The sequence below is a fragment of the Tachypleus tridentatus genome, chromosome 11 (genome assembly GCF_004210375.1).
Source record: "Tachypleus tridentatus isolate NWPU-2018 chromosome 11, ASM421037v1, whole genome shotgun sequence".
Classification (NCBI taxonomy): Eukaryota; Metazoa; Arthropoda; class Merostomata; order Xiphosura; family Limulidae; genus Tachypleus; species Tachypleus tridentatus.
The window spans coordinates 68,560,114-68,836,182 of NC_134835.1; the positions used below are offsets into that span (position 1 = coordinate 68,560,114).

Below are 276,069 nucleotides of genomic sequence, written 5' to 3' on the forward strand. Positions count from 1 at the left end.
CATGTCGACCACACTACATTCGCCTTACCGACAAGACCAATCGCTTAAAACCGGAACTCAACAGGTCGGCTGCCATACGAAAGACGTAGTTGTTGTCCGATTTTAGGATAGAAACTAATAACAAAATATTATTCCATTTTAAGTGCGGCCCAAGAGTTGATGCTCTGTGCTGTTATCTAGCTCCACACTTTATCTCTTGTCTGTCCGTTCGAAATAAGGGACAGGTGTCTCTTATGTGTCTTTACACAAAAATAAATTATTTTTGTTATTTTTTATTCAATACAAAAACATTAACAATTATAATAGACTGTCAAATGTTTGTTAACCACGATATTTCATTTTTTAATAAAATCAATATCTTATTCTTCGTTGTATTTTGAGATGGATTAATTTTTGATAAAGGCTATGAATACTTGTTTTTAACAAACAGGGATTACGTATTTAATATGTTCTTGATGTCAGAAGCCCAAATTACCAATTGTCGTAATTACACATTTTTCTTAAAATCCAAAGAACGTACGTAAATGCAATTAAAACGTCAAAATAATGACGTCTTTTCCTTTCTTTTTTAAGTACACTATTTAAAAACTTTGAGACCATCCAGAAGATGGCGCGATTCAACATTAAAACAGAACGTTTTGAAAAGTTGAGTTAGAAAATTACTAGTTATCATATATGTTTGATCGAACTGACAGAGAGAGATTTTCTTAGTGTGTAGTTGAAAATTTACTTATATAAGTAAAAACGTATTTTAAGAATAAAAAATTATATTCCAGATTTGGTAAGTAAATATATTTAGGAGAATATTCTTCATTTTATGGATCATTTGCTACTAGGCTTGTATATATGAGGTGCAATAAGGTGTCATGTATTAAAAATGATCAAGTTAAAATATGCTTGTACAATTTAATAGAGTACTTAGAAAAAGTTCTTTTTGCAGATTAATCATCAGCTAACTTCAGATATGAGTGAGAAAAAGTAAAGATTTAAGTTATTTGGAAACACCGAAAATAATATCTTTGAAAGTTACCTTAGGTCATATAACAGCTACGGATGTTACATATTCTTGACTGATAAAATGAGTTTCACACACACTATACGTTTTTGTACCGTCCTGAAATATTCACTGTTTATATCTCATTTGTTTTATAACCTTGCAGTTCTAGCACTATCAGAATTGTTGGATCTTGGAAAGCTCTACCTTTTTGTTCTGTTTTCAGTTTTGCATAGTCTTGCATCTCTAGGAGCCATTAGGGTTTCTAGATTATACCAGAAATTGACTTTGACAGTTAAGTACCAGCTTAAACTATAATAAACACAGTTCTCAAGGTTTCTACTTATACTATCTAATATACATTTTTCAGACTGTCTTTTCTTTTTTGCTTGGCATATGTATGGTCAAATGTTATGTCATGAGAGTGAAATATTTGTAAGTTGAAAGCTTAAAAATAAGAAAGAGTTTATGACTTTAGAATAAATAATTTATTTTATTACGTATAAATATGAAAACCTACTCCAACTGAATAAGCAATTAATTGTTTACAGTAAAACTTGAAGTAATCTTAATAAATTGTTTCAAGCAGGGTCTTTGCTTTAAGTTAGGCCCCCAGTGGCTTAGCGGTAAGTCTATGGACTTATGGTACTAAAAATCTGTTTTAGATACACGTGGTGGGCACAAATATCCCATGGTATTACTCTGTGCTTAACAACTAACATCAATAAGAATTTCACATAAAACAAATCGTATTATTCATATGAGTCAGTAAAAATTTTTATTCGTGTTCAAACTAGAAATTCCAAACTGGTAAATTACTATTGTTTACAGTCAATAAATACCGATTAAACGTTTGTTTGCAAGTTTTAAAATCATGATCAAATGATATAACCTCTGTGATACTGAAGGTAATAATTATATATTTCAAGCCATTAAAAATTAAACCTTTCAGTTGCAATAAAAAATTATAACTAATGGCCATTTAAACACAACGAGGCCTGGTAATTAAGGCTCTCGACTCGCAATCTGAGGGTCGCGGGTTCGAATCCTCGTTTCACTGAACATGCTCGCCCTTTTAGCCGTGGGGCGTTATAATATCCTGTCAATCCTTCTATTCATTAGCAAAAGATTAGCCTAAGAGTTGGCGGTAGGTGGCGATGACTAAATACCTTCCCTCTAATTTTACACTGCTAAATTAGAAACGGCTAACACAGATAGCCCTTATGTAGCTTTCCGAGAAATTCAAAACAAACAAGAGTTGGTAGTGAGTGGTGATGACTAGCTGCCTTCCATCTAGTCTTACACTGCTAAATTAGGGACGTCTAGTGCAAATGGCCCTCATGTAGCTTTGCGTAAAATTCAAATCAACCCTAAAAAGAGCAAAACAGAATATTATAGACATGACTGACAGAAGTTATCAATAAAGAAGTTTAAAATAGAATAAATTGAAAGACTGCTCGAGAATTGTTTTGGCTCTTAGATACAGAGATGTTGACTTAGCGTTCTTAAACTCTTTATAATCAGCTGGCTCCGAACAGAATCTACTCACTTGATCCATTTAAATATCAACATTACTTATGAGAAAACTTTCCAGTCCAGAGGATTAAAAGTTTCTCTCCTAGTGTTACACTATATAATTTATAAAACGATATTCAACGATTACCTCCAATTTATACAAACTAAACTTTCGACTTATTTATAATAACTACGATAATTTTGGGCTCTGTCAAATACTTTACTTTTGTAGGTAGATAATTAATAACAATCAGAAGAAATTTGCTCAGTATCGGTACAAATGTATTTGACCATAGTTAAATATTAGGCCTAGCTTATCTAGATATGCTGAACGGAAACATTTCGATTTAAGCATAGTTTTTTTTCGGTTAAAGGAAATCAACAAAAGCAAATGTGGAAGAAAAGTGTGAAAAAGCTCACAGCTGCGAAACCAAGCGGCAAAAGTTACTACAATATAGTTTGTTTTAGTTTTAAATTAGATCACATTTGTTTTTGCCATTGATAGGTCCTTCTTCCTCGGTGCATCGTAAATAAAGTTTAATAAAAATCATAAAACACTGAAATTAAAAACTAGATACCAAACAAGTTCATCACAGTTGAAATAAAATATATTGAAAGTAAAACCATCTAATTAACTTATTTTAAATCTAACGACAGTTTCTAATACATTTTTAAATTATATATGTACATAATATATTTACGAGTCTGACCTTTTTACTTCTCTTCCATATTTGGGCCCGGGCATGGTCAAGCGTGTTAAGGCGTTCTTCTCGTAATCCGAGGGTCGCGGATTCGAATCCCGGTCGCACGAAACATGCTCGCCTTCCCAGTCGTGGGGGCGTTATAATGTTACGGTCAATCCCACTATTCGTTGGTAAAAGAGTAGCCCAAGAGTTGGCGGAGGGTGGTGATGACTAGCTGCCTTCTCTCTATTCTTACACTGCTAAATTAGGGACGGCTAGCGCAAATAGCCCTCGAGTAGCTTTGCGCGAAATTAAAAAAACAACAGCAAAGCTCTTCCATATTTACTGTTTTTGTTTACAATAATTAATACGTTCTTATGTTTTCAAGAAATTGGTGGTCTTAAATGATAGTAATTTGCATAACACTTTTAGTCGTTATGAAAATCAGGTAATATAAGATTCAATAAACATGGTCTAGAATTGTCCTTCTATGTTCAGCTTGTGCGACTAAAATTTCAATTGGAAAATCAAATTATAAGATTGTAGAGGAAGATAGAACTCCATTATCTCTACACGTCTCAGCTGTATTTGAAACATATATATTTCTGGCGAAAATCTTTTGAATATTTATAAATGAGGAGAAACGAAAAATCCTTTGGACTCCCGCAGATGTTCCAATATTTCTGCATTTATTCTTCGTCACATTTACAACGCTTGTCAAACTGTTTATTATGCTTTTAGGTAGTGTTCCTTAGCAACGATCTCAGATGTCACATCCTAAAGGAATTCAATACCTGCGTTTGTCGATATGATGTACTAGCTTTTAACGTAAAATTTGAGAAAATTTTACTGACAGTCATAAATGCTATTTTCTACGTAGCATACGAATTATAAATTTTAATCTTTTGTTGTTGGAACCGCAACTTTGTCGAAATCACTTCTCTTCCGTCAGTTATTTATGTGCATGATATGTCTGTATGTTGATATGTCTGTCTTTTTCTCTACGAATCTTTCAGTTTGTCTATCCATCTTTCTATCAATCATCATCTTGGATTCTTTTTCTTTTGTTTATTTGTTTGTTTTTGCTTAGTTTCCATCTTTCTGTGATTCTCCTGTCTGTATCCATGTTTCATCATTTCACCTATCTACCTGTCATATTCTATTATAGATATATATATATATACACATTACATATTTTGGACAGAATTAATTTGTTTGAGACACTTTATTACGCATCAGACTTTCTGTAAACACTAGTTGGTTAATGTGTATACTGTACTCTTGTATGCTTGTGTGGTAGGTAACTTAATAATTAATCATGATGCACGTAACTAGACTTTAGTCGTAGTTGTTGTATTTTTATATATAGATTAATAAAAGTCACACAACGAACTTTGATTGACTTATACATAAATATAAAATACTTACAAGTGAAGTGTAGTAATGTAGTTTGTTTACTAATACATAACAACTGTTTTTCATTATAAGGTCATATGACTACATTTTACCTCCCAATGGCATAGTGATATCTCTGCGAACTTATAATGCTATAAACTGGGTTTCGATACCCGTGGTGGGCAGAGTATAGACAGCCCTTTGTGTAACTTTGTGCTTAATAACAACAACGACTACATTTTACTTGTAAATGTTGTATTTTTAAATATAGGTTAATAAAGTTGTTTTTTGTGATAATTGTTACTAGTCATAAGCCAAGTGATTTATGATATGCTTTACCTGCAGATTCACATTTTTTTTAAACAGATAAACAGAAGTTATTCGTGTTAAAATTACTATTAGCTAGCTGACGCTAAATACTGATTAATTGTTCTTCTGAAAAGTAAATGTAAGTAAATGTTTTATGGACATGGTTTCTTGAAATTAATTGTTTTGTAATAACAATATATGTATAAGAAATATTTATACTTCTAGAATTTTACGAAAACAACCTTGTTTGTGTATATTTAGTCGTCTCTTATAAGTGACGCTTTAATAGAATTTTGACTTGTTTTTTTTTATTTTTGTCATGTTCAAAACTTCTTCATAAAGCCTTGTAGTTTGAAACACGTGAAAAAAATCAGTCCTCTAAGAAATATTCCTACATGGTCAAAAGTCTGGTCCCGTTATTTATTAATTGTGATGGTAAAGGTAAATGTTTTATTGTGGAGTGCAACTGTACGAAGACAATTTTTCGTAAAAAAAAGTGTTTACAAAATATTGACTAAATTCTTAAAGGTCTCTTACTTAAGGTGAAATACATCAATAATAAGGTATTATAGCGTCATCTATTGAGTTAAAAAGATATTTATGTTATTTTTGACACATTCAAGTAACTGTTTGCTACTATATTACATTATATTACTACTGAATTAATCGACGACAGTATTCGCATTTTTTTTTCAAATATTCGAAGAACTTGTTGTAGATGTGATGATAAATATAATAACAAGAATCCTCATTAAATTGAGATTTGAACACGTGGCTTCCATATGATAGTTTGTCATTGCAACTGTTGCGACAAACAGTATTGAATTTTAACAAATCATTCACTTTCCAAATTTAAACTATCACTTCATTGTAGTTTTTCCAACATTTTATTATATTGCTTTAAACATAATTAAAAAGGTACAAACAACCCTTTCTTAACCGAGATTTGAGTTCCAGACTGCTTGATACAAACCACTAAACCCATTTTTACGAAACTAACAGAAAGTCCTGCTTTACCGATAGAGGAAGCGTTACGAATAGACACTAGTTTATATATATATGTATGCGTGTGTATGAATGTATGTGTACATAGATTCTAAGTAATATGACTACTTTTTGCTTGCAGTCATTGTTTGTTTGTTTTTAAACAGGCAAATACAAGTTTTATTTGATAATTTCTATTATTTCCCAGTCAACTGGTTACACATTACTCATAATAAATATCTGTGTATAAGAAAGGGGTTCTTTGTTTTGTTCCTGTTTCTCCTTATAGCCTCCAAACCACATAGGCCCGGCGGTTAAGGCACTTGACTCGTAATCTAAAAGTCACGAGTTCCAATCCCTGTCACACAAAACATGCTCGCTCTTTCAGCTGTTGGTACGTTATAATGTTACGTTCAAACCCACTATTCATTGGTGAAAGAGTAGCCTAAGATTTAGCGGTGGGTGGTCATGAATAGCTACTTTCCCTCTAGTCTTACACTATTAGTTCTTTAAGCACCGAGGTGCGTAAAATGGAAAAAGAGGTCTCTTGCACCTGACCCTCCTGGGTCTCGAAAATTTCCAACATTATCCAAATACCCACAAAGAAGAAGCGAACGATCGGAAATAAAACAAAATAAGTGTAGTTAGTTCACTGCAAGCAACAGTATTTGAGAGTATTTTTTTTATAAGTAATTCGATTAGTTCTGTGTTTGTTCCGCATTAGCACTATAATGGTTTAGAGACCGCTAATAGCAAGCAATAATATTAAACGATATTGCTTAGCAAATAAACTCATGCTTCGCTTACGATGTATGTACTCAAATTATTTGGTTACTCGAATAATGTTAATCAATTAAACAAATGAATATAGAGAAGACTGAATCCTCGACATCCCGCATAAGAAGCATATACTGTGTAGTATGAGCCGAAGTTCAAATATATTTTTCACATATATAGCATTATTAAGTGGAATACTATATATATATATATATGACAAGGGTATATGTTTTAAAAAGATAAACGCTTTAAATAATGTTTATGCAGAGTTGTTATATATGTGAAAACGGCTCGTTTGAGTTGAGAAAATATTTTATGTACAGGAGCTCTTCTACGTAAAATATTTTCTCAACCCAAACGAGCCATTTTTACATATATATTTTTCTCTACAAGTGGGTTTTCTCGACATCACTGATTAATACAAAATTGTTGTTTTCGATTAAAAGTAAATAAATGTAAACACATGGAATAGCCACAATTGTGTGTGTTTTTTCTTTTATAGCAAAACCACATCTGGCTATCTGCTGAGCCCACCGAGAGGAATCGAACACCTGATTCTAGCGTTGTAAATCCATATACTTACTGCTATATTGGCTGGGGGCGACCACAAGTGAAATATATTTATGCGCACAACATTTGTAACCTTGTTTCTGTAATTAACCGTCAACTTTGACTAAAATCTTGAGAGTTTTTTTTTTTTTTATTGATCGAAATCGTGATAAAGCAACTATAAAATATTTAATTTTTAAAATTATTGTATCAGGAAGTATAAACATCTACTGTCTTTATTTGTCCCTATTTCAAATATTTTTTCTTTTTCTTTTCAATATGGTATCAACTCTCTTTTTCTTTCTTGCTGCTCCAAAGCACTTAGGACATTTCCGATCCACTACCAATAACGAAAATGATGTAATAGTTAATTCCCCTAGTGAGTAAGCTCGTTCTTTGCGTATGAAACATTTAAATTTCAGACCTAATTGTCGAGTTTTAGGAAGCTGTATTAAGATCGTTGGAAACAGTTAGTAGCTATAAAATGGCAAATTTTTAAAATTATGTTATTAGAAAGTCTAAAGGTTAACTGTCGTCATATGTTTGGTTGTAAATTTAATGCTTGTATGAGTGTCTTGACCGCATTTATACATCTTCTGAAACGTGTTTGTTTTTGCTTATTTGTTTGTTTTTGAATTTCGCACAAAGCTGCACGAGGGTTATCTGTGGTAGCCGTCCCTAATGTAGCAGTGTAAGACAAGAGGGTTTTTGTTTGGTTTTTGAATTTCGCGCAAACTACTCGAGGGCTATCTGCGCTAGCCGTCCCTAATTTAGCAGTGTAAGGCCTGAGGGAAGGCAGCTAGTCATCACGACCCGCCGCCAACTCTTGGGCTACTCTTTTACCAACGAATAGTTGGATTGACCGTCACATTATAACGACCCACGGCTAAAAGGGCGAGCATGTTTGGTGCGACCGAGATTCAAACCTGCTACCCTTGGATTACGAGTCAAACGCCTTAACACACTTGGCCATGCCTGGACGAAGACTAGAGGGAACGCAGCTAGTTTTCACTACCTACCGACAACTCTTGAGCTATTCTTTACCAACAAATAGTGGGATTGATGGTAACATTATAACGCCCCCACGGCTGAAAGAGCGAGCACGTTTGGTGCGACGGGGATTCGAATCCACCACCCTCAGAGTACGAGTCGAACGCCTTAACCCACCTAGACATACCGGGTCTGAAACGTGTAATTATTTTCTTTCGCACAATGTGTTAAGTGCAGAAAATCGAAAATGGCTAACTGCCATAAATTTTAAAGCAAGCAAATTTATGCTTCGCGTAAAAGTGTATTTAAACGTCAGACCAAATTGTCAATTTTTGTATTGAGATGTAATGGTACTGCATTACGTATGTTACGTATTATGATTTCAAATGCCTAAAACGGGGTTAATTTTTAATTTAATTTTTTAAGTTAGTTGAATATTGATAAGTATTCAATTTATGATGTTTGCCAACAAGATGAATACACACAGTGTTTTTGCTTAATACAAGTATGTTTTAATACACAAACAATAATACAATTTATAATAACGGTTATTACAAATAGTTATTGCAAATAATGATTTATATACAAAAGTTTTACAAATTTACAAACAATATTGAGCATCCTGTTCAATGCAGAACTTCCTTGATATCTTATCAAGGGTTCACGACAAGCGAATTAATTCTGAATTGATAATGATAGAATTCACTTAACGTGGAGCTAGCTAGTTCTTCAGTGATCTCACATGAGTGTTTCGCTGCTGAAGCTATATAATGTCTTCATAAAATACTAATGTATGATGTTAGTTCGCTGAAGTTAAACGATTTGTAACGTTCGAAACCTCTAAATTTTCCTGGTTAATGCCTATATTTTTCCGAATAATTAGAGTTTATAACAGTTAAACCCGACTGAGGTTTATAATAAACCAACTGTTCGCAATACCGATTTAACGCTACAAGTTGCATGCACATCTAAATATTAATTTAACTGAAACAAACATCGGTATTAAAATAAATATATTATAGAAAATCTGTCACACTTGTAATCTCCAAAGAGGCAAAGAATTAGCTTAACGCGTTTTTTTCTGTATTTGATTATGTTACAGCCAAGCGTGTTAAGGCGTTCGACTCGTAATCCGAGGGTCGCGGGTTCAAATCCCGGTCGCACCAAACATGCTCGCCCACCCAGCCGTGAGGGCGTTATAATGTAACGGTCAATCCCACTATTCGTTGGTAAAAGAGTAGCCCAAGAGTTGGCAGTGGGTGGCGATGACTAGCTGCCTTCCCTCTAGTCTTACACTGCTAAATTAGGGACGTCTAGCGCAGATAGCCCTTGAGTAGCTTTGCGCGAAATTCAAAATAAAGAGATAAACAAATTATGTTACCTGAGTAACTGTCTTTAAAGTTAACATTATAAACATGGTAGTTTTGCATTTGTATAGAACAACGGACGTTGAACGTTGCTCACTTTTGCATTCGTATAAACATAAAAGTACCACTATATAATTAGTCAATAGGAATATTAAGTTTTCATGTGAATTATCACACACCTACATAAAGTGTTTAGCGCGCATTGCTTTCATAATTAAATAGATAGTAAAGTATATTACAAATTATTAATTTGATGTAATTCTAGAATTATCAGAATGGAAATTAAATGAGCTCCACCAGGCTTTCGAGTACCATGTCTTAATATTTTTTTATCATCAAATTTATTGTAGTTCCGTGACATTACTGTTACAACTCTAATAACATGTGAACTACCCACTAAAAAGGAGGATTTCCGAGATCTGTATAAGCAGGGTACTGCTACCTACAAAAAATAATTTTGTATATACAATTGTATACATGCTAAAATAAACTGTAGTGTGTTTAACCTTTCTACTTTTATGACAAATCTTCTTAAGTAGTCCAAATGCAATACTTACATTATATTCCAAATATTGTATCGGTTTTGATTCATTATGCTCACAAGGGATTTCGCTATTTAAATTTTATTTTGCAATCTCTTCTTAATTTACAGTACTTAGATATTTTAATGTTCGAACACTCGCAACTGCGAATTTAACAATAGCGTAAATGATGGATGGCAAGATAACGGTTATTTTCTAACTCTTTTTCTATAGTAGAATCCAGTTGTTTATTTTTCAAATATAATACTGTGAAGAGTCAAAATATCCAATTATAATAATGATCTATATGAAACTAGCTTACAGTTAAAGTGCAATGTGTTAAAATTAGTTTATTCGATAATCTTATTTGTAAAAAATATTTTTGTAAACAATTGCACCCTTTCTGAGCAAAACATAAATTCTGCCATTTTATTCTGTTGACGTAAAATTTATTTTTAAGTCTTTTTTTTTCAGTTTATTTCAATGAAATGCTACTCGAATACTAACTTTGTTTTTGACTTTTCATCACTTATGCAATTTATTCATCTTTGGTCACTTATTGTTTAAGCCTAATGTTACTGAAAGGGTGCACATGCAAATAAGACTGAACTCGCGAATCCTTAAAGGGAAATATCAAACTGGTACAGTTATTAAACTAAGGAATTATTTAACATTATAATAAATTAAAATAAACCGTCTATTTCCTTACGCAATAATAGATTTGCAAAGTACTACTGAAGAAACGTTTATATAATACGAAAAATACAAAAACTCAACTCTGTACGAAGTCTTGTAAAACAACAACTGCTTTAATCGTTTCTTAATGGAGGCTAAAAACTGAAAAAAAAGTTTCAGATACAAAATTAAATTTCTTAAAACCATACAAAAATTTTTGAAATATCACGAACATTTTATAAACAAACATCTGGGTCATTCCGTGTCAAATCATCCGGGGGGCTGCAGGTGACCCCCTCAGAATGCCTTGAAAACAATTCACATGTGCTCACCTACCCATATAATGAAAAATTGCCAAAGGTTAGATCAATATCTCTAATAGTTTCTGATTAACAGCCCTGTAAAATTTAGTTAATGTTTTTTTTTTATATTTGGCGAATTCATTTTCGGGCAAATTTGGCTGCTTAAAGCTGCAAGAGTAATGGCGGTAGAAAGCTGAAATTTGCTGCACTGATTGAATTAATCACACAAAATTTAAAAATGGTCTCAAACCAAGTTTATCTTTCTTAGGATTTTCATAGTAAGGTTGTAAGATCACCTGAAACCCAAAATCGTAAAAAAAACATTGGTTTATTTAATAAGCCATAGCTTTAAAACTTAATATGATACAAAGCTGAATTTTGTTTTCAAATTTCCTATAACATATCAGTTGATAAATCAGCAATTGTTGTAAATAAAAGTCTATTAGATCTCCTGTAAAAAAAATTTATTTGCATGCAGACTAAAGTGAAGGCAACTAGTTATCAGCACCCACAGCTAACTCTTGGGTTATTCTTATCTAACCAGATAATGGAACATGAACGTGGGTGTGTCACTTATAATGGGCCTACAGCTCCAAAGTACGGAACTAATTTATGAGATGATGGGATTCGAACCATAAACCTTCGAACGTACAGATTGAGAATATTAATCACTGAACCATGCTTGCTCCTTGTTTAAATCATTGCTAATTCTTCTGCTTCCCCGGCAAATTCTAAAAAAAAATCGAAAAAAGAATATAAGTTTTCTCCATGAAAGTTTGATATTTTGGCATGTGTCTCTAAAAGGCCATCTAGCAGTGAAGTAAATTTTACGTAGACTTATTCAAACAACACATATACTTGTCCCATTCTAAAGTTTTCAAATACCAAAACTGAACGCATAATTCGGTATTTTAAAGTTTAGATTAAAGCATTACTAGTAATGACTATTCTGAACAAACGAAACATACAAATCCGTACGCAGTATTGCTGCACGTTACAAAGTTGCAGATAGAAATGATACGCTGGAGTAGTTTATAATGTGATATCTTCGTTTTGATACATTAAAGAGCAAACTATTATCTTTAAAGGTTGTTAGTAACAATACAGAGAAGTATTGTATTAAACTGCTTTTATGTTGTTAGAGAGAGTTATGCTAATTACATTATGCAAATTATGTGACAGTCGAGGATAATGTGTCAGTTCAGATTATACAACTAACGGTTTAGAAGAAATTAGCGTGTTAGTCTAGGTTACATCATACAAATAAAGGTTCAGAAGAAAGCAACGCGTTAGTCCAGGTTATATTATATAGTTAGTGGTTCAGAAGAAAGCAACGCGTTAGTCCAGGTTATATTATACAGTTATTGGTTCAGAAGAAAGCAACGCGTTAGTTCAGGTTATATTATATAGTTAGTGGTTCAGAAGAAAGCAACGTGTTAGTCCAGGTTATATTATATAATTAGTGGTTCAGAAGAAAGCAACGCGTTAGTCCAGGTTATATTATATAGTTAGTGGTTCAGAAGAAAGCAACGCGTTAGTCCAGGTTATATTATATAGTTAGTGGTTCAGAAGAAAGCAACGCGTTAATCCAGGTTACATTATACAGCTTATGTCTCAGTAGGAGGTAACGTGCTGGTTCAAATTATACAATTTGTGGGTTAGAAAAGTAAAGTATTAGTCCAGATTATACGGCTTATATTCAAAAAGGGAATAAGGTGTTAACACAAATTAAACAATTTGTTTATCATTAGAGGTTAAAGTGTATGTCCAAACTATACAGAAGGCGGGTCAGAAGAAAATGGCTTTGTAATTAATATTATATGGCTTGTATATCATAACTGTGTGTGTGTGTGTGTGTGTGAGTTTTCTTACAGCAAAACCACATCGGGCTATCTGCTGTGTACATCGATGGTAATTGAACCTCTGATTTTATCATTATAAATCCGAAGATGTGACGTTGTTCCATCGGGTGACATGTACCATGAAAGAGTAACGTCTAATCCAAATTATACAATTTGTAAATCAAAAGTGGATAACCTGTTAACCGAAATTAAACAACTTGTATTTCATTAGAGTGTAACATGTTAATCCAAACTGTACAGCTTGTAGTTCACTCAAGAGCAGCTTACTGATCAATGTTGCACTGTACAGCTTATGTATATATAAAGAAAGCATTGTAGATAGGATATATAATCACTATTTATCTGTTCGTTTTAAGTATTATTTTAGTTCTGACACCAATTCGAGTTTATGTTATTTGTTTAAGAGCAACGTTCCGTTCTAGATTATGTTACCAAATATATGTATTTATTAGTTAGTCTATAGGAACGCCTTAGTCCACATATTAAGTAAACGATCTGGGTGTGTGTTAGAGAGCATGATATTTCAAATATCAGCAAAAAGGTTTTTTGTGTTACAATGTCGTTTATTACAGATCCCAGAACACAGGTTGTATGTATACTAAACAGCTTTGGGTGACTAATCTCCTCATGCGTCATCAATCTATGACTAAATAATTTCTAGTTCCATTAAGCCTAATTGAACTATAATTTTGAGATTCCTCATTAACTTGAATTGTAATTAAATGATGTCTGGAGGCCAATCGTACTGTGTTTGTATAACCTTGTTTCAGCATAAACAGTCATCATTGTCTCCATACCAAGTTTAAACAAATTGGATTCCGAGAACAGGAATCCACATTTGTATAGTGCTGGGATCGATAACATCTTTTCACTAGTAGTTTTATCTGCGATATTTCAAGAATATATTTGAGTCAGCTTTCGAAATAATTTACACATCAACATTTTTAAAAAGTTCACACCTGATAGAGGGCAAGACCTTGGTATACATTGTCCTACACAGAATTCTGTACAATTCCAAAATACATAATAATATAAACCTTTTAAAATAAGTTACTTAATCGAATGTTTACGATTAAGAAATTAAAGTTAGAAAGTTTTGTCCAACTGTACCTTAACGGTCATCACTATGGTATGAACTTGTGCATATTGAACGAATAAAATAATCTAATTTTCAACAGTGAGATAGTAAAAATATACAAATAATGCTGATGAAAATAAACTGGCTGTTAATCATTCCGTTCACCATTTATTACAAGACATTTAATTACAATTCAAATAAAACCGCTATACTATTAAGATTGAAACATGCGAGGTGTCTACCCGATACAAATAGGTAATTTTACTTTACACTTATGGTAAGATCACGAGATGTCTGCCATATAAAAATAAATTATTCTACTGTGCAGTCAGAGTAAGGCTAAAGGATCTTTACCCTATACAACAAAGCTATTTTATTGTACAGTCAGAATAAGGCTATGAGACGTTTAACCTATATCAATATAATATTTTACTGTACACTTCCAATGATGTAGTTCAATGTTTAGTCAGAATAAAACTGTAGGATATACCCTCTTTGCTAACGGAATATTTATATTTTGCTATATAGTCAAGGTAAGGTTATTTAATGTGTCCTCTTTCCAAACATATATTTTACTGTATAATTATAGTGAAAATGTTGATGACTATATCTCTAAAAACTAGTAATATTACTGTATATTTGTGTTAAGACCAATTTGCTGTTAATAAATACGTTACGATTGTATATTCAAAAATAACTGTAAAATTACAAAATAAAGGTTGTAGATGGTTTATTTTATTCAACATTGTTGGCTAGAGTATCTACTAATAATTTTTGCTCAACATTGTTGGCTAGAGTATTTACTAATAATTTTTACTCAACATTGTTAGCTAGAGTATTTACTAATAATTTTTACTCAACATTGTTGGCTAGAGTATTTACTAATAATTTTTGCTCAATATTGTTGGCTAGAGTATTTACTAATATTCAAGGAAAACACATGCACCTAAAGACGTTTATTTTTTCTTCTTGTAATAGTACCGCATCCTATCGATAAACTTGAGTTATATCTAAGTAAAACATGACAATTAAAGAAATATTTTAATAAAATTAAATGTAATATATTTTTATCATTTATAAAGATTTTGATATCACCTTAAGATATACCACAGAATTTTCTAAAACGCTGTGATATTCAGGAAAAAACCCATTAAAGACAATGTGACTTCTTGTTATATGTCATAGATTGTTTGTAATTTAATACGATTTTGAAAATGAAAATGCAACAACATGAGAATTTCTCCTTTCAGTGGCTCAGCAATAGACCTGAAAACTTAAAAAGTCAAAACCATGTTTCGATACCCGTAGTAGTAAGAGCACAGATAGCCCATTAGGTAGGTTCGTGCTTAACAGTAAAACAAATATGAATTTTGTGAAACTTTTTATCATAAAATTGATACATTTTCGTTCTCCCTTTTTAGGAAATTTGTCAATCTTGTGATCGTTGATTCCCCAAGGAAAACTATTCACGAAACTAGAAACTGTAAATTTTGTTTTCTCTTTGATATGTAACAAACTTGATGCGTTTTAAATCGATTTTTTAAATCTTTTGACATTTTTGTACGTGTAACATGTATATTTCTATTATGAACTGAGGCGTTAAAAAGTGTACTTGTGGTTTCCATTTATCTTGGTAATAAAAATCAAACAGTGAAAACACGGTAAAAAAACAGTTTCGTATATGATTACCCTGTTTTCATTCAATGCAAGCGTTCCTCGAATAAAAACTATTTTTAAGCCTACTGATGAAAACAATAGCAACTCTAAAGAACAGTGCTCCAAGCACTTCTTAGCTTCATTATTAATTCATAGAAACCCTTTGTTTCAAGTACAAAATCCACTAACACAGTTCTGTAATCAAACAAATGATTCTTAAATATGCACTGTCCATCGGGAAACAGAATACCCACTCCCTTCGTCTTGTCAGACTAGGATTTGCATAGAATTAGTTCGTTACCCCACTTTACTGAATTGTACACGTTGAGTTGAGTATTTCCAAGAGTATAAAAAAGAGAAAGAAGAAATTCTAAAAGTGCATTGAATATCCAATGGTGTTCTACATTTTATATGGAGAATATCAATGAACTCACCCATTAGCTCCAAACAGTAATTCTTGGACGTCTAAGGAATATAATTTATCTTACTTCAAAATCTGAAAATATATAAAAAGTAAAGGAAACTTTGACATTTTAAATATGTAGGGTAACGTAACTCTAAACCAAAAATTTGAAGGTCGACTTTCGTTCATTCAAGTTGAGCATAATAGTAAAAGATGGTTGTCCAACAATGATCTTCTGCACCACTAAACAGTGAAAATGAGTTTCAATGTATTTTCTGTATGTAAATGAACTTTTAGAAATAATGCTAAAAGGCCATGTTGCACACGTAGTAAGCAGTATGCTCCAAAATTGGGTATAGAGAAATCGGCAGAATCAGATTTGGGGTGGTCCTCTTCAAAGTACAGAACTGATACTTGGAGAAAATATTACCTGCCTAGAAACGTAAGTTTACCTCAAGTTGTGACTTCCTGTTCAATGAAGGACTTGGACCATCGAAACTTCTCAGGTGTCAAGATTGTGTGGAAATTACGAAGCATGGCGGAAGATATATAACGTTAAATGTAGCACTGCTTCACCTGAAACACCGGTAACCTAATCTGGTGCTTTTTCACATAGATCTGCATCTAGTTCACGTTCCAACACCACGCCACCAAAATTTACGTAATCCGTCTGATCATGGATCTACATAATGTACATAATTAAATAACGATTCTGTGATGTCATTCAGTTGCTAGGATGATTACACAAAGCTAAATCCAGTGATATTATGTAATGCATTAGTAAAAAAAATTCATATTTTTTTACATCTTCTTCTGTAGTATGTATTCTCCGCTGGTACAGAGGTAAGTCTACGGATTTACAACGCTAAAACCAGGGGTTCGATTCCCCTTGATAAGCTCAGTAGATAGCTCGATGTGGCTTTGCTATATATTGTTGTTTTGCATTAACCACAAAGCTACACAATGGGCTATCTGTGCTCTGCCCACCACGGGTATTGAAAGTCCGCAGACATACGGCTGAGCCACTGGGGGGCGGCTTTGCTATACGAAAACACACAGCCTCTGTAGTATGTTGCACAATGAAATAGTTATTTAAATACATATATATATATATATATATATATATATATATACACTATCGGATCTACAAATAAATGTATAACGTACTTCTGTATCCCTTTAAGTTTTTTTTTTTTATTTCGCACAAAGCTACTCGAGGGCTGTCTGTGTTAGCCGTCCATAATTTAGCAGTATAAGACTCTTGGGCTACTCTTTTACCAACGAATAGTGGGATTGACCGTCAATTATAACGCCCCCACGGCTGGGAGGGCGAGCATGTTTAGCGCGACGCGGGCGCGAACCCGCGACCCTCGGATTACGAGTCGCACGCCTTACGCGCTTGGCCATGCCAGGCCCATCCCTTTAAGAAACAATTAGTACAAAAATATGCCTTGATTCATCCACTCACGTGGTAAGTCTGTAAACGATCTATTTACTTTACAATTAACTAACTAGGAATATTGCTATTCGTTTATTCCTTGTCCTCCGCTGGTACGGCGGTAAGTCTCCGAATTTATAACGCTAAAATTAGGGGTTCGATTCCCTTAGATGGACTCAGCAAATACCCTGATATGGCTTTGCTATAAGAACACACACATACTCACATTTATTCTTTACGCATGTAGAAATTATAAATTTCATGCAAATCTAATCTCCCATAAGATTTTTTTTAATCTCATCGTATTTCACTGAATGTTTCTGTGAGCCATTGACTAAGAATTACCGATATATTACATTTGGCATAATATGTCCACGAAGAATGACTTGTAAGAAAGGTAAACTTCTGCTCATGATGAAAAAAAATAATAATTCTGCACATTTGCACTGTCATATGTTCTAAGGAGAAAAATAACGTATTTTAACGCACCATGATATCCAGCTCTCGACGAACTTACTTTATCTCACCAAATAGGCTTTGGTGGTTAGGACACTCCGCTTACAATCTGCGGGTCACCACTGTGAATCACATCACTGAACATGCTCGCCCTTTAAGCCGTGCTAGTGTTATAATGTGGCGATCAATCTCACTTTCTGACGGAAAAAATACATAGCACAAGAGCTGTCTATCACTTCTACATTAGGGACGGCTAGCACTTACAGTCCTTGAGTAGCTTTGCGAGAAGTTCAGCAAGCAAACAAAACCACGTAACCCAGTTCAAGATGGCCATGCATATATCAATATTGTAATCATGTTCAAGATAAGCGTGCGTTACTTCACCACGTAATACAGTTTACGATTATCGTACGTCACTTCATCAAATAAACCAGTTCAAGATTAATATGCATTTAACTTATCATATAATGAAATTCAAAGCTAATGTGCGTTACTTAACCATATAATCCAGTTTAACATAAATGAGCGTTAATTCGCCATATAATCAAGTTCAAGATAAACGTCTTTTTCTCACCATGTAACAAAGCTCAGTATGTTGGGCGGGCCCAGCAATAGGTGTCACAGTCAGCAAGTGCAAGTAGATTGCTTAACTTTCTTTACCTTGTTGGTCACCTCAATCCAACATAGCATTACAACCAGCATTAAAGGTATAATTTCCACGTGTTACAGCAGATATCACTGTACTTTACATGCATCTTTTATGTTTAACGTACCACCGACTGGACGCAAAATGGATACAACGTTCCACTTCCCTGACTCTAGATATGCATGAGCTTTGCCAAGATATTATTGGCTACACAACATTAGTGCCAATCTCATGTAACAAGGTTAATCAGTATTCATTTTACTTTACACATCTGGATTAGATTTTCTCGCGCAATACATCATCCCTTTTGTGTACAACAGGAACTTATTTCTGCCTTACTTTATTTTGAGTATCTAAGGTGATGGCCTACAATACATCATCACTTTTGTGTGCAACAGGAACTTATTCCTGCCTTACTTTATTTTGTAGTATCTAAGGTGATGGCCCACAATACATCATCACTTTTGTGTGCAACAGGAACTTATTTCTGCCTTACTTTGTTTTGAAGTATCTAAGATGATGGCCTACAATACATCGTCACTTTTGTGTGCAACAGAAACTTATTTCTGCCTTACTTTATTTTGTAGTATCTAAGGTGATGGCCCACAATACATCATCACTTTTGTGTGCAACAGGAACTTATTCCTGCCTTACTTTATTTTGAAGTAGCTAAGGTGATGGCCTACAATACATCATCACTTTTGTGTGCAACAGGAACTTATTCCTGCCTTATTTTATTTTGAAGTATCTAAGGTGATGGCCCACAATACATCATCACTTTTGTGTGCAACAGGAACTTATTCCTGCCTTACTTTATTTTGTAGTATCTAAGGTGATGACTCACAATACATCATCACTTTTGTGTGCAACAAGAACTTATTCCTGCCTAACTTTATTTTGAAGTATCTAAGGTGATGGCCTACAATACATCGTCACTTTTGTGTGCAACAGGAACTTATTTCTGCCTTACTTTATTTTGTAGTATCTAAGGTGATGTCCCACAATACATCATCACTTTTGTGTGCAACAGGAACTTTTTCCTGCCTTACTTTATTTTGAAGTATCTAAGGTGATGGCCTACAATACATCATCACTTTTGTGTGCAACAGGAACTTATTTCTGCCTTACTTTATTTTGTAGTATCTAAGGTGATGGCCCACAATACATCATCACTTTTGTGTGCAACAGGAACTTATTCCTGCCTTACTTTATTTTGTAGTATCTAAGGTGATGGCCCACAATACATCATCACTTTTGTGTGCAACAGGAACTTATTCCTGTCTTACTTTATTTTGTAGTATCTAAGGTGATGGCCCAAAATACATCGTCACTTTTGTGTGCAACAAGAACTTATTCCTGCCTTACTTTATTTTGAAGTATCTAAGGTGATGGCCTACAATACATCGTCACTTTTGTGTGCAACAGTAACTTATTTCTGCCTTACTTTATTTTGTAGTATCTAAGGTGATGGCCCACAATACATCATCACTTTTGTGTGCAACAGGAACTTATTCCTGCCTTACTTTATTTTGAAGTATCTAAGGTGATGGCCTACAATACATCATCACTTTTGTGTGCAACAGGAACTTATTCCTGTCTTACTTTATTTTGTAGTATCTAAGGTGATGGCCCACAATACATCATCACTTTTGTGTGCAACAGGAACTTATTCCTGTCTTACTTTATTTTGTAGTATCCAAGGTGATGGCCCACAATACATCATCACTTTTGTGTGCAACAAAAACTTATTTCTGCCTTACTTTATTTTGTAGTATCTAAGGTGATGGCCCACAATACATCATCACTTTTGTGTGCAACAGGAACTTATTCCTGCCTTACTTTATTTTGAAATATCTAAGGTGATGGCCTACAATACATCATCACTTTTGTGTGCAACAGGAACTTATTTCTGCCTTACTTTATTTTGTAGTATCTAAGGTGATGGCCCACAATACATCATCACTTTTGTGTGCAACAGGAACTTATTCCTGCCTTACTTTATTTTGAAGTATCTAAGGTGATGGCCCACAATACATCATCACTTTTGTGTGCAACAGGAACTTATTTCTGCCTTACTTTATTTTGTAGTATCTAAGGTGATGGCCCACAATTCCTTATCCAATATGTTTTAATAGGCTAACAAGCTACCATTATCAATTAACATTTACATCATCTATCTTGTAGGAGATTATCTCTTTCTATTCTAAGCTGCAAATAATTAAATGTGTGCAACAATGTAATAATTATCCTAGCAACAATACCGTTGCCTAGAGAATTGGTTTTTCAGGAGTAAATGGAATACGTTGCACTATGTGTAGTATCTGAGAATAATTGGGCACCACCTGAACAAAGGTGTTCCACCTTTTAATAAGGCCATTTGCAGATTCATCTTGCCTTTGTGAAGAGCCTTGTTTAACTTACCCTGCTGTTTGCTGCCTTTAATCCTTTGATAGAGATTCCACAATTTCATATGTGTAAAAAATGGAGTGAATGACTATACTCTCACTCACAAAGCTGCGAATCCTCAGCGATTCACTTGCATCATAATTTTTGTTAGTGATGTGTATTGAATTGGCAACAATCGAAAGTATAATTGTAACTTTGTTCTATATAAATGTAACTACATTGCATATAATGTCCTTGTTTTCACCTGAGATACAGTATTTACAAAAGTCCTTGTGAGAATGGTTGCGTATCCCAGACCAAGATAATGTGGCACAATTCTTAACACAGGTGTTTCATACGTATTTCCAATTGTTGTTTTTTGACGAATTTATTAAACGGAACAATACAGCTGACTACTGTGTCGCTGTAGCTACTGCAATCTAGGTAATTATCCAAGCATATAAGATATTCTTTATCATAGACAAAACACGTTTTTGAGATGCCCACATATGTGATTAACATTTGTTGCCTTTGTCCACATACACTCTTCACCTCCTTGGGCCCGTCTTCACACATTAGTAGTTTTAAAGTGTATTCAGTTTGTGACTGTAAATGAATTCTTTACTCATATCTGTCTGTGTACATATTTACTCTTTCGGCATGCTTTCACAACGGAAGTTCATTACGAACGTTACAAAATGACATCCTCGTGGTAAATGTGATATACAACATCCTCACCATTGTAATTATACATGTAATGCAGTTGGCATACAGGCTAGAGGGGCACACCTCTTGAAGTGTACATTATGACATTTTCTTCGAAACAAAGAGAATTCTGATTCACGCAATTCCACGGTAGACAAAGTTTCATGTTAATTACAACTCATACTTTCTCTCCAGATTCAATACGATCCATTTTAGGCTTTTATCGCACTCGTCGTTTTGGTCGTCGATTGGTTTAAGCTGCAGAGTATATTCAACACAGATCGACTAATTTCTCTATGACTGTGCAATAAGTGATTTAAGTTTGGTTTCATCTAACTAGTTTAATTTTACTGAGACTTGAACTTTGGATAAGTCCTCTTCCACATATTCACAGATAATTGCGTATATAGAACTATAACTATAATTAGCCATTTTGAAATTACTGATATTTATACATCTGTGACAAGAGATAACAAGAAATAAAGGCTGAAAGCAATCGTTTGTATTCACAAGGAACAATCTGGTGACACGATCAGAGAGAAGAGGTCATACAATTTTCAACTGTTTTGTGCAATCGTCTTAATTTGTTTACATCGTTTGGTACAGTTTTTATACATTTTCACACATTTTTTATTTTTTTAAAGATATTTATAATATAAAATAAATAAAATACGTTAAAAAGTAAACGTTTATCACTGAAAACAGCAAAGTAAATACAGATTTTGCTTTGTATCGATCCGCTTAACAAAGACATTTACTGATCTATTAAGGTGGATTAAGGCGTTCGACTCGTAATCTGAGGGTCGTGGGTTCGAGTCCCCGTCGCACCAAACATGCTCGCCCTTTAAGCCGTGGGGGCGTTATAATGTGACCGTCAGTCCCACTATTCGTTGGTAAAAGGGTAGCCCAAGAGTTGGCGGTGGGTGGTGATGACTAGCTGTCTTCTCTCTAGTTTTACACTGCAAGATTACGGACAGCTAGTGCACATAGCCCTAGTGTAGCTACACGAGGGCTATCTGCACTTGCGCGAAATTCAAAAACAAACAAACAAGTTATATACTTAAAGAAACAAAATCATTTTGTCTTTGAATGTACGTGTATTCGTTTTTCTAGCGAGAGCTTTACAGCTAATGCTGGACACGTTGTTCGTACTTACTGAGAAGGAAAACTTAAAATAATTTCGTGAATATTAATAAGTGTAGTGTGTCCTTTCTTCCTTTAGAGCGAGGCGTTATTAGTTACGGATTTCAGCACTTTCTGAAGTAAAGTTTAATACGTGAAAGTCGGTGCTTTCTTTTCCCAGAAATATTAGATATACATACATATATATATTTATGGGAAATATCATTCGTCTCGACTGGTACACGTTTTGACTGTTAAGTGGCTACGTGACTAAATCTGACTGCAACGTAGGTGCAGCTGGTGTGGCATATACTAGCTGAGTCCATTTCGTGATGGAATAATAATAGCTATATCTGTATTAATAATGATATTTAGACGTTGACAAATTAGCGTCAACAAACAGTAACTTAATGTGATTAATTGTTAAAATATATATTTGTAAAAGTTATACCCTGCTTACGTATATACGAAACAACTTAAACTAGCGTGCGCGTATTCTCTCAATGCACGCACACATGACGACTAAATTATTATCACGTATACATACATGTGGAATACGTTATACACAATCCAAACTCGTGTATCCATACATGGCCCGGCATGGCCAAGCGTGTTAAGGCGTGCGACTCGTAATCTGAGGGAGATACGTTTGTTTCTTTTTGTTTGTTTGTTTTTGGAATTTCGCACAAAGCTACTCGAGGACTATCTGTGCTAGCCGTCCCTAATTTAGCAGTGTAAGACTAGAGGGAAGGCAGCTAGTCATTACCACCCACCGCCAAGTCTTGGGCTACTCTTTTACCAACGAATAGTGGGATTGACCGTCACATTATAACGCCCCCACGGCTGGGAGGGCGAGCATGTTTAGCGCGACGCGGGCTCGAACTCGCGACCCTCGGATTACGAGTCACACGCCTTACGCGCTTGGCCATGCCGGGCCTCAAGGAAATTGTACGAGTCTATATTGTACTCTTAATACATGTGTAACTATGACTGTACGTGTTGTAAAGTGCTAAAAGGTTTTAATTATTTATGAAGATGTTATTATAAAATATTTAACGTTATTAATTAATTATATATACACTTTACTTAATTTGAATAAACTTTAAGTAGCCAATTAAGTAGCATGAATTTTCCGGTATAAAAAAGCACGCAAATTTAACGAACAGTGGGTTAGTAAAATTTTGACAAGAATTATATCATTACTGACTTTGCAACGTTAAAGTGTTTAGATATTTCATGCTGATTTATGATTCTGATAAAACAAATCTTAAACAAAGAAATAGAACTAAATAAAGAAATATGTTGAATTATATTATTTTATTTGACCTGTTCCTTTTTTCTGCCTTTATATCGTTCTTTCATTCACTTATTCGTATTTTTTATTCCTTTCGTTTTCTTTCACTTCTTCAAGTTTGTTTCTTTTCCCTTTTCACTTCACTTTGTATTTTTATATTTTCTGTTACATCATATGGTAATGTCAATCTAAACGTTTACAGAAACGTGAAGAACGTAAACATTATTGATATTATTTAGAATAAATTCTTAGATTTCCATGTAAAAATATCTTGCAGAATTCAAGCTAGAAGTAGTAATAATAATAATAAAACGTACACGTGGAAAAGAAATCACAAAATAACCAAAAATTGACCCGTTTAAGAAGAAGTCCTTTGACAGTTTTTCCCTTAGAAGGCTTTTGATAATATTGTCGTGAGAAAACCGTTGATAGAACTGCTCTGAACAGACTAATGGTGGTGTTGTTTTGAGAAGGACCATAATAATGCTATCTGGAGAAAGTTCTTTATAGCGTTTTCCTGAGATTGCGCATGACATTGTTAACCTGAGAAGAGTCTTCAAAGTGTCGTTCTGAGAAGGCTGTTAATAGTGTTTTACTAAGTAGATTATTGATAGCAGTGTCCTGTGAAAGCGCTTTATAATGTCCCGAGAAGGCACGTGATACCGTTGCACTAAGTAAACTCTTGATATGAGTACCCTGAGAAGATTCTATATAATTTTGTCCTGAAAGGCACAGGATATCGTTGCCCTGAGGAAGTTCTTGATAGTGTTCTTAAAAAAGGTTTTTGTTAGTGTCGTCCTGAGAAAAATCCTAATAGCGCTGTCATAAGTGGGATTTCGATCACGACATCCTGAAAAGATCCTTGATAGAGTTATCCTGTTATCTCAGTCTTTATTAAGAAGCTGCTTTTTTGTCTTTTCCTGAATGATTATAGAAGGCTTTATTTTTTGTTTGTCAAAGAGAGAACTAAAGCTAAATTATGATAATTTAAAGTTTGTAGTGGAAATTGGTGAGCGGTATTCATTGTTAACACGTAGCAACTGACTTGTTTGTCCAGATTAAGCCGTAGTAACGAAACGTAGGCTTAAATATAAAGCAAAACAGTTGTGTTCTATAGAGTAATATATTGTGTTTTATTTATGTTATTTATTGATAATAAAACGATGTTACCAATAAGCATACGTTCTCTGAAGAATTAGATATAAAGTATGTAATAATACCAGTTTGCGTCTAACCTTAGAAGATGTATCTCATTATAGACATAATTCAAAGAATATTTTGTAATAATTGATGTTTCTTATGGAACTTTCCAAGTTTTAGAGTATGTGTTCCTTTTAACTGAAAGACCATTATCTATAGACTGTGTAGTATCATATCGGCCTTCTTTTTTATCTTTATAGGTTAAACTGCGTCAAACAAGATACAATGATAGATTTAACATAAAGTCAGATATAGAATAATCAACTGACTTTCTATAAGCAGGTATTCAACCCTACTCTGAACAGACTAGAAACTTCCTCTGTCGAGACTTCAACTCTTCTTCAGCGTGTGCGCTTCCAGACAATAAGCGTTAATAGTCTCCGTTGTCGTATTTGAAACTAAATCCTAACGTGTCGGGTTGCGCTCATACTATGCTAAAAGTAACTATCGTGTTAAAACGTATAATAGCTACACCTGCAAACCTAACGAAGATTTCAATATTCAATGCTAATTCCTGTAAAGAAATATCCATTTCAAGTGTTTCGAATTGACTTCGATATTATGAAACTGTAACTACAGAAGTACAACCCGTATAACAGTAATGCGCAGAAAACATTTAAAAAGATCTAATTGACACAAAAGCGATACTATTAAAGCATCGTAACGCAAACCTTGTTAAAGAGGAGACTATGGGACCTTTCAGTTGCCTCTTGTCTACGTGATGTAAAAAGCCATAAGAAGCAGACAAGTCTTCTTTTTTGTTTGTTTGAAGTTAAGCACAAAGCTACACGATGAGCCCTCTATGCGCTGCCCACCACAAGCATCGAAACCCGGGTTCTAGCGCTCTAAATCCGAAGACACAGCGCTGAGCCACTGGGGGTCTTCTTTTATGACTATTCATTTTGTTTTATAAACACTTTTAAGATCTAAAACTAACCAGTGACTTATTGTACCAACACTTAATAGCATATCACAGTCGTTTTTATCATAAAGACCAGCACCATTCATGTTAAAGCTAAGTCCTTCGCCCCCCCAAGAATTCGCCGCAAACAAAGTGTGAATTAATATATTTATTTTCGTTCACAATTTTGTTTTATGACTGAGAAGAGGGACATTTTCTGGACGTAGGGACAGCAAGACAGAGGAATGAGTCCCCCTCTCCTCATATCTCACAACCATATCAACAAGTTTACATCAAAATTACAACAAAAAAATCGAATGAGATGCGTAATTCATATTTTCAAATTTAAAAATAGCCATTGAAAAGTATACTAAAGAATTTTAGAAATAAAAATATGTCAGTAATTATTCAAGTCTTTTATAAATATTAATTCACTGCGATGAGTAAAAAACGAATAAAACGTCATACATACTAAAATGTTGTTATTTCTTTTCTATAAAAATATTGTGATTGTTTTAATTAAAGCATTATTTGATACAAATAGTTTATTCAATACATCTTTAACGTTATTGAATAATAAATAACTGAAATTATTTAATAGTTTGAACTTATCGTAACATTTTACTAGACACTGAACAAAATACAACAATTTTGTGATAAATGTCATGTTCATGTATGTATTTTCCTTCTGTCATCTCTGTAATTTCTGTATAAGAACAAAACAGAGTTTGTCATAGCTTAGTTCAATTTCCACTGAACTAGTTAATTATACGTTTTACAGAACTAATGTTCAGATTAAACCTGCATGGCTGTTATGAGAACGACAATATAAATATATTATTTTCTCATAGTGGAACACAAAGGTTATGTTCATTGTACAAATGAAGATTCGCAGAAGAAATATTTGACGAAAGGTAAAAAACTGAAAGTATTTGACGTTAAAACTTTTAGAAATTGCAGCATTTGTATGGGAGCCAATAGCGTTTGTTTGTTGTTTGTGTTTTGTAGATTTAAGCACAAAGCTCCCCAATGGGCTATGTGTGCTCTGCCCACAACGAGTATCGAAACCCAGTTTTTAGTGGTGTGAGTCCGCAGACATACTGCTATGCTACTGAGGGGCACCAATAGTGAAAAAAAAACAACTCATTAAAAGTCTTAGACAGAAGATATGAACAGTTATTAAATCATCTGAACAACCACTTATTTCAAATAAGCATGGCATCCATATCGCTTTTATGTCTTTTAAATGAAAATAGGGATAATTTCCATCACTACAATAAACTGAATGATGTATTCAACAATTATTAAAATATCAATATAATAATAATTCCTATCAACTAATCTGTAAGACGTTCAGAAACCTCAGCTTCTTAAGACCTAAAGTTTTTCAATTTCCTTTCTTTAACTTGTTTTAGTGAGTTAGATTTTGCTTTTCATCATCAGTTATTTAATATCTTTTTTTATAGGCTGATATAAATTTTCAGACAAACTGTATGTCCTAAAATTATATCCTTTTTGATATCTTAAATTATCTGTGTGTTGCCAGTATTTGGTGGCAGAGAAGTATTGCAGAAACTTTGTGATTGAGAAGTATTACAGAAACTTTGTGATTGAGAAGTATTACAGAAACTTTGTGATTCTTGTTTTGAGACGACATTGCACCCGAACTTCAAATGAGATGGAAACAGTTTGCAACAGATGTCATTATTTACAACTTTGCTTCAGATTTTGTACATCTATTACAAACATCCATTGTCTCCGTTTAATAGAACTGTTCACTCTTCGATTCATTTTTTGTAGCTTTCTATTTTCCACACATATTACCACAGAATGGTTGCTAGTCGCAAAGTCTATTTCCCTGACTTTCTCTCCCTCCCCTACTTGCTGTGTAGATTTCATAACTTCCGCTATTCCCGGTTGCATGACGGTTGACAAATAGACTACTTTCTCGAAGGCATTACTTTGATATGCCTGTACAAACTGTTCATCTGTCTTTTGAACGTGCACACATTGATTTGACGTCTGATTTACCCATGCTTCTGATTACTGTTTTCGACGTTACCTTCCACGTGTCAGTGACATTCATACAACTAAGGAATGTCGTATAAAATATTTACATAATCTAAAAGTTACGTACGTTTACTAAAAAGAAGTTCGTAAACGTTGTCTGCAGTTTTTCAGTCATTTTTACGGAATTAAATGGGTTTTATTTTTTATTATATATTGAATATAAGGGTTAATATTTCAATGGAACCCAACAGATCTGTCAGCCTCACGATAAAGGAAAGTTGGTCAACATCTGAAAGGTCACAGCTGTTCTTAGTAGTGTGAAGCTCATTGACCTTTTGGATAAATCATGTGCGACACAACTTAGTTATGATGGTTTACACGTTGCTTACTTCAACTATGAAAACAGGATTGGGTCTGTTACTGACCAGAGATGGTTAAACTGTTTTCCAGAATTTAGTTCTGCGTGTTCCTCTCGAAAGTATTTTCTGTGACGTTTATTTAGTTTCATAATGTAATAGGAAATAAATGTTATTTTCATCTTTTCCTTTATTCTATACTTTAATGTATTGCGAGTTAAATGAAAGGTTCGTCTAATAGTAAACAATAAACAGGATCATTCCTGAATACCTCAGGTTTACACATCTATACCCTCTACAAAAAATTGTTTCGCAAATATAAGATTTGATTTCCAAATGACGTCTGTGCATAGAAACTATTGTGTGCCTGATAACCGAATTTGTAACCAACTTTTCCAGTGCTTTAGAAGCGTATATTTAACAAAATCAAAAATAGGCACCCTCTTATTTATATAGAAATTTGCAGTACATCATTTTTGGACACAAGTATCAAAGGAAAAATTTAAATAGATTTCCACTTGAAGATAAAACATTAGGATAAAAGTTTTTTTTTTCTATTTAAATATTTAAATCAGGGCTTCTCAAAGGGTGAATTATACCAAACTTATAAGTGTTAGACTTTAGTATCCTAGGCAACAAACTATGAGAGCGAATATATAAAAATTACATTAATGCACTTTCTGAATGCAAACATCAAAGAAAGAATTTAAATAAATTTCCACTAGAAGAGAACTGTGTTATGGTAAAACCTTCATATACGTGTACATACATATATATATCGGTTTCCCAAATGGTCGACATCGACCATCTGTGTCTCTGAGACCGTAAAGGGGTGACTAAAGACCTATAAGTCGATAGAGAGCCGAAATTGGCCCTCAGGGTAAAGCAGACCTACGCAACTAACTGTCAAATGCCTAGAGCAGCAGCGAGCGAATAACGTTCGTTCTTTTTCTCGAATTTTCCGCAGTGTGTAAATCCACACGTTGATGAAAAATACATATTTTATAAATATATGTTAATATATTCACTTGTTTTCTTTATGCTTCTGATATATATTAATTTGTGAGCCGATGACAATTTTATAAGTTCGTCAAGAGATCGACAATTTTTGAAAAGTTTGTTAAACCCTGATATAAATAATAAAATAAAACAATAACTAATAAACTAGCACCATCTTCTGGTAATTCCTTAAAACAAACTCAAAATATAGTCTGTGCATATGGAGACTATTTATAAGCCATTTTACAAATATTATAACATCGATCAAAGAAAAAAAAATGGAAATAATTAGTTGACATTCCAAACTGATATTTCAAGACTGAAATTCATTAAATTGATTTCTTGTATAGAAACACAAATACACACAAACAGGTAGTGAAAATATAACAATAAACTAACAGCTTTTTGTTAGTCTTCTATGATGTTTTAATTAATAAATAGTTAATTAATTTAATTATTTATTTATTTATTAAAACATCATAAAATTCATACAGTTTGGTTAAGTATCGTCGCTATGAGAAGAATAAAAACCTAATTAATTAATTAATACTGCACAGAAATTTCCTAAATTATTTACTTAAATCGCGGAATTTGGGAAGTGTCATTAGTACGCGAGTTTGAATCCCTAATTTATATATTTTTTTAAAAAGTAGACTAAATGGTCTTATCATATGTGTATGTAGGTGTATATATATGTATATGTTAGTGAATATTAATACATTTGATAAAGTTAAGTAAACAAATTCACAAGGAAGGACTGCGTTAAAAACAACAAATCCAAACCTGTGACTAATTATATTGGTTTGTTATAAATTTAAAAAAACAAGCCGAAACAAAAATAAATTAAACAAAAAACGCTGCACTTATTGAACAGATCCAAGGATACAAGCTGTCACGTGGTATTATAAAATGTACCCTAAGTTTTAGAGTAAACTGAGAAGTAGGACCCACATTGCGGTGGGGATACACTGTCTGTTAGTATTAACCTCCATTCGCCAGTTTCACATAAGAAAGAAAAGAGTAGTAATAAATATAGAAATCAGAAGAGCGAGGTGTGGGTGTTCAAGCCCACATTGTCCCACATCTATATCACCTTTCACTGCCTACAGACAGTTGTGGGAAGGTAGCTGCTCTCCAAAGTAAAGAAGAAAAATTAATTGAAATAAGAAAGTAAGTTACTACTATTTAGAGGTAAGTAAGTTGAAAACTTACCTCTTAAAGTTAGCATTCCAGCTCCCAGTATGGTACAAAGGCACTAAATGATAGCATAGTAGACAAATTACATTAGTATGAAGCATACCATCTAGTTATTTAAATAAACTAGTATAGCTCCGAACCACCACCCATTTATTAAGTCTATTGTGACTATCATGCTCTAAACAAGTCTTTATATGTGGCAAGGTGTACATCCGCATAAAGTAGTGCCAAGCTTTTTACTTTATTTTTGTTTCGGCTAGTTTTTCAAGTTATTACAAACAAATGTGTGTGTGTATATATATATATCTATATGTGTATATATAATTTCAATATTATTGTTTAATAAACTTAACAATAATGTATTTTTATTGTACTTTTTGTAGCAGTAAGTAGAAGACATCTCAGAAATCACAATGAACAGTGCCACAAATCCCCTGGTTGTCGAGAACATTCGTGTCGTACAACCAAAAAACTCCATCACCCTCAACCCAGAGGAAGTGAGTGTGAGATTTTTTCTGTAATTTTTTGTTGTTTTTAGAACTTTTTCAAAGTTATTTCATTTTAACCAAATTGACAAAAACCAATCTTTTATTCCTTGTAATGGAATTCATATACTAATTTTTTTGGGGAAAAACAATACATTAATTTGATTTTTTTTACAGACATTATTGTCTTTTCTGCTAAAGTTTAGCAAAATATTTTCTACACGCTGGTAATGTTATTGTACCTGCACAAACGGTTGGTACAGAGTGTCTTTGATTATAAATATTTTCATAAATCTTAAGCACTATAGCATTTAATTATACTTAACTTTAAATTAATTATATTTTTTAAAATTATATTTTAAATTCTTATTGATTTTAGTGTTTAAAATAAACGAGAAAATTCTTTCTTTGGATCACAGATAGCAACAAAAGTATTCAACTAAATACTATTAATAGTAGTTAACTAATTATTCTTGTTATGGAACTTTTCATACGTGTTTTGTTCGTGTCCATTATTGTAACTTTTTGGTGTTGTTAAACAAATTTGATGTATTTGCAATCTAAATTATCAGTTAGAAAATAAAATTTAATTTCCTAAAGTGACATTTCTTGAGCACAGATGGCAGGATAATCGTCGTTATGTAATGAAAATCTTCTGTTAACTATTTTAACTATTTACTGTTGATAATATAAATTCTTGTTCTCTGCGAAATAAAACCATTTAAGGATTGCCTGTTACCTATGATCTAAATCCCTAATTTGCCTGTAATATATTCAATTCTAACTCTGCCCCTTCTATTAAAAGCTGCTTAGCAGTAAAAACTATTTCAAAACTTTATATTAGCTTCTAAAACTTACTTTGTTATATTCATTTGGTGAAAGATAATGTCAGTTATTTAGACTACTGTTATAAGGTCGTTAGTAATCCTCGTACGATTACGACCTCGTCTCTATTTCCATGGTTATCACAACCGTGTTTAGAAACATTGTCTTTAAAACTACCACAAGAATTACATTATAATTTGTTAACTTGGTTGAAAATTAACAACAGTTAATAATAATAATGTTTTCAACATACAGGGGCGGAGAAGGTTGTTATATCTTTTATTAGGTTACAGAAAAATGTGTAAAACTACATGTTTTTAGAATACCGTCAACGATATCTATTCAAATATTGTCTCAAATCCTAATTGTAAGACTGGCTTTTTTAAATACCTGGACGTTTCATGATTTTATTTATATATCCTCATAAAAACTGTTGTGCACCTGTTGTAGATTCTTAGCCAACAAAATGAATAATGAATATGCTGTCTCCACTCTGCACACAAAAATGCTCTCTGACGTGTTTTCCAGAGTTATGGTGTGTAACATTACAACAGTCTCTACGCCATGGACGTCTTGATAGTTTTCGTGACCATAGTACTATTCAGCAGTAGGTTTCACAGAGTTCTCTTAAGTAACAAAGAGACGTTATGGGCCTTAAGGTAGTCCCTGGCAATATATCACTCACAAGTGAGGACATATAAGAATTTTACAATTCCAGAAGCTAGGCTTACACTATAAAAACAGCCTACACTAACATTTAGGAGCAAGCGCAAACGATTATAAATGTTGTCGTAGAACAAAGAATTCTTTGTTAGAATTATAGCATAAAGAGTCACTTTGGAAATAGTGATAACAGTGGTTTCCCTTGAAAATAGTAACATTTTCAGGTTACACTGAAATTACGATATTATAAGTTATATATTATGATTATCGTTTGTTTGTTTTTCGCACAAAGCTACTCGAAGGCTATTTGTGCTGGACGTCCCTAATTTAGCAGTGTAAGACTAGAGGGAAGGAAGGTAGTTATCACCATCCACCGCCAACTCTTAGGCTTCTCTTTTATGAACAAATAGCGGGATTGACCGTCACATTATAACGCTCCCATGGCTGAAAGGGCGAGCATGTTTGGCGCGACGAGGATGCGAACTCGCGACCCTCGGATTAGGAGTCGCACGCCTTAACACGCTTGACCATGCCGGGTCATCGTGATTATCGTAAAGAGCTCTTAAAATAAACTAATGAAATATTACATATTTAATTAAAAATAACGGTACATTGTTTGTTTATTTGTGTTTTGGTGTGTTAATTCTAACAGTATTCTGAGATTATGCTAACGAAAATCCTTCGTGAGATAACTTTATTAACAATCTTATATCGCAACAATAAAAGCTAATTTAAATAATATAATTAGTAATGTGTCAAAAGATAAAAATACGTTTTGTCTTCATATTACAAACCTGGACGTTAAAGCAGTATACAACGTTAAGACAGCGTTAACAAGAAGAGAGGTACTACAGTGTTAGCAAACAGGAAAGAAATATAATTCCTGTTTTTAACTTTTAAAAAGAGCCTAGCACGATTTTGTAACTAGGACGCTAAAACTACAATATGTGAGTCACATGTTTGAATTCCCATCACTGAATACGTTTGCTCTTTTAGGCGTAGAGACGCTATAATACGGGCATCAATCTCTCTGTTTATTAGTAAAAGAGTAGCCCACGAATTGGCGGTGGGTGATGTCAACTAGCTGCCTTTCTTTTAATCTGTCACTGCTAAATTAGGACAATGCAAGGAAATAGTTCTCGAGTAACCTAATGTGAAACTCAAATCAAACACAAAATTCGGTTTGATAAAAGAGTTAGCATACATTTGGTGTGTATATATGAGGATAATGGCGGATAATAAAGGGTTAAATAACTCGAAAATTCTCTAGCTTCGGAAACTAGTGCCAGTCTGCAGCTAGATTACCATCTCTTTTGGTGTAACATCGATTTTTTACAAAACCTAATTTGAAGTCAGTAAAACTCTGCCATATTAGTCATACTTTTTAATAAAGTTAAAGCCTTGAACACAGAAAGAGTCATGTAGAGAACAATAAAGTACTGAAAACATTAGTGATATTCTACCACCATGAAACGTCACAACTCGATTAGTAACTACAAAAAATAATTTCGAAACAGAGAACAATAAAGTACTGAAAACATTAGTGATATTCTACCACCATGAAACGTCACAACTCGATTAGTAACAAAAAATAATTTAATAATTTCGAAATAGAGAACAATAAAGTACTGAAAACATTAGTGATATTCTACCACAATGAAACGTCACAACTCGATTAGTAACTACAAAAATTAATTTCGAAATATTGAATGACTTTATCAATCGTACTTCATCATTGAATGTAGCCCTACGAATTTATTGAAAAGGACATTGTAACTTTTCCATAACGTTTTGTTTATCAGTAATATGTTTCATCTGACTCTCATAAACAATCAAGATATGTCTTACGTATGTATGTTATATCATTTATTCGTTCATTTCCAAACTACGTTTGTTTGTTTTCATTTTCTTTAAACAAGTAATCACATTATGAAAGCCAAGTCTGTTATTAGAAGACACGATTTACGATTAAGGATTTCCTCCCATCTTAACTGATTTAAAATCCGTTCGTTTTGGTTTTTTTTCAGAAAACTATTTTCATTCATTACTTCTTTAACTAATTGCACATGCTTCGTATTTTTGACGTTAAAAAAATCTGCTTTTGGGGAGCAAGTCATCAAATAACTAACTTTTATTTGCATATTTTATGGATCGGGTAGGTTTAAAACGGGTAAGATTCTCAAATGACTATATCCTAACGTTCAGAAAATGTCCCCGCGCATTTTTGTGGGTAGCCATTGGCGTTTCTAGCAGCCAAGGGGCTTCACTGTAAGCTAATTGTCCCTAATATTTTTAACAGGTTATTTAAAATTACTTCCAGTTCTTTTATCTACTTACTGTATCAAACAGATTACCGTAAAAAAAAAACCTTTTCCCTATGCAATCAGACCATATAAAACTGTCTATAGAATTTCTACCATGATAATATTTATGAGTTTTCTTATGAATTATACGATCCCACCTTGAGCTGCTCCATTGTTAATGTTTAAACAATACAGTTGAAACCACAGATTTTATAATGTTATATAAAACACTATAATTAACAGTTCTGATTTGTTGTTTCTTTTCAGGAGATATTTTATTATGTTATCTGTTGAAGGTAGCTTAGTAGGTCACATGCTTGAAAAGTGGGTAACCGTGCATGTTCTCAAATTCGAGGAACTTACCCACATCAACTAATTTTAACCTAAAAGTATCCCCTCTCCCGTTTCATGGTGTAACCTAGAAAAAAATCGACGAGTTTTTTATCATATATTTGCAACTGTTTGAAACTTCAAAATCGTGCATGAGAATGAAACGCAGAACATTTTCTATTGATATTTAATGTGATTCCTTTGGTTCTGACGACGAACAAGACAAGCTTTTCTATTTTATAGTCCTTACAAGTTAACACATTCGGACAAAGTTCGTACTAACTGAACTCTGACGTATTCTTGGAGTACAAACTCGTTGCATCAGTATCCACCATTTTGTATCCCACACACTCACACACACCGGAGGACAGTCAAAATATACACACTTTATGATGGAGCTCCTTTCCTCCAGACATTTATTACAGCATTCTAGTTCAATAATTTTGATATTTGGCTCCAATTTCATCTGTTATGTAAATGAAGATTTCGTTGTTAATGTTTAAACAGACTCGTTAATTGTAAGCTACACTGCAACTGTATACAGAATTAACATTAGGAAATAAAACACCTCCGACGGTTCTAACACTACATACTATTATGCTTCGATAATGACAAATCTTCGTAAAACAAAATCTACCACAAATATCGTGTTTGCATATGTGTGTGTGTTTTTAAATTTCAATAACGTAGGTTATGCACGAAGGCTGGAGGGTGCGTACCCTTAATTTGCACCCAAATATGTATAAAACATATTTCAAAAGTGTCAAAATATTTTAAACACTAACAACTGCAAAATTTCGAGTGAAAATTATAACCTTCTCTAAGAGTTCATGACCCTCAATAAAACAATGTGATTACGTCGTTTATTTTCTTTTTCTTCGTGCAAACGTAGCACCCAGTCCGCCTCTTTACAGATTTCTGCCTACGTTCATGTATTTGAAAAACTATATCTTTTTATATAACATTCCCGAAGGTAAAAAATAATTGTTCCATTTTTTTTTCGAAAACGCTAACACTTTGTGGCATGAGTAGGAATGCTTTACAGTGGAACTCCTCTAAAGCAGCCACCTTCGGGACTGAGACAAACTGGCCTGATTAGAGGGGTTCCACTGTACATAATTAGGGATTAAGTAAACAAAAAAAGGGACTGTGATTGAATGACCGCTTTCAAGGGGTGACCGAATATGAGTGGTGGCCGCTTAGAGGGGTTCCATTGTATATACAAAAATAATACATTTTTTTATTATAATACTTAAATTATTCCTGCGCTACCATCTCTTAGTTTTCTATATTTGGGAACACAAGTCTTAGTATTTAACTAAACTCAGTCTGAAAGAGAGACTGTTTTTTTGTAAAAAGTCTAAATATTTTTATTAACAATTCTGCAAGAAAAGTTTACACAATATTTCTCTTAACAATTCTGCAGCCTCCTAGTAGCACAGCAGTATGTATGCAGACTTACAAGACTAGAAACTGGGTTTTGATACCCGTGGTTGGAAGAGTACAGATAGCCAAATGTAAAACATTGTACTTAATTTCAAAGAAACAAATAACTCTTTAAACAAACATTATTTCTATTAACAATTCTGCAAAAAAACTTAAAATAATACTTCTATTAAATAAGAAAAAACACTAACTTTGAACCTCGGATATCCAACATCACCACGAAACTCTTCCACGTTGCGGAAAACGCTTTTTGTTTTTCTTTAGAGAATAGAATCGTCACCGTATCAAGAAACAGTTTACCTCATTGTTTAGAAAGTCAACTGAGAGATGTAATTTTGTCACATCCGGTCAGGATATTCTGTTCAGAAAATTTCGAACAAGTTCAGAAAATACTTTCGAAATAAGTGTTTACCATTAAGTGCTCAGCAACAAAACAAAAACGACGTTCCGTACATTCTATTAAGACTGGATTTTATGTTTCCCATGGCAGTAACACCTTCCCGCGTAGATGTGTAACCAGCGCTCTAACAATCATTTCTATAAGAATTTTCCGACGGGTAACTCATAAAACCATAATTATACAATATAGGTCTTCTCTTTCAGTTCTTGGCTTATACTTGGCTTAGTTATATTTTATTTATACTTTATTTTGTACTTTCACTTTCATATAAACAGAAGTTTGGTAGAACTTTGTCATAAATCTGTAACGTGTAACACCTTGCTACTAGATTTTATTCGCTCCCTTCACAACTTCGCGCGAGGCCGCACCAGAACTATCTGCACATAACCGTCCCGAATTTTAAACTAAAAATAAGACATCTACAGAACAGTACCAACCGCCAACTTTAAGTCTTTTTGATTTTTTTACATATTTGAACACTTGGATTTGACGGGTGCTTTTGTAGCGCACCCTCGGTTTCATAGAACATGACGCGTGCTTATTTGCAGCAACAAATCACAAACCGAAAAGTTTAGTATTCTTACTCCGTATAAATGCTGAGAGCGGTAGACAGAGAGATGAGCATTTTTTGTAAAAACTTAATTTTCCATAATTTGCCTTGAAATTAGTGTATAAAGTTTTATATTTGTTTTGATGTTGTTTTTATTATAACAGATTATGCTGGACCACAACAAAACAGTTCTGTTACTGAAAAACGCAACTGTCCATGAGTATCTTGACAAATCATGTTGAAAATTACTGATCACTTCTAATTATCGAATTGTGATGGATCTATTAAATATACTATTACATATCGTTAAAACAACTTTTATTTAATAAATGTATTTATTCATTGAAAATTGCATTTAAGAATTATAATCTGCATGTTTTAATAAGTGTCTTTCATGTTCGCAACACGAGAAACAGGATTTGATGGTTTACCTTTCCCTTTAGATAAGTCGATAGAACATCAAGAAAGTCTCCATTCTTGAGGGTGATATTCAGTATCTTATTCTTTCATTAGTTAATCAACATCTGTTCAGAAACACAGAGTATCCTGTATGCTGTAGTAGGAAGTCGCAAACCAGATCAGTTACTTCTTTTTGTCTAGTCAAATAAAGCAGTTTATTTTGAGGTCACAGGAATAGAATTATTTGCAGCACAATTCTTCTGTTTCTCAACTCGTTTGTGGATATGAAACTGAAGGACTATCCCCATGAGGTACTGGTTTCATTGCAGACGCAATATCTGGATATTTTTTATATCTTTCAATGTTTTCTGAATATCTAGAAACTTTAATCATGCAGAAATAACAGTCAGTCAGATGATATTTGGTCTCGTGCCATATCATGATAACTGCAAATGGCACACTTGCTCTCTTCTCACTCAGCTACTGTGTTAAGCCAGATGTGCAAACTGTACAACACACATATAAACCCTAATATTTTTCTGGACCACCAATTTCACACTAAAAATAATAGCAGTAAGCTATTTTTACCTTGTGTGTGATGTTTTCCTTTGTAAAAGTATAATAGATTTTCCACAAATTTAGCCAAAAGTGTTTGGGTTGTTTTACATTTTCAAACTTTACTTGAATTGGAGGCAGACAACATTCCAAATGAGTTCCTAAAAATACAAAATCATTTATGTTAAAAACACCAGAGTTTAAAATATTTTAAAAACAAAGCTTTGTAGAATTTAACTATATCTCGAATATGATGCGAGGGAAAAATAGGACTCTGCCTCGGCTCTGCACGGAGCGAGACGAAGTGAACAACTGAGTGAGTGGGAGGCAACTGAGAGACAAGCGCCTGACCCTGCTTCTTTTATAATCAGTCAAACGACTTCTTAAATGTTCTAGCAAACTGAACAAGTGATGGTTTCATGATTAAAAGATGGAGCAGATGAGTGTGGAAATGAAGTGAAAATGGTGAAGTTACCTATATTTGTATCGAGAACAAATAGTATGTATAAACAATATATTTGGAACTTTACACCAATGCAATACGATCAGGTTATATGCATACCTCTATTTAAATTTAAATCTTACAATGGGCGAATAAATAAAACAAATACTGGCATTTTATGACGCCCCCTAGTGGCACAGCGGCATGTCTGAGGACTTGCACCGTAGAAACCAAGTTTTGATACCCGTGGTGGGCAGAGCAAAGACAGTCCATTTTGTAGCTTTGTGCTTAATCCCAACTAATCAAACCATTTTATGATAATAAATAATATATTAAAGTGCAAACATTCTAAAGTAGTTTCTAAATGTTTTTAAACAAAAATGAGTTGAGCATGAAATAAATACTACATTTTCCTTGTTTCATGCAGTTATACGCCAAACACAAACTGTATAGTTAGTTAGAATGATCTTGAATAACAATGAACGGCTAATGGTGTGATTTAAAACTATGGAGTGTTCAACAATATGTTGTATTTATAAACAATAAATAAATAGGATCTGAAATACAGTTGAAAGGCCCGGCATGGCAGGTGGCTAGAACGCTTGACTCGTAAGCTGAGGGTCGCAGGTTCGAATCCCCGTCACACCAAACATGCTCGCCCTTTCAGCCGTGAGGGTATTATAATGTTACAGTCAATCACACTATTCGTTGATAAAAGAATAGCCCAAGAGTTAACGGTAGTTGGCAATGACTAGCTTCCTTTCCTTTAATCTTACACTACTAAATTAGAAACGACTAACGCAGATAGCCCTCGTGTAGCTTTGTGAGAAATTCAAAACAAACAAACAAATCACTTTAGATTGAAGCTGAGACAAAACTATTTGAAATACTTAAAATTATTTCTTTTCTAGTCTCAATTTGACTTACATACAAGAGGGATTTCATTTGTTCGCTTTTTTATTTTAAAACGGTGTTCTTAAACCGTCGAAAACACAAGATCTTTGTTACGTGTTACGAGAAAACATTAAAAAGGGAAAATACGTTGTCAAGAAAACCTCAGTGACTTGTGTAAAAATAAATATTTTAGTCGAAAGCTGCATACCTTGAAACTAAAGAAAAAGTGTGAACTATTTACAATTATGATCATACAGGAATTTTCTTGCGTGAAGGGGTTTGTATACAAGTGAATTGAAAACTTTAAAGTGTGAACTTACTACCATGCTACTTTTGAGGTCAGAGAGAAAGTGGCGCATGTTTAAAAGCTTTATATATAAGATACGTACTTGACTATTATGTTGAAACATATAAGGAGTATTAAAATGTGATGTTCTCAGTTCAAAAATATAACAAAACAAAAGTTGAATACCTGAATTTTAATATCTTCGTGAAAACTAGATTCACATTTCATAACCTTTATCTCGTTTGACTCATAACTTTCGTTAAATTTTTCAGACTACATTTCTTATTAACCTATTTTTAAGTTGAATATTTGAAATTAGTAAAAGCATCGCTTCACTGAATTACAAACCGTCAATTTTATTCAGGTATATCTGCGAACTTAAAACGTTAAAAACCGTGATGGGAAAAGCACAGATAGCTCATTGTGTAGCTTTGTGCTTAACTACAAACAGCCAAATCTTTACTTCAATTATTTTGAAAATATGGATTGTCTAAAATAACACTTGTTAATGTACTGGAACCTGAAGACAAATGTTCTAATAATGTCTTAATAACCATATTCTGATTATTTTTTTTACCTTCTTGTATTAGCTAAAAACGTAACAAATAAAATAACTTCTCTCTATTTAATGAGCTTCCTCTAATTTAGAGATCGCCACCTATAAAACTCCATGTTCAGGGTGAGAAACTTTGTGATAAAGTACTATCCAAAAGTCTTTAAGATTGATTGTGATTGATTGGAAAGAAGATCGAATCTTCTACCTAACTAGATCGACAAGACTAACAACTTCTAGGCTTTGGTCTTCGAAAAACGTTAATGTTACAGCGTGATATACTAATGTACTGTGTGACAATTCCTTCCTGGCTAAGTTTTGACCATTGAAGTCTCAGACTCTGGCCTCTAAAGTATCTTAAGATTATATCTTAATGTAATACTGTAAGATACGGAACTCCTTCCACAAACTAAATTTCACACAGTGAAGCCTCAAGCTTTGGATCCTGAAGTACGTCATGATTACAGCTGTATGATGCAAGAATCACTCTTCTGACTAAGTTTTAATCATTCAAGCTTCAAATCTTACCGGATTCATTTAGGTTCGAAGGTGAAGGACAACTTGATAAAATGTGTGGGAATAAGAGGGAAGAAATTTGAGTTGTTGTTGGATTATTGCAGTCGAATTATGCTGTTAAATTTATAGTACTCTTATCAGTTGATTATTTCTATTGGCAGCCCCTACTATGAGTTCAACTGTCTTTTCATATTATTTTGTGGTATCTTCCAACATAAAAAAATAAGACGATAAAATACGTAAAAGAAATAGATGTCCGCTTTAGATATAATTTTCAGCTTGCAACAGTTTGCCTTTCTTAATTTAGTCCTAATACCGTATTCTTCTGTTCTGAGTTTTCAGTAATCGCATTTTTAAAGGCTATTCCATATATTAGCTACAAGTTTCAGAACTATGTTTAGCTGGTCTTCAATATTTGATTAACATTCTGTAATAATATTGAATTGTTGTCCTAGACAAAAAACAACAACATCTAAAACAGTAATGACACTTAAAGCCCTTGTCACAGCATTGGCTTTAATAATCGTTTTCACAGTTTAACAATAAAGTGTTGTTTATATTTGTACAAACAGTGTTAGTGTCTTTTCCTGAGTAATATTTTCAATTAAGCTACAATAAACATAATTAATGTTCACTTTATTATAGTGTTAGTACACATTCAACACAGCAAACACTAGCTGACTTCGCCACAATTTACTTAAGCCTACTCGTAAAATATAGGTACATTAATTTTATAGAACTGCTGTAAACTTGTAACATCCACGTTTGTGGATTTTTCACTACTTCCTTGAATAAGCCTTCTTCTGCAAAGATCCTGCTTCTACGGAATAATTATTGTTGAAAATCCTTCTTATGTATATTTTCTATTTCTGTTGTTGTTGTTTTGAATTAAGCAGAAAGTTACACAATGGGCTATCTGTGTTCTTCCCACCACAGGTATTGAAATCCGGATTTTAGCGTTGTAAGTCCGCAGTCATACCGCTGAACCACTGGGGAGCTTCTATTTCTGTAAAACACCTTCTGCAATAGATCCTTTGGGAGAAAATCAAAGTCTAATTAAAACAATATCATCACAGTAAAACGACACAAGGAGCCTAATCTTCAAACTTTTCTCAGTTTACACATGTTTATAATCAGCGATCTAAAATGTTTTTATAGAACATACATATAAAGTATATACATGTTCATATATGTATAAAAACAACAAAGGGTACAAATTTTAATATATAGAAATATGTATGCAAAATGTAAAGAAACAATAGATAACAGAATTTTACAAAAGTTAAGTATACCATTTAATAAATTTAATATATCAGAGCATGGGGCTCGGCATGGCTAGGTGGTTAGGGCGCTCGACATGTAATCTGACGATACCGGATTCAAATCTCCATCACACTAAACATGTCCGCCCTTTCAGCCGTGGGGGCGTTATAACTTGACGGTCAATCCCATTATTCGTTGGTAAAAGAGTAGCCCAAGAGTTGGCCGTGGGTGGTGATAACTACCTGCCTTTCCTCTAGTCTTATACTGCTAAATTAGGAACGGCTAGAACAATGGAAGAACAAAGAAATATTACACAAAAAAATAACACCTCAATACATTCACAAAAATCACAAGAAAACAATACCACACTCCCAGAAACAAACGCTAACACACCTGACAAAACAAGCCTATTGACTGCCATAATCAAAAACATAATCACAGAATTTATAACAGAATACACAAAACCAAATAAAGCAGTCAACTGTATTGATATGATAATCGACATCCCGAAAAAAACGCATTATATCTCATATACCACACATAATAACAACATACACGGGATACCTACCTACTGACAACATAAGATTCACAGTGGTATATATCAACATCCAAGGTGCAACAGCTTCCAAGAAACACGAATTCGAAGATTTTATATGAGAAACTAACCCCACATTATAATAGTAATCGAAACTTTAATATACGACAACAATAGATTTAAGATACTAAACTACACAACAATAAGGAAAGACAGAATAAACAAAAATGATGAAAATAGAGGCATAATGATTCTGTACAAAACAGATCTATCATTCACAGAAATCAGTATGAGCAGTAACAACGAACATGTTACTGTGGATATTCTGTTAATAAATAAAACAAAAGTAACAGTAGCAGGAATATACTGTTCACCACATAAGCAACTAGCCATAACATTACTCAACAACATGTTCTCCCGCAACCATAACTCTATAGTCATTGGAGATCTAAACAGTAAAATATTAACTTTGGATGCAACTATACAAACAATAATGGAAGAAGTTTCTTACAGTTTACAGATGATAATAATATAGCCTTACTAAATGATAACACCCACACACACACAGACCGTATGCCACTAACACTAGTGGCATACTAGATTTGTCTTAGCACATATAATATGAGCCAGAAGCTAATAAAATTTCAGATTGGAAAAAATGTTGATAGTAACCATTTATCAATTTATTGAGTCTTCGATCTCGCTACCCATAAAAATATAACCTATAGAGAAGAAAAATCGATTATAATAAAACAAATTAACAAGACTATCAAAATAAATTAGACAATCAATTACCAAATAACGTTTTAGAAGAAACAAAAAAACCATATTGAATTGTATAACTACTGTCAAACAATAACGGAGTGCCTTCAAAAAGTGGCCATTAAAACAATACTGAAACAAAACCATAAAATAACAAATAACGCATGGATTTTTGTTTGTTTGTTTTTGAATTTCGCACAAAGCTACTCGAGGGCTATCTGTGCTATCCGTCCCTAATTTAGCAGTGTAAGACTACAAGAAAGGCAGCTAGTCATCACCACCCACCGCCAACTCTTGGGCTACTCTTTTACCAACGAATAGTGGGATTGACTGTCACCTTATAACGCCCCCACGGCTGAAAGGGCGAGCATGTTTGGCGCGACTGGGATGCGAACCCACGACCCTCAGATTAAGCCTTAACACGCTTGGCCATACCGGACCAATAACGCATGGGAACCAAACACACAAATAATAACCCTAATCAAAAAACGAAGACAATTAAGAAGAAATTTCATGATAACAAGAAATAGAGAAACCAAAACACAAATAAATAATATAAGAAATCATATTAGAACACAAATAAAACTACAAAAACAAGTTAAATGGGACAATTTATTTTCAAACTTAAACTGACCCGAGAAAATTCTGGACCCACCTTAAACGACAATTCAGCTGTAAAGAAATATCCTACACTTGAGTACAATAATACAATAGCATAATAAAGGAAAAGCCGAAGCTTTTAAAGACCATCTACAGAATACATTTAAAACACATAGTTATCCAGATTTGAATACTTATTTTTACAACAAAGTCACAAGCTATATACTAAACAATAAAGAACAATTTGAACTGAACTTTTCAACAAGTATATCTGAGACAAACACAGAACACGTAACAAACTATGAAGACACGATCCTAACGAAAGAAATATCCGTATATGAACTTCATAAAGCAATAAAAAACACAACAAACAAATCTCAGGGTGAAGATGAGATACAAGCCATCCTCCTAAAAAAGGGCACTCCGAAATTGTTTGACCACCTAAAAATACTTCAACTTATCATTATCCTTTGGATACATAACACTTTCTTGGAAGCTTGCTAATATAATAATGTTCCATAAGGAAGGAAAGCTAGTCAATAAACCTAATAGTTACTGACCAATCAGCCTGACCAGCTGTGTAGGCAAAATTTTAGAACATATAATCAGCAATAGACTTTCCACATACTTGGAAATAATTTCTAAATTGCCAGAAGAACAAAACGGCTTCAGAAAATTTAGACAAACAACTGACTAACCGAAGAAATAATAGATAGTTTTAACAAAAAATAATGCACTGTCGCCTGCTTTCTTGGCGTTGAGAAAGCATTTGACACTGTATGGCACAATGGTCTACTGTTTCGTATGCCTTAAATGGGACTACTGCATGGAATTATTAGCTGGTTATCTAACTTTTTGAAAAACATAAAATGTAGCGTAAATGTAGATTGAACCTTTTCTGAGTACTTTACGCAGAAGCTGGCGTCCCTCAGGGAGGGGTGGTTAGCCCTATACACTTCATCATGTGTGTAAACAATTTGCCATTGAAGGATCCTAACACGGATTCTCCTCACAGTTCGCTGATGATGTGGCAATCTGGAAAAGTGCCACAACACGAACAATAGCAGTTACAAACATACAACCACAACTAAATAGAATAAGCGAATACTGTTAAAAAATACAGAATAAAAATAAATTCAGCAAAAACACAACTTGTCGTCTTCACAAAGTCGACAAATTACAAAAACTACAGCCTGAAATATATATAAATGGGACACTACTTCAGACTGCCATATCGGCAAAATTTCTAGGTCTAGCCTATGACTCAAAATTAACATGGATTAACAATATAAATGAAATTAAAAGTAAAATCTGGCGAAGAACCAACTATGCTATGAGTCTAACTGGCAGGAACAATGGAGCATCAACAGACAATATACTAAAAAATTACAAAACATACATTAGATCAGTAATTGACTATGCAGCTCCAGCTTGGATAACTGTAAGTGACAAAATAGTCAAAACCAAACTACAAACAATCCAAAACACACTCCTCACAACAGTATACAGTTCCCAGAACTACATAATCTAAATTCATACACAAATACTTAAACAAACCAAATATACCAGATAGACTCCTACATAATAAAATAACGTATTTTGATAAAAACAGAATGAAAAATGAAATATTATGCGAACTAGACAGGTACTGCAAACATGATGAAGATAGTCCTAAACATCTCTCCCCAATCAACATATATTTTAAACACAAAAATAAATAAATGGCAAATAATAATAATATATATATATATATATATATATATATATATATATATATATATATAAAAGGGAGGGAAAAAAGAGGCCACCATCAAACTAAACTTCCTACTGATAGGGCAAATAATGTCTGAAATGTATAAAACCAGTACATGGACATTGCCCTGAAAAGGGTCGGAGAAATTCAGCCCATTCTGACTCTAAAGCAGTAGACATATCAACCAACACTGCACGATCATATAAGTAAAGGATGGAGGAAAAGGTCAAAGAGCACCTGACCTTCCAAGGAACATATGATCACCCAAATCCCGAGAGGGAGAGAGCATGATGAGAATGTTTATGTTTATTATTTAGATCTCGGTGTTTGTTTCATATACACAGACTTTTGTTTGGATATCTTGATGATATAATTTTCAAGTTATCTGCAGACAGAGAATGTTTATTAATTTCAGAATGTGTGTGAATGGGAGGAGCTCATGGCTTCATGGGTTAACCGATTTTACTTGAAACTCCTATATGGTCATATGTACGATTTGTTTTGCTAACATAAGTGGCTTTACAGTCCTTATAAATGTTGAAAACTAAGCAAAAAGTATTTAGTTTTAAAAAGTTGCGAATTCTGAAAAATAATCTGAAAATTTATTTGAAAATAAAGAAAAACTCTAACGTTAGAACATGATTTCTGTTTTCACGAACACAACATCTGTACTTAGATATATGTGGATAAAGGGAAAGTATATTTTACGAATTTATCATATTACTTGATCAATATAAAAGGGAATTATACTGGGCCATCTGCTGTGCCCACCACATAAATGTTAGGATTGAACTATTTTATCCATTTATATTTGTGATAATTTAAAACTAAAACCTGCAAGGAAATGAGTGATAAGGTCTTCTATTTCTTCAAAACACTGTTTATTTGTAACGTATAAATACATATTTAATTATTTTAATGTTTGCATAGGATGGAAGCTACCGTAAGTTTCCCATTGCTGTAAACCGGGTTTCGATACCCATGGTGAGCATAGCACGAACAGCCCATTGTGTAGCTTAGTTCTTAATTCCAAATACTCAATCAAATAATCAACCTTTAAGTTTCTACATTAATTAAACATCATGTTATAAAGTTAGTGCAGTGAAAACGTAAAAGAGAGCTCGTCAGAAACGTTACATTTATTGCGGTATTACACAGAAGTATTGTGTAAAAAGTGTAAGAAAACCCGACCTTAATTTTCAGAAATGGCGACCACAAATTGAGAAAATTTCAACTATAATTTATAGCACTATATGCACTCGCATCCCCCGCTAGTACAGCGGTAAGTCTACGGATTTACAACGCTAAAAGTAGGGGTTCGATTCCTCTCGGTGGACTCGATAGATAGCCCGCGGTGGCTTTACTCAATGAAAACACAGGCGCATATGCACTCGCAATATCGATCTTAAAATACTCAAGTCGCATAAAAGCAAGTAGAAAATATCCACATTAAATACGACTCAATATTTTTACGCTGTTCAAACAAAAATCACTTTCAGTGAAATATAAAAGTCTAATGTTTTTTTTTATAAAACTCAGATGGATAGACAGATCAATATATATTTTTGTTTAGGGGCAATTTAATGATTTGATCTAACAACAATATCTTACTTAAGTAAAAATAATTATAGTTGTTCTTATAAAATTGTCTTAAGAAAGAATGATTGAATAAACACAATGAAAATTTAATATATGTATATAGACTGGTGCAACACCATCTTTACTTGTTTGCTATGTCAACATTCCTAACCATATTCGAGTCGGTGCGTTTTCCGTAGTAATATGTCACAGTTCTTTCAGAAGCTTTCAAACTGACGTGATGAACATACTTAGCAAATACAACTGTTTGGTTTCGTTATTGATGTATACTTGGCTTGTCCAAAGTGCTTATAGGTCGGGCAGAGTTTACTGATAATCGCGCTTTAGGGACCATTCCTAAATTACACACATTCTGAATGATTTCATTCTTTAAGATGTAAGCATTTATATAAAAGTCGTAAAAACTTTAACAACTTTCCCTTTGGCGTTACAAAATGACCTGAAAAGTTTTTCAGCACAATTTGTAAATTATCATTCCTTTTAATAAATAAACATATATAATTGTGTGTGTGTGTGTGTGTGTGTGTGTCAGAGAAGACACAAGCTTATTTTTCGAGGGTTTGTGAGTAGTATCCATAAGATTAATAGATGTTTCGACTCTTAATCTAACAAACTGTTTTAAAATGAAAACTCATGCTATGAAAAAAAAAGTATTAAATAACTTAGCAACCCGTTGAAACAGCTTTAAATCTACAAAATTACAAAACTAAAATCAAGGTTTCGATTCCCCTCGGTTTATACAACATATAGCTCGATGTGGCTTTGCTTTTTTTTTAATTTCGCACAAAGCTACTCGAGAGCTATCTGTGCTAGCAGTCCCTAATTTAGTAGTGTAAGACTAGAGGGAAGGCAGCTAGTCATCACCACCCACCGCCAACTTTTGTGCTACTCTTTTACCAACGAATAATGGGATTTACTGTCACATTATAACGCCCCCACGGCTGAACGTGCGAGCATGTTTGGCGTGACGGGGATGCGAACCCGCGACCCTTAGATTTCGAATCGCACGCCTTAACACGCTTGGCCATGTCGGGCCATGGCTTTGCTATAAGAACACACACACAGACACACATTAAACCCTTTATACATACTTTTTTCATCCATAAAATTTAGAAAAAAATCCGTAAAACATCGTTGTTAAAAGTCTAATTATTTATTGTATTTTCTACATGAGAGGTGGGTCAAATGACCATGCCAGAGATTCCTAGGTTGAACTGCTAACGAGAAGGAGGAAAAACCAAACAGTAGCAACTGATGTTCAAACGATTACGTAAACGAATAATGAGATTGACTGTCACTTTTATAACATGGCCAATGCTAAATACACATACATTGTGTTAGCAGTATACAGTCCAATCAGCAGGGCACCACGCTACCCGCGGACATAATATCGATGGTAACTAGGAGAAAATTCTCCAATTACATTTTAGTTAGTTTGTTTTTAATTTCACGCAAAGTCACGCTAGCCATCTCTAATTTAACAGTGTAAGACTAGAAGGAGGCAGCTAGCCATTATCACCCACCGTCAACTCTAGGGCTACTTTTTTACCAACGAATAGTGGGATTTACTTTCACTTCTGACGTTAATTTATGTTGTTACATGAACCAACTAACTACAAGTCGTCGGGATGCGTAGTTTGTTCATTGAAAAAACTTTCATTATTTTGAGCTGTCGGCCTCAGAAAAAAACAGCTCTTGGACTACTTTTTACCAATGAACAGTGGGATTGAATGTTACATTATATCGCCTCCATAACTTAGAAGTGGAACACGTCCCGTACCGGGTTTTGATCATGTGACCCGCACGCCCTAACCACCAGACCGTGCCAGGTTTGTTACGTGGCATTGAACCAATAGCATCATCAGCAGTGACTTTTATTAGCTGCATACGAAGCACACTAGCAGTTAGAAACGTTTCATGGCGAAAATTAAATAATAAATAGATGTTTTTAATTGTATTTTGTCTATGCTTGAGATAAGATCATTGATATCACATACCATAAATCACTATAGTGTTCACCATAAGGATCAAAATTATTTTTTTGGCGAAAGTTGGATCGAAACGAATTGCATAAAACCCTAATAGAGCATTCAAGTAAACAGCACCCTAGACCAGGGGTCACCAAACGTTTTTCATAGGGGGCCAGATTACTTGGTGAATGAGAAGTGCAGGCCACATGATCATTATGTTCAATACTCATAAGCTAGAACAAAAGCTCTCTCATAAAAGACTTAACACTAAGTTTAGGATGCCACATTAGCCATGTGGAAGTAACATGCAATACACACATATAATAAAAAACAAACAGAAATACAACCAACATTTTTATTTACCAAAAGGTTATCAAAAAGGTGACATTAGCAAAAACAATTGTCACATTGCACATAGTGAGTACATATCTGAATTTCACTAAGCCGTCAAAAAGTTAGTGAGATTTATGAAATTGGCGTTTGGCTTTCAAAACATTTTCAATGTTCGGTTTTGAATTGCTGCATCCAATCATTAGAATTGCTTTCAAATGTTTATCAGTCAACCTTGATCGACGTACCGACTTCACATGCTTCATTTTTGAAAATGCTTGTTCACAGACATAAGTTGTTCCGAACACTGATGTCATGCCAGACGAACTGCTTCAGCTTTGGAAAATCATCTTCAGGTATGCAGCTGTAAAATTCAATAAGTTGACCCTCTCTGTGTTTTGCTTTCAACAAGTCATTTCCTTGCAAATCGATGACCTCCAGCTGAAGTTCCACTGACACGTCATCAATGACACAATCAAAAGGATTCTGAAAAAGGAGAATGTCACTTTCGATTCTGACGAGATCCGAAAATCTCTCTAAAAATGCTTATTTAAATCACCAATAATCTTTTTCTGAAACTCCAGGTTCTGTGATTCCAACATGAAACTCATTGAAACACTGAAAATGAGAGAGGTTTCCTCCTTCCAAATGTGCTTCAAACAATGACAGCTTTCTCCGAAATGATTTTATAGAGATCACAGAAAAGGTTATTCTTCCCCTGAAGTTTCAAGCGCAATTCATTCATGTGGGATGTGATGTCAACCAAAAATGACCAGTTTGTCAACCAGGTTGGATCCAACAGAAGTGGATCGGCTCTATATTTCTCGATAAGAAATATATGTATTTCTCTTCTCAGCTTATAAAAACGAGACAAGACTTTACTGCAGCTGAGCCACCTCACCGCCGTGTGATAAGGCAAGTCACAGAAATCCGAATCAATTTCTTCAAGAAACGCCTTGAACTGGCGATGATTAAGTGCATGACCCCAAATGAAGTTCACTGCAGAAATGACTGGTTTCAGTACGTACGAAATATCTGTCTTTTCCACAGAGTACTTGCTAATGTATGATACAGTGTATGAACAAAGCGCTTGGGAGTTGAAGATCTTCCAACTGTTTCCTGATCAGCCCCACCAGATCCTTCTTTACTCCAGCCATGTTTTTTCCTCCATCAACTGTTACACCTCTAAACTGATTCCACTGAAGGTTATAGTCTTACAAAGTTTTATGCACTTCCATGAAAATGTCTTCTCCAGATGTTCTTCCCTGCATGCTGCAAACTGATACTAACTCTTCCGTGATCTGAAAGATCAAATTAACTCCACAAATGAACACGAAAAGTTGTGACGTACTCGAGAGATCAGTAGATTCGTCCAATGCCAGAGAATACCATATGAAGTTTCTAGCTTTTTGGCGTATCTGTAATGCGATGTTCTCTCCAAGTTCTTCTGCTCTCCGTAGAACTGAAGTTGCTGAAAGGCTGATACTTTCAAAGAAATTGGCTTTTTCAGGACACAGCTCATTTGCTGCTTCCATCATATACTTTTTGATGTAGTTGCCGTCAGTAAAAGGTTTTCCTCGCTCTGCCATCCTATGCACTATTTTGTAACTTGTACGAGTGACAGATTCATTTTCAGCAAACTTTCTCGTGAAGAGATTCTTTTGAGATTCAAAAACACGTTTCATGGATTCAAATTTCTTAGAACGGAACTTTCCTGAAAATTTCAAATATGTTGATAGATGTTTTGTTTCATAGTGACGCCGAAGATTGTACTCTTTCAAAACGGCAACACTTTCGGCGCATATCACACAAGTAGCTCTCTGGTTTTTGTTTCCATAAAGAAGTACTTTTCTCCCCATTCTTCATTGAAAGCACGACACTCAGAGTCCACTTTTCTTCTTTTAAAAGCAGCCATAAAGATGAGTGAAAAAAAAAACAGGATCTGAAAATCAAAAACACAGAACGCTGTGAGAAAAGTATTGTATTGGTCCAAGAACACACAAACAAAATATATTGAAATCTACGTTTGCCACGACACTACTTAAGAACGAGTTACGAAAAGCGCATAACCCGACTACTAAGAGAAATGAGCTTGCTGAAGCGGTAACCCTAGGCCGCTGAATTTACAAGACAAGTCAATAGGACAAGGTTTAAGTCTGTAGTTGTTTTCGAAATCCTAATGCTTTCATAAACATATGAATAAACGGGCAGAGAGGACGAAAGAAGAATTTTCTTATTGGTTAAAAATGCGCGTGACAGCCTTGTTTCTTTTTATCATAACGTCTTGTGTTTGCCAGCTTAAAGCGACCATCGGTGTGATTTATTTTGTTATAACAGTCGGACATTTGATGAAATGTCACTTTTTATTTCCAAGCGGCTAGCTGCTGGCGGGCCGGACAAATAACCTCGAGGGCCGTATCCGGCCCGCGGGCAGTAGTTTGGTGACCCCTGCCATAGACAATAAAGATTTAGTTCAAACAACACTTTAAAACTTTTACCACTGAGTCGTCAAGAATATCGGTGAATTACGTATTACTATTGGTCGATTAACCACATAAAATAAATGTGTTACCGTTAACTCATTAGTTATTGGTCATGAACCAAGTATGATCATATCTTCTAATGTGACAGTTAAATATGACATCACTACTTTCGTACTGAAAACTATTTTTATCCCTCTTATTTCATTGTTATGGAAATCATTCACCTGATTGCTAGTCACGTGATCCGAAATATAAAGACTTAATCGTTTAAACCAATACTTTATGCAGTGTTCTCACATAATGTTGTCTTGACTGTCACTCTGAATTGAATGGTTCAATTTCTTCTCGTATTTTGGCTTGACCTAAAAACAAAATGCATAAACTTCTAAAAGTGAAATATCAAAAATTAGTCTTGTGAGAGCGAGCTGTTACAAATGTGTAACGTGTCACACATCATCATTATGGAACCTGAAACTTCCGTCAGTCCAACCGAATTTTTCAGACACTGACAAGGTAAATCTTCATCCACAACACAAACAGACAGCTGTTTTCTCTTCAGTTTTGCTAGCTATAATTATACGTGACTGATTCGTACGTTTGGTCAGTACACAGACTTTTCGTAAAGGTTCACAAGCCGTTAACAGCAAGTCATCGAAATGAAACGTCATGATCTTCGAAGATGCACCTTTCTTAATTTGTTACCTTAGGCTGAACGACATGTTATCAATATTTCAAAACAGATGTCTAATAATCAGATGCATAATTTGTGTAAAAGTGAACAAAAAAACCAGGAATGTATTTATGTATAAACCATGTTTTCTACTTTGCCACAACAAACATATTGTGTCGTAACTTCTAATTACGCTGTAACTTTTGTGCAATGCGTGTTAAATAAACTTTCTGGAAACAATCGTCTATTGGCTAATCACGTTGATTCATCACCACACTATAAAACCTTTAAAGTAAACTTATGAATTCTGATAATCAATTACTTCATATTACATATTTCACTGAACTATTAATTATGTATTTCATGTGCATTATTGTCACTTAGTTCGAAATAGGTTTCAGTCCTTAACGAAACTATTTAGATTGCATCAGTTTATAAGAATTACAAACATACTATTTCATTTACATTTTATATTTGATATCACTGTTGAAATTAAAGAACATAACTGTGTGTGTGTGTGTGTGTAATCGCGTTTTATTCTTGTTGTAATTTTTTAAATAAAGTAAGTTCAGTAATTTATCCGCGAATTTATTAGAAATACAGATTAAACTGGTTTACACGGTATTTCATCTTTTTACATTTTTCTTAAGTAATATTTATCAGTTTAACTGTTTATTTGCCCTCGCCCGTTGACATATTTTGTTTTCACTCATTCGGATGTGTGGGCGTTATAACTCAGAATGTTTTCATCAGATTTTTCATCAGATTCCATTCAAAGGTTAAAGGTTCACCAAAGAATCAATTTATTAACTTTTGGTAAATACGAGTAATAGATGAAGGTCACGCTATAAGCCAACCATTTTGGTTACAATGGTGACAAGTAAGGAAACTGTCGATACTCCAGAACAAATAATAGAGAAATAAGATCCAGATCTTAGTAACGAGATCTACAGTTTGAAGTTTGTTTGTTTTTTTAATTTCGCGCAAAGCTACTCGAGGGCTATCTGCACTAGTCGTCCCTAATTTAGCAATGTAAGACTAGAGGAAAGGCAGCTAGTCATCACTACCCACCGCCAGCTCTTGGGCTACTCTTTTACCAACGAATAGACTGTCACATCATAACGCCTTCACGGCTGAAATGGTGAGCATGTTTGGTGTAACGGGAATTCGAACCTGCGATCCTCAGATTACGAGTCGGACGCCTTAACCCACCTGGCCATGCCGGGCACAGTTTGAAGTGAGAAACTGATCGACATTTGCTTTAGGTTTGTTACTATAACCGTCAAAAACACATCGCAGGATGGACTGTCTCAGTATCTTTTCTAGTTCTTCATGATACAGATATATCTAGCTTTATCAATCCAAAGATTCACCAGGATTACCTCTTTGTATTATTTTCAACGTTATAATATGCTAGCATTTAAATTTGTCCTAAAAATTAATAGATAGATCGATCCAGTTTTTTTCTTCTAGCTCTCTTTCCTTTAACTAGTTGGCTTAGTTCCATGTTTCACGTCTATTTCAAGAGTTCATACAAAGACTATTACACTTCAATGAGAATCTGTAGAAGTGACGAATGATGATTATTACCCCAGCAAGTCGCTTTCCCTTCGAAGTAGCACGCCTCGTGGTACCTATCGTAATACATAATGTTATCAGGAACTACGAAAACTAGTGCATTTATTCACATCTGACATAATAGCTTGGTATCTATAAAAACGTGTTGTTTATGAATTGGTAAATGCTTTTGCACTTATCCCACCACGTTTTAAGATACTAAGTGTATATACTAAATTCAATACATTGTATGAGCACGTATGGATTACATACAAAGCATCTAACCTATGTAAACTCGCGTAATATTTATTATAACAAAACTGCCTTGTTTAGTCGTTATATACATGTGTCTACGCATAATTTTTATCTTTAGACCGAAAATCAAACATAATACCTTTACCTAATCAAAGGTAACTAATTTTTTCTTAAATAAAACAATACTGCACTTTTCTAACAAAGTGAAATAAAAATAATCAGTTATGTCGAGATAACCCACTTGCAGAGAGAAATATATATGTAAAAACGGTTCGTTTCGGTTGAGAAAATTTTCTCAACCCAAACGAGCCGTTTTAACACATATAAAGTGAAATAAAATTACAACGTCTGTCTACAAATGTCTTTAAAAATGCCACCTTCTATTTGTCACACTTTAAAGTTTAATATCAAATTACCTATTTGTTACGAAACATAGTCTGTGATTGCATTAAAGTGATTTCGTTAGCAACAAAAACAGTGGTGCGATTGATAACATGCTAGTATACAGTGTGTAGTAAGGTTTGTAAGGAAGATTTCAGTGAAGTCTGTTATTTATAGGAATTTATTAACTGTTTTTGATTGAAAATGCACTTGTTATAATTCTAATTTTAAAATTACCCGAATATAGAAACTTGCGTCTAAAAACTTAAAATGGGTATTTGAATTTGTACAAAAAAAAAGAGATTATCACCCCTATACTTCTTGTAGACTCTTCCAATATATTTCTCATATCGCTAGCCGAGACACTGCACGCGCCACTCGAAATGTAACTCCACTGGCAGTAAAGATAAGTTACGAGTAAGTCGCTTACAACAACTGTATTAACTTCTATTGCTTCATGAAATAAAATATATATATATCTAATTTCTTCTCTTTCTCTTTACCTGTCTCATAACACACTGGCATCTTTTTCATCTGTACCTTTCCAACGTTACGTGGAACAGGAAGCACCTATTGGCGAAGAACGTGCAGCCATTTGTATTCAGTCCTGCTACAGAGCATACTTAAGACGGAAGGTAAAACATCAGCTTACCCTCCCACAAGAGAACGAACAGGTGGGTTGACAGTTTTTATCATTTAATTCATAGCATATACAGAAGGTGAACACAAAGTGACCCCACTCGAAAATGTTGTTAATTTGTTATATATTTTATTAGATAGCAGATAAATATCTAAAACTATGTTTTTAGAACGCACTCAACAAGATTCTTTCAAATGTAATTTGAAATCCTAATTGGAACAATGACTTTCGTAAGTACCCGAGTTTTCATGATTTTATTTAATTTTCTCATAAAAAGTTTTCTGTACCTGCTGTAGTTTCTTAGATCTTCTTACTTCAGTTAACCTACAACATGATCAAACAAGTTTCTCTGCAGTTGTGGAGTCGTTAAAAGATATCTTTGAAATACAACAATCGATGTTATAGAATAGCCAAGTCAATCACTTGATATCAATCAGATGGAAAATTTATAGGCTGAGTTAAACTGATTAACGAAAGGCACAGAAGATGAACCATTTGAAGTACTCAAAGAATGATGGCACTCCATCGCTCAGGAACATCTACACAAATTCAGCTTATTGAGAGCATGATACATCGATGTGTAGGAGTACTAAATTCTAAGGGTATGTTGACTAAGTATTAACTTGTGAAACTGGACTGTGTTATTTTGAGTTTCATTTTTATGAGCGATTATAGCAAAGAAACTTGTTTGATCATTTTGTAGGCTAATTGGAAACTAAAGCAAGTGTACAACGCTTCTTATGAGAATATGTAACTGATATCATGAAAAGTTCAAGTATTTATGACAACCAGTGTTAAAAAAGTAGGATTTGAGATCATATTTAAACAGATTTCGTCAAGTGCGTTTTAAAAACATTTTGTCTTATATTTTTTTCTGTTATCTAATAAATTATATAATAAACTAACAACATTTACAAAGTGGGTACCTTTGTTTCCACCTCATACATATATTTACGTTTATCTTCTAATGATATATTGTAAACACTTCTTATTTTTTAAACTAAGCTTTAATATTTTAATTTCTCATTCTTTCAACATATTATTTCGGATTTACTTGTTCTACTCCAAGTGGCTCCATACTCCCAGTTTTAAGTTCATTTGTTTCTTGCTATATTGTATGTGGAAGTAATGACGACTATATATGGAAGTATCGACCAGCAATATATTTTACTTTATAAGATCACAGACACTAGTACACTGTTCTTCAGTAATGTTTGATAATAAAATAGATGGTATAAAAATACTTCGTTGTAGATTTAAAACGTATTATTGTATTATCTATTTATTTACATTTTAATAAACTTAGTTCTTACTTACTGTCTGCTAATACACAGCTGGATGGCTGATTTAATAGATATAAGTTCATTCACTTCTCATCATCTTTTTGCTAATAGATAATTCATTATGGTTGATTATATGGACAGGAACTCCATTCGCTTCTCATTAAATGTCTACAGCTTGATGAAGACTGTTAAAAGATAGATAAGAATTTTATTCATTTCTCATTGACTATCAGCAAATAGATAAATAAACGTTTTATCAAAGTAATATTAAGATACTTTAACAAATCAAATATATCTTTCTTGTTTTAATGAAACCTGGAATAGCCACTCAGACTCGAACACAAAATGTAAAGTTTATATTGCACGAATAATTCACTATCTGAAAGTTTTCCTACAGTTAACATCATTTATCAACAAAACTACAAATTACACTGAGCCTGAGAATAACAGAAAAAATAAATTAACTTTAATAAAATAGTACCACTCCTCAGTTTACATGTTTTACGTTTGATATGTTTGAAAACATGCCTCTCACTGCTTAGTATACTTAAAAGTACCCTCACATTCCTTGGTATACCTTAAAATATCATCACATCATTTGCTATACCTTAAAATATATTCAATGCGTTGTTCGTTTCTTTCCAACATTTCCTACAATTCAACGGGCATATTCTACTGCTTCCTATACTGTAGGCGGCGTATTGAATCATACTTGTTTCTTTGAAGACATATGTTCTAGACACTACACATACCTGAAGACATACCTTCTCAATACTCAGGAACTTTGAAGACATATGTTCTAGACACTACACATACCTGAAGACATACCTTCTCAATACTCAGGAACTTTGAAGAAATATGTTCTAGACACTACACATACCTGAAGACATACCTTCTCAATACTCAGGAACTTTGAAGAAATATGTTCTAGACACTACACATACCTGAAGACATACCTTCTCAATACTCAGGAACTTTGAAGACGTATGTTCTAGACACTACACATACCTGAAGACATACCTTCTCAATACTCAGGAAATTTGAAGACATATGTTCTAGACACTACACATACCTGAAGACATACCTTCTCAATACTCAGGAACTTTGAAGACATATGTTCTAGACACTACACATACCTGAAGACATACCTTCTCAATACTCAGGAACTTTGAAGACGTATAGAAATTGCATGATACACTTTAATATATCAAACTATATTATCGTCGCTGGTACACTTGAAGATCTAACTTCACGACCACTACTATCTACTTTAATAAATACCTCTCTTATCATCTTTGATTACGGGAAGACCTACCTTTCAAACCAATGTACATACTTTGATATATTGCCTATCTTAAAGTCCTTGATATACTTAAAAATCTAACATTGCAACCGCTATTTAACCCTTTAATTTATACTTAAAATTTACTGAGCACATACGTTTACTCTGTTATAAACGAGTTCACGATCTGAAAAAAGACAAAATTCTAATATGAAAACTAAATATCGTTTTTCATTATCTATATTTATTTACAGAGTAGTAGCTTGATTAAAAGCTAGATTAATTAACTTACTTCACGTGTAACATAAAACCAAAACAACTTCTTACAATAAACTTATTCTATTTTCTTTCACTTTCAGAGAAAAAAAAATATATTATAAGACTGTGGAAAAATTGAATATGCTTTCAATATTCATATTTTCCCTTAATCTTCAGATCTACGATGAAGTACTCTTCATAACTGTTCTGATCAAATAACCCATTCACGTGCTGTACAGTGTATATCTGTACAGAGGTACAGATACAGATGTAGTTTTACACCTTTAAACCCTTCCTTCTACTATGAAAATCAGTTTGAGGCTTAATAGATTCCCAACTAAATTTAGTTCACGTATTTTTGTTTATCCTCAATGAATCAGTAGTAAGTTTGCGGATTTGCAACACTAAAATTCGAGGCTCAATTCTCTATGATGGACAGCCCGTAGACAGCTATTGTATAACTTTGCGTTGAAACAAACAAATTGTCTTCATATCTTAGGGGCGTAAACTGTGAAATGTATACACATATATAGGCTTACATTCGCCATCAAATCCCATATCATATCACAACTACCTAAGCATTTAATTTTCAATCAGAGTCAACTATTATCAGCTTGGCTAAATCAGTGATGGGGGTCGTCACCCAACTGACTTTTAAAAAGCATTAGGTGAATATATACCTAAATTCTCTACCAACTTACTTTCTACACACCTAGCACTAGCACCACCTTTATTTATTCAGCTAAATCAGTAAAATGGAAGACGTCACCCAAATGAATTTTATATGGCATTAGGTGAATATATACCTAAACTCTCTACCATCTCCTTTTCTACACACCTAGCACTAGCACCACCTTTATTAGTTTTATATGTCATATGTCCTTTTTTGCAGACGTAGCACAAATAAAACTTTTGAGTGGGCCAATCAAAACTGCCGTTTTCATCTGGCCATTAAAGAAATAATACTGCTAGCTTTATTACACATTTCAAATTACACTCGTAAATCTGTTTTTACTTCGTAACACTCCCTTAGTGCAAGAAAGTTTCCCCTTGGTTTAAAGCAGGTTGGTTGAATGTATTCAAACAAATAAGGTTTATGACGATAAAATATATTTGTATAGTAGTTGTACATACATAAGTTAATTTAGTAAAGTTTTTTTTCGGTGTTATCTAAAGAAGTGTGAAAAGATGTAGGCTTAACGACCTACCAACTATGAAGTAAAACGATTTAATTTATAAGTTTTAAAAAAATTCGCTTGTCATCAGATTACACTAAAACAAAAATAGTCTCTGTTTAAAAAGGCAGAAATTACATTTAATTTCCTAAACTTATTCTATTTTCTGTTTCCTCTCAGAGGTAAGTATATATATTAAATTTAAGTATAGGTATATTAAAACAAAGCAGGACATACAATGCGTTATCACACTACGAATTTTCCTGTCTGCTGTTCTACCAGGATACAGTACTTCTCTACATGCATCTTTCTTAATATTGTGATAATAATACGAGAACACGAACAATCTGGCAACAGTTTTATATTTGTTAGAAGTACCAAGTGCATGGTTGGTCAGCAGTATCATCTCGCGCTCATTCAACTAGTGTTTTTCTTAATTGCTAGAAAACAATAAAGTTGCTTACATTACGTCCCACTCACTTGTTCTTCAAAGCTTCAACTCAGCTTGGATATTATATCTATGCTCAATACATTCAAATATCACCGCTAACACATCTACACATATGTATATCACTATCCTGAAGTTGGCAAGATGCCAGAAGTTGTTTTGGTCGGATATTACGCGAGAATTAAGTTAATCTAGCTTTTAATCAAACTATTACTCTGCAATTACAAGCAAGGCGTGAAGTAATAAATCCTGCAAAATCGAGAATTGTTGCAAAACCTGCAACGCGTTACGAAACACCTTATAAATGTCAACTTCGCTACTAGATTTTTTTTCGAAATATTACAGTGAGCTTAGATATAAAAATGCTTGTCCTTTGATTGAAGCATTTTTGTTTGAGTTGTTTCACTTAAAATTAAATAAAAGTGTTTTACGTAAGGAAGTGATATATTTGCAACAATTTTAGTTTATTATAGAAATAGACCACAGGTCTTGCAGAAAACACCAACACATTTATAATACTAACCATCTATAGCTCTCTTCGAAAGAGTTATTGACATAAAGACAAACAGTCTAGGTTCTGTAACTCGACACTTGACATAAAATCTTGGATAATGCTGTCATCCCAATTTTATTACACTGTAAACTTGAAGTAGTCAGTTCTACTAGGTGACTCAAAACAGGTAATAAAGCTTGAGAGAAGAATGGATAAAATAATCATTTGTGTAAGAGTAATAAGTTGCTGAAATAATTATTTCACTGGTGTTCGTTTAAACCATGTATATTAACTATCGAGTTTATCTCCATGAGCTTTCCAAGCATTAGAAACCTTAGTTTTTTAATGTGGAGTAATTATCTCACTGACTTACTGAGTTAAAACATAAAACACTTCTGATCTGTTCAGAATATAAAATGGTGGAATTGGCGCCAACAGATGGGCAAGTAAATAGATTAACTATTTCAAGTCAGTACCCTTGATCCCACAAAAGAGGTTCAGATATGTACCCCTGAAGATCTTTACTACCGAAATCTAGGAGTAAGTGTTTCTGTTTCCTAAACTTCTATCGGTTATATATAACTGAAAGAGAAAGCCACGCTCCTCAAAAACATGCTCTTAAAATCGCTGAAATTTTGTCAAATTAGGAACTCGCGAGATTTTCGAGGCTTCCGTGAGCATATATCAAACATCTATCTTGAGATTAAGAAATAAAAAAAACTGATTCAGAAATATATGAATAAGTGATTGATAAACAGATGTATGAGAGAATCATCAGGCAAATGTTTAAGTAGATTCAAGGTTTTATACTGTGGTGTGATTAACTTGAGCATTAAACCAATGGTGAAAAGGATACAAATTTTAAAGTAGTAATAAAATTATCTTTATACGATCTATGTGCCTAACTATCAGTATGATAAGGTATTTCTTTAAAATAGCGTATAAATAAACCCACAGACAATTGTGCAGATAATAGGCATTAACGTTAATTAAATAATAATTGTAGAATGTTAAACCTAATGAGCTACGTTTATCACATCGAGCCTGCTATCTACGCACGTCAGACAGGACAAAAAAATTTATTAAACTAGAGTTTGAAATGTGCCCTTAAACAACTTCTTCCTATGCCAATAATCACGTTACACAAGAAGCTCTTGGAAAGTAATTGTGTCACAATTTTTTGGTCGAAAATCGTAAATATGCTTCGTTAAAAGCATAAATCTTACAAGTTGCAAAAACTTCCTTCTACGTTAAACGGAATTCTCTATCTCATTGTTCCTAAGCCTCGTTTTCTTTTTTCATCTTTGTCCATTACTAACTGTATATCTTAGCTATTTAGATTTATTAAGTAATTATCTGGCTTCCGTGCCTATTATGGCTTAAATAGTAGTGGTCTTTTCTTTTTGTTATGTTATTTATCTTGGTCCTTTTCACTCTCTTTATCGGAAACTTTTATTCATTTTTTTTCTAAATCTCTTTCAGTACCACATTTTTGAGGAGCGGATCTCCTGCCTTATATAATTTACTTGTATTCCAGCAGCAGAAGAAGAAACCAATGGCTTTTACGCTATCTGTAATAGAATCCGAGATTCATCTTAAAAAATAGAAGCATTAATTAGATCCCCACGTGGAACGTAATGGGTTTTCTTTCTACTTGTATACTGATATCTAAAAGAAGGAATCACTTTTTATATGGTCTGCTACAATAGGTTGAAGCTTCGAAGAATTAAAAAAACATCGTTATTCTACAGGTTCATTTGTAAGTTAAGTTGTTTTTTATAATCAGAAGATTATTACATTTTCACTTTTGTAATTCTAATATGATTACTCATTTTCACTGTCTAAATCAAACAAGAAAAAACCTTCTCCCATTTTATTCTACTATAGGAAGTTTTTACTCACTGAAGCCAGATTTTAGTCTTCAGTCTATTGTAAGTACTTGTGTCCCTGCAGTTTATAAGCTTGTATGAAAGCATGGCTCAAAGCTAACCCTAACAAACTAGAAAAATTGTTAGTGTGTTAGGTTTCTTAGTTAAGCCTAAAAAGTACTAGAAAATTGTTTTTATAAATACTACAAGAAAGGTTCACAAATTCCTACAGTCGAATATCAATAAACTAATAATACATGCATTTTAGTCATTTGTAATATAAGATTCTGAGATATATCAGGTTATTATAACAGCGATTAACATTAGTTTTTCACCTGATAATATCGTACTGGCTTTGAAATTCCCATTTGAGAAACATCGCACACCAAGGCTTAGTGCCAAAAAATGGGAATTGCAATAGTAAATTTGAAGGACGGTGATAATACAATTGTTACAACTGCACCCTGTCTATTACAAGGCCTGTCTCCCGATACTCAGAGTACACTTGTAATTCTCTCGACAATCATGTATTTCGTTTCATTATCTGTATGTCTAGATCCATATTTTCATTGTTGTCTTCCCTTTTTACTTGTTTTTCACATGGCATTCGACACTGAAAAAATCTGTGTGAGAGTCACGAAGGATAGTTTAATGAAAAAATGTCTGAAAACACGACTGAAGAATTATTAGAATAAAATACTTTATATGTCACATATTTACTGGAGAAAAGAAAGTTCGTAATATTGTTACGACTGGCTATATCCATAAAGAAGTATTCTTCAAACCTTGTTACTGGTTATATGGTACTGTTACTACTAACTATATCCAAAAGGAAGCATTTTTCAAACATTGTTACTGATTAGATCCATAAGGAAGCATTATTCAAACCTTTTCACTGGTTATATGGTACTGTTACTACTGACTATATCCATAAAAAAGTGTTCTTCAAACCTTGTTACTGATTAGATAGTATTGTTACTACTGACTATATCCATAAAGAAGTATTCTTTAAACCTTGTTACTACAGACTATATCCATAGCGATGTATTCTTTATTCGTTGCTACTAATTTTCTGTTGTTATTACTGTTGATTATATCTATATGAAAGTATTCCTTCAAATGATATTTGAATATTGTTATTGCCGACTTTGTCTGTGGAGAAGCGCTTCATGCTAAGTTTCAAAAAATATTATTGTTATTGTTATTGGCAGTAACACTTATTGTTTATAATGACAAGAAAAAGTAATTATTGCTCACATAACGAAAGAATATCCTTCTTATTTAAGTTCGCTAGTGGTCAGCGGAAAATTTATAGACGTACATAATTTGATTATTCGCAAAGAACTGATCACGGATAGTCCATTCTGTACATGTACTAAAAAGCACGCAACCTCAAATTACCCGATAGTTTTTACTTCCTAAAACATGTCAGCTTCCAGCTCCTTCTCTCCTTGGAACCTCCTGATACCCTGATATAGACCCCTGGCCCCCTGCCTAAAACTTGTGCATCATCGAAGATGGGTTCTCATGTTACACGTAAGAAAGATTACTTTTGACATTCGAAACTATTTGAAAACAAAAGATAGTACAGCAAATTTATACATATAAATAAGATGCATATATATTAACATGACATAACTATCGCACAATTACAAATAACTTTAAAATAGGATAATGTTGCTCTTACCAGTCCCAAACTAATAGCAAAAAAATTGCAACCGTTTGCTTGTGCTTTTAAAAGTTAAAACAGAAGGCCTGAAAGCGAACAAAAACATTAATGGTGACGTCAGAAGCAATTCCATGTATCTTAACTTAAGGCTCAAAAAAAAAGTTGAAAAATATTTTGTTTTCGCGCAAACCTACACGAGGGTTATCTGCGTTAGCTATCCCTAATGTAGAGGTGTAAGGCTAGCGAAAAGGCAGCTAGTCATTGCTACCTACCGCTAACTCTTAGGCTGCTCTTTTGCCAACGAATAGTGAGATTCACCATCACATTATAACGCATCCTTGGCTGAAAGGGCAAACAGGTTCGAGTGGGACGAGGATTCGAACTTACGACTCTCAGATTAGGAGTCAAGCGCCTTAACCACTTGTCCATGCTGGCCAGGTTGGAAAAAGGATTATTTGTTGAAAAAAACATGAAATGCACAATTGCCTTCAACGCTAAAATTGAAGTGCAACAAGTGGTGTCACCGAACAAAGTTCTCAATTGAGGAAAGCTATTATTAACATGCTTATGTGCTAACTGAACCTTTTCTTGGAAAATAACTCTAGTATCTGATTCGGAATAACATAAGTGAAAAGTTTGCTCCGCCGCTGGTCGTTTTGCAAGCTTTGCTGTTTAAAACAAATTAATCCCATATTATTTCATTATCCAGATAACCACTTACACAGTTCCAGAGCTGGTAGGACCAGATTTGGCAGAAGGATTCGGAGTGGCGTTAAAGGTTGTTCTTACATAAATAAAGTAGTCCTTATCATAAGAATGCATTAAGGAGGGATAAAACACTCCGGAAGGTCACCTCAGGAATTATGGAAGTGTTAGTGTTGGTTTTCATGGTTGCTAAACCTGAAAGTGTTATCAGGAGAACCACGTCTAAAACTATGTTCATAACCCTATTCGCAAGCTATTAGACTCTAAGTTTTTACACATGCTCAGGTATCAAAGCTGATGTTCTAAGAGTTTTTTGTTGATGATGAACAACTGGATAATCGAGATTAGTTTAAATCTTCATACATTGGTTTGCTGTAGTGCTGTGTATATTACTACCAATAATGTGCCTTTAATAGCCAAATGATTTTCTTCTCGTTCATATTATGCGTATTTCAGGTATTTATTAAGGAAATGTAGGTACAGTTGAACTTGGTCACTTCTCATACGTTATTTTCTTCATTAATAATTGATATATTGACAGAATCTGTTGAAAAATACATCAGTGTTCTGATTAATTTATGAAGCATGAAGTCGTCTGTTCATGATTTTCTCTATGCAAACAAGTAACTCAATTTTAAATGTTCATTAGGTGCAAGGTAACATATCGTCGCGTATTTTTGTTGCTTTTTATTGCACAAGAAAGTGAGAAACTACCAAAAGAGAAGTTATAATATATAAACGTTTATAAATATAGCAACTTTCCCCCTACGTATTGCCCACTTCGTCTATAATCGATTAATTCACTCCTGTCCTTTCTACCATGGAAATAACTTACATTTACTGCATAACTATGTACCTCAACATACATTACATGGCCAAAAGTATGTGGACACCCTTCTGCTATTTCAGGCACATCCATTGCAAACAGGCGCATAAAATCAAGCATACAGCTATGCAGTCTTCATAGATAAACATTGACAGTAGAATGGGTCGCACTGAAGAGCTCCGTGACTTTCAACATGGTACTGTCATAGGACGCCACCTTTCCAACAAATCAGTTCGTCAAATTTCTGCCCTGCTAGAGCTGCCCCAATCAACTGTAAGTGCTGTTATTGTGAGGTGGAAAGGTCTAGGAGCAACAACAGCTTAGCCATGAAGCGGTAGGCCACACAAGCTCACAAAACGGGATCGCAGAGTGCTGAAGCGCATAAAAATCGTATGTTGCAACACTCACTACCAAGTTCCAAACTGCCTCTAGAAGCAATGTAAGCACAAGAACTATTTGTCAGGAGTTTTATGAAATGAGTTTCCATAGCCGAACAGTCGCACACAAGCCTAAGATCACAATGAGCAATGTCAAGCGTCAGCTAGAGTGGTGTAAAGCACACTGCTGTTGGGCTCTGGAGCAGTGGAAATGCATTCTCTAGGATGATGAATCAGGCTTCACTATCTGACAGTTGACGGACGAATCTGAGTTTGGCGGATGCCAGGAGAATGCTACCTGCCTGAATGTATGGTGACAGTTCTAAAGTTTCGTGGAGGAGGAACAATGATCTGGGGATTTTTTCATGATTTAGGTTAGGCTCTTTAGTTCCAGTGAATGGAAATCTTAATGCTACAGCATACAATGACATTATAGAGAATTGTGTGCTTCCAATTTTGTGGCAACAATTTGGGAAAGGTCCTTTTTTTATTTTAGCACGATAATGCCCCTGTGCACTAAGTGAGGCCCATAAAGAAATGGTTTGCCAAGGTTGGTACGGAAGAAATAGACTGGCCTGCACAGAGCACTGACCTCAACTCCATCAAACACCTTTAGGATGAATTGGAATACAGACTGCGAGCCAGGCCTTCTCGCCCAACCTCAGTGTTGCTCTTGTGGCTGAATAGGAGCAAATCCCCGCAGCCATGTTCCAAAATTTAGTGAAAAGCCTTCCCAGAAGAGTGGAGACTGTTATAGCTGCAAAGGGGCACCAACTCCATATTAATGCCCATGGTTTTGGAATGAGATGTTCAACAAGCACATATGAGTGTGATGGTCGGGTGTACACATACTTTTGGTCACGTAGTGTATCTTTTAAATATGTAACTTTATAAAGATATATTTTCTTTGGAAAAGCACATCCTAAAATCAATATGGAATGTTTCACCTTGTTTTATCATTTGTTTGTACTCAGTTCAATTTCAAAATATGCCAAATTGTTTTAACTGAAATACCATTATAAGAACGTGTGTGAACTTTTATTAATGTGTGAACTGTAATTAGTTTAAAAGTGAAATGGTATCCATCGAATTGAGCAAATCAGTATTTGTCTGGCTGTCAATATTTTTTAAAATATCTCCTTATCTTTCATTTATCATCGATTTATGTGATATTACAAGACATTTCCCGCAATTTAACCTGTGAATGCTTTAGAAGAATAGCTGTCAATTCCTTATCGTATTAGGGTACTGTTGATTAGCTGACTTCCCACTTGTTGGTAGTTTCAAATTAAGGTCGTAGGTAAATAGTCTTAATAGCTTCCATAAGTAAAAAATGCCATCATTCTTTATTTTTTGTATTACTCGTTAACAGTTACTTAGGGCTTACAGTAAAGTAGAAAGCTATGCAATCTAGCTTTTATCATTATCTTACAGTTAATTGTCTTTCCTCACTCGTTACCCTAGCAACAGTATCTCTTCTGTCTGCCCCTGGTGGCGTCAATGCTTGATATAACTTTGTAAAGCAGAACTAAACGGTAAAGAAATCAAATGGAATAAATTAAAACAACCGTAACTTTTTAAAAAATATCCTCTCGTTAGATGGAAAAAAAGCAGGTTTTTGTGAGTTGTTAATGTAATACACCTTACTTTTGTTATCGTTGATGTTTTCAGTAAATATTATAGGCGACAGTGGTCTCGTAATATAAAACGCCTTAGCAGTTGGAGCCAGGCATTTAATAACAACACTTTAACTTCATCATTTTTTACTAACTCGGTACAAGTTTTCGGTAAACAGAATCTACAATAACATTTCGTAACTGTTGTTGTTCCTAGCGAGAACCAGTAAATAACTAGTAAGGAATTAGGTGATTTAAATTACCATCACAGTATTATTATGATTTTAAATTACACACTATCATAGATATTGTTACTAGATGGCAGCACTATTTAAAATATAAAGTTTTTACTTTTTCCATTTTTTTATTTAAAATGCATTGTTAATATTTATAAAATGTTCAGTTAATGAGAAAAGAAAAGTCATGTCGTCACGTCTCCTGTGGAAAACGTGTAATTTACAAACACCCTACATTATCCAAATAGACGATTTTAAGAAATGGTTGAAATTAGCGTCGTCATTTGTTTCTACATAAGTACCTGGTTTTAAAATTGTTATACTTCGTTTGTTTATTAGACATTAAACAACTACTCATAAAAAAGTTTGTATCTAACAACACAGTTTTTTCAATTCGTAATTTCATAATTACGTAATTATATTTCTTGCAAAAATTTAGAGTAACTTAGAATATATTATTATGAAACAGAGTATTTACCCAGACAAATCGGTTAAGATTTACATTTTAATTTTCAATATTTATTGGCCCGGCATGGCCAGCTGGTTATGGCACTAGACTCGTAATCTAAGGGTCGCAGGTTTGAATCCCCGTTGCATCAAACACGCTCGCCCTTTTAGCCGTGGGGGCGTTCTAATGTGACGGTCAATCCTACTATTCGTTGGTAAAAGAGTAGCCCAACAGTTAGCGGTGGGTGGTAATAACTAGCTGCGTCCCACTGCCAAACTAGGACGGTAGTGCAGATAGCCCTTGTGTACCTTTGCGTGAAATTGAAAACAAGTAAACATTACTTGTTAAGTAAGAAAAGAAGGGCTGTTAAATAACACACCACATTTACAAGTAATTCAATTTAAAATATCTAAGTGAAAACGAAAGTTTCATTTCTTTAAGGTTAAACTCATTACTGCTTATTTTCAGATATTGTAGGACGGCGGAATTATCATAACTACTATAAATATGCCCTAAAAGAATGAATATCAAATAGTTTCATTATTCTTTCTAAGCAGTTCAGACCGTTTTTTCATCATCTCTGGTAATCTCTGAGACTCGTACATGGTGAGTTTGCATGCTGTAATTGTAAAACCTCTGTGAAAAACGGAATGTTTCTGACAGGCGAGTTTTCAACAACAGCATGGAGGCTTTAAAGATAGAATTTCTTTAATTAACTTGACGAGTTCGACCCACGTAAAACATCTGTGATTGTCGTCTCAGCAAAAAATTAAAACAGAAAATATAGAATTCTTACCAATTTGATGAAAATAAAGCAAATCAAATTCATGGCAAGAATTTAGGTTTAAAAGTCTTTCGAGCCTGAAAAAAAAAAAAAAAAAAAAGATTTTCGGACCTGAAAGGAACCGGAAGGGGGAGTCAGAAACTTTTACTTGTATTCATTACCTTGACGAAAACTTTGAAAATTGAATATTTTAACATTCTAAGGCATTGAGAGACGTCTATAACATAACGTTTGTTATCTAGATAAGTTTAAAGACGGATTCGCTTTGATTATATTTTAAGATACAGGGTCACAAACATCAAAATTTGTTTTCAAATAAATTCTACATATTATAGTGAGCGATATGGTTTAGGTGTTATGACAAGCTTATGTATTATTATCATATGTATATTCAGTGTTTTACAGTCTGTTATAAGTATGCTTGGTTTGTGTGGTGTTGTTTTTAGTGTGAGTGGTTTTCTGTTACAGAGAGACTGTGTTATTAGTGAGTGTGGCGTTGTGCGGCTAAGTAGTATTATATTAGCTTGTTTGTTTTGTTTTCGAATTTCGCACAAAGCTACTCGAGGGCTATCTGTGCTAGCCGTCCCTAATTTAGCAGTGTAACACTAGAGGGAAGGCAGCTAGTCATCACCACCCACCGCCAACTCTTGGGCTACTCTTTTATTAACGAATAGTGGGATTGACCGTCACATTATAACGCCCCCACGGCTGAAAGGGCGAGCATGTTTGGCGCGACGGGGATGCGAACCCGCGACCCTCAGATTACGAGTCGCACACCTTAACACGCTTGGCCATGCCAGGCCATATTATATTAGCATACATTTTAATGTTTTCGGCGATACTTTTTACATTAAGTGTTTTTTTTTTTTTGCAATAGTGTTATTATTCTCACTGTTTCAAATGCTGTATAGAAATATTTGTTTAACAACTGAAAAGAATAGAGGCATATTTTGTTAATCTACCCTTTTCCTATCGTCCATACCATTTTTTGAGCAACTGCACTTGTTTACACACACCTCACGTATCTTTACACAAGTATTATATATATGTAAATCTTAGTATCTTTACATAAGTATTATATGTATATATATGCAAATCTGTATCCCCTTCAGATCAATGGAAAAACGAAGACAAATAGTTACCAAAATGGTTGGCTGTAGGCATAACATGACGATTTTAAAACAAAATACTGAAGGACGAGTAGAGATATACAGCGCAACTCTCACGCAACAAATAACAGCTGCTATTTAATCACCGTCCATGTCCTCTAGTGCTCGTCCCACGTAATTGGTTGATTTGAAACTTCACGTCCAAATCAACCAATTTTGTAAGACCTTCGCATCACCACTGCGTAAATCAAACAAACGCTGAGTGAGTTTCGTCATTTATTTTTACTAACTGAGCCGTAAGCCTACAAGTAATAACATAATTATTTTAGTGAACTGATAAACTAGAGTGAATAAAGCACTTTCATTCCATTTTGTCAGAGTAACCTTCGGCACGCGAGCTCCCGCCTTTCCCAATGTTGGAACACTGCAAGTTTACGACACATATTCACAACAGTACAAAGTGCACTAAATGCCTTTAAATAAATCATGCACCAAACCGATATCAGCTCACCTGGTGCCCGAAGTAGAAATTAAAAATTCGTTCTTAATGACACATCCCTGAGGATTTCGTTCCCAGTGTTGTCTTTGCGGGTTCACTAATGTTAGTTGACAGGACAGAATCCAAGCTTTCTGACATTTTAATGTAATCACAACTTTTACAAAAATTAAGTAATTATAAAAACTTAGGCCATGTAACATTACTCTTGAATAATTAACCCTCTATTGTACATTGTATCGTAAAGGTAATAAGTCTATCAAAGGCAACAAATGCTTCAGTTCTGTAATTAAAATGCTCATTTTAACAGATAAAATGTTTACATGAATCATGAACTTTTTTTGGTTCCTCAACTGAACAATAACTTGTAAGTAATGCATTCATTTACTATTTACCAAAATATGTTTCACAAAAACATATTCATGCAGTTTATTTATTCAAGAGGAATGAATGATTCTGTAATAAAATATTTTGTACACTTTTAAAATTTACAGTTTTTTACCCAGTTATAGTTTGTTTTGTTATTGTGTACAAAATTACACGCCCCCTGCTAGTACAGCGGCATGTCTCCGGATTTACAACCCTAAAATCAGCGGTTCGATTCCCCCTCGGTGGGCTGAGCAGATAGCCCGATGTGGTTTTGCTATAAGAAAACACACAAACACACACTGAACACACAAAATTACACAAAGGTTATCTGTGCTCTACCCACCAGCGGCATAGAAACCCAATTTCTATCAGTATAATTCCGTAGACAATACCACTGTGTCATTGGGAAGGCTATTCAGTTAAGGGCCATAATGTTTATTGGGAAGTTTGCAAGAACACTTTCCGAATTTTACAGTCTTTCTCATAATATCCAGTCTTATGAGAGCTTCATCAAGTTGTAGTAAATATTAGCATAAGAATTATTCTGTATATATCAGCCATACATATAGTTTTGTAAATATTAATATATATTTTAACAATGACCTTCTTATGCAGTTATCCAGCGTTTTTTCTTTGGTTATTTGGTGTTAGAATTAAGTTAATTGTGTATCTATATGTATGTATAACCATTTCATTAATTATATATCTAATAATGGATTTCATTAGCTCATTTACTATAATTATTGATTTGTTATATTAAACGGTGGAAGATCAATAAAACTGAAGATCGATTAGATTGGTTGATTGAATACATAAAAATAAATAAATGAGTTTCTTAAATATGAATGCCATTAACATGCAGTAGGTTGGATTTATTGATAGGCTAGCTTATAAATGTATAATGTGTTACGTATTATAATTTAACTCCAATGAGTCTCCGATTTGTTGTGTTACGTTCGTTAGGTATTACTATTTCAAATAACTTAAAATTAAACAAAACATATGACAGCTGATCCGTTACACCTCCCTCCTTATAGAATTAAAAATTGGTACTAGAGAGTTTTTAAGTAAAATATTATATAATGTGTATAATAATACATTAAATACAATGCATTGTCAAAGAAGTATACAACTTCAGTCATCTTGACAGCACATAACGAAATAAATACACATAAGTACATAGCACACAAATGCTATCGTTTTGGCTCAACACAATCAATAATCACACGATTGAGGTATTATTTGAAAGCTGGGATGGATTTTGAAAGTAACAGAAATTTTCTTATTAAGTTTTCCAACCAATTGACATCTATTACAAGTTTTACAAAAGTGAGAAACATCTTACCAGATTTTTGGCCAAACAAAAGGTCTCATAAATTTTTTCATGTCTTATTCACACCTAGGTGACCTCCATTGGTAAGTTCATGGGTATCTCTCAATATTTCAGAATTATATGCTTCTGGAACAATGGTTTGATAAATTACAGCCAAGTCCTCTTCAACCATCACATTTGGTGGTCTCCATTTTTACATGAACACACCATTTTTGAACAAGTAACCATTTGGAACTTTCTCCAGTTCATCTTTTGGGAGTAAAGAGATCTGCAAATACCTTTAATGCTCATAAATCAGTTTGCTTTTAGCAAATAGAACTTCACTAGATGAATTAGATACCTTACGTTCGTCATTGTCACTCACCAAAGATCCATGTCAGACCAGAAAAATGTCTGTGACAAATCTGTAATGTCGTCCTCTGAACACATGTCTATCATTTCTATTTGGTTTGATTTCTTAATCTGAGCTCGAGTCACACCACACAAGGGAAGCACGTCTGGATTCTCGTTAACAATCACATCATCCTTAAATGAAACAATGATCGGCTCGCTAACCATCTTTAGTTCTGCCAAAACTTTTTCCTCGGCCAAATCGTTTCCCAACAATAATAATACGCTCTTAATTGGCAGAGTAGGCCTTACTCCAATGGCAACTGGTCCCAAAACTAGGTCTGATGCTAAATAAATGTTATTAAGAGGAATATTAACAAAACCACTCTAAACACCCTGAGCAATAACAGATTCACCAGTAGCAGAACTATAAGCAATACACCGTCTAACAACAGTGATTGAGTCGTTCCAGTTGATACGTATGAGTTTATTTTATTTATTTTTACTCTAAAAAATCATTTACAGATTTAGAGAACAGGCAGGACTTGCACAATACACATCCAACAGTATACATCACAGGAATAAAAAAATATACCATAACAAACATAGGTATTACACTAAACGTATAACGGTAGACCTGTTACAAATTAATGATGTAAAAACTTAAGCAGAAGCTCATAAATAATACTCTTGACAGAATATCGTATTACGAACCTATTTGATACAGTGTAGATAACTTTCAATCGATTTTGTAACAAGAACTATGTAGTTAATTAAGTTTAAATTATAAGATATTTCAATAGACTGTGATGCTATGCAAGATTGTAACGTTAGAAATGATAAAATATTTATGTTCTATTTACTGGAGTTGTACATCTGTGTTCGCATCTTTATGTATGGTGTTATTTTTAAATTACAAGTCATAATATTTTAAGCATTAGATAAACAATAGGTTATTTTTTAATTTCAATAAAATGTTGTTTGAGTTGTCATAAAATCAGATAATGATTTAGATAATATTCAGTAACATGTGGTCCGGCATGGCCAGGTGCTTAAGGCACTCGACTGGTAATTTGAGGGTCGCATGTTTGAATCCCAGTTACACCAAACATGCTCGCCCTTTCAGTCGTGAGGGCGTTATAATGTGACGGTCAATCCCACTTTTCGTTGGTAAAAGAGTAGCCCAAGAGTTGGCGGTGGGTGGTGATGAGTCTTACAGTGCTAAATTAGGGATAGCTAACGCAGATAGCTCTTGAGTAGCTTTGCGCGAAATTCAAAACAAACCAGTAACATGCTTTTCACGCAGTGCCTAACGTTGAATTATAATTTTTATTTTCGTTATTTTTTAATTTACGGTTACAATTTTACATTAATTTATTAACGGATTTAATATTGTGCTTACCATTTCTGATTTTTTTTATTCCAATTACTCTATGAATTCAAGAAAATTTTATTTTTATTAAATTAATTCGTTTTTGTTGACGCCATCTACTGGCTTAAGTACTAAATATTATCTTCAGATGGATTTGTGGAGCTTATAAAGTACTAACTATCTTTGGAAGAGAAGCAGATATATTCGTACATTTAAGTAGAAAAACTTTCAAAACAATTTTATTTACAGAGTTAGTAGAATATTAATATATATAACTGAATTTCGTAACATTAATAATAATTTGAGTTTTTAAATGAAGTAGAATATATATAAATAAAATATTCAGAGATCTGTATTTTACGAAGGGATAACAGTAAAAGTAATGTAAAGCCCAATTTAATAGTTTTGGATATTTATACCATATTAAACAGGAATTAAACTTGGTTGCGAAAAATAAAAAGCAGTAAAAGCTGTTTTTATTATTTATCCTTTTGTTACTATTGTTCAAACTATATACATCCAAATGAATTTAGTTTTCCAAACATTATGTAATTACTAAAAGCAAGATCTATACTGACTGTAAAAATAGTCCTTATTTCTCCGTTACATGAAAATTTACATTTTAAACTTCACGTCAGTCATACACAAGATTATAATTTAGGGAATGTTATATATATTTCAATTGTAGTTGTTGATAACTGTAAATATTCTTGTTGAACGCATATTTTTATATCATGTTAAATCGGTTTCTCTTATTACCTGATTTATAGAATAGTATTTTCGCTGTCTGCGGAGATTTAGATTTATTTTTATCATAATTAAGGAGGGTACAATCTTCCAAAGAGATTGTGCTTTTCTGGGTAATGTTAGTTTGTTTAAAATTCTGTAGTACGTTATAATATTAAATGTTAGAAGGATTTTAAAAGTTCTATTTTAACATAGGTTATTTATAGCGAGTGAAAGCATTACTATAGTAATGTTAAATAAAAATTGACTGCTACTCGGAACTAGAACGAACACACAGATTACGTTTCAGATACTTTTTAAAACAAGACCAATTACAGAGACTTCATACTTCTCAGTTCCATAGTGATCAATGATTTAGATAACTTTCTGTCGTGTGATGAGGACTCCCAACCTTAATCTGCCCATGAAATTTTATACAGATCCGTTCACACTTAGGGCCTGACGTCGCCATGTGGTTAGGGCGCTCGATTCCAAATCTGAAGGTCGCAGGTTCGAATCCCCGTCACACCGAACATGCTCGCCCTTTCAGTCGTGGGGGCATTATAATGTTACAATCAATCCCACTCTTCGTTGGTAAAAAAGTAGCCCAAGAGCTGGCGAGGGGTGATAATGACTAGATACCTTCCCTTTGGTCTTACATTGCTAAATTAGGGACGGCTAGCGCAGATAGCACTCGTGTAGCTTTGCGCGAAATTCAAAAACAAACAAACCGTTCACACTTTACAGAGTTATTGAGTGAAAACTCGAAAATACACTATCTTTCAATTTCTTCAAAGTGATCCAGAATCCGGATCTGAAAATTAATTCAGACCACATTTAGTGAGAACTGCGCTCTGCCTACGTCTCATCTTTTGTAAAAGTTTCGTGTACATCGGTCTATTCGTTTTTGAAGTACAGGGTATCAGAGCGTATACAGAATTTTTATTAAAATTTGTTTTAGAGAGTGGGTAGATTCAACAAACAAAAAACAAACAAATCAACATTCTTAAAATGGAATAAGAATAGTTTGAGAAGAAACGGAAGCGATGAGTTCATTTGGTTACAAATCACTAGACTTCCTCGAATAACTGAAGGTTGCTCGTCCCCAGCTACTTCCACCAATCATCACATGTACTGTGTGTAACGTTTGAACAGTTTTAAGATTATTCTTCTCTACAGGTTACCCGGTAGTTCAGGGTTAAGTCTGAGGGCTTATAAGGCTAAAAAATCTTTATGTAGACAGAGAACAAAGAGACTAATGTGTAATTTTTTGCTTACCAACTAATAAACCTAATACGTTGTATAAATACATTAGTACCTAATAGTGGATCCCAGATATTTATCTGAAGGTGCATCTCAAGAACAGGCGAATTTAGAGACTCCAAATTACACGAATTATTATTAATGTTAACCTCTAAATAAAACCAACTCCATATAATTCAACAGAATTTAAAACACATACGACTTGTGAATGAATAAATTCTCTCAATGGCTCTTTTTTTTCTTTCAAAAATGTCTCTGTGTGAGATAGACTACTGGGAAATGTATTTAGATCGTGATTCTAGGTATTCGTCGAACACTCTTCTTACGCTAAAACGCGCTAAGCACCGTGGGTGCGCTTTAACATGACAGTCAAATCCCTTTACTTGATTACAGTAACTTACAAGTAGAAGGTAACTAACTGCTTTCTTTCTAGCCTATCAGCTCAAAATTAGGAGTAGCTATGTGTAGAGCTGCGTTTTATGTAGTTCGGCATGAAAACTCTAAAACAAACTTTGAAAATTTGCGATGGGTGTCTGTTTGTTTGTTTGTAATTAAGCACAAAGGTACGCAAAGGGCCATCTTTGCTCTGACCACCACGGGTATTGAAAACCTGTTTTTAGTGTTGTAGATTCGCAGACATACCACAAGGGGGCTCGCGATAGGTATTCTACACACAATAATTCAGTTACAGCAGATTGGTTTCTAGGTATATCAAACTTCTAAGCCATTCAGTAACCAGTTTCCTCAACATGTCGTTAAATTACCATAATAAAACATCTGTAAACTGATTTAATTTAAAAACATACGAGCGTAAACTATTTTTGAAGTAACAAAGAAGAATATCTTATAATCCTGCAAAAATGAGTCACTGTAACTTTAATCAAATTAACTTCAAGTGTGTGGAAACAAAAAGTAAACTAGATGAATGGTCACATTCAAAAACAAATATATTTAGGTGTTCGCTGTTAATTACCATACAAGTTCATTAACATGGTTGTCCAACTGCAAAATAATAAACATGACGCCACAAAGGGGTTCGGAAGTAATAGCACCTTTCCCATTCGTTGTTTCTGATTGCTGGGAAAATAAATTACTAGATTTAATAGAGAGAATGTTGTTGATTCACTCACTAGCTTAAGAACAAATTAATGATAGCAAGCGCAAACTTTATATTCGTGCTAACTAAATAAGTTTGATTATGTGCCGGACGAGTGCTAGTAGTTAGCTTGTCAAGCAGTAGATCTTTAGGTCCAAAGTTCGAAACATCTTGCCTCTGTACAACGTTTCTCCTTTCTGGAAAATGTGCTTATAAAATTTCGTTAAATTAGTATCATTCTGAGGTACGAGATCCACTGAGTTTTAAAAACTCTTCCAGACATTCTTCATCAACACTTTCACCAAGAAAGTGTGAGCCTAAAGAAACCCTTCAACAACACTTGCACCCGAAGAGTGTTAGCGTACAGAAACCTTTCAACAACACTTGCAATAGAAGAATATTAGTGCACAGAGATTCTTCTCCAACTTACACCAAAAAAAATGTTAGTGTACAGAATATTTTATCAATACTTGCACTGAAGAATGTTAGTGTACAAATACACTTCCTCGGTACTTGCTTCAGAATAGTGTAAGTGAACATAGATTGTTATCAACACTTTCAGTAGAAGATTGTTAATGTACAAATACACTTCATCAGTGCTAACACAATGAGTGTAAATGTACAAAGATTCTTAATCGACACTTGTAGTCTTGTACAGTAAACATTTTTATCAGACTTTAAATTTTGCATTTCAAAAAGAAACATATGTAATTATATACACATAATATACAACTTTAAAAAAAGCGTAATCTGTAACAAGAACCCAAACAGTTTACAAGTATTAGTATCTATTAACGGCTATAGATCTATAGCTTTTTTAAGTACCCTTCGATCGCAATATTTAATATATGAATAACTATCAGATGATTGCCTTTCACTGTCATATTCCTCTTTTGTCAATAATTTGCCGTGTTTTAACTTTCATAAATGATTTTATAATGTAAATGTTCTGTTTCTCGGAAGATCTATTCTCAGTTTAAGAAGTTGTTTTATAAAAAGAATAATCATATAAAGAATTATATAATTATAGTGTACTTTATTGAATTTAATTAAACTATTTCTTTTATGAAGTTCGTTATAACTATTTTATGATTTTACTGAAATCATTTAGAGTTACCAATTCCTCTATACTGAGATTAATGATTTGGTACCAAGAATGTTCAAAACAGATGAGCTGCCTCACTTGGTTGAATTCGAACGCGACTCACAGCTACCTTAATACATTCATAGTTTGAAACTAATACCACTTCCTTAAGTAAAATTACTTACAAAGACCAGAACTAGAAATTAAACTAGTAATGAATATAGCTAACTTAATGTACTATAGTTACGTTCTTACTTATAGTGATCAGAGTGCGTTGTTTCTCTGTCAGTCACTTCTGTCTGTAATCTCAATATCTCGCATGGTTCTTCCGGCTTAGAAAATTTAACTCAGTTATAGATCCATGTGCAAAGCTAAGAATGGTAGCTAATCCTAATAATAAAATACATAATTGCAATAAATAATAAAAATAGATATATTAAACATTCTAATCAATAATGTTATTCAAAGTAACATTAAAGAACTCCTAGAGTATATCTTACTTACAAAACACATAAATATTAATGGTTTGCTTCAAGCACTGTCACTAATTCCATGCTCCCTTGAAACTTAATATAAGTTGTTCAGAATGGTAAATGACAATAATAAATTATTCCTCACTGCTCTGACTTCTTTATAAACACTTTCTGACGTAATTTTGTACTTTTTTTTTCAACTGTGAAAAGTCATTTTGTAACATTCTATCTTTTGCTAAAAGTAATAAGTTTCCCGCTGCCTTCTAACGTATGGTTAACTCTACTAACAAAAAACACTTTTGTTATGAATAAATAAGTGTATTTTATAAGAATGACAAAAGCCTTTTATTCTTCTTGGAAAACTCTAAAGTCTCCTTTCAAAGAAATACTATTAATGAGTTCTCATCAGTATAATGAAAATATAAGACAATCGTTTAGATGGCTCATAAAAATTTCAAAGGAAATTATGTTAAAAACTGCACATTTATAGCACAAGTCCAGAAAGTAGAAGATCCATAAATGCTTTTTTTAATATTGTTAAGCTGGTAAGAGGACACATTAGTGGCAGTGTCATTTGATTTGATGAGGAATGAATTATTATGTTGAACAGAACCAAACTTGTATAGCTTGCAAATGTGATTAGTTCTAAGGTGTAATAGAACACTGTAGCCAATCAAAACAATCATTTAACATGTACATTAAGCTTAGCCTAGAAACTTACTTTTCCAAAGCAACTTACGAAAATCCTTAATTTGATGTTAAACGTTTTAGATAAGTTATATTCAAAACCAGTTTTATCTTCGAAGAACGTATTTGTGCTTCTTTATATGATTTCGACGGAATAAACTCATGAAATAAGTCAAAATGGTTAACATGAATAAATAAAGAAATTATTTTAGAAGCCTAAAACAAAGTGTATTTAAGACCTTCCTTCACTACAACATAAACAAATATGTGATACCTTCAATCTCAGAACATAAACATAAAAAAAAAAATATCTTGGCTCGTGCTAAGAGTGTCATTCAAAGAATAAAATAGCGAGAGAAACAAATTGAAAGAAAGAGATTGTATCTTTATTTTATTTATTTGTTGAATTTCGGAGGGTTGTCTGAGCAATCTTTAATACACGTGATAGATAGAGAAAATATAGCTAGTCAATATAACCCTCCGTTAACTCTTAGGCTATTATCTTATAAACATATAGTAGGATTGGTCGTTAAAGCGTAACTACTTCATTGTTGAAAAGACGAGCATGTTTGCAGGCGGAATTCTAATTAGCGACCAGTAGATTGCAAGTCGAATGCACTAACCACCAGATTATGTCAGACCTCAGCTACTTTCCCTCAGCTCAGTGTTCAAAATTAATTATTAATTATAGCTATGCCCCAGTCTAGAAGTATCTGAACTGGCTGTTCGACAGAAGTGTGATAACGTGCTGTTCACACTGAAAAGAGTAAATTTCAATACCTTAAAAGCTAAAAGTTACTAATGACAAAAAGCATTATCTCATAAATATCCTATTTAATAAATATCCTTGTAAGGAAAGTATTTCTGGATAATATTTCAAACATGATCAACAAGAATCACGCTGTATGTAGCTATCATAATTAGACATCATAAACTCTCATAATGTAGTGTATGAACGCACCTTCATTCATATATTTATCGAAATTTTAATACAGTTTTATTTATTTAATTACAAGTTATAGACGAACAGAATAACTAGGTTTCCCTTTCCTGTTAAGAAGTTCTATTAATTAGTAACTGATGTTGAGCCTCCGGTTATTGTAATCATAGTAAATTATCTGTGGGGTTAAACCTAAATTGTTGAAAATAACTTTGGTGTTTTAATCAAATACTATGTTTTGCAGAGCTTAAATTTGATAAGCAATCTGTGTCCATTTTTACTCTTACATATCTTTGAACATTATTCACACAAGGAACTCTCACTTCCAAGAGAATTAAAGAATTGTAGTGTCGACAAGGAGACAGATGCTAAAGTTTGAACATCCTCAGAGGAACTGAAACAAGAGTAAAAAATTCGTCTCCTAAATCTCACAAGTAATTGGCTGGATGTCTGTATTTAAGGACAGGTGGTGTATCACTTAATACTTTCAAGTGTTTGAACAAGATGCAAAAAGGTCATAGAATTTCTTATATAGATAAAGCTGAACTGTATCAAAGGCTAGAAAATTGAGACATCTGCAACACCGAGTTCAAAACTTGAAATTATAGTCCACGCAAGAAGTAACTGCATATGCAGACAAAAATACCTCTTTGGACAAACAAAGTTTAACATTATGTCAACAGGTTTTGAAGAGATCTTCCTCAATGAATTTATCCAATCAACTCCATGAGACATCTCTGAGTGAAGTTATTTCTTTCGAAACACTTACTAAGGTAATCACACAAAGGAAGATAATTGTAGTTGCAGCTGTACTCAAGAACAGCCCAAAGTTACACTACCTCAAACACTACCAAATTTTGTAAGAAAACTGCACATCATGTGAACATGACTTCCTAAAGCTCATCACCGTTGCCACAGGAATTGGATCCTCACGAATCCCATTATTAATGGGCAGAACATCTGCTTTCAATGTATTCTTGTTGGATAATGTAAGTATAACATACTTTGGTACAAAAGGAAATAAGAACAAGTTTCCTTCCAGCCAACTTTCAGATTAATAGCAAGTAATGACTACAACGCTTTGGCTAGCTTAAACAAGTAGAGTCTGTACGAGTTCTAACCAATAATCTGGATAAGTACAGTACTTCTTCAATTTCTGCAAGGTATAAAGTTTTTCCAGATGAAGTCGTCATTATATCCACATAATGATAACTTTGTTATGGATAATAAAAATAATATTTTGGGTATGTAATGGACGTGTGGGAAACCCGTAGCTTTAGTTTGGGTTCGAGTTTACGCTCCTTACAAATACACTTTTATGGATTTTGGGTCGCTCTGTATCACGAGCAAAGCACACAAGCTACCAGTGTGGAACAAATAACTCGCACGGATACAGTGGAATACAAATCAAATACTTTCTTTATTAATTTATACGCTATTGAGCGTTTCATCTATATGGAAACTCTCAAAGGTATCTTCAAACAACGTTGACTCAAAGTCATTGTATTCTTTGTTTAGAAGATATAGGTGTTCATTAATAAGGTATTCCATTATAGTCAGTAACGTAAGCACAATATTAATCAAGTTATCAACTAGAATCTAGTGTTATCAAGTTAACACTAGAAGTCCTCTCGGTCATAACCTCTATAACCGTAAAAACAAAGCTACAAAGATATCTTTGAGTAATTCAACTTTAAGCGTTTTCAAATCCACTGTTCCTTTAGTGCAGGTAATGTTCTTCCCTTTTCTCTCGTTATATATCATTGAGCCTTCAATGAATCAATGTTAGACTAAATCAGAAATACGACACTGGAAAGGAATTTCTGTGACAAACTACTTGTTAATAATCTGGAGTACTGCCACGTTTTGGAGTCAGAACAATTACCCGGAGCAACTTAACGTTTTGAGTTGGAAAAACGGAATTATAAATTATAAATTATATTTTTAGTGTGTTTCTCCCGTTATTCAAGAAGTTTAGTAGATCTGCTTTTAAAAGTAGTTCTTTTAACTCGACTGGTACAAGTGGAATATTCCATCAGACTTTAACCAAAATCCACTTCGTTATTCGTCCATACAGAACTTATTTCTATCCATTGTCTAATACAGTTGGTGAAATAATCGAAGACAATTCACTTCAGGTGTATAGCGACAAACCGAATAACTCCTGCCTCTTTACCTGAGTATAATTCATTTAATGATTTTCCTCGCTGTTCCGTCAACTGTTTTTGCTAACATTCATTCATTTCGTCAGAAGCTTTATTGTGGTTTTATCACGTCTGTCTGGCAGCAGAGTCCACAGCTGTGAATTTTCTCTCCCCTGCAAAAAGGCTCAAGTTTGTATATTTCATTTTTGTAACATTTTCTGCTTTCTCCATACTTTACGATAATTACGTCATTAAACATAAAATGTACTTCTTGTAAACCTTTAAATATCCATATACTCAGTATCTGAATTCCACAAATACTTCAGGTAAGTGCGAAGTACAAGTTTGTCTGATTCTTCGTCTCTCACAAAATGAAATTCGTTGTTCTTGACTTCGGTTCTAAGATTAGTATCTTAAGGAAGTAATTTTTGTATATAAGTTATAAGCTAATAACGCCCGTGGTACACTATATTATGAACAGAAATCAAGCTGTGTGTGCGAATAGACAATTATCTGTTCAATAACAAGTTTTATTAGTTATGTTTTGTAATTAAGAAATTATGAATAGATAGCTTTTTATCTTTCAGATGAGGTGATTAATCATTATGGAGAGTGAAACAGAAGTGCCTTTTGTTTCCAATACAGCTGTACCATTGTTTGCTCACACTAGACCTGAGTCATATTTTATATGGACTTAAAACTGTGGACCAGATTTCAGTCACTAAAATGTACCTTGATTAAGATAACAATGTATTTTATCACAATCAGGATAAACCATTCATCCTTGGTACAGATGCATGTGTTGACTGAATTATAATAATTATCGTTCCCGAAGTTTGTAGTATACTTACTGTAGCTGGCCAATAACACTGCACAACAATTTTTTTTTAAAGTTTTGCTTCCTGAAAAGTTTTTGCTGGTACCTGGTGGGTATTCACAAATATAGTTTTGGTTTTGCTTCATCACGTAGGAACTCTGAGAAATAGAAAGTTAACTGTTTACCGGCAATAACGTATTTAATTGCATTTATGTTTCTAATACGCTATTAAGTTCAACATAATTAAAAGTGTTTTGCTCCTGATTTTCGTTTGTATTCAATGTTCGGTGCATGACGTTGCAGTGTCTAACAGTAATCATCAAACATTGACGTATTCCAGTTGCCCTAATATCGTTTTTCCATTGTAGCAATGTCCTGGTAAAACTGAAGATTTTGATTAAACGGTACATGATGGACAAATTTGAATGTGATTTTCGTGATCAGCAGCGATAACGAAGAGAAGCTTGTTAAAAACTTGACTTTACCTGGAAAAGGTGGAGACTGAAAGTTCCAGTTGTGTTTCTGATATGAAAGGTGGAGACTGAAAGTACGTTCCAGTTGTGTTTCTGATATGAAAGGTGGAGACTGAAAGTACGTTCCAGTTGTGTTTCTGATATGAAAGTTGGAGACTGAAAGTACGTTCCAGTTGTGTTTCTGATATGAAAGGTGGAGACTGAAAGTACGTTCCAGTTGTGTTTCTGATATGAAAGACGTTCCGTTAACAAAAGTTTTAATGTATTAATTTACTTATTCTCAAATACATGGAAAGACTCCGGAACAGAATGCAAAACCATAAAAATATATAGGCGTAATTTATTCTTGAACAGCGAATGTGCGTACGAAAAACGTCTCCCTAGTGTCTGCGATCGATAGAGTTCAATTTCGGTTAATTTAGGAAATGACATCTTCTTCGACTGATTGGTTCTATTTCAAGCTGTTGTATAACAACAGCAAGTTATGCAAAGCATACAGATGACCTGCTCCCACAGAAGTGAAAGTGTTCAGCATTGTCTGGATGCATTGGTAGATTTGTAGCTTCAGTATATGCGTGTGTGTGGAATACAATTCCTACTTCCATCACTGTTTGGTTACAGTATCAGACCTCCAGTCTTAGCTGGGAAAGAAGAACTACTAGTATAGTATTACCCCTAAACTGATAAATTAAACCCTAGTACCATGCAGGGTATAATGAAGGCCACAGCATTCTGTTCTCAGACTGTAACTTGTTCAGAACATGTATGAGAATATTTAGGCTTTTAAACAAATGAATTCTGAATAATGAACATGTTGCAATACAAAACTAATGAAAACATCAGAAGTATCCTGTATACACTAACGAAAGCATCAGATGAACCATGTCTACACAAATTAATATACCATGTGTATCATATTTGCACCAATAAAAAACTCAGGTGTATCAAGTTTACATTACTTAAAGCATCAAATGTATCGTGCCATTAACAACACACCACGTGTGCCATGTCTATCAACGAAGACATCAGGTGAATCATTTCTACACCAACAAAGACACCAGACGCATTATGTGTACCAATAAAAGCATTATCTGTACCATTTATACACTGATAAAAACATCAGGTAAATCAAGGTTACACAAAAGAAATATCAGGTGTATCATGTCTACGCCAACGAAAGCACCAGGTATATTGTATTCGCATTTTCTATATTATTAGTCCGTACTAAATGGTTTCACATATTTAGAGAAATCTGATAGCCCATGAACATCTCTTTTTTTTTTTCTGTTAAGTCCATTATATCTTCATCAAAACAATGAATAACATTAGGTACACGAAGTTTACTATAGTTGTGATATAATTTCATTAACATATGTCTCAATTTCTTCATTAATTTTTCCGATGACTGCTTTCTCTATTTCTGTGTAGTAATTTTTGCAGTAAACAGCATACTTGAAGTATATGTGGAATATAATAATATATTAATATCGTCCAATACATATACATACCAGGCAAGAGATTTACTGTTATACATTTATTTTAATACCTTTGATGCATGTAACATATATTGTTGGATGTGTATTGCGCAAGTCCCGCCTGTTCTTTTCCCGCTGAAAGTTTTCACTTGGATAGATCTTCAACTTCCTAGTAGGTCCTGTCCAGAAACATTCCATGCAAAGCTCATGGTATTGAAACCTATCACCATATCTAAAACACTTACAAAAGCAGTCAGAAAGGCAGACCCTCTTAACATTTTTCATAGATGTAAACGTTTCAGCTCCTGCTGGTTTTATACCACTAAATCCACCTTCTGTTTAAATTATGTTGTGTTATCTTCTTTCTTTTTTGAACAGAAAATTCTTAAGTATGTATGTTTTGAAATTTAGTGAAATATAAAAACACTGAATTTAAAAGCGTAATATCTATTTCAACTGTGTGAAACTTAGTAATGTGTTATCAAAAGTATGTGAAGTTTTAAAGGTATATTCTTTAGATGGTGTAATATATGAAAATGTAAAAAGTTTAAATATTAGTGGATAATTTATAAAATAGAAAATTTTGCAGTCTTTAACAGTCTAGAAATCAACAACATACATGATTCTAAGCTTGAATTTAGAAATTAACTGAATGTCAAAATGTATCAAATTTATAATATTTGTCAACAAGATTGATACACATAATTTTCTTTCTTAAAACATATATCTTAATATGCAAACAACAATGTAATCTATAATAAAGGTTTTTACAAAAAATTATTTATATACAAAAATGTTACAAGCTCTTGAATACTATTCAGTCTTCTATCTGATCTGGAACTAAATATTTTATCGACAGTCCAGGTCCATGACGAGAGATTAATTTTAGAATGGTACACTCTACACTTCTCTTGGCAGCTAGCTAACTTGAATCGCACGTAAGCTTTTCACCGACGACAAGACTTAATGTACTTGTAGAAATACTGACGTCCGAAGTTAATTTACTGAAGTTAAACAGTTTACAATGCTCTAAATCTGTAAATGTAATTTCTTCTAACATATACCGGTACTGCATGCTGTCTCCTCGCCAGCATCTCTCTATATAGTTACGATAGTGTATGAGGTACCATGACATTTATTTCAGACCCTAAATTTGATATTTTAATTCAAGAAGAACCCTTATAATATGCCCTTGGTACAAGTATATGGGAGTTCTAAAGAGATAACTATTCTCACCCTGGCTTATTCAGTTGTCAACATGGATCAAAGAGACATTACCATTCTGTAGCGGCATGAAAGAATTAGCCTCATTAAATGGAAAGAATGATAAAATATTCTCTTGTCCTAACATTTTTGCACAGACTGTACACTCTGGCTCAAAAATGTTGTTACATGCTCAAAAAATGTGATTTTTGGTCATTTATATAATTTTAAAGCTAAATTCACTTTGTGCATTGCCCTTAAACTTTCACGTTTTATTTCTTTACTACTCTGTATTATCTAAGCTCATTTTGAGTCGGTTTATTCCCTTGAATATGGGAGTGTTTTGAGACTTGTCCCAAACGCAGTGTCTGGGGTGAGGTATAAAAGCCAGGTATTTTGGTGTTACTTTTGTACCCTTCAAGTTGGCGACACGTTTTAAACTCTGTAAATATTTCAGACATTATGCCAGGTCCTACTAATGTAGGTTTGAAAAATCAGATGGTTGCCTACGACAACGCCGGGCTGAAACAAGGCGATATTGCAAGCCCACTTGGTGTATCCAGGCAGACCGTCAACAGAGTTCTCAGAAAAAGAGCTGCAACCGGAAGTGTGAGTCCAAGCAGAACCACGGGCCGTCCACGTGCCACTACAGCACGCGATGATCGCCGGATCCTCACTATTGCTTGTCTAAACCGTACGATGTCCTCCAGGTCGATTGCTTCTGAGTTACGTGCGCAACAACTGATAGGGATTTCACGCCACACGATTAATCGACGGTTGATGCAAGTTGGATGCAGAGCAAAATGGATGGTCGAGAAACCTAAACTGACAGCTAGACATCGCAACAACAGGCTGCAGTGGGCTCAGCGATACCTTAATCTGACGATCGCACATTTTAATCATGTAGTTTTTACTGACGAATCCAGATTTCTGCTCTACCCCACTGATGGACGAACACGAGTGCGCAGGCTTCCTAGAGAACAGATGAATGATGAAAATGTTCAACCCAACCTCGCAGGAGGCGGAGGTTCAGCGCGCGTCTGGGGTGCATTCTGTTCTGCAGCTGTCAACCAGTTGGTCATTCGAATCAAAACGTCACTGGTGCTGTGTATCAGGATATCCTGAATCACCACTTACAGCCATTTGCCCAGGGTATTTTCCAGGAAAATTTTCGGCTACAGCAGGACAATGCACTCAGAGATGCCAACCATTACGTAATCATTTTAGTGTAAAAATTACGACTATACGCTCATACAAACAAATATTACGACTTGTTGTAACTCCCAAATTATTATATATTTTGTAGGCCTATACAATAAAGTGATAAATTGTTCTCCCAAGGCTTGAAAGGGGAGAAAAGAAAATTTCTAGTGAGATACAAATAAATTTTGATAATAAATAAAAGACATAGTCTAAATGGTTACTTGCGATAATCATATTTGTGCTTGAAATAATAAAAATATTTGTATCTCCGACGTCTACCAATAGTTTGAGTGCGGTGCTTCTCCATACTGAGTACGTGGAAGAATCCATAGTTACGTCATCAGCGCTTGTCAGCCAATCAGAGTTTGCATAGATGGGTATTTCTTGTTTTCTAAGCGGCATAGAAAAACCAATGCGATCGTTCACAAGATGGAAAAAAAAAAGAGGCCTCGTTCACCAGATTGTCTTGTTTCTGGCAAATCTAAAAGGACTAAAACTGTGAATCAAAAATTTAGGAAAGAGTATAGTGCAAAATATCCGGGTCATTGCATCAAAAGTCAGTGACAGTCATGCGTTTAGTACAGTTTGTCACATCGATTTTTCTGTGGCGGATGGCGGGATAAACGATTGTTTCAGACATACAAAATCGGCATCTCACCAACAAAAGGCTGAGGCGAAGACAAAAACGATGCAGATAACGACATTTATGAGTAAGAATTCAGAATATGAAACCATAAATGCAGAAGTGATGTTCATGCAATTCGTCATTACTCATAATTTACCCCTAGCTGTAGCTGATCATGCAGGACATCTATTCAGAAAAATGTTCCCAGACTTTGATATAGCGAAAAAATATGGCTGTGCTAGAACCAAAACTACAGCCATTGTATAAATGTTGAGTTGTGAAGATGACAAAATTATTTCAAGTATACTTACTTACAATGTTTAGAGTTTAGCCACAGATGGATCCACATGGATGACTCAAAACTGTATCCAGTGGTTGTACGATATCTGTACGGGCTCTGTCTACAATCATTACGCTCAGTCATTTGAAATACTTGGCATCTCTGTGCACTGGCTCATAATATTCGCAATGTGTAAGATTTTTTGCAACAATGTAGTGTGTTGGTCTTCGAGTTCAGATACCAACCCGATAGAGTCAGGATTAGGAACGATCCCCCTACAACCCTAGAGCAATTACGCCAAGCACAAGAACAGAATTCCAAATCAAAGACTCGTAACGTTAGTTGAGAGTACGCCACGCCGCCTAGCGAACATTATTGCAGCACGTAGAGGACACACACGTTATTGAGTTAAATATTCTGATGTGAATGTAATTGTTGCACGTTTAGTTAACGTTTCAGAGTGTTACTAAATATTTTCACAAAGTGACGGTTTTATTTGTTTTGACTTAGAAGTGAAGAAAACAAGTCCATTTCTGTTGGTACAGATCTTAAGTTATACAGAAATGTCTATAAAAAAAGACGTAATAATGAAATATTACACGAATGTTCATGTTATAAACATACTTACCAATAATTATCAAAGGAAAGACATTGCACGCATTAAAAACACAAGAAAAATAACAAATAAGGTAAAACAAGCTCAAAATATCACATGTAACAACCTTTTTGAGCAAGAATGTATTTGAAGACAAAAGTTGGTAACTTACCTGATGACGTGGGTGACGAGCCACTCTAACAATTCTTTATACTAATATTTTGTCTCAGATTTTGAGTAGTGTTTATTGATTGAAATAAGAGAAATGAAAAGTAGTTTTCTTGAGTTTTTCACGTTTCAGTGTCTCATGTTTATCAGTAAAGTACTGTTTGGCTGTGCAACAATTCTTGGTTAGTCGTATTCATTTGTGGTCAGGTCGGACATTTTATTGTAACGTTACTATGCCTATATTATCGAACAACTTGGTAAGCTTGAGAGCTTACACACAAAAATTCAGATGTGAATACCTATCGTCAACACATCGCAGATAGCCCATTATGTAGCTTTGGGGGTAAAAACAAAGAAATGTTAAGCTAATAAATTTAATCTTAATTTTTGTGAAGAACTATAAATGAAATTTTCATTCTATTAATCATAGAGCTATATTTAATGTGATATTTCGTTTGTTGTTTTGTGTGTGTGTGTATGTTAGCCAATAACATTTCTTGAGCTTCATATAGTGCTCACTAGATGGCAGGGCGCAATAATGCATTATTTGAATAATAATAAAAAAATACAGCTGTACATTCTAAGGAATGTTTGTAGCAAAGCTTTAAGTTTTAAAGTTAATTTAAGTTATGTAAATATACTCTTAAAAGTTGGCCTGGTGTGACCTCATTATTAGGGCACTAACCTCGAAATACATCAAGTCACATCGCCAAACATGCTTACCCTTGCAGCCCTGAAGGCATTACATCTAACGGTTAGTATAACTATTCTATTAGAGCAGCCAAAGAGTTGTCAACGTGGGTGGTGGCTACGTTTCTTCCCTCTAGTCTAGCATTATATTATAAATTTAGCACAGATTGCTTTCGAAAAGCTTTGTGTGAAAATTCATCAAGCTTTTACTAAAAATTGTAAATAATGGTAGAAAATTCTAAACTGCAATGCATTGTTATTTAGAATAAACTAGTAAGTATCTCATGTCATCATGATTATTGTAACAATTGTACCCAAACAACAATTATTTATAAATGGCCACTTTCATTGCACTTTGTAAAGTGTCATTGTTTATGTTGAGGTTGCCATCGTATTTTCCATACGAACCATTTTTTGCAGTTAAGTGATCTTAAATTATAACACATCAGGCTGAAGTTATCAAGGGTGTAATTATACAATGAATTTGTTCATTTTGTTTGTTGTTACTTTTTTTATGTTGCACTCCACATTTTAACGAAGCAGGAACACGCGAGATGACGAGGCTATCACCCTGTGAGTCACCCCATTTAGTTTTCAGAATTTCACCACCAGAGTTTGCCATCGATTAGCTGTTTCTTTGGCGACAGACGTAATCGAGACATTATAACTGTCTAGAAAAATATTCAATTAAATAAAAAAGTGTGGGTGTGACTTAAAGCTGGATATATGGATCGATGGTTTGTCTCATTTGTAACAACTAAATGATATCTGTCTTGAACTTTGCCCTGGAGTCATTCAAAACCACATTTTTAATACGACTATTTTTCATGTAATTTCGTTCTGTTTATTTGTAGCTTCTACTACTCGTATTTACGTAAATCTGAAGTATATTTACAGTTACAAATATATAAATAGATTTAATATACGTATTTAAGCATTTGTTATAATGAAACTATCTCCTGTTTTTATTTTTGTTTTTAAATACTAGTCAGTGACCCTGTTCCATATAAATTTTACAGTATCAGTTAATAGTAAAAAAATCATAAAAAGTAATTTATTTTTCATGGTACAGCAATTCTCTAAAGCATTCAAAAGTCAAAATAAAAACTGTGTCAGCATTTTTTTGGATATCTCATGAAAGATAAACCTCTTGGATTCTAAGTAACCTATATCATCTTCCTTCGAAACTACCCGAACATAAAACAAAGAACTTTAGTTCTAACCTCTTTTAATCCATGGATAATGGTGATTAAACTCAACAAAGGTATTTTAAAATACATAAAAAGTAATATACGCACAACATGAAAGTCCCACGGAGTAGTAGTATTTTTTTACAAAGCGTTTAATTTAGAGAATTTTTGTCTGAGCGCATTTAACGACAACATTGAAGCGAATCAAGAAAAGTGTAGAACCGAGGTCTTTCGCTTACGACTTTAGAAATATTTTAACTGCCAGTAACCTTATATGTATGTATGTATTTTCATATAGCAAGCCCCCACCTCCAGTGGCTCATCGGTATATCTGCAGAGTTACAACGCAAATAAACCGGGTTTCGATACCCGTGGTGGGCAGAGCACAGATAGCCCATTATGTAGCTTTGTGCTTAATTCAAAACAACAACAACATTATATAGTAATGTCACATCGGGCTATCCGCTGAGTCTACTGAGAGAAATTGAACCCCTGATTTTAGAGTTGTAAATCCGTAGAGTTACCACCGTACTAGCGGGGTGTACTTACGATTAGTTGAAGCTACAATAAATATTACGCTACTTAAATATTCATAATTATATGAAGGATATTCGTACATAAAATAAATATTCTTACGCATTATAAAATAGAAACACTTGACAACTATTCAATACGTGAGTGAGAAATATATAATTTTTCGATAGAAAGTCTAATATCTAGCACGTTTCGCCTTCATTCAAGGCATATTTGTTAACAGCAATATTTAAAGCATCACTGAAATGTCTTGATAACAGCTTTAGTAGTAAAATATCCTTGGTTAATATGTTTATTTTAAGAGACCGACATTAGCTACGACATATTTTATTTTTAATATTAAGTATACTGCGCAAGAACGGAAAGCCGTCTCACGCGCCTGTGCGACGAGACTTTCCTCTACCGTCAGAATAAGTGGGGCCATAACGTCACGTCTGAGAATTTAAGATACCATGAAACTCATCGCAAGATAAATCTCGTGGTAACCGTCGGCTTGTATCTCACGTGTTAGCATGGTACCATATCAAATTTAGTCTTTTTATCACGTTTAAGCTTAACCTGCCCATAGGAACAAAAAGACACTTGTCAGTTTCTCGCATTTTTACAGTTTATTTTAATAGAACTTAGTAGAATACGCAATCTAACACCAATAACGGTGCTCGTTACACGCGCTAGTCTACTGTCGCCACCATGGAAATGAAGAAAAATTTATGAAATGAATGTATTATCTTCGGAACCTGAAATCATGAGCGAAGCGATGACGTTCGAATGTTAGGAAGTGAGATATATGTAAACATCGACAAGATTTTTGTAAACCGAAGGGAATTTTGTTTAGGGGAGAGTGGAGATATATAGCAAAAATACCGTTTGACAGAATATAAAACTTTTAAAAACATTTCCCAAAACTATAACATTGGAAATTTGACCTTTTATTGTTAATTCACCTAGGCCTATTCTAATTTCTAAGAATAGAACCTTCGAAGTTGTAAATTATGAGTGCTTTATTTGGATATACTAAGTAAGAAAGCACTGACAAAGTGACTGTAAAACTAAGGCGAACTAAGAAGTAAAGAAAACATTAGGGAAATCAAAACTGCTTTTTCAACCCGTTGTAGTTTCGCCATAACTCGAAGAGATTGTTACAGAACTATATTAAAAAGTGGATTTAAGCATGTAAATCTAATACGTGTATGAGTTCACTTGAAGCAAAAAATATTTAATGATCCTTGACATTCATTCCTATTGAAGAAACATTTCGACTGACTTTAATTATGGAGTGGATTCCGGAACGTGAGTACCATTGAATCAATGCTTAGTTTGAAATCTCTAGCTTATATCTATAAAAAATAAGAAAGTACAATTTTCAAATTAAAGTTGTGTTTCATTTACTACTAGTAGTTACCGATTATTGTATCGTAAATATCACTGTTCATTGAATCTTTTTTGACAAATTTACTTTAAACCTATAATCAGCCTTTTTATGTCACAAACCTTTTAACTTAACTAGATAAGCACCATTTCAAGGTTTAGTTAATACTAATTTGAAAAATTACAGAAATATAACAGCCTTAAGTCTTGTAGAGGTTTGAGCCTGTAAATAGTTGTAACTTATCCATTACATAAAATCTAAAACATATACACAGTTGTTACACGTTAATTTAGTTTTACAGAGAGTTGAGATTTTACCAAACTATGATATAATAATCTATTTATTCAATATTTTGTAAGAAATGTGAATTGAAAGTTTTGATGCTGTAGTTAAATTTTGCTAAAAACTTTAGCTTTCAAATAATGATTCTACAAAGGGCAATCGTTTCGAGAAAGGAATGTTGCTAGTTTGGAGAGAAATAACACGTTATAAGTTTCTTGTTTGATTCTTAGTTATCTAAAAAACTCAGTATACAAATTAAACCTTGTCTTACTGTTGGTTGAACGAATGTAAACGTAAGAGTTCATCGGCACGTGGGAATAGTAAAAATTGAATATTTCTGTTTAACACTCCTACGAAAAGTGGAGCCTAATAGGCCCCAGAGCAACTTGAAAGGTTATTAATATTAGGCTAATAAATTTGTATTTAAATGAAATTGCCATTTCATTTGATTTCATTTCATTAAATCGTTCATTTAATTTGATTTCATTTCATGAAATGAAAATGGCAATTTCATTTAAATACAAAATTATTAGCCTAATATTAATAACCTTTCAAGTTGCTCTAGGAGTGTTAATTAGTTTTTCTACGAAAATAAGATAGTGCAACATTGTAACATTTTTCTACGAAAATAAGATAGTGCAACATTGTAATATTTTTTCATTGTATAAACAATGAATGTGCTTGTACATTGAATTCTTTCAAATTTTTTTTTTTTACAACTCAACATTAATAAATTCATAAAACTATATTTTATTATAGCTAAGTGTCTCACCACTAACTATATCACGTTCGTGATATCGAACGAAGGATGTCTCATCTTCCATTGCAATAAAATTCATCGTATCGAAGTGATGTGTTACCTATTCCACAATAATTCATAATAATATCACCACATTATGATACTTCACGAGAACTCGTCAACTTATCCTTAATACCAAATGAGAAATAAAAGTATTTCGTTATTTATAGTAGCAGAACTTGGTATTATGGAATATCCCATCATCCATAACACCATAATTAAGGATGAAATGTGTCATCTTCCATAGGACCAAAATGCATTATAAAATATCTAATCGTCCATAGCACCATGACTTATAATAAAATATATCATTATCCATAACCCCAGAAAGCATGATGAAATACGTCATCGTCAATATCCTTATGGTTTATGGACAACTATCTCATCATCTGTATCACTGTGGCTTAAAGAAAAGTATCTAACCTGTCTCATCAAATTACATTATTATCTCGTAATTTGTAGCACCAAAATGTTTCACCATAGAATATGTAATCGTCATCAAAGAACTAAGGATTCATGATTGTCTTAATCAACCACACAACTATATGAAATATCATTTATAATCACTGTAATTCATGATGGAATATTATTTATAGCACCACAGTACTCTATGAAATACCTTATTATAGATAATACCGAAATTTTAAAGATAAAACAAGTAATCATTATTATTTTAAACTATATGCTAGAGAGTAAAACTAAAATAACCACGAAGTTGTTGTTATTTACTCTGATTTATTAAATTTATTATGGTTTCGTATATTTTAACGCTTGAACTTATAGCAATGCATTTATTAGATAAGGGATTTCTCTGCAATTTTGTAGTGTAACTCTTTATTAGTGCTTGGAGGCGGCACTCAGATAATTTCAGCAGTCTTTTTATAACAATTCTTTTAATAATTTATCATGTCAAAAGCATTAGCGAGAACAAAAGACTGTTTTTTTAACCCGCTGTGGTTTCGCCTTAACACGAAGAGATCGTTATAGAACTATTTTGAGAAAAGTGGAATTTAAACTTGTAGATCTAATAAGTGTTTGACTGAATGTTTTGTGACTGAATGTTTTTGTGAAATATTTTGTTCGATTTTTCTACAGAAATATTTATATAACACGGCCTATAAAGTTTTCATTCCGTGCGATAAACCTTGTTAGGAAATAGACTTTTTGCTGGAATGTTAATGTTGACTTATGTGTTTAGCACCTTAGCATGTCCTCTCCTCTCCGCTGAGATACCGAAAGCGTATAACGTTAAAATCTGTGACAGTACTCTTTCTGAACCACAGATCGCCCATTGTGTAGATTGTAGCTAACAACAAACAAAGTGTACATTAACGTTCATGAAGTTATTCAGAAATCCTTTGTGACAACCAGTATGCAAGTATGACATACGCACATTTTATCGTGTTGGTGATAATTCCATGAAAACTCTGAATCGAATACATCCTCAGTATCGCGCGTTTGCAGCAAGTAAAAAAGATTCACATATTCCTGTTACAGTTAAAGTCGATCTTGCATGCATTCGAATTTTTACTTTTAAAAGAGAGAAAAAAATGTGAGTTTGCCAGAAAAAAAACAACACAAAAATACTATAGAATGTTATTCAGGTTTAGCATCTGCACTTTATTAAAATAAGTAAACTTGAGAGTATATCTCTTCCGTGTTATAGCGTAATTTAAGAATATTACTATCCATTTTACTACATCGCTAATAGATAATGTAGGTGTAGTGTAGCGAGATAAGACCGACAGTTACCAGTAATTCAGGCCAACGTAGCGAGGACGTGGAGTACAAGGACCAACTTGAAATGGCTGCGTATAGTAAATACGATATAGCAGAGACGTATATTTACGAAACCTACACTCACATATACATATACGTATAGATGTATTTGTGTTATTGATTGTAATGTTAGCGGTGATGTACTGCATTGTACATGATTATTGTTTCTCTACGTCCTTTAGTGAACTTCGGTGACCATTGATTCTCTCACTCTTGTGCCATTTTAAAAGAAGGACTTTCGTAGACAGAAAAGTTATACAAACACGGATGTTACATAACTTGAGTTGCTTCTTTGTTACCTTTTATCGTTATTTAGTATATCAGGCTTTTTATATGAAAATCAGTTAACTGGAAACTATAACCTTGGATCATTTCATTCAGAAATATATATTTTACCAAAGATGGTGAGATTTACATGCGACAAACAAGTGTGTATAGATTTAAGCTGGTAAGAACCATAAGTGGCTGATACGTATGCAGTAGCTGAGTCATATAATGAAAACCGCAGGTGCCTTACAAGTCTTACTGAGAACCACGTGTTTTCGACAGCTCTAAATGAGGTATATAACTCATATATTGAAAACCAAATGTTTCTGGGAAAGTATACCAATACCAAGGCTGTAATATTTTATAAAATGAGGAATACGTGTGCCTATAAAGTGCTGGGAATATATGTAATATAAGGAGAACCATATGTGTATGGCAAGTGTTACGAGGAATATATAAAATATGTAGTGAAAACCGTTTGTATCTGGCAAATGTCACTATAGTGAAAACCGTTTTTATCTGGCAAATATCATTATAATGAGAACCGTTTGTGTCTGGCAAATGTTACTATAGTTAGAACCGTTTGTTTCTGGCAAATATTACTATAGTGAAAACCGTTTGTATCTGGCAAATGTTACTATAGTGAAAACCGTTTGTATCTGGCAAATGTTACTATAGTGAGAACCGTTTGTATCTGGCAAATATCACTATAGTGAGAACCGCAAGTGCCTGACAAATCTTACTAGGATTATAGGAGTTATATAGTGAGGAGCACGTGTGTCTGTGAAGACTTACTGGGGTTATATAACGTATACAGTGAGGACGATATGTGTCTGTAAATACTGATTGGGATTATATAGTGCATATGGTAAGGACCACATGTGTCTGTGAATACTTATTGAGGTGCCCGGCATGCCAGGTGGGTTAAGGGGTTCGACTCGTAATCTGAGGGTCGCGGGTTTGAATCCCCGTCACATCAAACATGCTCGCTCTTTCAGCCGTGGGGGCGTTATAATATGACGATCAATCCCACTATTAGTTGGTAAAAGAGTAGCCCAAGAGTTGGCGGTGGGTGGTGATGACTAGCTGCCTTCCTTCTAGTTTTACACTGTTAAATTAGGGGCGGCTAGCGCAGATAGTCCTCGTGAAGCTTTGCGTGAAATAAAAAAAAAACTTATTTGGGTTATATAGTGTATATAGTGAGGACCACGTGTGTCTGTGAAGACTTACTGGTATTTCTAATGTTCACTCTCAGACATTGAGTACACACGCTTGGATACATATATACTACTAAAGCTTGCCTATGAGGTTTGTTCGTCGTTTTCTTTTCTTTTTTTCTTTTATTCGCTGAAACAGATACTAGAGCGAATAGATGAATAACAGGGAAAGATTATACTGTTTATTTAACGACTTCGAGTTTACGCTTTGCCTTGCTCTAGAAGTCTGTGATGTGCTAGTACTAGTCACAGTGCTAAAACCCTAATATTTCTGTAGTTCACAATAAGCCACAGTTGATATAGATAAGAGTAAGAAGTAGATATAATTTTGTTGTTAGAATATTTGTCTGGTAGTTAGACATAGATAAACATTGTGAATATTTGTCTGGTAGTTAGACAAAGATAAACATTGTGAATATTTGTGTGGTAGTTAGACTTAGATAAACATTGTGAATATTTGTCTGGTAGTTAGACATAGATAAACATTGTGAATATTTGTCTGGTAGTTAGACAAAGATAAACATTGTGAATATTTGTCTGGTAGTTAGACATAGATAAACATTGTGAATATTTGTCTGGTAGTTAGACATAGATAAACATTGTGAATATTTGTCTGGTAGTTAGACATGGATAAACATTGTGAATATTTGTCTGATAGTTAGACATAGATAAACATTGTGAATATTTATCTGGTAGTTAGACATAGATAAACGTTGTGAATATTTGTCTGGTAGTTAGACAAAGATAAACATTTTTCTTTTCCACAGTTAGCTTAGTTTCGTGTTTTTAAAGCGTCTCAACAAAAAATATTACGTTTCAATAAAACCCCGTAGAGATGGCAAATGGTTACGTTTAATTTCATAAAATGAAGAAAGATTCATAAATACGGCTCTCAGTTAGTCACGAACTAAGAAATGATACAAGAAACTATGATAAACTTTAAGTAAAGAATATGTGGTCGTGCCATTCAATCCAAGTTTTGTAATCGGATTCGACGTTTTTATTAAAGGAAAGTCTACGAAAGAACAATAAGCTGTTTTTATTACTTATGTTCATGTAGCCTCCGTTCTGGGAGTCTTTCTCACTCCATTTCCGATGTCCCACTCAATGTCTGAAACACTGCTTCCCTCGTCCTTTCCCAGTGTTTGATATACTTTCGCTACGTATATTTGTTTTTCCTGGTTTTTGGTTCCATCTTGATTCTTGCTCTTCGATAATGATCATGTCGGTCCCTGTGACCTCTCCTCTTAAATAGAAACATATGTGGAGAGTATAAGTGTAGGAATCATTCTAAACTAATGTGTTATTACCAGGATTGTATTAAAAGATCACACTAGTCTATACTTACAAATTACCTTTAACGAATCAGTTAATGTCTTGTAGCATGATTTGTTCACTTTATGTTTTCATGTTAAACTGCAGTGGTTTGAGTTGTGGTAACACACAAAGCTCAAGAATTAATAATACATTTTTAAACATCGTGTGAAATCTCCGCGAACGCTGGTCTTTCGAATAATTTTATTCAATGTTTTAGAAAAGAAAAAATATGGGTGAAAGTCTTTTTTTTTACTTAAAATAAAGCTATGTAATTGTTTCTCTGCAGTTTGCCGAAGGAAATCGAACTTCAGATTTTAGCGTTTTAAGTCTATAAATTTACCGATAGCCTACGAGAGACGGACAATAAATTTCTTGTTGGTAATCACAAACCTAAACAATGGAGTGTTTGTGCTCTGCCCATAGTAGGAAGTCTCGATTTTTAAGCACTATAAGCTCTCATCCCACCGCTGAGCATCCAGGGGGCGTGAACAATAGTTTTGGTTTACGTGTTGTGATCACAAACTTACACAATGGGTTATCTGTGCTCTGCCCGACGCGGATATCGAACCCCGATTTCTAAGCGCTAGAACTTACCGCTGAGCCACCTGTGATACAAATAATAGTCAAAATTATGTTGTTCCTAACATTAATGTTGAAAATAAGAATATCACAAAAATAAAAGCATCGCAAACTTAAACCTGTCAAAATTATATTTGGTCAAAGTGATACTAAATTTGCACGTTTAATTATGGTTTGTCTTTCTACCTTTATGTATATGTATATACATATGTGTGAGTATGTGGTTTTTGTTTTTGGAAACGGCATTTGTTTATTACTATCAATGTGAAGTTAACTACTACCGAGAGCTGTACCGGTTGAAAGTTGGATCTATCAGTAAATTGCTTCTGACCAAAGACATCCTTTTGCGAAAAATTGGTGAGGTGTTCCTATTTAATATTAACGTTACATTAGATGTGTTGAACATTATCTGCGTCTGCCTTCATTAAGCCTAATATTAGAATCATCAGCACCGAAACAGGGTCGCCTAGTTTGACGTCAGCAGCTATTTTGAACTCGTGGAAGATACTAACTGATACTTTTGAATATCTTTGTGATGAACGTTAGGACGAAGAACTTTAATTGTCCTTCTTTAATGCAAATTATGTAGTGACGTAGTCATCTTGCGTTTCATTATACATAGGTATGTGGCCGTTATGGGAAGTGAAATTCAAGCTTCGGGAGATGGTTTCCCTTATAACTTCGAAAGGACTTCAACTATTTTATTACTTTTCTGCTTCAATAGGAATAACTGCCTTCCTGAAACGGGATTAGCAGGGTTGGATGTGATACTTTGTGGGTTTGAGCATCCATGTCCATTCTTGTTTTTTAAGTTACAGTGTCGTTCCACGTGCAAGGCTTAACTGCGAAGATTAAACTTAATAGATGATGTACCTTCACGGCTGTGTGGGCTCTACTTTTGTAGTTACCTTTCTCACAAACTGTGCTATATACACTAGTTTTAAGAGTGATTTTGTAGAGTAGATTGTAATAGTATTAAATCTTTAATGAGCTACATCTGTCTGATGTCTGTTGTGAACGTCGTCCAAAACAGACTTTATAGCAGGAGCAGTTCGATAAAAATCTACTTTTATTCGATCGTACTGTCAGATAGATGATACTCGTTTTTGGTCTAATACTCTAATTGTTTGAAACATAACGGATTTACTGTTATATGTTTATTTTAATAGCTAAGTTTGTTTCAGTCTAATGCATGTAACGTGTATTCTTAAATGTGTATTGAGCAAGTTCCATCTGTTCTCTAAATTTGTAGAATATTCTTGATAATAAAAATCAATAGTATATAGTAGCATATCTTTAAATATTGTTGAACTTTCGAGAACGTAGCCTTAAAGTTTATAAATCGACTTGCCAAGAGACAATAGAATATTGTTTGTTCTCTACAGTCAGTATAATTGTGGCAAACGCTTATTAATCGGAAACAACAGATATTTGACCAGGAACATGTAAAGATTTCGAACATTATAAACTTCAGTGAATTAACTTCGGCCGTTAGTATTTCCGAGAGGACATTAGATATCTGTCTACCTCTGTGAAAAACAAACTTGTAAACAGCATTAGGCCAAACAAGAATAGAGCTAGCTAGCCTTCCCGTCAAGTGAAGTGTATCGGTGTATCAACGTAAAATTAATTTGCTCGTCGTGGGCTTGGACCGTCTATAAAATATTCAGTTCCAGACAGACGATTGAATAATGTTTGTAAGTTGGTAAAATTTATGCATATAAATAGTTATTTGTAATATTATTTATTATAAGTTTTTGTTTTTTTGAATATTAAAATATATTTGTGTTAAGATAGAAAATTGTGTGTATCATTCATGTTGGTAAGTATGATAAATTTAATGTATATCGACATTAACTTCGAAATTGAAAATAACAGTTTCGTGTTGTTTGAAATAATAATGCACGTAACATAATAAATCGGAGATTCGTCCGAGAAAAATTATAACATGTAACAAAAAAGTATAAAACTCCTTTGAAAAAAAACTAACGTAATTGTTATATTTTCTTGAAGAATATACAAGTAGATATATAGAAAGTTTGTTTTAAGGTCCACTTGTGCGTGTTGGATGATCAAATAAAAACGTACGTGCTGAAGGTTAAGTGTTTAATTCAATAGGAGAAGTACTTTTACAAGAATTGTTAACTTTATTGAAATAGATACTTAATATTGAGTTCGTGACTCTTTATTTTATTTGCTTTACCTGTACAAATAAAAAGTGTGCTCAGTTAGCTGTATTCAACACCAGGTTGACCTTTAGTTTCGATCTAAGAAGGTAGCTTGTTCTGATCGAAAGTTAATCTTTAATAACGGGAGGTGGTCTCTGTGAACATTTAGCTGCTCGAAAACATCTGATGGTAAGAGAGGTAATCAAACCCAAAGGTTTAAGAAGTGGAATGAGTTTGCTCTTTACAAATCAATCGAAGTTCGAATTGTGTGGCAACAGTCGACAACGTTTTCGTTGGCAGAGAAGATAATGATGTCGTAGTAAATGTCCAACATTTACTATGAACCCTGAAAGGGGATCAGTTAAAGGTTAATTTGTATTTCAGTTAATGGTGTCGCGGATCTTCACAAAGTTGATGGCACACTTACTGTTGACAAGTCCAGCAGATTCTGGTCCATCTTGCCATTTTTTCAAGAACACGACTCATTTTCTAGCAAGGCAATGATCCCAAGTATAGATTGTTGTGACATTGCATGCTGATGTAAAAAGGCTGATGGAACATTCACAACCGTAGTTCAGCTTGAACAAGATCCCAGTATGAACATTCTTGAGGTTTCAAAGGCTTGTTTACAAGCTTATAAGGTCAAAAAAAGATCAAACAGGTTGATTAAAATGTTTGAAATTAACTAGAGGAAATCAGATGCAGCCCGTAAATATTAACTTTTAAATGTATAAACCGTAGGACGGATGTTTCAAGGTGGACAGTCATTTTAGTTTTACCTCCTTAATGACGTAGCAAGGACGTCACGATCAAAATACCTGAAACCAGTGCTAAACAAAACAGACGTTTAATGTCTCATATAGCACGAAAATCTTAATATTGAACAAATGGTTCGTGTGGTACAGTTCAACCTAGTGGAAGACTTAGCCTACGCCCTCTTTTATTAAATTATTTTAAAACACGACATTGCAGAGTGTATTGTGTGGCATTATATATATATTATCATGTTTGATTTAATAGCTCGAAATTTTTAGGGTCTCGCCTGCTTGCACGTAAATTATTATCAAATTAGTTTTAAATGAATGGAAATTAAGGCAAAAATTTAAAAGCATATTTATTTCATTAAATAATTCTACATCTCAACACTCTGATGGTTGCATCATTTCTCTTACCAATATTAAAAACCGAGTTTCGAATCCTGTGTTAGGAAACACACCGATGACCCTTGTATGACTTTCTGCTTGACTCCAAAAAACGAAAAATATTATGGTTGGCTGCTTGTTATTTCTGTATTTATAACTCTTATTTTTTCGGGGGAGGGAGTTGAATGTTTCTTTGTTTTTTAACTTCGCGCAAAGCTACACAAGGGCTATCTACACTAGCTGTCACTAATTTAGCAGCTAGTCATCACCACCAACTCTTGGGCTACTCTTTTACCAGCTAATAGTGGGATTGACCATCACTTTATAACGCGCCCACGGCTGTAAAGGCGAGCATGTTTGGTGCGACGGGGATTCGGACCTGTAACCCTCAGATTACGAGTCAAGTGCCTTAACCACATGGCCATGCCGGGCAGGGGCTGGATATAATACTGGCCTAGCTATGAATCCGCGGAAACATATTGAAGTGTTAATTAATCTGTTTGAGCTGCCTTAACAACACGCTACCTTTAAGTATGACACCTGTGGCACAGTGGCATGTCTGTGGAGTCACATCTCTAGAAACTGGGTTTCGATACCCGTGGTGGGCATTGCACAGGTAGCCTATTGTTTACTTTATTATTAATTCTAAACAATCACACTTTTAAACATTCTTCAGTCCTTTATTTATTCTCAATATAAATTGTAATTATTTTCTAAGTTTACGTTTCGGCTTCTTAAGATACGAGAATATTGATAATTGGCTAGAGTAAATTAAACTATGATATATATATATATATATATAGATTTTTAAGATCGGTTTGATTATATCAGAAGTAGGACTTATGCGTAATTTACGTGTGTTCTGTAAGTCGTTCTATCACCACATAAAAATAAATCAATAACTAAAAGTAATTATTGATGCTCCTCCAAGAGAATCTTGTTCATTTAATGCACTGCACGAAGGTTTTTTCAACTGACGTCACTGATCCTAATAGAATGGATGACACATTTCCAGTTATCGTCATTGATACAATTGACAGATTTTCAACTGACTTCTCAGATGGTGGCAAATGGCTCATGAATTGACGTCATATTCCCGGCCGACGTGGAGTTTTAATTGACATTAGAATGTCTTGTGAAACGTATGTTAGTTCTATTCATAACAACTTTTGAAAAGTAGGATGTGTAAAATCTTGTGTGATAGTTTGTAGAATGTCGAATGTATAACACGTGGATCTCCAAATGTTACCACCGCTTTCAGTAAAAAAAAACATGTTGCAAGAACAGCAACGGCACCCCTGTGAAAGAATGATTTATAGATTTACTTTTTCTGTATATTTCGTAAAAAAAAAGCCACATTAAATGTTAAATCCAGCTTAGTTCAGAAACACCAAGAGCAGTTCTTACTGAGATGTGATTCGATTTCTTTGTGTGTTTGTTCTTCTAAGAATGTGATAAAAAACTGTAACAGCCTTCTTACCTTAGGTTTTATCGTCATGCGAATTTTCTAAGAAATTACGTGTACATGTTTTTAGTTTGTTTCTTTGTTGTTCGTTTTAATTCTTTTCATTCTTACCACTGGACTTTGGTGATATCTTTTGAGCAAATATTAAATGAAATGATATTTTAAGACAGAATGCATTTAAAGTCCAATTACAAGTGAGACAGTTCATTGTTTTAAAAGAAATACTTATGCTATTTCAATTACATTCATATAAGTTTTAGGATTTTGAACATGTGTCCTTAATCGACTACGAATGAAGTAGCAGCGTGAGAGCTACTCATTATATACACTGTCCCTCTTTTCAGTGTAGTAGTTTCGCGTGTGTTTTCAGAGGCATTAATTTCCTTGAAAACAAGATCGATACAAAATATCACGACTCACAAGATTTCTTAGTAACACAAAACATATCATAATATCTATTTTTTAGATCCTTACATATTTCCTTGGTCTGTATAAAACCTTTATTTGCGTCATAATATACTCCTTTTTTTTTCTCTTTGGTTTTCACACTATTTCCAATAAATATGGGGTTTTGTTGTTTGTTTTTTTCCAAGTATGTAAATTGTGTACAAACGTGTGATAAAGCTATAAGAAATTTTCGATTCGTAAAATTAGGTTTAGATGCTCAGAAACTAACAAGATATCTGAACGTTTGAGTAATCATGGGATCGAGCAGGCACCTCTCGCACACCTAACATTAACCTAAACCGCTAACTTCTTGTGTCTGTTAGTAAGGCAGTTTTTAACTGTTCATATTAACCAATTACGAGAACCTTCCCATTTTCTAAACAAACCTCCTCTTCGAGCGTCCTCTCAGGTTAATGGGAGGGCCTTTCGTTAGCTCTAATATATTTTTTTATCTATTACAACTTTGCATGCCTTGGGATCGAAACCCAAGTCGAAAACTGAGTCAAAAATCAATTTTCTCTTTTAATAACTCAAATTATTTTATTACCACATTACATATATGCTTTATTTTCTCATCTCGTGTTATAGATCTGAAAATACGCAAATGACTGGGGATACCAATTCAGTCTTTGATATATACAGATGTGTGCAGTGTTTGCACCTAGTATTTTAGTAGTTTCAGGCAGTTTTGTCTGTTCTCCTGGTCAGTGTAATCAAAGCGCATCTGTAAGATCTGTCCTAGGTCGACTGCTTTAGAACATATGGTACAATCTTGTATCACTGAAAGCTTTGTTGATACTGTCTTTGAACCCCTTCTTGCGATAACCATTACTGCATTTTCTATGTCTCAGTAATCCATACAAGGTCTGTCTGAGGAGGCAATAGTCAAACATTCTGAATCACATGACCAATCCATCTAAGCTGAGATTTAAGGAATAATGAGGCCCGGCATGGCCAGGTGATTAGGGCGCTCGACTCGCAGTCTGAGGGTTACGGGTTCGAATTCCTATCACAACAAACATGCTTGCCCTTTCAGCCGTGGTGCGTTATAATGGGACGGTCAATCCTACTATTCGTTGATAAAACGGTAGCTCACGAGTTGGTGGCAGATGGTGATGACTAGCTACCTTCCCTCTAGTCTTACACTACTAAATTAGGGAAGCTTGTGCAGGAAGCCCTCGTGCAGCCTTGCGTGAAATGCAACAAACAAACAAACAAGAAATATTGCTCGATGCTGATGGTGTTGGTCCTGTCAATAACTTCATTGTTTGTGACTTGATCTTTCCAACAGATGTCCATGATTATTGTGATAAAGAACATATAGTTAGTTGAATTGTCTTTTATATGGAGTCCATGTTTCACAGCCATCGGGGATAGGAAAGAGCTACAACTTTGCAAATACCTTAAGCTTATGATGTGTTGGCTCAACACTCTTAATACAGAGCTTGTTCAGGTCTTTCGCCTCTTATTGTGAATCATAACTGAGATCTCTTTGTCTAATAAACCATCATTGGAAATAGTGCTTCCAAATATTTTGTATCCTGAACAATGTTTAGTTGGTTTCCCTAATATAGGTGGAGGGAGTTGGAACACTCGATATTGGAAAGTAGTGGAATATGACTTTCGTTTTTACGTAGACTTATAGTCAGAAAAAAGAGTTGAGATGCCTCTGAAAATCTATCTATCAGTGGATTAAATGTCATCCTGGTCATGATTCATGAGAACACAGAAAACATCAGAAAAGTCTTCTTGATGGTACCTTGTTTAGATATCATGAATATCTTTCGTGGTATGGGAGAGTAAGGAAGCAAAAAAAAGGTGGTACCTACATTCATCCTTGTTTCGCTGCATTGGAAATTTTAGAGGTGTCTGATAAGTCACCATTTGAGAGGATCTCGTATATTCATGGAAGAGTTGAATATGTGGACAGAATTTCTCGAGTAGCTTAGACTTTCAAGAGTTGTCCAAAGATTAACTCTTTTGACCATATAAGATGTCTTTGAAAGATTAAGTGGTACAGCATACAGCTTTTGTTTTCACTTCGTACATTTCTTCTTGACTTATCTCACCAAATATGTCGCCCTGTGTACTGCGGCTCAGGTCTGAAACCACAGTACACCTTAGGGTTGGTATTAATGACGCAGTTGAGAATGCAGACTAATATTTCTTCAGTAGTCAAAATGAATGTGAGTCTCCTGTAGTTACCACAATCTTCTTTGCTGCCATTGTTCTTAAAAAGCATCACAATGATGGCATCTCTAAAGTCAGGTGGCATTTCTTCCATTCTGGTGGTGATGCTGTAAAAGGTCTTGATTCCTGTTTAGCCCGCAACTTTGAAGATCTCATCTGGAATCCCGTCCTTGCCTACATTTTCACAGTTCAATTAAAAGATGGCTACCTGCATTTCCTGTACTGTTGGAGAAAAGTCAACACCTTTATACAACGGCTTATTGTCGTTGTCCCCTCTGTATACAGTAGAGGAGGTGTTCGTTATGTATAAGGTCCATAGAAAAATCAAAGAACATCGTAAAGTTACTGACATTATTACCTATTATAATTTATCCTGAACCAGTCTCTGATTTATTATATTACGTACACTACATATTAAGATTTCAAGTTTTAGTTTAGAAGTTAATTGAATGTGAATACGTATCATATTTATGATATTTGCTAACAAGCTCAATACACACAATTTTCTTTATTAACAAAAGTATATTTAATGTACAGAAAACAATACAATTTATGATAGTTATGTCAAATAGTTATTACGAATAATTATTTGCATACAAAAATTTTACAAACTCACAAACAACATTCAATGTTCCATCTGGTCTTGAACTGAATATTATATCGACTATCTAGGTCCATGAGGCGCAAATTACTTTTATGTTGATAAACAGATGTTCTTCACTTGACGGGAATGCTAGCTAGCTATGTTCTCCACACGTAAGTTTATCCTGCTGTTGTACGATGACTTCGTAGAAATACTAACGTCCGAAATTAATTCACTGAAGTTTGTAATATTCGAAATCTATAGTTTTCCGATTAATAAGTGTTTGTCATAATTATAGTTTCCGAGGCTTATATTATGCTGACTGAAGCGATCAAGCAATATTCTGTCTCTTGACATCTGGTAATGGCTTGCTTTCATATGCCAATCACGCGAGATTCTCGAACGTTCAACAATGTTCGAATATTTTCGTAAAACAAATATTATTGATTGTTATTCTCAAGAATCTTCTACAAATTTAGAGAGCAAGCGGGACTTGTGCAATACACATCCAACAATATACGTCACATACATGAAAATGAAAGAAACGTAGGTATTGAAATAAACATGTAACGGTAAATCCCTTACAATATCTTCAAAATTTTAACTTCCTCATGTTTTCTGTTCCACAACTCCTCTTGTATGTTATGCAATTGAGCCTGGATCTTACTCTGCAGTGCTAGAAGTAATATTTTGATGGTTTACATCAGCTTGTTTTTCTGTTCATGAAAAGACTATTTATACTCTTGTGGAGTTTTCAATAAGAACAATATTCTTATTGTTCTCGTCAAACCAGTCTTAGCACACTTTTTTCTTGGGACAAAACACAATTCTGGCATTTTCTATAACGATTTTTTTAACTGGTTCCATTGTTCGATTGGGAGGCCAGTCAGTGGTGTGATGGCTCCTAGTGTTTCATGAAGTTCCTGTTATAACTGATAATGGTATCTGATGGGATTTAGTTTGGTCAGGTTGAATGATTATCTGTCCATATTGTTACATTTATGTGAAACAGGACCAATAAAAAGGTTGAAGATTGCTCTGTCTAATCTGTTATCAGTCCAGCAGTTGGCGCCATGCAAGTCTCTGGTATTTTTTTTTATGTCCTGGATGTCTATCTGACTGATAATAACAAAAATTAATCATGCGCCAGTGTTTGGATCTAAGAAACTTTGAAGTTGTTTTATACTTGTCTACCTGTTTGAAAATGATGTTTGTGATCAATAGAGTTTTACTTCATGCATTCACTTAAACGGAGTAATCCACTACTGTTCATTTTCTATATATTATGTTTTTCCATTACATTCCTGAAAACATTCTTGTCTCTGCCATTCCTTGCACTGAAGTCACTTAGAAAGATGAGTTTGTTATTTGCTTGAGTGGACTTCATTATGTCATAATAGAATGGTTCTTTATCCTTGTTAAGATTGGTGCTATTTACTGATGATAGTGACTTAGCGTAAGGGTCTCACCTGAAATCATAGTTTTGTAAGATGTTCATTTATACCTTTTGGAAGCTTTAGTAGTTGTTTCTGAGATGATGATTTGATTGCGGATCCATCTCCATGGATTCTGTCTGTAAGTGCTGCTTTTCCGCCTTCAGGTTTACTGACATAACCTTTTTCAGCCAATATGGTGGCACTCAGCAATGAAATATCAATGTTGTTGTATGTGAGCTTTCTAGGCTCTTCTTCTTTCAGGACTTGTAGTGTTTCCCTGTCTACGAATACTTAGACATTCCATGCTTCCATCTTGTTGTTGTTTTTTATATTTTCTACTGCTAGATGGCTAGATAGCTGATCTGCCACATGTGGTAAATTGGTTAGATATTTTAGAGCAGGAAATGTTTGAGGTACCTTTTCTAGCCTTAAAAAGTGTGAGAAGTGTGGTCCTATACAGGGCTGCTCAATCGCCTGGGATGCTGCCCATATCTTCTGCTGCTCCAAAGTTCAAGGTTGAAGAACCATTGGTCTCAGGATTGCTTATTTGCAGAATTGTGACCATTACTGCAAGTGTCCACCTCCAACTTGTTTTGCCACGCTCCCCAAATCTGCATGACGTATAAGTAAATTTGAAAGTAGAAGAAAAGGAAGAGGCGATGAGTTGCACAAAAGACATCTGTACACGAGGGTTTTTTATAGTTGGCAAATATCCACTGCACAGGAACAATTCCTACTCTCCCACTGAATATACACTTTGTGAAGATGAAAAATAATTTTTTGTAACGTTTTCTATACTCTTTATACATAAACTATGTATCATGTATTACTTGAAACTTATTTTCTTTAATAGCGTTTTTACCAGTTTAGAAACGACTGTGTAGAATATGCTAACATTAAAAATACATTTTAAGATAGTATTACAAAAACATTGGTTTAGCTAACTGATGAGTGTCAGTTCGTATCAAAATCCAAAAGTTTTGTAATTTTTTCGTTTGCATTCATAACAGTTCTAAGAGACATTTTCCGGACGCATTTTTACCTATATATAATGACATATAACGTTTCTGTTTGTAGAACATCAAATTAGCTTCTTTCTTATCTAATCTGAAATAACTATTTCCCTCTTTATTGTTTGTATTTTTGAATTTCGCGCAAAGCTACACGACGGCTATCTGTGCTAGCCGTCCCTAATTTTGCAGTGTAAGACTAGAGGGAAGGCAGCTAGTCACAACCACCCACCGCCAACTCTTGGGCTACTCTTTTACCAAAGAATAGTGGGATTGACTGTCACATTATAACGCCCCCACGGCTGAAAGGGCGAGCATGTTTGGTGTCACGGGTTTCGAACCCTCGACCCTCAGATTACGAGTCGAACGTCTTAACCCACCTGGCCATGCCGGGCTTAGCCCCTCTTTATTAATCATATCTGGGAATTTTTGTTGAAGGCAAGAGCACTTTGTATTTACATATTGAACAATTCAACGATTTTAGTTTTTGTTAAGCAGGATGAAGTAACTTATATAGTGTTATGTGATTTTGTCTCCTATCAACTAAATAATCTATATTGTTTTATTTTTATCGGATATATTAACGGACAACGCTCTTAGTAAATTATCTACACTTACTACCCCTTTATTTTATAGAAATCACATTAGCTTATAAGGCACTAATTGTGTGATGTATCAGGTGACTCTTTGAACAATAAAAAATTCAGAGATATGATTATACCATGATTAGCCTACAAAGTGATGGTTAGAAGCAAAGATATTTCAGATTTTCAAAATATGATAATAGTGGCATTCTTAATACGATCATTTTTATTAAATTTCATTTTTTGGACCGGCTTTTCAAAACAAAATATGTCCCCAGAATATGTTATCAGTAACAAACAAAAGAGAACACTTTTATTGATAAGCAGAGAGCAAAAATCTGGTTAAGTTAAGAGAAGGTTCTTCTCTCCTTCATAAGGACGGAATGGCCTCTAGGTCTCAATACATATACGGTTAAGGCACTACCGCCTACTCGGCAGCACTTAACCAGATGTTTGTCCTCTCCTTATCAATAAAGGTGTTAATACCCATACCAGCCGTTCTGAGATACATTTTTATTTCAAGTGGGTTTCTCGTCATCAAAAGAAAGAGAATACGTCTCTCACCAGTAAACACAGTTTATGCTGTCGGCTGATGACGAACCAAGGTTATATTTCAAAATACACTAGAGGCTACACTGTGTATCGTTTAACCAACTAATTAAACTGTGAGTAGCATTTAATGAGCTCTAACTGTACCATATCGAGAACATTGTAAAAAATACCATAAAACACAACCAAACTAAAACCACGTGGAAACAGTGGCTTTAGTGAAACTTATAATAAAGGTTTTGAACAGTAAGTGATTGGAAGGAGAAAATATCTTGACAATTCATTAGGTACTTGACCATGCTCGTATTCTTCTGCTGGTGGTAATGTAACGGTGAATGGAACATTCTTAGGACAAGTGTCTTAATTCAATATTGTAAATGTGTGTTATAAGTTCAGTTCATCAGTTTCAGCTTACACCTCATAATCATAGCGTTTTACATCAGATTATCATTTCTTGTTCTATACAGACCTTTCATGGAGTAATTTCAAGTATTCCGTATCACTTACAAATATTTAAATGTCCGGCATGGCCATGAGGTTAAGGCACTCTGTTTATAATCTGAGGGTCGTGGGTTCGAATCCCCATTACACCAAACATGCTCGCCTTTTCAGCCGTGGGGGCGTTATAATGTGACAGTCAATCCTACTATTCGTTCGTAAAAAGAGTAGCCCAAGAGTTGGCGGTGGGTGGTGGTAATTAGCTGTCTTCCCTCTAGTCTTACACTGCTAAATTAGGGACGAATAGCGCAAATATCCCTCGCGTAACTTTGCGCGAAGTCCTAAAAACAAACACATATTTAGTCCTGGTTATGAAAGCTAATTTATAACACCACCGTCCAGTCCAACATGTAAATCTATAACAACACATTAATTATTTTGTAGTTTTTGATGTTGTTGTTTTTCTATAAATTTCATAACCACTTTTTATTTTTCAACATTTTTATAAACAATATATTAATAAAATAAAGAGTGATTTTATTTTGTTACCTCATTCAATTTTTCGTTTTTACTAAACCACAAATGCCCCGATGATTAAACAAACAGTAATGTAAAGAAACGATAATTAACAACTGGTTTTATAGTTAAGTAGAGAAAGTGGGAAGTTAAATTGATAACTTGCTAAACATTGTCACGAATCAAAGTTGTTACTTAACTCTTCTTTGAGCTTGTAAAGTTAATACCCCTAGTAGCATGGCGGTACATCTGCGGACTCACACCGGTAGAAACTTGGTTTCGATACCCGTGGAGGGCAGAACACAGATAGCCCATTGTGTAGCTTTGTGATTAGCTAGAAACAAACAAATAGATTAAAATACGTGAGAAATAGAACAACAGGGTGAATATTGAATCTTAAGATCGATTTAATATGACAAGAATAGTTTATTGGAGCTCTTGAGTATTTATTGCACATTATGTTACTTGGAATTCTATCATCATGAATGGTAAATCCATGTCCTTTTAGACAGAATTCGACTAATGGCCAAGTGGTTAAGGCATTCGAGTCGTAATCCGAAGGTCGCGGGTTCGAATTCCCGTCACACCAAACATGTTCGCTCTTTCAGTCGTGAGGGCGTTATAATGTTACGGTCAATCCCACTGTTCCTTGGTAAAAGAGTAGCCCAACAGTTGGCGATGGGTGGTGATGACTAGCTGCCGTCCCTAATTTAGCAGTGTAAGACTAGAGAGAAGACAGCTAGTCATCACCGTCCACAAAATTAAGTATTTATATATAGAGAGAGAAAGTGAGATAAAGCTCACGAAAACATTATAGTGATCTTCAATAAGCGAAAGGCGACTTCATTACAGACTTACAGGAAATGTCTTTGTTTCTCAACTCATTTTGACAAGTCTTTAAAGTATATCATTTCTACAAATATCGACGCCTATTTAAGTCCAAAGCATGGTACTACTCTCAAATATATTTACTAGAAATGACATACTTTAAAGACTTGTCAAAACGAGTTCAGAAACAAAGATATTTCCTGTAAGTCTGTAATGAAGTCGCCTTTCGCTTATTGAAGATCACTATAATGTTTTCGTGAGCTTTCTCTCGCTATATATATACTTAATTTTGCACAAAAGCCTAACCCGACTATTTGCCTGGAACTGAAAGTTTTTTCCCGCTAACTTACAATATGATTACATCATGAACACGTCAGATTGGCTACACGATCAGGAAACAAAAAGTAGATGATCTCATCAGAAAAATAGGCGTTTGAAAAGTTAACTTGTTTTTTGTTTTTGCTGTTAGTTCTCAAGGAGTGTTCTTAGACGACTGGATCGAAGTCTTGACTCTTTCCACATGACACGGAAAACATTATCGTCCATAATCATGTAGTAACGTAAATGAAGATCTTATTAAAATAGATAATACCACATGTAATTGATGGCTATTTATGTCAGTGCTTCTCAACTGTCTTAACGTTTCACTCAGAGCTTCATTAGATCTGAATCAGAGTGAATGAGAATGACGGGATAAGCGGCAGGGTGAATGAGTATTATTATTTATAAAACAAATTCAAGAATCAACAGGGAATCTTCAATAGCCGCGTCACCTGAAATGATTTTAAGCAGGATTATGGTAAATTTTTATGTATAAGAATTTTTTTATCTTTTTATTAACTATTGTTTGTGCAGAAGCAATACCAAACTTGAGACGTGCGTACACTTGATTGAATTTTATTGATCGTAAAGCTTAAAGTAAAGTAAACTATGAGACCTTGGGCGTAGTCAGATATATCAGTTTAAGGGTTTGATTTCGTAAGTTCAAAAATGTAATTCGATCACAGATCGATCAAGAAATGACAGAGCTATAAGCTAAAAGTTTGTACTAAAAAAAACAACTCAGAGCCCTCTATGTGCTGCTGTGCCGCGGTTAAAAAGTGAGAAAACACCAAAACGGTATTTTAAGTCTTCGAAACATTTATATAACTTTCACTGAATACTATGGGCACTGTTCCCTCAAACTCTATTTATCGACACAAATAATAATGCTTGGGGAATTCAAAACATCCCACTAAAAATAAATTTTGGCAACACCTAACACAAAACACATGAATCACCCTTCCTTGAATTTAGGATTTTTTAATTTGGTGTTTATATCTTTTGTTTTTTGTAAATAATCGCAAATTTGCAGAATAATGTAAAATGTGATAATTTTAATTAGTGTATCAGCTCTGAAGAAAATAATAAACTCAAATGTTTCTAAGATCAAACTTACCACTAAAGTTTACTTATAATAGAGTTTGGTTTGTTTTGAATTTCGCGCAAAGCTACACAAGGGCTATCTGCGTTGGCTATCCCAATGTTAGCAGTCTAAGACTAGAGGGAAGGCAGCTGGTCATCACCACCCACCGCCAACTCTTGGGCTACTCTTACCAACAAATAGCGGGATTGACCGTTACATTATAACGCTCCCACGGCTGAAAGGGCGAGCGTTTGGTGCGACGAGGATTCGAACCTGCGACCCTCAGATTTCGAGTCGAACACCTTAACCCACCTGACCATGCCGGGCCCTTATGATAAAGTATAACGAACTTCACTGTTAAAATATTTCTCGCTGCCTGGTGAATCGATAATGGCGTAAGTTAATGTCCTACTTAGCACACTCAAACCATGATAAAACCGAATGAAACTGACTGTCCATTACAATAGTAATGTCAATTTATTCTAAGCATTATCAGAAATGTAATTATAGGCTTGAAATTTATTATCTCTATTATTTATATTTTTAACTCGGTCGATAAATCAGTAACTATCTATATTCTGAGGCGTTTTCAAACTCTGAGCTAGATATATATGAGAAATTATTTTCAGAGTTGAAAAAATTGCTGCAGTAGAATAACGTGCAGTCTGACTTCAGAAAAATAATTCACATGCTCATGCATACATATATGAACACGTATACATAACACTTTCTGTTAAAAACGTTATGAATTTTTCATGAGGTGTAGTAAAATATTTTCGAGTCCAGTTATAAATGCATTTTAGTCTCGTCATTTGAATAAAATTCCATGTTAAAAATCTGATAAAAAACAATATACGTACATACTTCAGTAAATCCAGAAAACATTAGGCATGATAATTGTACCAATAGTAACTCGAAAACCATTCTATCAGAAAGTTTATCATTGTGGTGTGCAGACTTTCTGTTTGTTTTAAATGTTTTGTACAGTTGCCATAGCAACTCACGGGTCATCTGTTTAAGCTGACCTTTATATAAAAACTCCAGTGTTTCGTAACGTGGCTTACACACTCGGCTTTTACAATTGGCTGTTTCTAGAATTCTGAATCTCACAGTTTGTTAGTTTGAATCATTAAGTATTTTATTTGAAAAGTGGTTTCAGGGGTTTCTGTACACGTAGGTACGTGTATATAAAGTAAATACTACAGTGCTTAAACTATTGTCTCCTTTATTACTTTCTACCTTTTTATCTTCAGGATATAATTTTGCAGATAATCTATAATTAAACGTTCAAATACCACTTTCCAACTAAGCATACATAACCTGGATGAAATACGTATTTTACAAAATGTTCAAATACAAAACACAGAACTTATGTAAGTTGCATACTTTAAAATATACTGAAAAATATATTAGTAGGAACTTATAAAATATGCTTTCACTGTTTTCTATTCTTTTATCATTTTGTTATACTATCTAATGTTATTACAGAAAAGCGGCTTATATTCTTACCCTATAACAATTAATTACAAAATATACCTCCTCATACTTCATAATTGTAGCTTTTGCCGCTGCACAGTTCTACCTCATATAACTCAACAACTGTACTTTTATGTAAAATGGGACCAAAAAAAAAAAGTATGTTTGTTTCTGAATTTTGCGCAAAGCTACAAGGGGGCTATCTGTTCCTAATTTAGCAGTATAAGGCTAGAGAGAAGGCAGCTAGTCATCACTACCCACCGCCAATTTCTGGGCTACTCTTTTACCAACAAATAGTTGGATTGATCGTCACATATAACGTCCCCACGGCTCAAAGGGCGAGCATGTTTGGTGTGACGGAGACTCGAACTTGCAACCCGCGGATTACGAGTCGAGTGTCTTAACCACCTGGCCCAAAAATATAACAAAAATATTTTATATTTTCGCTAGGTTCTCCAAAAGAAGGGAATAAATGGAAATATGGTTGTTTAAGAATTTTCAATTTCCTCAAAATACTTACATTCAAATGTTTGCTGCCATAAATTGTATTTTTTCGGGAAATCTAACACGTAGTTGATTTAAATTCACCCTTATTCTTAAATTAAACTGTGTAACAAAATTTTTACTTTTTTCTTGTTTAGTTCTGAGTAGCTAATAGAGAATTTTCTCGAACTTAAGAATTTTCAAGAACTTTTTAGAATGTTGTAGAAGTTACGAGAATTTTCAAGAACTTTCCATAGTAATATATATGCAGGGGCTTACCACTCACCACTTCAGTTTAGTTCTAGCTGCCTAAGTGAACATATAGCCCTATCTGATTTTATCAGAGATGGTATCAAGAAGCTGCAACCATTCTCCAAACGCATTCTACTATGTATATGGCCAATTATCAAGACAAGAGAGAAAAAGTACTCTGTGACAGCATCTGCTAAAATGTGTGAAGCCTACAAGGCATATTTCGGCATGCCTGTTGGGGATAAAAAAAAACCCTGGGCACTTCATTCTATCTGCGAGCACTGCAAAAAACTAGAAGGTAAGATGGACAATTTGCTTGCTTGAATGGTAAGATTTTATATTATACAAATTTTAGACCTTTTAAAATTTAAATATATTTTTATTTATTTATTTTTTAATTTCCAATAGTATAGAAAAATATCACATATCAAATATTTTGCATGAATCTCTTGCACATTAGTTATGGATGAAATAAATTTATTCTTCATAATAACAATTTTATTTTGCTCTTTTGCAGGATGGTACAGAAGGGAAAAGAGAGCCATGAAGTTCGCTATTCCAAGAATTTGGCATGAACCCACTGACCACTCAAGCAATTGCTACTTCTGCATGGTGGGCCCTTCCAAACGTTGGGCTGGCAAGAATGGATCTGCTATCATGTATCTGGACCTTCCATCATCCATCACCCCAATGCCACACTGCCCTGAGCTCCCTGTACCCACTCAGAAAAGAGCAGCAAATCAGAAGAGGAGGTAGACTTTGATGGCCCAGATTACAATTTCAGAGGTGCAGCTGGTGAGAGAAACCCATACTACCCCGACCAAAGAGACCTCAATGACTTGATCAGAGATCTTGGTCTAACAAAGTCGAATGCCGAGCTTTTAACATCTAGGCTCAAGGTGTGGGATTTATTAGATAAAAGTGTGCAAATCGCAAGACAGACGAAGCGTCACCGATATTTTCAAGCTTCTTCACTCGTCAAGATTGGCTCTGCTTTTGCCACAATGTATCCAATATGTGTGGGGCAACTGGAATTGGCTGTAACCCGAACAATTGGCACCTTTTCATTGATAGGTCATCCAGAAGCCTCAAAGCTGTGCTGCTCCATAACGGGAATTAGTATCCGTCTCTTCCCCTGGCTCATGCGGTGCACCTCAAAGAGAAATACAACAACGTTAAGACGTTGCTAGAAGCCATGAGGTATGATGAGTATGGCTGGGAGGTTATCGGAGACTTCAAAATGGTGTCATTCCTGATTGGTCTCCAAGGAGGCTTTACCAAGTTTCCCTGTTATCTTTCCCTCTGGGACAGCAGGGACACCGCAGCGCACTACATCACGAAGCACTGGCCACAACTGACCGAATTCTCTGTGGGAAGGCACAATGTCAAGTGTGAGCCACTAGTGAACCTCCGGAAGGTGTTGTTCCTACCATTACACATAAAATTGGGTCTTATTAACCGATTTGTCACAGCTCTTGATAACGAGTCTGCAGCCTTCAAGTGCCTTCGAGACTTCTTCCATAAGCTGTCTGAAGCAAAGGTTAAAGCTGGTGTCTTCGTTAATAAAGAAGATCCTGGAGTGCACAGAATTCCTCAAAAAGCTCAATAGGAAGGGAAAAAAAGCTTAGGGTAGCTTTGTCGCAGTGATTCGGGGCATGTTGGGCAATCACAAGGCCAAACTTTTGTGGAACTGGTTAAGGCTCTAGTGAATAACTACGGCAAAATGAGCTGCAGGATGTCCCTCAAAGTCCATATCCCTGACGCTCATCTTGATAAAATCAAGGAGGACATGGGAGCATACTCAGAGGAGCAAGGAGCGCTTTCGCCAAGATATACTGGACTTTGAACGCCGCTACCAAGGAGCGTATAACGAAAACAGGATGGGAGACTATATTTGGGGGCTGATATGTGAAAGTGATTTGCATTACAGTCCCAAATCTCGAAAAACTACTCACTTCTAAACAGTGTTGTTCATTTTTGTATAACTTTAGTATAAATACATGTAAATCTTGATTCATATGTTGTTTTATTCAGACCTTATGGAAATGAAAATGTGCAAATTTGCCCGTTTTCACATGGAAAATAAGCAATTAAGAAATAACACATACTATCCAGAAACAAAATTTGTGTTACATTATAATATCCGTCACACTAATGCAGAATTTCCACGAATTAAACGCTAAAAGGTATGTAACATTTCTATATTAATGAAAAAACAAAATGTATTTATCATTTCTTTATTGTTTTATTAGTTTTAATACAACGTAAATTATACAAACCGTATTATTTTTATAACAACTAAAAATACCTTTTTGAAAAGTAAAATATCTGTTTTAACGCTTATTCAATAATACATATAAACTTTAGGGTATCCCCTTGATAAAATGATTTTATTATCTTTTATCTCTTTGTTGATAAGTTTAAAACTACACAATAGGTTATCTGTGCTGTGCCCACAACGGTTTTTTTTTTAAACATCTTTCAGTTTTTATACGTGTTAACTGTGTGTTAACAAATGAAATATTTGGACAATAAGTCTTACAAAATATAATAAAAATGTTCGTTGTAGTAAACGAAATTATAATTTGATCTAAGTAAGAGTTTTTCTTTCCGATTTGTAAAAACTCCTTACGTGATAGGAAAAAAAATAATATTATTTTCGAAATCTGCGTAGCTGAATTATGGAAAATCCGTCATTAAAACGAAAACAAGTTTTGTGAAGTTTAAATTCGTAAACCTATGTTATATTCTTATATTCTTTCATGTTAGTATCCACACACTCAAACCAACCTTGCTGTTTATCTATACTAGTTATGGGCTTATTTAAACATCTTGGTCAGCCGTTCTCTGTTATGCCATATGGTTATATTTATTTACCCGTTTACGTTTTTGAATAGTTAGAAGAAATATTATTTTCATATAATACATTTCATTTTCAACTATTAAGTTGCACCATCTTTATTTGACGATCTTCATCTGTGAGATTTCAGGTAGATCAGCGGTATGTTTACTGACTGACAACGCTAAATCCGGGTTTCTGTTCACAGAGGCGTTATTACATACATATGTGTGGTTTGGTTTGTTTTGAATTTCACGCAAAGCTACACGAGGGCTATCTGCACTAGTCGTCCCTAATTTAGCAGTGTAAGACTAAAGGGAAGGCAGCTAGTCATCACCACCCACCGCCAACGCTTGGGCTACTCTTTTACTAAAGAATAGTGGGATTGACCGTCACATTGTAACGGCCCTACGGCTAAAAGGGCGAGCATGTTTGGTGTGACAGGGATTCGAACCTGCACCCTCGGATTACGAGTCGAGTGCCGGGCCATATATGTGTGATTGTGTACTACTTGAAACAACTTTTTCCGTAGTATTACAAAACTGAAAAAAATAAAAAACGATCCAAAATCCATGGACAGTTTAACAAGTTTACATATGTGATAGACTAGTATTCCTGACAGGCTAAAAATAATGTAAAATATTTCAGAATATGTAAAAACGTAAAATCTGTAGGTGGATAATTCAGTTTTAACTTGTGATAAAATAATAATAAGCATGTGACGATTTGATATTCGGAACTATTTGCTTTTTTTCATCGTACCTCGTATCAATAAAATTTTGAGTTTAAAAATAACTTTTCTAATCCTAGCGAAAATAACTACAATGTAGTAATCACGAAACCAAATAATTGGCATGTTAATTTATAAGGGATTGGATAGCGCATTTGTGTTTGTATATCATGCTCACGATGGATTAGCCTATTATCAATAAACAGGCTTACAGTCGATAAATCTATCGTCCATAAACAGGCTTACCATAGATTAGCCTATCAGCAATAAACAGGCTACTGATCTTACAGAAATTTCAATGACAGTGGATATTTAACGACTTGAAAGGAAAATGCCAACATCGAGCATTTTCGTAAACTTTAAATACAGTTTTATTTCACACACTTCCGCTCATGTCATGCAAGCAGAACACACTAGCTTAGTGTGTGTGGAATTCACTAAGAATTTCAGATTTTCAAAAATGAAAAAGTGTCCTTTTCACCATGGAAAAGTTAGCGTAAAAATTTCGAAAGAATGTTGCCATGGTAACATAAAGAAGACTCCTTCATAACCGCGAAAAACGTATTACATTAATTTTATTTAACAGCTTCTCGGAATTATTACTCCTAAAACAGTTTAGATCTGTGATTCCCAACCCGAAAGGCACTTCGCTCCTGTTGGTCTTTTGAACATTTCAGCGCACCATGGTTAATTAGTTGTAAATATTTTAATTATTCACTTCAAAAAATTACGGCAACAAAATAGAAAAATCAACATTAAAAACTGCAATTATATTTACCGTAATGAAGTTACATATGTTGCTATCTGCTTTTACGTGTCGGACAAACAGAAATTAGTGCTAAACGCAGTACATCACTATTAATCATATGACTTCTTTTTTTGTTTTTATTACCGCCGTTTCACGCTCTGGCTCGAGCCCCTGCAGTTGGTAAATAGTGATTTAGATAATAAATCAAATATATGCTGCTACAGGTACTAACTATATATTACACAGAGCTGTGTGAATAATACCACTTTGGTATGTTGACATGTGACATAATGCAAAAAAATATAAACATTAGGGTCATACCGACAGTTTTAACGGAACTTAAAGGTCAAAGTAAATTAGTGTGGGTCTATACTAAGTTTTGAGACATCCAGATTTTTTTGTGAAATGTCACTTGCTTCGTTGTGTTCTTATTAATATTGAAACAGAGAACACAGAATTTATTAATACTTCATATAATGTCGTCATGAGCCAGTTCGTTGTTATATAATAATTGATAAAAATATTCGCTTGGCTCTTCTAAGTAGACTTGTTACTTCAATATCATACACAAAGAATTATTTTAGTAAGAACTTAACAGTATAAATAATTTTAACATAATGTGGCAATGTTTTTAATATTTAAGTTAAATTTTTTTTTGTTAGAAGGTGTTTTTAATACAATGTCTAGAAGTTTAATGAATGTCTTAGCCTTAGATAACGTCTCGAATCTTCAGGACGTGATGAGAAATAAGTGTTTTATTAAAATAGAAAAGTTGAGTGAGTAAGTTTATGTTTGGTCACTGAATAAGTGAAAGATAACTCACTCAGTCAGCAAGCCAGTCAGTTGTTTGGTGAGTGAATCTCTTAACGTGTTATGGATCGATTCCCTGGTGTAGTGTTCAGCAAGTTTTAAGTTGTGTCGTCAATACAAGAGAAAATTTAACAAATTAATTTTATTTTTAAGTTATGCGTATTATTAGTTCGTAAGTTTCTCTCAAAACTTTATTACTGGACTGGAATTTGCATTACTTTTCCTAAATAATAAAAAATAACCCACCCAACAACAGGTCACGTTAAAATAATGATAATAATACAGATTTAAAAGACAAAGAATATTCAGGATAAAATGTTACTAGCAAGTTTCCATGATGTATATTATCACTTTACTAACACCACAATACCGTAGCACAAATACAATAATTATCAGTGATTTGTTAGAGATAATGTTACTACTAATCTATCTAAGACGAGTCTCCGATTTATAATGTTACGTTCGTTACATATTACAATTTTAAATAGCCTGAAAATTTCATTTCTATTTGTAAACGAATTGACTGTCGATTCTTATCAAATTTATGATGTTTGCTAACAACATTGATACACACAACTTTCTTTCTTAACACAAATATATTTTAATATACAAACAATAATACAATTCATAATTACGGTTGTTAAAAATGGTTATTAGAAATAACGATTCACGTACAAAAGTTTTACAAACATACAAACAATACCGAGTCTTCTATCTGATTTGGAACTGAATGTTTTATCGACGGTTCACAATGAGCAAATTAATTCTGTGTTAATACACAGGTACACTTCCTTGACAGGAAGTTAGCTAGCTTCTTCACACGTGTGTAATCTGAGGATCGCGGGTTCGAATTCCCGTCACACCAAACATGCTCGCTCTTTCAGTCGTGGAGGCATTATAATGTGACGATCAATCCTACTATTCGTTGGTAAAAGAGTAGCCCAAGAATTGGCGATGGGTGATGACAAAAATATTAATCATTCGAAATCTATAAACGTCCAAGGTCAGTTGTCTGTAGTTTTTCTAATGATAAGTGTTTATCATAGTTTCTGAAATTTATAGTATACTACCTGTAGCAAACCAACAATATATACTGTCTCTTCGCATTTGCGTTGGTTACCTTTTATAAGTTTGAAAGCAGAGTTGCTAGAAATTTCAGCCAAGGCAGGAGAACTAGTATTTACATATATATGTATACATTGTTGATTCTTACGTTCGAGAATCTTCTACAAATTTAGTGAATAGGCGGAAATTTCGCAATACACCTTTAACAGTATATGTTGCATGCATTTCTAAATATATATTTAACTAAAACAAACATCGATATTAAAATAAATACATAATAGTAAATCCGTTACAGTAAAAATGGTTTCTGTAGTCATGTTTTAGACAATATTCAGAATATTCAAATAGGACATACAACTGAACAAACAAACAAACTGTTCTTCAGCTTTTCAGTGTATTTGGGGCAGTACGCCGTGAATACGAAACCTCTTTAATACTACGGACATACAAATATACTGATATTAATATTTTTACGAAACAGACACAATCTTAATGTAATATTATAGTATTGCTCAAATTTAACAGTAAAACGGCTCATTCGTAGATAAAGAACTTGTCTATCTACCTTTTGTTTATAAACCTTACATTTTTAAGCATTTTACATCATCTAGTGTTTGTTTTCTTTCAGAACTTACTTTAATTGCTTCCATGCCTGTTTTTGTTTGTTTGTAGTAAGTATTTTTCCCGCCTAATTTACTCTCTTTATAGCAAGCACATTTTCAAACTTTTTCTAACACCACTAATATTTATTTTATACTGATTTTTAAACATTTTAGAAACCTTGGTATTTATTTTTATTGTTTATTCCGACATCTATTGTTGTTCACTTACACTTTAGTATGAGCATTTTTCTCATGCTTTTGGTTTGTTACTTAGTCTGTCTTAAGTTTTGTTTTTATGTGTATTATTCATTATTTTATTTTGTTTTTTTTTTTTTTTTATTTGGTTTGTTTTGAATTACGCGCAAAGCTACACGAGGGCTATCTGCACTAGCCATCCATAATTTTGCAATGTAAAACTAGAGGGAAAGCAGCTAGTCATCACCACCCACAGCAAACTCTCGGTCGTCTCTTATACCGACAAAGAGTGTAATTGACTGTATCATTATAACATCCCAACGGCTGAAAGAGCGAGCGTGTTTGGTCGGACGTTTTATTATGCACTATAAAAGTTAATGGCTAGTTTAATCGTTTTATATCTTAATTTCAAGTATTGTTTATATTACCAAATTAAGATGTTTTGGAATAACGTTGAGTACACTATATTAAAATGATTCTGGAAGCTTTTCGCGTCGTTATAGTCAATGTTGCCCCCTCCGGTCATGCTCTGTCTAATAACCGTGCATCTTAACAATAGCCCTGGAGCATAATTTCCATTGCAAAAGAATCTATAATATGGCTGGCATTTCCAAAATATAGCATTTATCTTTTATACTTACATAGTCCATTTATTGTTCAGGATCGACAATTTTCCAGCACCCGCTTTAACAGTCTGGTCGCATAATAATTCAGAAGTGCTCTGTGCGGCGACTTTAACAGCCTGGTCGCATAATAATTCAGAAGTGCTCTATGCGGCGACTTTACCTTATGTCTTTTGTGTTGAATAGCAACAGTTGGCTGGTTACTTTGTATACATGTTACTTTTATCCTTCTTATAGACAGCATGTTTGGTTGTTTATTAACACAAAGCTACACAATGGATTATATGTGCTGTGCCCATCACCGGTATAGAAACCCGTTTTGTTTTTTTGTTGGTTTTTTTGTTGTTGTTGTTATTTTTTTGGGGGGGGTGTTAAGACAGAGATTCCTCCTCATTATGTTGCGTACTGTTACATGTGGCACCTGGACGCTTTTGACAATGGCCTTTATGTTCGTGGAGTATCTCATATGCCACAACACGCCGCAATTTGCTTACCACGGCTCGAGTACAACTTGTTGCAAGTCCCTTTCTAAATGTTCTGTAAACCTTTGTTTTCCTATACCATTATGTATAAGGAATATTTCCGTCTTAGGAACTCTAAATCCCCAGTCTAATACCTCCTTATAGTCTGAATGTAGGAATGTTTTAGTCATCACCACCCACCGCCAACGAATAGTTGGATTGATCGTTACATATAACGCCTCCACGACCGAAAGGCCTGACATGTTTGGTGTGACGAGACTTCGAATTCGCAACCCTCACCTTAAGAGTCGAGCGCCCTAACCACTTGATTAGCTTGGGTTCCTACACGAAAAGTGTCTGTGTTATCCAGTCTTAGGTTGGGGAGGGGAACTGGGGATTTGATCGACACTCATACAACACACCTTAGCTCCCAAAATACCAAACGCGATTTTGCTTTTTGCTTTTCTGCGTTAAAGAGACCAAAACCATGAACGTTCAGGTCTATATTCTAGCACGTCAACATCCGGATCACGCTCGGCCCTACATGCTGTATCTGTAGTTGTTTGTTATTTGAAAAGTGTTTATAATGCTGAGTGTGACATTCATCAAAATTAGTTCTTGACCACATGTCACAAGTTAAAAATAAGTTTCTTTTACCATCTATAATAATAAAAGGGCATGTGGGTGTGTGATTCCAAAACTCAAGAGGATAAAACCTAGAAATCTGAAATTTTAATTATCAACTCATTCTAAGTGGACCCTGAGGGTGTGCACCTAGGTATTAATTTTTAGATTTAACTCAAAATAATTTTGGCCAATTTTTTGACCTATAGTTTTCTCTTTTTCCCTTTGAGCTCCATAATTCTGCTTTCTGAATATATCTAGAATATTATCATATTTTTCTCATTCTTACTTACTGAATGAAAAGTATGTGAAGGTTTTCTGTCAAATACTGTTGGAAAAGAAGAACAAATCTGTCAAAATTAGCTAAACATTTAGACATATTTTACCAAAAAAAATTAATAAATTTCGATAAGGTATGTGACCAAACGCTTCTAAATGACATATTTTTAGCTGAAATAAGCACATTTTCTAAACGTAGCTAATCATTTGCTATGTAAAAAACCATCCTGGCGCCAAAGAATCTTGCAGTCATTATCACAAACAGAGAGCGTATTTCCCAGTTGCCTGGCCAAGTCCAGTAGTACAAGTCAGGTGACCGTGTTCCAGAAACTAATAGGACTTTCAATTACCCAACAAAATTCCTAAATTCTCTGGAACAAATTTAATTGGTGCACTCATCGTGCTTCTTAGAAATCCTGATCCACCAACATTCTGCGATGAAGCACGTTTTTCGTTGAGGCTAAAATCGTGACTTATCGTGCTACAGGACACGATGTCTTCATTACACTCATTCCAGTTATACCATTTGACTTGTCATTTCTGTTGAAGCGATTCCAGTTCCCAGTTAGACTCAGCTTTGTCACGAGCATTAATAAGGTGTAGGGGCATTCACTTCAGATTGTTGGTTTCAATCTGTTATATCGGTTGCTCCAGGATTGGTGATGGCAAGAATCCTATTATTTTGGTACCAGATGGGAAAACAACCAACATTGTCTACCTTGAGACATTAAAAGGGTAAAATATTTGTAAAACACTGTAACAAAATGTGGTATGAAATTATCAGTGCAATTATAGTGTATTAAGATATAGATAAATAATTCTTAACTTATAGCAAAGGTTTTTTTTTTATTTTGCAGAAGAGTTGATGACTTCTATAGGTTTCTGGGAAAAACAAAATCTTTGAAAAAATTTTGGCTATATCTCATATCTTAAATAAGTTCAAAATGCACAAGCTCACAGACACAGTCATCCAATAAAATATCAACCTAGTAACTTGAGCGAGGCCTGGCATGGCCTAGCGCGTTAAGGCGTGCACTTCGTATTCTGAGGGTCGCGGGTTCGCGCCCGCGTCGTGCTAAACATGCTCGCCCTCCCAGCCGTGGGGGCGTTATTATGTTTCGGTCAATCCCACTATTCGTTGGTAAAAGAGTAGCCCAAGAGTTGGCGGTGGGTGGTGATGACTAGCTGCCTTCCCTCTAGTCTTACACAACTAAATTAGGGACGGCTAGCACAGATAGCCCTCGAGTAGCTTTGTGCGAAATTCCAAAACAAACAAACATAAAACAAAACTTGAGCGAAGTCAGATATTTTATTATGTAGTTTTAAAAAAAGAAGCCTAAACCAACTACAGCAAGCTTGCTGCACAGTGAGACTTGTTTTATGTTGTATGGAAAGTCAGATGTAAACAAGTAGAGTATCAGAACGGATTATTAGAAGAAGAAAAAATGTTCCGGGTAACTGTCTCATAGGTGTACTTGTTACTTCATAAACATATCGTGGTATTTTGCTGTTTTCATAAATGTTTTACCTCTCTATACAATCCACGTTAATAAACTGTACATTTGCATTTTTATACAGTACTTACGAAGTTGTAAACTGTGTGCGTATACGATTGTGAGTGTGTGTATGTAATTGGTTATGTTATTTTTATCGTCTTTCTGTGTGTGTGATTCACTTGAAACTCTTACCTAGTAGGTAATGATAATATTTTTTCATGATATTTTTATTCGCTATTAAGTACTGGAATGATGTGAATAATTTTCATGTTTGTTATTTACATAATATCCGATCGACAAGATTTTATATCGTTTGCACGTCCTTTCTAAATTATCTGTCTTACCTTTAAATATTATTGCAAATAGTTTTCAAATAGTAACTATAAATTCGTATAAGTGTATTCAACGCGATAATTAATGCTACGTTTTGTTTATTTTCATTTGTTGCTTTAAACTTGTATAGACTTCGATATATTAAGGAAAATATCCTCATTTAAGTCTGGCAGAGACTGTTTTACAGGAGCTTTAATTCAGGCCGTCCTAAAATAAAATTATTAGTTTCTCAGCGAATAAATAAATCTACTGACTGTTCAAAATTAAATCGAAGAGTAAATTGATAAACATTTGTTGGTAAAAGCACTTACTGTAATTGAAACATTAATGGGGCTTCAACTAGCATTGTGAATGCGCGCCATCTATTGAACAACGTTTTAAATGTATTCAGTTGATCCTGTAAGAACCTTTTCCTTCTAGAAACAGAAACATTTAATTATTTTGTAATTTCAAGCTTAAAATAAAATTATGGAATATTTATTTTTACGTAGTGTGAATGCAATACACGCAACTCAACACAGTAAAGAAACTGTATGGTTTTAATATGTATTTTGTGAAGCTAAATATTCTAATATCCTAAAATATACCACAATCAAACAAAACAGTTTTATGAACACACGTTTATAAGTGATATACGTCTTGACTTGTTATTTATAAATTTGAATAATACATTCGACTAAGCCTTAATTTTTCAGTTGTTTTGTTAATATATTATTTCAAGTATATGTGTATTTTATATTTTTTGTTGTTTTTATTAACGACCAGTAGGTGTGAATAATATGGTTGTGTTTCATATTGTCAATATAAAGGCAGGGATTCCAAATGCAGCCCATAATTACGTTGACTTTTTTTAGCTCGTGGCGAAGTTTAAGTAGAGCTAAGTCTGCAAGTGGTCTGTTAATATTATCAGAAACAAGTCAACATTGAAGGTTCACATGTTTAAAGAAAATGTCTTCAGTGGTAACCTTCCAAAAATTAATACAACAATATATATTTGTCATTATTTCTGTTTATTTGTAGTTAAGCACAAAACTATACGATGATGTATGTTTGTCGTGCTCAAATGTCGAAACCCAAATTTTAGCACTATAAATCCAAAGACTTGCCATAAACTAGGCATTAGTATTTCTGTGTTTAGTGTTTAAAGTTTAAATTAATTCATTTTCATTTGTGTCAAGAAATCATCCAAAGTTTATAGGTGTAATAAGTATCATTGTCATGTATACATCCACGCCAACAGAATATTATTTTTTCTGATACAATCCTAGGAAGCCTTTGTAAATGGTATGTACATATATTTAAACAACATGTGTAAATGGTTTTCACTTTACCTTTTCATACACCTTTAGATTATTCCTACTTCATCTCAAAGAAGTGAAAGCCTATCGTCTAGAACAGTTCAAGTTTCTGGCCTTCTTTAATTACCACTTGCCTTTTTTTCACGATTCAGGATTTCTTTAATTATCGTTTTTTTGCGATTCTGGGTTTCTTTAGTTATCACTTATTTTATGATTATGGGTTTCCGTAATTATCATTTATCTCTTTTACTATTCTGGGTGTTCTTTATGTATCGCTAAATTGCATATTATGATAACATGTATAAATAACTTTCATATTATTTCACGATACCTCTGTTACTGACTAAATTCAAAAACTTCCAGTAACCATTTTCCGGTTTGTTATTGGCCAGTCAGTGCAAAAGCCGTTACAAAATTCTTAATTGTACTAACACATATCTATATTTTACTATCCGGTTATATCTATATTAGACACTGGACTGAAATAAATGACATTTAAACAAATACAATAACTTGAAAGTTGTCTTTTTATTCGTAGAAAAATTACTCATTCTACGCTTGATTTAATTGAACCTTAAAAGTTAATAGCGAACATACTTAACCACTCGGAAACTGCAAGATGTTATATAAAAACTGTAAACCTACTATACATTGTACTTGAATATGTAACACTAAGAATCTGTATATTTTGTTACAGGAAGAAGAAATGAGGTTGAAGTACAAGAATCATCTGAAGGAAGAGGAGAGTTTTCATTTACAAAGGTATACATCGTAGAGAGTATTGTGTTCAGCTTGAGCTAGATTGTATACATCGTGCAGTGTATTGTGTTCAGATTGAGCTAGATTTTATACATCGTGCAGTGTATTGTGTTCAGATTTAGCTAGATTGTATACATCGTAGAGAGTATTGTGTTCAGATTGAGCTAGACTGTATACATCGTACGGTGTATTCAGATTGAGCTAGATGTATACATCAGATTGTGTTCAGATTGAGCTAGATTGTATACATCGTAGAGAGTATTGTGTTCAGATTGAGCTAGATTGTATACATCGTAGAGAGTATTGTGTTCAGATTGAGCTAGATTGTATACATCGTACAGTGTATTGTGTTCAGATTGAGCTAGATTGTATACATCGTGCAGTGTATTGTGTTCAGATTGAGCTAGATTGTATACATCGTACAGTGTATTGTGTTCAGATTGAGCTAGATTGTATACATCGTACAGTGTATTATGATCAGATTGAGCTAGACTGTGTACATCGTACAGTGTATTATGTTCAGATTGAGCTAGATTGTATACATCATACAGTGTATTGTGTTCAGATTGAGCTAGATTGTATACATCGTACAGTGTATTATGATCAGATTGAGCTAGACTGTGTACATCGTACAGTGTATTATGATCAGATTGAGCTAGACTGTGTACATCGTACGGTGTATTATGATCAGATTGAGCTAGATTGTATACATCGTAGAGAGTATTGTGTTCAGATTGAGCTAGATTGTATACATCGTAGAGAGTATTGTGTTCAGATTGAGCTAGATTGTATACATCGTAGAGAGTATTGTGTTCAGATTGAGCTAGATTGTATACATCGTAGAGAGTATTGTGTCAGATTGAGCTAGATTGTATACATCGTGTGTTCAGATTGAGCTAGATTGTATACATAGATTGTGTTCAGATTGAGCTAGATTGTATACATCGTAGAGAGTATTGTGTTCAGATTGAGCTAGATTGTATACATCGTACAGTGTATTATGATCAGATTGAGCTAGATTGTATGCATCGTAGAGAGTATTGTGTTTAGATTGAGCTAGATTGTATGCATCGTAGAGAGTATTATGATCAGATTGAGCTAGATTGTATACATCGTAGAGAGTATTGTGTTTAGATTGAGGTAGATTGTATACATCGTAGAGAGTATTGTGTTCAGATTGAGCTAGATTGTATACATCGTACAGTGTATTGTGTTAAGATTGAGCTTGATTTTTGAGTGTACCTTATTAACCATCTTATTATTTGTGCAAGAATCTATATATTCTATATATTGTTGTAACGATTTCTGTTGTCTGGAGGATTTTTTTTTCCTTTGGACTATTTCATAAAAATATGTTCGATCCACTGAGTGATAACGAAAACATTTTATTTTCACCACAAGTTTTACAACTTAGGCGGTTTCACGAAATAACCATTGGTTTTACTGCATGAATGATACTAAACGTTCATTTATTTTTTCTTACGTGTAACGCTTGTATCATGATTCATCACGGAATTAATCGTTACTTCCGGTGTGGAGAGTGTCCTTCAAATATTTATCGTTCATTTCTGACAAATGTGAGATCAACAATGTATCAGTTAATAGAATAATTACGTTAAGATGTGTTTGATGATATACTTACAATTATCCAAAATGCTGATAAAGCGATAATGCTAACAAAAACCAAAAATAACTTTTCTACCAATAGAACTAGAAGAACTAAAGCTGCCAACTGTTGGAATCTGATGGATGAGACTTTTGAGAAAAGTACGTTTTTTTTCACGACATAAAATTTTATGAGTGCTGAAAGCGGTCACCTACTAAGAGGATCTGGGAGCATATTGGCCCTTTTTTTTTTTCTTCTTCTTCTGGATAACTGTGATACAGAAGTTGATAGTGGCGTAGCCAGTTTTTAAACTCTGTATGGGCCTGAAGCTACAATGGGCAAGCAGGAAGCGTACAGGCCCTTAGTGGCAAGTTACGAGGAAATTGAAAAAACAAAGATCTGTGTCTGAGATATTGGTATGTGGGAATTATCAATCAGACTGATTAGGTATGCTTGAGTGCTGACTGGTTTCGGCCGTGGTCTGCCCAGGCCTACCCGACGTTTGACGAAAACGTGATGATTTCTTATTAATGCATTTGATGTTAAAATATACTCAGATATGTGATTATTGGTAACGCGTAGAAAATGATCAGTCACTGTTCTTATATAAAAATAATACGATGAGTCTTAAGGGCAAAAATATTTGCCCCCCCCCAGTAGCACAGTGATATCTCTTCGAATTCATACTGCTAAAAATCGAGTTTCGATGCCCGTGGTTGGCAGAGCACAGGTAGTCCATTATATAGCTTTGTGCTTAATTTAAACAACAAAAATATTTTCTCTCACGCTTGCTTGATATGAGTTAATCGATGACGACAAACGTTCATACATTTTTGTTGTTATTGTTTATTGTTAAGCGCCGAGCTTCAATATAGGCTATCTGTGCTTTGCCAGTCGTTGGTTTCAAAACTCTGTTTTTAACATTATAAGCCCTCAGACTTGTCGCTGAACCACCAAAAGTATGAAATTATGATAACAGACCTGGAGATGGGGGTGTTGGTCTTATAATGAAGATATGTGTGTTTCGGTGTTGGTCTTATAATGTGGAAATATGTGTTTCCATCTTAAAAAACAAACACCACTATTAGGACCTTTTGTTGAACCTGTTTTTGCAGGCTATTGTCAAACTAAGTGACTATTATTCTCCAAGTGGCACAGCGATATGTCTGCGGGCTTATACTACTAGAAAAACTTATTTCGATACCCGTGGTGGACAGAGCACAGACAGCTCTTTGGGTAGCTTCGGACTTAATGACAAACAACAACCCTTTGATGCAATAATTGGACCATATATATATATACATACACATTAACAAAATGTGGACCACCACACGACATTGCCTGGATCCCAGTACTTCTCTGGAGTATCTTTGCATATATTTATATATGCATCCATTTTATGGGGAAAAGGTAGATAATGGAGCTCAGTAGTCCTGAACACGCACGAAGGTCTTTGTTTCAGTATTGGTTATTTGAGATGTTATTGTTTGCAGTGTCTCCTTTTAGAAATTATTGCTTTGAACATATTTGTGCAGTTTTGATTAATAAATACCTTTGTAACGTTACGCCAATAATTTTTCCCTCTCTCGATGGTAGTGAAATCCTGCGATGAAGATTTGAAGAAGTCTACATTCGTTTTTTTTTTATTTAAGTTACACAATGACTATCTGCGCTAAAGTAGTCCCTAATTTAGCAGTGTAAGACTAGAGGGAAGGCAACTAGTCATCACCACCCACCACCAACTCTTGGACTACTCTTTTACCAACGAATAATGGGAATGACCGTCACATTATAACGCCTCACGGCTAAAAGGGCGAGCGTATTTGATGCCACGGGGATTCGAACCTGCGATCCTCAGGTTACGAGTTGAGCGCCTTAACCACCTGGCCATGCCGGGCCAAGTTCTTAGGAATTAGATTACATGTAATGTGATTGTTCATTGTAGAAGATTGTTTGCTTTATAAAGTAGTTTAAAAATATTTCCTATTGAAACTAATATAAGACTTTTTTTTTGTCCCCTGTTTATATATGCAATAGACCAGTTGTCTTGTGTAGCACGTGCATAAGAATGCCAGTAAGAATAAAAACTGTACTTCTTTATCAACTGATTGTTCTTACTCGAGTTGTGATGGATCCTAACTAGATCTCGAACATATTATGTTTAACTGTTTGGAATTACTATGTCTATTCAAAATAATTAATATATTAAAGTAAACACGATCTCCGACTTAATTCAACTGTCTTTTTCTACAACACATTAAACGCCTTGATTTTAACTTTCAGCAAGATCTGATATTGTGCAACATTGTCTAGACTAGTATTTTAAATAGTTTAATAATAAAGAAGAACTAATTTATCTAAAGAAGACATTAAAAAATAGGCTAAACATGGACTGTCCAGCCTGGTTTTTTAATTGCGTAGAAGTATGACCGACGATAGTTTAACCAAATACCCTGTACATAAATTCAGGCTACGACCCTATTGACATTGGAGTACTGGAGTGGGTGTGTGAATGTATTGTGTGTGTATATACATATATATTAACCCATTGTTTTTTAGTGAATAGTCCACATCTCATATAACAAACGTATAACTGACCTGTTTGTTGAATTTCACGCAACTCTACTCGAGGGCTAGGGAGAAACTTGTTAGTCAATACCATCCACGCCAACTTTTGGATTACTCTCTTACCAACGAAAAGTGGAATTTGCCCTTACATTATAACTCCTTCCACGACTGAAAGAGCAAGTATATTCGATGATAGGATATGAATTTGGCCGCAAGTTGCAATTAGAGAGCCCTAACCATTAAGCCTGTAAATGAGCTTTAAATTATTTCAAAACAATAAAATATTAAAGACAAGTACACTTTTAATTTGAATGTATTAAATGCACATTTCACATTATATTTAGTTTTATTCGTACTATAATTTCTTAACAATATCCTAACAAAGTAGAATTATCCCCATTAACAAGTGTTAGTTGGTGAAAGTTTTCCATCACACCATCATTTCTTGATAATATTCCAACAAAAGTAAAAGTTCTTCTCGTTAACAGGTGTTACTTACTTGCTGAGTACTGCACACCACCATTCTTTAATAATATCCTAACAAAAGTAAAGAGTACTTACCATTAACATATATATTATTTGCTGTCTATTTTTTTCTTCACACATATCATTTATTGTTAACATTCTAACAGAAGTAGGGTTCTTCCCATTAACAGGTGTTACTTGCTGAACGTTTTACTACACACTGTAAATCCATGACAGTTAATATATAGCTTACAGTAACAGATATTACTTGATGACCAATCTAGAGGGGTTTTCTTGTCTTGTTTTGACGTAGCTCAATGTTTAGAAACTTCTCGAATGCTCACTCTTTGTGCAACGTGAAAATACTAGAGTAGTTAATGGTTGATCATGGATTTAGTGAGCCTCTTAAACATTATAATTGATTACATAATTTGTATTTTATTAGTAAGTTTGTTCTACCAACCATTTAGTTCGTTAATTCACTTTTGCAAATGTTGAATGTTTATTTCAACGAAGAAGTAGAGAAACTAAAAAGCCCCGTTCACAGGAACGAAGTTAGCAAGTGAAATTGTTGTATTAGTGTTTACTCTGAAGTTAGGTCTACTTGCAACGTTTAGTTAAGCTCTTATAGACCTTTTACTTGAAGAAGGAAAAACGCCTTCATTATCATTAAGTAGATTGAACTTTGTCTTCTTTTTATTGAATAATCTAAAAGAACCCTTACAACAACAGGAAACGTTACAACAAAAATGTTCAAGTAACTTATAAAATTTAGTATAATCTTTATTTTACTTAGTTTTTCCGATCATAATCAGTTCTATGAATAATGATGATAATCTTTATTTTACTTTTTACCTATCATAATCAGTTCTATTAATAATGAAGATAATCTTTATTTTTACTTTTTACCGGTCATAATTAGTTCTATTAATAATGGTGATAATCTTTCTATGTTTGTTTGTTTCGCAAGTCCTCTGTAAAACCAACAGTTAGAACCCATAGATACACAAGTAGCTAAAATAAATTCCGCAATTGCTCCATAAAACTTCAGATAAAAAAAATAAAATACAACACATCAGTTATCAGTTGTAGTTTATGAACTAGTAATGTCGAAGTTAAGTATTCAGTAATGACGAGAATATTCCACTTGTTGAAAAGGAAATGAAAAAGAAGTGAATTAGTAGGTTTATACAGAGATTTGAGTAAATTATATTACAAGCATTTTGATATACAAACTAGCAAGTTGCTCGACAACCAAAGTTAATATATATTCGCGGTTGAAAGACATGCATTAGAATTATATTTTGACATTTCGTAGTTGGTGTCATGCCACTCGAAATTGAAATCTCTCGAGAAAGGAATTTCCTGTGTCCACCGGGGGGAATCGAACTGCAGATTTAGCATCTTAAATCTGAAGACTTTCCGCTGTCCCAGCGGGGTCTAGCTAAAATAATAGAAAAGAGAAATAACATGGCTCCTTGTCAAACTTTGTCGTTATTTTCTCTGCTAAATTCAATAAAGAGTAAAATCATTCCAAGAAAATATGTAAGTTTCAACATCATATCTGAAGCCAGGTTTTGCTGTTGATCGTTTTAAAACTCCTTCTAAGTCGCATCATAGTTACAGATATAATTTCTAAAAAAACAAAAAAAAATCTGTACGAAAATTTTGGAGCTGATTTTGTGTTTTAAGTTATTTCAGTTACAGCACCCCTCCGCTCCTTTTTGGCTTAGCGGAAAGCCTGAGAACTTATAACACTAAAAACTGTGTTTTCATACTTGCAGTGGATAAAGAACATATTGTCTATTGTGTAGCTTTGTGCTTAATAACAAAGAAAAAATATAACTTATATTTTTATATATCAATTTCTTATATATATTTCTTATCTAATTGATGAACTTTCAGATAGTAAAGAGAACACAACTAAAATTCATAATTGATTTTCAAACATTGTCATGTTCCAAGAAAATGTTTTTATTTTTACTAAGATGTATTAGAAGACAACTAACGTTATTTATTACCATAGCTATAAATAATGTTGGTTCTGTTACGTATATATTGTCAGTAAATATTCCGACTAACATCAGTAAATCTCATCTCAATATTGATTCTGAATAATGATGTTTTGTCAAAGAAATAATGTAATTATTATTGTAATATCGTGCTTGTTTTGTTTTAAGAAGTGTCGTTTACATATGTTTGTGTTTTAGGATCCAGAAAGGTTTGCATAATTTTCAAGATACGGAAAAGCAACACTATATTGTGAATTTCAACAACAACCAGCCAGTTGGTTACAACCCAAGTCTTGCTTCACCCTTAGAAGATGGAAGCGATCAGGCAATGTCTTTATCCTCTCCGGAAATCATCTATAAGAATAATAATACTGGAGAGGAGTCTTTATCAGAATCCGATCTGGACCTCAATCAGAGAAGGCTGCCTCTTGAAACTCAGACTCTGAAACAATATGCATATGATAATGATGAGAAAGTAGACTTGAGTGATGACTGTAACAATAATAGTAGGGACAACAGCAGTTGGAATTGTAGTGAATTAGAAAATGAAGACTCTTTGTTTCCTGATGTGTCGGATTCATCACAAGATTATTTACTAGATCATTCAGAAAACATTAATAATAACAACTACACGTACTGTAGCAACTCTTATGAGGAGTTGATAAAACCGACTAAATGTTCTTCACCGACAAAGTCGGTCAATCATATCCAGCATGATCTTTTCAAAAACGTGGCTCAACGATGGGAGGTTGACTATTCTCAGACTGAGCAACAACAACGTAGCTGCATTGATCTTAAAAATCATGCTGCAGAGGATCATATTTTAACTCGGTTTGACTCTCCTAATTCAGGAAGTTTTGATTTAACTCCTATGAGTGAAAATAGTTCATGTTCTGATTTTGATATCAATATGGCAACGGAAACGTTAAATAACTTTTCCATGTCCACAAGCAAACATAGTGATATTCAATGTCTAGTGAACAAGGACGAAGAAGCAATGAATGCAAACATTCGTCAAATGGATTCATCCCATGCGTGCTTGGAAGAGACAAAAATTTTAAACACAGCCTCAGATCTTCCCAAAAATATGACTGAGGAATACCAAGAAAAGCTGAAGAACAAACCTGAAATGGAAATTACCTTTTCTCAGGAAGAAGTAGAGAAGTATGAACTAGATTGTGCCGAAAAGGAAATTGGTAAAAAAGAATACTGCACCGAATCATTTTCCAAAAACTTGAAAACAATTGATGATAATGTGAACATGACGGTTGGAAAGTCAGAACTTTCAACTGCAGACGATTTAATTGGGCCATTGTTGAGTGGCTTGTCAAGTCGTCATGAAAATACACATGATATAATTCGAAAAACCTCTACCACTGAACACAGAATAGAAAATATAGTTTGTTCAAGCCCCACTAGAGAAAGCGATGAAAACATTCTAAAGCTACTCGCCCCCTACCAAGACAATAAGACACCAGAGGGGTTGGAACAAGATGCATCAGTAGAAATACCTGCATGTTCTGTTAATTACACAGTAAAACAGGCATCTATCACAGTTGCAGGGACGAAAAGCAAAACTACGAACAGCAATGTTAACTGTATAAAACCATTTCAAATAAAGGATCCAAGAGAACTTGCCGTTATTTCATCGTTTCGACACGAATCAAAAGAAAATGAGCGTTCTTTGTTATGGAATTTTGACGAAAAAAGTCTTCTGTTCTCAGATAACACTTTAAACAATAACAGTATCACAAACAGTGTTTTATACAAAAGCATGGCTGAAAAAGTAACTCTACCTCCTACTTGTTTTCCCTCAACAACAAGAGACGATTTCTCGACAAAACAAAGTACCGGCAGATATTCCCATCCAATAGAAAAAGATCTAATCTCACAAGAAACGTTCGGAAGTTTTGATGTTTACAACATTGAAACAACAATGCCAAACATCGATTGGACTGCTATGGAAGAACATCTATCCCGAGCCGCTAACGAATCTAATTGGTATTTACGGGTAAGTAAAGATATATACAAAATATTTTACTTTTTTTTTGCTTTAATGGTCGTGTAAAACTGAATTTATATTTTATTTATTTCACACATATTTACTTTTCCAAATTTCACACTTCAGTTGACTTGTTTCATTCTCAAAACATTATATACTTCTTCAAGCTAATAAAGCTACGATGATCTAATTTTGTAATTTTGAGATACGTTATCGAGCATGAACAATAAAGGGCAGAGGAAAGTACACGTGAAAATAAGAGACCAGTCAGTGTTGGAAGTACAATTGTATTTAACACTCTCAATCTGTGATGCTTATTTAAGTGTCTATGGTCACTTGGTGATAGATTTGTATTGTGGATGGTTATCAGTTTATGTAATTTACCCCTTGGTCTTTGTACACTTGTCCTTCCTAACAACAGTTTTACTTATGTGATTCCGTGGCGTTAGGCATACCATGACAGATAATCGCTGTTTTTATTTGCTTACATTTAATACATGACGCCCTGATTAATGTGCAGCTCTAAGAAGTACCTCATAACGTAATTACACAAAGAAACGATTGTGTTTTTTTTATCATTCAAATTGTTGTATTTTTGCATTTTATTCAAAAACAAATAGGACATTAATATAGGTTCTTTACTAATATTTTAATTAACTTAACACTAAAACGACAGTCAGAACTACTGCAGTGTGGGTGTCTGAGATTTCATACTAACTTCCACAGTGCGAAAAGAAAACATGAAATGTTGCTACTTGATTGACAAAGATTACATTTCTATGATCCACCAAATCTATTAACAGCCCGGACATTGTTGTAAGTAACTCTTAAAATTTACCTCATAAGATATGTCAGTTTTATTAAGATTTTTTTAAAGTAATAATTATTAGCTTTCTTCTCCATGTTATAATATAACTACGTAAGTTACCTGAATAAGTTGTGAGGTAGCAACTGAATGAGGTATTAATGCCGACGAATAACTTGCTAATGTATATGATACGTTATAATCCAAGAACGACTTTTCAAAGGACTTCAACATCAAAATGAAAGTATATTAATAGATCAGTTTAGAGCATACTAGCAAGGTTGTCTCTATTAAAAATGAATAAAACCAACATCAGAAGAATGTCGTTACTGTACGATGTTATATTTAAAACATTTGATTTTGGATTTGTTTTCCATGCCAGCAACAAAAATCTGAATGAACGCAACATTGTATGTATCAGTTAGTAAAAAAAATCCCAGTAAACGAAACAAGATGTCGGAAGTCTTGATGTTAGAGAAACTAAATTCGACCTATTATTGTGTATTATTTATTTTCACGTTTCTTTTCTGGCAGTAAAACTCGTCAACAAATATATTTTTGTGTAGTATATTTTGATCATCTGTAAGTGGATGCATTAACTAGACAATAACATTCTTCAATTAAGGATTCCACAGAAATAATTTCTTGGTTTATTTAGACTGTTGCCCGGAAGTAAGAACATTTAAGTGCAGAATTGAAGCATTTGTAAGTGTATTAAACAAATAAGGTAGATTTGTTACCTGTAGCTTTAAATATGCAATAAAGAGTGTTCGTCAAAAACCTTTCTGACCTTCTGTGTCCTTAAAGATATTCGAAGTTTTGTCAATACTTGACCAGTTATCTTGCAAGAAAACTACATGACACTAAAGAAGCCACATGAATATGTCGTAACTAATTTCTCCAATACCAAGAATTTCTTTACTGTGTTTTTTCACAAGATAATCTGAATCATGAATTATGTAATTATATAGATTCACTTATGTAATAAAGTTTTTGTGAGATGTAATGATATGTTGCAGAGAATTGAGTACTTTGTATTAAAACGATTTTAGATGTGCAAATTAGCAAGTCATGTGACAATCACAACAGATTTAAAGTCGCAACGGAAGGGTATATATCGGAACTATACGTTTTGACTATTCGTTATGTAAGTACTGCAATGTCTACGAAAATTGATCACTTCTGGAAAGGGTATTTATTAGCCCTTTTCGTTGCAAAATATTCGTACACTAAGATCATAAAGATATATTCAGGTCAAGCATTTAGAATTTCCAAGACGGGAATGTTCCGTGTACTTAATGACATTCAAACACAAAATAATATAGATCAAGTTGTGGCCTCAGGACTTTTCACAAAGATACGTGCAACAAGTCGTACCCCAACCGTTACAGATATAACTATAATAAGTCTCGTGCCATTTTCTAACAATCAATTGATGAAAGTAATTCTTAAAAGTACTACATGGCATGTTGCCAAACTCTCTTAAAATATTTCATGATAATCTCTAAATACTGCGCCAGGAGTAAGTTAGGGATTAGGAAAATTAGTAAAAAGGAAAGATGAAACCTACTTATTAGCATATCAGTGTTCTGAAACCCTTTGTATCTTAGAGAAATACTGGCTTTATACATGGCATAAATTCACCAAGATAAGGCTTTCACTCATGCCTCCCATTCAACTGTCATATACCTCAAGCAGCTGTGTCCATTCTAGTCCATATGAAGGCATACTTTTTAAGTACAAAAGCTAAGAGACTAACATTCTTCATACATTAGGTTGATTATGGAAAGCATGAAAAGAGGGGTAGTGGGTTTTATATGTGACATATTTATGATAGAATCTTTTGGAATGGAAACTACAATGAAGAGGTATTTATTATCAATATGGAAGATCGTGAGATAGAACATGACCGATGATGGCGACATAAACTAGAATGTGTTGTGAGACTTCAAACTGATTTAATATTATGTACTCAATCCTCTGCGTTATGCTAGGGAACAATTATTATAACATATAACACTTTTTGCTGACAAAGTGTAATCTCTAGATTACTAGTTTGTGTTGCAGTGCTTTTCAGTAAAACTGATAATAATATTAACGAATCTTTCTTTACTGCCCTTTTAAAAGATCCAATAAGAAAATAAACGAATCTCGATTTTTTTTATTGCTGCATAAAGCTGAGGATAAGACATCTTGCTCAGTTCTAGAGGTTATAAGATCAGCCGCGATGTGAAGTCACATAAATCACTGCCCTATGTGTAGAGGAAATACAATAACGTACTTGTGCAGTTGTGAAGTATTGTGCTTTTTTATGGGACAAAAATTAAATATCTGCCATAACCTCAGGTGACCTCTATATTTTTACAGTTGGAAAGTCTCGCTTTTAATTTTATTTTACTTTTTTTTGTGAACATTTCGCCGAAACTTCAATGCTTGCTATTTGTTGTTTTCACACTCTGAATAAACTTGATTTTACATCACTAATTTTCTTACATCATTTGATCAATTGTCAGATATCTTAACACTAAGTTATTTTCTTTATGCAGCTTTAAATTTCAGTTGTTCTTGAATGTAGGTCATTTTGAATGAAATGAAACCTACTATATATACATATGAAAAAGAAGACATACATCCAAAAAGCACTTGAGCCAGAGGAAAAAAAAAATAAACGTCTGCTTTAACATAAACAATAGCAGATCTTCAAACAACTTGGCATTACGCACATTGCTTCATTTTACACGTGTTATAAAAGTAGATTTACATTCAGCGTAACTCCAAATACACCACACCACTTTGTGTTCAATGGAAATGTTCTTAAATAAATTACGAGCCAAACTGATTTACAGCACATAAATAAAATAATAATAATAATACTCGATTCTTTTAGTTACTAGACAAATATTGGAGATAGAGAAAATTGTTAACTTTTCTGGCAATCTTTATATGTTTTTAGACTCAAAAGTAAGCAAAGCGAATGAATAAAGTTTTCAGGTCTATTCTGAAGGTTCGTAATGTTCGGGATAAAGCTAAACAATTACCACTTTTTATTGTGGAGAAAAAGAATAAGCATTCATAACGAACGAACTGTGTAAAAAAAACGACAATATGTTTGTTTATTATTTTATTACATAGGTCACTGTTTAGGAGAAATTGAAGTATTGTGTTGAGTTTGGGTCTTCTTATCTTTGGAAGGACATTGAATTTTTGGAAAGAATTAAGAGAATGATACATGGGATGAAAAGGTTGACATACGAGGACAGGCTAAGATCCCTTATATTGTATTTTCTTTTGAAAAGAAGAGTTAAAGGATGTCTGATTGAAATCTTTAAATTTGTAAGGGAATCTATAGTGTGATATATTATCATTTTGTTCCTACTTGGTGGTCAGATTGGTAGGACTAGGGGACACAAATATACGTTTTGGCAAGGGAGGAGTCATGATCATATAAAACAGTTTTATTTTTCTAACAGTATGGTTAGTTTTTGAAATGGGCAACCTTTAGATGTTGTAGAAGCAGTATATTTATTTTCAAGTCTTTTAATTTCAAGTTTAATCTAGATCAACTTAATCATAAAGCCTTAATGGCCAGTTTTGATGTTATATCCCTCCTTATAGAAGTTCCAACCACTGAAACTTGCAAGATAGCCTTTGAACTCTATATACGAGACCCTAACCCAACTATAGACGTTCCCAGCAATCAATTAGCAACCCTCATAGAATTCACCACGATAAAGACAAACTTCATGTTCAACAACCACAACTATATACAAACAAATGGCCTAAGCATGGGCAACCCAGTATCACCAGTTCTAGCCAATATTTTTATGACACAAGTTGAAACACAAGCAATTAACACAGCATTACATCCACCACTATACTGGTACAGATATGTGGATGACACGGTTGCGGGATTCAGATCTACAGAACACACACTTAATTTTTTCAATCACATTAACTCTAGACATCCCAACATTAACTTCACATGTGAACAGGATGAAAGCAATCAAATATTATTTTTTAACCTCAATTATAAGAACCGACACAGAATTCAAAACAGAAATCCACCGAAAAATCACCCATACTGGACTATACATTCCTTGGGACTCAGCACATGAAACAAAACAAAAATTCAACATACTAAGAAACCAAATAAACACAGCCATAAAACTATGCTCACCAGATAAAATTAACGATGAATTAGACAAAATAAAACAATACTTCATCAACATCAATAAGTTTCCTCCACAAACCGTAGAAAACATTATACGCACACACCTAGACAGAAAGCAAAATCAACCAACAAAAGTAAATATATCTCACGAATCAAAAAATCACGAAACCATATACTGCTGCATACCATATATTCCAGACATCAGCAGACAAATAACCAACATTTGGCAAAAACTAGTAACAAAATATGACATTCCAGTTAATACCAAATTTATTCAAAAACCAGGCACAAAACTGAGGTCTATACTCTGTAAAAACTACATTGACAAACACCACACCAACATTATTTATAAAATACAATGTGATAATTGCCATGACTTCTATATTGGAGAAACAAGTGGAAAATGGAAACCAGATTCAAAGAACATAAAAAGTCACCTTCACACGTTTTTTGAACACTGCAAGTCAAATAAACACAACATAACCATAGAGAACACTCCAATACTAAATGAAGAAACAAACATAAACAAACGCAAAATTAAAGAAGCCTTACTTATACAACTTAAACTCAAAATAAACCAATATAAAGGAACGTCTTTATACCTATATTAAATATAATAAAATAAAATTATATATTCAAACATTTAACACCGCCCTCTACATTCCAACACTCAGTAGCACCACCCCTTCCAAACATGTGGTCAGCTTCCGGTCAGTTACCTCTTTCTTTCTTTGTGAACCTGACGATGACCGAAGAAGGTCGAAACGTTGTTCGCTATTCTACGTAAAATATTTTCTCAACCCAAACGAGCCGTTTTTGCATACATATTTCTCTACAAGTGGGTTTTCTCGACATCACTGAAATCCCTCATTGTTCTTAAATATTATATTATTTGCCCCTTTTTTTTTATTTTGGCTACAAAACTAGTGTGAAAATGTAGTGATAGTGATCGCATATATTTCGGTTATTCAATCGATTAGCCGTGAAATTGTACAAAAATTTTGGTTTTTATTTCAGTCGAGGCTTCTCAGCAACTCAAGGATAAGTCTGAAGGCTTATAACGCTAAAAACTGAGTTTCAATACCCATGATAGGCACAGCATAGATAGCCCATTGTGTAGATTTGTGCTTTAAAGCAAACAATTAAATCAAACCAAATGTTAATCGAGATATTTCCGTTTGAACGTCATTTGTAAACGTAGGCCTACAACTGTATGCGAGGAAGAAATAAACTAATTTGTTATAGTTACATGTTCTAGACTTCGAATTATTAAAAAAATAATAATTAAAAAAAACGCTATAACAGTTTGTTTGATTTCCATATGAACAGAAGCAATGATAGAAATGGATGTTTTAATATGTAGATGAATGTGTTGGAAAACCTTGATACCGTTCTTGAAAACATTCGAATTTTTATCCAATCAAATTCTAATGAACTAATGTCCTGGGCGAGTGAATAGTTCTATTCTGCCAGGAGCCATATGAAATGACTAAAATATTATAGCATTATAAATGAAGTATTGTTAACGATTGTGTGGAGTACATAATGATTTGTTGACACTTATTTCATACCTTTATAGGGGAGAAGATAATACAGTTCCTTGTTCCAGGTAAAATAGAGTTTTCTGGGATGTTTTGCGATAGTTATTACGTTTGAGAGAAAAGACACAGTGGGCTACCTGTTGTGTCCGTCGTGAGGACTATCTGTTGTTTCTGTTTTCTTATAATAAAGCCACATTGGGCTCTCTGCTATGTCTACCGAGGGGAATCGAACCGTTGATTTTAGTGTTGTAAATCCGCAGATTTACCGATGTTTCAGCGGGCGACCCATCGTGAGAAACTGAACGTTGGAGTTTAGCGTTTTAAATATAGCTCGTAACTGGATTCTCTGTTATGCTAGATTTATTACCAATAAAGTTAACCGAGTAGATATTGTACAAATTCTGTGATACTATATCTTCATTCATCAATTAATCAACTTCTTTCTGTCCCCCAGTTGTTCAACGGTACGTTTACAGACTTACTGCGCTAAAATAAGAGTTTGATTCCTCGCAATTAACAGATCACAGATAATTTTGCACTAAACGCAACTGATTTGAACCATAGATTTATAATTTCATACCTTAATACCGAGAGTCGCGGGTTAGAATCCCTGTCACAACAAGCATGCGACCCCTTTCAGCCAGGGGGGGTGTTATAAAGTCACGGTCAATCCCACTATTCGTTGGTAAAAGAGTAGCCCAAGAGTTAGCAGTAGGTGGTGATGACTAGCTGTCTTCCCTCTAGTCTTACGCTGCTAAATTAGGGACGGATACTGCAGATAGTGCTCGTTTAGCTTTGCGCGAAATCCAAAAACAAACAAACAATGATACCTTAATAAAGTTACGTAGGTAAAAAAATGACATTTTGTTGTTGTTTTTCTGCAGGATATTTCGGTGATATTAAATTAATACTAAACACTTGCACTTTTATATATTTAGCTTAAACAGTAATTAATTAGTTATTAAATCTACTTGGATAGCCTAATGGACTTCTACAGTAAATTTTATTATATCAAGGTTATAAATTATTTAAATTTTTTATCTTCATTGTGTCTTATAAATTATGTTGTATTGGCCTTTTTGTGTCTGTACAAAATCCTCAACTTGAGCTGGACCTGTTGAAAATTTTAACATGTTTTATTATTTTTAACCTTATATTTAAAAAAAAAACTCGCTAATTGTAAACCTTATGATACAAACATGATCGTGTCTCTCTGTAGTTTTATCGTTTGTTAGCCTTTTAATATTAAACTAGAAGGTAATAACTCATGTTTCGGGTACAAAACATTTGTTTTTTTAATTGTAGTATTTTATATTTGCATACACAAAGTTTACTAAATATAAACAAATTGTGCTGTGTATTTAAAATAATTAAAACAAGCGACCTGGATGAAATACTCACGTAAGAGGTTAGGTACTAGAGTTAATTCAATCTAATGGCTGCAGAAACGTCGCGGTAACAAAAAGGTTAAATCTAATTGGGTTAAACCCATTCCATAACACGTGATATCCATCAAACACCTTTAGTATAAAAATCAATTTAGCGAAATGGTGCAATAAAAAATTATAAACCGATCAACTTATCTAACAAGAGATACCAGATCTAACGACTCTTTGAAAACCTTTGTTCTAGGACAAGGATAACAGTTTTGATACATTAAGTCTCTTTAAGCACATGAAGAGATTCGTACACTAATATTTAACACACAAACACCGCTACCTGGCATGGAGCTCTGAGAACGGTAGATCCATTCCTCATTTGGCCCGGCATGGCCAAGCGTGTTAAGGCGTGCGACCTCGTAGTCTGAGGGTTGCAGGTTCGCATCCCTGTCGCGCCAAACATGCTCGCCCTTTCAGCCGTGGGGGCGTTATAATGTGACGGTCAATCCCACTATTCGTTGGTAAAAGAGTAGCCCAAGAGTTGGCGGTGGGTGGTGATGACTAGCTGCCTTCCCTCTAGTCTTACACTGCTAAATTAGGGAAGGCTAGCTCAGATAGCCCTCGAGTAGCTTTGTGCGAAATTCAAAAAGAAACAAAAAAACCATTCCTCATTTACCATCCCTACAAAATGCACCCACCCCTCCTTTACGTATATGGTGATATCGTCAATATTTCCCTACTAATAATTTCATTTTTGCTAAAGTAGCTTCCCACACACACATTACTCTTATACTGGAAGAGCTCACAAATATCTAGTATTAAATTAAACTGAACACATCATCACTATATCTGATCTCAAATTACTTTTTTTTTTTTTATTCCAACACATTTCTGCAAACAAAGCTGATTCAGAGCTCCATTGCATATTTCAGTGAATTTCCATTGGCACCTCAGGTCTTGGAGAAACAAATTCATTGACGAGTTTTCTTGGTAGATCTGCTTCCTGGCTAGAAACAATACATGCTTTTGGTCATTTGGTGAAGCAGCTCAACATTAATTATGGTTATTTCTATTAATGTTTCTCTGTACCAGAGGACCAAACACATCAACAGCAACTCTCCTAGGTGGAGCTCCAACACAGTATTGCTGTAGCTGTCCAACTGTTTCTGTTTTGGACTGTTTTTATTCACATCCTAGGTCGAACAACTTATCATTTCTTTACAAATACCTAGCATTCTCTCCAATAAAAACATTTACTTCCTATCTTAACAACTAGGTGTCCAGTTATTGAAGGGTTGTGAGGATTATAGAGTGTTTATTGATATCGAGTATGTGGAAGTACGAAATGTAGTCGTTGTTTGTTTGTTTGTTTGTTTTTCTCTAATGATATATTTTCACATTTTCGACATAATGAACCATTTTTTTCTACAAATGTTCTCCAGCGCTCTTTTTGATTCATTGGTTTAAAACTTTGATATTTTATACGAGCACATTTCAGTTTAGTGGTGGATCATAGTAGTTCTTGAACATCATTAGTGTATATCTCGTTTTGAACTATATTTTAAGTTGGTCATCTTTACTATCTTGTACCTCCGTCTTTTCACAGTGTTGACATTCTTCATTAACACATAGTCTTCAAATAGTGCATCCATTTTCTTGTATAGTTACTTTCATAACGATTCACAGTGTTAAAGCTATAGTGCTGATGTTTCTGAGCCATCTGGCTATCGTGCTTTATTTTGTTTTTATTGTTGTTGTTTTTTTAACTTGCGGGAATTCATTAGCTATTTCAATATTTCATGATCTGATGAGTTTTGCAATATATTATATTTCTTTATATTATCAGTATATGTTAAGTATTCATGTGTTACAGCCTTGATAAGGGTAGAATAATTCAAAACTTACCGAGAAAGTCAAAATTTCATAATGTAATTAGTTTGGTTCTATATAAGAATCCTACGCAGAATTCTGAGATGATCAAATGTACTAGTCAAAATTCACAGTATGATGTAAATAAATAAAATAATTGATAATAAAATTTTGAAATAAAATTATTTTCAAATCTAAGATCTCTCTCATTAGTGCTAAGACTAATGGCCTAAAATGCTAAAAATTGAGTTTCAATATCTATGGTGGACAGGAACAGAGCACAAAGAGCCTGTAAAGTATATTTGTACTTAACAACAAACAAACAATCGACTTTAAATACTGTTGTACAATATTTATTTAATATTGATCTAGAACACAACATTTTTATTTCTACAAATAAAGATATGTATTGAAGAAAGTACATCAGAATCCACTTCCTAAAAAGTAGCCATTCTTTCTTTTCTTTTTTTTTTACAGATACCTTAACCTTTCTTATAATTTAAATTTTATTGCGCTTTGACTTTGTCATGAAGAAGGCAACCTTAGTGCATGTGCTGATGTCCTTATTTCACTTCATTGTGAAACATGTTTACACTATTTAAATTATTCGAACGAGAATCATTTATATAAGGTTGTTTATTGAGAAATCGCCCTCACTTCAATGCTAAAAACTGTTTTTAAGTCCCATGTGGGGCAGCGGTAAGTTTACAGACTTAAATGCTAAAATCGGAGATATAATTCCTTGACACGAAAGATAGCCCAGTGTGATTTTGCTTCAAAACTGACATTCGATATCCCTGGAGAGCACAGCTCAGCAGTGGCGGCTCCAGGGGGGGGGGGCTGAGGTAAGCTGTGGAGGGGCTTCCCAAAATGCCATCAATAATGTAAATACCAAGGTACATTTCAGAAAGGTGTGCTATTTTGAACTGCATTTTCAATGCAGTTTTCATTGGAAACTTATACTCTGATTAATAATTCATTATTACAAATTAGAAATAATCTGTTTATGAAAATATGCGTATATGTAAAAGAGGAAGCTCACATGAGTTCCACCCAAGGTAATACATAATAATAAAAAAAAAATCAATATTAGCTTAGATTGAACATTTAATATACCATTAAGAGTAAAGCTACAAATCAAAAGAAATATAACATAAAGACGTAGTTTACATAGCAGAAACGAATTATCCCATGTGAAGTTAATACACTCTGAGGAAAAGTAAGGTCACTATCAGGCTAACTATCTTTCATCATGTTGTGTTTATAGTCATTATTACTTCTAAACAATGTGCCTGTTCTGGTGACTGGCAGTAAATTTTGGATAGCTAATACACAATGCAAAATGATCTCACAGAGGACACAACATTGGCTAAATGCTTCATAGTTTTGACCTATACACAATACATTTATACATGCATGCTATGTTTTACTTTTCAATAAAAGATAAATGAAATTAATGGGTAAATACCTGTGAAACCTTTGGTTTATCAAGTAAAATCCCTGATTATCTGTTGTAACTTGAAATCAACGTGGTTGTCTAATCTTCGTCAAAGTTCAAGATAGAATGGCATTACACATGGAGTGGCAATACAGCGCATGAGTTTCACTGCATTCAGTACGTTGCTATGGAATACATAACACATACTTCCGTCTTAATGAAGACGTTGAGTTCTACAGATGTATGTTTCTTTTATGTTAATTGTTAAGCAACAATGACGATTGTGTTTTCCATATTTTATGAATATATGTAGGTAACAATATTGAGGGGGGCTTGAGCCCTCCCTCAAAGAGCCAAGCCCCCCCTTTGGCGCCGCCACTGCAGCTCAAATGGCCCATTGTACAGCTTTGCATTTAACAACGAAAAAACAAAATATTGAGAAACAGGGTTTGCTAGATTAAAAGTAATATCTGCTGTAGCTCGTGTGTCTGTATTCGGACTTCGTTTCTGTGAGCTTTTGTTTTTTTCTATAAAATATACTATATTCACAAATATCGGCACAGCTTCTTTATAGCTGATAAGTATATTTCAATTCAGTTATTCCCGAACTTGTCCCCCGATGGAACAGAAGTAAGTCATAGGATTTACAATGATGAAATCAAACTTCGATTCCCTTCAGTGGATGCATTGCCCATTTGGCTGTAAGAAAATGCACACATTCCTGAACTTTTTATGCTAAATACCTCATACCTTTTAATCAGCGGCATACCCCTGATTCATGTGATTTGTTAAAAGTAAACTAGAGTATTTTATATTTAAAAAGGGTAAATCGAAATAAACAATATAAGGGTGAATAAAAAAATGAGATTTACTTTTACCCTGATTTTTTACAAAAATATTTACGTACTTCCAGAAATGTATCGGTATATCGCTACATGTACGCATACTACAGATTGGAAACCACTATTTTCGCTGTGAAGGTAAAAATAAATAAACCTGCTTAACGTGCTTATTCCAAATAGGTCTCCAGTATTGATGTTCTTCTTGTTTTAATTTTAGCGCAGTTATTTAATAGGATATCTTGTGTTCTGTCTACCACGGATAAACGAACACCGGATATTTTTAGGCATTATAAACCTGTAGACTTATTGCTGAACCGCAGAAGACCACCAACGTTGAAAATCGTCATTCGTACTCTCGTAAAAAGTTAAAAGTGTTATTAAAAAGAAAAAGATACAGTTTTGAACTCTTGTTTGAAAGAAGCCACATCTCTGTATTGGATTGATTTAAAGTTTAACGCACAAAGCAGATAGTAAGATTGTTATTGAGAATTACACAAATAAGTGAATGAGATTCAATCACTTCCTAGATTCAATCTAGTGGAATCGGAGTCGAGAATGCTGAAGTAATTTTACGACATACGTTAGTTATACGTATTTAATTGTAATTCATGTATTTATTTAAAATTAAATTTTTATTACGTGGGTGTATTACTGATTAAAATCGTTTAGTATATAGTAATTGCTCAAAAACGGTAATCTATATTAACATGCTATTTTTTTATCATTGTGTTCACAAAATAACTTAAGCCTAACAACGTTGTTCACGAAACTTAAGTGTCTTATGTTTTTTGGTGTTCCTGTAATTTGTCTAACTGGAATACTCGCAAAATTATAGTTATATCCATCCTTCTTCGTGGGATAAAGAACTTGGTATTTTCATAGCTTTCATTAGGTTTAGTTTTAACAACATAGTTTTGTTCAAATTTATTGAATTATAGATATCATTATCATAGTGTTAACTTAAGCATAATTTGTTGAATTTGTACTACAGAAATTTTAATATTTAAAATAATAATATTAAAAGTATAGGTAATCTGTTGTAGCGTTAAAACAAAATTAGTTAAAAGTGAATCCTGAAAGATAATGAATTTAAGCAGTTAATTTCAGTAGTAGTTCATTTGACAGTAGCAATACTACTGTTACTAGTATTAGCATTACTTCTATTAGTTTAAGAAAAAGTTGTTTGCCAACTGGATAAAGACTGACTTGGCCATCTTAGTGAAGACTTTATTTAACAAAGATTAAGCAGGTGAAATTCGTTTTTAATTGAAAAATTGATCATCAAAATGCTTGAGGAAGTACTACAAAAACTAAGTATCACAGGGAAATCTTTTCTTCCATCATCACTGAAATACATGTTGACTAACTGCCAAGAGAGTTGTCCTGCAACTGGTTATAATACTGAAGTGTCTAAAAGCAGTGAATACAGTGCTAAACAAACTTGCAGCTATAGTGACAGTATTAGAAAATCAAGTAGCATAATAAGGGAAAATTCTTTAACATTAGGAAAAAATAATTTTTTTGGTAAAGTACCAAAACATCACTTAGCTGATATTAGCCGAGAACGTTTCAAACAACTGTTTGATTTTGATCCAGAAGAAGACAATGATGCTAACAGTGGAATTTTGTGTATTGTTTCTGATGAGGCTAATTTTCACAATGATACAGATGAAAAGGTAAGATTTAAATAAATGTTTTATGGCATGTTTATTTTACACTTATTTTATCAAATTACTTTCAAATCTATATGAGTAATTTGAATAAGCAATTAGTAGAAGGTAAGCAATAGAATTATGCATTGGTACAGAGTATAGCTTATCATAAGATGTGTACATATTTTCAATCAACGTAAGGAAATGGTGTTTCCAAAAATTAGAAAATGAACTAAAAATTGGACTTTTGTGATCATATTGTACTTTACACTCCATGGATAGAAATAAAGGAGTAAAAATGATATTCCTTCATGTAAAATTGAATTTCTTCATAAGTTGTTTGTTGTTGCTGGTTTTGTTTTGTTGTTGTTTAATCCAAGTAATATACTTACTTTTATTGGTTATGACCAAAAGAATATAAATGGACCATGCATTCCCAATAGGGAAGGCCAGTCAAAAGAAAAATTCTTCAAGCAAAGTTAAATTCCTTGGAAATATGAGAACTTAATATTTTAGTATCTCTGTACTCCTTGTTTTTTTGTGTTTTAATTATTATAATATAAACTTTGGAAAAAAAATTGGACCATTCTGTCCTTCTATGGTGGCTTTTAATCCACCCTTGAGAAAAGTAAGAATTTTAACACTTATTTTCTAGGAATTAATGACTCCCCTCTTTGATTCCCTAAAGTCCTGGCCTCAGTAACTATCAAAGGTAACTTTTTCCATTAGTCAGTCACCTTGTCAGAAAAATAAAATTGTCATAACTGAGTTTAGCCTGTCTTTTCCAAGCCTTAAACTTATGTCCTCTCTACTGTTATATTGTTTACCTTGTGTTTTCCACTCCTTTAACTGTTTAGGAGGTGTGAAGGGTGATGTAGCAGGAAGCCAGCTGTGCTCTGGCTCATTTAAGCTCCCTCTGTGTCTTAAATGTCTTTTTGAGTGTGGAATTTAAATGTACACCTTTTTCATAAATTGCTTCAGGTGGAAGATAATTACATACATCCACTGCTCTTTGAAAGAAAAAGACTTAGTTAAACCCAATATGAAACTCTGTGTATATGTGTGTATTTTTTATTCTAGTGCCCTTTAGGTATGTAATTAACTACAAAGATATATGGAATATTTAATCGTTCAAGGCCTTTAATAATTTTAAAGATTTCAATTAAATCACCTTCTAAACACCAAGTTTTAAGTGTAGTGAGGAAGTAGTTAATATAACCTCCTTTCATAAGAAAGTTTATGATAACCTGTTATTATCTTGCATAATTTCCTCTAAACTTGTTCAAGTAGATCTATATCTTTTTGGAGATGTGGATGCCATGCTTGGCTACAGTACTATGGATGAGGTCTAGTAAGTCATTTGTATAACCCTAGCATCACATTACATTCTTTATTTTGAATAGTTGTTACAATTCAACCTAAGACCTGATTTGTAGCTTTTGCATGGCATAGCCAAATGGGTTAAGGCATTTGAGTTGTAATCCGAGGGTTGTGGATTCGAATCCTCGTTGCACCAAACATGCTCGTCCTTTCAGCCATGAGGGTGTTATAATGTTACAGTCAATCCCACTATTCATTAGTAAAAGAGTAGCCCAAAAGATTTACACTGCTAATTTAGGGATAGCTATCATAGATAGCCCTCGTGTAGCTTTGCACGAAACTCAAAACAAAAATAAAACTATGGGATTTGTGGATAATCACACCCAGGTCTTTATCTTTTTTAGCAGATTCAGTTGGACTGTCAGCTACAAAGTAGTCATATTGTTCGTTGCTGAATCTTAAGTGTAAAAAACACATTTTTTGGGGGAGCAAAAGACATCTGAAACTCAGTTGATTAGTTTATCATATTCCACTGATCTTTTTGTAGATAAGCTGCATCAGTAAAACATTGTCATACAATGGAAAGCTTTGATATCATATGTAAATAATAAAATGGTGCCAAGCACAAAACCTCAAGGCACTACACTTTAACAGAAACTCACTGAGATGTTGTACCATCTGTGTAAAACTACTCTTGTTTGTGCATCTGTTATGGAAATGATGTGTGCATGAATGGATATTCACATAGTTAGGTGCAGGCATGCACTGCCATCAGAAACAAGAACCAAGTATTATATTAATAGGCTAGCAGAGACCCATTGGACATTTGTGTTCAGATTAGTGTCTTCATTGCAACAACACATTTTTAAATACAGGATTTCTAGAATAATATAAACAAACTCTAATCACAAATACTGAAAATTTGTTCTACTGTAATTCTGCTGGCAACATGCTTTATAAGCATATACAGTAAGAATTTTATCCAGAAAAACAGTGCAAGTGCCTACTTACACCAGAGAGCTGGAAAGTTCAACTGAGAAGTCACTTCAACTGCTCTATGAATGAAGAAGAAATAAAAAAGGTGGATACAAATATACTTTAATAACCATTTAGTACAATAACATTAAAAGCTATAAGATTTCAAAAATATCTGGCATTAGTTCCCAGAATTAAATTACAAGTTTATTTATCATTAGTATTAAGTACAACACTATAACTTAGTAAAGCTACATGTAAAAAATGTAAATGTAAAAAACTGTACAGCATTAATTTATTTCTTGTACTTAACATAATCTATATACTCCTTAAATTAACTAGACCTCTTCCAAAGATTACACTTTTTCTGGGTGCCTCAGTCTTTCTGTTAGCCAATAATGGATATGGCAAAAGAAATCAAATACCTTAATCCTGTCGACCACACTCCCACCCAGATAATCTTGTAAAAATCAATAAAATTACCTCCTTTTGTCTTATTGAAAAGGATTCAGAGAATGGCCATAAATATGATTCCAGAAATAACATCTCTCAACTTAGTTTTTCCTGAGAAAAAGATATTTGTGGAAGGAGACCAAAACTATAAATAGTACTCTGAGACCCAACTGAGTGATTGGTAAAGAAATGTAATTGCCTCCTTTCACTTATCAATATTGACTATAAATGCACCCTAAATTTGTTTTTATATTATTTCTAGTAACAGAGTATTGCCTGAATAACATATTCACTATGTCAATATCCTTTTCTTCAGTCATACTACTGATCTAGTGTATATTAAATATATGATCCAAATTATGATAACCCAAATCCATTACCCTGCAGTTACTTTTATTAAAGGATATTTCCCAAATAGTTGTCATTTTGGTAATTAGAGTGAATTACTCACAAAGTGAAGGTTGCAGGACTGAAACTAATTGCTTAATATGCTTGCTCTTTAAGCTACAGGGGCATTAATATACTGTAATTGTTAATCCCACTATTTGGTGGTGAAAAGAATCCCAAAAGTGAAGTTAGGCAGTGTTATGTAGCTGATTTCCTTCTAATGTTATCACTTCAAAGATATTGATTAATAATAGTCTAAAGGTATATAATTCCATTAAGTCATAAACAGTTTATATGAAAAGAAAAATGTGCTACTTAAATATTGCTATGTACAGTAAGCTTCAAATAATTTGATATATTGATTTCTCAGTATGAATGTGTACAGTTTCATCCAGCCTGTATTGTAAAATGTAGACATCTTAGTCATTTTAATGTCTACTTTCTAAACTTGCATTCTTACCAGTCTTTTCTCCTAAAAGCTTATGGTATTTTCATACTTAAACTAGTTAATTATTATTTCACATCTCCACACTGATAATGGAATTAGAAAATAATTCAAAAATGTGTGTAATCAAATACTTTTGTGATATTACTTTGATTTTAATATTTCTTATGAAGCTATGATTTTCACTTTATGAATTGTTTTACTCTTTGCACAAACATCTTGTATCATCACAAGAAATCTTGCAAAATAGTAATTGTTGGATTGTGTTTGTTTTTTGTAGGATCAATGTAAATACTTCAACAGATTATATATCGTTTATCATATGCTTTGAGAAAAATACGTACTACATCTATCACATGGTACTTAAGGGAAGGTATTTTAACAAATAATTTTGGTTACTTTACATATGTTGGTTTTATGAAAATCTGTAGGAAGGATTGGTTGGTTTTGGTGTTTTATGGTGCAGAGCAACTAGACTATCTGCACTGTGTAGGGACAAATTAACAGAACAGTATTATTCATATTTTCAACTTGCTACAAGTTTTTACTATGTCATATATATGATACATTTTCAACTTGCTACAGGTTTTTACTATGTCGTATATATGATACATTTTCAACTTGCTACAGGTTTTTACTATGTCGTATATATGATACATTTTCATATACAGCACTTTAGTATTAAAAAAGAACTTGGTCCTTAATTTGTCATACTTTAAGATGTCTGCCATCTTAAACAAAGGGTAGCTTAAAAGGTCTAGTTAAAATCCAAAATAGATTAGTCTCAAGAATAATCAATTCTGGTATGGTACATTACCTCTTCTCTCATAAATAATTATTCTCCTTCTATTCTGCTCTCTATATGCAAAAACATTTTGCACATACCACAAGCCTTCTATCTCCCATAGGAATTGACTGGCTCTAATGCATTTTTCATTCAAATTGCCATGCATCAGCTCTCCACCAATAAATGTGTGACATGCTATCATGACACATGTGACTCCCTCTACTCAATTCTGTCAAACTATCACTTCTAATTTGATAGTACTCATGTTCAGATGTTTTTCTTTTGGTGAAATTTGTGCATGATCTTAATAGTTTAATTGCTGAAGTGGGAATTTTTCATTATTGTCTTTTTTTCACATATTTGCATATTTTATATGAAACACTTATTTGATTTAGGTATTTCTGCAATGAATTCTGAAGATCGTGTTTCTACTTTGGATGGTATACCTTTTAACACTGTTTTCACAGGCTGCATGTGGAGAAAACGTATCATTGGATTTCTCTACTTTTATCCATCTTGAGATTGATTGTTACATGTCTTCCTTTTAACAAGCCAAACGTGGTTGGACTAATGAAGATTTGATAGCTTTTTTACACTGCTGGGTTGTGCAATGTTTTCTCTACTATTCCTGCAGAATCAGCTAGGCCTAAAAATTATTATACATTATTTTTAAATATGTTTTATTCAATTCTCCACTTTTCTATGGTTCCTATTACCTCCATTTTTGTTGTCTTCAGCTCTTGTATTACATGTATGGTTTTGCTATAGTTGGGGTTTTCTGAGTCATGAAGTGACCTTGTCCCAGGTACTTTTGCTACTTTTTTTTCAAGGATTTCTGTATTTCAATTTGGCGATATGTTTTCAATTATGCATCTGAAATTCATGTAATATGTGCATCAACACTTAGCTGTTTCCTCTTTGGTTGCACATTTGTTTCAGTTACAGCTATGACATGCTCTTGTACCTTTCCCTTCCTGGTCCATATGTAGCATACCTGTTCTCCTTCTAGGGGTTTCTCATCTCATCCTTTTATTCACAGATGATGGGTATGATGACAACAATACCAGAGACTAAACAGAGAGCTCTGGTACAATAGAAGCTTCACTGTTATTGTTTGGTAAATTTCCATTGGTTCTTCAAGCTTTATCAGAAGGATTTGTCATTCAGTTCATTTCCTCATGTTTTTTGTCCCTGGCACTCTTTTCCTTCCTCATGATTTAAAATTTTGCCACCAGTCTGCTTCTTTCTGAGGTGGTACAGGTTTGTTTTTTATGTCTCTTCATGCTATTGTGCCTATTCATCATCATTCTTCAGGCTTTTATTTTATCCTCACAATGTACTACATTTTACCATGGAGTTATTTCTCACCATTAGGTATGCTTATTCAGGTTTATTGCTGATAGAAAGTTATGTTATAAATGCTTATTTGCATATCTTGATATTTCATCCCTTGAGGACCTGTCTTTGGTTCCTTTATTTTGCTCACTGCCTTTCAGGCTTGTTTAGGCCCTTTGTTTTGTCAGCTGTTTATAGCATTTGTTCATCACTTATATGCCCTTGGGTTGCACTCTCCTCTTTCTTTGGTTGGCATACTACTTTTTGTTCATTGCAAACAGGGGTCCACCTGTTACCCTTATCAGCTGTTCCTGGAGACAGCTATAATATACTGTTATCAAGTTGGAAAAGTCCTTACTCTAATCTCTCCTTTATCCTGTACAATTGCTTATTTTTATTTTTCTATGTACATCCCTCTTGGGCTTGCCCTTCTCTTAGACTTCATTTAATGGGTTTTCAGCTCAGTTATAGTTCTATCACTTTTGAGGATGTGATCTTCCATGTACCCTTAATCTCTAGATCAGGCTCTTTTATGGGCTTTTTATAACCAGTGGAGTTTTGCTGGAATCCTTAGTTCACTATTCTTACTCTTTCTCCTACCCTTGATCAGCGTTAATAGTTAAATATGACTCGTGCCATCAGGTGTTCCACATTTCATGGATACATCACTTTGGGGATTGGGGCATAGGCTGATCAAGTGGAAGATTTGGGGTTTTTGGTCTATGGCCAAGAGGTCTTATCCTGTCAAAGCCCTGGAGTTTCTAACTGTAGGTATTGTTTTGGCTCATTTTCTCCATTTGGTAATGATCCGTTCTTACTTTACTTTATTGGTTGCTTATTTCAATCACCAGGGCAGCACCCATTCTCCATCCATCTACATTCACACATTAGATATTCTGTTTGGGCTTACACACTTGATACTCCTGTCATTATGTGTCATTTTCAGGTTGCTTTCACACTTTTCATGGATTGGATTCTGGTATAGATAACAAGTACCTGATGGAGTGGTCTCTAAGTCCTTTTTGGTTTTCAGTGGCTTTGACTTCAGTGGAGTACTCCTCACTTTGAGATTTTTGCTACTTCTCTTAAGTGCAAATTGCCTTGTCTTGGGTCTCCAGTTTCTCATCTTCTTGCTATGGCTATCAATGTTTTCAGCCAGGATTGGACCTACATATTTGTCTGTCCTCTTGTTGTTCTTCTTGGGATGATTTTGATCATCCTTGGCACTCTATGATCAGTCCTTCTCATATCTCTTTCCTGAACACCTCAGCTGTGGTTTCCATGGTTTTTATCCACCTCCAGCTTCATTCTCTATTACCTTTTCCTCTGTCTCTTCTTCAACACCTTCAGTCACTGCTGTTTCATCCAAACCATTCTGTCTCCTGTCTTCATGCCTGGTTTTTCCTATAGTCATTGGCAAGATGATTTGGCTTCTTCCAACAGTTAGCCTCTCTTCTGGCATATTTCATTCACTCTTCCTGCATTAAAGTTTTTTTTTTCAACACAAATGGAATTTTTCTGTCATTCATTTCTTGGTCCAGAGATTTCCCCAGACCAACACACTGTTCTTTGTTATGTGAATTTCTTCTCTTGACTTTTGACTTCAGGGCCTCCTGTCTCCTCAGTTTCAGATTTTTAGGCAACTCTGCTGTCCCACAGCTTTCTTTTTTCTGATCCCACAGGTATTTACCTGTAGATGGATTCCTTCCAGAATTTTCATTCACTGTGGTGAGTGACCTTTCTGGATGTGGATATTAATGGGGTCCTGCACTATCTATGTTGCCTACATTTGAACCATTCTCCCAGTGCTCATTGTTGCACCTTCCCTTATGTCTTCCTTCCTTTCTCTTTCATTTGTGCATGTCAGTGGACAGTTAATTTCCCCATAAAGTTTCACCTACTCTTTATCAACATATAATACATATTGTTTCTCCTCACAATTCAGTGGCTTGTGAGGATTGACTCCCTTGTTTAGAAACTTTCTTTTTCACACATTTTTCATTGTCCTGATATGGATAGTCCTCTCTGTTATATGTTACCATCACAACTTCCTTCTGTGGTATCCATTCCAATCTCTTTTATTCCTTTGCAACTATGCTCTGTTCATGTTATTCTTTCTTTGCCAGTGGAGTTTAACTCTTCATTTGGTTGGTTTCTTTCTTTTTATCATGTTCTTTCTGTATTTTGTTCTGAATGTCTTCTCACCCAATTTGACACCTGACCTTTTCATCGGTATTTCTTCTTTGTCATCCCTTGGAGATACTTTTGCAATCAGGCATGTAGAAACCATGTCTCTCCTATTTGCATGAAGTTGCAAATTTCTTCCTTTTTATATTATCTTCTGCTTTCTAGCCATTCTAGAGTATCAGAGTTCAGTATGACTTTGACTGGGTAAGTTTGTTTGTTTTTTTTAAGAGCCCTTTTATGTTTTTGTTAATGCTTATTGTTCAGATCTCTCTCTATGGTGATTGGTGCCTGAACAAATATTCTTTAACTGTGTGAATCTGCCCTGTCAAGCCTTGTCAGTTTGCATATTATTAGCTCCATGGCCATGCAATGCACACTGTAGGGATGGGGTGGTCTACATTGCTTGTAAGTTTATCCTCATGATGGAATTGCTTCATAAGTTTGCCCATTCCAGTTCATACCCTCCCCCATGGACTTACATGGATAAAGCAAAAAGGGTAAGCTGTCCATCCCTGCCATGCCATGTATTGAATAAATCAACATGATCTGATTTTACAAATGGGGTTTCATGGTCACCCATTGCACAATCTCAGATGTTGTCATTCCTCTGGACTCCACCATTTTTTTCTAGTAGAATTTTAGTACTTACTACTTTCTAGTTCCAAGCAGCTGTGGTAGTGGAATGTGGAGGTATCCTCCTGAATGGGTTAATGAAATAGAAACAAAATATATAAATAATTATAAAAACCACTCGGTTGAGAGTAGGTTGTTGTTTTTTTCTGCTGTCTTAGATAATACAACATCCTCCAATATGAAACGTAATAACAAATGGAATAAAACATTAAAAATTGCAATTCACCCTTTCAATTGAGATGTATCATTCTACCCTTATGTAGATGCCAGTTTCAAGTGGCTGGATTTTGGGTTCACAGTAGAACCAATCTTGTTTCACAGATATCTGTATTCCTCATTTATATTCCATCAGTGTTGTGAGTAGTGGTGGAGGTAGTTCTAGATTATTATGGTTCTTTTTTCTTCTACTATCCCTCAATATTTTTTATTCCGAGTATGTTGATGTGCTTGGAATGTTTCAAGTCAGTTTCTCTTTTGAGGGAAATGGTTTATGTTGTATAAACATCTCTTTAATACCAAATGTTGGGTTCCTCAATGATTATACTTATCGTATTCACATGTGCCCCATTCATGAGTTGAGGGGAACTAGAGTCTCTCCACTCTAATGAACTTGAAGTGAAGAAAGTATTATCCTCTTTTCTATAATGAACACAATGGTTAATCAATTAGCAAATTTCACTGTATAGTAATTAGTCGACTAACTATATTTTTATTATTTTTTTAGTAGTAGTATTTTATCACTTGATCCAAAGCTAGAATCCCAGAAATCATGTTTCAGTGCGAGGCAGCAGCAACTGCCATGTGCAGGTCCCTGAATGAGGTTTCTTTTTAATCTAATCAAAAGCACCTTAGATGTGAAAAAAAAATTGTAGTCAAACAAACCTCAGTAAGTAAGAAAGTGACATTCGATAGTAACCAACATTAGCTTTATGATCACAACCCTATTATTCAGAACAGACCTGTGCTTTACAGGACCATCCAGACTCTTTAAAACATGTGGTAGTTTTCCTCTCTAAAACAATGTTAATAACTTCCTTTATAAGTAATGCCTTGAAATCTAAAAGTTTCTTTTATCATCCACATGCACTCAGTATAGCCATATCAAGCATCATTATTTATGCTAATTGAGTAAGCCAATATCACATGATGCTAAATGCTCTTTAAGTGGGAGAATTTTATAAAATTTAGCAAATTTATGCTTAAAAAAGTTGGCAATAAATAATATCCCTTCACTTGTATGATTCTTTTGAAAACTTGAGCCACAAACTGGTAATCTAGTTTGCTTGGTCTAATGAATACTTATGTATCTGCACATTTTTTTCTCCTACAGTTTTGTTGCTTTCAGTCAGTCCTCTTTAACCTGTTTACTGCATATGGTACATCTGTGCTCCCACTCCTTACTCTGTGATTAGGACGTTTCTCACTGTCAATGATGTTTATACCTATCTCAGTTGTATCTAGGTTCATCATCTTACTGTCTGCATTAAATAGTGCTAACATCTTGTGGTCTCATTGGTTCTTCATTGCACGTTTGAACACCACTTGACTCACTTTCTCTATCTTCTAAGCTCTGTGTGTCGAGCACATCAAGCATACATATGTAGTTCTAGCAATGCAGGCAGTTGTTGTAGATTCTGCTTAGTTATCTCATAAGTTAGTGAAGGGCTGATTGGAAAATATTGAGTGAAACCATATAACAAACTTAAGCAAGATGCCAGTAAAGATTTTCCAAATCATTTTACTCCCATTTGTCACACACTGCAATTTAGAATGACAATAGACATTTGTCTCAGTTTCAGTCTGAAAAAGCAGGTGCACTAGAAAATATACATCCTAGCCACAGTGAAATGATTAATCCAAATGACAGAAAAATACTCCTTGAAGCTGTAATCAAAATTTCAGACTGATGATAGCTCGCATAAATTTTTCATAGACATGTCCAAAAATGTTGGTCAGTTTTGAGTGATATTTGTTAAAATACTTTGCACACGTATTATATTTAAAGCACATTTAACAAATAATTGTATGTTGTAAAGATCTGTTTGTGTACCAAATTTGAAAAAAATCCATAAAAGCTGAGTATGTTTTTCCATCGAATAAACCTTCTGTACTCTCAGTGTAAAGGGAAAAAAAAATTTAGTCAATACTGAAGATATTATATCTCGGGTTTTTCTTAATGAATTGTCTTAAAATTTAATATGTAAAGTAATAGTACAATAAACCACATCCATTAAAAATGTGTTAGTTTGGATTATCACAATCCCAGCTATAGAAGGTGGAATTATCCCTAAACTATCATCCTCGCAGAGTGTATCCAACAGGTTGTTTTATTGGCTGGAAAACACAATACCGTGTGTCTTGAAATTAATGACATGTAGCATCAATTATACCAATATTCCACATCAAGAGGATTTATTTTAACAAAATAAAAAAAAAATCACTTGTTAATAATGCAGGTATATCCTACAGATTGTTTGGGCTGCATGACACTCTATCATATGTCTTGATAGCATGATTGAACGTCACTTGTTTTTTTTCTTTTGTGTTTTTATGCACAAAGTTTTCTTGTTATGAAGTTTGATTTTTTTTTCTTGCAAACATTTAATTGATGGGGTTGAGGGCAGAGTTCATGAATAACAAGTGACTCTTGAGAAATGTGGATTTGATTTTTAAACCTAAACAATTCTGAATTATCATAGAGGTCTGAAAACATAATGAACATGAATTAGTGGATAGACTGTTGATTGTAGTTTTAGTTTCCTCGCCTTCAAGATTCACAAGTCTGAGTCTATATATGACAGTGAGATCACTATATTGTAGCTTTGGGACATCATAATTTTGTGACATGAAAAGATATAGTTACGGAATGGTTTTATTGATGCTATAATCAGTAAAGTTGTTTGGAAAGGAGTTAAGTTTTAAAATGGAATTACGACTGAGTAACTCTCAATGTTAAACTTTGCAGGAACTGATGATATGGTTTACATGAGACATTAGACCTTTCACAATGTTTTCTTAGAAATTAGGTGGAACTGTTTATATGGATATACAGTCTGGTGTGAGTTTCTCAAAACAACCTATAACAAAGCATCCTTGTTTGTTGAAAACATGTTAAAAAAACAGGGTGGAGCAGAGTATTACTGGCATTCACAGATGAACTTAATGTGCTTTCTTGAAAATGGTTGGTTGAGGGATTGTCCTACTGAGTGTTGACTGTTTTTTTATTGTTGCTGTGTTAATGATATATTCATAATATTTTAATTTTAAACAGAAGTTAACTTTAACTTCCAGTATGTTTAAGTAATCAGTAAAGTCGTAAATAAAACTGTTGTGAATGAAGGAGATGCTTCTAATTCTTCAAATGAGGCCTAGATTAAACAACCAGCAAAGAACTACTGAACATTTATTAAAAATTTAGGTATTTGAACTTTATCCCAGGTAAATTATTTCAAAATGATAAAAATATATATTTTGATGAATTTATTTTTGTCATTTATGAACCTTATCTTACTTTGTAGCGGCAGCATGACCGAGAAGAAATTCGTAGAAAGCTTGCTATGGACTCGGATAGTGAAGACTACTACTGTGGAGAAAAAGTTACTAAAAAACCTAGTCTTTCAACTAGATTGCAGAGTGGTATGAATCTCCAAATTTGTTTTATGAATGAAACAGCTAGTGACCAGGAAAGTCAAGGAAGTGATCATGATACAGAAATCTCCTCTGATAAAGAAATTGCACCTCCACAATCATCTGTTAAGGAAAATGATCATAAAACAGACATCTCAAACAAGGAAAAGGTATTGATTTGTATACAATTTGGTTTTGTGTATAACATTTAGCATATGAAAATGTGATTCATTTTCTTCTATCTTGTTCTGAGTGTCAATTGTCTTCACATTCTGTTAACTCTTTTCTTTGTTATCTTTTTGGTATTTTAACCCTTAAACAGCAAGAATGTTGTAGGTAGCAGCATCAGTTGATGATGGTTGCTATTTAAGGGTTAAAATGACTAAAAGGAAGCTAACAACATCCAAGCTCACTTTTTACCCCCTAAAAAACATCAAAACCTTGTTAAGTATAGCTCTTTATATCCACATATGGTGCATTTATCCAAATAAATTTAAAATCATTTGTAATAACTGCACATACCACATCATCATGCAACCATTTTATAAATACATTATTCCAGCAAACTAATTTTGTTGAATAAAAGGTTCTATTTATGTCACTGGAAGAAGTAACCATTACATAAAAACATGAGAAACAACTTCCTGGTCTTTTCATTCACATAAATTATCCTAAAAAACTTGACATTTGGCAAAAAAATTAGTGGAGGCTTTAACCTTTTACAGGGTGTTTTTCAACATTGTATTGTGTATTTGATGTAAAACATATAAGGTTTTCATTTTAACCAACAGTGTTGATTAACAGAAAATTCATGTTAGTGGAGACTGGCAACCTGTTTTAAACTTGTTCCACCTTAATTAATTTCTCAATTTCCTCCTTGTTTTAAAATGGAACAATTTCTAACCCTTAGGTGAGTTTGTTTCTCCAGGTTTATTGATGACCAAGATGGACGTTGATTCAGTGGTTTTCCTATGGCTTTGCCTTCAGTGAAGTACTCCTCATATTGTTGCATTTGCCACATCAATCAACCACAAACTTCCTCTGTTTTTGTCTCTAATACCTCATCCTCTTGTCCTGGATGTCAATGTTTTCAGTCAGGATTGGTCTGACAAATAACTTTGTTTATCTTCCAATTTAATAAGTTTATCAGGTGATTTAGATCACTCTTTTTCAGGCCCTACTGATTGCTTCTTGCTGTCCAGCTCAGCCATGGTTTCCTTAACTTGTTCAGTTTCAACTTAACCCTCTGCTACCTCTCCTTCTCTTCTTTTGCAACCTTGGTCATTGGTGTTTAATCCCACTTTTTGTGTCCTCTTTGTCCTCAATTTTTATCTGGTCCTCTTTCAAAAAAATCGATTGTCCATTTTTGTTTTTGATTTCTGGGCCAAGAGTTTTCTGCTGATTGGTACACTGTTCCTTGTATGGCAGAATTTCTTATTTGGCTTTTTGATCAGAGATCCACTGTCTTTTTGATTTCCAGTTATTAAGCTACTTTATCCTACACTGATTTTCCCAAAATTGTAGTATTTTTACCTCTCCTGTTGATCAATTCCAGCTGACTTTCCAAACTGGGATGTTAATAAGGTCTTTCATTGCCTCATTTTGCCTTCATTTTGAACCATTTTCCACATGCGTTTTGTTCCACTTTTCCCTTCTCCTATTAGCCAATGGATGTTGATGGCCCAATTTATTTGCCATCATTGTTTCACATACTCTTTATAATCCTACATATCTTCCATATGATCTGGATTGTTTTTTTCCTTCCTTAAACCTCAGCTGTTAGGGAGGGTAACTACTCTTTGCCAATTTTCATTCCTTCCATTTCCAAACTTTATCCACAGCCTGACTCCAACATGCTTTTATGTCCTGTATGTCCTCTTAGTTGTTATATTACCCACACTGCTTCAATCTGTGGTGCCTCTTTCCTGCCTGTTTATTACTAGTTATCCATCCTCTGTTCATGATCTTTCTCTTTCTACCCTCACCAGGTGGGTTCTGCTTTTGATCTGACTGGCTTATACCTCTCTTTTGTCATCTCCCCCCCCCCATACTTTATTCCAGGTGTCTTCTCATCTTTGTTGTTCATCAGACAAAATTCTTCAATAGAGCATATGGTTTACACCTAATACACTTACCTCATTATTTGCATAAGATCTCCATTTCTTTCTCTTTAAGATATTGTCTTTCACCTGCAGCAATTCTTCAGATTTCCATGAGACTATAAGATGGGATAAGTTATATTTCTTACTTTTTACATTTTCAAGGGTCTTATTTCCCTTGTCATTGTAATTCTCATTGTTTGGATCGTGCTTCATGGCAAGTGTTGCCTGAACATCTGTTCTTTAACTTTTAAAATCCACAGTGTTCAACCATGTTGACATGTCTACATACATTCTATGCCTATATAGTGCACACTATTGAGATGGGGTGTTCCATAAACTTGTTTGTGAATTTTCCTCTCAATGAAATTGCTTCGTAAATATGCCCATCCAGGACTGTACCACCCATGGTACATGAGTAAAGCAGAATGAGGTAATTGGTATGGTCTGCTTTTAGAAATAGGATTTCCTGGTCACCCCATTGCACTATCTCAGGTGTTGCCATTCCTCCAAACTCTCCACCACATTTCACATGCTCCTTTTCTTCAACTGTAGTTTTGGAGTCCTTATCACTTTCCAGTTCTATGCTAATTGGGTGGTGGGCGATGGAGGCATTTTTTTGAATGGTTTAATGACATAAATATCAATATAGAAATAGTAGTCAGTGCAAAGTAGACCAATGGTGTTCTGCTGGTGTAGATGACATGAAATCATCCACTATAGCAAATTTATAAACCAGGAAGTGAGATATCAGACTGAAGTTCACATTTTGTTTGGGAGCCTTCATCCTACCCCCATGTGGAAGTCGGTTCCAATCAGCAAGGGTTTAGAGTTAAACCAATCAACATAAGTCCTCAAAGATGTATTATGGCCATCTGTCGTCATCCCATAATCATACTCCATCTGTGTTGTGGGTCATGGTGGAGGAATTTTGAATTGTAGGCATCTTTTCCATTCTATATGTTGGTGTCCCGGGTCAATATATCTTATCTGTTATTAACATGTGGCCTGTTCCATCGTTGGTGGTTTGAGATCCCCTCTATTCTCTTGAATAAAGGTGAAAATGATATAACTGTCATTCTATCTCCCCATGGATGTCAATTCCCAGCAACATAGGTTTTAAATGTAGTTGACTTGCTAAACATAGCTTGTTGCACCCTAGTTACTCTAGACCTTGAGGTACTTCCATTTTCTTCCTCACCAATTGGATGTGCTTCTCTGTTTATTATGCCCATATGTATGACACTTTTCCCAAATGGGCAAAGAGTATACCTGATCCAGAAGTAGGGCAGCACCCCACTTCATATCTTGGAATCTGACTTTCTAGTCTCAAGATGTATCTTTTGGATGCTTTCAAAAGATGCTTCTTCTCTTTCCTTGCACCGATCACTGCACCCTCAGAGTATTCTAGCTATAAATGTGAGCATGAGCAATGTGCCTTATTAAAAGTTACAATTTTTCTATACTGAAAATGTATTTCTGATAGGTACTTATCTACTTGCACATCCCATCCTTTCTCCCTACTGGAAGTTGGTGTTTCCATTTTCAGCCAGTACTCGAAGTGATAATTTGGTAGAATTGAATGAAGAGAGTCACATGCATACAAGAGTGTATGGCAATCCATTTGGTGCATGATAATTTGCATAAGAGATGCATTGGAATGAGAGTCATTTCCAGTGGTGGGGAGACATAAAGCATGTGGCATGCAATATTTTTTTTCATATAGAGGGTAGCATCAGATGAAAACAGCTAATGGAAATAAGTACCTATTGGAAATACATTTTCAGTATAGGAAAATTATAACTTCTGTAACATCTGATTTTGTGTGTGTGTGTGTGTGTGTACCTGAGACTTGTACATTTGATAAGTGCTTGCCACATATCATATAGGTAAAAACAGTAAATTGGGTCTTATAGTTAATATTTTTTTCTCCACTATAAGGCTGGTTCATTGGATTCACCTTGCCAACATTTAATTATATTTTTTAGGAGCTTGCAACACAGGAGAACTTTTGATGATTAGAATCATGCAGTATGTTCCCTGTATAAGGTTAATGTAATAAACATCTGTGAATCCAAGAATGATAGTTTGAGACATAATAAAGATTGATATTGTGCTAGTTTCTAGTGGCTCTAGTACAGTTAAAAATATTAATTTACAGCAAATACTAAAGTTTACAACATTTTCTGTTGTCAATTTAAAGAAAATTAAACCCATTTTGACACGCTTCTCTGAACCTTCTATTAGTAGAAGCTATGAAGTAATGACCTGACTTACTCAGTTTTCACTGATCATTTCCTTGATGATTTAGTTATGTTTTTGTGATTATCTTGTACATTTAGCATACAGTTCTTCATTGCAGCTTGATTACTGAGATGTTATAGCAGCTATATATTAGAAGGATCACATTTTTCATCAGTTCAACACATCGTTTAAAAACTTACAATGATATAGGTGTTACAAACTCTTGGGATATATTAGGAGAGGAGGATACAGATATCATTAGTGGAAAAGTTTGAATGTACCCACTTACTTTCAACTGAGCTTGAGAAATTCAAATTGTGCTGAGACGTCTAGATAACACACCCACTGCAGTCTCACTGCATACAAGTAAAAATCATGTAAACTGAATTTTTTTTTTTTACACATTTGTCTTAATTTTTACATGAATTAAACAAATGCTAGACTTGATGGCTTCATGTTTTGCTAAGCAACACATTCCATTAGATGTGAAAAGCTACATATTTTGAATACATTATAACTTTTATAATATAAGGTAGCCGCTCGTAGTAAAGTACTTTGTCAGTTCAAGTGGTTGTAGCTTACATACACCAGTTTCCACCCAAATGAAGCATTTTTTTAAGTTTTTGAAATAATTTTGAAGAGAAACTGTTACACATAATTAAAATAAGTTGTGATATTTAAAAAGAAAACAACACAGTAGTTTTATTCATAGTTATTAAAATTTAATATATGAAATAATTAAGACATTACAGTTAATTTTAAAGAGAATAATGTTTTTAATAGTAGCTGTGAATTTGTTGGAAGGAAAAAATAACTCATTTACTAGTGCCTTCAGAAGTTAAGATTGAAGCCTAGGTTACACAATTAAAACAAAAAAGTGCATATCTTAATATTTTTGTTGCGTATCTAAAGCTTTGAAACTGGTACATTTTGTGAACTTTGAATAAAGGATACTTTCTTTATAGTAATAAAAGAATTTGAAACTTGCATGTAGTTCATATATCACTTTTTTTCTTAAGCTAAAAATAAATATTGCATATATTTATCCATTGCAGTGCTATGTGGGAAGAAGGTGTTTCTACATGTGGAAATTAATGAATTTCAGTTCAATCACTTTCTGTAAAATTTCCTTTTTACAATAATCCTATACTTTTTTAGCAACAGTTAATTTCTGTTTTTTTTTGTTTTTAAACTTATTCTTCGTACATAACTTTATACGTATGTTAGTGAGTGTCAAGGGATGTTTGTCCTTCAAAAATAATCTGACTTTTTAAACTTTCTTCAGCAAACAGAACTAATCATTAACTCCAGCCCACACCACCACCAGCTTTTCATTAGCCTTTTCTTAGAACATCTGTAAATTACAGCCTCTACCACTTTAATAGTAGTTTATTCTACAGATTTATCTCCATGGTTGAGAAATGAAATTGTCTCACCTGGAAAAATGCCTGATATTTTCAAAGTAACAACGTATGAGTAATATCAGTGTTAACAGTTTTCAAAACCTTCAATACAAATATCTTACTGCAAGGATTTTAAGTGAAAACACAGAGCTTCCTTTTCTTGTCTTTTCTCCTTATCAGTGTCATATTGGTCTTGTATCTACTGAAAACTATGAAGTTATTACTCAATATATTAGTTCATAGTGTTTTATTCACCTCAAACTAAACATAGGATAACAATGAGGCCATAAAGAACTTCTTCAAACACTTGTATGAAAATATGTTTAAATATAGCCCGTCATAAATAAAAAGCTTTTTCATCTATAAATCTGCTTAACAGATGAAGTTTGATCTATCTATTAATCCAGACATTCATTTGTTTACTCGTTTACTCTCTGCTTGTAGTTAAGCTCACCCAGAATTGAGAGAGAGAAATGAAAAAGTTATATGAACATTCCAATAAAAGTAAGATACTTAGAAGCTGTCTGAATATAGCTAATAACTCTAGTCTGTCATTATTTGTTTACATCATTTGCTTTGGTCATATTGAAAAAAAAAGATTGGTGAGTTTATTTCAAATAAGAATTTTTGAATCAAAGTTAATTATACATCTAAATAAAACCTGTGTATAATGTTTTGACTAGACAATATCAAGCACAACTTTAGTGGAATCTACAAATTGCAGTCCGGCCTCAGGCACTAAAAGACAGAGGCCATCTTTTTTCTTCAGTCGACCAAAAAGTTGGAATTTGCGGTCATCCCTGAAGGATGGAGAAGAAAAGAATAGAAAAGCAAACCTTGGAGAAGATTTTATGACTAGGCATGCACGACTTCAAGCAGAAGCAAGGATGGCTTTGGCTCAAGCTAAAGAAATGGCCCGAATGCAGATGGACATTGAAAGACGAAAAAAAAAGAAATCTCCTATTGCAGATGTGGTATGATTTTTGTAACTGCTCATTTTCTGTACATTTATAATTAGATTGCTATTAGGTAAAATGTTTCAGTTAAAATTCAGCAGTATAAATTAATACATATTTCACTATTAAGTGATAAACAACAGTCTATCAATGTTGTAAAATAAAATTATTAGTCAGTTTTTAAGACTAATAAAACACCCATGGGCATCAATTCAACATGGCTGTTGTATGTGCTTTTGGCACTTCAGAAAAAAACAAAGCAAAAAACTCCTGGATCCAGTAGTTTCAAGTTTCACATGTACTTTTCACAATTGTGTATTTTCAGCAAATGTTATTTTTTGTGGTATTTGTAAGTTTGAGTAATTGAGATTTTGCTGTTATATGTTTTCAAGAAAACATTAACAATGCTTATGTTTAATGTAAATTTTAGTAATGGAATTTCATGTCTTTATACATACTTTAAATTTTCCTATAAAAAGTTTTTGTTTTATAACACTACAGTTTATCTTTGTATTGATTTGTAAAACACCACATACAGTTTTAGTGTGTTTATAGTCACTTATGTGAAATAAACATTAGTTTTTACTGTACCAAAATTGTAAGCAGGCCAACTTTTCTGTTGTTAATAAGAATGGTTAATCTATTCAATAAGTTTTAGACTTGTTTTATGTTTAATAAAACTTATAAATATTTTTAATGACTTTTTGGTGATTTTTCATTGCCTATTCAGTTACCTAGGCTGATAAGGCCTAATATAAAGCAGGTCTACCTTGTCATCAAAGTAAAATTTGTTACAGTTAAATGCAAAATTATTTAGCTAAATCTGCCTCATTTTGTTCCATGAAAAATTATTTTTCCTATTTTATTATAACATCATAATTCAAATAAGGTATAAAAAGATAAAGCAAGCTTTGAAAAAACCAAAAAATTAGGACTGTAATTATGATGGAAGTTTTTAGTGACTACTTTGGTAAAAGTTATTGCATATAGATATAAGTTGAGAAACAGTGATTGACTGAGATGGGAAAATTACATTTGTGTTGAAGTTAAAAAGTCAAATCAGTAATATTTTATTTGACTTTTCTTGAAGTGGGATCTAATGTGCTTAATTCAGTGATAACAATTTTTCCATCAAGTTGGGATGCATCCAGATATTTGGATGTGATAGTTAAATTTTAATAAAATTACTGCTGCATCAACCAAGGTTGTCTTATTATGAAAATACTTCTTTGTGTTTTGGCTGTCATGCTTGCTGTGATATTTCCCTGTTGTGATGGGACATGGGTCAAAGGTCATGTCATTACATTTGTTGACTTGCATTCAAAATTTTATTGCAGTACCATTTTATTAATCTATGTCAATAAGTTTGGTATCAAATTATAGATTATAATTCAGATTTTAGTATTATATATTAATTTCTAAATTTAAAAGTAAATATTAAAAAACACTCATAAATATACATTTTTTAAGTCACTTGGTATACTGAATGCAGCATTGGTTAAGATTAGATGTTTGTGATGTCAAAATACAAATCTGTAGGCTTTACAAAATTAGGAACTTGAATAACCAAGCTAGAATATAAAATAAGAATCTCATATCTTTTCAATTTTCTGAAATATGGCATATGTAATAAATCAAACACAATGGCTTTATTTGCCTTTTTTTCATTTTTGAAACCAGTCCCTTGTATACACTTACTTTAATATGATATATGACTAACCAATCATCAGCTTAGAATGTTCCTCTAGTGGTTTTCTCAGCCATTTTAATCTGTTAAAAGGCCACCACATTCTTTCAAACCAAGATTTCATGAAGCTAGGTTGTGGCTTTAGTCTGCTTAGATCTTAATACAGCTTAGCAACTAAGCTTGATTAGTTATAGTAGAATTTTATGGTATCAGTATAGTAATTTTGATTTTTTTTGGTTATTCAATTGTATATGTAAAACCTAAAAAGATATTTCATTTTGTATCCTTCACATGCAAAATTCTAAAAGATTTGTCATCCTATGTTAAGCAACAACTTGAGTACAAATGTCCTAGCAAGAAAAGATAACTTTGCTTTACTTGTTGATTTATTGTTATATATTTTAGGAAAAACAAGTTTAATAACTTATTTCTAAAAAGTAATGATCTATATATATATAATGTACAAGAATTGAAATGTGACTGTATTTTACAAAACAGTATGCTAGTCTACTAAAACACAGCCAAGACAAGGGTCACTTAATAAAGACTAAAGGTCATTTTTATATTACTGGATACAGTGCATGTGCATCACATCAGTGCGAGTTCTGTAATGTCACAGGCATGACAGAAAGGTCTATATTATAGAACACACACACACACACACACACACACACACACAAATGTATAATGTTATGAGACTTCGTATTTTCATCTTATCTGTAGTCATTCTAGAACAATTTTTTTTTTTATTATTGTTGATGTTTCGTGGTGGTTATGAAGTCAGTCAAACTGACAGACCCTGCATAGTTAGAGTAGAGAAAATAACAGACAAAATATAAAGTCTTAGTGAAAACAAACATTTTATTTTTTAGAATGTTTTAGAGATTACACAAATAATATTTGAGATGAAAATCACTTCACACTCAGACAAGTAACAAAACAGATTCAATATTTTCACAAACAAATTTGTAGTAAAAATAATTTATTAAAAAAATTAAATTTATTGTGTACAAATATTTGGAACCTTTTCTAAAGGTCTACCAAATCTTGTGAAGATACGAGTATTGCATCAAAAGTTATAGTGTAAATGTTTAACATGTGCAAACATATCGACCAACTTGCATATATTATACCATGCCAGACACAAAATGGTTAGTAAAAAGCTATAGTTTGATTATCATGCATATTTTTATTGCCAGAATAAAATATAAAAGTAAATGAAATCTTAACTTTTAACAGGTACATGTTTCACAATATATAGTACTGCTGTGTTTAAAAACCTCTTTGTAGTTTTTGTGCAACACTTTTATGTGTTTATATTAGTTTGTTTAACATTCTGTATGATAAACCATGTAAATAATAACATCTTTTGTATTTGATATTTTACTTTTGTATTGAATTGGGTTAATTAGTATCATGCTGACAGTTTGATGATATTTCATATCTTAAGTAATTAATCTATTCTATGTATATTTGAATAGGTTGGTATCATTCTTCCTGATGGTTGTCATCGTCTTAGTCGTCAACTTCTAACTGACATGAACTTAGCACAGCTGCAAGTAATTGTTAATGACTTGCACACACAAATAGAAAGTATGTTTTATCTCAAAATGTGAAATGATTTTGAAGTAATATTACATTCATTACAGTATGATTTTTAATGACCAAAAATATGTATTATCTTTTTATTATTAATGAATACAACATTGAAACATTTAACTGAATGTTAATACACCTTTATTCTACGTATATATCAATTGTAAATTACTTAGTGCTTTGTTGATGTATAACAATATTCCATAATAGATGCCAATTGTGTTTGTCAAGAATTTTAAAGGCTACTTTATGATTTTGTGATTTTCTTTTTACATTGAACTTGTGATCTATTGTCAGGTTTTATGCTGTCTTTTAGCAAATCATCAGATTCTAAAAAAATATTCTAACTGCCAACAGTAACCATCAGTAAATTCATAAAATTCTAACACGTGTTTTAATGCTTGTTTTGTAACCTAACATAATGCCATTAAGTTCACTTTTTCGGTTTGGTTTTCAAAGTTTCTGTTTTTAAAGTACTTAATTATACTAAACATATTGTTTTGCACATTTCTGACCAAAGTTTAGAAAGCTTCTAATTTATTGAGTATTACTTAAATTATCATTTCTGACAATTAAAAACAGATCCCTTTGACAGTAATTGAAGTTTAATGATGAACAGCAGAATAACATGTACAGTAACAAACATTTAATTCTCAATGTTTTGGATTACATATATTATGTCTTTGGCCAGCTGTGTCAAATGTGGTAAAAGGTACAAAATTTTATAAAGTTTAAACATTTTATAAAAAGCAGTTAAAACATAACCAAATAAACAATAAGGAATAGAATAATTAAATGGTTGTAACAGTATTATACAAGTGTTTAGAACAGATTTAATTCCAGGGAAACTGTGTTATATTTACAGTTGGGGATTTATTTATAATAAATAAACTTTAATTAAAATTCAACATTGAATGATCCAAATGAGATGAATTTGAAAGTTGTAATCAAGATGAAATGGTGGTTGTTTTCACTGTGTGTGTGAATTGTGGAGTCTGGTGGATTTGATAGTTTTCAACAATCCTGCTTGATACTGCCATATGTTCACAGGTTTGCAGATGTAACTGATGTGCAATTTTGCCACTGTAAGTGTGGCATTAAAGCCACCACGTGTGTTTTTTTTTATATACGATCCTAAAATGTACAGGGAGTAGGTATTAGGTCTTTAAACCTGAAAAGATTTTGTATTATGGAAAGTGATTTAAATATCATTTGTAGTTTAACTTGTGTATAAAATGTTTTAATTATTTGTAAAGTTTGTAACTTCACTATGAAACTTTGCTTACCTTAAAAAATTAGCAATAAATCTTAATGGGTATTTATCTGCAGTGTATGGTTTATTTAGAGGCTCAAATTTGTGAGAAAGTAATTTGTACATTAGGGTTTGAATAAAATGCAAGGGATAGCCATTGTTTATTAGAATATTCTGTAAGGTGATGCTTTTATGAAGAGAGGTAGTTATAAATAAAACTGTTCATTCAAGTGTATAACCCTAACATTTTACTTCATCCACTTCCAGTTTCACAAGTGAAATTAATGTTAGTGTGTTTGAAATTTAAATAATCCAAGAACTGTTTGATATGAGTAGTGATTTAATAGATTAAAAACGTATCATCATCATGCCTTTTACATGGAGCCAGTTTGTATTCAGCTGGACAGATGTCTAACCAAGAACACTCATAGTAACAAAGGAATATGTTAGCAAGAACCTGCCTGAAAAGTGACTTCATTGCCATTCCATCAAGACAGAGTGATTATCCTTAAGGACAGGTTTAACTAATACTTTGAACAGTTGCCAATTATAGCTTGTGAACAGTTCATTTGTATTGGAGAAAAGTTTCTTTAAGGTTATTTGTATTGTTTTCTTGAGTCAAATGTTTGTGAATGAAGATTCAGTGTCAAAACATACGGATATATATTGACCAGTGTTATTAGTTTTAGAGATTTTTTGTGCAAAAGGAAAAACCCTCATTTGTAATTCATTGGAAGTGAGTGAACTTAGAATAGGAACAAAAAATTTAGCCAGCTTGTAAATATAGTAATCAATACTAGATACAATAGGTCTTAAGGGGAGTTGTCTTTGCAACTTTTAGGTAACTCGTATATGAGACCTGAGCAGAAGCTTGAGAGATAAATGTCTTCAAGAACATTTTATGATATATAATTGCAATGTTTGTAATTTATTAAGGTGTGTTGTATTTTTGCTTCAGTAGAGCATATGTGTTCTAATTACCTCCTTTCTTCCAATAGAAATAACAATCATACAGAATATTCTAATAAACATTGACTATCCCTTGCATTTTATTCAAGCCCTACAATACAAGTTACTTTTTCACAAATTTGAACTACTAATGAAGCCATACACTGCTGATAAATACTCTTTAAGAATGCTCTTTCCTTTTTTCAGGTAAGCAAATTTTCATAGTAAAGTCACAGATTTAAAGAATAATTAAAACATTTTATCTGCAACTTCAACTACAAATGGTATTTAGATTACCTTTAAAAAATACAAAATATATTCAAATCTAAAGATCTAATACCTACCCCCTATACATTCCAAGATTATATGTAAATATGTGTGTGGTAGTGGCTATAATGCCACTTACATTGGCAAACCTGTACACCAATTATACCTACGATCATGCAATCATATGGGAGTATCAAGCAGAACTGTGATGTGTTATCAAATCCACCAGACTCCATGATTTGCACACAATGAAAAGAATAACCTCCTCATTTTGCTTAGAAATTTTAAAGTCATATATGAATCATCCAGTGTAGAACTTTAAAGCATGGTTATTATAACTGAATTTCCCACTTTAAGTAATAGCACATCTTCATTAGAGTTAAGTCTGTTCTAAATACTCGTATATTGTTACAACTGTTGTGTTATCTTGTCCTTTATTGTTAATTTAGGTGTCTTTTAATTCACTTCATCCCTTTATTTCTATATCTTAATTACTTTTATAAAATATTTAAACTTTTAAAATTTTGTACTTAATAATCTATCATGACTATTAATGTGTTTAAAAACAAAAATCTGTAATTTAACAACTAGACACCTCTTGAAATATATTACAAAAATTATTTATTGTATTTAGCCACTTCATGTACAGATGAGGAATTAATTATAATAAAAATGGAAACAAACTTCAGTCACTATAATAAAAATGGTACATAAAACTAAAACAAACATTTCATTGTTTGAAGAGTCTAAAAGTAATCATGTTAACTAAACTTGAATTTATTAATGACCGTAAATTAACTGGTCCAGCTATTAAAGTAAGAATTTTTGCTTACAATTTCCTCTGGGAAAAGTGTTTAGTCCACTTTAAACCCTGCATTTTATTCATGAGTTATTGCAGTTGAATGGTTTTATGTGGTTGATCTTGCTTTGTGTCTTGTTTTTAGTTACACAGGAGTTTGACGTTTTTATTGTCTTCAGATATTTTGCAGTAATTCCTGTATGTTGAACTCAAAATTCCATTTTTCTCCATCACGTGTGGATTTTTCACAAAACATTGTATGTTTTTACATAAATGAATCATTTTAATTGTAATCAGTTCACATTTTATTATGTTTAAGATGTTGACAACCATTGGCTTTAGACCAATTGCAACATGAGAGCATTATTGATCATTCTGGAACTGAAACATAATAATAAAAAATGTTCATTGTGGTGAACAAAATAATAATTTGATCTAAGTAAGTGCTTTTTTCTTCCCAATTTATAAAACAAATCTTTGTGTTAAGAAAATTAATACTTTTTATGAATACTGCATAGCTGAATTATGGAAAATCCATTATTAAAACCAAACCACCTTTTATGCAGTTTAAATTTGCAGGTCTGTGTTATCAGGTGTTCATATGGCATTACTTAAGTTTTTATAGGCAAAACTGATACAATTGGATAACCTGTTTTCAAGTCAAGGTAACACAAGTTAGTGGTCTGCTAAATATGTACATTGCACAGTTACTGATATTGAGATGTTGGTAAAGGAAAAAAAAATTGGTGTTATTATTGATTATTTAAATTGTTTATATACTACAAGTAGTGAAGTTTACAAGGTATGAATAACAATACAGATTTGAACTGTGAAGAATCAAATATGTATATAAAGATTGATTTTTTAACTATATTACACATTCTTGTATTCATCAGTGAAATTACAAATTTAATAAATGCTTTTTACTTTATAATTGTCACAAAAAGCAATAAATTGTAAACAGTATAAATTTCTCTAAATATATAAAGGTATGTTTAAGGTCAGTAACGATTTCTGTTTTATGGCACACATCTGTGTTCTGTAGATTTAAATGAAGAGCTTGTTCAGTTACTGTTAGAAAGGGATGACCTCCACATGCAGCAGGATTCCATGTTAGTGGATATCGAGGACCTTACAAGATACTTGTAAGTAACACAAACTACATAAATATTGTAATCCTTTCAATAAGTTTAAGACTACCCAGCTGGTGTTTTAACAGTTTAGTATTTCACACAAAAACAAGCTATTCAGGTATTGTTTTATAAATTAATAGTTTAGTATTTCATACAGAAATACAAGCTATATTTTGTACATAACCAATTCAGTAATTTCACACCAACATATAGAATATATCTATATATATTATCAGATATAAAGTAATGGTTTAGTGTTTTATACATACACAAGCTATCTGGATTTATTATTTTAAAGAAATAGTTCAGGGACTTGTCATTTTAAAAAAATGAAATTGAAAATTGTTTGATAAAACTGTATGTGAGATGGTAAAAAAAAAATCCATTAACGTGACAAGTAATTGTGACGAATTAATAATTATTGTCTTCCTCGTGGTAGTGCCTTCTTTAGTAAATTTTTTTCATTGGATACTTAAACTATTTTTTCTTCCATGTACCACATCTTGTATTTCTTCAACATAGCATTCAATAACACTATGTAACAAATTTTGTTTCTGGATAATATGTGTTATTTCTTAATTCCTCATGTTGTAGAAGTACAGAAAATGGTCATTATTCCCTTTAAACTTTACTTTTGTGACCTGGATAATGAAATTTAGAAAATATCCTATTTTCTGTGTAAAGTGGTCAAATTATCACATTTTCATTTACATAAGGTCTGAATAAAACAACATATGAATTAAGATTTACATGTATTTACACTAAAGTTATACGAAAATGTTTAGAAGTGAGTAGTTTTTAGAGATTTGCAACTGTAATATAAATCACTTTCACGTATCAGCCCCAAAATATAGTCTCTGCATTCAACTTTGTTAGACCAAGATCTCTGATCAAGTCATTGAGGTCTCTTTGGTTGGAGTAATATGGGTTTCTATCACCATTGCACCTCTGAAATTGTAATCTGGATCTTCAACATATACCTCTTCTTCTGATTTGCTGCTCTCTTCTAAGGATGGCTGCTTTCTCTCTGACAGAGTGGGTACAGGGAGGCCTAGGGCAGTGTGTCACTGGGGCAATAGATGATGGAAGTTCCAGATACATGATAGCAGATGCATTCTTGCCAGCCTGACATTTGGAAGGGTTCACCATGCAGAAGTAGCAATTGCTTGAGTGATCAGTGGATTCACGCCAAATTCTTGGAATAGTGAACTTTATGGCTCTCTTTTCCCCTCTGTACCATCCTGCAAAAGAGCAAAATAAAATTGTTATTATGAAGAATAAATTTATTTGATCCACAACTGTGCAAGAGGTTCATGCAAATATTTTGATATTTTTTTTATACTATTGGATATTTAAAAAAATAAATTAAAAGATATTTAAATTTTAAAAGGTCTAAAGTTTGTATAATATAAAATCTTACTATTCAAGCAAGCAAAAATTGTCCATCTTCTGTTTTTTTTGCAGTGCTTGCAGGTAAAATGAGGTGCTCAGGGTTTGTTTTGGTCACCAACAGGCATGCTGAAATATGCCTTGTAGGCTTCACATGTTTTAGTAGATGGTGTCCCAGAGTATTTTTTTCTCTTGCCTTGATAAATTGGCCACATACATAGCACAATGCATCTGGAGAATGCTTGCAACTTCTTGATGTCATCTCTGATAAAATCATATAGGTTTGTGTGTTCACTTAGGCAGCCAAAAATAAACTGGTGAGTGGTGAGCCCCAGTATATATATTACTATGGAAAGTTCTAGAAAATTCTAAAAGGTTCTTGAAAATTCTTGTAAGTTCTACAACATTCTAGAAAGTTCTTGTAAGTTTGAGAAAATTCTCTTTCAGCTACTCAGCACTGAATCTACCTGAAATGATCTGGAAAATGGGTAAATTTGAAAATTTTATTATCCAGGTCACAAAAGCAAAATTTGAAGAGAAAAATGGGTCTTTTTCCATTTACGTTAGGCAAAAGCAATTGGGAAATAACACTTTCTACCCAGGAACAAGAAAAAGTAAAAATTTTATTACATTGTGTAAGAGATGAATGTGTGGTTCTTAGGATTATAAAATGTGATAAATTTTAATGGTGAAAATAATGAATATTCCCTCAGTATTTCATAAAGTTATGTAGATATGATCATTGTAAAGTATTATTAATTACAAGAAGTTACCTCTGCTATATCTTTTTATCTGATCTTGGTATTTACTGAGATACAGCATTTTCCTTTTCATCTCCAATCTGCCTTTATTTAAAGGTTGATATGTAGTATCTGTAGTATTTATTTCACATACAGTATTAAGTGATTGGTCTTTTTTGTTACACTATGTGTCAAGATTATGATACTTCAAATAGTTTCAGTTATGTGAATTTCCTATATCCATGCTGCTGTCTCATTTAACAATGTGTATGTTGTCACATTTCTTCTTTTGTATTTTCCTCTGTAATGTTATGATACGTGTTTTCTTTTATATACCTGGATATGCTCTCTCTTAAGACAAGCCTTCAAGGTCATGTGAAGATTTTTAAATTAATTCAAATGTTTTTTTTCTTCCAGTTTTGTTGTTGGATTTCTTGATGATATTAAAATAACCTGGAAACCCTATTTCACCTAATTCAGATTGGAGTTTTATAACCTGCTTTTGTTATTGATTACTATAGCTATCATTTTTTCAATAAAATGTACCAACTCCATTTAAAAGACAATTTTTGAAGAACAAAAAAGAAAATTATAATTTCTATTAATAACACCTCCAGACTCTCTCTGAATATGAAGGGGAGTAATATTTACAACAAAGTTTAAACTTGAAAAACCTTCATATATCTTATACATTCCTGAATAAACAGTTTTCTTGTAAGTTCGAGAAAAATCTGTCAGCTACTCAGCACTGAATTTACCTGAAATGATATGGAAAATGGGTAAATTTGAAAATTTCATTACCTAGGTCACATAAAAGAAGACACATAGCATAGATATTATAGATGAAGTTACATACATATCAGAGTTATTTCTGAACATGTCAAATATCAGTATTACTGGATTTGTTTTTAATTTTTTGGTCCCTCGTCACTTCTCTTAAGTCCAAGTGTTAAGGAATGTTGTCTTCCCATCTTGCTCTTCTGTTGTAAATGGTATTTTTTGGTATCCTATTCAGCCTTGCTAACGTCATCTGCATGTCTTGTCTTCTTGGTATCATGGCTAGAATGTCTTCCACATATCTCAACAACATCGTGTGTCTGCTTATAATGTCTTTGTAATATTCTTTCTCCAAAGTCTCCATTACTGTGGAAGCTAGAATGGCACTTAATGGCAAGCCCATGGCTAGCCTGTTATGAACTCAAACAAGCCAAATCTAACATGCAACAATATGAGTTTGGTGTAATCTTCCCTTGGAAGATTCCCTTCTTTTGTCTCTTGTATCACTCTAGCCATGATCCAGATAACAGCTTCTGCAGGTATCTTTGTGAACAATGGCTTTATATCAAAGTTTGAGCTCTTCAGATGCGAGTTGCTTATGGAGCTCAAGACCTCAGCTAGTGGTTTGGTCAAGGCCTTAGCTAACCTGTGTGGTGCACTGCCTATACTTGATATTATTGGGCTACATGGAAATTCATGGTTTATTTACCTTTGACATCCTTCTCATGGCTAGAGTGCAAGGGTTTTCCCTTAAGAAGTACATTGATCTCCTCCCATTCTCTGTCTTCACTATTATCTTCCTTGTTTTCTGCTTGAATACTCCAGCTTCCTCCTTCATGAAACCATTCTTCTTCTTTCTGTATGTGGAGTTGTAAACCAACAGTATGTTCATTTTCTTTATGTATTCACTCCTGTCTATGCTACTCCTCTACCTTTATCATGAGAGATACAAAAATGTTGCCATCATTACTCGGTCTTTTTAATGCTATGACATATCTCTTTGGAATTGTAGGGTACTGGGAATCTACCATTGCTTTGTACCAGATGACCTTGTATGAAGTCTCTATCTGCATCATTCTTAGTACATCTATGCTTATAGATCAAATAGTCTTAAAAACTTCTCACTGTTCTTTTGTCAAACTGTAAATTAGAAAGCTTCCTTTTCTTCATCTTCCAACCTTGCGTTTCACAGGTCGGTACTTCCATTGATCCATTGTTGTTATATCTTGATACTCGTTTCCAGCATAATTTCTCCTTCTGCCTTCCTTCCTTCTTGTTTTATCCTTGTCACCATGTAGTGAGGGGAAGGAACTCCCACTATCTTGTTTTTTTAGCTCAACAGCCTTGTCTGTTCAGCTCGTGACTCTCCCTTTGAAGTTATGATCTTGCACTCTTGCCAAAGTGGTGTCCTTCTAAGGTATTAAGTTGGCCTTGGACTGAGCTCAGGAGAAGTTGCTATATGCATTCCTTCAGGAACTTCCTCCAGTTCACACAGCTTGATCTTCTTCCTTGTGTAGAAGTCTTAATCATGAAGATTCATGTTGCCATTAACATCACCAGACAAATGAGTATTCTTCATACTGACAAATGGATACTAAGTTGGCAGTGAGACTAAGAATGTTGTACCATTTTTTGAAACTTTGGTTTGGAGAGAGGACAAGGGACTAATGTTTTCTAAGTATAAAAACAAACCAGCTGAGATGAATTTTTACACTTCTCAACACATAACAAAGTGATGACAGTTGTGGCCTTGGGCATCTTCCTGAGGTTGATACGAATATGCAGCTCAGAATCATTTATCAAGAAAACAAACACAGTGGAAGCTTTTAAGAGCTGCAATATCCTATAGATGTGCTTATAAATCTACAGGAGAAAGCAAGCAACATCATGTTAAGGAAGAGAGAAACAAGAAGTTCATAGTGTTCCTTCTGGTGCTTGAGAATATCAACAGACTAATGAGAAATACATCAAAGGTGATAATGAAAACAGGAGTAAGAATAGAAGAGATGGTGAAGAACAGAAGACAAACACACAATAATAATAGTGTGTAGTATACAGCATTCCATGTAGTGGATGCAGTTAGTTTATATAAGCAAAACTGGCAGAGGACTGACAATCATAGTAAATGAGCATAAAGCAGACATCAGAAGACACAAGACAACTGACGTAATAGTAGCACACACAGAGGAAGCAGGACACGTATCTAAATGAAGAAAACTAAAATTGCCAGTAAAGAGATGGGAAGCTACAAAAACTGCTTAAATCTTATTTAGAACATAAACACCACAGCAGGAGACTACAAGTGTGCAGAAACAATGGCAGTATTCTACTAAAAGCAAACATGGGATTCAAATTACAAATTTCCTGTCATTCTTCATTAACTTTCCTGATCTTTTGATTTCTTTAAATTACCATGTATATGTACAGTCCTTAGTACACCTTCACTCATTGTCTTTTCTGTTTACACACAGTTAAGTAATCCATAAACATTAGTGTGAAAGTTTCTTTACTATTTTTTTGTCTTGGATTATCTGCTTTGTAATTTGTTCCATATCCATTTCCATATTGAAAATTTTTGTTCATTCTTGATTTAGATTTGACCTTCTCTATAAGTTTAATAACCTCTTCAAGTTCTTTATATCAGCTTTTAAATATATTGATCTGAACATTTGTTTCATACAAATTTATATGTTTCTTTTAACTGGAGGATACTTTCTATGTCTTCAGCAGGTTCCACATCCACTAGATTGAGATGTGCTTTGCAGTTTAATGTTTTATTGACTAAGAGATCCATCTTATTAATGATAGTTTTTTTGTTTTTGGAATTTCTCTTGCTCATCTTTTCTCAGAGGTTAACCTGAAGATAACCTAGGAAGGTTGAAACATTGTTTTCACCTTATCAGTAAAAGTGATAATACCCATACTAGCCATTCTGAAACATTTTTATTTCAAGTGGGTTTCTCGTCATCAAGAATTTTCTCAGAGAAGTTCAGTCTGTTAAGTTTAATTTAACATAACATTTTAGGATAACGTGGAACCTGTTTGTCCATTTTGCCTGTTTCATCCTCTAAAATATGAATAAATATATTTAAAGAATAAATAAAAAATCTGAAAACCAGCGTTAGTCATTCATGTACTTATCAAGCTTTTTCTTAAACCCACTTAAACTTACTGCCTCCACAACATCCAAAAGCAACTCATTCCAGAAACCAACCACTCTGTTTAAAAACAAAAAAACTCTTAGTTAAAGATGACTTCTGTCAAAATTTATATCTGTAGACCATTGTTCTTACTGTTGAATATGAAAAATAAAAATAACACCTCAACACTAAATACCCTTTACAATCTTAAACATCTCAATTAGATCTTCCCTAACTCTTATTTTTTCAAGAAAAAAACAATTTGAAATATTTCAGTTTCTCCTCCTATGACAACCTTCCATCCCAGACACCAATCTTATAACCATTTCCTGAACCCTTTCCAACAATTCCATGTCTTTCCTAAGGTAAAGAGTCTGAGACTGAACACATTATTCAAAATGTGGCCTAATCACTGACCTATACAATGAAATTATAACCTCTTTAGACTTATATTCAGTATTTCTGTATATACAACCTAAAATCGTGTTAGCCCTACCACAAGCGACAGTACTCTGTTTGAATAGCTTAAGAGACTGATCATCTATTACACCAAGATAACCCACATGCATTATTTTGCATTTATTATAATTAAAATTCATTTGCCATTTATTTACACAACTCTCTTTACTTTTGCTCATTTCAGAGTCTCGTAGATGTTTCTTGTGAGTCAGAATCTAAAATCTAATCTACTTGTTACTTTTGTCTAACACTTGTGACTTTTTACATATAAAATCAAGACTGGCATAGAATGTGTTTTGTTCACAACCATCAGTCTTCATAGATACTCTATGCTTGTTACTTGGTCTTTTGCATCAGTAGAAAGTTTTTCTTCACAAATCTACCTACCTCTAATTTTCAGTGTTGTCTCCCCTTCATCATTTGACTGTTACTTCTCTCATCTGTGAGTTTTCTTTTTATCTTCCTTAAACTTTGTATTTATTCGATGGCAACTATTCAGATTCTGTCCAAACCTTCAAGAAAAGCATGTGGTGGAATCCTATACACATTTTCACTTTACCTAATCTTTTCCTCTTTCCTGTAAACTTTTTATTAACCAATTTTCTGATGTCTACCCAACTCCATTTCTGCTGTCTAATTATTAACTCATATTTAATTTCTGTCATTAACTATCTATTGTTTTTAGAACTCCTCAACAACAGTATTTATCACAATAGTTGCTATTAAAACTGCTTAATGGTGCATGTTTCATTAACCACATCTTTGGTGGAAACTCAACACCAAAGCCACTATCTTCACTAATGCTGATCTGTGATAAATGTCTTCAATAACGAATTCTTTGTATTCAGTCTTCATCTGAAAAATGTGGTGTTTAAGATATCATCCTTCTATAATTTCCATCCATGACACTTTGTAATGCAGTAGTTGATTTTGTTTTATGTTTGTTTATCCCTTCTTACAGAAGCAATAGCCTTTTAAGAAAGTATGCATGTGGTACCTTTCATTTCCTGCACAGTAGCATTGATCAGGATTAGAGCCAAGTGATTAAACTTGATAAACCTTTGAGCATAAGTTATAATGCTTAGTGTTTCCAGTTATTACTGTCTTCTATTAATCAACACATTACCATCATGATTTCTTGTTAAATTTCAGGTCCATCAGTATTAAATTTTCCTTTCCTTCAGTGCCAATTTATTACATGAATTTTTGCCATTAATTATTTTTATTTGGAATATGTAAAATTGTGATGCTTAACAAAATATTTTTTTTAATATTCCCTTTTTTTTTTCTTTAAAACTATTAAGTTCCAGAGCTATTCAGTTCTTTATTATACTGATTCTTTAAATCTATTCAATGTTTTGTTAATATATGATTTATATACTAAGTCGTATTTTTCGTCATTGCTTTTACCAAATGACTTTTTTTCATCGTAAAGTTTTAAGTTAATTTTACTTCCTAATTCTAATTCTTTTTCAACTATTTTAAGTCATAAGTATTCTATAATTGACTTCTTGTCATTAACTAATATTTATTTATCATAATTCACAAAGAGAAATGTTCAGTTTTTTATTTCAGCAGAGTTTTGCCTGAAAACAACTTGTTAATTGTGTTAGAATTTTACACCACTCTCGGATAACAACTATATTTTGCTAAAAAACTATTGCCTCTTGAGAAAATATTATCAATTTCTTGATTTTCATGTATTTCCATATGTTTTTGGTTTGTTTATTTTTTGTGCAGATGTTTGTTGTCATCCTTTTGTGATATCACATCAAGAAGTTTAATTTACTGATGAAACACAGCTTTGGAAACAGCTATAAAGAAAACTTAGATATAATTGGGTAGAGCAATAATAAGGCTTTTTTTTCATGGTAAAGTAAATAAAGTGGTTTGAGCAGTAATGTATAATTTCATGATAAATCTTCTAGTCAAAGATCTTCTAACATTCAATGGAAAGTTTGAAAACTTACAAACAAACTCATGAAATTGAAAATTTTTTACAGTATCTCTAAGTGTGTTTTCCCTCCTTCTTCTAAAAAGTGTTTGTTTATCAAATTACACATCTGTTTGCAAGTTAAAGGCATTTTCATCACTGAGAAAACATCAGAGAGGTTTAGTTAGGTGTAATAAGCACAGTTAGTGATAGGATGGCAAAGTGTTCTGGTGACTTAAGTCTTTGTGTGTTGAATATAATTTTTCATTTATTTTGTTCAAACAATGTACGTAAGTAATCGAGTTATCTGTTTACTTAATTATTTCTAATTATATTCGTGGTATGTTTTAAATAAAAGCATTATTACCGTTATTAGTGATGGTGAAAAACATCTATCACATTAAATGAATAGTTTTAACCAAAAAAAAACAAAATTAGCTAAAAATAGAAAAATTAATCTTGTGGAAATTATTTGGCAAATTCTAATAACTGGTTTGCTCTAGTCAGGGGATTTTGGTACAATATGTGCATACCTATTCCAAAAACAAGTCATTGCTGATTGACCCATTGTACTATTTTCCCAAGTGGATTGGACTTGCACGACTATGTTGAACTTTCAGTTTAGTACATTTCTTGGGCATTTGTTAATGTTTTACGCATACCATTCTCTTGATAATGATCATTGATGGCCTTTGTTTCTAAGGTTCTTGATATGTATTTCTATTTGAAGATGTGTCTTATTATTATTATGAATGTTATGGGACTGTTCCTCTGGCCGTAATGATACTTTGATTGCCGTGATATTAACTTCCACACATACTTGCAAATCTTTCTCCAGGAGTGTCAGGCACCTCTGCTGTCCTTGCCAACACCTCTTTATGTATGTAGGGTTTCTATGTAAAAAGATATGGTAGAGGCAAGTTGTTATATTTGAAACTTAATATTTCCATTTTAAATGTAATTCAAATAGATAACTTTATATAATAAGAAATGTCTTTTTTTTTTTCAGGTAAATGTTTATTAATTAGCTGAACTCAATTAAATTAAGGTATTTGTAATGGAGGGTCTATAAATTGTGTTTTAAACTACATCAAGTTGTCATGTAGAGAAATATTGCAGTATAGACCATAAAATAGAGTGCAAAAAGTGAAAATAATTGAACACATATAGGTCTTTATCTTGACAAGGGGAGCAGATGAATAGCTAAAAACTGAAACTATCTTCACCACAAGGCAGGAGAGTAACTGAAAACTTTGAAAATAATAAGTACCTGTTTTAAATTTAAGTTAAAAATATTAAGAGTAACCTGTTCAGTGCCATAGACAAGATAACTCGTCCAAGCAGATTGGTAATACAGTGCCACAGACGAGTTGATTTGTTCTCAATAATATTTAACTTCAACGCTAGATGTCAGCACCATATATGCATTTGACCTACTTACAAATTGATTCACTTTCGATCCAAAATGGCGTCACGAAAAACGTTACAAAATGAAGAAGCATTAGTTGTATTGTAGCAGCTGAAATGCTTGGCAGTCAACAAGTTAAAAAATCAACATATTTTGGTACATTCAAAAGTAAAATTTATATTATTAATAATAAAGATTGTACCTTTTGTTTGCCAGTAAATGTCATTTTTGTGCTTTTCTTGCTATTAGTATAGTGGAACACTGAAAAAAAATTAATATAAGAATGTTCATCGTAGGATAATATTTCATGAGCAATGCAAACCATTTCAGCATCATCATTGTATAGTGTTTGTGCTTAATGTGTGAAAATTGTTATAAACCACAAATATTGTAGAGTGAGGCAACGTGCTATTTTTGTTTATTATTGTGCATGATTATATATAGATATGTAATGATACGTGTTAAGATTTCACTGTGAAACTTGTTTACTAATTTTCATATTTGTGTAGTTTTGATATACAAGATTAATAGTAAATGTTCAGAACAGTGCTTATTGTTTATTTTGCTAATTTGTTCTGTATTTTTAGGATGAAATTCTGATGTTGATTTATAAATTTGTGTAATATGTCATAAGCAAACAGAATTTGAAACTTGATATGCATTCACAGGGGTGCTAAAAATGAAGCACTTCGTAACCAGCAAAGTATAGATCAACTTGGACCAACCAGATCAGCTAGTAAGTGAATGTCACATGTGAAGTTCATTGTTTCCAAATCATATCTCTATACTCACATCATCTTAGAGAGTTAAATGCTGGAATATATACTTTTGTACATTACACTTTTACTGGTGTAGAAAACTTTTATGAAATGTAAATATGAACTTCATCAAGAAAGAAATTACAGTAATTCCAGAAGAAATGTTCTATAATTTCATGTATGTGTGTAATTGTGTCTATGTTTACCTTACTCAATCTGACTTTTTTCTAAATATCTATATAGAGTATTATAGATAGTGATGCAACTGAGAAGTATTAGTTAGTAATTTGATTAAATGATATGAAAGACAACTAACAAGTTATTAAAGGGGTTTGTCAGTTTTAATTAATGTATTTTGTTACCTTTGCTTAAGAGTGCTGTACTTTTATGCAAATAATTTATTGGTGGGATACTGCATGTTATCTACCATTAAATTATGCATACAGTTATATCCTTATCTAGTTATGTATTGCAAGGGTATATACTGGATTTTAATTGGCAGATTGGATGGTAGAAAAGGTTAAATTGAAAACAAGTAGCTGTGGAAGGTATTGTTTTAATAATATCAGGCAAGGAATTAGTAATAACCACTTTTTAACAAGGTAGTAAAAAGTATACGAGATAAATAAAGTGAGTTGACCTATGGTTAGTGTAATCTCAAGATCCATAAGAAAGATTGAGTGAATTATATATAAAGCCTGAGGAGTAAGAGAATATTTAACAGTGAACTTAATTATTCTGATAATGTCATGATTCTGTTATTTTTTTAAAGAAATTTAAATGTATTTATGTACGCATGACAAAGTAAAATGTTTGTGTGATGATTAAAGTTCTCAAAAAATAACTTTATACAAAGGTTAAAGGTCAATTGTGCAATAGCGAACACGGTGACGGGACAACTCGGCAACACTCAATTTGTCGACAGTATTACCAGTTGACAGACAACTCAATGACAGCCCATTTACTGACAATATTATCACTTGCCGACAGACTCATTGACATACCAATATTTTGAATGTACCTGTAGTTTGCTGATAGAAGGCTAGGTGAGTGCTTATGGTCATCAAAGTAAAATGATTAACTCACCTTCTTGACAAGACTGTAGCTTTTTTTATTGTATAAATCATTATTAGCACTAATTATGATCGCATAACAAATGCAAGAAAATCATGAACAAGAGAAGTGTTGATGTTTTCGCTGCTGAATGAAATAGAAAAGGAGCAGCACGATACTGGAGCTGCTATACTCCAGATAAATACTGGCCAACAAACATCTGGCAAAACGTGTCCAAAAAGACTGACTGGAAATGATCAAATACAAAATGTAGTTACACACTATCAAGAATTCTAGAGATTCTACTCTGTCTCAGGAGCTTGGGGTATAATTTTGTTCTGTTAGCATAATATAGTGTTTCATCTGCATCAGATCATTGTATCATATTTATCTATTCAGAATGCAACAAATTACTCATGTATGTGTAAACATGCATATATTCCCCTAAGTAAACATAAATGTAATAATAAATCCATACATGACACAATTGTCGACAAGTTGATGTTTTGACTAGTTGTATTTCAACAACTTGTCCAATCAACAACCTGTCTTTCAACACAGCTGACTCAGCAACAGTTAATTATTGCTCAGTTGCAACTGAACCATATACAAAATGGTGACTAAAGTCATTAGCTAGAGTAATAGAACACCTTTTGTTTTGGTAAAACATTTGTTTGAATTAAATTCCTAGTAACATTTTGCATGATATTAAAGTAAATTATCAAGTATACTTACAAAAAATAAATAACAAGACACAGCTATCAATTGCCCTTAAAAACTGTTTTGATATTTAGGTAAACAAAGTAGGATACAAGTACTATAGACAGTTGTAAGATTCTTTATCTTTAGTAACATTTTACAGAATGGATGGGTGAGAATGTGCCAACAGTAATCAGTTTTAAGAAAAGAAGTCTGTATATTTTGTACTTAATTGTTTTATAAGATATATCATAGATGAACATAATATGAGAATCTTAATTTTGAACTATTTTATGTTGTTTAATTGCAAAAATTAATATCATTATTTCTTGGTACATTTATATGTGTATCACAAAAATTTCTGAATAAATTATATTTTGAATATTCATTTTAGAATATACTTGCAAGTTTTAAAAATTATCCTCAACTTCACAAGGTAGTTGAAACCAAAGTTCATACATATTATTTGCATTTCATTTGTACATTATTTAATTCAGTTTTGTGATTTGAGCCATTATGCTTTTTACCTCAAATGATAACTTCTAGTGCTGCTTTAATAGTGGTTTATGCAATCACTTTATATTGATTGATTTATTTATATAAAATACCTTTTAAGATGAATATGGTGTGTTCGTTGCAGTTGCTTAAGTCTCATGCCATCAATGACGGTGTTATGTTATCTTCTAAATATTTCAGTTAGGCTGTGTATCATGAATTCACAAACAATGTATCTGTACACCCAATGCCCACTATTTATCTTAAAAGTTGTGTATACAACATAATTGTTTTTATATGTATATGTGTGTGTGTGTGTGTGCACAACCTACAGACAATTCTCAATTGTTAAAGTGAATTTAGTTATAATACAGTATTATAATTTTATTATGTTGGCAAGAAACATTTGAATGCTAAAATTGTTAGATGGAACCAAGCAACACTTTTTATTGTGTTTTTTTGTTATTAATGATTTAAAAACAAATGAAGAGGTTGATAAATTACATTTTTGTGTCATGAAAAAACATTTTAAGAATTCCAATTTTTCTAGAGTTTAAAAAATTGAATTTGCCTAAAATTATTCACTTGTAACTATGTTTTAAACTATGCGCTTGTGAAAGTTAGTTGTGCCGAGAGAATTATCAGAATTTTAATTATATTCATCTGTTACCTTAAAAGAGAAACGTAGGTCAGCGTAACCTGTTTCTTTATCTGCAACTTTGCCCAGTACATGTTAAAAGTTACGTTTTTTGTATTTTTAAGTAATCAGTACTAGTATTTTAAGATTTTTTTTCAATTTCAGAGTTCCATATTAAAACTGAATAAAATTACACAAAAGTAAAGTTGCAGTTGTGTACTTAGTAGCTAAAATTAATTATATGAAAAGTCAGGGAAGAAGTAAAAAAATAAATATAAAATTTAGATTATTCTCTCTTTGAAAAACACAGAATTGTTTGATATTTTATAATTTTATAACCATCAAAATATAACTAACTAGCATAATATCCTGTAACTCTTTTGACACACTGAAAGAAGTATATTAATAAAAATTTATAAATCTGTTAGATTTATAAATGTATAAAATTCAATAGCAACAGAAATAATGAAAAAGGGTGTTAGTGTGTTTCAGCAATGTCAGAAAAGATATTTTCTATGTATAAAAAAACATTCTGAAGAAATGTATAGATCTTATTATCTAATTTTATTTTGAAATTTAAGTTCAGTGTTATAAGTGAATTATAAAGAAACTAGGAGGCAACATGTATAAAGTTAGTAATGTTAGCTTTTCATTGTAATAGTTTGTAATTGTCTTGGTTTAATTTTATTTTTGTAAAAACAATGATTAAAACAAACTGATGTATTTTATCACAATTTACACTGTGGGATATTTTTATGAAATAGTACAGAAGTGTATTCTACCCAGTAAAGATGACTGTGTTTACTTTTAAAAAATGTGTTTTGGAACTTATTATACTGAAACTTATCACATAAATTATTTTTGATTTTATTTAAAACTCTACTTGCAATTTGTTTTTAGTTTCAAATTTGTTTTGTTTCCCACTTTTTTCTTAACCAGTAAAAATTCTAAGTTGTGGTTTACAACAAACATTTAAACATTATAGTCCCAAAGTGAAACCATTAACTGTTATTGTCATAACTAGTAGTTACAGATTATAATTACTCAAGGTAAATTATATAAAATTTATTGAGAAGTTGAATATGTAGATACTGTTTCCTGGTAACATTTTCTAGTAAAATATAGGTTAGAAATGTGTTTTTAAAAAGCAAAATATTGATGCAATTAGTTGATAACTCACTATATAGTATCTCATATTTGACTACTAGTTTTTCATACAAAAGTATTTCATAAATTTTGCTTTTCCGGAAATGTACGAAAGCTATGATTATTGTTGGTGTTAGTAAAGAAAGTGGTGTTCGTATTTTATGAATATTCTGTAAAATTCCGTGCTTCAGTCGAACTTGTCATCAATAATAAAGCTGTTATTCAAAGTGACGTCATTCTGTGCATTCGTGTCTTTCTAACAAAACTTTAGGTTTTTGTACCGAAAATAGGGAAGAAAAGCAAATACGGGGAGCTGCATATAGGGAGAATACTAAAATATATGAATACATAATTATGTATGCACAATATTTGTGTGTGTAACTTGTCATATATATATATATATATAATATTAAGAATCTTCTTCCCAAGAATCATATGATTGCTAGTATAATAGATTTTTACGTTGCTTAAGAAGGCGAATTATGTTTCTTTCTTAACCAAAACAAGACTTCTCTCCCTAAATACATGATTTGTTTGAAATGATACAAGTAACATAAACGTATTCAAAACAATATATGAATTCTGATACAGCAAACTTTTCTGTTGGATGTACTATAACTATTAATCTATGGAAATTTATTTTCTTCACTTTGCTGAACAACTGAGATTGTTAATAAAACACCTCCGTCAAGAACTATATCCGCCTGGGGATTGTAGGCTCGTTTAATATTGTTATAATGTTATGTTTTTGTCTCGTCCACTGTTAGTGTAGCACATCCGCGTTAATCAGTTGAGCTCCAGTGATTGGTTATTAAATCATTAGGACAGGGAAATTTAAAAAAAAAAAAAAGCTTTAAGCTGTTACACTTTATAGCAGACACTTGTGTCCTATAGAATGTAGTACACATTTAAAGATAAACGAAACGGGGTTTCAAAAATGAAGAGTAGGTCAAAATGTACATTAAAACTGCAAGTATAAAAAATATCGCAATTTTGTTAAAAAGAGTTAGTACACAGGATCAACATAGGGGGTACAATAAATTTCAAAAAAACGATTTAAAGCCAGAAGAATATTGCAAGGTATTATTTGAAAACTTGTTATAGAACTTACTTTACCAGCAATAAAGTCTTATTTTAATAATGACTCGAATACATAATGGGATATCATTACAACTTAATGTCATTAGAAAACGAAATGTGGATCAAGAAGTCATGCCTCAAATGTGATAGTATGGAGTATTGTAATAAGTGATAATTCGCGAATAAAAAGGTCAATGTCAAAAGCCAACCAACTGGGCCGGACAATAGTACCTAGCGCATCAATGATTTAACATCTAAAAAAGCGACACAAGTTGCTTCTATGATGTATCTATTCCAACCTCTGAATACCTCGGGCAACTGGGAGATGAAATGGGCATTTGTACCATTTTGTACAAAAGCTTACTTGTCAAATAGCTGACTGCAATGCCTATGGATTTCTATGCAATTGAGCTGTTGAAACATGTTTTATGAATCATAAAAGAAACAACAGGGAAAGGTGGTGTGCTTTGAGCATGTACAGCTTTTTAAAACTGAGACTTTTGCAATCGGAAATATGCTGTAATTCTGTTGTTAAAGTGCATAGATTTCATATACACGTGGCGATATAGACTTGTAACAAAATCGTGTAACACACTCTCTGTACTAAAGTATTTTATAATTTAGTATACTAAAAAGTAGTACAGGTCTGGTTCTGTCAATGCCGGCCCTGTAAGAAAGCAATAACATCTTTAGTACTATAATAATCTGCAGCATCTTTTCAAAAACATTGGTATTATCGTACTCCCAGTACAGTGTTTTATTTTTGTTTTGTTTCTTTCGTTTTCTGTATATTTTATTTCCCAGGATTTTTTATGTTAATTTCGTATGGAAAAGAGAGAAAAAAACATACATTCGATTTCAAAATGAATTTTCAATACGAAAACTCAAAATGGACTATCTATATTCTCTTAACAGTGTAGCTTAAAAAGTACCCTAGAGAGATTTTTTAACATTCGGCATTGATTTAACAAATTGCTTGCTCCTTCTAGATGGACGTGCGCACAGAAACATATACGTATTACACATATGACTTTAAATGCCTTTAACTTTTCATATTATTAACTGTAGCAACATATAGTAAAAAATCCACAAAAATTTAATAGCTCTAAGTTCAAATATTATGCTTACTTACAGGTAATCACAATGGGCTATCTATGCTCTGCCTAACCCGGGTATTGAAACACTGATTCTAGCATTGTAAGTCTGCAGACACAACGCTGTGCTCCTGGGAAACTTAGTGAAGGATATCCAGAATGTTTGTTTTGTTTTTTGAATTTCGCGCAAAACTACTCGAGGGCTATCTGCGCTAGCCGTCCCTAATTTAACAATTTGTTTGTTTTTGAATTTCGCACAAAACTACTCGAGGGCTATCTGTGCTAGCCTTTCCTAATTTAGCAGTGTAAGATTAGAGGGAAGGCAGCTAGTCATCACCACCCACTGCCAACTCTTGGGCTACTCTTTTTACCAACGAATAGTGGGATTGACCGTCACATTATAACGCCCCCACGGCTGAAAGGGCGAACATGTTTGGTGCGACGGGGATTCGAACCAGCGACTCTCAGATTACGAGTCGCACACCTTAACACGCTTGGCCATGCCGGTTCTCCAGAATGTTAGTGTACTGCCAGTTATTTCACAAAACAGCGAGCTGAATGAGTTCCTAACTCACCAAAATCTAAGACAATCATCTGTTGTTACCTTGATAACTCTTACATTATCATTATGAAGATTTAAAACAAGTTAATAGGCTTTGGTATTAAACAATTTCACCAATTATTTAAGATCTTGCCTTGTTTCACTACCTAGTTACATTTACATTTCGAATCGACATATTTGTTGTGCTTCAAGTGTTAATTTCACTCTGTTGAAATGGCAGATTCAACATTTTCCAAATTTCAAAAAATAATAAGTCTATTTACTTATCTCTACGCCCCCTAGTGGTTCAGCAGTATGTCTGTAAGTCTGCGGACTTACAACGCTAAAATTGAGATTTCGATACCCGTCGTGGGCAGAGCACAGGTAGCCCATTGTGTAGCTTTGTGCTTAATTCAAAACAAGAACAACTTACCTCTACGGTAGTTACATGCATGGAAATCTGTCTTTTGTACAACAAACCAAATAATACGTTTCAACAACAACGTTTTAAATTTATATCTTTATACTTTCACGATTTTATTCCCTTAAATATTTATCCCTTGATGGTCAGAAAATCGTGTTTGAGTCCTGTCTGAGAACAAACTATAACAATACTGGATTGCACGACAACAACATCCTCATAACTAAGCCTAAAACAGAAACTATTCTCTTAAAAGGCAATCAAAAACAAGAATATAAACAGTTTTTACAAAAATTACATATTTGATCCTACAGCGAGTCTTCTAACCAATTTTAATAAACGTTCTTAATTAATTATTTGTTTTACGCTAACACAATAAACATAAGTTTGTTACAGTTAAATCCTTTTGTCTACACATATTATTTAATATTTACAACAGTAACATCATGAACATAATTTATCTAATTTACATGTATTTCAAAACCCCGCATTGAACTTCCTAGAAAGATGTTTTTTATCTTTTCCTCCCTCAGCTACCAGTGACAAACTGCTTTTCCGTGTTCCAAACACTCGCACAATCTACATCAAAACTGATACAGCTCCAATTTTACAGGAGTTTTTACATGAACTTAATACAGACTTCGCTTGTCGTGATAACTAGTCTTGCATAAAAATAATTAAGAGTAAAATATCATAACCCCTCTTTCAAAACTAAGAAGATAATTTGCTACATTTCAAAAAGCGGATGGAATATGCGTTCCTCGTAAATTGCGTTTGTGATTCTAGTAGCATATCATCAAAATAAACTTTTGTCACTCTGTTGTGATCTTTATATACAATGCTGGCCAAAATCTTAAGGCCAATGAACATAAAGAAAAAATATGCATTTTGCGTTGTTAGACTCAACCACTTATTTGAGTGGAACTTTGAAAGATGAAAATAAGAAAAGGGAAAATAAAAATAAAAAACTTTTTTAGCATTTAATAGGGAAAATGTGAACACTATGAAATTAGTCTAAGTACTAGCTGGTCAAAAGTTTAAGACTATACCAAAAAGAAGTCCTAAACAGGGTAGGAAATGCCCAACAAGAGGTTTCAGTAGTGAGTTGCACGGCCGTCGTTGCAAATAACTTCAAACATTCGCTTTGGCATGGTCGATATAAGTGTTTGCAGAAGGCTGGCTGGAATGTTATTCCAAGTGGTGAAGATGGCTTTACGAAGATCATGCACTGTTTGGAATTGACGTCAATTTCTATAGACTTCCCTTGCCATCCACCCCCAAACTTTTTCAATGGGGTTCAGTTCGGGCGAACACGCTGGATGGTCCAAAAGAATCACGTTATTCGCCATGAAAAACTCCTTTGTCCTGTGGGCATTATGGATTGCAACGTTGTCTTGCTGAAAGATCCAGTCGTTTCCACACAAGTGAGGGCCTTCAGTCAATAAGAATGCTCTCTCCAACATGCCAATGTAACCAGCTGCTGTTTGACGCCCCTGTATAAACTGAAGCTCCACTGTTCCACGAAAGGAGAAAGCACCCCAGATCATGATGGAACCTCCTCCACTGTCTTGTGTAGAAAATGTCTCTGGTGGGATATCTTTATCGTGCCAGTAACGTTGGAATCCATCTGGACCATCCAGGTTAAATTTTTTCTCATCAGAAAATAAAACCTACGTCCACTTTTCTACGTCCCATGTTTGATGCTTCTCAGCAAAGTTTAACCGAGCTGTTTCGTGATGTGGAAGGAGGCGTGGCCTTTTAAGACGTTTACGGTTTTTAAGGCCTTTCTCTCGAAGATGCCGTTTTATTGTTCTTGAGTTGCATTCTGCGTCCGTAAGGGCCTTAATCTGGTTCGACGATCGGCTGATGTCTTGTCGGACAACCCGTTGAATCCTCCTGCTCGACGCCGGCGAAATTTTTTGGGGCCGACCACTTGCAATTCTCGTTCCGTATCCCTCAGAGTATTTTAAGAAATTTTCAACAGCAATTTTACTACGCCCAATCTCACCAGCGATGGCACGTTGAGAGAAACCTTGCTTTTGCAGCTCAACAATTCTGCCACGTTCAAACTCTGTCAACTTTTTAGCCTTTGCCATGTTTTTACCCAATGTAAAACAGGAGATGTCAGTGAGAGATGTTGACAACGCTAATGCTTGAACACAAATGACTAAATTTCGTTTCGGGTTTAACGATTAACGCTTTGTTTCAGTATGATCTTAAACCTATGACCTAAATACTAGTATTTAGGCTAATTTCACAGTGTTCACATTTTCCCTATTAAATGCTAAAAAAGTTGTTTTTTATTTTCCTTTTTCTTGTTCTCATCTTTCGAAGTTCTACTCAAATAAGTGGTCGAGTCTAACAACACAAAATGCATTTTTTCTTTATGTTCATTGGCCTTAAAATTTTGACCAGCAGTGTAAGTCTTTTCTGAGCTGGAAGCTGTATTGGTTTGTACAGTAAAAAAATAACAGAAAAAAATGTTTTCGTTTATGTTTAAATCACTGTGTCGCAGGCTTGTTTTGAATATCTTAATTTAAGCGTTCTGTGTCGTTTGCAACAGAATATTTTGACATAAACTGTGTTACTTATAAATTTTCCAATTGCTGAAATCTTTCGTTTTTGTGATATTTACGAGAAAATGTGCAAAAACATCAAAGTGAAAGAGTTAGTTAGAAAATCAGCAAGTTAGCTGTAAGTCAATTCAGTGCTTGAATTCTCCAATTTGTATTTCAACAAATTAAAGAGTTTGTAAATAAATGAATGTTCATTTTAGGCCATAGTTTGTGAAACTTTTATGTTATAGTCAAATAAATAAATTATTTTAATTATCATTCAGTAGACTTTACTTTTCTTTCTCGCACCAAACATGCCCGCCCTTTCAGCCGTGGGGGCATTATAATGTGACGGTCAATCCCACTATTTGTTGGTAAAAGAGTAGCCCAAGAGTTGGTTGTGGGTGGTGATGACTAGCTGCCTTACCTCTAGTTTTACACTGCTAAATTAGAGACGGCTAGCGTAGACAGCACTCGAGTAGCTTTGCGCGAAATTCAAAACGAATACTTTTCTTTATCTTTAACAAATTATACAAAAACACCCAAGAATAGAATCCAGTACAACACTGATGTCATGAATGGAATCACGTTGGTAGAAATGATATAGTGCGGTATTCTCAGTTACACTAATTTCCCTTAAAGTAATCAGAGATATTCAATAAAAATAAATGTCAGTAAAAGTTATGAAAAAATTAAAATGTATCCTTTGACTTTGACTGAGTTAAGAGTAATGAAAGATACTGTACACAAAAAATCAAGTGAAACAATGTTTATATAACATACGAAACAACCAAAATGAATGCATTGCTTAGGATGGCATTTTTAGTATATATGTTGGAACTGGTCCAGATTGAGAAAGAATATAAGAAATATTTCTTACGATAAAGCACGTGCAATACCATTGGTGAATGACGTGAACAATAGGTATCCAATGTGAAACAATTTCGCTACATCTTTTACCGATGTTTTATAGTTAAGCTCTGTTAATTTACACGTATTAAAAGAATTTGAAGAAGATAAGAAGAGGAAAGAAATATAAATTAAAAAGAGCCAAGGAAAAAATTTCAAAATATGAAGTAAAGAACCAGCTTTAAAAACACTAAGCAATCTTTCAATTGTTGACCGTAAAAAGCTAGCAACCATTTATAGATGTTTTATCAAAGAAAATTGTGGAGCACACCAAAAAGAAGTTTCCCAAGTAAAATGCTATAACAAAGGAATGAAGAAATGTTAGCCAATCTTGTGGATGGTGGGGAAAGGCTTCCAAGACTATCATATCTAAATGTTCCAAATAAAATTATATGTTCTTTGATACTTGTACAATTCACATATAGTATAGTGGATGCAGGGGCGTAGCCAGAAATGGCCATTGGGGGAGAGTTTAAATGCTTGATGCAAACACTGCAGGCGCGAAGCCATGCTAGGGGTCCGGGGGGAATGCCCCCTTGGAAATTTTTTAATGAAAACATAAAAGGAAAGCCTGAATTATGCATTCTGAGACCACCTTTTTGGCAAATTTCAGAATGGCACACTGAAGTGTGTTTTATTTTTTTTAATCATAAATAAATATATAGGCCTATATATATAATACATAACTTAAAGTTATCAGACCCAGCAAAGTTGACCTACAGTCCTTTCATATATATATATAATATGGAGTCACTCAAGAGAGTGCAAAATATATGTATAGTGTCTATAATTTGTATTCGAATATCATGGACAGTGTATGTTCAGATTCCCTTGATTTCAAGAATTAACTTCACAAATAAACAGTGGGTGGCACCATGGCACTAACCTAGTACCATTGGCGCCTAGTACCAGGGAATATAGTGAATGATTCACTATAGATGGCGTTAATGGTACTGTGAATGTGACGTTGACAAACAGAAGTTGCGATAAACGTTTAATCATTTACAATGTCAAGCCTGAAAAACCAAATGACACTGAATGGGTTTTTAAACCCATTCATGAGGCTGAACCTGATCAGTCTGCTGCAGCTAATCAGGTTGAATCAGAAGTGTCAACTGAATTATTAGAGTCATCACCGTGGCCTTCTACCAGTGCTGCCACTACCACCTCAGGTCCAGTCTGGGACATTGGAAATTACATTTTTGATGATGTAAGCATTGGTAAACAGGTAAGTCGACTCCTCATTATATTAATTTTATATTGAAAATCATGCAAACACTCTGATGAGTTTCAGACTGAATATTCATTGCTGCTAGTGATTGTAGGTTTACAGCCACAGGATGTTAGGCCTGCTCTGTGAAGTACAGCTCTAAGCCTTTCTCTTCGAAGTTATTGTACTCTCATAACAAATTTCCTATGTGCAAAATAACTTAATTAGAACTATGTCTTTCTGTCTCTTTTAGATAAACGCTGAAACGAAAAAATGTCTCCTTGAGAATGCCTGGAAGCCAGGGAGAGATTATGTTTTCCCCCAGTGTGGTCCAAGAAAGCTGCGTTTTCAGCATCGTTAGCTTTCACAGTGGAGATGGCTATTCTACAGTCAACATGCAAAGAGTGCTTTCTGCAAGTACTGCTGTCTTTTTGCTCCTGATGGTGCTGGTTTTGGAAGCCAAAAATTGGGACAACTAGTGAAATGTCCATACACAAACTGGAAGAAGGCTGTTGAAGACTTCAAGGCACATGAATTGAAACAGTACCACCAAGACAGCAAAGAAAAAACTAACAATTGTCTACAGGTCGTAAACACAAGTTCATCTGTGCACTTGCAGCTTGATGCAACTTACAAACAAGAAATCGAACAGAACCGGCAATATTTAATGTCTATTATTGATATTGTATTGCTGTGTAAGAGACAGGGTTTAGCTTTGAGGGGAAAATGTGATTCTGGTCCAATGTTTGTTGGTGAAACTGATGAGGAGCCCATCAATAATTATGGGAATTTTCGGGCAATTTTGCGCTACAGGGCAAAGGGTGATGTCAAGCTTTCAGCAAGCCTTAAGAGTACAAAGAGGAATGCTACGTATCTGAGTCCTCATATTCTAAATGAAATCATCAATGCCTGTAATACTCGTGTTCTTGATGCTTTGGTCAACAGGGTTAATGCTGCAAAGTGTTTCTCAATATTAGCTGATGAAACAACAGATATTTCAGGCATTGAACAGTTTTCGCTGTGTGTTAAATATTTGCATGCCAATGACAACTCTGTTGCAATAAGAGAAGATTTTTTGCAATTTATACCTGTTTATGATGTGACAGGCAGAAATTTGGCTGATGTTACCATAACCAATCTGACAAAATATGGTATTGACATGGCTTACCTGCGAGGACAAGGGTACGACCGTGCTGCATCTACGAGTGGGAAATTCAATGGTGTCCAGAAACACATAACTGATAAATTCCCACTTGCACCCTATGTACATTGCAGTGCCCATTCCCTAAACTTGGCAATTTCTGATGCTTGTAAAGAAGTTCCTGTGCGAAATTGCATAAGAGTAATTTCTAGCATTTAAAACTTTCTCAATACACCCAAACGAAAGCACGTTTTGGCTCTTTCGGTGAAGAATAAAGCACCTGAATCGAAAAAAAAGTTTGAAAGGTCTCTGTCCCACTCGCTGGGTTGAGAGGCATGATTCAGTCATTGTCTTTCTAGAATTAATCCATGCAGTTGCAGATGCCCTTGAGACCATATCAGTTTGGCAAGACAGAGATTCTGCCACGCAAGCCAATCAATTTTTGTGTTCTGTAACACAGCCAGAATTTATCATCACTCTACTTACTATTGCTAAATTGTTTTCCTTTAGTTTACCTCTGTGCAACTTACTGCAGCAACAGAACATTGATTTAGGTGCTGCGATGCATGACGCAGAAATAGTGGAAGATTTAATCCGTTCACTCAGAAATAATAGTGTGAATGAATTAAAGAACATTTTCTGTGAGGCTCAAACTCTGTGTAGTAAGCTTCAAATTCACATCATAATGCCAAGACAGGCTAAAAGACATGTACCGTGCTAACCCACAAACCACTAGTCCTGGTGAGTACTTTCGTATTGTTGTATTTGTACTATTTGTTGATCGCTTTCTTTCACAAATATGTGACCGTCTGTTCAGTCACAAAACTCTCCTTACAAACTTCATGTGTCTACTACCATCAGGATCTACCACAGAACGGTCAGAACCTACAGCACAACAATGTGACCAAATTAAAGAGTTGGTCAATGTATACAAGGCTGACATTGACAGCACGTCACTAGCTGCAGTAGGTGAACTTAGGGTTTGGTACAAATCACTTGTGAACAACAGACAAAAAATGTCATAGATGCATATGCAGTGTGCAATGCAGAAATGTTCCGAGTCATTTCTAGACTGTTGAAAGTATTTGCCACGCTGCCTGTGTTAACGAGCTCAGTGGAATGTTCATTTTCAACTCTCAGAAGACTCAAAACGTATTTGAGAAATATTACCATTGAAGATCGATTGAATGGCCTGGCCTAATTATACACTCACCGTGATATTAAAGTTGAATCAAACTGTGTTGTAGATGTCCTGGCATGAACGAATAGGCGTTTGAGCCTTTCATGGATATTCGATTGTATTTCTCAAGTTCTGACAAAACTTGCTGTATTAAAAAAGTGTTCAATTAGATTTTTGCATTTGACCATTTATTGTGTGTGAAATTATCTGCCATGCAATCACGGACCTTTATGATACTTCACAGGTGGCAACTGAACTTGTTTAAAAAGTTTGAGTCCATGGGGGGTAACCCCCAAACCCCCCTGGCTACGCCCCTGAGTGGATGAAGGTATATGAGTTGGACTAAAGCAAATTATATTTGCATCATTAAAGGAAGTAGTTCAGTTTAATGTAAAACTAGAATCCACTAAAGTCATAGATAAACAAATAAATTCATCCTCAAGGAATTATGCTTCCAAAAGAATAACAGGATATTTTTAGTGTGGAAAACATGACTATTGCATTCAAAATTTTTAGGTACACTTGTTGGTAATATGAAAAGAAGACAATATCCTTAAGATGAAAATTCTCTATCTATCAAAATACCAAAATATCAAAATGAATTGTGTTTTATAAAAATACCAGTCCTAAAGTCAATGGATTCATTGATGGGAAGTCTTACAGCAGTATGTTATTGAACACCGATTCTACAGCTTTAGTTATTCGACCTGATCTCGTAACGAATGGTGGGAAATTGCCTCCTGAAAATGTATTAATAAAATGAATTGATGTGAAGAGCGTGTGGTCATAAAACTCCTGCAAAAGAAAACGCATCACCAATAATAGATATAACGAATATAGTGAGGTTGGAATAATATCATTATACACTTTAAATTCCCTAAGGAACTAAATGAAGAATGTTTAGTTTTAAAATATAATGGGCCATTATATTTTATACTTAAACGGATGAAGATAGCACAGTGTCAACAGAAGAAGACTAATATTTTGTTGTTGTTGTTTCTTAAGCACAAAACTAGAAATGGGCTTCTTTGCTTTGCACGCTGCAGGTTTGAAACACGATATTTAATATTATAAGCCCACAAACTTAATGTTGAATTACCGGGAGGTAGAGCAACTGCATTTATGACTGTAAACATGAAGGTGTAGGTGAAAGTAAATTACAGAGTACAATAATATGTCAACTACACTACAACGTCTGTATCCATTGCCAACGACTCCTTTCACCTAATACCAGAACCCATTGAGCTGGCTGGGATTCGGTAGCCACAGAAATGATTGACATGTTGCTGTATGAACTGATTTAAGATGGTGCAATGTAATATTTCATTGACTTTAACGGTGTCCTAATGCATCAAGTTTGAGGAAAAGACTATATAATTCTAGAATATTTATGTGTTTCAACATCATGCAGTAACAGACAAACAACAGTTTTATTGATGGTGAAACATGCTGCATGTTTTGAGAGAACATTGGCCTGTCTTCAGGTAGAATAAAGGCTGAAAGGAGATGTAAACGCAACCCCCTCACTTTATTTAGCTCACCATGGTCAGATGATTAAGACGCTTGACTTACAATATGAGGTCGCGGTTTCAAATACCCGTTCCATCAGACATTATCGCCCTATCAATCCTATTATTCTTTAGTAAAACAGTAGCTCAAGAGTTGATGGTTGATGGTGATGCCTAAATGACTTTTCTCCAGTCTTTCACTGTTAAATTAGAGACGGCGAGAGCATATAGTCATCTTATAAAATTATATAAAACGGCTGGTATGGGTAGAGAAAGCACCTTTGTGAACCTGACGATGACCGAAGAAGGTCGAAACGTTGTTCGCTCCTCTACATAGTAGTTTCTCTATTCATACCAGCCGTTTTATGTAATTTTCTTTATCAGTGGGATTTTTCGCATCACAAGTCATCTCTCTTTTCGGGAGATTCAAACCATTTCCGTTTTATTTATCTAAGAGTGATATAGAACTTGATACGTGATAATCTGCAAAAAAAAAAATAATTAAAAAATCGATTATTATATTTGCATATCACTTTACATTTATTAATAACATGGGTTCATTGACAGCTGATAACTGTAATAAACTATGGTGTGTATTTGTTTGTTTTTTGTTAAGCGTAAAGTTATACAATGTGCTGTGCCCAATACAGATATCGAAACCAGTTGTTTTGTTTTTGAATTTCGCACAAAGCTACTTGAGGGCTATCTGTGCTAGCCGTCCCTAATTTTACAGTGTAAGACAGCTAGTCATCACCACCCACCGCCAACTCTTGGGCTACTCTTTTACTAACGACTAGTGGGATTGACCGAAACATTATAACGCCTCCACGGCTGGGAGGGCGAGCATGTTAATCCGCTACCCTCGGATTACGAGTCGCACGCCTTACGCGCTTGGCCATGCCGGGCCCATCGAAACCACCGTTAATGTTATATACCTTCAGACTTACCACTAAGAAACTATGAGTTTATGATGTGTAATACAATCGAATATTATCCAGTCATAATGGAGCAGTGGTTCCCAACCTTTTTTTATGCCCCGCACCCCTAAACATTTTAATATGTTCTCACAGAAATTATGTATTTAAGAATAAAGGTGATGGAGGCCAAAACAAATTTTTATAATTAGTTTTTAATGATATACAAACAAAAACGAAACATGTCGAAAAGAAAAAATATTACAACAAACTAAAAGTTGCATAAACCGTACATGGCCTGCAAAAGAAAAAAAAGTTATCTCGCACTCCTTGGAACGCTATCTCGCACCACTGGTTGGGAACCACTGTCATAGAGCGTACAGACTGTTGTCAAATTTGTATGGTCATGTGACTATAGAGACCTTGATTACGCTTTTCTACTAAATTTGAGCATTAGTGTTTAATCATTAAACATTCTTTACTATATTGTTGCCCGGTAAGTATTTACTGTCGGCAATTTTCACGTTATAATTGTTCGAGTTTTTCTCTACTGTGTTTGATATATTGTAATCTTATTGATGAAAGTGAAATAATAACGTGATAAATGAATGAGACTTGGTCAAAGTTAGTAACTTTGTGTAACTTGTGAAAATGCAAATATTGTTAACTATAAATACATTTGAAGTTGAACTTACTACACAACTGCTACTAAATTTAAATATAAATTATTTTCTAATATACAGCATGCATTTATACAGTGTGTGTGATTCTTTGAATATTAATATCACTAGTCAATCTTTGAAACTGCTTTAACTTATTAAGGACTCTTTTTGTCACAAATAAAAATTATTTGTGGGTGTCTTTAAATTATCTCTTCCCATAATATACAAGCAATAAAGAAACGGAAGAAAAAGACAAAAATAAAGTAAGTATGGGATGAAACAGCTATATATAAACTATCCCTTCACAACTCTCAACAATTAAAATTTAATATTACACTGCAAAATGCATGAATACAAAGTTATGATGTCAGTCAATTTCAATGACCTACTAGAGAGGATTTGTAATAGCAAAGAAATGTTTGACTCAACTTGGTTTTCCTTGTACACCAGCTCTAGGCTCTTAGTTACACTACACTGATGCCTAGTCTTACCTGACCATGATATTATGATAAGCAAGCTACCAGAAACAATCAGGAATATATAACTTCTAACAGCAGTAATGTAAAATTCAATTATGCACATCAGAGTTTAGCATTAGATGTTATTATTAAAAATCATATAGGGATGATCTGTCTATAGCTGTATCATCCCTATATTTCTTGTTTGCATTATTTTTCACTCTGCAATCTCTACAGTATGTTACATTTGTAAAATGTTTTTTATTACTGATTTTATGATGTTTTTCCCCTAGTTGAAGGTTCTATTCTCCCAATTTTTGTAACAACATTTAATATTATGTAAATTGATTTTTTCTTTTTACTCTTTCACTTCATACATAATACAGGGATTGGCTCCCCAAAAGATATTGATTGTACAGTGTGCAAAGCACTGAGTATTGTACATGTAACAGTCATTTAATGTTTAGTAATTATTAGCTTGTAATTCATATTTAACCCTCTACTTAACTATTTTAAAGGAACATCAGTTTTTTGTAAGAAATCTAACTAAAAGTGGTAGTGATAACATGGTTTACACCATTTTTTAAATTTTTTTTTGTAATTACTGCTGATTATCATGATTAAGCAATGACATTATGTACTGCCCACAAACACACAGAGTGTATTTAGGTTCAAAATAATGTTTGATAAAGTAGCTGTAGAACTATCTCAACTGAAACAAGAAGAAAGTTGAACCATTTGTTGGTACCTTTGTGATGGTTTCTTGCCTTGTTTTTGAGCTTGTTCGATATAAAAACAAATGAAGGTGAGTTTCAATCATCCTTTAAACCAAAACTCTTGTCACTTTTAGTCTGCATTTTTATATTATGTCTGTTGAGTGCCTTGGCCATCCAAACATATGGTATACAGACTCTGTGATAACACTTCACAAAAGTTAACAGTCTGCAAGACTGATATTCAACACTGAATACTAAATACACCCCAAACTGAAACTGCAATAACATATTAATGACTTTGTGTCATAAATCAAAAACATGTTTGTGAAGGTTATTCAGTGCAATATCCCATAATGTGTAGTGCTATTTTAAAAATTTAGCTTTATTATGAATGCTGTTATTTAGGAGTTTAGTGCTCTACTTTATGGAAAGTTATTGTGTTCAGTCTTGTTCTGAAGGCTGTTCTACCATTCATCAGAACGAAGTGTTTTGCATTTTAATTAGAGCCTGCAACATGAGCATGTATAGGGCTACAACCAGTTTGTTGACAATAGTCTTGTTTTCAGGGTCATGTCATCTTTAACTCCAGTTTCAAGCAGTCATTGCTTTGGTGGATATCAAAAGGTGTACAGTCATGAAAGCTCGACGTTGAAGTGCAAGATGAATTTTTCTGTATATCTTCCACTGCAGGCTGAGGATAAGAAAGTTCCTGTTTTATATTGGCTATCAGGTGAATTTCATGCATTAAGATTCTTTTATTATTCATTTTAGAAATACCTACATTATGAAATTTAGAAGATATATCCATGCTTAATAATAAATTATGAAAATAATTTAAAAAATGAAGAGAAATTGTGTGACACTCTTTTGCAAAATCCAAGATATAATTTATAACCCAAAATTAAAATATTTATTTTAATCTATATGACACTAAATGTATTTTAATTTTCCATAATATAAATACTTTTATTATGATCTAAAACTTGGGTTTTGTCATGGATAAAACCTTTACATTTCACATTTATAATAAAAATACCATGAAACTGTATCACTATCAAATGTGTGGCATTTTTCTTTAATTATACAGTGTTAATGGAACCGAAAAGAAGTTTCACTGAATTGTTCATAAAGAAATTCAGTGGTAATAGATCAGTAATATCAGAATATTATGTACGAAATTATTTGAGAAAATTATATTCTCATACTTTGAAGTAAGGGATTTAAATGTATATATGATATGATACAATATTAGTGGGCTGCTAATTAGTTTGTAATTGCAATATACTATTTGACCAGATAGAAGTAATTAATGAACAACTTTTGAATGATGTTAGGTTTCCTTCTCCTAAGAAGGTAATTATCAAGGCAAATTTTAGTTACTAAAGGGGGTGAGACATTTATGGAAATAAGAGTTCAAAATTTTTTTAACTGTATCTTTAAAGATTCAGTTGTGAGGGTGTTATGCTGGTTTAGTTATTTGATAAGGAATAGTTACTGAAGTTAATTAGATTTGATGTTTTGCTACATCTTGACATGAAAGAAAATAGAATTTTTAAGGCAAAATTTTAAGAAAGCTACTATTTAGGCCATAAGGTATGAATTAATTTTGGTCAGCTTGCCAGCTGAGTTTATAGGGGAAGAAATGTGGAAAATTTCAGTTATGAAGATTTTTTAATATAGTGTAGATGAATTTAGTCAACATACAAAAACATATATACATATATGAGGAAGAGCTGGCCTAATTTAGACATACAGTATTGGAGATGTATATTATTTTTTGATTTAGGCCAGGATGATAGATTTAGAAAATTAGAGATTAAGGAGTTTGTAAAAAGAAGAAGAAGAAAAAAGGTTATTATAAAGGGCCTATGAAGAAATTTGTTTTTAATATTAGAATTAACTGTAAGAAGTTCTTTAGATATATTAAAAGTAAGAAGAATATAATGGGAGCATGACCTTTGAAGAATGGGGGTGGTTTTTCTTGGTAAATGAAATTTCTGAGTTTTAAAATGTTTTCCTATCAGTTTTATTTGGGAAGGATGTTGAATGGAGTTCTTAACTGGTAATTTATGTGGAGGAAATGTTTGAGAAGTAATTCTATTTACTATTTACCCTCAAGTTGTAAAGGAAGTTGAAGGACCAAATATTATAACTACTTGATAGGTAATTGGTCATTTGGCTAACTCTAGAAATCTAAAGGGTGATTAATATTATTCCATTTACTGGGTTTTTGAGGACTTTTCAACTTGCCATATATTAACTTAAATTAACTGAGGTGTGCATGTGTGTATGAATATTGTGGCATTGTTATATAATGTACAGAGATGATCCTTCCTTATTAAAGTATTATCGTTTTGGTAATGTTACTTGTTATCCAGAAGAGAGTGAAGGAGTTTGTTTGGTTTACCTGAATTCTTTGAAAGCTTTTAATTAAGTGTTGCACAAAAGGCCAGGTTAGTTATTACCATAGTCAGAAGTATATTGATAGGGTTACAGATTGGCTGATTGAGAGAAAACTATTATTTAATGAAGCTTCATCTAACTGAACTAGTGTTATAAATGGTATATCTAAGAGATTTGTTCTGATCTATTACTGTTTTTCATTTGCATTAATTACACTGAAAGAAACAATTGGAAAATTGGTTAAGGTTGTACATGATATCAAAATGTTTTGTAGATTTGGTTGGGTGTAACCAGGATGCTACAGTTTTGTTTGAGAAAGACAAAATCTGTTGATTAGCTAAGTAATCACTTTGGCAGACATCTTGTAACTGTGATAGGTTTCAGATAGTCAGAAATTACTCATATAACTTAGATAGGGGGATCATCTTAATTATGTGATAGAAGGGGATTTCATTTACTGATTGGTACAATTTCTAAACCTTTGCAACTATGTTCTGTTACAAATTACAAGCCAAACAAAATTCTGGATTTGTAATATATGTATGAATATTGAATACATATCTAGAGAGACCACAATCTAGTTCTAAAAATAATTAGTTAAACCTTATTCAGGTTATTGTGTCCTCCTTGGCTTGTAAAGATTACTGAGCTGTTGTTGAGTGTTATACTAGAATGATACCAGGGGAAGAGAGGTTTTTGTATGAGAGTGTGCTGAAATCTCATGGCATTTTTTCTTTTGAAAAGAAAAGAACCAAGGAAAATTATATTGAAATATTAAAAATACTTGAGGGTATTGATATGATTGTGACAATTTTCTCATTTTGAATTCTCAGAGGTTATAATTTTATACTTAGAAGAATTGGAGAAGTTTTATTTTTGCAGTAAGGGACTAAATCTGTGTAACAATCTTACATCTAAAGTGGAAAAGGCCCTGTTTTGTAGGAGTTGAGAAAAGATATGATTAATATTGGGATCAGAAATTATTTAGTAGTTAGTTTTCCATTTGTTGACGAAGGTTGGAAATTGGAATGCCTTTAATGTCATGTAAGTTTTATCATCTTAATTTTAAGGTTAAAATATAAGTATGTTTTTCTGGTCTATCCTGAGGTAGTAATTGTTAGATATAATTTCTTTAGGGCTGACATGTACAGAACAAAATTTCATTCAGAAAGCTGGAGCACAACGAAATTCTGCAGAAGCTGGTTTGATGATTGTCTGCCCAGACACTAGTCCACGTGAGTTACATTTATGTATAGTAGAATATTCCAGTCTCTTTTTTTTGGCAAGCTAATCAATTTGACATCTAATTTTAGTTTTGATAACAATATGTTCCTTTTTTTCTCTCCCTTGAATCTTATTAAACTAAATTTTCATATAATGGATGCAAGAAAATAATAAAAAGCCTATAAGTACATGTCATATAGTTTTACTTTTTAATTGTTCTTATGTTAAGTAATATATCAATCAAGTCCTAAAACATAGGTTCAGTTTAGCATTGAAGCTAACAAGCAAAGAGAGAAATTTGCATCATACAATTTTGATAAAGTATTAAAAGGGAAAATTAATTATTTCATTGAATGAACAGTAATTTTTCTTTACAAACACTTCATTGTGAGTCAGTCTTTATGGTCCATCTCTGTTAAGACATGGACCTCCTTTAATGATGGCATAGTTGGTCTAGATGTTGGCAAGATCCTTTAATTTAGTCCAGCAACATTGTCAAAAAAGTAGGTTCCATAATGCTTAACATGACAAAAAGTACATGGTAAATTAATCATCTCTGAAAGAAACTCAAATGTGAAGTTCTGCTTTAAGAAAATGTGAAATGCATGACAAAGATAAACATGAAACTTTATTTTCATTGCTCCACTTCAAGAGTTGGGCAATTTAATAGTTTGTCAGCTACCTATGAGTCACTATTACTTTAATAAATGTCACGCAAAGTAATTGATTAATCAGGATGAGGTGCTTATTCCAACAATTAATTAATTAACTTCTAATTTCAGTTATTCCATTTATCCAAGTAATCAAAATATTGCCACCAAACTTCTTCAATGTCTGTTTGTTATGGCAGTGTTTCTAAGGCTCTCTTGAACTGTTGATTAGAAGGAAGGTAACTTACGGGAACATCAATTACCAATATTTTGTTTGTGTGTGTATTAAGTGATCACAAGATTTGTAAAGTATTCAAATAGCAAATCCACTGGTAGCCTAGTTCTTTTCACTTCTTTTGTGTTTTTATATTCATTTTTGTAATACATAACTTTGCTGAAATAGGAGGTGTGAACATTGAAGGAGAAGATGATAGTTATGACTTTGGGTCAGGAGCTGGGTTTTATGTTGATGCAACTGAAGAAAAGTGGAAGAACCATTATAAAATGTATTCCTATGTAACTAAAGAAGTGAGCAGATTTAAATATTTCTTTGTTTCATGCATTTTGTATAATTTCATACACTAATATCTGACACAGCAATACAATCAAGTTACTTTTAAATATTTTAAAGTTCATAATAGCAAGTATTTTTACAATTTCTGATCTTCATCATAACACTGAATGTATTTCTACAGGAGTTTAATCATTCTGATAAAAATTCCCATTGATGCGGATTCCTGTATTTGGTGAGGGGACCTCCCAGAAAAGGTTCTATACTTTCAGTTTACCTTGTCTTGGATCTAAACATACACCTGTGTGTTTACCATGCATGATGACCTGTGAAGGGGAGAAGAGGATCCTCTTGGTTGAGGGGTCCAACTCCAACACACCACTTTGGCCTTGAATTCCTGTAAACGGGCAGTCTTGTGGTGGACCCCTCAAGATCATTTGACTTGTCCGTTTGGGCCAAAGTCAACTGAGTACCAGTGTAGGTCATCCTCAACAGGTGTAGTGGACATTATGTCTCATACTGGTGTTTGAGTATAGTGCTCACGAAGCCCTGGTGTTGCTGCAGTGACCTTATATGGCACTGTGGTGCATTCCCTCATAGGGCTCCATGGTGGGTGGGGTCAGTGGGCACTGAAATATTCTTTTTTTTTTTTATCATGGATACCCCTTAAATGAAAAAATAAAGAAGCATGACACCACAGAGAAAAATCCCACTACTGGCAAACAACCACGCATTGATGACTCTGTACGGTCAAACTCATAACTTGAATCTGCCCCACGATTTTTAATTACACATTCTTTAACTGAAAAACCCTTAGGGCAGATGTCTCTTCTTTTTTTTCTTTTTTTTATTCAGAATAGTATAGAAGGGCTTGCTGGCTCACATAAATCGGTAATAAAAAATTATGGTCTGGATACATTTTAGTGGAAACAACTTCATCACAACATTCCAAACTCTTGAAATCGAAGGCCATTGGGGATATACCCATTGAGGTTACTCCTCATTCTACATTGAATTCTTCCAGAGGAGTTATAGTTGAGAGAAATTATAAAGACCATTCCAGAGTCAGAGATCCTCGCAGGTTTCACTAGCCAAGGTGTTATAGCTATGCGCCGAATTTTTACTCGTAGAGACAGGATTATGGAGCCAACAAATGTTCTAATATTAACATTTACAACATTGCTTTCTCCTACCACAATCAAGGCAGGAAACCTGAATTGTAAGGTATGGTCTTATATTTCTAACCCTGTTAGATGTTTTCATTGTCAATGATTTGATCATTCGAAAACATCTTGCTGTGGTTCCTTGACATGTGTCTGTTGTGCTGGTGAAGACCATAATGTTTTTGAATACCAACTAGAACTGCATTGTGTTTACTGTAATGGTCCACATCCTTCCTATTTTACTTCTTGCCCTAAATGGGTGGAAGAGAAGTACAAAGTCTCAAGACAGTTCATTAAATTACTTACCCAAAGGCTCGGAAATTACTATTCCCAATTCCATCTCGGACTTATGCTGCTGTAATCCATTCCACTACTACAGTAGGAGTCCAGACAGACCTCTCCATGCCTCCTACAGAATCCATAACAACGCATCTTAATCTAGTACCCTCCAAAATCAACAAAGTTAACAAATCAGTATCTACATCTTTCTCTGTCCCTACCACATCTTCCAGTCATTGCCCAACCTCACCTTGTTCAAGCCCAGGTGTTTCCATGGGGTCTTCCACTCTTGACACCCCAAAAATAAAAAAAAACATTCATTCACATCCTCAATCACTGGAATGTGTCTCTACAAACTACGACCTGCCTACTCGATCCAGAGCAGGATCACTAGAAAGTGACCGACCCACATCCAGTAAAGAAAAAAGCACAGTTGCAAGCAGAAGGTCTCCGTGCCATATTCTCCTCCAAAATAAAGAAAAGTGGCCATGCTAATCCAATGGAATTGTTGGGGTTTTCAATCAGATGTGAATGACATCAAGGATTTGATTGATTTTTATCATCCCAAATGTCTTTCTTTACAGGAAACATTTTTAAACCTACTAATACAGTCAAAATTCGACAATACTTCTTATACCGAAATGACAGGTCATGTATAGGACAAGGACATGGGGGAGTAGCAATGCTAGTTGATCAACATGTGCCCACTCGGTCTTTGTCATTGAATACGCCCTTGGAGGCTGTAGCCATCCATATTGCCTTGGGTCCTACCATTACTGTTTGCTTGCTATATCTTACCTGTGGAAAAAATTATCATCCCTGAGACCTTGATGCCCTTATTGAGCAAGTGCCTTTTTAATTTTGGGGGATCTTAAAGGCCATAATCTCCTTTGGAGTGGTTCTAATATTAATGTGAGGGGTTGTGCTATAGAGCATATGCTCCTGAATCACAACCTCTCTCTTCAATACTAGCTCTTACACATATTTTCATGCACCCAGTCAGTCATTTACTGCTATAGATCTTTCTATCTGCTCCCCTTTGCTTTTCACTTGCTTTTCTTGGGAGGTTGACATCAATCCATGGTGTAATGATCATTTTCCTATTATATTAAGAGAGATTGGCTGTGGTCAGTGCCACCTGACCCATGTGTCTCAGTTGAAGATGGACCAGGCCAACTGGCCCTCTTTCACTGCTCTCTTGATCTTGCCATCTTATGTAAATCATTGATAGATGATTGTGTAGCAGCAGTAACTAACTGTATTGTCCAAGCAGCTGCTGAGTGCATCCCCAAAACCTTGACATTTTTCCCATGGTATCCCTGACCTTGGTGGAATTCTGCTTGTTATATAACACAAAAAGCTCAGAAACGTGATTGGGATAAATATTGCAGATATCCCATGCTTACAAACTGCATTGCACATCAGGAAGCCTGTGCACAGGCTTGGCAAGTTAAACATCAAAGCCAAAAGGAATCTTGGATTAAATTTGCCTCCAGCATTTCTTCAACCACCATTTCAAAAGTCATATGGGAAAAAATCAGAAAGGTGAGTGGACAGCATACTTCTGCCCCCCTCTACCTTAATATTCAATGTCCATGAAGTTGCTGATGCTCAGAGTATTGCCAGTACTTTTGGTGAACGTTTCTCTCATGTATCTAGTTCTTCAAACTCCTCCCCTTCCCTCTTAGCTATTAAAACACAAGTTGAACATCTGCCTCTTTCCTTTATGACTGAACATCTCTATGACTACAATTGGCCTCTTACACTGGTGGAACTCAAACTTGTGCTTCATCAGTCTGGCAATACATCAGTTGGACCTGATGATACATATTATGAGATGCTACACCACCTTTCTTCTGCCTCTCTTACTATTCTCCAGGCTGTCTTTAACCAGATATGGCATGAAATGTCTGTCCTGATGCTTGATGCCAAGCTATTGTACAACCTGTTCTTAAACCTGGGAAGGATCCAAAGATTTCTTTGAATTACCATCCCATTGCTTTGATGAGTTGTCTCAGTGAGATCTTAGAAAGTATGATTTAATGCTTGTCTTGTTTGGTTTCTTGAATCAAACAACCTTCTCTTGACCATTCAGTGTGAGTTCTGAATACAACGCTCCACAATAGACCACTTAATTCACCTTAAAACATCAGTTAGAGGAGCCTTTTTAAAGCAACATCTTTTTTCTATTTTTTTTTTTATTTAGAGAAAGCTAATGATACAACGTGGAGATATGGTATCTTGCAAGACCTTCATTTCAATATACCATTACAGTGTATTACATCTTGTTTGGCACAGATAGCCGAGTAGCTTTGTACCAATATACATGAAATATTTACCTACCTACTAAATAAAAATTACCTGAATTATACCAGAGATAAATCCTTAAATCATTGTTCAAAACAACGTTTCTACCTGCAGTGGGTATTAGAAGGAACATAAAATTCTTCAACACTCATTTTTTATGGCTAATTTTATAAAGAGCATACTTCAGCTTCATATACTAGTGTTCATAGGAAAGACTTGAAACACAGATTAATTGGACGTAATCTGACTATTTGCATATATATATATATATATATTATAATCGGATTTAAAATAAATATGACTAATTCTCTTTATGACAGAGTTGAGTACATACAAATATTGAACTAACATATGTTTTTACTGATTAAAATTTGTATTTTTTTAATTGCTTGTTTTTTGTCATTTTCAGTTTTTCTTTTAATACTTTGAATGATCCTTTTGAGTGATAATTATAGAAATATTATTTTCTTCCATCCATGTAGCTTCCTGAAATTATTAATGGCAACTTTCCAGTTCTGCCTAACTGCCAGTCTATTTTTGGACACAGGTACAACCTCTAATTTTGTTTTTAGAGTTAATTTTATCTTCTAAGTTTCTATTCATGTATACAGTATGATCAGATGAAAAAAAAAAAATTAATTTTGTTTTTGGAAAATCTATAACAAAAGTACTGTAATTAATTACAAGTATTTTGTTTTCACAAAGTATGTTTGTTTTTGGTTAACATTTCAACAAAATACACATTAAATTATTCCATATTCCATACAATAATGTGGCAGGATGCATACTGTCAGATTCCAAGATATAATTTGCCCCTGCACATAGTTCAGCTGTTTTTTTTATCAGTAAAGACAACAAACAACTACAGAAGTTTTTTATTCTATTAATGTTTTGGCTTATGCCTTTTTCAGAGGTATTTGGACATATGCTCCAAAACTCGTTTTAAGACTATATTAACCAAAAGTAACATAAAACAGCAACAATATAAATAGACACTATTCTTAAATGTGCTGGATTTCTTAAAGATATTGGTCTTAACTCACTCAACACAGGCTTGGTTTATTTGACACTTTTGTACTTGTTTAAAATCTTTTTAGTTTTGATGTAACTAACTTTTAATGCTGTATGTGTATCTTCACAAAATTAGGCACAATTTCAGTAGACATTACAAGTCTTTCAATTACAAAAAATCATATTTTTTAGTGAAGTATTTTTAAGAAGATCTGCCATTTTTTACCAGTCCATGTGCAAAGTGATTTTGATGTGAATATTAAAAACATTATTTCAAAACTCTCATATTTCATCTTCATAATCTCTAACCTCTTTTTAACACATTTCACATATTTGTTTCCAGTAAAACTATTTTATCTGCTTTCTTTCTACAATAACTTTATTCAAGATTTGACAATTTGACTGACTTCATAACCACCAAAAACAAAACCCAATCTAAATCGTACCCTTTTTTCTCTGTAGAATGACTTCAAATTGTGCATGAAAGAACATTCTTTTATCCCAAGTGACTTTAACTTTGTAACAGTATATATTTGTTAATTCTTAAATTTTATTGTGTTTTTAATGCTTTGAATCATGTCTAACTACTATTAACACCATTATAAATTATAACTAACTTGGGGAACAGGGAATTCATGTTATGTTATCAAATTACATTGTTCACAAACTGCTCACATGTGTTTCTCATAAAACATTTTTATTATATTATTATTTATTTCACTTGATCTAATCTTGACTAACCTGAAGAGATCACTATTTTTATATTTTCTTTTATAGCCCACAAAAGTTTTAATGTGGTCAAAAGAAGACAATATTAAAAACAAAACTAAAAGATTACCATGCAAGACTTAAAAGAAAGTAATCTTTAAGTAATTGTATGATCATCATTTGAAAGATAGAATAACAATTTTAGATAATCTAAGAACTTCTCAAGGACTGCACTTCCATGCTGTTCATAAAGGTCCTAATTTTTATCTATTCTGTCAACTTGCTAAGAAGATAATTTATAATATTAATTCACCTCTTCAACAATGCTTCTACAAATTAAGATTTCATGAAAACAAATCAATTCTCCCAGTATAGACACATCCAGTTCTAATTACAACATAACTCCAATACCAACTGTTTTTTTCCAAACACACATCTTCCAGAACATGCCTCACTAAAGAAAAAAGTATTGAGAAACCTAAATATAGTGTTGGAAGGATTTGAAATAGCTAAGAATTTTTATGCAAAATCCAGCCTTTCATGAAGTAAGCAGTTAACTCTCAGCATCTTGTTAAAAATCCTGCTTGATGTGAATTCCTGTACATGGTGAGGGGCCACCTGAGAAAGGTTGTGTTTGTACAGTTTACCTTCTCTGGGATCCTAACATCCATCCCCATGCTTGCTGTACATAGTGACCTGTGAAGAGGAGGAAAAAATTCTGGTGTTTGAGTATGGTGTCCATGAAACCTTGGTATAGCTGCACCATGCAAGTTTGATAATGTAGTGCAAAATTTGAGTGGTTTAACAAACTTGAGTGGCTTATTTATGTAAAATTCATAATTTAGCTTTAGAATAAATTGTTTTCTGCAATACAAGAATTATAGACACCAGATTATTAAAAACTTAATATATATATATATATATATATATATATATATGAGCTGCTGTTGCACAAATAATTTGTGGTTATATAATAGATGTTTTATTTTACAGTATGGGAGGTCATGGTGCTTTGATATGTGCACTGAAAAACCCAGGAAAATATTGTAGTGTCTCAGCATTCTCACCCATCTGCAATCCTATGGAGTGTCCTTGGGGACAGAAAGCATTTACTGGTTATTTGGGGAAAGACAAAGAAACTTGGAAAGAATACGATGCTACTCATCTTGTTAAAAAATACCAGGGGCCACCTCTGACTATTCTGATCGATCAGGTAAGTACCATAACTGTCAAGTTCTCCATTAACTTCAGTCTCATCTGTCATTTAGTTTCCAAAAAAAATGTTCCTTAGTTATAAATATTCATATAGAGAAAGAAAGTAAAGTTGAGTTTTTCAAATATTTTGAGGTTTAATGTTAGATGTTATTAACTTCTGATCAACTAAAAGTTACCAACAAAAAAACAGCTAAAAATCAACCCAGTAATGAGCAATAATGCTACATAATTATTCACAGTGATAATTGTATTTGAATGACTTGTTGGGCCTTGTTTAACCAAACTTAGTAAAGCCTTTATTAACAGTATAGGTATATATACATAAAATCCACTTATCCGTAAGATAGAAGAGCCGCAGGAAGAGGGAGCTAGTCATATGTTTAGTAAAAAACTAAAAATATTAAATGTTATTGTGAATAAAAGTATGTGTGCACTCTTGAACCTTTTTACTGAATTTTATATTAGTCAGGAATTAGAAAACATAGTTCAAACATTCTGACACAAATTTTTAACTTTTCCAACTGTTCAAAGAATAAGAGATGTTTGGTAATAATAAACGTTTATTTTTCTTTACGTTTTTAGGCCAAGTAGACAATACGTACATATATATATGTTAAAATACAAAAGAATGTTTAATAATTAACATTTCTTCACTACTTTTTAAACACTGACTCTGTAACATTAGTAATAGTAGGTGTATTTATAGTCTAATTTAAGCATTAGACCTAATACATAAATGTAACACAAGGCTTAGCTGAAACACTAATTGATAAATTTTATTTTGCTTTTGACTACAACTCAGTGTCATAAAACTTCTGAATTGAACTATTTTACTGTTATATCAGTAAAGTTACCAGAGAACTACAGAATAAGAAAACAAACCTTTCTAACAAATCAACATGGATAATGAACATTCAACATAAACACCATAGTTAACCTAAGAACAATATGGTAATAGGTTTGTTGCTAAGTGACAATGTGTATTTTGAGCATTATCAAAAAAAGGAGCATGAAAGCATTCTTGACAAAGTGACAAGAGGAATATGCTTTCAATAGTTATTAATTACAGTGGTTTAGAAAGTGAATAACTGAAGAACATACTTTAACCATTTTGGAACAGGTAATCCTTTAAATCTCTTTCTGCATAAGTCACTCAGTTACATTCAATATCTGATTGAAGAACTTTGCTATCAATATATTAATAAACTTAATATTATAATGTATGTTGTAATTTAAAAGTTTTAATTTTTCTGACTTGTAATTCCTTTATTTCAAAAGAAACCATTAAAATTATTCTTAAACTTCAGTCTTATTATCACATGACCCACTTTTGCAGAGTCTGTTTTGAATTACACAACTACTGTCATGTAGATGTATGTCTAAATAGTTTATTTATTTACTTGCACTATTTACACAAATGTTTCAAACACCTTTGACTGAATTCAGTAGAAACAAATAATACATTTTACTAACCACTGAAGGATACTACACCTACCTTCCATACTTAGTCTTGATTTGTAAGCCACATGTACTTATTGAGTGCATGTTTATAATCGTTTTACACTGTAATTCAATAGTTGTTGTCATGAGGCAGACATAACTACATGTATTATTGTTGGCTGCTTTATTCTGATAGCCCTCATGGTTGTTTCTTACCTAAATATACTGTAGTTAGAGAAAGAGTTGAATTATATATAGGTCTTACTTTTACATTTTAATTAGTTTTACATTGTTAGTTTTATAATTCATGTTTGAAAAGTTTAATAATTTTTCAAAATATTTTCTAAATTTTGTCCTTGCTCTGGGAGGGCTACATCAATGAGTGACCACAAAAAGATTTTGCTCGAGATTGAAGTATTTCTGTTGATCATACCTTTTTGTTGTCCACAGGCACTGTTGACGTGTGTTAATGTAAATAAACAGTGGTAAAGAGCAGAAAAGAAAAAGCAAATATTAAAAATAAACTATACGTGAAAAGATAGATATAAAGTTATGCATGTGACTGAAAGAAGAGTCGAAAGATGTTTTCATTATTTCCTAATATGAAACATTTCATTTCACTGTATATTGATTATAATAGCTAGTTAGTAATATGATATAGAAAACTGAAAGTAATGAGAAATCTCTTTATCCATTATGGAAGTTCTAGAGATTTTGCAAATAAAATATGAAAACTGTAAGATAAAGAAAAGTGTTTTTATACATAAAATTAAAATCACATTGTGCTCAAACTATTCAGAATTTGAATGTAAATGCGTACAATAAATAACATTTTCAGATAAAACAAACTTACTCAAAATATTCTCATTAATTGTATACAAAATATTACCAGTTTTTGTGAGAATATGTAAAGAAAGCTCAGAGTTACTGTGTGTATTTGTTGCAGAAATACATATTTTTTTCTGAAATGTGCAGGCATCTGTTCCGAAAGGTGATGAAGTTTTCTTGTTTACTTTACATCACATTAAAATATTACTATATTAAAGATTTCTTCTTTCAGTACGTTGTATTTGAATAAACCATGGTACATCTAATAAAACAAACACTGATTAACTGAGCTTGGACTATAATTTTATATTTTTCAAAAGCATTAAAATAGGTAATTGTTTGAATAATCATGACTAGAGCAAACAGCAGGTGTTATTGGTATGTAAAATATTATTCTTGTAGCCAGTCATTGAAACTCAAGTTGAAAAATAGTGTCATTGTATTTATTAAATGTATTCTTTCATTAGCTGTTTTAAATTTTGTACTTTAATGAAAATACATATTCTCCTGCTTCTGTATTTAGTAAACTGCTTTGCCAAGAAATGTTGTTCTAATGCTTAAATCAACTTGTGATTTTACTTCTGCAGTATTTATGATGAATACAGGATTAATAAGTTATTCACTAACATCAAGTGACTTACCACTGTTTAAGATAAAAAAACACACACAGTAATATAAATTTCTTTATGGTGTTTAATTTGTGTACATCCAATTGGTAGTCATATAGTAAATATGTACAAAGAACATTTTCTTTACATGTATATATGTGCATGTGAGTTTGTGCTGCATTATTTGAATTCAAGAGCTTGACAAAGTCTGCAAAATGTATGTTAGTGAGGAGAGAAATCAATACATTCATAGCTATACAGACTGTTCCTTTACAAGAAGCACTATCAAAAGCCTTAACCTACAGCAAGCTTTAAGAGTAATCTTAAAAATTATTTCTAACTTTAGAAATTAAAATACTAATCTGGGCTGCCTCCCTGACTTAAGAGAAAGTAACCAACTTACTCTTTATAAAAAATGCAAAGTGAGCCTGATTCAAATATCAAACTATGGTGAAGACCATCTGGAGCTCAGTGAATTTCTTTATTTATAAACTCAGAGAAGTATGCATGTCTTCTAAGATGTTTTGATTTAAAACCTAATAAATTTGGTCAAAATCACTTGAATTCATAATTGTGAGCCTTATTATTAGTCATTAACATACTTGCACTAACAAATTAAAGCTAATAAGATAAATAAGATATAACACCTAGTGATTTGTAGCTTCATTTTACAGCCTGGAGCTAGTTCTATGGTTAGTGTGCTAACACACACTGTACAAGTGAGCCAACATGCAAATTACTTTGAGAAAATCAAAACTTGTATAATGTTCACATGGCAACCAAGTAAATAAAAACAATTTTGCTCTGAAATAACTTTTATTAATTCTAAACTTAGAAATGGTAATATGCTAACCACTGTTTGGTAATAACATTATAAAAATACTTTGTCTATTATATTTAATCACTATGCATTAATCTTAATTGTCAACATGGAGGTGCCAGTTAGCTATCTAAACCAAGTTTATTCTTAATCAAAGGGAACAAATGGTTATCTGTAATGTTAAGTAATGCAAGCTACTGTGCCATACAAATACAAAAAAACTCCTAGCAAAGAAATAAAAGCATTTTGCTCAGTTTAATTAAATTAAATAAACTTTCTGTTTCTAACAGTATACTACCAGAGTGATAAACTACAATTAGATATTAGGTAACACCAGGAAATTAACTTTAGGGGCTGATTATTTGAAGCTGTAATTAAATGTGTAGTATGTGTGTACAGTAATAAAATTAATATACATAATCAGTTTATTGAATATGTACCTTGTATAAAAAAATATAGATTGTGTAGTTCAGACATTGTATTATTGTATGCTAAAAATTTATTTTAATTTTTTGCGATATCAAGTTGTTGCTAAAGAAAAGTTGACCAGTGTTTGTCTTTATGATAGGGAAAAGATGATAATTTTCTAAAGGAAGGGCAGCTACTTCCTGACAACTTTGTGGCTGCTTGCACAGAAAATAATATGCCTGTTGTATTGAGAATGCAAGAGGTAAGAGTGTTACATTTCTTATTGCAACCACTTTTAAACTAATAACTTCAGACATGTATCAAAGCTGAATTTAATTTTTGTAAATATACTGAAGATTGGTGTTAAGAATTTTTTATGGTACACTTATATGTAAAGTTTTATTTTTACGCTGTTTATTCTTAAATACAAATGTGTTTCACTTGAAGAATCAATCCTGCAAAAGATAATAAATATAATATATAAAACATTTATTTTTCTCTTCTATGCACAGTAACTTAGCAAACTTTAAATTGGTTATCTTAGCAAAAAAAGAAATTTACAATTTAGTAAAAAAGATTTGTGCAACTTATAAAATATAAGCAGTTATACTGAGATAAATTTTTGTTGCTAAGCATAAAACTATACAATAAGTTATTTGTGCTTGCACACCATGAGTATCAGAACCCAAGGTTCATTGTTCTAAGCTTTCACCTTTACCATCAAGCTGTCAGGAGGTGGATTGTGAACGAGATGTCAAATATGAAACTGATATCTAGCCAGCAAGAATTACCCTGTTATGCATTTGGTTTATATATCAATAAATTTGAACATCTCTACACTGGTTAATACATAGTTTCTGAATTTTTTTGAGAAACATATACCCAAAGATATTCTTCATTATCTAAGTTTCAGTGTTAAATGTGTACCAATAACACAAATTTAATGTGTTTGTGTTTTCAAATACAACTTTTAAGATGACCTCTGAAAAATTAGATTGTGCAGTGTTTACTTACGAATAAAATGTCCATGTGTGAAGGTTCTTGATTTAGAACTTGTCTTTAGGTTTGAAGAAAAGGACAAAATAAGGATAGTGAAGAAATTATTTGAGTAAAATAAATGTACAAATGTTAGTTTTAACTAAACACCTTTTGATAAAATTTTATATGTTATGTTTAAAAGACTGTGTGTGAATATAATAATGAAGTTAATATGTGATATTCTAGTCTTATGACCACAGTTACTACTTCATTGCCACCTTTATTGAAGATCACATCAAGCACCACTTGGAATACCTCGGCATGAAATGTTAATATTTGAAAGGTGACTGTTTATTTTTCTCTGCTTGAATAATTTTAGTTAGTGTTATAAATTGCTTGGCAATTATGCTTGATTAAACAATCCTCTAAATTGTGTTTTAAACATTGTGTTTTTCTTTGTTTACCAGTGCTAGGCTAAATAGTTATTGTTTGTGGCCTTGATTTAATCTTACTTTCAATTGTCAGTATATTGAGAATTTTAGTAGGAAATATAAATTTTCATTTTATTTAAAACATATGACTTCAGTACAGTTGTTGTATGTTTTTCTTACAGACTTTTAATTTTTATACAGCTAAAGTAAGAAGTCTTCATGGAAATGTCAGTAAACTGAAGAAAAAAAAACTGTTGAATAAGTATGCATATAATTAGATATCTTTATTTCAATAACAGTGGATTTAGACTTCCTCAACAGTAAACCAGTGAGAAATCTCATCTTTAATTCATTTGCACCAAACATTTTGTGCAAATTTTGAATTTCCATGAAAATTATCTTTATTATAACATTCTTTTGTACAAAAAAGTATAAGAAACTGTTTAGAAATATAGCCCATAATATATATGTGGTTTCTGGGGTGTTCTTTGAAAATAAAATTACATTGCAATTGCAGAAAATGTGGAAAAACAAATGTTAACAATATATAATTATAATCTGTTTAGATTATCTATGAATAAAATAGTTTTATTAACCCAGCTGTTGCCAGGAACAAAAAATTAAAGCTGGTAGGAAATCACTGTTTTTGCAGTTGCTTTGAGGCAGGCTTTTGAAACTGAGAAATTTTGTAACTTTAGTAATAATTCACTGATAACATATTCACTGACTTTAACTTTCTTTTTACATATGGCTCAAGGTGTGGTGTGGTGGTTAGGAGACTTGGCTCACAACCTGTGGGTTGTGGACTTGAATCTTATTACTGAACATAGTATTTCAGCCATGGGACATTACAGTATGAGGGTTAATCCAACTTTTTGTTGGCAAAGAGTAGCCAAAGATCTGGTGGTAGGTGATATTAAGTAACTGCTTTCCCTTTAATCTATCACTATTATCTAATAGAAATGGCTAGTATAAATAGTCCTCAAATAGCTTTGTACAGAATTGAAGAAACAAAGACATATATGGTTCAAATTGTTTCTTAAATTTAGGGAAATATCCAGATATCATCCACATCGTGTTACATTAAATTTATTTCTGGCTAAGCAACAAAATAAATTTCTAGAAACAAAAGATAAAACAATATATTGGTGCTGGAACAAATCCTAAACTCTAATAATAGTGACATTTGGAACCTCCCAAATGTATAGTTTTGTTAAAATGAGAATTTTCAAGCATTTGTCAACCTAATTTTAATACCTCTTTACAAATTCACCTTCTTAGTAAGCAGAATTATTCTTCAAAATAATATTAAAGTTGAATAAATAGAAAACAAATCACAAGTTAAACATCATTCTTAAACTTCTTGACATTTAACAGGTTATTCTTACATATCACTAGTCATATCGACCTGGTGAATAATAGTATGACTTGATGTTTAATAATGTGATTTGACAAGTGGATGTGAACTTGTATTATTTCTTCAGTGAGATCAAATAAATGAAATATTCAACATAAATACCATCTATAATTTCTTATAATTACAAGAAAGCCAAAAACACAGTTACAAAATAATGTCAACCCATTCTTTTGCTTATTGTTTCCTAAATCAAGCATCTGGTAAACTTGAAAGTGAACTACAAGGTTCCAAGTGCTTCAAACTGCCAGTGAACCAAAGTTAAACTTGAAATAAAATGGGTCTGGATTTGTCTAGTGGTTAACATACAAGGCTATGGGTCAAAGGATAAATTATAATACTTTGTTGGGACAAATGAGACAGTTAATCCTGCTATTCAGTATGGAGTAGTCATGTAGGTGACAGGAGTAGCTGACCAGTTATGCATGAGTTCTAAATTGTTTGACCTAGCCACCATTTAGCCAATATCATTTAAGGGACCACTTGGGTTGAAAATACCAAATATCAAATGATGCATTTTGATATTTACTAATGATGAACCATTAGGTGAATGTAAGTTGGTCAATCACAGCAAGCTGTTGAAAGTATCATTAGCATAAAGTGAAACTGCATTCAATCCAATAATACAGTTGTTTGGACATCTGAACAAAGTAAGCCCTCATCCTTGATATCAGCAGAGACTGTTGAACATTGAATTTTAGGATGCATGCTCAGAAAATGAATCCTGTATTTTAAGTCAAAAATAGAAGTGTTCATTGTAAGAGATGTGAAAAACAGAGTTCATAAAGCTAGCATTTATGCCAGATGCATTAAGCCCACACCTAGGCACATAAACTCACCTGTAATAGTGCTATGAAAACTTAGTGTAGCAATAATATTTTTTATAAATAAGTTATTATTCACCTTGCAACAAATAATGAGTGAATATTCATTTTGAGAAACCTAGAACCAGATTCAACTTAATTTTTCTTCACGAGTGAGATAATAGCATGATTATAATAGTATGGTGAGCAGAAAAAAAACAGGTGCAGATACTGCTTTCTATATCCTATATCAATATGTGGCATAATGTATTATGACAAAGTAGTTGTTCAGCACATTTCATGAAGGAGAGAGGGCTGCCAAAACAGTGTCTTTATGCAGGCTTCTATACCTTATGGAATGGCTTCTTGATTGCCACAAGTTGTAGGGATCATATTCCACTGTTACACTCTCAGTTGTGATGATTTCCACTAAGAGCAACTGGCAAAGTTCAGTTCCACATCATAACAGGATGTTCAACAGAAAATATATTTCAGTGCAAATCTGTATTACCTAACTTGAGTTTAAAAAATAAACAAAGACTGGCAGTATTGTATAACAAAGTGAAACTATTTTTGTTCAATTCATAAAACTTAAAAGGATCATATTTATGAAAGATGACACCATTCGACATTAAGAAAAACTGTCTCTTTCTCTTCCAGACTGATAAATCATAGTATAATGTATTTATATACACATGAAACAATAGTACCATTCTTTGCAATGTATTTATTACCTTCATGACTATGTATTTTCACATAGCATGGGTAAATACAGCAATATTTACATCAGAAAAAATGTTTGTAACTCAGTACAGTGGGTAACTAGGGTAAAAATAATTTAGTTCCTTTCATGAGTAATGTTTTATTTCTAAACAACATACACGTGTGCCTGAAAATGTTGAAATATTTTACATTAAATAAAGGGCTAACAAATGCCTTGTTTACCTGCTTCATTAATAATATATTGAGAAAATTGTTCAGTACATTTTCTTGAAGAAAGGACTAGTCAAATGCAATTGCTGTATGGTGACATCTACACGTGGTAGAAAATTACTAACAATTCCACATATAAGGATCATATTATATGGCTCTTTGTTCTGTCATATACCAAGGCAATTGTTCAGGACAGTTGTTGAAAAGCGGGGGACTGGACTATTTACTCCTCTGACTTCAATCATTATAGTTCCATCACACTTCTACATGTTATTGTTGTATTTCCTATTTCACTTTCAATAATACCCATAATTTACTTTTAACAAAGGGTTTACTCTGGTAGTACAGTTCAGGAACAATGTTTTAGTGACATATCAAGTGACAGAATTTGGAGAGATAAATCAATGTGTAATTATGTAGCAACAACAGTCATGATTATTGTTCTTCCCATTGTATACTTCTTGTGTGAGATCAGATAATAAAAACCAGAAACCACACGATAACATGCAAAAATGTTTATTGACCTGATGTTTTTTTCTTTACTAGAAATCTGAGTGCAATATTCAATAACTAGGGAGAAAAACAATAAATAAAAATAGAACAGATAAGACGAGAAGTTATGCAGGAAGACAAACAAGTGCTAAAACCTAGCACTAAAATGAACAAAAGCAAAATAAAAAGTAATTATGTAGCTTCCCTTTGAAAAACAACAACACGACGTAACATAACTTATTCATATAACCTATATATAAACAAAATAAGAACAAAAACATTGATGCTTCAATTCCATATAATAAACAGATGGAAGTATATATGGTCGAATATCAATGTGTAGGAAAACTAAAAATTACATGAAAGTTAGAAAGCATTTGATCATTATTTGGTTACCCTTGCTAATAACGATACTTTCAGCTATTTTCCAGATGCTCTGCGTGCTCGTACAATATGTTGCAGGTCAATCAATACTCACGGCAAAATTAACTAATAAAATCAACAGTATGTTCATCTGTGAGACGCCGTTAACATGTTCAAGTTAAATATGACTACTGTTGTCCTGTAACAAACCTTACCTAGATTTAGATTGCAAAGTCCAATCATAATTAATCTTTCACCATTTGATAAATTCCATTTTAGCGTATTCATTTTCATAGTGTGTCTGCATAAATGGTCAAATTCACTGACGAACTTTTCTTTCAGGCTTGGAAATTGCCCTGATAAACAGCTCAGCTCTCTACTTGACTGAAATGATCATACGACTCGGCTGCAATTGCATTCCAGTTCTGTAATTGTGCCTTACTTAACTATGTCATTTTTTTAACTTCTGTCACAGATACGAGATGTTTTAGGTATTAGGGTTTCAGTGTAGTAGACTTGTTGATGAATCCCCAATGCTTGAACATATGCTAGCCCCCTGCCCTAGGACACAGAATAGCAAATTATCAGATATCATTTGACTCTTCATAACCTCAGGCTTTTCCATGACTGTAGTTGCTCTAGTATTATATCTTCTGGCAAGATGAGGTCAAAACTGCCCCACATATCACCACATTTGCTAGTCTGTGATATCTATCTCACTTGATGACAAAATACCTCGAACTGGTTGATTTTGTCCACCGACAGTACCATCACTCTCTATATTTCAGCTAATCTTAGCACTGACTGTAGCTGTGGTTCAACTAAACTTTTCAAATCATCGTGTTTTTAATTCGCTAGATCATGCACCTTTACGGCTATCTTCAGTCCCACATGCTTCCTGCGCTCTAAAATTAAGCTTCAGGAAGAAAATCCAACAAGCTATTCTGGGTTCACCAGATCCTGACAGTTTCTTTCCTAGGTTTATGACCTCAATGAAGATGTTATGGATCTTTTAAACAATGACAAAAATCTGATGTCCAAGAGAAGACTTCTCCCATACTTGACAACTGTTCCTAATGGTTTTCATTCATTTATCACCTTCTGACTTTTCCTCTTGATGATAAGTCATCTAATTCATATATAGTGAGATACAAAACTTCCATAACACAAAAGTTTAGAAGAACACAGGTAAACACACACCTCAAGAGAAACAGAAACAATGCAATAGCAAATATCTTAGTCTACGCACCACTGTTTTGCTTCCTGTGTACTGTGTCGATTTCCCAGTTTTAGCATAATTTTTAAGGACAACGTGGGAACTACTAGTCCGTCTTGGTTCTCCAATACTCTAAACTAAACTAAGACTATCAAATAAATAATATGCTTAAGATAATTTCTCCCCGTTTCTGGTGGATTTGATACCACTGGAACTTTGTTTTGTTAACATATATTTACCTATTATAGATATCATTTAATTCTAATGCAATGAACTTTAAATATCCACACACATGAATAAATGTATATAACGAGAGAGGGAATGAGAAAAATATTTATATATATCTACGCAAAAGAAAAACAATTTAACTTTATCTTTCATAAAATATGTTGGGTAACTTATAAATCGGCATATTTATTCAATTAGGTTAAAGTTATGTAAACTGTGTACCACAAAGCCTGAGAAAATATTGATGTATGGTCTATAGCTGTTCGTTTTTAGCTTTTTGCATTATTAATTCTATTGTCTTAAACTTGAGAATTTGTTTAAATAAATTAAAGATGTTTTTCTCTGAATATACACATGTTGGCATGCTTGTCTGGGAATACAGGGAAATGAAGTAAATATATCTGAATAAAATCTCTTCCCATTACACTTTAAAGTTCAATATCTTTATGTCTTGTACAACAATATCAGATTCATATTAAACTGTTCTTATTCACCTGTATTTTTAAAAAATTTGCAATATAAAAATTCACACGCCACTGGTTATAAAATTAACAAAAAAGTTGGAAACCTTTCTGCCTTCTCATTTACATTTGAGATGGAAACATTCGCAGTGAGTGGTGACGACTTACTGCCTTTACTCTAGTTCTACACTGCTAACTTTGGGACGGCTAGCGCAGATAGCCCTCGTGTAGCTTTGCGCGAAATTCAAAAACAAACACGCAAACATTCTATCCTGCGAAGTTATGAGAAAAATAATGCCAGCCTGAAAGATTGAAAGTTGTCATAAAAAGATATAAGTATTGCAAGAAAAATTATCTCATTGTCTAATTTTGAACTTCATGAACAAAAATCATGAAAATATGTTCCAAAAACGTTGGTTATACCGTCCTTTAGCTAAAATTGACAATTTATTAGTTATCAAAAGGGCCCCGGCATGGCCAAGCGTGTTAAGGCGTTCGACTCGTAATGTGAGAGTTGCGGTTTCGAATCCCGGTCGCACCAAACATGCTCGCCGTCCCAGCCGTGGGGACGTTATAAAGTGACGGCCAATCCCACTATTCGTTGGTAAAAGAGTTGGCAGTGGGTGGTAATGACTAGCTGCCTTCCCTCTTATACTGCTAAATTAGAGACGGCTAACGTAGATTGTCATCGAGTAACCCCCCGCTAGTACAGCGGTATGTTTCCGGATTTACAACTCTACAATCAGGAGTTCGATTCACCTCAGCCTTACCAGCTGTGTAGGCAAAATTCTTGAAAGAATAATCAGTGATAGACTCTCCACATTCTTGGAGATAACATCAAAATTACCAAAAGAACAAAATGGATTCAGGAGATTTAGACAAACGACAGACCACCTAATCAGATTAACCGAAATCATAATAGATAGCTTCAATAAAAAAGAATGTACTGTCGCTTGTTTCCTTGATATCGAGAAAGCATTCGACACTGTATGGCACGATGGTTTAAGGTTCCGAACGAATGAAATGGAACTACCACGAGGAATTATTCGCTGGTTATCTAACGTTTTGGAAAATAGAAAGTGTAGAGTAAATGTTGAAGGAACATTTTCTGAATACTTTACTCCTGAAGCTGGTGTCCCTTAAGGAGGGGTGGTTAGCCCTATACTCTTCATCATGTATGTAAACAATATGCCACTGAGGGATCCGAATTATGGATTCTCTTCACAGTTCGCAGATGATGTGGTAGTCTGGAAAAGTGCCGCAACACCCACGATAGCAGCCACTAACATACAACCGCAACTAAATAGAGTAAGTGAATACTGTCAAAAATATAGAATAACAATAAACACAGCAAAAACACCACTCGTAGTCTTTACGAAATTGACAAAACACGAAAAACAACAGCCAGAATTATATATGAATGGCACACTACTCCAGATTGCCCCATCGGCAAAATTTTTAGGTCTGACCTACGATTCAAAACTAACTTGGATCAGTCATGTGAACGAAATTAAAAATAAAGTCTGGCGAAGAACTACCTATGCTAGAAGTCTAACTGGTAAAAACAGTGGAGCATCTACAGATAACATACTAAAAATCAATAAAACATATATTAGACCTGTAATAGATTATGCAGCTCCAGCATGGATAACTGTAAGCAATAAAATAATTAAAACCAAACTACAAACAATCCAAAACACACTCCTCACAACTGCATACAGAGTTCCAAGAACTATATCATCTCAGTTCATTCACAAATACTCGAACATACCAACCATACCAGATAGACTCCTACATAGTACAATAATACTATGTATTAATAAGAATTAGATGAAAAACGAATTACTATGCGAACTAGACAGGAACCTCATACATGATGAAGCTAGTCCTAAATATCTCTCCCCAGTTAACTTAAATTTTAAATATAAAAATAAATTTAAATATATATATATATATTAAATAACAAAAAATAATAATAATAAAAATATATATATGCATATATATATATATTAAATAATAATAAAAAAATGCCACCAACAAACTTGACATTCTGCTGATAGAATAAAATAATCACTATATATGAGCCACAATACACGGACATTGCCCTGAAAAGGATCAAAATAATATTCAGTTCTACAATTATAAATACCAATTCGTCAAGAACATAAGTACGGTAAGGAGAAAGAGGTCATAGAGAACCTGACCCTCCAGGGTATGAACTTTACTTACCCAAACACCGACAGACATTTAAAAGGGCAAAGATAACTATGTAATTTGACGCTCAAAATATTTGTCAAATTTCACTTCTACTTTATATCAACGTTTATCGAAATCAAATTGAAAAGAGTAATTTTAATACCATATATAATGCCTTTAAAATGTTTATTTTACTTTTAAGCAATAAAAGTGAAAGTGTTGTGCGAAATTTTCTTATATCTCACGAAACGGTTTCACAAGCAGCGCTTTTCTCTCTCAAGGTCATTCTAAAATAGGTATAAAACTTGTTGTATACGGAAGAACGCTTTGAGTAGCGTGGTTGTGAGTTGTGACTACATGCGAAAGAATATTGGAGCCATGAGGAATCCTGAAGTAAAATTTACCGAGGTTTGTATGATTTTAGTTTTTTGATTCTGGTGGTAGTTTATAAGGTCTTAAACGTGTTTATTAATTTTAAGGTATTCATTTTAGAGTACGTTTTATAATATGTTTAACTTCATTTTCAAAGAACTTTGGTATTAATTTATTAAGTTCTTTGTGGACAAAGTTGAATTGTATTGATGGTGATTTCGTATGATTTGCCCATCTTATGTTGCTAAAAATCCAAAGATTTAATAATGTTAGTGGTAAGTTTTTGAAAGCTCTACAGTAAATTCAGTGTGGTATGACATACTTTGCAATTACAGATCTTTATCAACAATGAATGGCATAAGTCTGTGAGTGGAAAAGTGTTTCCAACAATCAATCCTGCAACAGGAGAAAGGATAACGGATGTACAGGAAGGAGACAAGGTTTGAAAAATTTTCAGATCCATATAACTTCAATTTCTAGATGAGCTCTTCAATAGAAGTTTGAAGACTACAATCTAATTACTCCAATAAATTAAATTGAGACAACTCGTTTTATGTTCAGGTTTTAGATTTCTTCTTTTTGTAACCGTTTTGATAAACAATTTTTTTAAAAATATTGTTTTTATAGGCAGATGTTGATAAGGCAGTACAGGCAGCTAAAGAGGCATTTAAGTTGGGTTCTGCATGGCGTACTATGGATGCATCTGAGAGAGGAAGGCTACTCAACAGATTTGCTGACTTGCTGGAACGAGATAAGGACTACTTAGCTGTAAGTAGGCTAAGTTTCTGTAAACTTTGGATGTTTTTTTTTCTTTTATTTTGGTTGAATGATGGAAAAATTAATTCAAAAACATGATGCATAAAACCTTAAGTGTAAATTGTATTTTTAGAATAAAAATATTTTTAAAGAAATTTTGTTTCAGTGGCCTCTTAATATTTCTAGTTAAATTCTTGATAGCAAGAATTTCTGTACAGAGGATATCATGCAACTCTCAATTATTAAATGCTTTTTTATTTCTACACCTGCATTAGTTGTTTTTGAATAATGTACTGACTTCAGTACATTTTAACTTCATTTAGTATAATTTATTCTAATTTCTATTATCCCTGAGCTCTATCATTTATATCTAGAGCCTGGAAACTACGGATTGTGGAAAGCCATTTAAAAATGCTTTAGAAGATATGGAAATGGGAATAAAATCTATTCGTTATTTTGCCGGATGGGCTGACAAGATTCATGGAAAGACTATACCAGCAGGTAAGTAAAGTAAGGTAGAGAAACCTCATTACAAATGTTTTTTTAAATATCTATTCGGTATTGTAAATTACATAGAAATGCTCCTGTTTGTTTATTTAAGAAATTATCTTTCAGAATTTGTTTTTGTAATTGTTCCTGCTACTAAGCACTCAAAAAATGAATCTCCTTATTATAATTTGTAGGCAAAAAATTATGCTGATTTATTTTTTCTAAGGAATATTAGTTATTATTTATAACTTTTGTAATATATTTAATTTTTTTGTTTTTCATTAGTAAAACCACTCCTAAAGTACCATTTTACTTAAAACCAATAAAAGTATTCTGAGTATATTGTTAATGGAAGGATGTACTTGATCCTGAATTGAAGTGCTGTAAAACCATTCCTTCTGTGTACAGAAATGTACTCTTTGTGTGAAATCTTCCCTGAAGAAACTCCTCATTTTGTCAAGAAAAGGTGTATAGTTAGTGTACATGTGGAAAATTTGCCTTTTTCAACTTTTATCCTTTTACACTCCCAACTTAATTTTTAAACATTTAAAATATTCTTTAACTTTAGTTTTATCTTTTCAGAATAAACATGTGTTGTCTTTACTTTTTCAGATGGTAATCTTTTCAGCTTTACAAGAATTGAACCAGTAGGAGTCTGTGGCATGATTATTCCTGTAAGAAATTCTTTGTACACTTTACTTTTCAAAACTAACATAATTTTTACTATATCATTCCTTTAAGTAACCCTTTTTAATACAAACATTGAGTACCTACATACTCAACAGGTGTGTGACTTCTTAGTACAGAAATGTAATGTTTTCTTGGAAACATACTGATGGGCATGAAATTATTCTTTAATGTAATTTATGTTCTTCAATGTAATTTAAGAACAGTTCTTTACTAAGTGACTTTTAATATGTATCCATTTTTTGTTTTGTTTTTTTAACAGTGGAACTTCCCTCTCTTACTGATGACAAATAAACTTGGGCCTAGCTTGGCTGCTGGAAACACTGTTGTACTCAAGCCTGCTGAACAAACTCCTCTAACAGCTCTGTATGCAGCAAGTTTAATTAAAGAAGCTGGCTTTCCTCCTGGTGTTGTTAACATTATTCCCGGTTATGGACCGACTGCTGGGGCAGCTATTTCTGAACATCCTGATATTGATAAGGTTTCTTTTACAGGTTCAACTGAGGTGAGTTTATTTCTTAGTAGTTCTGTTACACTAATATAAAAGAACAAAATCTATCTTCAAAGCCTGACTTTTGTTACAAGTTTATCTCTCCCTTTCAATGTTTTTAAATTTAGGTTGGCAAGTTAATTCAGGAAGCAGCAGGTAAAAGCAACACTAAACGAGTGACTCTTGAAATGGGAGGAAAAAGTCCTTTGGTAGTGTTTGCAGATGCTGACTGTAAGTACTAGATACTCTAATCTTCTGGTTTCCTATATCTTAACTATCTGCTGCTACAACTACCTACTCTTAAACAATCTTATTTTTAACCTTCTTTTTGTTTTTAAATATTATTCCTTCACTTCATATATTCCAACTTTACAATATAAAACTACTTGAGCATTTGTAGGAATGAGAAATAGTATGTTTATAAATAACATACCTCCAAAGTGGGGTAGTATCTCAAATTTAGTCCAATATTATTTCATCTTTAACCTTCACTTTTGTACTTCCATTTCTTGTGACCACATTAAACTGCACTATTATTGCAGTGGACAAGGCAGTTGAGGTTGCTCACTTTGCATGCTTTGTCAACCAAGGAGAATGTTGTTGTGCTGCATCACGTACTTATATACAAGAGGAAATCTATGATGCATTTGTACAAAAGAGCAAAGAACGGGCAATGAGAAAGATAGTTGGTGATCCATTTGATGATAAGACTGAACAAGGTCCTCAGGTATTGCAAAAGTTTAATTTGTACTTCTTACATCAAACGGAACTGACCCTAACTTGCAGAGGGAGAGAGTATCGTATAGTAAATTTTCTCTTTTCATAGTAATCTTAAATTGTTTCTCTGTAAATTGTTGTTTTGGAATTTGTTTAGTCTTTGAGTATTAAGTTTAAAACAATTTTAGGTATAACTTTTTATAATTGGTTTTGAAACTTGGATAAATTGGCATACAAATTTTACTCGGTAAGTTTACTGTCTAAATGGTTGTTTTTTTAAGGTTGATAATGAGCAGTTTATAAAAATCTTGGACCTCATTGAATCTGGCAAAAAGGAAGGAGCAAAAGTAGAATGTGGTGGTGGGCGTCTTGGAGAAAAGGGGTATTTTATCCAGCCAACAGTATTTTCTTCAGTTACTGACAACATGAAAATTGCTAAAGAGGAAATATTTGGACCTGTGCAACAGCTGATAAAATTTAAAACATTGGATGAGGTTATTGAAAGAGCTAATAATACTCATTATGGTTTAGCAGCTGGTATTTGCACTAATAATGTGGAAACTGCTTTGATGTATTCTCAAGGTGTCAGAGCTGGAACCATATGGTAAATATATTCCTAATAAGTATACAACTTTTACACTGTCTTTATTTTGAAGAATGTAATTTCTACATTTTGTAACAAACATTTCTTCTGCTATGAACATTTCACCAAATAATGGCATGTAAACTAAATGCAAATAACTTGATTGATAGAAATTAAGGCAAATTTTTAAACTTCTTAAAAGTACTACACTTAACTTACAAAATATTTTATTTTATTTGTAACATTTAAATTACAATCTTGACTTCCTTTCTATGCAATAGAAAGTATATACTAGTCAAATATCGGAGCTTTTAGTTGTCTTTACCTCCTGATATATTATACACTTCAAATATAATATTTAATTCTTTTTGTATGTTTAACATAGTAAAATAAAATAGTTTGAACATATTTTGAATAAATTTATTTTTCAGGGTAAACTGTTACTTAGCACTTAAGCCACAAACACCCTTTGGAGGATATAAAATGTCTGGTCAAGGTCGTGAATTGTAAGTTTATATGCTACATGTTTGTGTGTACATGTATACTTCAACCAAAGAATGTTGTATATTTAATCAAACATTTGATAGCTTGTACATAATATCAACAAGATTTTATATGAATCAAGAAAATATACCCCAGCATAATTAATTTATATCTTGTTTCTCCTATTTTATTTTATTAAAAATTCTTAAGGATAACCAATTTATTTTCCATACATTTAATGTTGTTGTTTTTTTTTATAGTTTGTTAAATTTCTATTAAACACTGATTATTTATGTTTTCAACAGGTGTTTGTATGAATGTCTTTTATGTGAAGTTGTTTTCAGTACAAACAAGTTTTATGAGTAATAGCATAAATTACTTTATTTTGTGACTTAATCAGTACTTAATTCCAAGTTTTATACTCTACAGTGGAGAAGATGCTCTTCATGAATACACAGAAATTAAAACGGTAAGTAATGTATGTGCAAATACATGACCATATTTATTTTTAAATTAATGCAGGGCCTCCATCACAAACTTTTGAGGGGGAGGGGAACCTCTAACAGATAGCTGTTTATATGTTGTGTTGACGAGGTATGTTTCCCATTGTCTAAGCTCTTCACTTACTTGGATATAGTGCATAGTGGTGGAATACATGTGATCTGTATTGGCAAACTATTTAATTATCATGTTGGTCTAATTATGGGTTTTTTAGTATAAGCTTCCCCCTCACTCCATGCACCTTCAATTTTCAAAAAGTATAGGAAAGAAAACCATATCCTTTGTTAAAATCCATACTGTAATTCAACAGCTTGTTGGTGGATTTAGGTGCAAAAATTAGCAATGACCTCGAGCAAATATCTTGTACTTTGGTGTAGACAGATTCTATCTGGACATTGAAGAATACAAGATAGCATAATGGTAAATGGCCTGTGGTCAGCCATGATTATAAGTGGTTATAAATATACAGCCATTTTCAAAATAAATGATGATTGTATATTGGATGCTTCAGTAATTTTGGTTTAGTTATCAATGTTGAAGTTGTTAAAGTTTTTTCTTAACTATACCTTGTTATATAACTTTCCTACTATGTGACTACTATTATCACTACTGATTGCTATTTTTTTTCTATTTCAAACTCCAGGTTACAATTCAACTTCCACAAAAGAACTCTTAAATATTCATCTCCAGTTTCACATCCTTCAATATATGGATAATTTTTTTTTTTATACCTAACAAGATGTATTTTCAGTATGTTCCTATTCTACATATTGTGGTGCTTTGTTCATAACTAATAATTTGGAACTTGTTAAAATCCTATTTGTCTGCAATAAATCATACTTTGTTTCTGTATATGAGATACTTTGTAACTTCTTTCTTTCAGTTACAAGGGGGGGGAAGAACAAAAAAAATTGTACCATTTGAAAAAAACCCACAGCTGCAAACAAATACTACGTTACAATTGTGTCCTAAACGAAAAGACAAATGCATACATACATAAAATCTAAAATTAATGAATATACAACTAAAAAAAACTATTGTGGGATATCTGTCTTTAGATAAAGAATATACTAGAACTCATTTTGGATATAATGCATAACCAGGCTTTGTGAATAAATAATGAAAGAAAACTATTTTGTCATAGGTTTTGTTATATGTGTACGTGACATTATTTATGATTTAAAGAAGGAAGTTCAAAGGAGAAACGTTAGTTTTAGAAATATACTTTCTAATTATGGTATATGTATTTACAAACTGCCTCTTGTTTTAAAATACTCCTGTTTGTCTCTAACCACTCCTTGTGAAGTCCAAAATTTGCTAATATACCATATTTCCACTAGTTAATGCATAAAACAAGCATAGGAAATTTGTTTTACAACAGCTAAAATCTTAAATTTGTTAAAGGTTTAATTTTCAAAAGAGGGGAAACCTTTTTTATTTGTTAATGTTTGTTTCATGGTTGAATTTAATTTTCTTGTCCTTAAAATTGACTGTCATTTAATATTAGGAAAGCTTTTTAAAAAACAAGAAACTCCCTATTCTTCCTTTTTAGATGTAATCTGTTGTAATTACTTTCTAGCTTTTCTAAATACCTGATAAAAGCATTAAAGTTTTAAAGTATAAAAGTCGAATGGTTGCTTGAATCCTTCATGAGTATAAACTTTTTAATCTTTATGCGGCTGAACTGCCACTTTCCTTTTGGCAAACGCAAACTAACGTGGCAGGGGTTTAATTTAGAGAGAGAGAAATCAGAAGAGTTCTCTCTCCAACTGGGGTGTTCAGGAACGTTGTGGTTCCTCTTTCCTTTTTGCGGGATTTGGACAACCTTTTATTCCTTATTAATCTCGGAGCAAGTTTTCTGACTTGTATAATAGACAAAGGGAGAGGAATTGACGACAAATATTGCACTCTTCGAAGAAAACGTATCCGTAAATGTACAATTTTAATTATTTAAATTACGCCACATTTCGAAATAATAGTGACTTTAATTCCTAACAATTTAATATAGAATATCCTAATTGTGAAATAAAACTTTTTACCAGTATTACTCATGTCTGGCCTCCCGCCACATCAAAAGTTTTTCTTGTTTTTAGAATTTCGTGAAAAGCTACATGATGGCTAGCTGTCCTTAACTTAGCAATATAAAACCAGAGGGAAGACCGTTAGTAATCGCTGCCAAAGCTTTATATGTAAAGTTGAGTAATAAAACATAACAATCGATACATGTAACATCAAAAAGCTTATTACAGTTTCATAAATTAATTGATTAAAACGCACGAAACTTTATTTAAAGCAACATCTTAGTCATAGATGATTCGTAGGATTTCGTTAATTGGCGTATTATGGCACAAACAACTAGACTATCTCCGCCGTTTTATACGAAAATGCAGCTTTCTACTTGTAAAATCTTATACGCGCTTAATGAGGGCTGTCTTTAATATAGGCATATGCTCATTGCTATGTTTTATATATAGAGAATTTAGTTACACCGGAACTATATATATTCTCACTATATTCTCAGACAAACGTCAGTGACAATCTTCAGCTATAGCTCAACTAATGAGATAAAATAGTCAATGGTTACAGTAGTTCATTATGAATTGTATCATCTAGCTACTAGATATGTTTACTATCATGACAATGTGTAAAGGTAGCCACCGTTTAAAATAATTCTTTGCTCATAGTTGAACATAAAAACAAAAACCAGGAAACAAGATGAATAAAAGGAAAAACATTGGAAGTTTAAAAAATTGCAAATAAGGCACGTAAAAAAAAAAAAAATGGAAACAACGTCGTAGATACTGCATACATTACTCAAACTACAAATCAATATTTTAACCCTTCTACCTAGTAGCACAGCGGCACGTCTGTAGACAGAGAATAGATAGCCCATTGTACTTAATTCCAGATAAGCAAAGAAATAACGTAACTTGCATCAGTGATATTGTGCCTAATCTCTCCAGTTTTTGAAATTCACTGTAATGGTGCTTTTAACTCCACTTATAAACCCCATTTTGACTTTATAATTTGAATAAATAATACCGATAGTAGCTCAAGCCTTTTTTTTTTTTTTTTTTTTACGATCCTTATTTCCAGGTTTTTAATTTCATCTTTCATTTATTCTGTTGTAAACATCTCAAGGAGACTGTGTATACCCAAGGTAAGAAATATTGAGACTAATAATAATAATAAAAAAACTACAAACATTTTGCTGAAATGTTAGTGCCATCTGTGATGTGTTCATAAAACTAATTATTAAGACACTTGTAAAATAAAGGTAATCTCAAAGTTTCAGCTACAACTGAAATTACAGACTATAACAGAATGTGGTTACTGAACGAATGACTTATACTCGAACATTCATTCGAATATAGTGGGATAATATTAGAGTTAAAACCGTATTTAATGGCAAAATATAATGGGTATGACAGAATAATTTGAAAGTGAGAATTATTTTTCAAGTTGAAAAACAAGTAGAAATTATTTTTAATACAACATACAATGGGACAACCAAAGTTGTTGGTTGGTCTTATGTTTTGTGTAGGAAATGCAACATCGATGTTCGAGATTGTAAAGATTTAATTTGTTTTGAATTTCGCGCAAAGCTAAACAAGGGCTATTTGCGCTAGTCGTCCCTAATTTAGCAGTGTAAGACGAAAGAAAAGGCAGCTAGTTATCGCCACCCACCGCCAACACCTGGGCTACTCTTTTACCAACGAATAGTGGGATTGATCGTCACTTATACACCTCCACGGCTGGGAGGGCGAGCATGTTTAGCGCGAACCCTCAGATTACGAGTCGCACGCCTTACGGGCTTGGCCATTCCAAGCCTCAAAGCTATCAGAGCAGTATTTTTTGTCGTATCATACGGTGGTGACACCTGAAAGTATGAGAAACTTAAAAACAACAACCTATCAAAAAAATCCACAACTGTTTTCAATATATATCTATTATATTGTGTCAAAGTAAATGTGCTAAAGTTTTAAATATAAATTAATGATAAATATTTTAACAACTATTTCAACAGTATAAAGAGCATTTTTTTTTTTTTTAAATTATCTTGATGTGAAGAACATACTTTGTTCCAATGTTTCTGAAAATAACTCCGACAGATGCGACCGGTTTTCAAAGTGTCCTTTTCCTTTAGTTTCTTTACTACGTTTTGCCACGAAAAATTCTGAAAAATACACCTTTTCTCGAACTGAAAAATGTATTCGCGTATTTCATTCTTACAAATATATCCAGATACGAACACACACACTTAATCTGGGTATTTTCCACAGTGTAGTGATAAAAACAGTTAACTATATTTCTCCATTGTTCTTTATTCCTCGCGCCAATTTTCCTAATTCAAGTTTTTAATTTCGTGATAACTTTTAATGACGTCGAGTAAAATCTCGTTGCTCTTTCTTTTACCCTTCACGTCAAAATCTACTGATCTGTTTTCACATCTATGTACATAAAGTAGTTCATTTCACGGTTCCCACGTATGTCCAGTAATTGTCGTTTTTGTTTGTTTCTTTTAAACATATGGGACTCAATACGTGGGTTTTCGCTGGAGTAATTGGACCATGCTTTGTTCCGATACATCAGCTGTCTTTTTACTTGTCAGGCAACGAGAAAGAATTTGATTTCCGATAATTGGTTCTAGACCTCTCACTGTGTCTTTTGTCTACTTCTACCTGATGAAAAATGTTTCGCAAACACTGTAAAAACGTTTTCAAACTCTGTCATATCATCCTTTCTTTATTAAAAAAAAAACAACAACAAAGCAACAACAAAAGAAACTTCGCTGTAGTTAGTTTGAGAAATTGCGCGGGTAAAATCACGCACAGCAGTTGTTAATAGATGCCACCTGGCAATAAAAATAAGTGTTATCTGCTGTATTTCTTCCTCTGTTTCAATTTTCCTTCCCTTCAAATCGCCAAACTTGTGATACAGTAAAACGACTGAAACGCAGAAGATGCTTTCCAAGGGAGGTGCACAACTTAGTGTGAGGTCGCTGTTTTCGAGGAAAAAGTACCGCGGGAGAGTGAAAACAGCATGTGGAAGAGTGAGGCAAACGGTCGATGTAGAAGCAGCTACTGCTACAGCACCTAGACGACGTTAAGATTTATTTTTAGAAGATAGCTGGGTTGGAATAATGTGTTTTCTCGAAACAAACGTTGGACTGAAAAATCGTGACTTTCCGGAAAATCCTCAGAACGAGCCGTTTTGTGGTAAACGAATATGAGCAGTGCTCATAGCAGTGCACCTGAGTCCAAAATAATGGCATGATTATGTAATAATATTTTGAGCTTTAAGTCCAAAGTTATGCCACGTTAATACATTACGATCGATTTCAAGCGTATTGTAATGTTCTTTGATCACCAATAAATAAGATTAACATGAATTATTTATTGTCAAAGCGAAGTAATGGTGTTTTAGTATAGTTTGTTTTTACAGGAAATGTACGATAATTACAAAGATTACATTTCTGTCATGTTGGATAATCGTATTTTTATAACGATCTGTTTATTCACGATTGTCGTGAATCTACTACTAAACACAGTTTATCAATAGACACGGTCTACTAAATAAGGCAAGAGTTCAGGTTTCCAAATTTTCAAGAATGTTAGGTTCATGTTTCACTTAATGTGTAACAGTGAGAAGTCAAATCAGCAAGGTTAAAATATTTGATAAGGAAGATAATTCAACCCCTACTTTCTAGCATGCTAATCATCGAGTGCAGCTTATCACTCATCGTGAAGATCATATTTATACAACTAAAACCATCGAAACTTACAATGGGAAATTTATATTGCACAAGTGTATCATGTGATTCGTGGTTTTTGTCTGGTAATCATAATGATAACGAAGTACTTCTATGATAATTTTTTCAAGGTTACTTCTATAAAATAGGTTACGCTCTTAACTACACGCGAGTTGACGAGGTATACCATATATGGAAGTGTTTTCGTAAAACATCGATCAACTAATGTTGATTTATAGACATTTTTATTTCAAGAGAATATTAGCATTTATATACAATATCAGGAACTGCAGTTTCATTGAACACGTCTACGTTATGAACAGTATACAAGAACCTCGTCATGTGCACAATATAAAATAAAGAAAACTACAAGTATATATTTTTTTTAATTCGCGGCTTTTCTTGCTCATATATGACAGTCAAGAATCTTTATTTCTGAAAATAAATGTGTAACTCATTATATCATAAAAATCAAGCAAGTCTTATTTCCAGTGTTTATATATTGTTCTCTTTCCTTATTGAAACGTATATCAGTAAATTTCGCAATTCAAATCAATTATTTGAAAAATGTAATTAGACGAGCGAAATAGGGTAATTTGGTGTCAAGGCAATGTAAGTTTTGGTCCTTTGAAAAAAAGCTTAAATTTAAATTTCACTTTAAACCAAATATTTCCTAGAATGGTAATTGCAGCATCCAACATATAATAATTGGCCCAGCATAACCAGGTGGTTAAGGCACTCGACTCCTCATCTGAGGGTCGTGAGTTCGAATCCCCGTCACACCAAACATGCTCGTCCTTTCAGCCGTGGGGGCGTTATAACGTGACAGTCAATCCCACTATTCGTTGGTAAAAGAGCAGTGTAAGAGTTGGCGGTGGGTGGTGATGACTAGCTGCCTTTTCTTTAGTCTTACACTGCTAAATTAGGGACGACTAGCGCAGATAGTCCTAGAGTAGCTTGGCGCGAAATTATAAACAAACAAACAAACCAAAACACTACAGGAAATGAATAATTATCATTGTTGGCCTAACTGTACGTGATATTTTCGAAAACGAAATTGTTTTTTGTTTGTTTTTTTAGAACAAATATTGACTACAAATATATACTGTTTTGCTGCAGTTTAAGGGATTGTCGCAGTATTAAAACATTTGTATAAATTGGAGAATAAGCAATGTATTGTCGTGTATCGTGTTACATTGGGAGAAAGTATTCAATATGTTATTAAAAATATATTTTTATTGTGAAGAACTAGAAAGAGCTAACATTTGAGGTAGTCACTCGATGTCCCTTTAAAATAAAATGTTCAAACTATGGTAAGCTGTATCCTTCAGTAACATTTTATACGTTAATAGTAATTTAATGAAATAAAATAAGTTTTAAGTTATTTCAGAACACATAATTTTAGGCAGCGAAGGAACAAAATATATAGTTTTTGTCAGGTGAATAAAATATCAAAATCCTAAATGACGTGTTACCATTTACAAGCTATTACAAATTTTGGTGGCTGACCACGTCGTTACAGGCCATGTCGTCACGTTCGATCATACTAAATCTGAAGGTTGTGCTTCTTAACAATACTCCAGCAGCTAGGAAACGTTTTAAAATCTCGTTGTGTGTGAACTCAGCAGATAGCTTAATGTGGCTTTGCTATAAGAAAACACACACAATAGTGTGTGTGTGATTTGACTAGAATTTGCAGTTTCGGAATGATAGTTAGCCCCGTCCTTATCTGTATGGTAGTTTCTATTTATAATCTATTCAAACCTTTTGAAAAATACAGAGGTGCAGGCTATTCAAAGAATAAATCTCAATTTTTAGTTTTTCTCACTATGTAATGAGATAAAACAGACACTAAGGCTTTTCATGCCTGTACTTTAAAAAAGACGTGCCTAAAGATTATTGCTTGAAAAATGCATAAATCTTTTTTTATTATTTTTATGTCGATTTATAAGTCTTATTTTTAAACACAAGCAGTAAGTCGTGTTCCCCAGGAAAACAGTTGTTATGAACAGCATATTAAACGTAACCAAAGGAGGCACCAGAGGCTATATGCCTGCATCTTTGACCTGGTAACGAAGTGCCCCTTGAGTGGGAAATTTAGACTTGAATAAACTCATCATTGCTCTTTCAGTTTTGTTTGTTTCTTTACTTCAAGTTTAGCACAAAGCAACACAATGGGTTATATGTGCCACTAGGAGGCTTCGGTTTTGAATTAAGTAGTCAAAGTTCACTTAGAAAGTAAAATGCTCCCCCTACAACTAAAATATCTTTTACCGTATACTTTTAAAATAAGTAAAACCGAAAATTAAAAAAAAACATTATTATGTAACTAATATTAAATTAATAAGGACTCGTAATCCAGGGTCGTCGCGGGTTCGAAACCCAATCGCACCAAACATGCTTGCCCTTTTCGCCGTGGGGCGTTATAACGTGACTGTCAATCTCACCATTCGTTGGTAAAAGAGTAGCTCGAGAGTAGGTGGTGGGTGGTGATGAGTAGCCGCCTTCCTTCTTGTCTTACACTGTTAAATTAGGGACGGCTAGCGCAGATAAGCCTCGTGTAGCTTTGCGCGAAATTCCAAAACAAATACACAATAGGTATGTTTTATTCTAATTGGTTTTAATTTTATTACTGAGTTGCATCACTTCCAAGAAAATCCTCCCTTATAATTTATCAAAAGTCTAAGTACGTACAGCACAGAAAAATCAGGGAGAATTTTCTTGGAAGTAATGCTACTCAGTATTAAAATTAAAACAAATTAGAATAAAATATACCTACACAGCATTCACTGGGTAAGCAAGTTTCTAAAATATGCGTAAAGGTCTAATATCATAGAACTGTTAATAACAAGACACATGACTGAATCATAATTTCATGTAATAATACTCAAATCGTTTGTTTGTTTTTGGAATTTCGCACAAAGCTACTCGAGGGCTATCTGTGCCGTCCCTAATTTAGCAATGTAAGACTAGAGGGAAGGCAGCTAGTCATTACCATCCACAGCCAACTCTTGGGCTACTCTTGTACCAACGAATAGTGGGATTGACCGTCACATTATAACGTCCCCATGGCTGGGAGGGCGAGCATGTTTGGCGCGACTGGGATGCGAACCCGCGACCCTCGGATTACGAGTCGCACGCCTTAACGCGCTAGGCCATGCCGGGCCATACTCAAATCAGTGGGATGCAAATTGTTCTTGCTTTAAGTTTCCATTTATACCAGCAAGCCCGTATTAATTAAATTAGTTTGAGTCCCCTTGAATTGGGTACAAGCAAATTTGAAGTTAATTATAATTAATACACATGGAGAAACTTAGAAACATTTAGGCTAGATAAGGTTAAATTATGTGATACATATAATATAATTTTAATAATAATAATTGTTTTTCTACGAGGTTCACTCGCTTGGAGAAACAACTCAGGGGTAGCACAAGCTTTATGTAATTTGCTTAATGTAACATTTTCTTCACAGTACCGCATAATTCAACACTTCTTATTGTGGAAAGTTTAAAAGTCATGACCCAAGAGGCACTAAAACAATAAAATTTAATTACAAAGAGTTGTATAAGTTTAAACTATTTAGTGTAAATAAATGTTGTTTCCTGCAATAATTAGATGTAACTACAGAAAGGGGAAAATGGTAATTTTGATTTATTTTGTATTTTTATAGTGGTGACGAGGTCGATCGAATTGATCTAGTCTGTATTGGGTAACAATAGAACAAATAACACATAAAACATGAAAAAACTGGTGGTCAGCATCGTCAGTAAGGGCTTTGGCGTAATAACGCCAGTTGGTGTGGCTCTGCATGCTGGAGGTTAGTTTTTATGATTAGTAAACCAAGTGATAACTTGAAATATTATTCCATTAGATACAAAAAAAAATGCAAACTTTAAGCTGAAACTTCGGAAATGCACAGAAAGTAGCATTTTTGGTCACATGATAGGTAAAGAAGGAATTTCCATGGATTCTGCTAAATTTTACCAATTGTAAAAGCTGAATTTACAGATACGACAGAAAGTGTTGTACCCCTGCGTCGTGAGTAGTTTTTTCCTCATAACTTAAAAAAGCATCACGATTAGGATAATGAAAGGAAATTGTATTATACATATTATACTAACACACATCTACATAAATTTTTATGTAAATTGAATAACGAATAAACTGTTTATAAACAAATAACCAAACATAGGAGGTGCAGTATTTGCTCGTGTGTCTACTTTAATGGTCAGTTGTGCAGTCTTTCAGGTAAATTACTTGGCGCAATCTCTCCTTATAGCCCTCCATGATCGTTTGACAGTACTCGACTGACATTTTCTTCCATTCTTCCTTACAGAATGCCTCCAACTCTTGCACGTTTTTCGGATGACGCTGATGAACCCTGTTCTTCGACCCTTGCCAAACGTTTTCAATCGGGTTGAGATCGGGTGACTGCGATGGCCACTCAAGAACGCTTATATGGTTCCTCTGCAACCAGAATTGTTCACATTTCGATGTGTGCTTAGGGTCATTGTCATGCTGGCAGATCCAACGATGCCCAAGCCGCAAGTTCCGAGCATCATTCTTGATATAAGTGCCTAATATATCAACATACTCTTCTTTTTTAATGATTCCGTTGACGCGGTGAAGGCTGCCTACACTAGAAGAGCTGAAGGAACCCCATAGCATGATCGAGCCCCCTTCGTTCCCTCTTCTTACGGAAAATATTACAAACATCATTGTGGTCGAAAAGCTCGAATGTGGAGTTTTACGAGGACGGCATGATTTGAACCCAGAAGAGCGTAACATGTTCGTAACTGAAGAGGTGCTCACTTCAATTGCTCTTGGTTCTCTCTGGAATTTTGGTGGGCCGTCCGAAACGAGGGAGGTTAACAGTTGATCCTGTCAGCTTAAACTTGGCAATTATGCTTTGAACAGTATATTTCGGCACATTAAATTGTGTAGCAATACCGGAAAGAGACACACGAGACTTGTATTTTAGAATAATTCGGTATTTTTAAATCACTGGACAGTTATATCCTGTTCTCCATGATGACCAAGCAAAAAATGACGAAGACGGCGCTACATTGAAGGAAGTACATTTTTTCCTGGTTAAATTCCAATAATTATGAACCCAGTGCCAAGTTCCGAATGTTATAATGTAGTTTATTTACCAAACTAAGCACAATGTTTACGGGAATATCAGTTTTTCACACGTTCTGAAATGTACCAATACTTTCTGCTCCTCCTATTTTTGGTTATTTGTTTATAAACAGTTTATTTGTCATTTAATTTACATAAAAATGTATGTAGATGTGTCTTAGCATAATATTTGTAATAAACTGTATTAGCCTAATCGTGGTACTTTTTAAGTTATGAGCAAAAAACTACCCGTGACGCAGGGGTACGAACACTTTCTGTCGTAACTGTGCTTGTGAAATGTATTACTCTCCACCTACGACTCTGTTGTGATATGTGTAACAGTTAATGACATAGCACTGTGCTCTCTTCATTTCTTTGGGTCTTGACTTAGATAGTTGATTTCACTCTTAGTCGTTTTACCTAGTCTACCAATTCAGACTTAACATATAGCAATGGCAGTCACATTGGCACATGTCACTCAATGATAAAAGTATTAACTGTTTCATTTTTTATTTTTATGGCTAGATATTCACCAGAATCGGAAAGAAGAACCAATAATAATGCTGGCACTGTATCTTTGATATTTATAGCATGACATTACTCCTGTAGCATTCCTCGAGCCAAACCAGTGAAGAAGACGCCATTAACCCTAATTTTGTAATTTATGTAATTTAGCAAATACAATTTACTTATGAACTTCTTGGTGAATAAGTACATTATCTTCCAGCTGACTATACCATTTTACATATTTTGGGGCTTTGTCATAATGCAAACAATGAAGATACGATGAATTATAATAATCTTTCAGTAGAATTAATTCCAAACGTGATTTTAAACAACAACAACAAAAAAGGAGTTGATATCGGATGGAGTGGCGATTTTGTAATTTTGTTGTAAAATTCAAAGATATGTAGTGAGTTATTTTTGCTTTGTTCATCAGGGGTATAAACAACTCGATATTTAGCTTTATACGGCCGTAGACTTAACACTGGGTACCAAGGAAGCTATTCATGATATACGTGTATTAGATATTTGTGCTTCTTCCTAAAACAAATATAACTAGAGAGGGACTCAGTAGAACAAATACTCTTGCTTTGCGATGTTAATCATATTCGGCTCTCGAGTAGTTTTGCGCGAAAGTCAAAAACAAAACAGAACAGATACCCCTGCTTTCTTGTGTTAATCATATTCGGCTCTCAAAAAATACGAAAATGTGTCTATATGTCCATTATTATCAAAGGACACGAATTATTTCTGGCAGGATAATGAGGAATAACATTCTATGTTATTTATCAAGCTTTATCAAAATCCAATCAGTTTGTACTGAGTTATAGAGAAAAATAGTGCGGAAAGAAGGTCCCCATAAAAACAGATAAGAATTTTTTTATTTTAATAACCTTGACCTCTCCAAAAACTAGTTGAGTCATAGTCCAAGTGATTACCAATTTTAGTCTAATTCCATTCAACTGTTTTCCATAAATCCTGCTAACAAACACACGCACGCACACACACACACAAGAGTAAAAATATAACCTCTGATACCTTCAGTGGCAGTATTAATTATAAGAAATAAACAAATCTTGAATGTTTTCCCTAAAACATTACCATTTTTTACTTTTAGAATAGAACTTATTTTATGTCATTGTTTAATATTTTCCACTTGGACAAAAAAATCCAATAATAAAGCTCAACTTTACCACCAGTTACAATAGGTTTGTTTGTTTGTTGGAATTTCGCACAAAGCTACTCGAGGGCTATCTGTGCTAGCCGTCCCTAATTTAGCAGTTTAAGACTAGAGGGAAGGCAGCTAGTCATCACCACCCACCGCCAACTCTTGGGCTACTCTTTTACCAACGAATAGTGGGATTCACCGTCACATTATACACCCCCACGGCTGGGAGGGCGAGCATGTTTAGCGCGACGCGGGTGCGAACCCGCGACCCTCGGATCACGAGTCGCACCCCTTATGCGCTTGGCCATGCCAGGCCCGTTACAATAGGTCTGTATTAAATCCAGAAATACAACCACAATTAGGGGCATACAAGTTACTAACTAAAGGAAGTTTACTATTAGAATAAATAATGTACTCTGAGACGGAGGTTTTAATATTAAATAGATATTTTAGCTTAGAGCTTTCAAATACAAAATTCTGTTTCCTTATTAATCAACTATATTAGAATTCTTATCAGGTTTTCTATGATTCTAAACATATTTTGATTCAACTGTTAGCAGCCAGTTAAACTGATATATTTCAACCTTTCTATTATTATACTTTTTTATACAAGCTTCTTAACTATGTTACTAGATTTGAGAGAAATAGCAATAGCAACTAACATCAAGGTTGGAATAGTGTTTTGGCTTCATTGCAAGCTTGAAAGTTTCGACGTCTTTTACAGACTTTAGCTAGAGAGAGATCTCTTCATTTTCCAGTAGGCTTTACGGAGGGCCCCCGCTGGTACAGCGGTATGTCTCCGGATTTACAACGCTAAAATCTGGGGTTCGATTCCCCTCGGTGGGCTGAGCAGATAGCCCTATGTGGCTTTGCTATAAGACAAAACACGCTTTACGGAGAGCTGATTTTCTTTACTGGGAGACCTACAGTTTCTCAGCTTCAAGAAGACCTTTGGAGAGAACTGAACATTTCAACTCAAACAAGTATTCTTGCGAGTGTCCAGATAGTATCTGCATCTACCTGCAAGTAGATCTAACATTTTATTGGACAATTTGTACAAACTCTTTGGTTTTCCCAGAACGAAAACCAAAACTCTTTTTGACTCGTTGCAGTGAGAGTCCATAATTAGATTTTGCTAATCTAATTCTAACAAAAATTAACACTTTCACAACTACAATGTCTCTTCAAGAATCATCATTTCAAATACAAATCTGGCTAACTGAAATACAAAAATAAACAAGAATATATTATTAAGGTAAACTCGTTATAAATTAAAACTTGGTTTTAACTGCCACTTAAACAAGGTGTAATAGAAATAATTTTACTTTAAAAATAAATCAAACTTACCACACACTATATAACACAGAAATTTTGTAAAATTTAAAATAAATCTTTTAGCAGAAATATGTAACACAATTAGAAGAACACTTCACTTTGATATACCTGAGTGGATGAAGGTATACGAGTTAGAATAAAGCAAATTATATTTGCATCATTAAAGGAAGTAGTCCAGTTTAATGTGAAACTAGAATCCATTAAAGTCATAGATAAACAAATAAATTCATCCTCAAGGAATTATGCCTCCAAAAGAATAACAGGATATTTTTAGTGTGGAAAACATGACAATTGCATTCAAATTTTTTTAGATACAGTTGTTGGTAATATGGAAAGAAGACAATATCCTTAAGATGAAAATTCTCTATCTATCAAAATACCAAAATATCAAAATGAATTGTGTTTTATAAAAATACCAGTCCAAAAGTCAATGGATTCATTGATGGGAAGTCTTACAGTAGTATGTTGTTGAACACCGATTCTACAGCTTTAGTTATTCGAGCTGATCTCGTAACGAATGGTGGGAAATTGCCTCCTGAAAATGTATTAATAAAACGAATTGATGTGAAGAGCGTGTGGTCATAAAACTCCTGCAAAAGAAAACGCATCACCAATAATAGATATAACGAATATAGTGAGGTTGGAATAATATCATTATACACTTTAAATTCCCTAAGGAACTAAATGAAGAATGTTTTATTTTAAAATATAATGGGCCATTATATTTTAACCCGCGACACTCAGATTACGAAGCGCACGCCTTAACGCGCTAGGCCATGCCAGGCCCGTGTACCACAAAGCCTGAGAAAATATTGATGTATGGTCTATAGCTGTTCGTTTTTAGCTTTTTGCATTATTAATTCCATTGTCTTAAACTTGAGAATTTGTTTAAATAAATTAAAGATGTTTTTTCTGAATATACACATGTTGGCATGCTTGTCTGGGAATACAGGGAAATGAACTAAACATATCTGAATAAAATCTCTTCTTATTACACTTTAACGTTTAGCATCTTTATGTCTTGTACAACAATATCAGATTCATATTAAACTGTTCTTACTCACCTCACCTATATTAAAAAAACAACAACTTGCAATATAAAAATTTAGCTTTTCAATTCACACGCCACTGGTTGTAAAATTAACAAAAAAGTTGGAAACCTTTCTGCCTTCTCATTTACTTTTGAGATGGAAACATTCGCAGTGAGTGGTGACGACTTACTGCCTTTCCTCTAGTTTTACCCTGCTAAATTAGGGACGGCTAGCGCAGATAGCCCTCGTGTAGCTGTGCGCGGAATTCAAACACAAACATTCTATTCTGCGTACAAAAACACTACACAACAACTCACTCATGGGAACCACATAAAGACATAATACACTTAATAAAAGACAGACGTATACTCCGCAGACAGTACATACAAAATTGCAACCCCACACTTAAAACACAGATCAACACTATAAGGAATAAGATACGACATTTAATCCGACAACAAAAACAAGAAACCTGGGACACCTTCTGTTCAGAACTGAATCACAAAACTGATCCAAAACAATTTTGGACACACTTAAAAAGATTTACGAATACAGGAACAACAAACACAGTATATCCACCACTTGAACTGGATGGAGAAACAACGTACACTAACATAGAAAAAGCTGAGATATTTAGGAAACACGTTCAAGACACATCATGAACCAGACATGAACAGATACTTCTATAATACAGTTAATAACTTTATTGATCACAACAAAAGCGTATACACATCCATATTTCCAGTCAACACTATTATACACCAAGAGAAAACAAAAGACTGGAGCACTCATCAACTGATTAAAGATATCACTGTAACGGAAGTCGTAACTGCTATTAACAACACAAAAAACAAAGCCCCTGGAGAAGACGGTGTTCAAGCTATCCTCCTAAAACACGGCACTCAGAGATTATATGAACACCTAACAGCATTATTTAATCTATCATTATCAGCTGGATATATCCCCGTTTGTTGGAAGGAAGCAATAATATTAATGTTCCAGAAAGAAGGAAAGCCAGCGAATAAACCAAACAACTACCGCCCAATCAGCTTAACCAGTTGTATTGGCAAAGTATTAGAGAGGATAATTAGTAATCGTCTCTCAGTATACTTAGAAGAAAATTAAAAAATACCAGAAATTCAAAACGGATATCGAAAATACTGCCAAACTTCAGACCACCTGATTCGACTTACAGAATCAATTACTGACAGCTTTAACAAAAACGAATGCACTGTAGCTTGCTTTCTCGATATTGAGAAAGCTTTTGACACAGTGTGGCATAATGGTTTGCGTCATAGATTGCATGAAATGGCTCTACCCCAGGAAACTATTCGTTGGCTGTCCAACTTTCTGGAAAACCGAAAGTGCAAAGTAAATGTGAATGGGGCCCACTCAGTGTCCTTTTCACCTGAAGCAGGAGTTCCGCAGGGAGGGGTTGTTAGCCCTATATTATTTATCATGTATGTGAGTAATATGCCTCTGTCCGACCTAAATTTAAGTTATGCATCACAGTTTGCTGACGATGTAGCAGTCTGGAAAAGTGCCCCACTCCTTCAATTGCAGCAACGAACCTACAACCAGTTCTAAATAACATCGAAGAATACTGCCAGAAATACAGAATTAAAATCAATATTCCGAAAACCCAAGTGATATTATTCAGCAGACTCAATAAGCTGAAAAAAGATCCACCAAAGCTCAACATGAATGGATCACTTTTACTGACTGCTACTTCTGCTAAATTTCTAGGTCTAACCTATGATTCAAAATTAACGTGGTTACCGTATATTAAAAATATACTGAAACGAATCTGGAAAAGAGCAAACTATGCAAGAAGTCTTTCAGGTAAAAACCGAGGAACATCACCAGACAATATACTTAAAATCTACAAAACGTACATTAGACCCATAATAGAATATGCATCACCTGCCTGGATTAACATAGCACCCACACATTTACAGAAACTTCAACGACAATCTATTTTATTCAACAATGTAGAAAGGAACAAGTAACCCCTAATTTTGTAAAGGTAAAACTTTAAAAATTTTAATAAATACACAAACATTATCCAAAATTTACAGAAAAACTACTTAAAGCCATGTTGAACACACAATACAAAGAACTACATGACTTACAAAAACAAAAAATGAACCTAGACCATCAACTGGCATGCTGCATTAAACCAGAGATTTACGGACTTATACAACGAAACATAAACCAAATCAATACTAAGAACAATAGAGACAAAAAGATCTGCCACAACAACAAGAAAACTAAAAACTAAGATGCAAACAACAGAAAAGACATCAACATGACAAACCGTTGACTAACCTCATAATTAACAGATCCGACCGACAATTAAACACAGACGAGATACATCTACTTAACAAAGGACTAAACTTCGCAATAGCACCTTGGTACATTCCAACCATAGAAATCAAAACATGTTTAGAAGATCTAGCCAGGAGACTTGTGATACTTTCTACAGAAAACAACCAACAGAAAGAAGACAACTTAGATAATTTTGTTTTCATCCAACGGCCAAACTTCCCAGGTAAAATTAAAAAATTTATATTTTCCAGAAACGCCTAAAAACATCTTAAACGATTTTTTCAAAATTTTCTCACAAAACCATCAACATAATTTCACAAAACAGAAAACTAAAAAACAATCTTACAAAAAGAGACATTAATTCCATTAAAAACCTAAAACAAGACAGAAACATAAATTCGAAAAGCAGCTAAAGGTAACGCTATAGTCATAATGAACACGAATGAATACATCCAAAAAATGAAAAACATCCTATCAGACACGAACAAATTTAAAGTAATGCACACAAATCCAACAAAGACACACGAGATGCAACTGAACAAATTACTACTACAAATGAAAAAAAGCCAACACAATTTCACAAACACTTTATTCCTACCTACGTAAACACCGACTCACGCACACCACAAGTATACGGCATCCCCAAACCTCATAAACCAGATTGTCCATTACGACCAATAATGTCCACATATGAATCGTTTAATTACAATCTTGGTAAATACATAGCATGGGCATTCTCCAAATATGTAACATCAGCCAGCTCATTCATCAAAGACTCTTTTAATTTCAAGTCTAATCTAAATCAACTTAATTATAAAGCCTTAATGGCCAGTTTCGATGTTATATCCCTCTTTACAGAAGTTCTAACCGTTGAAGCCTGCAAGATAGCCTTAGAACTCTATATCCGAGACCCTAACCCATCTATAGACATTCCCAGCAACCAATTAGCAACCCTCATAGAATTCACCACGATAAAGACAAACTTCATGTTCAACAACCACAACTATATACAAACAAATGGCCTAAGCATGGGCAACCCAGTATCATCAGTTCTAGCCAATATTTTTGACACAAGTTGAAACACAAGCAATTAACACAGCATTACATCCACCACTGTACTGGTACAGATATGTGGATGACACGGTTGCGGGATTCAGATCTACAGAACACACACTTAATTTTTTCAATCACATTAACTCTAGACATCCCAACATTAACTTCACATGTGAACAGGAAGAAAGCAATCAAATATTATTTCTTAACCTCAATTATAAGAACCGACACACAATTCAAAACAGAAATCCGCCGAAAAATCACCCATACTGGATTATACATTCCTTGGGACTCAGCACATGAAACAAAACAAAAAATTCAACATAATAAGAAACCAAATAAACAGCCATAAAACTATGCTCACCAGATAAAATTAACGATGAATTAGACAAAATAAAACAATACTTCATCAACATCAATAAGTTTCCTCCGCAAACCGTAGAAAACGTAAAATGCACACACCTAGACAGAAAGCAAAATCAACCAACAAAAGTAAATATATCTCACGAATCAAAAAATCACGAAACCATATACTGCTGCATACCATATATTCCTGACATCAACAGACAAATAACCAACATTTGGCAAAAAACTAGTAACAAAATATGACATTCCAGTTAATACCAAATTTATTCAAAAGCCAGGCACAAAACTGAGGTCTATACTATGTAAAAACTACACTGACAAACACCACACCAACATTATTTATAAAATACAATGTGATAACTGCCACGACTTCTATATTGGAGAATCATGTAGAAAAATGGAAACCAAATTCAAAGAACACAAGTCACCTTCACACGTTTTCGAACACAGCAAGTCAAATAACACAACATAACCATAGAAAACACTCAAATACTAAATAAACAAACGCAAAATTAAAGAAGCCTTATTTATACAACAACTTAAACCCAAAATAAACCAATATAAAGGAACGACTTTATACCTATATTTAATATAATAAAATAAAATTATATATTCAAACATCTAACACCGCTCTCTACATTCCGACACTCGGTTACACAACCCCTTCCAAACATGTGGTCAGCTTTCGGTCAGTTACCTCTTTCTTTGTGAACCTCACGATGACCGAAGGTCGAAACGTTGTATGCTCTTCTATGTAAAATATTTTCTCAACCCAAACGAGCCGTTTTTCATATATACTGCTTGTATTTGTTTTTAACAGGTGTTTTTATGAATGTCTTATGTGAAGTTGTTTTCAGTACAAACAAGTTTTATGAGTAATAGCATAAATTACTTTATTTTGTGACTTAATCAGTACTTAATTCCAAGTTTTATACTCTACAGTGGAGAAGATGCTCTTCATGAATACACAGAAATTAAAACGGTAAGTAATGTATGTGCAAATACATGACCATATTTATTTTTAAATTAATGCAGGGCCTCCATCACAAACTTTTGAGGAGGAGGGGAACCTCTAACAGATAGCTGTTTATATGTTGTGTTGACGAGGTATGTTTCCCATTGTCTAAGCTCTTCACTTACTTGAATATAGTGCATAGTAGTGGAATACATGTGATCTGTATTGGCAAACCACCTAATTATCATATTGGTCTAATTATGGGTTTTTTTAGTATAAGCTTCCCCCTCACTCCATGCACCTTCAATTTTCAAAAGTATAGGAAAGAAAACCATATCCTTTGTTAAAATCCATACTGTAATTGAACAGCTTGTTGGTGGATTTAGGTGCAAGAATTAGCAATGACCTCGAGCAAACATCTTGTACTTTTGTGTAGACAGATTCTATCTGGACATTGAAGAATACAAGATAGCATAATGGGAAATGGTCTATGGTCAGCCATGATTATAAGTGGTTATAAATATACAGCCCAATTAACATATAAAAAACAAAGGCCAGGAAAAAGCCTTTATAATTGGGCTAATCTTGAATGCTGTCTTCAAGTGCTTACTCTACCTTTTTTAAGTATAGTAGATTAGTACAAATATAATCTCTAAGTAGATTACTCTAACAATTTTGAAAATAAATAATTGTATATTGGATGCTTGGGCAATCTTGATTGATTTATCAATGTTGAAGTTGTTAAAGGTTTTTCTTAACTAACCTTGTTATTTAACTTTCCTACTATGTGACTATTATCAGTACTGATTGCTATTTTTTCTATTTCAAACTCCAGGTTACAACGCAACTTCCACAAAAGAACTCTTAAATATTCATCTCCAGTTTCACATGCCTCAATCTGTGGATAATTTTTTTTTTATACCTAACAAGATGTATTTTCAGTATGTTCCTATCCTACATATTGTGGTGCTTTGTTCATAACTAATAATTTGGAACTTGTTAAAATCCTATTTGTCTGCAATAAATCATACTTTGTTTCTGTATATGAGATACTTTGTAACTTCTTTCTTTCAGTTACAAGGGGAGAACAAAAAAAATTGTACCATTTGAAAAAAACCCACACAGCTGCAAACAAATACTACGTTACAATTGTGTCCTAAACGAAAAGACAAATGCATAGATACATAAAATCTAAAATTAATGAATATACAACTAAAAAACTATTGTGGGATATCTGTCTTTAGGTAAAGAATATGCTAGAACTCATTTTGGATATAATGCATAACCAGGCTTTGTGAATAAATAATGAAAGAAAACTATTTTGTCATGGTTTTGTTATATGTGTACGTGACATTATTTATGATTTAAAGAAGGAAGTTCAAAGGAGAAACGTTAGTTTTAGAAATATACTTTCTAATTATGGTATATGTATTTACAAACTGCCTCTTGTTTTAAAATACTCCTGTTTTGTCAAATCTCTAACCACTCCTTGAAGTCCAAAATTTGCTAATATACCATATTTCCACTAGTTAATGCATAAAACAGGCATAGGAAATTTGTTTTACAACAGCTAAAATACTCCTGTTTTGTCAAATCTCTAACCACTCCTTGAAGTCCAAAATTTGCTAATATACCATATTTCCACTAGTTAATGCATAAAACAAGCATAGGAAATTTGTTTTACAACAGCTAAAATCTTAAATTTGTTAAAGGTTTAATTTTCAAAAAAGGGAAACCTTTTTATTTGTTAATGTTTGTTTCATGGTTGAATTTAATTTTCTTGTCCTTAAAATTGACTGTCATTTAATATTAGGAAAGCTTTTTAAAAAACAAGAAACTCCCTATTCTTCCTTTTTAGATGTAATCTGTTGTAATTACTTTCTAGCTTTTCTAAATACCTGATAAAAGCATTAAAGTTTTAAAGTATAAAAGTCGAATGGTTGCTTGAATCCTTCATGAGTATAAACTTTTTAATCTTTATGCGGCTGAACTGCCACTTTCCTTTTGGCAAACGCAAACTAACGTGGCAGGGGTTTAATTTAGAGAGAGAGAAATCAGAAGAGTTCTCTCTCCAACTGGGGTGTTCAGGAACGTTGTGGTTCCTCTTTCCTTTTTGCGGGATTTGGACAACCTTTTATTCCTTATTAATCTCGGAGCAAGTTTTCTGACTTGTATAATAGACAAAGGGAGAGGAATTGACGACAAATATTGCACTCTTCGAAGAAAACGTATCCGTAAATGTACAATTTTAATTATTTAAATTACGCCACATTTCGAAATAATAGTGACTTTAATTCCTAACAATTTAATATAGAATATCCTAATTGTGAAATAAAACTTCTTTTACCAGTATTACTCATGTCTGGCCTCCCGCCACATCAAAAGTTTTTCTTGTTTTTAGAATTTCGTGAAAAGCTACATGATGGCTAGCTGTCCTTAACTTAGCAATATAAAACCAGAGGGAAGACCGTTAGTAATCGCTGCCAAAGCTTTATATGTAAAGTTGAGTAATAAAACATAACAATCGATACATGTAACATCAAAAAGCTTATTACAGTTTCATAAATTAATTGATTAAAACGCACGAAACTTTATTTAAAGCAACATCTTAGTCATAGATGATTCGTAGGATTTCGTTAATTGGCGTATTATGGCACAAACAACTAGACTATCTGCACCATTTTATACGAAAACGCAGCTTTTCTACTTGTAAAATCTTATACGCGCTTAATGAGGGCTGTCTTTAATATAGGCATATGCTCATTGCTATGTTTTATATATAGAGAATTTAGTTACACCGGAACTATATATATTCTCACTATATTCTCAGACAAACGTCAGTAACAATCTTCAGCTATAGCTCAACTAATGAGATAAAATAGTCAATGGTTACAGTAGTTCATTATGAATTGTATCATCTAGCTACTAGATATGTTTACTATCATGACAATGTGTAAAGGTAGCTACCGTAGAAAATAATTCTTTGCTCATAGTTGAGCATAAAAACAAAAGCCAGGAAACAAGATGAATAAAAAGAAAAACATTGGAAGTTTAAAAAATTGCAAATAGGGCACGTAAAAAAAAAAGGAAACAACGTCGTAGATACTGCATACATTACTCAAACTACAAATCAATATTTTGACCCTTCTACCTAGTAGCACAGCAGCATGTCTGTAGGCAGAGAATAGATAGCCCATTGTACTTAATTCCAGATAAGCAAAGAAATAACGTAACTTACATCAGTGATATTGTTTCTAACCTCTCCAGTTTTTGAAATTCACTGTAATGGTGCTTTTAGCTCCACTTATTATAATTCTAGGTCACAGCATGAAGTCAAAATGGGGGTTTATAATTTGAATAAATAACACCTATAGTATCTCTAGCCTTTTTTTACGATCCTTATTTGCAAGTTTTTAATTCCACTTTTTTATTTACCCTGTTGTAAACATCTCAAGCAGAATGTGTATACCACAGGTAAAAAATATTATTTAAGACCGTAATAATGTTATTAAAACTTTACAAACATTTTACTGAAATGTTAGTGCCATCTGTGATGTGTTCATAAAACTAAGTGTCAAGGCATTTGTAAAATAAAGGTAATCTGAAAGTTTCAGCTACAACTGAAATTAGACTATAACAGAATGTGGTTACTGAACGAATGACTTATACTCGAACATTCATTCGAATATAGTGGGATAATATTAGAGTTAAAACCGTATTTAATGGCAAAATATAATTGGTATGACAGAATAATTGGAAAGTGAGAATTATTTTTCAAGTTGAAGAACATGTGAATGAAAATGCACCAAAGTAGAAATTATTTTTAATACAACATACAATGGGACGACCAAAGTTGTTGGTTGGTTTTATGTTTTTGTGTAGGAAATACAACATCGATGTTCGAGATTGTAAAGATTTAGTTTTGAATTTCGCGCAAAGCTAAACGAGGGCTATCTGCGCTAGCCGTCCCTAATTTAGCAGTGTAAGACTAAGAAGGTAGCTAGTTGTCGCCACCCACCACCAATTCTTGGGCTACTCTTTTACCAACGAATAGTGGGATTGACTGTCACATTATAATGCCCCCACAGCTGAAAGGACAAACATGTTTGTGACGGAAATTCGAACCCGCGACCCTCGAATTTCGAGTCGAGCGCCGGGCCCGATTGTAAATAAGTTTAACTTCCCAAATTAAGTATATAGTATATCAATTATTTTTATTGTTTTTTAAAAGTTTTGCTTGATGATTCGTCTGACTCTCATAGGTGTATTTTAAAGAACATTATTTTCAACACTTGTCACAAATTAAATTGAGATGTTATGGTTTGTATATATAATTTGTTTAATGAGTAACTTTTAATTATATAAATTAATTTAAAATAGCACTTTCAAGATAGTTTTAGTTTACATTATTATCCTATAATTTGTAAGCTTTATTAAGCAATAAAAAATTTTAAAATAAAGTTGCTAAAAGTTATTCCAACAAGACTATGGGATGTGGCAGCTTTTACCTAGAGTGAAATAATTTAGAAGACTAAATACAAGTGAACCAGACTGGTAAAATCTGATGGTACACTAGAACACTGAAAAAGAACCCTTCCTCTCCCCTTCGGTGGCTCCGGGTTTCGATATTTGCGTGTGAAGAGCACAGATAACCCATTGTGTTTGTTTTTAACAAACTAGAAACTAATTGCAAATCTGATGTTCTGAAATACTATAATATGTATATTTATTACGTAGACAACGAAGTTTGTTTTATTTTGACTCATAATTATTCTCAACCCTTATCACCCCCCCCCCCACACACACACACACACAAGTGGAACAACTTCCTTGAAGCTTCTCTGAACGTTTATTTAAAATTTAAAAAGTAATCGTGAACAAATAATCTCTCTAAAACTGTTTTTTTGGCAGGGGGCACGCGTGTTTGCATAACTATTACTTAATGTAAGTAACACCAGGAAGGACACACAAAAGTTCAAACAAAATGTTCGCTGCTTTTGTAAATACGAGTAATAGATGAAGGTCACGCTATAAGCCAACCATTTTGGTTACAACGGTGACAAGTAAGGAAACTGTCAATACTCCAGAACAAATAATAGAGAAATAAGATCCAGATCTTAGTAACGAGATCTACAGTTTGAAGTTTGTTTGTTTTGGAATTTCGCCCAAAGCTACTCGAGGGCTATCTGTGCTAGCCGTCCGTAATTTAGCAGTGTAAGACTAGAGGGAAGGCAGCTAGTTATCGCCACCCACCGCCAACACTTGGGCTACTCTTTTACCAACGAATAGTGGGATTGATCGTCACATTATACACCTCCACGGCTGGGAGGGCGAGCATGTTTAGCGCGAACCCTCAGATTACGAGTCGCACGCCTTACGCGCTTGGCCATGCCAAGCCTCAAAGCTATCAGAGCAGTATTTTTTGTCGTATCATACGGTGGTGACACCTGAAAGTATGAGAAACTTAAAAACAACAACCTATCGAAAAAATCCACAACTGTTTTATTTTGTTTTTCAATATATATCTATTATATTGTGTCAAAGTAAATGTGCTAAAGTTTTAAATATAAATTAATGATAAATATTTTAACAATTATTTCAACAGTATAAAGAGCATTTTTTTTTAAATAATTATCTTGATGTGAAGAACATACTTTGTTCCAATGTTTCTGAAAATAACTCGCAGACAGATGCGACCGGTTTTCAAAGTGTCCTTTTCCCTTAGTTTCTTTACTACGTTTTGCCACGAAAAATTCTGAAAAATACACCTTTTCTCGAACTGAAAAATGTATTCGCGTATTTCATTCTTACAAATATATCCAGATACGAACACACATACACTTAATCTGGGTATGTTCCACAGTGCAGTGATAAAAGCAGTTAACTATATTTCTCCATTGTTCTTTATTCCTCGCGCCAACTTTCCTAATTCAAGTTTTTAATTTCATGATAACTTTTAATGACGTCGAGTAAAATCTCGTTGCTCTTTCTTTTACCCTTCACGTCAGAATCTACTGGGCCTGGCATGGCCAAGCGCGTAAGGCGTGCGACTCGTAATCCGAGGGTCGCGGGTTCGCGCCCGCGTCGCGCTAAAACATGCTCGCCCTCCCAGCCGTGGGGCGTATAATGTGACGGTCAATCCCACTATTCGTTGGTAAAAGAGTAGCCCAGGAGTTGGCGGTGGGTGGTGATGACAAGCTGCCTTCCCTCTAGTCTTACACTGCTAAATTAGGGACGGCTAGCACAGATAGCCCTCGAGTAGCTTTGTGCGAAATTCCGAAACAAAAAAACAGAATCTACTGATCTGTTTTCACATCTATGTAGATAAAGTAGTTCATTTCACGGTTCCCACGTATGTCCAGTAATTGTCGTTTTTGTTTGTTTCTTTTAAACATATGGGACTCAATACGTGGGTTTTCGCTGGAGTAATTGGACCATGCTTTGTTCCGATACATCAGCTGTCTTTTTACTTGTCAGGCAACGAGAAAGAATTTGATTTGCGATAACTGGTTCTAGACCTCTCACTGTGTCTTTTGTCTATTTCTACATGATGAAAAATGTTTCACAAACACTGTAAAAACGTTTTCAAACTCTGTCATATCATCCTTTCTTTATTTAAAAAAAAACGACAACAAAGCAACAACAAAAGAAACTTCGCTGTAGTTAACAGTTTGAAAAATTGCGCGGGTAAAATCACGCACAGCAGTTGTTAATAGATGCCACCTGGCAATAAAAATAAGTGTTATCTGCTGTATTTCTCCCTCTGTTTCAATTTTCCTTCCCTTCAAATCGCCAAACTTGTGATACAGTAAAACAACTGAAACACAGAAGAGGCTTCCCAAGGGAGGTGCACAGCTTAGTGTGAGGTCGCTGTTTTCGAGGAAAAAGTACCGCGGGAGAGTGAAAACAGCATGTGGAAGAGTGAGGCAAACGGTCGATGTAGAAGCAACTACTGCTACAGCACCTAGACGACGTTGAGATTTATTTTTAGAAGATAGTTGGGTTGGAATAATGTGTTTTCTCGGAACAAACGTTGGATTGAAAAATCGTGACTTTCCCGAAAATCCTCATAAAAAGTTTTGTGGTAAACAAATAAGAGCAGTGCACCAGAGTCCAAAAATTGTGGCATAATTATGTAAATATATTTTGAGCTTTAAGTCCAAAGTTATGCCACGTTAATACATTACGATCGATTTCAAGCGTATTGTAATGTTCTTTGATCACCAATAAATAAGATTAACATGAATTATTTATTGTCAAAGCGAAGTAATGGTGTTTTAGTATAGTTTGTTTTTACAGGAAATGTACGATAATTACAAAGATGACATTTCTGTCATGTTGGATAATCGTATTTTTATAACGATCTGTTTATTCACGGTTGTCGTGTATCTACTACTAAACACAGTTTATCAACGGACACGATCTACTAAATAAGCCAAGAGTTCAGGTTTCAAAATTTTCAATAATGTTAGGTTCATGTTTCACTTAATGTGTAACAGTGAGAAGTCAAATCAGCAAGGTTAAAATATTTGTTAAGGAAGATAATTCAACCCCTACTTTCTAGCATGCTAATCATCGAGTGCAGCTTATCACTCATCGTGAAGATCATATTTATACAACTAAAACCATCGAAACTTACAATGGGAAATTTATATTGCACAAGTGTATCATGTGATTCGTGGTTTTTGTCTGGTAATCATAATGAAAACAAAGTACTTCTATGATAATTTTTTCAAGGTTGCTTCTATAAAATAGGTTACGCTCTTAACTACACGCGAGTTGACGAGGTATACCATATATGGAAGTGTTTTCGTAAAACATCGATCAACTAATGTTGATTTATAGACATTTTTATTTCAAGAGAATATTAGCATTTATATACAATATCAGGAACTGCAGTTTCATTGAACACGTCTACGTTATGAACAGTATACAAGAACCTCGTCATGTGCACAATATAAAATAAAGAAAACTACAAGTATATATCTTTTTTAATTCGCGGCTTTTCTTGCTCATATATGACAGTCAAGAATCTTTATTTCTGAAAATAAATGTGTAACTCATTATATCATAAAAATCAAGCAAGTCTTATTTCCAGTGTTTATATATTGTTCTCTTTCCTTATTGAAACGTATATCAGTAAATTTCGCAATTCAAATCAATTATTTGAAAAATGTAATTAGACGAGCGAAATAGGGTAATTTGGTGTCAAGGCAATGTAAGTTTTGGTCCTTTGAAAAAAGCTTAAATTTAAATTTCACTTTAAACCAAATATTTCCTAGAATGGTAATTGCAGCATCCAACATATAATAATTGGCCCAGCATAACCAGGTGGATAAGACACTCGACTCCTCATCGGAGGGTCGTGAGTTCGAATCTCTGTCACACCAAACATGCTCGTCCTTTCAGCCGTGGGGCGTTATAACGTGACAGTCAATCCCACTATTCGTTGGTAAAAGAGTAGCGTAAGAGTTGGCGGTGATGACTAGCTGCCTTCCTTCTAGTCTTACACTGCTAAATTAGGGACGACTAGCGCAGATAGCCCTAGAATAGCTTTGCGCGAAATTATAAACAAACAAAACAAAACAATACAGAAATGAATTATTATCATTGCTGGCCTAACTGTACGTAATATTTTGTGAAACGAAATTGTTTTTTTGTTTGTTTTTTAGAACAAATATTCATTAAAAATATATACTGTTTTGCTGCAGTTTAAGAGATTGTTTCAGTGTTAAACCATTTGTATAAATAGGAGAGTAGCCAATGTATTGTCGTGTATCGTGTTATATTGGGAGAAAGTATTAAATATGTTATTAAAAATATATTTTTATTGTGAAGAACTAGAAACAGCTAACATTTGAAGTAGTCAGTTGATGTTCCCTTAAAAATAAAATGTTCAAACTATGGTAAGCTGTATCCTTTAGTCTTCAGTAACATTTTATACGTTAATAGTAATTTAATGAAATAAAATAAGTTTTAAGTTATTTCAGAACACATAATTTTAGGCAGCGAAGGAACAAAATATATAGTTTTTGTCAGGTGAATAAAATATCAAAATCCTAAATGACGTGTTACCATTTACAAGCTATTACAAATTTTGGTGGCTGACCACGTCGTTACAGTCCATGTCGTCACGTTCGATCATACTAAATCTGAAGGTTGTGCTTCTTAACAATACTCCAGCAGCTAGGAAACGTTTTAAAATCTTATTGTGTGTGAACTCAGCAGATAGCTTAATGTGGCTTTGCTATAAGAAAACACACACAATAGTGTGTGTGTGATTTGACTAGAATTTGCAGTTTCGGAATGATAGTTAGCCCCGTCCTTATCTGTATGGTAGTTTCTATTTATAATCTATTCAAACCTTTTGAAAAATACAGAGGTGCAGGCTATTCAAAGAATAAATCTCAATTTTTAGTTTTTCTCACTATGTAATGAGATAAAACAGACACTAAGGCTTTTCATGCCTGTACTTTAAAAGACGTGCCTAAAGATTATTGCTTGAAAAATGCATAAATCTTTTTTTATTATTTTTATGTCGATTTATAAGTCTTATTTTTAAACACAAGCAGTAAGTCGTGTTCCCCAGGAAAACAGTTGTTATGAACAGCATATTAAACGTAACCAAAGGAGGCACCAGAGGCTATATGCCTGCATCTTTGACTTTGTAACGAAGTGCCCCTTTGAGTGGGAAATTTAGACTTGAATAAACTCATCATTGCTCTTTCAGTTTTGTTTGTTTCTTTACTTCAAGTTTAGCACAAAGCAACACAATGGGTTATATGTGCCACTAGGAGGCTTCGGTTTTGAATTAAGTAGTCAAAGTTCACTTAGAAAGTAAAATGCTCCCCCTACAACTAAAATATCTTTTACCGTATACTTTTTAAAATAAGTAAAAACCGAAAATTAAAAAAAAAACATTATTATGTAACTAATATTAAATTAAATAAGGACTCGTAATCCAAGGGTCGTCGCGGGTTCGAAACCTAATCGCACCAAACATGCTTGCCCTTTCCGCCGTGGGGGCGTTATAACGTGACTGTCAATCTCACCATTCGTTGGTAAAAGAGTAGCTCGAGAGTAGGTGGTGGGTGGTGATGAGTAGCCGCCTTCCTTCTTGTCTTACACTGTTAAATTAGGGACGGCTAGCGCAGATAAGCCTCGTGTAGCTTTGCGCGAAATTCCAAAACAAATACACAATAGGTATGTTTTATTCTAATTGGTTTTAATTTTATTACTGAGTTGCATCACTTCCAAGAAAATCCTCCCTTATAATTTATCAAAAAAGTCTAAGTACGTACAGCACAGAAAAAATCAGGGAGATTTTTCTTGGAAGGTATGCTACTCAGTATTAAAATTAAAACAAATTAGAATAAAATATACCTACACAGCATTCACTGGGTAAGCAAGTTTCTAAAATATGCGTAAAGGTCTGTAATATCATAGAACTGTTAATAACAAGACACATGACTGAATCATAATTTCATGTAATAATACTCAAATCGTTTGTTTGTTTTTGGAATTTCGCACAAAGCTACTCGAGGGCTATCTGTGCCGTCCCTAATTTAGCAATGTAAGACTAGAGGGAAGGCAGCTAGTCATTACCATCCACAGCCAACTCTTGGGCTACTCTTGTACCAACGAATAGTGGGATTGACCGTCACATTATAACGTCCCCATGGCTGGGAGGGCGAGCATGTTTGGCGCGACTGGGATGCGAACCCGCGACCCTCGGATTACGAGTCGCACGCCTTAACGCGCTAGGCCATGCCGGGCCATACTCAAATCAGTGGGATGCAAATTGTTCTTGCTTTAAGTTTCCATTTATACCAGCAAGCCCGTATTAATTAAATTAGTATGAGTCCCCTTGAATTGGGTACAAGCAATTATAATTAATACACATGGAGAAACTTAGAAGCATTTAGGCTAGATAAGGTTAAATTATGTGATACAAATAATATAATTTTAATAATAATAATTGTTTTCTACGAGGTTCACTCGCTTGGAGAAACAACTCAGGGTAGCACAAGCTTTATGTAATTTGCTTAATGTAACATTTTCTTCATAGTACCGCATAGTTCAACACTTCTTATTGTGGAAAGTTTAAAAGTCATGACCCAAGAGGCACTAAAACAATAAAATTTAATTACAAAGAGTTGTATAAGTTTAAACTATTTAGTGTAAATAAATGTTGTTTCCTGCAATAATTAGATGTAACTACAGAAAGGGGAAAATGGTAATTTTGATTTATTTTGTATTTTTATAGTGGTTACGAGGTCGATCGAATTGATCTAGTCTGTATTGGGTAATAATAGAACAAATAACAGATAAAACATGAAAAGCTGGTGGTCAGCATCGTCAGTAAGGGCTTTGGCGTAACAACGCCAGTTAGTGTGGCTCTGCATACTGGAGGTTAGTTTTATGATTAGTAAACCAAGTGATAACTTGAAATATTATTCCATTAGATACAAAAAAAAAATGCAAACTTTAAGCTGAAACTTCGGAAATGCACAGAAAGTAGCATTTTTGGTCACATGATAGGTAAAGAAGGAATTTCCATGGATTCTGCTAAATTTTACCAATTGTAAAAGCTGAATTTACAGATACGACAGAAAGTGTTGTACCCCTGCGTCGTGAGTAGTTTTTTCCTCATAACTTAAAAAAGCATCACGATTAGGATAATGAAAGGAAATTGTATTATACATATTATACTAACACACATCTACATAAATTTTTTATGTAAATTGAATAACAAATAAACTGTTTATAAACAAATAACCAAACATAGGAGGGGCAGAAATTGTTCGTGCGTCTACTTTAATGGTCAGTTATGTAGCTTTTCAGGTGAATTACTTGGCGCAATCTCTTCTTATAGCTCTCCATGATCGTTTGACAGTACCCGACTGACATTTTCTTCCATTCTTCTTTACAGAATGCCTCCAACTCTTGCACGTTTTTCGGATGACGCTGATGAACCCTGGTCTTCGACTCATGCCAAACGTTTTCAATCGGGTTGAGATCGGGTGACTGCGATGGCCACTCAAGAACGCTTATATGGTTCCTCTGCAACCAGGATTGTTCACATTTCGATGTGTGCTTAGGGTGATTGTCGAGCTGGCAGATCCAACGATGCCCAAGCTGCAAGTTCCGAGCATCATTCTTGATATAAGTGCCTAATATATCAACGTACTCTTCTTTTTTAATGATTCCGTTGACGCGGTGAAGACTGCCTACACAAGAAGATCTGAAGGAACCCCATAGCATGATCGAGCCCCCTATAAGGACGGTGTTCTTTGGAAGATTTTGTTCCCCCTTCTTACGGAAAATATTGCAAACATCATTGTGGTCGAAAAGCTCGATTTTAGTCTCGTCTGATTAAAGAATATTCTCCCAATACGTAAAGGGTTTATCTACATGCTTTCTTGCATACCTCAATCGTGCTTCTAAATAAATAGGATTCAAATGTGGAGTTTTACGAGGACGGCATGCTTTGAACCCAGAAGAGCGTAACATGTTCGTAACTGTAGAGGTGTTTACTTCAACCGCTCTTGGTTCTCTCTGGAATTTTGGTGGGCCGTCCGAAACGAGGGAGGTTAACAGTTGATCCTGTCAGCTTAAACTTGGCAATTATGCTTTGAACAGTATATTTCGGCACATTAAATTGTGTAGCAATACCGGAAAGAGACACACGAGACTTGTATTTTAGAATAATTCGGTATTTTTAAATCACTGGACAGTTATATCCTGTTCTCCATGATGACCAAGCAAAAAATGACGAAGACGGCGCTACATTGAAGGAAGTACATTTTTTCCTGGTTAAATTCCAATAATTATGAACCCAGTGCCAAGTTCCGAATGTTATAATGTAGTTTATTTACCAAACTAAGCACAATGTTTACGGGAATATCAGTTTTTCACACGTTCTGAAATGTACGAGTACTTTCTGCTTCTCCTATTTTTGGTTATTTGTTTATAAACAGTTTATTTGTCATTTAATTTACATAAAAATGTATGTAGATGTGTCTTAGCATAATATTTGTAATAAACTGTATTAGCCTAATCGTGGTACTTTTTAAGTTATGAGCAAAAAATCTACTCGTGACGCAGGGTACGAACACTTTCTGTCGTAACTGTATTGGTGGAATGTATTACTCTCCACCTATGACTTTGTTGTGATATGTGTAACAGTTAATGACATAGCACTGTGCTCTCTTCATTTCTTTGGGTCTTGACTTAGATAGTTGATTTCACTCTTAGTCGTTTTACCTAGTCTACCAATTCAGACTTAACATATAGCAATGGCAGTCACATTGGCACATGTCACTCAATGATAAATAGTATTAACTGTTTCATTTTTATTTTTATGGCTAGATATTCACCAGAATCGGAAAGAAGAACCAATAATAATGCTGGCACTGTATCTTTGATATTTATAGCATGACATTACTCCCTGTAGCATTCCTCGAGCCAAACCAGTGAAGAAGACGCCATTAACCCTAATTTTGTAATTTATGTATTTTAGCAAATACAATTTACTTATGAACTTCTTGGTGAATAAGTACATTATCTTCCAGCTGACTATACCATTTTACATATTTTGGGGCTTTGTCATAATGCAAACAATGAAGATACGATGAATTATAATAATCTTTCAGTAGAATTAATTCCAAACGTGATTTTAAACAACAACAACAAAAAAGGAGTTGATATCGGATGGAGTGGCGATTTTGTAATTTTGTTGTAAAATTCAAAGATATGTAGTGAGTTATTTTTGCTTTGTTCATCAGGGGTATAAACAACTCGATATTTAGCTTTATACGGCCGTAGACTTAACACTGGGTACCAAGGAAGCTATTCATGATATACGTGTATTAGATATTTGTGCTTCTTCCTAAAACAAATATAACTAGAGAGGCACTCAGTAGAACAAATACTCCTGCTTTGCGATGTTAATCATATTCGGCTCTCGAGTAGTTTTGCGCGAAAGTCAAAAACAAAAACAGAACAGATACCCCTGCTTTCTTGTGTTAATCATATTCGGCTCTCAAAAAATACGAAAATGTGTCTGTATGTCCATTATTATCAAAGGACACGAATTATTTCTGGCAGGACAATAAGGAATAACATTCTATGTTATTTATCAAGCTTTATCAAAATCCAATCAGTTTGTACTGAGTTATAGAGAAAAATAGAGCGGAAAGAAGGTCCCCATGTTAACAGATAGGAATTATTTTATTTTAATAACCTTGACCTCTCCAAAAACTAGTTGAGTCATAGTCCAAATGATTACCAATTTTAGTCTAAATCCATTCAACTGTTTTTCATAAATCCTGCTAACAAACACACGCACGCACGCACACACAGGAGTCAAAATATAACTTCTGATACCTTCAGTGGCAGTATTAATTATAAGAAATAAACAGATCTTGAATGTTTTCCCTAAAACATTACCATATTTTACTTTTAGAACTTATTTTATCTCGTTGTTTAATATTTTCCACTTGGACAAAAAATCCAATAATAAAGCTCAACTTTACCACCAATAACAATAGGTCTGTATTAAATCCAGAAATACAACCAGAATTGGGGGCATACAAGTCACTAACTAATGGAAGTTTACTATTAGAATAAAGTATGGGCTCTGAGACGGAGGTTTTAATATAAAATAGATATTTTAGCTTAGAGCTTTCAAATACAAAATTCTGTTTCCTTATTAATCAACTATATTAGAATTCTTATTAGATTTTCTATGATTCTAAAAATATTTTGATCAACTGTTAGCAGCCAGTTAAACTCATATATTTCAACCTTTCTATTATTATACTTTTTTATACAAGCTTCTTAACTATGTTACTAGATTTGAGAGAAATAGCAATAGCAACTAACATCAAGGTTTGAATAGTGTTTTGGCTTTATTGCAAGCTTGAAAGTTTCGACGTTTCTTACAGAATTTAGCTAGAGAGAGATCTCTTCAATTTCCACTAGGCTTTACGGAGAACTGATTTTCTTTACTGGGAGACCTACAATTTCTTCAAGAAGAACTTTGGAGAGAACTGAACATTTCAACTCAAACAAGTATTCTTGCGAGTGTCCAGATAGTATCTGCATCCACCTGCAAGTAGATTTGACACTTTATTGGACAATTTGTACAAACTCCTGGGTTTTCCCAGAACCAAAACCAAAACTTTTTGACTGGTTGCAGTTAGAGTCCGTAAACTGGCAGCCTGTTCACTTGTACCACTCCTATCTTCTCTTGACATCAATCCTGCTTCAAATTTCTGACTCCATCCTCTGTCATAAACTTTTTCTGTAACTTTTACTCTGCTACGATGATGTCAGTTTATTAAAGACAAGCTCATGCCTTGCCCTTCACCTACGTGTTCTTATAACTGTGGTAGCATCACTTTTGTAACTGTTAATCTGGAACGTACTGTTCTCTCTCCCTCTTTATCAAACAAGCATTGTTATGTAACTGTCCTTGCTCTGCATTTTCTGCATTCCACATTATCGTTTCTTATAACTCATATTCTTGTCAAGCTGGGCTTACATAATTTCATTAATTCCTGAAGCATTTAACATGTAATAACTCCTTAAATATTCACAAATATTTCACATTCATACATTCATTCACAAATTATCCACTGTTACAACTGGTATGAGTGACTTTTTATGATCATTTGAGGGTGTTCTAATGGTGATCTTGTGACTCTGAATCCAAGAATCCATAGTTTGTATTTCGATGCTACATGTTCAAGCTCTACACTTTGGATCATGGATGAACTGAAGTGACAATCAAATTCCTTTATTCAACCAGACAGTAGTCACCCAAGCATTGGTACTTGTCTTGAAACCTAGTTGTCATTTTCGATTAAATCTTAGTTTCTTTGTTCTGGTGGTGTCACAAGATGATTTGTCACTCTCTTCTAATACTTATCAAAAAAACATTCACCTAGTGGGACAATAGGCCTTTGTCATTTTCCCAGGTCAAGAGAGTGATATCTTACGTGACAGCAAGTCATATGTTTTGTGTCAACCTGCACATATTCATGACTAAATAATACTACTAGATAAAAGAATAGAGCCAGTGGTATATACCACACTTTCCTGTCTTCCTTAATTTAGGCTTAACCAAGCTGATAATTAACTTTGATCTTAAAACTAAATAGCATTCAACTAACGACATGAACAAGAAGCGTATTAACGATTCCTTGTTCGTAAAACATACCACACGAACGCCGTAATCCTTCAATACTTACATAAGTTAAATATTGTTTAACGTTGAAGTGACACAAAACACATAAACATAGATTTAACATGCAAGTATATAGAGTAAAACTAAACAAAAAAGAAGGAAAGAAAACTAAACCAAACAAAAATTCAGAAATACGCCGTTTGTTTTAAACCTGTACAAACTAATGATACAATAAGTAGAAAAAAACATATAAAACCCCTGAATATTGATTTTGCTAGTTCTAACAAAAATTAACACTTTCACAACTACAATGTCTCTTCAAGAATCATCATTTCAGATACAAATCTGGCTAACTGAAATACAAAAATAAACAAGAATATATTATTAAGGTAAACTCGTTGTAAATTAAAACCTGGTTTTTACTATAACTTAAAGAAGGTGTAATAGAAATAACTTTACTTCAAAAATAAATCAAACTTACCACACACTATATAACACAGAAATTTTGTAAAATTTAAAATAAATCTTTTAGCAGAAATATGTAACACAATTAGAAGAACACTTCACTTTGATATACCTGAGTGGATGAAGGTATACGAGTTAGAATAAAGCAAATTATATTTGCATCATTAAAGGAAGTAGTCCAGTTTAATGTGAAACTAGAATCCATTAAAGTCATAGATAAACAAATAAATTCATCCTCAAGGAATTATGCCTCCAAAAGAATAACAGGATATTTTTAGTGTGGAAAACATGACAATTGCATTCAAAATTTTTTAGATACAGTTGTTGGTAATATGGAAAGAAGACAATATTCTTAAGATGAAAATTCTCTATCTATAAAAATACCAAAATATCAAAATGAATTGTGTTTTATACAAATACCAGTCCAAAAGTCAATGGATTCATTGATGGGAAGTCTTACAGTAGTATGTTATTGAACACCGATTCTACAGCTTTAGCTATTCGACCTGATCTCGTAACGAATGGTGGAAAATTGCCTCCTGAAAATGTATTAATAAAACGAATTGATGTGAAGAGCGTGTGGTCATAAAGCTCCTGCAACAGAAAACGCATCACCGATAATAGATATAACGAATATAGTGAGGTTGGAATAATATCATTATACACTTTAAATTCCCTAAGGAACTAAATGAAGAATGTTTTGTTTTAAAATATAATGGGCCATTATATTTTATACTTAAACGGATGAAGATAGCACAGTGTCAACAGAAGAAGACTAATATTTTGTTGTTGTTTCTTAAGCATAAAACTAGAAATGGGCTTCTTTGCTTTGCACGCTGCAGGTTTGAAACACGATATTTAATATTATAAGCCCACAAACTTAATGTTGAATTACCGGGAGGTAGAGCAACTGCATTTATGACTGTAAACATGAACGTGTAGGTGAAAGTAAATTGCAGAGTACAATAATATGTCAACCACACTACAACGTCTGTATCCATTGCCAACGACTCCTTTCACTTGAAGAAAAGACTATATAATTCTAGAATATTTATGTGTTTAAACATCATGCAGTAACAGACAAACAACAGATTTATTGATGGTGAAACATACTGCATGTTTTGAGAGAACATTGGCCTGTCTTCAGGTAAAAGAAAGGCTGAAAGGAGATGTAAACGCATCCCCCCCCACTTTATTTAGCTCACCATGGTATACTTAGAAGAAAATTAAAAAATACCAGAAATTCAAAACGGATATCGAAAATACTGCCAAACTTCAGACCACCTGATTCGACTTACAGAATCAATTACTGACAGCTTTAACAAAAACGAATGCACTGTAGCTTGCTTTCTCGATATTGAGAAAGCTTTTGACACAGTGTGGCATAATGGTTTGCGTCATAGATTGCATGAAATGGCTCTACCCCCAGGAAACTATTCGTTGGCTGTCCAACTTTCTGGAAAACCGAAAGTGCAAAGTAAATGTGAATGGGGCCCACTCAGTGTCCTTTTCACCTGAAGCAGGAGTTCCGCAGGGAGGGGTTGTTAGCCCTATATTATTTATCATGTATGTGAGTAATATGCCTCTGTCCGACCTAAATTTAAGTTATGCATCACAGTTTGCTGACGATGTAGCAGTCTGGAAAAGTGCCCCACTCCTTCAATTGCAGCAACGAACCTACAACCAGTTCTAAATAACATCGAAGAATACTGCCAGAAATACAGAATTAAAATCAATATTCCGAAAACCCAAGTGATATTATTCAGCAGACTCAATAAGCTGAAAAAAGATCCACCAAAGCTCAACATGAATGGATCACTTTTACTGACTGCTACTTCTGCTAAATTTCTAGGTCTAACCTATGATTCAAAATTAACGTGGTTACCGTATATTAAAATATACTGAAACGAATCTGGAAAGAGCAA

The 276,069-nt window shown here is 33.6% G+C and overlaps 4 protein-coding genes, 1 long non-coding RNA gene and 1 other non-coding gene across 22 annotated transcripts; 5 read left to right on the forward strand and 1 right to left on the reverse strand.

The window, feature by feature from the left end:
- Positions 1–42,035: 42,035 nt before the first annotated feature.
- LOC143232381 (general transcription factor II-I repeat domain-containing protein 2-like) lies at positions 42,036–60,782 on the reverse strand. Of its 12 annotated transcripts, XM_076467741.1 has the most exons (5): positions 60,677–60,782; positions 57,532–57,682; positions 56,078–56,144; positions 54,972–55,015; positions 42,036–42,448 (listed from the first exon to the last, which is right to left on the reverse strand). In XM_076467741.1, the coding sequence occupies exons 3-5, from the start codon at positions 56,106–56,108 to the stop codon at positions 42,329–42,331; spliced, it is 195 nt and encodes a 64-aa protein (XP_076323856.1). In that variant the 5' UTR covers positions 56,109–56,144; positions 57,532–57,682; positions 60,677–60,782; the 3' UTR covers positions 42,036–42,328. The 12 variants fall into 12 exon arrangements, 9 of the variants coding, with proteins under 9 accessions (XP_076323856.1, XP_076323853.1, XP_076323855.1 ...); XR_013017516.1 differs by lacking the exons at positions 54,972–55,015; positions 56,078–56,144 and adding an exon at positions 42,709–42,961; XR_013017515.1 differs by lacking the exon at positions 54,972–55,015.
- LOC143232380 (uncharacterized) lies at positions 55,826–193,553 on the forward strand. 5 transcript variants are annotated; one of them, XM_076467730.1, is made up of 9 exons: positions 55,826–55,991; positions 56,138–56,248; positions 129,739–129,803; positions 136,650–138,462; positions 164,191–164,469; positions 170,729–171,019; positions 174,170–174,281; positions 178,596–178,695; positions 180,587–186,917. In XM_076467730.1, the coding sequence occupies exons 3-9, from the start codon at positions 129,748–129,750 to the stop codon at positions 180,756–180,758; spliced, it is 2,823 nt and encodes a 940-aa protein (XP_076323845.1). In that variant the 5' UTR covers positions 55,826–55,991; positions 56,138–56,248; positions 129,739–129,747; the 3' UTR covers positions 180,759–186,917. The 5 variants fall into 5 exon arrangements, with proteins under 5 accessions (XP_076323845.1, XP_076323844.1, XP_076323847.1 ...); XM_076467732.1 differs by lacking the exons at positions 55,826–55,991; positions 56,138–56,248; positions 180,587–186,917 and adding exons at positions 92,762–93,647; positions 186,929–187,029; positions 189,198–193,553; XM_076467729.1 differs by having other exon boundaries at positions 55,826–56,248.
- LOC143232943 (U6atac minor spliceosomal RNA) lies at positions 111,327–111,448 on the forward strand. The gene has a single exon (XR_013017901.1). It is a non-coding gene; the product is annotated as a U6atac minor spliceosomal RNA (small nuclear RNA).
- Positions 193,554–206,152: 12,599 nt separating the features above from the next.
- On the forward strand, positions 206,153–226,206 carry LOC143232383 (S-formylglutathione hydrolase). Of its 2 annotated transcripts, none has more exons than XM_076467743.1 (9): positions 206,153–206,366; positions 208,273–208,436; positions 211,246–211,344; positions 212,387–212,511; positions 216,726–216,790; positions 218,956–219,175; positions 223,442–223,543; positions 224,506–224,602; positions 224,892–226,206. In XM_076467743.1, exons 2-8 carry the CDS (start codon positions 208,277–208,279, stop codon positions 224,590–224,592), a joined length of 858 nt encoding a protein of 285 aa, XP_076323858.1. In that variant the 5' UTR covers positions 206,153–206,366; positions 208,273–208,276; the 3' UTR covers positions 224,593–224,602; positions 224,892–226,206. The 2 variants fall into 2 exon arrangements, with proteins under 2 accessions (XP_076323858.1, XP_076323859.1); XM_076467744.1 differs by having other exon boundaries at positions 206,155–206,366; positions 224,873–226,206.
- Positions 226,207–233,048: 6,842 nt separating this feature from the next.
- LOC143232382 (aldehyde dehydrogenase 1A1-like) lies at positions 233,049–238,728 on the forward strand. The gene is made up of 12 exons (XM_076467742.1): positions 233,049–233,204; positions 233,504–233,608; positions 233,796–233,936; positions 234,299–234,425; positions 235,026–235,087; positions 235,363–235,605; positions 235,719–235,821; positions 236,133–236,317; positions 236,589–236,911; positions 237,322–237,396; positions 237,803–237,842; positions 238,518–238,728. Exons 1-12 carry the CDS (start codon positions 233,154–233,156, stop codon positions 238,548–238,550), a joined length of 1,488 nt encoding a protein of 495 aa, XP_076323857.1. The 5' UTR covers positions 233,049–233,153; the 3' UTR covers positions 238,551–238,728.
- An 18,689-nt stretch (positions 238,729–257,417) lies between these two features.
- Positions 257,418–258,532, forward strand: LOC143232385 (uncharacterized). Its single transcript, XR_013017517.1, has 2 exons — positions 257,418–257,514; positions 258,323–258,532. It is a non-coding gene; the product is annotated as an uncharacterized LOC143232385 (long non-coding RNA).
- Positions 258,533–276,069: the final 17,537 nt, after the last annotated feature.

Excerpts from the sequence above, each read along its gene's own strand:
- LOC143232381 (XM_076467734.1), bottom strand. The coding sequence starts at position 52,087 with ATGGGGAGAAAAGTACTTCTTTATGGAAACAAAAACCAGAGAGCTACT.
- LOC143232380 (XM_076467729.1), top strand. The coding sequence starts at position 129,748 with ATGAGGTTGAAGTACAAGAATCATCTGAAGGAAGAGGAGAGTTTTCAT. Across the intron at positions 129,804-136,649 it reads GAGAGTTTTCATTTACAAAG|GATCCAGAAAGGTTTGCATA; the intron begins GTATACATCGTA and ends TTTGTGTTTTAG. Across the intron at positions 171,020-174,169 it reads AATCTCCTATTGCAGATGTG|GTTGGTATCATTCTTCCTGA; the intron begins GTATGATTTTTG and ends ATATTTGAATAG.
- LOC143232383 (XM_076467743.1), top strand. The coding sequence starts at position 208,277 with ATGTCATCTTTAACTCCAGTTTCAAGCAGTCATTGCTTTGGTGGATAT. Across the intron at positions 211,345-212,386 it reads CTGCCCAGACACTAGTCCAC|GAGGTGTGAACATTGAAGGA; the intron begins GTGAGTTACATT and ends TTGCTGAAATAG. Across the intron at positions 212,512-216,725 it reads ATTCCTATGTAACTAAAGAA|CTTCCTGAAATTATTAATGG; the intron begins GTGAGCAGATTT and ends CCATCCATGTAG.
- LOC143232382 (XM_076467742.1), top strand. The coding sequence starts at position 233,154 with ATGCGAAAGAATATTGGAGCCATGAGGAATCCTGAAGTAAAATTTACC. Across the intron at positions 233,205-233,503 it reads CTGAAGTAAAATTTACCGAG|ATCTTTATCAACAATGAATG; the intron begins GTTTGTATGATT and ends TTGCAATTACAG. Across the intron at positions 233,609-233,795 it reads ATGTACAGGAAGGAGACAAG|GCAGATGTTGATAAGGCAGT; the intron begins GTTTGAAAAATT and ends TTGTTTTTATAG.